We start from the raw sequence: 225,504 nt of genomic DNA, 5'->3' as shown, positions 1-225,504 counted from the left end.
CTTTTCAGGAACCATAACTGTAAAGTGCCACGGAGCCGTGGGAAGGCAGCCCAAGCAGGGTGGGCGGCTCGGCCCCCAGGCGCCGGGCGAGCCGTCTCTCAGCATTTCCCAGACAAAGGCCGGGTGCGCCTAATTATGATTATTAAAACAATTTCCATGACGATGTCTAATATTATGTTAATTTGAAAACAACTGTGTATGAAAACTGTCGCCTATAATACCTAAATTCATTTAATGAAACACATCGTTAAGGCAATTAAACCTCCTGGATGTGATTAAGGAACATAATTACGACACTGTTCTGCGCCATAATTGGGTGTCTTTAATCAAGGGGTAAAGTGATCAGTACCACAGCCATTAGTTTGTATTGTTCTGTCTCTGCTGTCCATCATTCTGATTAGGAATTAACCACAGCCACCCGCCTCACTGTGTGTGTGTGTGTGTTTGCATATTAACAGGGCAAGACGCATTTGCTTCAAGACTTACTGCTTCATATTTCTCATTGCAAAGGCGCCTTCCTTGACCTACTCCCGGCGTATGGCGACTGGCTTTCAAGCTTGCTAGAACTAGCACTGCGGAACACTTTCTGGGATGGCAAAGGAGAGATCCCTGCTGTTTTACTAACTCCGAAATGCCCTGCGGATCTTTGCCAGGGAAAGCTGGGAGGTGGTTTATCAATCAGAGCACTCGGGGTGGGACCAAACTTTTTTCAATCAGTCTGGCTTGTTCCTCTGCTTCCAGCCCCTCCTAGGCTGGGAAACAGCTGAACTCCTCCCTCCCCTCCCCTCCCCCCCTTAAACAGCCTGCGCTGCAGGGATCTTGGCTCCTGTCTTTAACTGAGTCGGAGCTCCAGCTCCGGGACACTTGAGATGATGAAGTGCCTGAGGAGAGCCCAGAGGTTTGCTAGCAAGTAGCGGCTTCCCACCCCCCCTAGAAGGAGGGACTCTTGCCAGGCGCTCACTGAAGTGGTCTGAAATGGGCCGTGCAAGCGCCGGGGCAAAGGCGCTCTAAGCATGCTCGGAGCCTCGCACGCCGCTAGCGCTCCCTAACTGCGCGCAAGTAGGTGCTGTCCACCAACGCTGGGCTTTGCAGCTATTCCCATTGCGGCCCTCCTGCGGAGGCACCGACACGGCGGAGGGGGGGATCGCGTCCCCGGAGCGACTCTGCCCGGGCAGAGCTTTTCTTCCATCCCCACGGCCCGCCCGGCCTTGCCCCAAGCCAGCCCTCGCTTCGGCTGCGCAGACAGGCATCTCCTCCCGGCGCCAGTGACATGGACGGTCCCAGCGCGCTGACTTAGGGTCGAGCTAATCGCGCGCTACATTGAACGCCCGGTGTAAGCGCGCCTGGCCCGCTCGGGGCGCATTCCCGCGGGAGACGCTATGGCAACCAATCACCGCCAGGCAAGGGGCGAACACGCCTTCTGGACTTTGACAAATAAGGAGGAGCGGTGCCGGTGTAGCGAGCAAAACACTAACTTCTCAGAATTTGCTACTTTGGGTGCACTGAGCATGCGCACCCGAACTGAGCAAACTCAGTGTCCCTCGCTGTAGCCGCTGCCCTCTCTCTGCCCTCACTGCCTGCTCAGATTTGCTTCCTCCTCTTCGGAGGTGTTTAAAATGATGAAGGGGGGCAAATTGCAGGGGGGGTAGTGTCTGGTTCTGAGCATGGGGCAGAAATTTACCGGCTGGAGGCATCAATCTTCTTTTTTTAGCTGCAGAAGAGGGGCAAAATTTGAAAAATCGGGGGGGTGGGGGGTGGTAGCCTTGGTTAACCCCGGGCAGGGGGACACTGCCAGACCCTGTGCATGGAGAAAACCCCCGTTTAGGGAGGGGGAGAGGTGGGAACAGTCACCCAGCAGGACAAGCCACCTGATGTCCTTGAAAATATCAGTTTTCCAGGGGCAAAGTCTTTTTTTTTCTTTATTTTCCCTGGACGCTGCCTGTCAGCCCCCGAGCAGGGGGCGGGCTCCTGGGCTTGAGTTCTTAAAGGCACAGGCCTCCCAATTCCTAGACGGTCAATGCTTAGACACCACCGTTCCTCTGTATGTGTACAAGTGTGAAATATTCTACATACAGTTCCTGTCTCAAACTCTGCCTCTCACTTTTTTAGTATTTAATAGTTTTCTCTTTGTTTCTCTATCAGAAGTCACTGCATCTCCTTTCTCTTGTGTACTATGCTGATATGCTAAAGTCCCTCCCATCCACACCCTCACCTGTACTGCAATCCCCTGACCCATGGCAGATCCCACACCTGTCCCCCAAACTCCCCCTAGCAAGCACCCCTCATGCACCCAAACTCCGTCCCAGATCCTCATCACCAAACATGGGCAAGTATCGGAGGGGTAGCTGTGTTAGTCTGAATATGAAGAATCGTTGAGGAGTCCTGTGGCACTATCTTCAGTTCGTCTATAAGGTGCCACAGGACTCCTCACCAACATGGCCAAGTGAAATTTTAGTGATTCCTCCCGTAGTCAATGGGGACATGGGTCAGAGAACTCAGAGCAGGGGGCTCCAACATTTTGAAAGTGCAATCCAATATGTACCTTATATATAAATACCCTTTTCCCGCTTCCTTCTTACCCCTTCTCCAAGTCCCAGATCCTGCACCCTCTATCCTCCCTCTCTTGCCCATCCTCAGTCTCTTTCATCAGCCTGGGACAGACGGTTGGGTGCACATGCTCTGGTCTTTGCTTAAGGGATCTGGAGTGTGAGAAGGGCTCTGATCAGCTCTTGGAGCATGCATTTACTGTGGTGTTCTAGGTGCAGGCTTTGGCAGGGTATTTGGATGCATGGGTGCTCAGAGCAATGATAAGGGCTTGGATACAGGACTGGGTTCATGCCAGGGGTAGGAGTTAGTGATGTATGCTCCATTTTGTCACTGCTGGTGACTCCTAGATGGTGGTGGAGTGTGCCTAAGGCAGGCTCACCCATGCCCTTGCCCTGTAACACTACCTAAAGCAGCAAGAAAACTCCATCCCTGGTCCTGTGTTGAAAGGATACAGAATGGTATATGTTGAACCCTGACATCAGCACCCCTCTTTTTCCTCCCCTGCCGTGCACACAAAGCAGCAGACTCCCAGGCGTGGTATCAGCTGCAAGGCAAAGTGCAGGACATCCACAGCAGTGGGGGGAGGGGCATTTAAGTGCTGGCACTTGATATCCTCTTGCCCACACCAGTCATGATCACCTGACAGAGGATACAAGATCTACCAGTATATCCCTATCTACTGGTTGGTGACCACTGCCTCATAGCGACTGTCTGTCCAGGGTCAATGTGTCATATCATAAGAACATAAGAACGGACGTACTGGGTCAGACCAAAGGTCCATCTAGCCCAGTATCCTGTCTACCGACTGGCCAGCACCAGGTGCCCCAGAGAGGGTGGACCGAAGACAATGATCAAGCGATTTGTCTCCTGCCATCCCTCTCCAGCCTCTGACAAACAGAGGCCAAGGACACCATTTTATCCCCTGGCTAATAGCCTTTTATGGACCTAACCTCCATGAATTTATCCAGCTTCTCTTTAAACTCTATTATAGTCCTAGCCTTCACAGCCTCCTTTGGCAAGGAGTTCCACAGGTTGACAACACGCTGTGTGAAGAAGAACTTCCTTTTATTAGTTTTAAACCTGCTACCCATTAATTTCATTTGGTGTCCTCTAGTTCTTCTATTATGGGAACTAATAAATAACTTTTCTTTATCGGCCCGCTCCACACCACTCATGATTTTATAGACCTCTATCATATCCCCCCTCAGTCTCCTCTTTTTCTAAACTGAAAAGTCCCAGTCTCTTTAGCCTCCCCTCATATGGGACTCGTTCCAAACCCCTAATCATTTTAGTTGCCCTTTTCTGAACCCTTTCCAAGGCCAAACTATCTTTTTTTAGGTGAGGAGACCACATCTGTACACAGTATTCCAGATGTGGGCGTACCATAGTTTTATACAGGGGCAGTAAGATATTCTGGGTCTTATTTTCTATCCCTTTCCTAATAATTCCTAGCATCCTATTTGCCTTTTTGACCGCCGCTGCACACTGTGTGGAAGTTGTCAGAGAACTGTCCACGATAACTCCAAGATCTCTTTCCTGATTTGTCGTAGCCAAATTAGCCCCCGTCATACTGTACGTATAGTTGGGGTTATTTTTCCCGATGTGCATTACTTTACACTTATCCACATTAAATTTCATTTGCCATTTTGTTGCCCAGTCACTCAGTTTGGTGAGATCTTCTTGGAGTCCCTCACAGTCTGCTTCTGACTTGACTATCCTAAACAGTTTGGTATCATCTGCAAACTTTACCACCTCACTGCTTACCCCTTTCTCCAGATCATTTATGAATAAGTTGAAAAGGATTGGTCTGAGGACTCACCCTTGGGGGACACCACTAGTTACCCCTCTCCATTCTGAAAATTTACCATTTATTCCTACCCTTTGTTTCCTGTCTTTTAACCAGTTCTCAATCCAAGAAAGGACCTTCCCTCTTATCCCATGGCCATGTAATTTACCCAAGTATACTATAATCCAAGTATACTATATCTACTGGATCCCCTTGTCCGCATGTTTGTTAACCCCTTCAAAGAACTCTGATAGATTAGTAAGACAGGATTTCCCTTTACAGAAACCATGTTGACTTTTGTCCAACAAATTATGTTCTTCTGCATGCTTCACAGTTTTATTCTTTACTATTGTTTCGACTAGTTTGCCTGGTACTGAAGTTAGACTTACCGGTCTGTAATTGCCAGGATTGCCTCTAGAGCCCTTTTTAAATATTGGTGTCACGTTGGCTACCTTCCAGTCATTAGGTACGGTAGCCGATTTAAAGGATAGGTTACAAACCACAGATCATAGCTCAGCAATTTCCCATTTAAGTTCTTTTAGAACCCTTGGATGAATGCCATCCGGTCCCGGAGATTTGTTAACATTAAGTTTTTCTATTTGTTCCAAAACCTCCTCTAATAACACTTCAATCCGGGACAGTTCCTTAGATTCATCACCCACAAAGGACGGTGCAGATTCAGGAATCTTCCCAATGTCCTCAGCCGTGAAGACTGAAGCAAAGAAATCATTTAGTTTCTCCGCAGTGGCTTTATCATCCTTGATTGCTCCTTTTATAGCTTGATCATCTAGGGGACCCACAGGCTTTTTAGCAGGCTTCCTGCTTCTAATGTACTTAAAAAACATTTTGTTATTTCTTTTTGAGTTTTTGGCTAGCTGTTCCTCAAAATCTTTTTTTGCTTTTCTTATTACATGTTTACACTTGATTTGACAGTGTTTCTGTTCCTTTCTATTTATCTCACTGGGATTGGACTGCCACTTTTTAAAAGATACCTTTTTGTCCCTCACTGCTTCTTTTACATGGTGGTTAAGCCACGGTGACTCTTTTTTAGGTCTCTTACTATGTTTTTTAATTTGGGGTAGACATTTAAGTTGAGCCTCTATTATGGTGTCTTTAAAAAGTTTCCATGCAGCTTTCAGGGATTTGGCTCTAGTCACTGTGCCTTTTAATTTCTGTTTAACTAACCTCCTCATTTTTGCATAATTCCCCTTTTTGAAATTAAATGCCAGGGTGCTGGACTGCTGAGGTGTTCTTCCCACCACAGGAATGTTGAATGTTATTATATTATGGTCACTATTCCCAAGCGGTCCTGTAACGGTTATATCCTGGACCCGATCCTGCACTCCACTCAGGACTAAATCGAGAATTGCCTCTCCCCTTGTGGGTTCCTGCACCAGCTGCTCCAAGAAGCAGTCATTCATGCCATTGAGAAATTTGATCTCCACTTCTCTTCCTGAGGTGACATGTATCCAGTCAATATAGGGGTAATTAGAATCACCCATTATTATAGAGTTCTTTATTTTGGTAGCCTCTCTAATCTCCCTCAGCATTTCTATGTCAGTATCGCTGTCCTGGTCAGGTGGTCGGTAATATACCCCTACTGCTAATTTTTATTATTATATCACCGCAGGTCCAGCCCTGCTCCACCCAGCCTCGTACAAGGGCACTGCTTACAAACTGACATACAGTAGCCCTCCTGGCACTGAGCTGATGCCATCATGCTTCTTCTTATTGTGGGCAGGCCCATGCCACACTGTGCTACCCTGCCTAGCACCCCTCTAACCCCCTAGACCCAATGCCACAGCACCCAGAGACCCCCACAAATTACTATGCCTATTGCCCTCCCACAGATCGCTATGCCCTGTGCCCTCCCATAATCCCCCGCCCATATTCATTAACTGTTCAGTTCCCCCCATATTCCCACCAGCACAACTGCAGTGCTCCTCAGACCCCACACGCTTCACAGTGCACTGACACCCATAGATCTATCTCCCCCACTGCACATCCCCCCTTCACTTCCCACCACCTCACCAGTCCTCTGTCCACAATACCAAGCCTTGATAACAGGCGAGGGTCCAGACCCATCTGTGTTACTGTGCCTGCTGCCACAGTGCCATTGTATTTCCCTTAATAAAACTCCGTTGTGGTGTTTGGCTTGGCTATTTCACAACACCAACAGAAAGTAGAGGGTTGAATCTGAAATCATTGCCTTGATACTGACAGTCCCCTTGAAAAACGGTTAGAGTCCAATCGTCTAGGCTATCCACATTAACAGGGTGGTCAGGCTAATCAGGGAGCAAGGATGCTCTTAGTTTCCTGTGCTCTGTGTGTGCTTAATTACCCTTGTTCAGACACATTTGGCCCCAGCTTAGCATAGAGCTAGTCTTGCCAGATGTTTTCACCAATACTGTGCACACTTCCCATTATGTCACACTGGACATTCCATCGTCCTGATCACATGCTGAAGACAGTGCTATTGAATCAATAATACTTTATAAATTTTTTTCGAAAATAGAAAGTTAAAATAATGGACTGACTGCCTGTGTGTTCAAAACTGTACACCTGGGAACCCTACATAGAGCATTTCTCAGAGCTGAGCTGTGGATCTGAGCAGGGCCAGAGACACAGGTGCCACAAAATCAGCACAGGAAGCATGTCAGTGTTCGTAGCAGAGTCACAGAAGCAGGCCACAGAGCAGACTTGTGCTGTATTCAAAGCTGCAACAACCAGAGCCAGGGTGGCCAGACAATCATCCATGTGAACTAGACGCAGATTAGAATCATTTCTAAGGAACAGTGAAACTGGAGATGAGTCATGGGGTGGAGCTGGAACCATCTGGAGCCAGTTTCATTCAGGGGGACACTGGGCAGTAGTCCTAGTGTATTGAGATTCCCCCAGTCAAGAGTACAGCGGCAACATGAGAGGATTTTTCCAGTGACAGAGCACGTGTCTGAGCCACATCATGTCCGCACTACAGCCAGGTCCTGAGATGGGGCCTGTGACTTGTGATGAACAGAAATAACTTCCCTTGCATTCCTCATACACTGTGATATCCCACCGTGTGCCTTCTAGTGCATTTTTATTTTCCTTTGAGCTTTTCACGGTTCTAATAAAAATATAAAAAAATGTAGCAGTGTCTAGATTGGCAATATTTTGCTCCAAATCATCCCCCCTTTCAGAAAATCTTGCCCCTTTTCTTATCCGGCCTTGAGTATTTGCACAAGAACACTGACCTTCTCTCTGGGAAAATTAAGTGTGAAGAAGGACTTAGAAATAACTTTGTAGTGTAGACGTACCCTAACTAAGAGACGTTAATTCGAATTAACTCAGAGAGGCGCTACACACGCGATCCGCTAGGTCGAACTTAATTAGAACTAGCGGAGCGCTTATTCGAACTAGATAAACCTCATTCTACAAGGACTAACGCCTAGTTCGAATTAATTAGTTCGAATTAATGGCTGTGTAGAATTGATAGAATTGCTAAGCTCACCCCAGTACTATATCTGTAACAGGGACCAATTTTGTGCAGAACCTCACATCCATTACAGTGATATACAATTTTCTCTATAATCTAGTTACAATATATTATTTTTGACAATTAACATTTTTGTTAACTGATTCTTTAAATGCAGTATTGAGTATCAAGTCATAGTCATATGTATGGGTATGACTAGACTACAGGGTTTTGTCAACAGAATTTTTGTCGACAGATACTGTCGACAAAGCTTCTGTCGACAAAGAGCGTCTAGACTACATCCAGTTCTGTCAACAAAGCAAGACGCTTTGTCGACATAACAGTGTGGACGCAAAGGACAGTGTAGATGTAATAATGCCTTCTGTCGACAGAACTCTGTCGATAAAAGACATTATTCCTCATAGAATGGTGTTTACATATGTAGACATAACTCAAAGGCAGTGTGGACGCAGGTATAGTTTTGTTGACAAAAGTCCACTTTTGTCGACAAAACCCTGTAGTCTAGACACACCCCAAGTGTTCTACTTATTTCTTTTAATTCACATCCATAATACTTTTTCTACAGTATCTGTTCCACATATATTTTCAACACGCAAAAACTTTCCTGTACTACACACATCATTATGGAAGGTACGTTTACTTGTCCAATATTCATACAGAACTGTTTTATTGTTCATTCATCTGCTTTATGAACTATGAGTTTTAGGGGTTAGGAGGCAGCATTTTATAGGGTAGCTTCTGGAGCAAATGGGAGGAGACATGGAAAAATAGGGCAGAAAGTTGAAGATTATAATGCATGCATTGATAACAGGGAGCATATTTTATTACTAATGTATTTGCAAATACTGTTCTTATTATTACTCGGAATTTATTAGCTTTAAGTACATTTTTTTCTTGTGGTGGCCAGTCCCTTTTCTGTCTGTCAAGTCATGTTTTCTCTTATTTGTCAAGCAATGACTATAACCAAGGTTCTAGGTAATAGCACTCTCAAAAAACATTAGATCATCATTGATGGGATACATCCTTTTTTGGTCACACATCAATTCTGGAGAATTGTGCATGGTCCTTAACTTAATGTATGTCTGTATTGTCAGTGGCTTGACAATCAGGCCATGTTAATATTGTTTGACCTTGCTTATACGTATGCAATATTCATCTCATATTTTCTAATTGAACTGACTGTTATATGGATTGATTTTCCTATTTTCAAATTCACTAACTATTTCCTGTTTTGAACAATTCTCAGGGAAATGTTTTGAGGCAAATGTTTTGAGGACCAAAAACCCCAGTTCCTCTGAATTTGTGACCCATGGACCAGGAGCAAAAGGCACCCGCCCAAGGCAAAACACCAGCATCCCCTGAGTCCGTTAGCAAGGAGGTAGCAAATTGAGAGATTTTTCTACCAAAAAATACAGTTCCTCTGAATTTGTGACCCCTGAGTCCGTTAGACAGGAGGTAGCAAATTGAGAGATTTTTCTACCAAAAAACACAGTTCCTCTGAATTTGTGACCCCTGAGTCCGTTAGACAGGAGGTAGCAAATTGAGAGATTTTTCTGCCAAAAAACACAGTTCCTCTGAATTTGTGACCCATGGACCAGGAGCAAAAGGCCCCCGCCCAAGGCAAAACACCAGCATCCCCTGAGTCCGTTAGCAAGGAGGTAGCAAATTGAGAGATTTTTCTACCAAAAAACACAGTTCCTCTGAATTTGTGACCCCTGAGTCCGTTAGACAGGAGGTAGCAAATTGTGAGATTTTTCTGCCAAAAAACACAGTTCCTCTGAATTTGTGACCCCTGAGTCCGTTAGACAGGAGGTAGCAAATTGAGAGATTTTTCTACCAAAAAACACAGTCCCTCTGAATTTGTGACCCCTGAGTCCGTTAGACAGGAGGTAGCAAATTGTGAGATTTTTCTACCAAAAAACACAGTTCCTCTGAATTTGTGACCCCTGAGTCCGTTAGACAGGAGGTAGCAAATTGTGAGATTTTTCTGCCAAAAAACACAGTTCCTCTGAATTTGTGACCCCTGAGTCCGTTAGACAGGAGGTAGCAAATTGAGAGATTTTTCTACCAAAAAACACAGTCCCTCTGAATTTGTGACCCCTGAGTCCGTTAGACAGGAGGTAGCAAATTGAGAGATTTTTCTACCAAAAAACACAGTTCCTCTGAATTTGTGACCCCTGAGTCCGTTGGACAGGAGGTAGCAAATTGAGAGATTTTTCTACCAAAAAACACAGTCCCTCTGAATTTGTGACCCCTGAGTCCGTTAGACAGGAGGTAGCAAATTGTGAGATTTTTCTACCAAAAAACACAGTTCCTCTGAATTTGTGACCCCTGAGTCCGTTAGACAGGAGGTAGCAAATTGTGAGATTTTTCTGCCAAAAAACACAGTTCCTCTGAATTTGTGACCCCTGAGTCCGTTAGACAGGAGGTAGCAAATTGAGAGATTTTTCTACCAAAAAACACAGTCCCTCTGAATTTGTGACCCCTGAGTCCGTTAGACAGGAGGTAGCAAATTGAGAGATTTTTCTACCAAAAAACACAGTTCCTCTGAATTTGTGACCCCTGAGTCCGTTGGACAGGAGGTAGCAAATTGTGAGATTTTTCTACCAAAAAACACAGTCCCTCTGAATTTGTGACCCCTGAGTCCGTTAGGAGGTAGCAAATTGAGAGATTTTTCTGCCAAAAAACACAGTTCCTCTGAATTTGTGACCCCTGAGTCCGTTAGACAGGAGGTAGCAAATTGAGAGATTTTTCTACCAAAAAACACAGTCCCTCTGAATTTGTGACCCCTGAGTCCGTTAGACAGGAGGTAGCAAATTGAGAGATTTTTCTGCCAAAAAACACAGTTCCTCTGAATTTGTGACCCCTGAGTCCATTAGACAGGAGGTAGCAAATTGAGAGATTTTTCTGCCAAAAAACACAGTTCCTCTGAATTTGTGACCCATGGACCAGGAGCAAAAGGCCCCCGCCCAAGGCAAAACACCAGCATCCCCTGAGTCCGTTAGCAAGGAGGTAGCAAATTGAGAGATTTTTCTACCAAAAAACACAGTCCCTCTGAATTTGCAACCAGCCAGCAAAGGTAGCAATTCCTGAGCAGTTATACCAAATGTCATGTTTGTTTGACAGAAACTGTGACCGTCACAAAAACGGAGCGGTTTCACTTTTTGCCTATACACCGGCCGGGCTGGAGGGAGGAGGTGGCCCCCTGGAGGGGTGAGCGGGCGGGGGGAGGGATAATGAAGAGCGGGCAAGCGAGTTTCCTTATTAAAGCCTTTTAATGAAAATGTGATTTAAGGACGGGGGGGGCGGCGCTGCTTCTCCACGTAATTAAATCGCGCAATAGACCCGCCAGCCGCATAAATAAGTGCGCGTGTTGATTAAAAAGCAGCCGTCAAGGCGCAGGAGCCACGTGGCGGGAAAGTTTGCCGCGAGGAGCGCGGGGTTTGTTTGGAAAGTGGCATGTCGAGGAACTACAGGGGCCGCTATTGCGCGTCCTGCCGCCTGGCTCCTGGGGCGCTTTCGTGTCGCCCGCTGCCCTCAGGGCCGAGTAACCGCGGGCTTGTCAGCAGAGCGAGTCGCTGCCGGCGGGGTAGTGGCAGGCAGCAAGGCCCGGCCCTGGGGGCGGCTGCATGGAGGGGCCGTCGCTCCCCTTTTCACAGCACGGTCGCCCGCTGCACAGAAACACTCGCTAACTGAGCAGCTGGCCGCGGGGAAGCGAAGCTGCTTCGCTTTTCACGCTGGAGCTTCGCTCCCTTAGCGGCACCGCTCTACAGCCCGCCCCGGCTCGCAGCCCTCTTGCTCGGGTCCTGGGACGGGAGCTCCCGGGCTCATTCTCCTCCTCTCTAGCGGGCCGCTGGAAATGCCCCGCTGGGCCTCCCTCTCCGCCTCTAGCGGTGGAGGGGGGAGGGGGTTTCCAGCTCCTGCCTGCTGGCGTTTGGTTTGCTAGTGCAGACAAGCGGGAAGGTTGTTTCACGGTACTTCCCCCTTCACGCCCAGCCGGGCCGGGCCAGGCAAGACAGAGGCAGAAGCTGGAGGGAGAATATTTACCCCCCCCCCCCCCCGGGTATTTCCTTCCTCTGGATCTTCGCTTGGCCCGATCCTGCCGACCTCCTTCCCACAGACCCCAGGGTGCTCGAGTCTAGCAAAGTTCCTGGGGATTTCTGTACGGGCTCGCCCCTCGTCTAGGAAACACCGCTTCTCGGCCAGTCTGGTGTAGCCAGGGTTAAGCGGCTCAGGTCTCAGGGCTGCGCTTGGGTCGCTCGCTTGGTTTAGTAGCGGAGTCAAAGCTGCTGCGGAAAAAACCCACCGCGATACGTTTGTTAAATGAGCAAAAGCCCGTAGGGCTACTACAGCCCAGCCCCTTGGCTCCACAGAATAATCAGCTCCGTTTCCACGTGCTCATGGAAGTGCTTTCTCCTGGCTTCGCTCTGGTTTGCCCGGGCTGCCCGCACGCAGACTTCTCGAGTTCAACGTTTCCAAAGCCCGGACTCGCCCTTGTCCTTTCAACCTGACTGGGAGGTCATAAGCTGTGAAACAAATTTCTGGTCTGTTTTAAGCATTTTTTATTGCTGGATTTTTAAATTCATATATGCACCCATAAGAACGGCGATCTGTGAAACGTTGAAAGCTATAGCAAGATGATGCATTTTAGATACAATCACCATCTCCTTATGTAATGATCACAGGTTAAAATAGAACAGAAATACATTACAAATAGCGGCAAAACTGAAACATGACACTCAAACTGCTAGACAATCATAAATTAACCTCTTCAGCGCCCTTTAGAACGGTAGCAGTGGTTATCGAAAGCAGCTATTATTTGGTGTAAGAAGTTTCAGAAGAAAGTTCACCGCTATTTTTTAAAACAAATCTTCATATTTTGCAAACGTTTCCTAATCTCCAATTAGCGTGTTTTATGGTTATCTGCTTTTCTTTTATATCAATATACACATTGAGGTCCAGGAATTCAGACACAACGCGCTGGCAGACTGGCTAATTAAGATACCTCATTCATTTTATCCCACTCAGTTACTGAAGAAGGCGGTGTTTTTAGGACTGTCTGGTCTCTCTCTCTCATTCGGAAGTCAGATGACTAAAAAGTCATTGGAGATGTGTAATATTTTAATTCCAGGAAGTAGTAAATCATAACTCACAAACGGAAATAAGTGAGTGCAAATTACTGCTCCTCTTACTGCATTTAAATCTATTCAGATAACAAGTGTAATGCTTAATTTGGGCATTGAAAAATCTTAATTAAAATTAGTGGTGTTCATGGGCATGTAGCCCTGCTCTTAGAGTACAGTTTTAAAGTATGTTGCTGCATTAAAAGTAAAAAAGTGTTCCCTTGCAAAATCGAGACATCGGGAGGCAATCAGTGCTTCTGCCTTTCATAGAATTCCTCTTCCTAGGATAATCTTCTAATCTATTGCTCAATCAATGCTCAACCACTTTTCATGTACAAGTCTTTAATATCTTGACACTTAAATGAGGTACAGTTACACATTTCTCCTTTTGAGGCTCTAGTTACATTGTTGTAAATATTTCATTTTTAGAAAGTCACCAACAAATATTTACATACCGAAAAGTGAATTAGATGGTTTTGAGAAAGTACAAAGCAACAGAATAGAACTGGAAAGACTTTCTTTACAGAATGATATTAACAACTAAACTATTTGAGAAAAGATGCATTAAGTGAGACTAACTGATCAAAAATAAATTATCACTGATTTACACTATATACACTTACTGTGTCTCTTGACTTGTACTTTCTCAACTCTGCTGTACTCTCAATCATTACTGTTTATGTAAGAAAATTACGTGTATTGTGAACAATGTAGGTTAACTAATAAAAATTACAGCAAACCATTATTAAAACTTCTATTAAATTTTCACAGGAATAGTTTATTAATATGGGTGAATCATAAATTTGTTTGAACTTTTTATTTTGTTGTACAGTAATGTTTGGAAGCAAGAGTATTTCTATTACTATAAATAATCATAAAGTCGAGGTTACACTAAAACATGCTGTATAGCAAGAGCAATTTAATACGCAGAACTGTTTTAGGATTAGCTGATAAAGATCACATTGCATTCAACATTTAATTCAGTTCTTGCAAATGAAAAATACATACTTGAGTGGAGAATTCTTCTATAGATGCAATAAAAGTTTCTTGCTACTTGTTAATTGTACTGTATATGTAAATATATATTTTTCTTTAAAGAATCCAACTTTTTTAGAAGTGATACTTTTACTGGTAATTCTACTATTTTCTTAAATTGGCACTAGAGTCCTTATAAACACAAATTGTAGATAAGCAGAATAAAAGTGCTGGCAGAAAAATACTTCAGTTTTACTCATTTTCTTCTTAACCTTAAGCTTCTCTATTGTCGCAGTGAAAAATAACTTTATTCATATGAATTGAGCATATATCGAGTGTAAAACTGGTATGCTGAGTAATTTTAAAATATCATAAATTGAAATAACTTTAAGTATATTGTGTCAAGGCCAATAGTAGATAAAATACAGTACGATCAGCAATTAGTCTTTCCACTCACAGCTGGCTTCTGGAATGGTGAGGATACTTCACTTCACTCAGAAATATTCATTTAGCAAAGTCCCAACCAATATTGCCTTTTTTCTTTACAAAGCTAGGTAAATGTTTTGAAAACATTAGGTTATGCAGACTTACTTGTTAAATACAGCAAAGCTATGGAACTTTGCTTTTCCCTAAATTTCACTTAGAAAAAGAAAGAAAGAAACCTTACTAGCATACCTAACTGATAAAAATATTTATGCATTAAGAATCAAAAGACAATGCCCTAGTCAATGTTTGACTTTCATATAAGAGAGCTATTAGAAGAATTCCAATAACTAAAATGACTCTTTAAAAAGCTAAGATTCCTAGTATGAGGGCATGTGTTGCAAAATGTACATCAACTATCACATTTCATTTTTTAAAGTTTTTATTCATGACCTGTTAAGGTTGGAACATTTTACATTGTTTTCCTTAATTTGTCATGCATCTTGGTCTACTCTGAGGTATATAGAAGTCAAAGACTGGGGACCACATTAGAAATGGCTTTAACAGTGGATTGTACCCTCTTGCACTACCTTGGAAGTTTGCTCTAAGCATTACAGAAATATCTTCTTCCTTTACTGTCATTTCAGGGATGGTTCAAACCTGGCAAGATTAACTGGACTGAGTATTTTAACAAATGCACTGTCATCATAATCTAACATTGACTCACCTTTTTCCCTTTAAAAATCAATATTTTTAAAATGAAAGTAAGAGCTGTGATCTTGCATAAAGAATATTATGTTCAGGTGTGTGTGTGGGGGCGAGGGGATGGACAAGGAAAGTCATTCAATATGCAAACATACTTTCAATTTTATTGCATCTTTAAAATACAAAACTCACATAAAGGTCAGATTAGTAAAGTACATGATGTTTCACTTTTCTTCTCAGAAATTCACAGATGTACTTTATACAATCTAAGTGCCTTAATGATAGACATTAACTATTATAGGAGATCCTAATCTATCTCCAACATGCCCATTTATGGCATTAAAACAATTTACAAACTTTTAAAAATCAACATTTTCAACAATACTAAAATAAAACATAATTTCTGTCCCTACCAATGAAATAAAAAGATCAGTAATTACTAGCAAAAAAGAAATTCTGAGAGTAGTGTAATACAATAGCACATTTCTTATGTTATCATTTTTAGTACATCAGAGCACATTGCTAGCGACATGGCAATGTAGCCAAATCTAATATGCAAATAGTTACACATAATTCATATACTCATACATGGAAGCACTCTAGTCCTTTCAAACAGGACAGTGTATTTGCTTATAAGGTTGCTCAGTACTGAACAAAAAAAAGAACAGACTAACAATACATACAAATAAGGCTCACATGTTAGTGTTTACAGTGATTCTCAAGGAGGTCACTTAACATATAATTTTTTTTTAACTTCTGAAGTCAGACTGAGTCTTCCAGCAGATCCTACAAGTGGCTGTGCTGGAACTCAACTTTCATTTTATCTTTAAAAAGGTCAAGTGCTAGCCCATGGGACAGTCGGTTTTGACAGTTGGCACAACCATGGGCAGGTATTTCCTGCAAGGGGCTGGTACTGATTAGCAGTTTCACTTTTTAAAAGGATCAGGCTCTGCACCTTTCTAACATAAAAGGGAGAAAAACTGAGATTCCAGTGGCTTGAGTGGCACAAGAATAGCTCCCAACCTCCTGCTGGACATATGTAAAGAAGAGGCCAATCCAGTCCTACTAGATCTTTGGGGGACATGTTCATGATATTGCAAGGCCTTTCAGGAAAGTAATAAGTAGGGTGGAAAAGAGAGCAGAAATCATGACTTCTAAAAAGAAGGGTTAATGGTAGTTTCACACTGTACACAATTAAATATCTGGTCATTTATGTACAGCCTATGCATCTATGGTCACAGTCAGTATGAAACCATTCACTGGGGGCTGGACTCCTGAGGTCTATTCCAGCCCTGGGATTCCATAGTTCTATGTCCAGTCAGTCTTCCTAACAAAGCATGATCCGAAGGAACAGCTGAATGAAATGCCCCCTCTCCTCAACTCTCTCAGGGTATGTCTACACTACCCCGCTAGTTCGAACTAGCGGGGTAATGTATGCATACCACACTTGCTAATGAAGCCCGGGATTTGAATTTCCCGGGCTTCATTAGCATAAGCGGGGAGCCGCCATTTTTAAATCCCCGCTGCTTCGAACCCCGTGCAGCGCGGCTACACGGGGCTCGAACTAGGTAGTTCGGAGTAGGTTCCTATTCCGAACTACCGTTACTCCTCCTCGTGAAACGAGGTGTACCGGTAGTTCGGAATAGGCACCCTAGTCCGAACTACCTAGTTTGAGCCCCGTGTAGCCGCGCTGCACGGGGTTCGAAGCAGCGGGGATTTAAAAATGGCGGCTCCCCGCTTATGCTAATGAAGCCTGGGAAATTCAAATCCCGGGCTTCATTAGCAAGTGCGGTATGCATACATTACCCCGCTAGTTCGAACTAGCGGGGTAGTGTAGACATACCCTCACACACTTCTTAGCAGGGCTTAACCCTCTTAACATATGCAAGATGAGGTTTGCTCTTTGCAATGGATTGGAATACGTGAGGCACTCTTATGAGAAGGGCTAACAATACAGGCAGTCCCCGGGTTACGTACAAGATAGGGACTGTAGGTTTGTTCTTAAGTTGAATCTGTATGGAAGTCGGAACTGGCATCCAGATTCAGCCGCTGAATCTGGACACCAGTTCTGACTTACATACAGATTCAACTTAAGAACCCCAGGCGTCCCCAAGTCAGCTGCTGCTGAAACTGATCAGCAGCTGATTCCAGGAAGTGCCCCACCGGCAGTGCCCCACCTGCTCTACCACAGGCCCCGGGCTTTGCTCCACATCTCCCTGGTCTGCTGAGGCGGGCACTAGCTGCGTCCCCCCCAGCAGACCAGAGAGACGCGGAGCAAAGCGGTGGAGGACCCGGGCCGGACCCGCGGCGCTTCCAGATCAGCTGGAAGTGCTGGGTCCGGCCGGGTCCTGCACGGCTTTGCTCAGCGTCTCCCTGGTCTACAGACCAGGGAGACGCTGAGCAAAGCCGTGGAGGACCTGGACCGGACCCACGGCGCTTCCAGATCAGCTGGAAGCGCCGCGGGTCCGGCCCCAGGTCCTGCGCAGCTTTGCTCAGCGTCTCCCTGGTCTGCAGACCAGAGAGACGCTGAGCAAAGCGGCACAGGACCCGGGGCCAGACCCGCGGCGCTTCCAGCTGATCTGGAAGCGGCCGTGGGTCCGGCCCCGGGTCCTGCGCCGCTTTGCTCCCCGTCTCCCTGGTCTGCTGGCTCCCGCAGCAGACCAGGGAGACGGGGAGCAGCTTTTCTCGCCCCGGAGGAGGCGGGCGGCAGGACCAGGCGTCCCTCCGCTCCAGTCCTCCGGGGTGAGAAAATCCCCCTTGGTATCTGCGGATCCGACATAAGTCGGATCCGCGTAACTCGGGGACTGCCTGTACTAGATTGCACCATTGCTAGCCATGGATAGAAAGTCCCACGGTGGGTTCTCATTAGGGGATGCCAGCTCTGGACAATCAGTGTTAGACATCTTGCTTGGGTGCAAACCAAGACATTGTCTAGATTCTTGATACAGCCTGTGCAGACCTGAAATCTATTTGGCTGGGACGTTCTTGACCTGGCTTAAGTTTGGTTATTTAACAAAAGCGATGGCCATTTTTACCTCCAATCAAGTGTTCATTCCTATGAGATGCAGAGCATTCTCTACGCCTATTAAAGTGAGTAACTATGTAGAGGGTGCTCAGCACCTTGGAGAACTGGATCTCAACCTCTTACTTGTGACGTGACATTGGAAAGAACAGTTGGGGGATATAGGTTTTTATTTACCTGTCTGCACATACTCTGCACATACTCTGTTGTTTTATTTCTGAATAGATATTTATACCGACTGATCCGTGATTAATCTGAAAGTAGTAATGTTTTTTATTCACTTTTGGCACTGCCCCAGCACGTTCTATTAAATTATGCTGCAGCATGTTATACTCTAATTCAAAATCCTAAAAGCACAGTATGAGTCAAAGAAGGTCTTATGTTTAAAACAAATACCTACTTTTATTTTCACAGTTGCTTCACATTTGTTTCAAAATGGAATGCCAATGAAAGATTTATCATAACTATGTCATGAGACATTTTACTGCTTACATTTAAGCAATAATATCTATAGTCAACATTGTAATGATGTCAACATTTTCGCGCTCTCAGTAAAACAGGTTTGAACGTCCAAGCTGGATTGCGAGGTATGACTCCATATATAATAGCTGTGGTGTTTGCCCACAGAGTCACTACACTAGTAACTAACCTGAATATGAAAGGCTGTATATAAAAACAAATGTTATTCTATTGAGCTAGGGTATACAAGCAATAAACAGCTTTTGCAGTTGATTAAATACTGAAGTAAAGTTCAGGCATTTAATCAACTGCAAAGCCCATTTAACATAAGTATACTCCAATACCGTAGTTATTATTGATATTACATATGAAGAGAAAATGTTCATCTAATATATCTCACAAAAACAATTTTCTTCTCAGAGGCCTGGGAGCTTAGATGTGTCAATCCAGAAAGTCTTTCTAGTGATATTGATATGGGGTATATATTTTATGTGAATAATTAAATGGCCTCACGCATAGACAACAAATAATAAGACTCTGTAGTATTTACATAACACTTTTCATCCATTTGTCTGCAAGTGTTCTACAAAGAAGGATAAGATTTTCCTGATTTTGAAGATGAGGAAGACTGAGGCACACGGAGATCAAGACTTACTTAAAAAAAAGTTCACTAACTTTGGTGCTCAATTGGGTGCAGACACCTTTGGCCTACTTTTCAGATTTCTCAGAGCAGCTACAAATTCCACTGAGGTCAAGCAGAGTTTGTGGGTGCCAGCACCTATCAACACTAACACTTGGCTGCTGTCAATATAGGGCACTTTAAAAAGGAGGCACTAAAAAGGAATGAAGGCTTGAGTATTTAGTTCTAAATGACTTGCTCAAAAACACTGAGGTAGCTTCCCACAATTTCTTTTGGGTTCATTGACTCCACATGTGTCAATAATTACAACTCAAGAGAGTGCTCACAAATGTTTATGGGACAAATTTTGTCTTGGCTCACACCCATGTAGCTAATGTAGCCTTGAAACAAATTATCTTTGCAACTACAGAGACAAATACAAAGGTTCCCCAAACTAGCATCTAAATGCTGACATGTCTCTCCAAACTCTTTCTAGTCTAACTTGTATAAATGATAACTGTATGCCAGAGCACATCTTCAGGGCAGGCATTGTTCATTTACAGTGTCACATCCTAGCATTTGGGAGACTGGACAACCAGGAAGAGACTCAGCAGGGTATGCTACACGACAGGCTGGGGACCGACTGGCTAAGCAGCAGTTCATCAGAAAAGGACCTGGGATGAGAAGCTGGATATGAGTCAAAAATGTGCTCTTGTAGCCAAGAAGGCTAATGGCATATTAGGGTGAATTAGTAGGAGCACTGTCAGCAGAACCAGGGAAGTGACTATTCCCCTTTATTTGGCACTGGTGAGGCCACATCTAGAGTACTGTGTCCAATTCTGGGCCCCTCATTATAGAAAAGATGTGGATGCACTGGAGAAAGTCCAGCAGAGGGCAACAGAAATGATTAGGGGCATGGGCAGTTGTTGAAGGTAGGGCTGGGGGAGGCAAGACCTCCAGCCATGTCCTTTCTGCTAGGCCCTGCCCCTTCCCCATTCCTGGGAGGCTGAACGACATGCCATGCGCCTGCTCCCCCCTTCCAACCATGGGGAGGGGAGGGAAGGAGAAGGAAGTGGGCGCACACTGGCTGCAGCCTCCCCAACCTTGGTGGAAGGTACACCGTGCAGCACGGCTCAACCAAACCCAGCTCAGCCTCTTGAGCGCTGTGGAACGAAGAGGCAGGGTGTGCTGTGCCGCATGGCCTGGCCCAGGCTCTCTAGCCCCGGACCACAGGGGGAGGGAGGAGGGTGTGCCACGTGGCCAGGCCTGCCCTCCCCTACCTCAGAGCACTGGGAGGGGCGGGTGCTGGGGGTAGCAATACTCCACCCCAGAATTCCTATAGCAGGCGTTATGGGGGTGAAGTGTGGGTGGAGCTATGCCTGGCGGTTTGGGACCCGACACCCATGATTAGGGGGCTGTTGCACATGACCTACAAGAAGAGACTGAGGGATTTGGGCTTATTTAGTCTGCCAAAGAATGATGGAGGATTTGATAGAAGCCTTTAACTACCTAAAGGAGGGTTCCAAAGAGGATGGAGAGAGACTTCTCTCAGTAGTGACAGATGGCAAAACAAGGAGCAATGGTCTCATGTTACAGTGTGGGAGGTCTACATTGGATATTAGAAAAAAACTATTTCACTAGGAGGGTGGTGAAGCACTGCAACAGGTTACCTAGGGAGGTGATAGAATCTCCTTCTCTATAGGTTTTGAAGCCCTGGCTTGACAAAGCCCTGGCTGGGATGATTTAGTTAGGGTTGGTCCTGCTTTGGGCAGGAGTTTGGACTCAATGACCTCCTGAGATCTCTTTCAACCCTATGTAGTCCAGAGACTGCCCTCCCTTGGCTGACAGCTTGAAAAAGAGCTTTTTTGAAGAAGACAGTGCAAGACCTACTGGGCTGAAGATTGTCTCCCTAAAACCATCATCTTGGCAAGCTGGAAATGGATGGGGAAGAGTCCCCATCAATCCCTGAAGTGTCCTCTGTGTCCCTGGCCCTGTCTCCAGCTGATGACAGAGAAAAGGGGAATGAGGAGCTTACTTATGAAGCAGAACCCTTGTGTGTCATGTACAACTAGCTGTCAGCTCTCCCTAAGTGAGTCCACGGCTAATTTATATGTTTGTATAGGGTTACCACATAAAGGCTGAGGGCACAAAGTCGGCTCAGGATTTGACCCCAAAAGAGGAAGTTTGTATGTTAAGGAGGAACGTAGCACCAGTAAGAAACTGCGTGCAACTGATATGGGGACAATTTCCAGAGTCTGTAGGATATGTGTGAAGCTAAAGTTGTTAGCTTCTTGTACAATTATAAATATTCTTTAAGTAGCAGAACATTACTTAGGCCACAGTTTTGTTAGATTTCTAAAATTGTCTTAAGCACACAGTTTTACTCAAATTCTTAGCACTTTAACTGTCTTTTGAAGCACCAGAAATGCGAGTTACAGAGTTATTTTAAACAGAAACCAGAGATGCAGACTATTTCACAATTTGTAGGCATAGTTTTCTAGTTCTCAACACAGATTAAAAGACACCATCAACTTGAAAATTAGTCATCTTTTCAAAAAACAAGTTAAAGCTTAAATGTAGTTTTAGATGCTATTTTTGTCTTTGAATCCACCTATCAATCTTGTGGGTTTACAATAATATTTTTCTAGTTTTTGACAAATTTCTTCTTTTCTGGTTGTAAGAAAAACAACAGGAAGAACTGGCAAACACAAAGTGCTGTCAAATGTACACAGTAAACAAGACAAACTATTCTCTAATTTCTTTCAGTTATAATCATCCAAAATGTTAATGGTTATGCGAGTAGGCAAAACAGAGGTCTCATTTTTTATAGGATGGTGTTCTTTCAGAGTGTCTCACATTAAACATGACATAATGTAGTATTGTGGCTCAGATAAATCAGTAGGAAGTATGGGCCTGATTCAAACCCTATTCAAGTCGTCAAAAGCTTCTTGTTGTCTTTCACAGAGCTTGAATCAGGCCCTGTAACATTAGTAAATTCAGGTTACTGAGTCATGGCACAATGTTAACAAACTGTTGAATTTCAAAATGCACTCTAAAGCCAGTGAAATGCTGCCAAGACAATAAACACAACACTCCTACACATCATATCCCCCTGTGCTAAGCCCCATGTATTAGAAGGTGGATCTCTCAGGGAGGGGGAAGACAGAAGGACCTATTCATTTGTTTTTCCGTTGACAAGAAAATAGCCATAACCAAGACAGGGGCAGCATCATTAAGTGAACAATTTACCAGTAAATGCATTTGATGGAATTGTTTATATTTTTGTTTCTAAAAATAGATAGAATATATTGATAACGTAGAACAGTGTTAAATCTGTGTAATTTGAAATGGCATGGCAGTTACTTAATTTTTTTCTGGTGGAGAGGGAGAGAGGAAAAAGGCCCAAGGAGAAAACCTCCATGGGAATTTAAAAAAATGTTAGCTCTATTTATAGCAATTCATTCTCCTTTCCATTTGGCGGTATAATTTAAGCAGGGACTTCCAGAAGCTCCCAAGATCCTCATCCAGCACTTCATTGGATATGTCTCCTAAACAAAAACACTAGGGCTGTGTCTACACTGGGCCACTTATTCCGGAAAATCAGCCGCTTTTCTGGAATAAGCTGCGAGCTGTCTACACTGGCCCTTGAATTTCCGGAAAAGCAATGGCGCTGTACTGTACAAAATCAGCCGCTATTCCGGAAAAACTATTCTGCTCCCGCTTGGGCATAAGTCCTTATTCCGGAACACTGTTCCGGAAAAGGGCCAGTGTAGACAGCCCAGTAGTCTTTTCCGGAAAAAAGCCCTGATCGCAAAAATGACGACATTGGCCACAGATGCTTTTCCGGAAAAAGGGCTTTTCCGGAAAAGAAGCCTGCCAATGTAGATGCTCCTTTTCCGGAAAAACTTAAAACGGAATAGTATTCCGTTTTAAGCAGTTCCGGAAATTCATGCCAGTGTAGACACAGCCTAGTATTTTTCTCCGAAGCCTTTCTTTAGTGCAAGGATGCCTGAAGGGAAGAGGGGTCAATGGAATACTCATCATCAATTTTGGGGTCATCAAAGATCACCTGGGGCCTTCCTCAAGTAAAACTACCAGAGAAGAAAGGTGATCTCAGGAAACCACCCAGACAGATTTTATGCAGTTTCTAGTGAATGCTGTGCCGAGGGCAGAGAGGCTTGGGGATGGTGGGAATAAAAAATATTGTCTTTCTCTAGTGAGGCTGCCCTTGCACCCTGCTGTGTAGGACTTCTTCATCCTTGGATGTCATGTTTCCTTGAGCAAGTGTAATGGCACCTCCAGATTGGTCAACTGTCTGTGGGATTGAACCTAAGACTTTTCCATCTAAAACTCTGTGCCTCTATGAGTTGTTTTAAAGGAAAAGACATGGTAAGACAAGGGCAGCAGAGGAGACAAAAGTCTCTCTAGACAAAAGTCTCTCTAGAGGGGGACAGAGGCCCACATTGAGTTAATGTGGATTACAAAGTCATGTGGCAACTGGCTATTCCAATTGCAATACTCCGTCCTCAGCAGAGAGGATGTAGTGTGGAAGGTAATTCTTTCTGTTGGCTCAGGATACTGTGCAAGGTGAATGTCTCAGAGCTGCTGCTTTCTTCCATGCCCCCATTTCTTGCCCAATTTTCTGCCATTCCCGCTTTTGTATATGTGAGGGTGATCCTCCAATCCTAAGGCATTAGCATTATTCTTTTTTCACTTAAAACATACACAATAGGAGAGAGATGAAAGCAAAACAGGAAAAGCAAACATCTCTACAAAGAAAACAGCAAAAAAAAAAAAAAAGTGAGATTAGTGGGAAATCTGCATCAGGCAACTTACTCTTCTAGAGACCTTATCTTGTAACGAAAGACAATATCAGAGTCTGGAAAGAGGATACCAAGGCCGAAACGACTGTTGTCGAGTCCTATGGGCTTCTTTTCCACTAGTTCTATGTCAAAGTGAGCCAAGAGTACAATCAGAAACAGCTTTATTTCATTCATTGCAAAGAACCTGCCAGGACACATGCTGATTCCAGAGCCAAAAGGCATCAGAAAGTATTTCAGTTTTCTTCCCCCTTTGTAGAAGGTGTTTTTCTTCTTGCCATTTTCTATAAAACGATCAAACTTATACTCCTGAAAATAGAAGAGAGATGGGGACAATTAACAGAGCACTTACAAGAGTGATTTCATTTGCAAGACAGAGGGTGCTTCTAGACCCTGAAATAAGTTAAGAGCTAAGGCAAATAACTGACAGCTTCCTCTTTTTACTCTGTTCACTTAAAATGAGTTTTATCTACCCTCAAATAACTTCACTGCACATTAAGGCCAAGTCTACACTGGCACTCTGCAGCACTGTAACACCCCTCCCAGCGCAGCAAGTTACAACAAGTTGTCTTACAGTCACACTTCCAGCACAGTAAGGTACTCCCCTTGCAGAGGCAATTTACATAGAGCACTGGGTGATTTCTCTCCCAGTGCTCCTGCTGTGGCCCCACGTTCAGTTTAAAGCACTGCCGCGGCTGCGCTTTAAACTGCTAAAAGGTATTGAAAGCCTAAGTGGCAGGGGCTATTGTCTGGGTTGTTGGAAAAGGTGTGCCGCCTCTTTTAGACAGAGTGCTAGTTGCTATGGCAGTTTCACAGTAGGTCATTATGGGGTCCCATTCCCAACAGATGACCAGAAAGGAGAAAAGACAATGTATGCCCATTCCAGTGCAGGATTTATTTATTTATTTTACTGTATTTGTTCTAATTTTTAGGTAGGGACAACGATCCTCAGAAAGAGGACAATTTCTGTTTGTGAAGCATCCTGCACACCTAGGTGGCTAAATACATTAAGATAATAATAATAATAATAATAATAATAATAGGTAATATTTAGTCCTGCCACGAGAGCAGGGGACTAGACAGATGACCTCTCAAGGTCTTTTCCAATCCTTTGTTTCTGATTCGATGAGTGTATGAAAAGTTAGCAAAATCCCAGTGGTATACTGATTTTGCTCTTTCTGGAAAGGAGAAAATTGATCTACTGGAACCACCACTTACCCTCTCCCAGTGTGGATTGTTCAGGTACTAGCCTGGATAACTTACAATCAGTTTTCCTGTTGGTTGAAGCTAGTTTCTATCTGTCTCACTTGTTCACACCTGACTTTCAATGCTTTGCTATGGAAGATGTGTGCAAAGCAGGCCACATGAGAATACATGACCATAGTAGGAAGTGTTTTTCTAGCGTGAGTACTCTAGAATTTACTAGAGTACTTAGCTATTATCTTAGGTCCCATAATTTTGCACCTTTTCGAAGCTCTTTAATATCAGGGTCATCATTTAGGACTAACTGGGGTTTGTAAATGAAGATATGGCAATCCTAGCTCAGTCCACGGTAAATTAAACCACTTAAAATGGTCATGTATGTTTTGTAAGAAAACAGCAAAGCACTTTCTGCCTACAGTTGCTCATTAACACACATCTAACTTAGCACAGGCTTTTGAAAGTTACACGTGAACAAGCAATTCAGACAGAAACCATCTCATATGACAGTAAAAAAGTCATAGAAAGTTTGCCAGGCTGGTTCTTGGTGGTGCCATACCCCAGAGGAAAAAGTGGACTGATTATCTCTTAGACAGAAATACAAAGACACTGCAATATATTAATTTTAATAAAAGCGTGTAGTCAACCTGTGGAACTCCTTGCCAGAGGAGGCTGTGAAGGCTAGGACTATAATAGATTTTAAAGAGAAGCTAGATAATTTCATGGAGGTTAGGTCCATAAAAGGCTATTAGCCAGGGGATAAAATGGTGTCCTTGGCCTCTGTTTGTCAGAGGCTGGAGAGAGATGGCAGGAGACAAATCGCTTGATCATTGTCTTAGATCCACCCTTTCTGGGGCACCCGGTGCTGGCAACTGTCAGCAGACAGGATACTGGGCTAGATGGACTTTTGGTCTGACCCAGTACGGCCGTTCTTCTGTTCTTATGTTCTTATGTTAAGAGAGACCACTTCAAGTTTCACAGACCTTCAGCTGGAATTTTACCTCGTTTCCGATCTAAAAACCCAGAAGTCGGAAACAAGAGGTAAAATTCCAGCTGAACGTCTGTGAGACTTGATAGCATTAATTTTAATCATGATGGAAACTGAGCAAATTAATATATCTGGGTATGTCTACACTACCCCGCTAGTTCGAACTAGCGGGGTAATGTATGCATACCGCACTTGCTAATGAAGCCCGGGATTTGAATTTCCCGGGCTTCATTAGCATAAGCGGGGAGCCGCCATTTTTAAATCCCCGCTGCTTCGAACCCCGTGTAGCGCGGCTACACGGGGCTCGAACTAGGTAGTTCGGACTAGGGTCCTATTCCGAACTACCGTTACTCCTCGTGAAACGAGGTGTACCGGTAGTTCGGAATAGGCACCCTAGTCCGAACTACCTAGTTCGAGCCCCGTGTAGCCGCGCTACACGGGGTTCGAAGCAGCGGGGATTTAAAAATGGCGGCTCCCCGCTTATGCTAATGAAGCCCGGGAAATTCAAATCCCGGGCTTCATTAGCAAGTGCGGTATGCATACATTGCCCCGCTAGTTCGAACTAGCGGGGTAGTGTAGACATACCCTCTGAATTTAAATCCATCTTTATCACAGAATACATATTGCTCAGTTTGAGAGCTATACAGGACTTCCTATATTGATTTTCTATTGTTCAGGATTTACAGGGTCACCATATCACTCACTGAAGTTTAGGCTAATTTATGTAGACATCAGAGGGTCACTTGACTACATTATGGAAGCCTGATTTAATATTGCTGTTCATTTACTTAGGCTTTGAGGAGTGAGGAAAGAGGTCACTAACAGTTAAAAAAAAGAACTGGTACTTTTCAGCTTATAAAAGAGAAGACTAAGGGGGGATATAATAGAGATCTATAAAATCATGACTGATGTGGAAAAAGTGAATAAAGAAAAGTTATTTACTAGTTCCCATAATATAAGAACTAGGGGTCACCAAAGAAATTAATAGGTAGCAGGTTTAAAACAAACAAAAGGAAGTTTTTCTTCACACAGTGCACAGTCAACCTGTGGAACTCCTTGCCAGAGGATATTGTGAAGACCAGGACTTTAACAGGGTTCAAAAAAGAACTAGATACATTCATGGAGGTTAGGTTAATCAATGGCTATTAGCCAGAATGGGTAGGAATGGTATATCCCTACCCTCCATTTGTCAGAGGCTGGAAATGGATGACAGGAGAGGGATCACATGATGATTACCTGTTCTGTTCACTCCCTACTTGGTCTGACCTAGCATGGCTGTTCTTATGTACTCTTGTGTACTATGATACCTAACAATAAGACATTAATTTAATCTTTGGCCTAAATTTAATATTTAAATTCTGCAGAGGTGAATTGCTGATACTATGCTACCTGTTTCCCCAGCATTTTTTCCTCACCCAATATAATCCCAAAATATTGGATCAAACCAAGATTGCTCTTCCATAAAATTCAGTCTGCATCTCATATTCAATAGATGTGCACACTACAAATTCAAGAACACAACAGAAGTTATTTCCCCCACCTTTGAGAGAGTCTCTGTTTTGAAATCAATGTGCTCTGCAAAATACTGATAACTCATTCACCATCAAAACGATAAAGTATATGAACTAAAGTGATATCTTGAAGGCTGAACAGATCTGATATTGAGAAAATTCACTCCATCTATGGAGACACAACACATTCTGACAATTACTTATTAAGGAAGACTTCAAGAAATGCTCAGCTACTAATTTTATACACAGAATTTTCCTTTTTTGTATATGTACAGACAGATTTTTTTTTAACTAAAAAAATAGATATTGTGTTTATATCTGTAGCAGCACTTCCATTTCTACTTCTGGCTAGCCTCTCAGCATCCTTGCTTATGTTGAGTAGCACTTTACACTTCAAAATTAGTCCCATTGACTTCAATAGGACTACTTGTAGAGCAGAATAATATTTGAACAAGGATGTCAGAATCTGTCCCTTTGGTATATATGGTTGTGACTACTTTCTTCCACTATTTGATCTGAGGAAGTGGGTCTGGCCCACGAAAGCTCTCTAATAAACCATCTTGTTAGTCTTTAAAGTGCTACATTGTCCTGCATTTTGCTTCAACTACCCCAGACTAACACGGCTACATTTCTATCACTATTCTACAGGCAAGAATCTGTCCCTTTTCCTGAAACTTGATGAACACATTATTATTTTTAAATTCTTCTGGAAGCAAAACTTCAGGAAGCAGCACTTCTAAAACTGGTTGCGTTTTATCTAAGCGATGGCATAAAAATGTGTAAACAAATCTAGTTTCCCTCCTGAAGCTGAACTATGACTTGGAATATATCTGCAATTATCTTAAGTGTTTTAAGGATTGATAAACAATCCCTGGCTTAGAAAATGATGGGGCAGGTGAGGAGAAATGATTTATTTTTAAACTGCCATCTCTGTAAGATACAGGTGGCATTGACTGGTCTCACTTTGTAAAATCTTACTTTCTGTACAGCACATCAGACTAGCAACAACAGTAAAATCTATGGATGAGTATGGCTAATTTGCATGCAGGTGATGAACTTCTGAAGTCGTATTAAGACTGAGCCAGGGTGGATTAATTTCCCGTCTTTGATATTCATTAACGCTAGCATCAGAAAAAAATATAAGGAGATGACACAATTACCCTCAGAGCTTCATCACAGAGCAACAGCTTTATAATCTCAAGTTCACAACATCATACTAATTGACCAGAAAGAGGTGAATCCCTATGAAGAGAGGGGAAAAACATACGGCTCAAGTAAGACACTTCTTTGGAGAATCAATGGTGCTTTGGGGGGCACTTAGCTAAATGGCTCACACTATTTGCTATTTAAAGCATCTTCTATTATTCAGCCCTCCTTGGGTATCAAATGATCCACTGCCAAACAAAACCCACATTTGGTCTACAGTTTATGGCAGTTAACGTGCAATTGTCAATTCCTTTGAAAGCAGTAGCAGTCAGTCTCATCACCATATTTCTCTCTTCAGGCCATGAATCCTTTGACCTACCGGGCCCGAGAAAATACATCTGAAAGCAAGAAGATTTGTTCCACAAGAAGGAACAGCAGTAAAAATATATATAACGATCACAAAAAGCACTGCTGCTGCAATGTGCCTAAAGTACAATGAGTAGCACCAGCTGAATGTTTTACCTTAGGATCTTCATAGACCTCAGGGTCCATGTGCAAAATTTGAGGGTAAAGAGCTATCCAGTCTCCTTTCCTCAAACTGACTTCCCGATTTCCTTCAAGCTTGAGAATATAATCCTCCTGGCTGATCCGAATGTTCATAGAAGATGAGCACATGCGTAAACTCTCATTTAAAGCACTCTCTGCATTTAAACAAAGGGGAGGGAGCATTAAAATATGGAAGATGATTGGAAGTTATGCATGGCTACAGCTGCTGGATCTCTACAAGTTCAGTAGGGCAGGCTAAAAAAAGCCCAACAACAACCATACTAGACACTATGAGGAGGTAATAAACTATCCCGGAGGGGCTAGGAAAAAGCTGCTGAATTCTGAACCTTTAGATTAATTCTCACTGATGGTTCTGTGGAATCTTGCAAGCTTTAGGCAATAGAAAATTTTGGATGGAAAGCCATTATTTAGGCATCATGCTGAAAACACCACAATTGAAAGAGATGCATTTACATGTATTTTGGAGCAAATACCAGTCAAAGCACTGAAAGGACTATTAGGCTTGCCTTTCAAAAGCTGTGGGTTGTAACAGAAACACTGCTAGAAAAATCATTTACTTCATTAATCATGCAATCATTTAGGAGTATTTTGAGATTTAAAAAAAATGTGAAACCAGATATGCCGCCAAATTGTAATGTTGGTTATTTGCAGAATAATTATAAATATTTTGCCTAGCAATTTTAAAAGAAAAAAAATACTTTTATTGACTCCTGAGGAAAAACCTTCTTCTCAGTATTATGGCAAACAAGATTTCTAACATCATCCTAGCCTAGAAGGCTCCAGAAGCTGAATGTCCTTGCTTTCCCAGTGGCCTTCACCTTTTGCTCCTAGCACGACAGATTTTATGGCTAATTTCCGGCAATTTATCCTGGCAGTTTGAGGAGGAATTCCTTTGGGAATAATATGCATAATTTGCATAAATCATTCTGATAGCATGCATATCAGCGTGTAGCTCCTGTCTAAGGCTGCATCTCTCACTTTGTAATCAAAACTGACTATTTTTCCACCAGCATGTATGGGTGCTGTAATATGTGACTTGATTTCTTCTAATCATCAGTGTGAAAAATAGCCTAAAATAGAGTTTCAGTTTCACATGATAATACATTTGTGACTGTATTAATGCTTTGTATTATAAAATAACTCCCCACAAAGTGTTCAGCATGGCACCACAATCCCTGCACCCAAAGGTTAGTTTATTACAGGCAGTATCTACACAGCATAGATACATCTGAAAATGATAACAACAAACGTTCTTTCACTAAAAATTAAATCTGGTGTAGCATGCATAGCAAATAAAGCGGCCTTGGATGCTTTCTCGCAGGAGGTTTTTCCTTAAGCGTGCATTTGTCTAAAGAAATGAGGCTGCGGTCAGCTTTGTGTGGCCAGCGCTGTGATTCAATGTGACGCACAGTGAGTCTGTGCATATTCTTTTGGACTGCCTTCGTTACTATAATCAGGCAGAGTCAAATCGGCTTGTTGGTGACGAAGCCAGAAAAGAACTCTGGTTCCAGAATATGGCCTCTACTGCGGATAGCCACAAGGCAGCTGACACGATAGATTTCAACTGGCAGCGCACTGGCAACAAAACTTTACACGGTACAAAGAAAAGGTCCACCCTCCACTCTTCTGCAGTCTCCAGCCTTGGAAAATGAAGCCGATAACACCATTTTAGTCTACAGTTTGAAAATGGTAGCTGACATATGCAGCAACATGGTTCACCCCAGAAATCAAACAAGTAAGAAAAAAAAGAGAAGCAAAATAATTATGGACCTGCTGCTGTGAAATAGCAGGTTTACATTTAACAACATGAGCTACACAGTCACATCCTATTGGCTGACATTCTCCCAGGATGCATGGCAGTCTGTGCCCACTGCGGTATCACAAATGACAATTGGGCAAGCATATCTTATGCAGAAGTTAATCACAATAATGGAGCACAAAGTGTGGCTTAGCGGTCAGATCGTAAATGACAAATCTGTTTTACCTTCCAGTACCAGTTATGTGTGGAAGGCGAGCTTGGCTGCAGCTCTGAGCGATCATGCCGATAATCATTAGATGACAAAAGTAATGAGTCACATTATGATCACCAAAGGAGAATGGAGCTTATATGGGTTTGCAGTCTAACATTAAAAAATAGACACTCAGCCTTCCACAAACCCTGTATGAATGCTGGAGCTATACATTGAGAAGAATGACAACTGCACAATAAAACTGCAGCCTTCACTTGCAGTTGTCATAGTTCAGCAGACACCAGCCAGTGTTGCAGACAGACCAGCTGGGTAGCTTGGGAGACCTTCCATTCTGCACCATGAGGTACAGTAAATTATCCAGCACGGTAGAGCAACATCTGTTTCTGTGCTAGTGCCGAACAAACAAGGCAATTTAAAGCATACCAAGGGATAACCAAGCAGCAAATGAACATGACCCTCATTTTTTTCTCTTCTTACACACACAAGATGCTAAACTTTGTTATACAAGTGCTATCTAAAGAGGAAACCAGGCTGTTAGTTGATAAGGTATTGTCAGAGCAATTTTACATATTTCTTATAAAGAGAGAGATATCTCATAGTATTGTTATTTTTAGAACCCGCCTACTTCTGTCTTCATTTCTCTTATACCAAAGCTAGCACTCAGCTCTCAATTCAGTCTAGATTAAAAAAAAAACCTGTTTCAATATACTTATAAATATTCAGTCTTTAAACCTAATTTGCTATACTTAGTTCACATGCCTTCAAGCATTTGTCTTCCAATTTCCACTGAATAAATGCGTACTAATGAGAAATAGAGCAAGCTGCTGAGGCAAAGCTGGGTGACTTGAGCCTGGCCTGCCACCAGCTTGTGATAGGCAGGCAAATTGAGTTAAAATGAAAAGTCTTGTCAGCTGAAATGCAACATGGTAGCCAAACAGCAAGCTGTCAATCATGCAGCCAAAACAAGGGACTGCAGGTAATAAAAGGTCATTGCGAATCATTAGTACATTTGGCTTTCATATGCAAGTTAATTTTAATTAAACATGATCTCTATCTGTAAATGTTTTATAAAACTTATTGTGCATAATGGATTGTTAATTTTATACCAACATTTAGCAGGTAATAGGGCAATATAATTATTAGAGTGTATTATAGAAAAATAGCTATTGAGTATGCAAATATTTTTGGTGATAATTTACATCATGCACTACAGTGAACTAACATAAATTATAATATCTGAAACAAGTATATCTGAGGCTTACTAAGAACTGAGCTGCACTGACCAACACATGCTAGGGAATATATTTATTTTTTCAAATCCCAGTAACCTTTTTTATGCCTAACACTTGATTTGCAGATATGGCTCCTGTATATGGCTACTTTTAATTTTTCTACCTTTTCATATACATACAATTATTTTTCAAGCAATGCTCCTTTAGAAACAAATATCTGGAATTCAGCAATGTCCTGGGGCAAGAATATTTCACAATATGAATTAATGTAAAATTATAAAATTAAATAAAGAAAACATGCTGGAACAAAATGTGTGTTCAGTGCCATTCGTGTGTATTGTTTACTATATTAGAGCTCCATTGTGAGTCATAATGACTAGTAATGTATTTTACTCTGCATACACAAATAAGCACATTCTGGTTCCTGGAGAAATTAGGAGAAAAAGAGGAAACTGTGCTATTCCAGAAATACCTGGAAAAAATTAGGCCTGTGATTTGGTGACACAAACAGCTAAATGAAGGATTCAGAAGTACCTAAGTCAGTCCATACCGCTCCCTAGACTAGAAAATGTGTCCACAACAAAGACAATGTTTCTTTTGACAAGTCTAGATGACCTTTCTCCATATTCTGAAGAATCAAGCTTGTTCTCAGATGCTATGGTTAGAATTCTTTAAATGTACAGATGGGGCTTGATCCTGCTTTCTTTATGTACTCAAAACTGTTAGCGTAGCAGCTGAGAATTTTGGGTGCGCAAGCAGTGCTGTCTCAGCCCCACATTCTTCCCATATATATGACTAGCCTAGGGACACTTTTCATTCAAGCATTTATTTAATGCACCCAGCTGTATGTGGACGTCACTCTTTTTATTGTTTTGTGGGACAGCGTCTATTTCTTTATGACTGAGGTGCAAGAAGAACTGAAAGCGGTTTCTATTCATACAACATTCAACTTATTCTGATAAAAATTTTTAACAACCTTGTTACAAAAATCTCTGAGGCAAAATCTGGTGCCCTCACTCGCACCCAAATAGAAAAAATTCAGTGGTACTAACATACTGTAAGGTTTCAGGGATCATCAATCTGGATGATATATTTAATGTTTTTTAACTGTTCATTATACATTTTGCCTCAGATGGTTTTAGTCAGGTACTTACATTTATTTGATAACAGCACTGGATACAAATAATGAAATAGTTACTTCAAGAAACCTCAGCCCCAGTGAACACTGTTTAGTTTTTAAAAAGCTAAACAATATACAATACGACATACATTTTAAGTCCAGGAAAAGGCCACCTAGCCCAACATACTTATCCTCTTAATTTTCCTTCATACAATCGGCCTGTTTTTTCACTAGACCATCCAGTCTCATCCTCTAAACACACAATAAGTTGTTTTTTTGACCTAATTTAATTTTTTTCATTCTTTCATTGGGAACTTTTTCCATGCAACTATTAACTTTGGTATGAAGTAGTTGTACTCAAGTTCCCAATCAAGCAGATTAAATGCTTGGAAAGTCATAGACATTCTTACAGAGTAACACTGTCCATCTCCTCTACATAAATAAAGTTCTTTATCAATGTATAAACGTATATCTTCACTAACATAGTTCAGTGACGTTGGAATGAAGCCAACTTTGTAAATTAATATATAGTATGGTCACAGGATCAGTCTGTACCAAAAAGATGGATTAAAAACAAACCAAGTTTTACATTTGTTCTATGATGATCAACTCAGTTTTGAGAAGTTTGTGACACTTGCCAGTTAAGACAGTGCTGGAGAAAAGAGGCTTTTATTATTTGCAAAACAAGTACAGTTTGAGTAAAAAAAAGAAATTTTTTCCCATGCTGCTCTGCTAACATGTCTCAATGTTAATCTGAAGGGATTTTCTCAAGAGGTGGAAAAGCAATTTAGGTGGAAAACCAGATTCTGCCTCAGAGATTTTTGCAACAAGAGGTAGAAAAGCACATGCTCAGCTTCAAATGTAAGTGAGTCTATTATTGTCAATGGAACCTCGGTCTCTATGTTGTTCTTCAGAGGTCGTCCATTCTATAACCAACTAGTGACAAAGGAGCATTATGTCAAAGGAGATGGTGGAAATTTTCAGAGGCCTAAGAGTTACATGCCTGACTGACATTTGTCCTTCTGAATATCAACCTCATTAGCTTTTGTGATCAGATGTTTGTGCATTAGGAAATGAAGTGAGACCATCAACTCATTACAAATGCAATGCAGGCACTGGATGGAAACAACTTTCTAGGTCTACCAACAAGGTTCACTTTTGTATCAGTGACGCAAAAAACTCAGAAATTTCTTATCTATCCGCTAAGATTCTCCATATAATTTCAAAGTGTCATTCATAGTTATTATTAAAAATATTGGTTCACATTTGCACTGATGTTTTCTGTTTGTGTTTGTTTAGGAATCATACACCTGCTTTAAAATAAAACAAACAGAAACCAGTTTTTTTTTTAAAGGACTGAAAGAATAAAACTGTTTTTGGAAATAGTAAATTACATTTTGAGCACAAATTGAGTTTCCTAACTACTATTATTCAGTTCAAGAGAAGGCCCTTCTTGGCAACACACTACAGAGGTATCTGAAATGCATTAGCACTTCGGCAGATGCTCAGAATCAAACAACTTAATAGGCATATAAACTTTTTTTCAAATAATTGCAAAGCTTCGATTTAGCCTTTTGCATACTTTGCATAGTTAATTACCTAGGCTTTAATGTTTACATGCAACGAGAGTATCTACAGCTATAAACTACATAATTTATAATTGATGTAAATGGGTGTTATTATGTCAATTAAGCAGCTGTGTCCTCCACCTTCTCAGTAAACAGAAATGAGTGATAAACGGAGTTTGCAGAAAGATACCCTCTTTTCTTCACAACAGATAAAAATAAATTACCTAGGTAGACCAGGTTGTCCAATTGTTCTCTGGTGAGGTGGATGTTATATCCAGACCCTTTCTTTTGACCTGTTGACTGTAGCAAATGGTCAATTTCGTCACGCACCGCTGCAAGAGCTTCTGGGTGCCGTAGAACATAATATGTGGCCCAGAATGTAGCTGGAATCGTGTTTCCCACAGAGGCCCAAAGGAAGGCAAAATGATGTGCTGGGAGAAAATAAGTGAAAAGGAAGATTAATAGCGTTTATTACACTGATTAGATTTGCAGTGTGCTAATTAAAAGATGTTAGGACACAGACCCAGCCAAGGATCAGTGAATGCTAATGAGGACCAATAGGCTTCTGAAGTCTAATTTTCTGCTTAATGAGAATAGTTTGAAATGTAATGGTGGGGGGGGGAGGGAAGGAAGAAGGGAAGTAAATGCAGCTCAGTTATAATCTCTCTCATTATCACCATTAAGTATCTTGTTTTACCACCTCAGCCAAAAAAAAATCAATTATCATAGATGGTTGTTTCAGAGTAAAACATTTTATCATTAGCCAATTAGAAAGAACATAAAAAATTTCAAGGTCGCCATTTTGCCTTTTTATTTCAAAGGTCTATAGTAAATTATTTTATTTTAGACAAGCAATCATTCATAAGTTTCCTACCTGCTTTGTCAGAATCTTGGAGCAGCTCATATTTCTCTAATATATCTTTTCTGTCTTGTATCACTTCTGACCCTCCCATCCATTTTGCCATGTTCCAAGGTAAAAAATGATGTATAAGCTCCTTCCGAACCTTCTTGGTAGCTCCTAGCAACTGAATTGGTATGTTTGCAACTAAATAGGGAAAGTTGGCATCAAACTTGGTAAATTTGTCTCTGATTTCACTAATAACATTGTAGCCATCTGCAGCAGGATCTCTTCCATATAGTGTTATAAAACTGGCTTCAAACATTAGAAAGCTGCAGAACTTGTACATTTTTTCTGTTTTCCAATCTGTTGCTTGAGAGTATTTCCATTCAAATATATGCTGGAGATTTTTCATCATGTGGTCTGAAATTATGCCTAAAGCTTCGCCTTGCAGGTATTTGTAATTTCGTTGTATTCTTTCCTTAAGGTTTGGGAAATCTAACAAAGAGGGATAGCTAAAACTTTTTGATGCCATTTTATTAGCAAATTCAAAAAAATCCAGTTGCTTGCTATTTCTGATCACATAAACATACTGGAATGGGTCCATGATAAAGGTAATATATCTACCTGAACAGAAGAAAAAGAAGCACAAATACAGATTAGTTCTTTTGTGATACTACCATTAATATGGTAGCATAATAATATTCGCTATCAATTTAAACCATTTCTTCTTCTAGTGTTTCATGTGAGAAGCACATAGAAAGTTTCAAACTTAGTTTTAAAGAGAGAAATTACTATATACATAAGCCAGAAACCTTGTTTTTGTAGTAGACTAAAATGAGAGGTCAAGTGTAGATCAAGTTATTGTTTTGATAACAGTGCTGGGTGACTTATCATGGTACTTTGGAATCATATACTAAACTAGCATAATTCATGAAAAATACAATATAGCTTCATTATGTTTTCCAAAAGCACTGAAAACTAAACATTGTTAGATATCTTTTAATTGCAAAATTAAACAAATTTTTCCAAACAAATCATTCCATATGAAAGGGCAATACATTAGTAGTATGAGAGGGGATGAAGTGGAAAATATGCTAACATATCAGCAAGCAGAAGAGACTAAATTAGTTAGACCAGGTTAGTTGCAACAACCAAGGCTTCAATTATACAATGAGCTCTGCATACTTTATGGGATATACTTGGTCCTGCCTCAACATAATGGGCTGTACTAGATGGACTCTGGACTTGATGATCTACATTTCTATGATCCTACAGAATCCACTGAAATCAATGGGGGCTATCATGAGCCCCGGGGGCCACCTGCATGAAGACCCATTGCAGGATCAGGGCCTGCATTGTTTCCCATAACCCAAAGAAAACATGTCAACCAAAATACTTTCTTCTTCCATATTTTACTGCCTTAAGATTATCAGAATGATGCAGCTTTATTATAGTAGCAATAAATTATAAACTTGTGGTTTATTTAGGAAAATAGTTTGCTGTGCAATATACCATCATTTCAAAACAATGGAAAAGTATTTTGTGGAGTATGCTATTTTATCTTGACTCTAAACTAATCCCCCCCAAAAGAGAACCCCCAAAAAATCACCTCAGAATGCACTAACAACATATCAACCTTTCTTACATATGTAATCAAAAGAGATAGTGCTGAGCTGATAGCAACATTAGAGAGAGAATTGGCATTAATTTCTACTTCTTTTAAAAATGTTCTTTTTATTTGTTTGTGAGATTTTTTAGGGTTTATTTAAAAGTTAATTTTGTAGCTTCTTTCTTCCTGAAGATCAAGTATTAGTAAAGCATATCCTGTAAATCAAACTACTGGTAGTTTGTCAGGGATGAAAAGAAAACACACCTCCCAAAGTAAAATTAAATCTGAAATTAATATAGCTGGGCCCACGTTAAGTTCAAATTCACAGTAAGGATTTGTGAGTCTTGTACATGTTCTGTGAAATATCAACACTATCAAAGAAGAAAAGGAACAAATTTTACAAGGTTGTGAGGCCTAATTTTTGTCTGCTGAATGAGTGAAACTCCTTTTGACTTTAATGGGAGCTGCGCATGTGTAACAGAGGACAGAATGTGACTCTGTTTACATAAATTAGCCATTATTTAAAAAGTCAGCAATTACCCCTCGGTACCATTTAGTGAAATTCCATAGTTGTTTCATGTTCTCACTGCGGATACATATAGTATGGTGTGGTAATTATAAGTACATATCGGACTTTTACATTTCTGTTGAAATCAAGGGGGGTTACACAAAGCACATATCAAGGCAGAATTGAGTCTAAGGTCTTGTCAAAGAAACACTTCCGAGTGTCTTTAAGTTTCTCTTTGTTTTACTATAATGTAATTTACTAATTAAACAATGTGGCATTAGGATCTTAGAGTTACTTTCTGGCTTTTACTAAAAATAACTATGACAGGCTGGTAGCAGAATCAGGAGCAGAACTAAGGCTTCTTGACTTGACTCCAACTAGTAGAAAAAAAGATCTCCTTTACTAGACTGCCAGCCATGAATGCACTTTCATTCTCAAAGTGCTTCTTTTAACCTTTTAACTAGCCCAAGATCTTTGTTGGAGATCTGAGTGTTGTCAACCTTCAAGTACTCTCCCCACTCCAGCTGTTATACCTTTTCTTTCTGAAGGCCCTTACACTGAGGCCACTATCTTTCAGACCAAGGGCTGGAAATAAAAACCTTTGGAATGATTTTTAATAAGTAGACTGGAGCACTATTAACCCTAAATATGTTAGCTAGCTTTCCAACTTTGAGTTTACAGGGTAAACAATTTAAGTTAAGATTTTTAATTAATATTAATTTAAACCATCTGTGCACCATCTGCTTATATCACATGCAAAATACAAGTTTCTTTGTGATCTTTATTCAGACATTTAGCAAAACGCACATCAATTCTGATATTTTTTTTTAAATAAGTAACATGATTTTAAGCAAATGATTCCTCAAACAAACAACATCATTTTAATACATAAACTTAAAACAACATTCACTCAATGTTAGTGTAATTACAAACTTTTGTAAAGAAAAAACTTTACTCAGAATTTTCTATGATTAAGGGTGTTCTACAGATTAACATTTCTATAAGATACATCATTTTCCAGTTGATAAAAAAAAAGCTAAAATAAATTATATTTTTACAAAGTCAAATTCATCCACATCACTGCCAAAAGGTCAACAAATTCTATAAATACATGACTAAAAAACTCTGTTATAATATTTACAAAATTCTAATGAGTGATATTTAACCCATATATAAAAAAGGTAAAATTTGCTTGTTTTCAAAAATTTGTGCAAATTGTTGAGGTATTTCCAGTAGAACCTACACCCAAAATCTAAGATAGTATTTCTTTTTCTAAATAAAGACCAAAACCTACAGATCACCGGTTCTGGCTAAAATACTGTTGAAGTGTGACTAGCAACTGGAACCTTTAATGATTTCAGTCTTACCTGCACACAGAAGTACATGGCTATATCTGTTTAACAGCATGTTCTGCAAACTGTAACATATTTGTATGCAGTGTCAAAGCTTTGTTGGTCCCACACAAAGTAGGTGAAGTAATAACTTAAACTGGATTAACGTCCGTAAAAAGACATAACCTGATCCACCTTTTGTTTGCAACGTATTGTCAATTACCTAGTATAATAATGTACTAACATCCTGTCTGTCTACACACAAGCCCTCAGCAGCATTTGGTGAAACCAATCACCAAAGCTTGCTGATTTCTACTAGTTAATGTAAACAATATTAGAATTGGAAAAAAACCCTTCTGAATGGGGTAGTTAAGTTTTTTTCTCTCTTTTTTACATTTTAAATAATTTAATTTTCCACATTTGGCTCCGTTCTCATTTCTACAGGGCAATGTCTACGTATTAGTAGTAATAGGCACTAAATATAGGCCTTCCTATATAATTATTCAAATAATTATTCAGCACTTTAATAGACATGCCCCCCAAATACCCTTCAACTTCAGTTACCCTCAAGAGCTACCTCTTAGAAGTGAACCGGACAAAGAAACCAAAATGTTTGTGTTCACCACAGCTTCCATCTGAGCTATAGGAGCTACTTCCCAACTTCGCTAAAACGATCACACACTCTTTAAATAGTGGGCTTTAAATATTGGATCAATTTATTCTGAATCTACTGTGACAATTTAAAAGTCCTTGGCAGCTGTTCAATAGTATTTGTGGACTCTAAAAATCCTTTTTCACGACCTTTTGAGAAGACATATCTATACAGTAAAGTAATGCTCAAATTCCTTCTAGCTTAAACTGAGTCAACTCTTCTATTTAACAGCATAAAAACAAGTAAAAATAGCTGAATATTTAACGTGTTCCTGTAAAAGTCCTCAAATTCGTTATCCATCTCTGAACAGGACTTATTTCTCTTTCCAATCCTTCAGCTTTTATTACAGCCACTACAGAGAATGCCTAAGACATCTCTGTTCAGCTTTCACCATCTCCTCAGAACAAAAGACTGATGTAAAAGATATGAAAATTGTCAACTGCTGGTGAATCCTAGAACAGAAATCTGTATTTGTATGATAGCTAAGAAATTATTCTAATAATGCATGCTGGGCCCTTTTAAATGCTAATTATAAATGACAAGCATTCCATATGGTATATAATGGTGCAAGTTATTAAAATAATGTTTGCAATAGTCTTCAGTGCTTAAATAGTTAAGATAAATTACTTTTCATCTATTTTTGGATTGAAAGATTATTAATGGCATTTATGTATATTATTTTTTAAAATGTACTACAAGTACTATTAAAAAGGCTAGACACACTTAGTATAACAAGTATAAGATGTAGATTGTCTTTTTTAAAATTGAGATTGGTTAGTAAAAATATACTCCTACAACATCCAATATGGTTCCTAATCACATATCAGTATAAGTAGACGAAGACGTATCATGAAAAACAATGAAAAGACTTTTCGAGGGACTTAAAGTTCTTACCTAGTTGGCTGTCTTTTTTGTTCTTGAGCCTTATTAAGTAAAAAGGTTGGGTTTCAAAGTACTATCATATAGAAACAACTATTTTTTTTAAAGACTATCACATTTATGTAATCGTCCTCTTATTAGGAAGATTTTGTTGAACTGTTGACAATGATGTACAGTAGTGCTTCGCCAGGATGACGTTTGGGGAAAACGATTCTGCTGCACCACCACACAAAACCAATTAGAGAACTATTTTCTGCGACAGGTCAGGAATTTACATTGTTTCTCATAGAAAGATGTGCTTTTTAATTTCTTTATTAAGATGACATCCATGTCCCTTGCGACTTTTCGGAATGACAATCATTTGCTCATCACATGGGAAAGTACAATCAGTGAAATCGCATTACCGGTACGGGGCAATGCCAGAAACTCCAAGCATCGTACCACATTTTCCAAATGAACTACTTTGAAAACTGATAATTAGAACAATATATATTGATACAATTTTTTGACAAGACCTTTATTCACCCATCAGGGGGGTAAAGTAATGATAGTCCATATACAACAGGGGAAGTTCTGTTTGCACACACAAACATCATCTTTGTCAAATCACTGAGACATCATGAAATCCGGTGTGTCTCAGTATCTAAGATTATGATATGAAGTACTAAGCTTTAAAAAAACAAAGCAAAATGAAACAACCTTCCCATCAATATGAGACTTATCTTTTTAGTGAACTCTCAGCATTCAACATTTCCAATACTGAATTATAGAAAATGAGGTTAAAGTAATATTATGGGTGTGACATAAATTTACAAAACTTGGGATATTCCAAAATAAAGACAAATTTAGTTGCATAACTCACTTCATTGGTCTTACTACTTTAAGCACATAATGCACTGATCAATTAATTCCACTGTACAATATCTAGGGATAAAAAGAAAGATTAAAAGCAGATTTTTTTTCCATCTCACTGATGTATTTGTTAATTTAAGTCTCAGTCACAGATTTACTTTAACAAATCATAAACCTTTTTCTTATATTAAAATATAAAAAAGGGAGAAAGAAATGTCCCATTTACACAAAAGTTCTGAAGTGCATCTGTACCCAATTGTATTGGTATATTCATTAAGGCTGACTTACTTTGAGTTATTATTAATCTGCATTCAGAAGGAGCCATTATTTTATAGACTATGAGCATATATTAACAATAGTACAGTTTGCATTTCACTAAAAGTAATTTTTGTGCATGTGCTGTAGTCACTTTCTAAATTAAAGAATTTATTGTATGTTTCAAAACAACAAAATGAATGAATTATGATAATAAAACTAACTACTAGTAAAGATGCACATCTAAAAATTAATCAATTTTTGGTTACAGGGATAAACATTTTTAAAAATGAGCATCCTGTTTATAATCTGAAAACTTGAAATTGGTTGAAAGTGGTTTGGTTATTTTATTTAAAATTTTAAAATCTATCTATCTATCTATCTATCTATCTATCTATCTATCTATCTATCTATCTATCTATCTATCTATCTATCTATCTATCTATCTATCTATCTATCTAGAGAAACCTTCCCTGCTGCTGGGAGATCATAGAGCAGACTCCATTTAAGTTCACATTTTGGTCTGAAACAATATGAGATTGGTAGATTAACTCCCCCGCCCCCAATTTATTCATTATAGCAATGTTAATTCATTATAAAACTGGTAATTTGAACTAGGATCAAAGAAGTTAGAGAAGAAAAGAAATTATTAAATAATTGAGTCCATCTACCTACATATTTTTAAAGTCACAAAAAAAGCATTAGGGGCCACCCTGATTCCTGTATCCCAAAGTTTCCAAATTAAATCAAGGTGATTTTTGTAAAACAGGGCAGAATTATGCCAAAAATTAAGAAAATATAAAGCATAGAAGTTACTTCATCAGATAATTCTCTTAGAAGCTATTATTATGCCATTGTATCTTAGACAGGAAGTTTCCATGTTCTAATCCTGATTTTATCAATGAGTCAATGTGTCACTCACATCCGAGTGCTCCTGTCAACCCAGATGCAGAACTGTGTAAAAATATATTCTATACAATTTTTATGAGTGTTTTCTAAATTTGATCTAAGGTTTTCCTGTGCAGTGTCAAGATGATAGTAGTTCTCATTTCTATAGAGAACACAATCTACAGTAAATAGCCTATCTACCTATATTGTGTGTGCTGGCATAATGTATGCATATATATAAACACTCACATTGTATATGGATGTGTGTAGAAGTAGATAGATAGACATGAATATGCAAATACACATTATAGTTTTTATTATATATAATATATATTGAAATATTTCATTTCCAAAGACATTTTTGTTGGTCATGTGGCTCTAAAACTTAGAACTACAGTGAGTATAAAGACTTTTAAACAAATAAAATTCTAAATAAAATATAAAAATGTCAATTTAATTGACCAAAAATTCAAGAGAAATAGTAAAATGCTTCTCACCAGCAATGTGTACAGTGAAAACATCTCCAAATTTTCGTTGCTGAGCTATCAAGAAGTTGAAAGCATCTTTCTTAAAAGTCAAGGCCTTCCCAATGAAAGGAATCCAACCATTTATTAATGGGGGTTCCCCAGTCCTCCTGTTAACATTAGAGAAAAGGGGATTAATTTTGCTATGATAGCAACTCATATATACTTGATTACATTTACACTCTCTCTCTTATATTCTTTCAATATAAAATGTACTGTAGAGAAAGTTCTTCATCTATGTTGGCAGGTTAAATCTCATCATACACCTCTGTGCAGAGAAGGCTCACTGTAGCGATTCTGAGAAATAAGACAGAAATTGTGGTGCTTTTACTACCCAGCACAATATCCTCCTATCAACCTCATAATGTTATATATATGTGAACTATGGAAATCTACATTCCATACAAAATCTTTAGATATGTGCAATGAAAGTTTCATGGCAAGAGCTCTCTCACATTGCATGTTCACATTGCATGTGAATATAAACTTTATCAGAAAGCAATTATAAAGGATTTAAGTAATTAGGAGGCCAACAGATCATAGAAAAGGGTAATACAGATACTTTAAACTCTGATCTATACCCCAAAAGGCTAGAATCCAAACTAAGCATTTAAAAAAAAATAAAAAATAAGGACTAAATTATTGATAGTTTAGTATGTGTGTATCTACAGTTCTTCTACCTGTAAATAGACATTCAGGCAAATAACTGCTTTACCATATAATTATGTACAGTAACTTATGAGAAGCACAACTGTGTATCACTTTATATGTCCACAATAGTAAAGTGACATTTTAAGTTATAACTCTTTTCCCTTTTTTAATGCTAACCTACTGTTCTAGTCATAACTGCAAGCTTCCTCTCTTATTACTGATTTTTAGTTTCTTGAATATGATTTGCATATACACAGAAAGACTATTTTAGAAAGGATGAACACAAATATTCACAAACAAGTGATTCTACAATCCATCTGCGAAGGTGACTTATACTACATGCAGAACAACTCATTCAGATTAATCACAAGATATTTACTAGCTTGGATCTAATCAAAGATCAAGGGATCACAAGCTTTACTACTGTCATACATAGCATGGATTTTTGTGTAGCTGGGTTAACCCTATCGTAGTCTCCTATTTTTCCTTAAACTGTTACACAGTTTGGACCTCCCTAGTCTGACACGCTTGGGACCTGACTGGTCTCAAGCCAGGGAATTTGCCAGACTAGGAGAGGTCAAGGCTTCCATCCCAGCCATCAGCCTCAGTCTGAGCACTAGCCCAGGCCAGGGAACTCCACATACATGTCTGGCCAGCCCCTGCTCCCAGCTAGGCTCTCTTGTTCAGCAATATCTGGAGTATTACTGCACCACAGATATTGCCAGACCAGAGAATGCAGGATTTCAGAGGTTCAACCAGTCACAGAAAATCAAAAAGAAAAGGTAAATGTGCCATATTGGTATTCAGCTCTTTTAAAAAAAATAAAACTTCTTGTTTTGATGAATGCACATTAAATAAATAAACCAAATGACTTAATCTCTTCCTACATTTAATATACACTGAACACACTCCAGTTCCTAAAAAATTATTTATACAGTAGCTTCGGATAATATCTTTTTCTTTTATAAGTGCTATCCTACGAACTGGAAAATATTTTTGCAGCCTAAAAATATTCATTGGATACTATGACTGGGGTGGAGGGATAGTTGCAGGGTATTTCTCTTTTATACTTTACTTACCCAAATAAACACATCATGCAAACTCTAGTGGATAATACCAGCATTATTTGTTCAAGTGGCACAAAAATGGTCATGGAGAAAGAGAACTTTTTAATGGTTAATTCTATTTAAAATAAAAACAGGAAGAACTAATCTGAGATTAGACAAAGAGATCACCAAACCTGCAACTATGACATCTTATACCATTCCCTCAATTATCCTCTCAAAGCTTGTAAGGAATCTGGATGGTTTACCAATTTTTTCAGACTATTAAGTTCCAGCAATAGCCTGCTTTCACTTCCTGGGTTGGACCTTACTCCGCATAAGTAACATTGTGACAAATATTTAGATAGGCTTTTTGTCATATTTTAATTTAATGCATCTAATTTCACCCTCCATGCTCTGTCATTCGGTCAAAAGCTGTATTCCTCACAAGGTTTCCGCGGGGTAAAAAGGACGCAGCTCAGAAATCCAGGGGAAAATTAACTTAATGCTCCAAGTCTGTGGGATCACATCAGGGAGACATTTTACTATCACAAAGACGTGAGGGTCATCGTTTGCTTCAGACATGTTTAGCTCAGCAGCAATAAGCTTAACACTGTTAAACACTGTGTCAAGGCTATGCGTATTTCAGAGGAAAATATAACGTTAGTTCAACTTACGACCCATAGTAGACTGATAACTGAAATGAGTCTTCATTTTTACCTTTACTTATCTTAAGAAGATGGAGGTCACTTTAATGACTTATAGATGTCTGCCACCACACAGTAAAGGGAATAGAGAGCACTATATATATTTATTGCTTCCAAAATATAATGCTTCACTGCACAAACTTTAAAGCAGTATAATATACCTGATTTGGGCTTCCTACACCATTCTCATCTGCAATAAAGATTTCAGGTATATATCTGAGAGTGCATATTGACTAGAAATGATAGGCTGGTTTTAAGACTAGTTGGAAGAGCCATAAAACAAGCCTCTAGAAACATTCCTTTCTTCCTTCCTTCTCTTAACTCATACTTCACTTTTTTCAGCCATTATAAAATATTACAAAGGCCAAAGTTAGGTTGATTGAAATGAGCTGTTAATGTACATATATAAGAAATATCAATGGTTTTAAACACTTTCTTCTCGGCATTTAGAGAATAAAAGTACTTTGCTCTGACTTTTTTTTTTTTTAAAAAAACCCAAAACCTTATTTTGAACTGTTTAGATTGCAGTTTATCAGTAAAACCAAGTTGTATTCAAGATTTCAGAGCTACGTACTAGCACTGATGTGATTTCTGCATTATAATGTACATGACAAGTCAGATTTAGCCTAATTGTTATAATAGTTTAATTCTCAGACCTTTACAACATTCCTATTATAGCTTTTTAAGGGATCATCATCTTGTGACCTGTGTTCCTAGGTAACTTTACTTATCTGAGAAGTATCACTGAAATCAACTGGACTAATCAGGCAAGTAAAGTTTATCACATATCAAAGTGAAGTTTTAAAATAAAACATGAGAAACATTTATTGTAATCTATAATTGGACTAGTTATGAGTGGGAGTGAAAACCATGCTATTAATACTATCAACAATTATTTAAAGGAGAGGGAATTTAAAACAGCACTAATACAAAGTTTTTTAGCTATCATATGCTGTTTGTAAACAGTATACAGAGTTTATAAAAATGATTTTTATTTGAAAGTCAATATAGTTCCTCATTACCAGATTACAAAATTGTTATTGTATCTATTCAATGCAAGCAGAAAAGTGTTTGAATTTGTTGACTATCTTTAACAGATTCCTGTCCGCTTTGGTCACCAAAAAAATTCAATAATTGAATGCTCTGTGATTATTAAACTACTAAGGTAACACATTATTTAAAAAAATGTGAAGATCACACTTTTGTTGCAGTCATGATCACCAGCAGAGTCTATAAAACAGAGGCTGATAATGGACTTGAAAAGCAAAAGATGTGCAGTACAGCTAAAATTCAATAAAAATACAAATTAATTAAAAAAATGTAAAGTGCCAAATCTTTAAATTATTATTTTCTTACCATTAATATAATGGAATTATTTGGGAAATCTAATTTGGGACATTGTTCATTATATTCTGTGAAAATGAACAGACTTTTTCACTGAAAAAAAATAGATCCAAAAGTTTGTAGTATTATTATATGTTGCCAGTAGACATCTCCAGTATGAAAAAGTTATTTTTCCTTATAAAATGTATAAGGCTATTCCTTGGCTGTAACTGAGAGAAGAAATTTTGCCATTTCAGGAGTTATTTGTTTTCTAAAAGACAGCAGATGCCTACAATTCATCTCCAATTTATGCAAAAATCCACAGTGTATCTATTGGTATAGCAGATGAACAGGTTAATTTTTCTCTTTGCACATAATAAATCATAAGTGTGGTAACACTCATAGTTGTATTTCATGAACATAAACCTTCTGTTTAATAATATGTGTTTACAACCAGAATCAGACATATAGTAATCTCTTGCCTGGGATAAACATTAATCCAGATCTGTCTAGAAAAATTATACAATTCATTACCATAAGTAATCTCTATTGTGCCCTGTGTTTAACCTTCATCTTTTTTCCTGTCCTATAATCTTGCAAATCTACTGGTTCTGTGTGATTGACATCTGGTGTTAACACAACATCCACTGCACAAACAACAACTGAAAAAAGTTCCACATGAAAGTGTCACTCTGTGGGCTACCAGTGATTTAGCTGAATACTTCTGAACAACTTTCATTGAAGGAAAATAAGTATCTGATAAAGACCTAATAATATTTCTGTCATGGAGAAAGACCTTTTCATTTTGCAAAACATCATTGCCAAAAATGTAAAGTTACTCATTTCAAGTTCAATTTGATTTTTTGGTAGAGATGTCAATTCTCTGTTCTAGTACTTCGATCAAAGTATTAACTGTAACAACAAAGTAAAAGGCAAGCGATGCTGAATTTTTAGAAAAGGCTATGCATCGGTACAGATGTAAAACAAAAGCTATTATGAACATGTCAAAACAGTGTTTGGTTATTCATAGGCTCTATCATAATATTTAAACAACAAGACACGACAGGCAGTGTGTTTCTGGGGGCTTATGAATACTTTGACTGAGACGTGAAAAATGAGGCCACAGGCTTCATTCCCCAGAAAGGTAATTCTCATAAATGTGGTGCCTGTAGTGTCTTATTGCATTAGGAAAAAGAGAACACAGGACATTTAGGACAGTGTGGGGCTAGCACATCTATGTATTTTAACTGACTGCTCTTTTGATTTAGCAGTTACAGAACCCTACCATATTCATATCTGGATTCCATAATGTTAGGTACTCCATAAGTAAATGGATAGAAAAAATATTATTGTCTTGAAATTATTTGTTCATATGTCTCAAAAGTGCCTACATTACCAGCAATTAGTTTTCTGGCTCCCAACGATGGTTTTATTTCACATATTAGCTAGGAAATTACAGAAAAAAGTGTCTTACTGGAACAGATATCTGGTACGTCTATTTTTTTAACATTCTAACTAGGGATGATAGTTGAGTTTTTAGAAATACACAAAAGCACCATCACCACCAGCAATAACCCAGCCCCAAACCTATAAATCATGTATCCAACGGAACTATGACAAACATTTGACTCTCGTAGGCACTCAGGTTACTTGCTACCTGAGATGACTGGTATAAATACAAGATGCATATAGATAAGACTTCGCTCCAATACAAGAGTTTTAATTCTTTTAAAAATGCTGATATAGTATGCAAAATTGCAAATGTTCTTAAGGCTTATACAATTAAGTGTTCTTAAGGCTTCCTTTAAAATAGCCCACTAAATTATTTATCTTGATGATTTCATGTAGCCAGGAATTTCCCATGCTAAACCCATACTGAATTAAAAATTATTAATTGAGAAACTGAATAGATGAGAGCTTTAGTATGGCAATATCACAGTTTCAAGGTAACTGACCCATATTTTCCCCTCTGTGGTTCATGAGGGCACCAACTTAAAGGTTTCTGGCTCCCACCCAACACCTCTCCTGGGAGGAGATCAGCATCTCACTTCTTTCTGACTGTAAAGTTTATGATTTACCCTGTGATATCCCCAGCAAGCCAGTCTGCCTAAAGTGCCAGCGTCTGTGCTTTGCTTTCTGTCAGAGGGCTATGACCAATGTACTGCCAACAATTACAAATTACCACACAGCTCTTTCTAAGCAAGCACCTTTATTTAGAAGGGAAAAGCATTACTGTGAAAGCATATAACACAAGAAAAGAACCTGCTCACATACTTAAACAAAAACAAAAGCCACCACCACTACCAACAAAAAAACAGACTTTATCAGAGGTCAGCCCTAACTCCAGCCAAGGGTTCTGCTAAGTGTCAGTCCTTCAAATCCCTCAGTTGGATATTCCCAGGTGTTACGAGAGTTCACATCTGTCTTTACATCAGGAACCAGTACAAAGGCCTGAGTCAGTTTAAACTCAGGCTATTTATCCAAAAATAATTTCTTTTGTCTTTTGCTCTCTGAAGAGTTCAATTTGAAAAAGAACATGCAATCCTCCTCTAGAGGTGTAATAACATGATGTGCTTTAATTATTCCCTTACCACTTACTGAAGGAGCTGTGGTAATTTTCCTCAGTGAAGCACATAAAATCTCTGGCCCACAATGTTCCATTAACATTTCAGACACTTAATACAATATGGTCTCTGAAGATATTGCAGGAAGTTGTCCTATTGGTCACAGCAAGCTTTTACTTTGAATCACCAGAGCTGCTCAGCCGCCATGGAGAGGAGTCTGGAGATCCCACTCACCACAGCAATGGGGGGACCCCGGAGTCCCAGCAGCAATGGGTGCTGAATCTGCCTCCCTCCCCATTATGTTAGGGATATTTTTAGTGAAAGTCAGGGACAGGCCATGGGCTTCCATGAATTGTTGAGTATTGCCCATAACTTGTCCGTGATTTTTACTAAAAATATCTCTGAAAAATCTTAGCCTTAGGTCTAAAATAAGTACAGTACCCTTTTCTACCCAAGAGTCAATAAGCAGACACATGAATGAGAAGTGAACAGACTCTTCTGGTACTCTAAACGGAGGATGGTTTATGTAAGCTTAAAGAAAAATGTATGACAGTAGATTCCAGAGTGGACAGGAAAAATGTTTCTTTCTTCAGTGGAAAACGTTGACAAAATGAAATTTGTTTAATTAAAATTTGGTTTGGAAAATTTTGGACACTTCCTAAAAACTGTAAATTTTCAGCTGAAGCATATATATTTTTTACACCAAGACAAAATTTTCCAGTGATTCTTTCTGGAAAATGATTTGCCTCAATTTTCTGTTGAGAAACAGTTTTAATGGACATTTCTCTAACAGCCCTACTTCATAATATTTACCTAATAACACTTAGAAATTATAGTCATTGGTACTATGACTGATTCTAATTCACTCATTGCTAGATAAGAAAGATTTTGACAGTGTATGTACAGGGCCAGATCCTCTGAGGGAGTAAATTGGTATTGCTCTGTTGACTGAAACCGAGTTACATAAGTTGAGAATCTTTCCCACAGTGCTCTGCAAGTCATAGCAGTATTAATTGGAGGAGTTCATCATAATAGGTTCCTTACTTCTTTCCTTCGCAGATTTATTTTCTTTCCTAATACATTTCAACTTTAATCTCGTGACCCTGGGAAACAGGATATGCTGGTTTGAAGATTTTGCCAGACAAGGGAAGGTGCTGTGGGATTTGAGTGCGAAGGGGATGGCTTTGCATCCCACACTGCTTCTGGGCTAAGGATGTTAAGAGGTGGGTAATTGACTAATCAATTGTCAATACAATTTCTATCGACTACACGATTAGTTGATAAGGGAAGACGCTCAGTCCTGGCTAGCGCCAGGTCTGGGAGCTACCCCTACTCGGGCCAGCTCTTACTACATTTAAAATATAGAGCCTGCAGCAGGGGTAGCTCCCAGACCTGGCACGAGTTGGGACTGAGCTGGGCTGGCCACGAAAACAGGCTGCTCTAGCAGCAGCCTAAGTCCGCGGAATGCGGATTAGCTCGGTTAACCCCCTTCCCCCATCGCTGCTGCCTCTGATAAGAGGCAACAGTGCAGGGGTGGGGAGGTGGCACCATGGATATGGTGCTGGGGGGAGCTGGCTTAAAAGTCAGCTGCCCCCACCTTCGGCTCCTGTTCCCCCTCTTGCTGCCTCTGTATCGGAGGCAGAAAGGGTGGGTGGGGAAATGCAAATAGTTGGGTAGATAACGCAACTACCCGATAAACCTAGGCTTATCAGGCAGTCTACTATTCGCTTATATCTCTATCCCAGAAACTGCCCCCTGATGCTACAGTGGAAGTGTGCTGCTGCACTGCCATTTCCCAGGCTGGGAGGAGGGGGAATGGCAACATGCAAAGCTAATTCTTCCTCTGAACCATAGCTGTTCACAGTTTAGAGACACCTGGATTATGGAGATTCAAGTGTACCCAAACACATAATTCCAAATTACCAAGGAAACTTCAGGATCTGGCAATCCTTCCATAAGATCCCAAGCACCATCTCTCTCTCTTTTAGGAGCTCCTCAAGTACTATACAACCAGATAGGTAGAGAAAGAGATAATATTAGCCATATAATCCCCCACTTCACCCCTTTCTCTTTCAAAATTTCCATTAGTGAGCAGTGGTAGCTGTCCATGAGTTGACTTTTTCAAATTCTATATTTGATATGTCCAGATGGGACATTATCCACCTGTTGGGTTGGACCTGACCCTCCATGCAAACTGTACCCTGGGAAATCATTTTGGCAGCTTTAAAAAAACACATACTCCACCACAGCACTGCCAAAACCCCCTTGGCCTAGCCTCATTGGCAGCAGAAGATTCCCTTAAGGAATCTGGAGAATTTATAAAAAGTTTCACAACAACTGGTGAGGGTAGATTAGTCTGCAGCAAAATTAAATAACGTGATATTAGGTATGACATAACAATTTACCTTTAGTGCTGCTGATGGGGACAACCCCATAAGATATCACACACCTTCTATGTTCTGGTTACCAGAGAGAAGAAATTACTCACCTTCTGCAAAAACAATAGTTTCTCAAGATGTGTGCCTCTATAGGTGCGCTATTGTAAGCGTGCTTGTGTCCCTATGTTGCTGATTGAAGAACTTTGGAAGCAGTGTTTGCTAGGCCCACACTTGGAATGTCTCTCCTCAGGCCCCACCATGAGGCTAATTAGCAAACACAGGCTTACCCCCCTCAGTTCCTTCCCTACCACAAAGTCATTAACAAGAATTCTGAAGTAGAGGGAAGGAAGGTGGGGTTGTGAAGCACCTGTAGGTGGCCACATCTCGAAGAACCTTCATTACTGCACAAGGTGAAAAATTTCTTTGAGTAGTCCCATAAAAATAGATTTGATGATTGAAAAACGTATTCCTTTAGCTGATCTTTTCCAGATACTTAAGAGTAGGCTCTATTGCAGGGGTCAGCAATCTATTTCCTAATTCAAATTTTCTGACTCTGATCCATTTCTCAAAATGACATTTTGTCAACCTCCCTCAGTTTAAGTGGGCAAAGTAGCCTCTATTTCCTGTCCCTAACATACTGCTTAATGCTGCTGGGCAGTGGACTGGCTAAATACTGACATGTTAATAAAAAAAGTCAACATTTTTCAATCAACTCTTCTGGGCACCTTTAAAGTGGCTTCCATGTTCCATTTAAGTGGCTGAATGCCAGAGGTGGGTGAAGTGATGTTTACACGAAGAATCTGAAATCCACTAAAAAGAGTTAACTTTTCATTATAAATCAAATAGTAAAAAATCATAAAAATGTTACCATCCCTCTTTTTCTACCCAGGTCCCCACAGTCTAAATTCTTGGGACCTTACCATCTACCCCTCCTTCATAGGAGGGCTAATGTAGGCTAAAAGAAAGAGAGGTTGGCTCCCTGCCACACCAATCACAGGAGTCCCCAGGCCCAGCCCCCGCCCCCACTCCCACTCATTTTATTCCTTTAACCAACATGTCCTTTTTAAGTCCTTTACCAAGCTATTTATACAGTCACTGTATCTCTTCTCTATGGAGTACATGCATTGGACATCCACCCCACACTTACATAATGAGTTGCAACATATAGCTTAATTCCCTTCATGCCACGTGTCAAAAAAGCCCTCACCAAACCGGATATGGGGAAGGTGAAAAAAACCCAAATCCACTGAGGCTAATTTGCTGATAAAGGAAAAATTCCTTTCCAGCTCCCTTAAAAAGGTGCAGCTAATGCAATAACTACAGCCGGTCTTGACCAAACCTGGTATTTCACCATCTGATGCAGAGGGAGGGTGGGTGCTGCCACAGCTTACTCCACGTGAAAGGGGGCTTCACCTTTTACCCATCCAGTTCCAAGGGATGAAGCTGTGTCACTCCTTATCCCCTTCTGCAGCAGTTTGACCTCTTTCTCTCCCCTCCCCAGCCAAAAAAGCATGGTTCTTTCATTCAACTATTCAGTCAACTCCCATCCAACGCTCTTAATGGTCATTGCTCTTAATTTACAAAAACATATTTTTATGCACACAAACCTTAATGTTTACACAATTACTGGTATTACATTTGTACAAAGGTGTGGATGCATCTAAATTCTCATCTTGCTGGAACAATCTATATGTTGAGGAGTTTCTTTGAGGGGAAAGGATTAGGGATGTAAGGGTATGTCTACACTACCACCCTAGTTCGAACTAGGGTGGTAATGTAGGCAACCAGAGTTGCAAATGAAGCCCGGGATTTGAATTTCCCAGTCTTCATTTGCACAAAGCTGGGCGCCACCATTTTTAAATGTCCGCTAGTGCGGTCTCCGTGCCCGCGGCTACATGCGGCACGGACTAGGTAGTTCAGATTAGGCTTCCTAGTCCGAACTACTGTTACTCCTCATTTCACTCTGATGACGTGTTAATTAACCTTCCAGTTAATTAAAAATACTTCATATATAAGCTTCTCTTCATGTAAAATGTTGGTGTTCTCCAGTACTAACAACTGTTCTGTTCATATGTTATACTGTGTACCTTTAGTTTTATAATTTTTCAATTAAAAAGTATGTTACAATATGGTAATAAGAATTTAAAGATATTAGTATCTATTCCTAACATTTCCATTGCAAGCATTTGCATAGTACTGATCCAATGTAGCCTTCTGTTAATGATACATCTGTCATTTTATTGACATCTCTATGCAGCTTTATTCTCTTTTCTAATTAAGAGACAAAGCTAGTTAAGTCAATCTATAAACTGACATCCAAGTGCTTTTGTTCTAATGTAAAAGGCAAGAAGCACGACTATTGTTATGCTGAAACAAAAATATGGGAATTTTAACTGAAAAACCTGAGATAAAATATATCATGGATAAATTAAAACAGGTTCAACCTTATTCATAAAAAAGGCACATGTGCATATACAATGAGATAAAGGAAGATATTACATTAAATATTAATTCCTAGCATTGAAAACAAGCAATGCAAGAATCATCTCTACTATATCTAACTGAAATACATGTTTATGATGTGACTCTCCTCAAACTAAAGCAAATAGTTAGCCTCTAGGGATGTTAAATTTTGATTAATCAACTAATTGAGCAGTCGATGGAAATTAGTTGATAAGGGGGCGCTTGCTATTCTACTGTGCCTCTCCCCTGGAAATGTACAAGAGCTGTGGAGGCTCTTGTACATTTCAAAGGGAGAGATGCAGTAATCAGAACCCCAGCGCCTCTCCCTTTGAAATGTACAAGAGTCATGGGCAGGTCTTGTACATTTCAAAGGGAGAGGTGTAGCAGCAAGGATGCCTCTGCCTCCCCTGCCTCCCTGTGGAGACGGTGTTGGGGAGAACCAGTTTTTAAGCAGGATCTCTCTACCACTGGCTCCTGTTCCCACCTTGCTGCCTCTTTCTGATAGAGGCAACAAGGAGGGGGTATTTAAGTGACTAGCTGAGTGACTTCTTGACTATCCAATAAGTTTATGCTTATCGGACTGTTGACTAGTCACTTACATCCCTATAAGTATCCCCTGAATTGTCAGTCCTCAGGGAATGCTTACATATAAGGATATGAGTCCATCACTATGCTCTTTAATCAGATACATGCCGAGTAGACTCTGGTATGCAGATGAAGACAGTCTGAATATGATTTCAGCACTAGCTGAGATATTAAGTATGATTTAATGAACATGTCTCTTCTGTGATCTGAATACCATCTCCTTCTGAGATACGGGTTCCTCAGCTCTCCTGATAATGAGGGCTTGTAATAATGGTTCATCCTAGGAGATTCTTATTTGTGCATATTGATGCTTTAGCCCCTGTTTTAAGTAAAAACATCATGGCGAAGATGGTGGCAATCCACCGTCAACAACATCAGATCTTCAATTTTTAGAACCCAACAGTAAGACTTGAAATTTCACTATCACAAAAATGCCAGTTTCAATGGTTTAAAATGTATTAAAAGCCAATTGACATAGTCTTTGTCTAAACTACTAGATTATTTGATACCACTGATCATGAAGTACCCTGTACTGCAACAGAAGGTCCTACCAATGGTAGCTGGAATTGCTTTCAATTGATTCTGCTCACTTCTTTCAGAAAGAATCTTGAGAGTGGTGTTGCATCATTGCTTTTCATAACCAAGTACTCTTCAAGGCCAGATACTCTGCTAATACAGATCAGCATAGCTCTATTGACTTCAGTTCAGTTGCTGGGTCCAATACTATTCAATCTTTTTATTCCCAGTCTTATAAACTATTACATGAAACAATTAGAAGAGGTTGTAAAACATGAACTACAGTGTCAACAATATGTAGTTTTCCATCACGGGTCTCAGCAAATTCATCTATGCTCCCTGATTACCACATAGAAACAGTGACAAAAGTCAGGCTATTTCTAGACTGATGCTTTTTTTTGGACAAAAGGTACGCAAATTGCACTCCACAATTTGCGTACCTTTTTCCAATAGTGTTGTCAGAAGAGGCTTTTCCGAAATTTGGCCCATCTACACTGGGCCAAATTTTAGAAACACCTCCTCTTTCAGAAGAGCCATTCTTCCTCATGGCATGAGGAAAACAGGGCTTCTGAAACAGCACATCTGCTCTTCTGCAAAAAATGTCAGAAGAGCAGATGCGTTCCCTGGACACAGCAGAGTTTTTCCGGGATACCTCTGGTATCCCGGAAAAACTCTGTAGTCTAGACATAGTCTCAGTTACCTGTTCCTCAACCGGTATTTTTTGAGATGTGTTGCTTATGTTCATTCCACATTAGGAGTGTGTGCTTGTCACTTGCACCAGTGGCAGAAATTTTTCCCTGAGTAGTGTCTAGTACCCTCTGAAGTGGTGTCCACCTAGTTCAGAATAAGGGGTGCTGTCCACTTTCCACATTCTGAGTTCCTTTTTGCTGGAAGTTTTGCTGGGGAAAGAGGGTGGGTCATGGAATGGACATGAATCACACATCTAGAAGAATACAGGTATGGAACAGGTAACTGTTTTTTTCTCGAGTGTTTGCTCATATCCATTCCATATTAGGTGACTCCAAGCAATACTTGTGCAGATGGGTAGAAGTCCATGGTTGTGTAAACTGTAACAGAGCTCTGCCAAACACAGCATTATTTCTAGCCTGCTGAATGACGGCATAGTAAAACATGAGCATGTAGACAGAGGACCATGTCACAGCTCTACTGATGTCCTAGAACCGGCTGTGTGTCAGGAAGGTCTCAAAAATGCTTTCCCTCTAGCCAAATGAGCTCACACAATTGGCAATGTGGGACCTTTGCTAGCTCATAGCAGGGCCTCATGCATAATGTGATCCAATTGGAGGTCTTCTGCAAGGAAACTGGGAGGCCCTTTACCCTATCCACTGTAGCAATGAAGAGCTGGGTCTATCTGTGGAAAGGTTTGGCACACTCCAAGTAAAATGGATGTCCAGGGCATGCAGATGCCTCTCCTTCGCCATGTTGTGTTGTTTGGCACTGAACACAGGAATATATCCTGATTCACATGGAAGGAAGACACCTCTTTTGGCAGGAAGGCTAAATGGGGCTGCAGCTGGACCTTGTTCTTGTAAAAGACCACGTAAGGCAATTCTGAGGTTAAGGTCTTGATCTCAGAGACTTGTCTTGCTGACATTACTGGAAGTAGGAAAGCAACCTTCTTTGTTAAGTTGGATAGGGAGCAGGAACCCAGTGGCTCAAAGAGTAGCCCAGTGAGCCTGCAGTAGATCAGGTTAAAGTCTCACTGTGGAACAGGAAGCTATCCGTGAGGATAAAGTCTCTCGAGGCCCCTCAGGAATCTAACTGTCATGTAATGAGAAAACATTGTCTGATCCTGTATCAGCTGGTGGCACACAGAGATGGCTGGAAGGTGAGCTCTGTTAGAAGAATGCACTAGATTGTAGTTCCTGAGCTGCATTAAGCAGCTTAAGATGGACTGCATCAAAGAATACAATAGAGAGATGCTGTGCTCTGAAACCCAGTGGGAAAACCTCATCCATTTGGCCAGGTTGGCCAGTTTTGTGGATAGCTTCCTGCTTCCCAGAATGGTGTGCTGGACCTCCTCCCAATGGGTACACTCATCGTGAGAGCAGAAATCCCTGTTGAGGTGGTTTGCTGGGGCATTCCTGATGCTAAGGAGGTGACCAGCTTCCAGATGAATGTCCTGGCTGATGCCAAACTCTGAATGATGGTGTGCCTCTTGGCAGAGGGCTGATGAGCATGCTCCTCCTTGCCTGTTGATGTAGAACATTGAAGCCATGTTGACTGTCCAGACTCGCATCACCTTGCCTGACAGGAGTGGCAGGTAGACTCACAGGCCAAGTGAACTGCTCTGAGCTCCTTGACATTTATGTGTAATGTCACATCCTCCAGGGTCCATCCCCTGGGTCTGAAGATGACCAAGGAGCACATTTTAGCTGAGGTCCAAAGCATTCAACTCCAGCTTGAGAAAGGGAGGGGGCTGTCAAATGGGATTCCTTACAGAACCTTCTCTGGATTGGTCCCCCAATGCAACAAGGTGAGTACAGGTAAGTATGGCTGTCCTGTGGCCTGTGAGCAGTGGTGGTGCTCTGTGGGGCCACCTTAAGTCCCTGTGCAGGGCTTGATAAGCAGCTGTGTGGCTGGGCGGCTGCTCAGCATAGAGGGATCTTATAACCATCCCATGATCTCAGGTCCCAAATTACATATTTCAGTCTCCTGACTACAGCAATGAAGAATTTACACCCATCTTTCTCTGGGCCTCCTGTTATTTGTGTCTTGTGTATAGCTCATGTGCTGCCTTCTGCCGCTGCCCATAGATTCCCTCAAACATCAGTATAGAGCAACTGGGGTGATTCAGTCTTATGCATTTCAGTCTTCCATTTCTTGGGAAAATGATGATACGTCACAGAGGCAACTGGAGTTTTCAAACTACAGATTCGGAAAGACAGCACTACAATGGCTCATATTCAAACAGTTATCTCCACACCCATAAGAGTTAGAAACATGTTGTTTTTAAGTGATGGGTTAGATTGATTTATTAGCCTCATTATTCACAGAGAAAGCTTTCTGCTCAACAGGGGAAAACATATATTGGAAGTCATATGCCAAAAGTCTGACTTGTTAGTGTGCAGAGAGCATCAAGTAACAACATGTATTCTTTAACATTCAGGCAGTCATTACATATTATTCTGTTTTCTCTTCCTTTTTTCATTTGACATTTTTCTTTCATTTAATGCTCTTCATTTTATACTCTGCACACTTAACCCGTTTCTCCCTTTTTGCAATGCCATAATCTTTATTACATTTAATTGTTTTTAAAGAAAGAATCCCATTTATTAAATTGTATCCTGTGCTCCTATTGCCACCAGTATTTTACATTCCATTGAAAGCCAGAATTTTAGTTATCATTTCCTCTGACTGCACCTTGATTAGATGGTTTCTTGGCATGACCCTTTCATTTTCCTTTATGAAATTTGTTTTTGCTCTACTTTACAATATGTGTCTCTTTTCAAGTGTATTTTATTTCCATGTTAGTCAGAAGAAAAGTATCTCTGTTTCTCAGCGTGGACAGTGCTCTCCCTCCTAACCCTCTGAGTGACAGCAACAGCTTTGAGGGGTAACTAGTGGATTTGGTAACAAAAAATGTATGTCTATCTTGCTTAGGGATGGAAAAAAGAAATAAAAATGTAATATATAAGCTTTATACTAGGGATCTGAACATGTGCCATTAACACAATTAACTGATAAGCCTAGGCTTCTGTATCAGAGGCAGCAGTAGGAAGGGCAGATGGAAGCCAGTACATGCGGGGAGCTGCCTTAAAAGCCAGCTCCATCCTCTCCCTCCCGCCCCGGACTAGCTTCCAAGGAGCTACCTCCCCCACCCTGGGCAGCTGCCTCCCACAGAGGCAACAATGCAAGAGCAGAGGGGAGCAAGTGGGAGCTGGTGCGCTAGGGGACCTGGCTTTTAAGCTCCCCTGCATGTGCCGGCTCCCGCAGAACTGCCTCTGCTAAAGAGACAGCAGTGCAGGAGGTGGGGGAAGATCAGGCAGGAGCTGGTGCTCATGGGGAGCTGGCTTAAAAGCTGGGTCCCCACAAGCACCAGCTCCCACTTGCTCCCCCATGTATAAATGCTGAATTTTCCAGTGGTTACATGTTTACAAAATTAAATGCATTTTAACATCCCTACTTTATACTGCACCTTTATTCAGCTGTTCCAGCCTGCACCAAAACTGGCTCCTGGTGAGCTAGTGTGTAACCTGCGGTGTGGTGGCCTGGCCAGCCACAGACAAGGCCTGCTCCAGTCAGCTGCCTGAGATGGGCCCTGTCAAGCTGGAGCAGCCCCCTTACCTGGGGTGAGCAGGGAGCTGTTCCAGTCCCTACCAATTAACCAGAGCTAATAAGCCTCGCTCATTAAGGTTAATTTACATCCCTAATTCATATCTCTAATATTGTTTTGTTTTTAAACTGCAAAACCAGAATTCTTGAATCAGGGAGCATTTTGAAAATCAAAGTTACAACAATATACATAACATCACCATGATCCCGCTGCAATACCAATTAGATCGGAAGGAAAAGTGAAGATGGAACTATGATGTCAAATACATTGGCTTGTTCAGTTGATAGACTATAGGTCAAATACCCCAAACCCTTTATATTTGTCTACTTACAAATGACCTATAATTGTGTAAGGCTGTTGGATGATTCAGAAGAACTGTATAGCTTCCATCTCGTAGTTGCCAGCCAGAAGAGCCACAGAATGCTCAACTACAACTTCACACGAGAAATAAATGAGACCCAAAGTCATAATAATTCCTAAATTTAGACTCTAATTCATCAAACATTTTCAGAAATATGGAGTGAAATACCTGGAAGAAAAATGCCTCTTCCTGCTACAATAGAAAGGGGGAAAATTATACAAATATGCACAAACTCCCCTCTCCACTCCTGGTGAAGTCAATGAACTTCAAAGCAGCAAGGATGCTGCACCTCTTTGGATGTGGCCCAGTAACTGCTTGGACAATTAGCTTATATTAGTGAAGTAGTTAATGGACTGCCTATCATAACTGAGTGCATGGCAGTAAGAAATGCAACTGCAGCCTCAGCTAGCTAAATGTGTAATAGCAACAGGCAACTCCATTAACACTACTAAAGTAGTGCTGTTTACCAAGGAAAAGAGAAAAGCAAGGCAGCAAAACTGTCCACAATTATGAAGGAAATCATCTGTGTAACAAGCTAACTAATGCCCAGAAGCTGAATGACTCACAGCATTAAGAACGTCAGAAAGGGCGCTCAGTGGTATTAAATAATGCAGGACACTTACACGATAATTTTGTGGACTTAACATTCTAGTAACAAATATAAATACTGCATAATTTAAGACCCCGACTCCTGGAAATGGTTAACTACATTAACTAATACATCCCAGTAATCATTTGCACGTTCAGGGCCTATATGTAAACAATGAATATTTATATTTCAGGTTTGTGATGTTCATTGACTAGGTTTAGGATGCTCTTGCTGCTCTCTGGCTGCCCAGCTCTTGAAGCAACTGTAACATGGTGCACAACCAGCCCCCCCTTTCCTGGGGCCCACTTGCCCTCCCAAATATGGCTTGGAAAGCTTCATTATAGTGCAACATTCAAGTCCTTTATTACTCCCCAGTGTCCAGCTAGATACAGACTTTACAGGGTTTTTCTCCACTCCCAGGCAGCCAGTTACCAGCCCTCTCCCTGCCTGACTTCTCCCTGCATTCTGGCTTCCTCCCAGCCATTGCAGCCTCTGACTCCTCAGGCCAGCAGGTGTTGCCAATCTTCAGGCATGCATCAGGCTTTTCCACTAGCCCCAATCTATTCTTCTTGACTGGGGGTGGGAGTACACGACTAATTGGGGACTCTTGCACCAGCACCCTGCTACAGCAGTGCAGAAGTAAGGGTGGCAATACTATGACCTCCCTACCAAAGAGTCCTCTAATCTTTTCCATCTATGTGTAGATTTTGGAATCCTATTTGGGTCAGGATCCCTACAGCTAAAACAGCATGACATTTCAGATTTAAATATTTGAAAAATGAAATGTATATTTTACACATACTATGACCATGAAATTGACCAAAATGGACCGTGTATTTGGTAGGGCCCTAGTCACGTGCAAGGAGTGAATCTGGGCCTCTGGACTGAAAAGCATGAGTCTGCTATTGTGTGTGGCTAATGGACTTGAGCCAGATACTGGCTCATGTAAAACTGTAATAGCTTCACTGAAGTCCAACAATGGTGTGTTGAACAGTCAGGATCTAGCTGTAGGTCCAATAGCTCCCAGGCAGTCAGAAATTCAGCCACCTATCTACTGCCATTAAAAAAGAACAAAGAGTTATACTTCATTAGTATAGGTTATATTCACAATCTGGGATGAATGACGGGCGAGATGTCACATAAGTACCTAATTAGAAAAGTAGATGCCTCGAGAGGACAGTATAAATAATGAAAGAAAAAGTGCCATTCTGGACTTTAATTGGGGTTGGTCCTGCTTTGAGCAGAGGGTTGGACTAGAGGACCTCCTGAGGTCTCGGCCAACCTTAATCTTCTATGATTGCAAACCTTTGGCATCTCCATTTTCAATTTGCTCTTTGATAGCTGTTGCTGAGTTGTACCCTCACTAGTGTAGCTATGGATGATATTCTTATTGTTTATGTAAATAGGTAATCCTTTCTTTAAAACATTTCAGTTAAATCCTAATTGGCTTTCATCTCAAATAGTTTCTTCTGCATGACAGATCATCACCTTTCACTCAGTGACTTTTGAGTCCTCTTAACAGCCTTCTGTTAAGGATTATATTAAAGGTTTTTGAAAGTCTAAGTATATTGTATTTACTCATTCTATTTTATCTAGTATTTTGTTGACTTCTACTGTATTGCAAACTACAAGAACCATTAAAATAATTGCTGATGGCACAAATTATTTTGGCAGGAAAAGGGCTACGCCGAGGCCATTGGTAATATATTAGAAGAAACAGCAGAACCCAAAACTTCAAATAGCCAATTGGATTAAAAAAAATCAAAACAAAAACCCAGGAGACAGCCAGATTGTCATTTTCTGTGTTCTGCAGGGTGAAAGTCCAGACATTAGTGCTATACTCTGACAGCTTTCCTCCTCAGTGCCTTAGTATCTTTCACTCCTATAAAAATCCCAAATTAATCATTCCAAGGGATTACATTCAAAGTCTGTTGCCTGCACTTGAAGTCTATTAAGTTGTTGTGAAACAGACTCTACCTTCCTATGATTCTAGTTTATAAGAGAACAGCAGTATTCATTCACCATCTTGTTAATTATTTCACACATTAACCCCAAGCCATTGGTAGATTTGGACGCATTCATCATTTGGAACCCTAAAGACGTCAGTCCTTCAAAAGGAAAATAGCTTTGTGGGGACCCATTGGAAGATATGCAAGAGTTGATACACATGGAAACCTACGGAGGATCAGGGTTTAAGGCCTGGTCTAACCAGTTCTACAGTAGCTACTGCTATAGTGAACTAGCCACACTCAACCGGCCAAATAGACACATGTCTAGTGGCTAGCGTATTGGACACCATGGGTTTAAGGCATCATTCTGAAATGCAATGACACATGATTAAAATGTATAGAGATTATCTGGGTACTCTGCTCAGTTTTAGCATTGCCAGCAGTCTCTAGAAAAATAAATGAGCCTGAAAGAGGCAAGACTCCAGTTTCTCCTCCAAAAGAACTTTAGAAAGCTATTTCTAGCTGCCCAGTATTTATAACTACTACTACAATAAAACTGTAACAATCTACCATCAACATACTTTCCTATCTCACAGAGTTGTTGTGAAAGCAAGTTAATTAATGTAGGCAAGACTCTCCAATAATATAGTGAGGAGCACGACAGAAAATTCTATTAAAATGAAGCTCAAGCTTCAAATGGCACAAAAATGGGAAAGTAGCTGAGGAATAAATCTGCCATTTTTCAATACTGCCTTGTACTTAGCATATTGCTACTACCATAGTACCTCTCACAAACATGGGATACTGCTAAAATGTGAAACCTGTCCTGTTCTCTCTACATTGGCTTCCCACAAAATATCAAGTCATGTTCAAAATCTCAGTCTTTATCTGCAAGATGCTCAATGGCCTGGGCCCGCGATATATAAACGATGACCTAAGGCTCTGAGATGAAGACAAAGGCTGACAATTCCGCTCTTCTGGCTCAGTGGAATTCTATAATAAGGTGAGGCTAACCTGTGTGGGAGAGTGAAGGGGTACCTCCTTGAGACCAGGCATTGTGTAGCAGCTATCTTTCAGCCTGGTGTCCCCTGCTGACAGTAGCTCTGTCACTGTGGTGGTCTCTCTTCCCGTGACTCGGCCCTCTAGCCCGAGCACCATTGGGAAGACTATGGGTTAACAGAACATCCAACAGTCCAATGTTCTCACAACTATCTTTAACCCTAACACCAGGCTCATGCCACTTTGCCAGTAACTGTTACGGGAACCAATGCCCTCTTACTGCAATGGGGCAGCCCAGAGACTCTTAATGCACTACTGGATAGTACTCGGATACTACACTGATGAACAAAAGTTAACCTCATAGGGTATGTCTACATACAGTGTTATTTCAAAATATCTTATTTCAAAATAGTTTTGTCAAAATATCTTATTTCGAAATAACGCGTCTACACACAAAATGTATTTCAAAATAGCATTTTTGTTAAATAAAGAGAGTTTGTGTTCATGAAAATACATGTATTTTATTTGACATCAGGAAGGGGGGTTAGGGAGGGGTAAGTGGAAGGAGGTGAGGGAGGAATGAGGCACAAGCCCCCAGTGGGGCACACCAGAGAGGCTCTTAGTGCTCCTTAGGGTGGAAGCTCTCCCACAGGACCTCCTGGATACTGACAGCCCCTCTATGGACCTCCCAGATGGCAGCCTGCAGAAAGTGCAGGCAGGCTCGCAGCATCGTGTCCAAGAGAAGCACCAGAGTGCCCAGGGGCAGCTCTGGCTCTATATTGCAGAGTGCTGTGGTGTCCCAAGTGAGGGCAACCAGAGCACGCAGAGACAAAAAGCTTTGCTGTCCCTCACTGAGGTAGGTAAGCAAGCAGGGAAACCTGAGAACTGGCTGTCTTGGGGGGTTGGGGAGTGTCCCTTTAAGCACAGAACTCAGATAGCTTCAGGCAGCAGCCCCACACAGTAAGTCCTGACCTGGTGTCCTGCCGGAACTGGTTCCGGCCAGCCTTAAATGCGATTCAGTGTCCACTCAGTGTGGATGCACTATTTTGAAATAGCAAAACGCTATTTCGAAATGCATTTTGTGTGTGGATGCCTTATTTCAAAATAACTTATTTCGAATTAACTATTTTGAAATAAGATATTTCAAAATAACGCTGTAGTGTAGACATACCCATATAGACTAGACTGGTACTTTTCCACATCTGTATTTTAGGCAGAACATTTTCCCCTTTAACTTCTATCACAAATATATTTGAAAGTATCTTCATTTGTACTTGAAATATAGCTTATTTTTCTTTTCTTCTTCTAATTACTTCCATATGCTTCTGATTATTTTATAAGCTTTTCTTTTTGAATGTGCACACTATCACATGAACAACACTAGACAGAGATGCATATACATTTTTACACAGAGACAGAGTTAATTTAGCTCCTGCAATTTTCTCTAAACTCTCTCTCTACATCATGCGAACAATGAACTTCCTCCTTGCAAATTATCACTTTTACATTAAAAATGATGCAATTTTAAATGTTAATTTTCTCTTTGTATTATAAACACAGAGAAGTCTAATTGAATAGAAAATGAGTAATTTAATCCTGAGTTTCTACTGCCATCTGTAATATCAGCAAAATGCCTCAGCTAAATTATAACCATATATTTAATTGGTTAGAATTTACAGTTGTTCCCATGAATATACAGGAATACATCTTAAGGTAATTCAGTGTTCACTTTCTACAGTTACTAGCAACAATATTCCCTATTTATTTGCTTATAAATTTGCATTTTTAGAACATAAGAACATAAGAACGGCCGTACTGGGTTAGACCAAAGGTCCATCTAGCCCAGTATCCTGTCTACCGACAGTGGCCAGCACCAGGTGCCCCAGAGAGGGTGGACTGAAGACAATGATCAAGCGATTTGTCTCCTGCCATCCCTCTCCAGCCTCTGACAAACAGAGGCCAAGGACACCATTTTATCCCCTGGCTAATAGCCTTTTATGGACCTAACCTCCATGAAATTATCTAGCTTCTCTTTAAACTCTATTATAGTCCTAGCCTTCACAGCCTCCTCTGGCAAGGAGTTCTACAGGTTGACTACACGCTGTGTGAAGAAGAACTTTCTTTTATTAGTTTTAAACCTGCTCCCCATTAATTTCATTTGGTATCCTCTAGTTCTTCTATTTAGGGAACTAATAAATAACTTTTCTTTATCGGCCCTCTCCACACCACTCATGATTTTATATACCTCTATCATATCCCCCCTCAGTCTCCTCTTTTCTAAACTGAAAAGTCCCAGTCGCTTTAACCTCTCCTCATATGGGACCCGTTCCAAACCCCTAACCATTTTAGTTGCCCTTTTCTGAACCCTTTCCAAGGCCAAAATATCTTTTTTGAGGTGAGGAAACCACATCTGTACACAGTATTCAAGATGTGGGCGTACCATAGTTTTATACAGGGGCAGTAAGATATTCTGGATCTTATTTTCTATCCCTTTCCTAATAATTCCTAGCATCCTATTTGCCTTTGTTGACTTTTGTCCAACAAATTATGTTCTTCTACATGCTTCACAATTTTATTCTTTACTATTGTTTCGACTAATTTGCCCGGTACTGAAGTTAGACTTACCGGTCTGTAATTGCCAGGATCTCCTCTAGAGCCCTTTTTAAATATTGATGTCACGTTGGCTACCTTCCAGTCATTAGGTATGGAAGCCGATTTAAAGGATAGGTTACAAACCACAGATAATAGCTCAGCAATTTCCCATTTGAGTTCTTTTAGAACCCTTGGATGAATGTCATCCGGTCCCGGAGATTTGTTAACATTAAGTTTTTCTATTTGTTCCAAAACCTCCTCTAATGACACTTCAATCCGGGACAGTTCCTCAGATTCATCACCCACAAAGGACGGTGCAGATTCGGGAATCTCCCCAACGTCCTCAGCCGTGAAGACTGAAGCAAAGAAATCATTTAGTTTCTCCGCAATGGCTTTAATCGTCCTTGATTGCTCCTTTTATAGCTCGATCATTTAGGGGACCCACAGGTTTTTTAGCAGGCTTCCTGCTTCTAATGTACTTAAAAAACATTTTGTTATTTCTTTTTGTGTTTTTGGCTAGCTGTTCCTCAAAATCTTTTTTTGCTTTTCTTATTACATTTTTACACTTGATTTACACTAAGTATTTAGGTTTTATGTTAATTATTCCCTGAGTTTAAATTGTTTTTTGAAATAAGACTAAATTTGAAAAATAATGGTGTCTATTACTAATGAAGACCCTATTAAGTACATTGTTCAGTTTGAAGTTGCACAACAATTGATACTGTACTGAAGATATAGGAGTGAACATGGAAGGCACGAGCAGAGTGTTGTTAATTTCTCATTCCTGTTTGTGTAGGCTTGTTTAAAAACATCTCCAGCAACGACTCACCAACTGGCACATGTACATATTTTAGCTAAAAATTAATGCCATATGAATCTACATAAAGTAAAACTTAAAATGAAAACCTAAAATCTAAAGCTGAAACTTTAAATGCAGTTTAGGAGAACTGTCTTCCATTCATTCCTATGGAAGTGCATTCAAACCTCCAGGACTGCTTTGGAAATCTTTGTAAGCTAAGTCATTTCCTTCATTGTAGTGATGAAGAGAATACTTTTGTTTATTTCAGTCTAATGTGTGGGAAGTAATGTCCCAGGGCATCACCTTTCTGCCAATCAGGTTAGCTGGTTGCAATATTCACACAATTAGTTGAAATGACGCTTTTAGACACAATACAACATTATCCTCTGAACCAAAAGTAAATATTGAAAAACTAAGAAAATTAATGATACAATTAAGAAAGCAAATAGAAAATGGATGTTAATGAGGTAATCACAGCAATTTCAAAAGCCTTGAATGATTTTTAACTACATGTGGCACAAATGGTTGCAGGGTTGGTTTTTAGTGTGAGGAATATGACAGAATACTTTCAGCCTCAATAATCAGAGACATGCCATTTTATACACCATTCAGAGTTCAGTCATTTATTTGTATAAAGTATCCCAACCTGCTTCTGAACAGGCTCTTCATCCTAAGAGATCATCAGTGAGATGTTTCATCATTGAAAAAGAGCAATGCTCATCACCTCTGCCTTACACTCTGTCAAAGATTTGTTGTTAGGGGTTTCTCAATTCAAGAGTCCTAACAATAGCAGCATCTTGTTATAAAGAGCCAGCTGATATGTTCTAGTAGATCAGATATTTTTGCTCTACCTCAAAGACCACAAATGTGAACAGTTAATACCATGAATGTAAAAAACTGCTAGTTTATGATTAGTCCTACACAGGTAAGTCAAGTGGGCCTGAAGAGGATGCAGGCCTCTAATACATCCCTGTTCCCCTTCAGAGAGGCCAGCTTGATATAGTTCATGAGCCTTCATAAAGCAGGCAGCCATAATCCCACCAATTCCTCCACAGTGACTAACAAAACTGAGTTGTGGAGGGTGTTAATCAAGTGTGTACTTCACCAACACCTCAGCAGTAATTCTGGCTGAATCTATTTATAGATCAGATTTTAATTCAACTAGAATTTCTGCAGGAGCTCCCTCTTCAGTAATGCTTGGTCAATCACCATCCAATGTAAGTGAGGAGAGGGAGATAATTCCATATAAAGAAGGGACAGAAGGCATAAACTCAGAATGGGGGGAAAAAAGAAAGAAATGAGGTAAGAGGTTTGTGAAGAACACAGAAAGGAGAAAAAAGTATAGGGAGAAATTACAGAAGAGATTCATGTAAGAGACAAAATTATATAGTCTTGTAGGTGAGAAGACAAGAAGCTTGAATTTTATGCAGAGAGATAGTAAGTGTATGTGTGTTTACACATGCATGTGCTTACCACTCTCTTTCTCTGTGAAGTGGAGGGTAACAAATTTATCAGAGGCTTTTTGGAGAAGAATGGTGGATCTCTGGAGGAGAGCTGACAGGAAACTAGAAAGGGGAAGATTACCATGCTCAAAAGAGATAATCAGGTATGGACAAGAGTTTCAGCACAAGAGACAATGGGGGAAATAGCAGAAGAACTGGTGTCACAGTTAATGACAGATAGGATGATTTCTTGTTTTACATGAAAATGATAAAGCCCAGGTGGAAAAAAAAATATTGAGAATAAAGTGTCTGGGTCTCCTCTCACTTGCACTGACTTTACACCAGCATGAATTTTGGTGAACATAAATAAAATTACTCTTGAACTGTAGTAGAGTAAGTGGGAGATGAACCGAGAACTAGGTTTTTACATAATTTAAAATGTGCAGTTCCCGTATCTGATTCCTATACACGGATTAGGACTTGCACAGTTCTTTCTTTTTCCAGCTCCTTATATTTCATGGTCAATTATGTTATTTTTTTTAAATCTTGAGTGAATTTGCTGTTTGTAAAAGACAGACCAGAAACTCTGGTTAATGCTTTGCCAACTTCCCCTCCCAACATTTCTATCACTGAAACTAAGTTATGATATGGAACTAAGGATGTTAAATAGCGACTAATTTATTAATTGAATAGTCGATGCATTTTGCATCGACTATTCGATTAGTTGATAGGGCGATTCCACCTAGGGCTGTTGCTACACTTTAAAGGTAAAAGCACAGCCTTGAGCCAGGGATCAGCTGGGGACTCCAGCTGATCCTCGGGTCCACGCAGTGCTGTCGCTTTGAAATGCCATGTGCAGCCTTATGCCAGCTTTCCCTCAGCATTTCAAAGTTGACCCTGGGCTCCATGAGGGCTGCTGCTTTGAAACACCACATGAAGCCTAGGGACACCCCAACTGGCCCCGGACTGTGTGTGGCGTTTCAAAGCAGCAGCGCTGCGTGGAGCTCAGGATCTGGTCCCAAGCTTCAAGAGGCACTGCCGCTTTGAAGTACCTCCTCCTCTTTCCCCCCCTTGCTGCCTCTTTCTGATAGAGGCATCAAGGGGAGGGGGAAGCAACTAGTTGACTAGCACGTCGACTAGTTCTTCACAGCCCTACATGCAACATCTATTATTGCAATCCTAGGTGTCTCTAGAACAGAGATCACCATCCATGTTAACTTGTGTGGTAGTTTTACTGATATGCAGATCAAAGTTTATTGTTACTTATGACCAAACACCTGAAAATCAAGCTTATAGCAGTACAGAGTTTTCTGTCTAAAGTCTCCATCTGATGTTTCAATAATAGAAGTGCTACAAAGTCTATTTTCAAAAAATAAGTTTTAAAAAGTAAGTGTCCCAGTGATCTTTAAAATGTCTTGCATCTTGCTGCAGCATTGTCTTTCTGTGTTGCCTGCTCCCTCTACTGGTTCATATGTTGATTCAACCCAATGGCTTTACAACATATTACAACATCTGTATTAACCATGAAAAAATATATGGAATCAAAATGCTTTTGACATGCAAAGTGTACTGCAAGCAGTTCATGAGGAATTAATTGAGCCAAAGCTGACTGATCAATGTTAACTTGTTTGCATTCTGATTCCATGTATAAAGCAACACCTAACACCTCCGGGTATATCAGGAGCTCTACACATCACACTAATTGTTAAAAGATGAATGGATGAAACTGGACAGCTCAGTGGCTGAATATAGTCTTTAATATCTGTTCAGTGGGTCAAATCCAGCTAAGGACAGTATCAAAGGTCAGAAGTGTTTGCCATCAATTGGCTGTTGAATTGCCTGTGAGAAGTGAGTTGTGGAATCAGTCCATCTCCTAGGGTGTGTCTAGACTACATGTCTCCGTCGACGGAGGCATGTAGATTAGCCAGATCGGCAGAGGGAAATGAAGCCGCGATTAAAATAATCGTGGCTTCATTTAAATTTAAATGGCTGCCCCGCTCTGCCGATCAGCTGTTTGTCGGCAGATCGGGGCAGTCTGGACGCGCCGCGTCGACAAAGAAGCCTTTCTTGATCGGCACAGGTATGCCTCGTGAAACCAGGTTTACCTGTGCCGATCAAGAAAGGCTTCTTTGTCGACACGGCGCGTCCAGACTGCCCCGATCTGCCGACAAACAGCTGATCGGCAGAGCGGGGCAGCCATTTAAATTTAAATGAAGCTGCGATTATTTTAATCGCGGCTTCATTTCCCTCTGCCAATCTGGCTAATCTACATGCCTCCGTCGACAGAGGCATGTAGTCTAGACGTACCCCTAGTGGACAAAGGTGTTCATATCCTAAAGCCACCATCAAAGCTGGCCACTTTGTGAACAGCTCCAGAAGAAGGTCCCAAGACTCAAGTCCTTGAAGATGAAGAACCTTGAGTGGCTGAGGCCTGTTTTGGACCGGCACTGTGGATAAATACAAGGACTTCTTCTCCAGAACTGTCAATTCAGCTCCTTTCATAAAGCCTAAACACACATAATAGTTGTGTTATCTGTGATTTTTCACACTGATACTATAACTTGACTAGTTCTAAATCACATTTCTTCAAACAGGTAAAGGTCAGTGGCCCTCACTCAAATCTAAGATTATAGCATGGTGCCTCCAATATCTTCCTCACCACTCCAATTTGGATGAGTGTACAGTCTAGCCCTCAAGAATTTTGAGAAATCTGGTAGTTCCATGTTATACGAGTAAGGAAGGGATGTACAGATCCAGAATTTTGATTCTGCTCTATTCCTGGTAAAAAGAGCCTTAAAACAAGGTGTGATAACATTCCTCATTCATTAGAGGCAGTAGATCTCTTGGGGTATGTCTACACTACCACCCTAGTTCGAACTAGGGTGGTAATGTAGGCAACCAGCGTTGCAAATGAAGCCCGGGATTTGAATTTCCCGGGCTTCATTTTTATAAAGCCGGGTGCCGCCAGTTTTAAATGTCCACTAGTGCGGACTCCGTGCCGCGCGGCTACACGTGGCACCGACTAGGTAGTTCGGACTAGGCTTCCTAGGCCGAACTACCGTTACTCCTTGTTTCACTAGGAAGCCTATTCCGAACTACCTAGTTCGTGCTGCGTGTAGCCGCGCGGCACGGAGTCCGCACTAGCGGACATTTAAAAATGGCGGCGCACGGCTTTATGCAAATGAAGCCCGGGAAATTCAAATCCCAGGCTATATTTGCAACTCTGGTTGCCTACATTACCACCCTAGTTCGAACTAGGTTGGTAGTGTAGACATACCCTCAGTAAGTTTACAGAAGTTACTGAAGGAAATATGTAAACTTTCAGTGGTGCACTTTCCACTTTCACATTATATACATAATAAGGGAAATGGCTAAATATGCCACAGCAGAAACTAACTTTCAGGAAGTGCTAGTGTCTCTTTATGCAGTTATAAGAGGCAGGCGGCGAGAGAGAAGGGGGAAGAGAGAGTGTTAGATAACACGGTACTGAAAATAAACAAAGGCTGAACATGCATGCTGTACTCATTTTCCAATTTTTTTTTAAATGCTGACAAAGCTCAACTGGGCAAGACCTGCTTAGCTTAGTCATTTTCACATCCCCTCTGCACTTATCCACTTTGACAATATATATAATTTTTTTCATCTCACCAGCAGAGAATACCATCTTACTCAGTCAAGAAAAATGTTCAAGTTGGGAAACTAAAAGCACAGATATAACATTCTATGAAATCACACCAGTTTTACAATGGTCTATGTTTCTGATATTTTTATCTTAACACATCAAGGGTGATGGAAACTTCTTTTTGCTGTCAAAGTGATCAAAGGGAGGTCGAGAAAGAATCTATAAACAGATGCTGCCCAGTGACAAACCTTAAAGAACAAGACTGTGGGGCCAGATGTTTGAGTGACCTTCGGACTACAGAACATGTTGGCATGGTGTTGATTTAGATAGTTGTTGGCAGGAGCTTTCGATCCAGCAGCTGAAAAAAAATCTAAATTATGGAAATATTTTTTCTCATCTCTCCCCTAACTACAAAACCTGAAACTACTGGTCAGTGGGGCTGATGGCTGTCAAAGAACTTGAATTCACCACACAACCCTGCCAGTAGGTATCACATCAAAATGGAGTTAGCTGAATGAACAAGAACATCTTCAGGCTGTGCCATTTTGCATCCCCCTCAACTTTCAACAGCTGTTTCTTGAGTGAATACAGATGCAAAATAATTATATGAAATGTTTTACATTTTCAATATACTACACAATGTAAATATAGATTCTAATTGTGTATATATGTGACATAACATAGATTGTCATTAGAAAAGAAATTGATACATGTAGAAGCAAACAGAATGACTAATGGATAGGTATCTACCAGTAATGGAGGTTTCTGTAAAGTAGACTTTTTGCATGATCAATTGGTGACATCAAATATAATTTTAAAAATCAAGGATAATGAATCACATACATATTGCTCAGGTCAAACAAACACCTTTCCTGAGAAACACTAGAAACCACAATTACATGAAAATAGTTGTACTATACATTTCTGGATAATAAATATGTCATCAAGCCTTTTCAGCTTTCACTACAGTAAAATAGTTTTTATTGAGATATCTACAAGGAAAAAGATTTCCAAACAAAATTCTGATGGATATTCAAGTATGAACTACTACATAATGCATAGAACAAACACAGAAAGCAGAAAAAGTCTTGTTTTGTAACATTAAATGTGATTGAAGACTGTACAGTTCTTCTTACGATTTTAGACATTTTGTCACTTTACCTGGAGAAATATACACTGCTTATTCTGAATTGCTGCTGATGTCCAGCACTTGTCAAAACCGCTATCTGTCAAGCACTTCACAAAGTGTTGCAAAATGACAGTTCAGGATGTCTGAATAGATGGAGCCCCAGGAAAAACAGAACAGATAGAAAATTCATGACTCTAAACTACATCAAAGCGACTTCTGTCAACATCATGTCAAAAGAAGGAAAAAAAGAACTGTTCATTTTAGAGGGTTTGGAGTTTTTTATTATTATATAAACACTTTTTTCAAGTATGAGCTAAGTGTAAGGAAAAATTAACTTAGTGTACAGTATGATCTTCCAAATGTGCCAAAAATACACTTGAAATCATCTAGGAATAAGGAAAGTTCTAACAGTAGATACTGTCTGGCAGTTAAAACCAATGACATCCAAAATAAATGTATGAAGTTTCTATCAGCTTAAAATAGGACAAACCATCTGGCTTCAAAAGGAATAAAAGTACTCTTCTCTGTGTGTTACTTGAACTTGCAGAATCCCTACAACTGGATTAATTTTGCATTTCCTCTACAATCAGTTTTGATCCATTTCTGCTTAGTGTGACAGTTGCACTATAATAATTCAATGCTATATTTCTGAACTAGCTTAGTAATATCAGGCATTATTGTAACTGAAAAACAAAATAAAACAAAACAGAACAATAACCCTGGAAATATTCAGTATAGACAATTCTTCTAAACTGTTCTCCCAATAAGACATAAAATAAATGCTTTATGATATATGGCTTTGCATACATGATAAGTATTATTAAATATAAATATAGAAAAATTATGACCTGCATATATCTAGGAATGTCCCTCCCCCCGGCTTTCTATCATGAATGCCTTTCATTATATGTGATTGACAATGATGCTAAACTCTAAGCAAGTTTGTTGAGACCATGCACAGAAATAACGTAAGTGAGGTTATACAATATATGATGTAGCTTATACTGGCCTGGGAAACTGAAAACCAAAAATCTGGGCATGCAAAAGATAATGTTTGACTTGTAACAAAATATGCAATACAAAACTATGGCATTTGTATATTTTATAAATTCTAGTAGCTACAAGTTTTCCCATTTATTTTCCCTGAAGTCATTCTTTTTTTGCCAGTGATTGACTCCTTTGCACTAGTCCACTCTGACACCCACTGCTTAAAAGAGACCATAAAGCTGATGCTGCAGGCTGTAGACCCTGACAATAGTGGCCACTGGTCCAGAAATTAGCACTTGCTCAATGGCGCAAATATGCTCTAATTTTCATCTGAGAAACTGGTCCATTAACCGTTGGCCAGAAAAGTTGTGTTAGCTTCAAAACATTTGCAAGATATAAATGAGCATGAAAAGGACTAAACACCTTCTGGTTCAGAAATTGGAAACATGCTTTCGGATATCCTGTTGAATGTGTAAATATGCATGGGAATTATAATCCATTAATACTGAAGTTTGGTAGAAGAGATCTCTGTTTTTTATTGTAGGCAGAACTCAATATATCTTGCTTCCTACTTACAAAAAGATGTTTATTACCTGTAACTGTACAGAGGTGTGTGCTTCACAGCAGCAGTGATTGGTATATAAGCCTCCTTTTCTCATTTACACTGATAGCAAGCATTAGTGAAGATATATGCATTTCATTTCATGGTTCAGAAAGAACAAAGTATATGTATATGTGATAGCAGTGGGTGGTTAATGAAATGGTCTGACAAACATAAGCTAATACATAATCATACCAGAATGTGGACTGGAACACCTGTTCCTGTTTCACAGACATAATTTTTAAAGAAAAGTTACTATTTGCAAGAATTGAAATCACTACTATTCAGACATCAATATGCTCTAAGGAAATTTTAGTCATTTTTTTGCAAACACTAAAGGGGGGGAATTTAATGATATCAAATCTCTTTTGCTAGGTCCTAGGAGTAATGAAAACTTCACACATGCATGAAGCTCCAGTAATTATTTTAAACTGCCTTCTGTTGTCCCCCTGAGGAACACGGTGGTATTTGTTTGATGCAGTTTAATTAGTGTCAGGGTAATTAATGCTATGCTATCTACATGAGATCAAAACCCTTTCTTTGTAGCACTCTGGTAACTAAGAACTAAGAAAAGGAAGTGGTTTGAAAATGTGGAAGCATAGTAAACTAGATTCAGAAATTAACCGATTTGTTCAAATCTGCATCCATTTATCAGAAATATTAAATCCATCCAGCAAATCAGCACTTTCAAGTTTGAGCTCAGGATCATAATGCATTAAAACTGCACCATAAAATATGAAACCCACTGCTTCCAATGTTAGTGAAATTCTTTTTCTATGGATGTAATCAAATTAACTGAAACATTCATGGACACCATGCACCTTGTCAGTAGTTGAAATCCTTTAATAATGAAATTATATACTTTTGCACAACCAGATCACCATAGTTATTTATAAGCAGCATGCGCTGTTGCCATGTGCTGATATATTTTTCTAAATAAAAGCATCATTTGATTTAATGAATGAATGTGATTCTGCTTTAATGCCTGTATAAAATTTGCATTTAATTGTAGGTGCATGTTCAGTCTCCACTTCAGAATAATGCCCTCTGCTAAAAAGGAATGAAGAGATACCAGAGCCAAGAAGTTAGACAAATATACAAAAATTCCAGACACACATAACATACACTACATAAATCCTTTTTAACTGTTTCTTTGGTAATAAGCAACTGCAGTATAAATCTCACAACACACAAACTCAGGCTGATTACAGGCTTAAGGAAATAGCTACTGTTATCTTGACTGGATAAATTATTACATCCTAGAGGTTATTCTATTTTTTTCTAGTAAAGCTCCAGTGGCGGGGGGGGGGGGGGGGGGGAGCTTGAATATTTTCTTTTCCTTTGTAACTGATGAAATTAGGTTTGTCACAATGGTTTTGACTTCACTTTTATTTTTGAATAATTTTTTTGTTTTGAAAAAGAACCATTGAGGTAGCACAAAAATAATACTCTTTCCCAGAATAATGAGGGTTTTTTGGTGAGAGTTTCTTACAGTTCACAGTTAGAAAGCAAACATTAGAGATCTGAAGTCAAATAAAGTGGGTTTTTTCTATCACAAACATACTAAGGATGAAAACAAAACAAAACAAAAGCTCCATTCAGAAATGGAAAATAATCTGCCTAGAGCACAAATGTTAACCCTATGGCAGTTTGAAAATTGTGTTAGTATTCACCACCATTAAATTAAGATTTATCTTTATAACAAGAAATTTCACTAGCTAATGCTAGCGGCATGTCATAATCTAAAAAGGTCTAAGAAGCTGAATGCTTCTTCTTGAGGTCATTCATTACTGAATACCTGCTGGGATCAGCTGACTAGCAAAATATGCTTTTTCACATCTTCAGTTCTGCTTCCTGCAACATGGTTGTTTATCAATTAAAGTGATAAATACAAGAGACTTTGATAACACAAGCAACACATTATGTAGTAAAATAACCTCCAGAAACCCTGCCATAAGAACTGTAGGCAAAGTTCAACAACTGTGAAAGAACTATTAAAAAGGACACACAAACAAGTGACCTTGACTGACAAGCGCACTTCATTCCAGCAATAAACAGCGGCGGTGCTGATAAGTGTTCATTGGCGCAGAGAGTAATTACCTATCTGTCAGCGTTGCTGGTGTGTGCGAAATAGTATAAATGAAACATACATAATGTACAGCAATAATATCGGGCATGCAGAACCTAATGTATTATCATCATTCTCAGGGCCCAGGTTTATGTGGCTGCCACCACTGAGTAAATGCCTTCTAGCCATGATAATTTCATTCTAATCTCTGTTCCATATTATAATTTTCATAGCTAAAAGATACTGAGGAGCAATACGTTTCAATCAAGGACTAAATAGAACACAACCTGTAAGTGGGTATTTTATACACCTATATATATTTTTTTCTTTCAAAAAAATTTTAGTCAATTTATGAATAGACTGGAATAAGCTGTAAATTTATGGATGACAAACTCTGTCTGTAGCAATGTCACAATGTCTGGAGACAGGGCTTTACATATCTTGTAAAAGCGATGCCAGCTTTGTCTATCATATCTCACAATAGAATTCAGCCCTCTGGAGAAAAAAGATTTCTGTTCCCCTTCCTAATATATTTTCAAACAAGTTAACTTTTACCAAAACAAAAGAAGGTTCCTATTGGGAAAAAATACACATGCAAACTGGGTATGGTCCTATTTTTATTACATAACTTTAACAACTAGACCCCTACTGTTATAAACAACTCTGTCCATTTCTTCACTAATTTATTTTTTTTTGTTTCCTTTTTTAAAACCCAAAGCTTATTCACTATATCTTTACAAGCAATGAGTGTTTAAAAAACATTCTACAGTAAAACATGGAAATAAAGTCATAATGCAGCAATCATTATGCAATCAAAAGATATGCAGTTTATTTATGGTTTGATCCCAGATCTGCACTGTAGCAGCATGGAAAAGTAGAATACTATGTGCACTGGTGGAAATCTCTGTAGCCGACATAATAACTAGTTGCCCTGCTGGCACCCAGATAGCCTACACAAAGTGGGGATAGATATCCATGTGTAACTCACCTATGATAAAGGATCCTCACATGGGGTCAAATTTGAACACAAGTCAGAGGTTCCTATTCACCAGTTACTCATATCCAATAGTCAACTGAAAGGATCAAAAACATGGTATTTGAGTATTCCACTCATAACTCTCCTCAGGATTTGTAGCCAAGAGGCAACTGGTTGAATCTATGAAGTATTACATACCTCTCAACTAACCAGGAGATCTAGAGGCAAAAATCTAGCACTCGGGGATACTACTGATACTCCCTGAGGGAAAGTGGGATGCACAAATCCACTAAATGGTTTATTCACTCTTCTCATACAGACCCACCCTTAGGGATCTGTCCCCACTTCAGAGGGCACTGGATTCGTGAAGACTGAATGTAGATGTTTCACTGGAGGCTCCTCAGAGTAGTCACCTTGGCATTGATTATTCTGTGTGGATGCTACAGTGTGTTCTCTACATGCTCCTGTAAATTGACTCTGATGCACCTTTACACATTGATTTCACCTGCTTACTCTCAGTGTCACTCGTCTGAACTAGCTGTTATGATTCATTATATTGATAACATTCCTCATTTAATAAGTAATCCACATATATTATGTAGGCAGATCTGTGCAACACTCAGTGATTTCCATGCACAGGAGTTGGTGGTAACCTTTGTTCCTTTTTCAGCTAGGGATGTGAAAGTGTAACGGTTTACATGGTTAACCAATGAGTTAACATACATGGTTACACATAGCCCCCCCCTCCCATGTTGTTGCCTCTGTATTAGTGGAGGCGGTGCATGCATGGAGCCAGCTTTTAAACTAGTCCTAATCCATACTGGGTTCTGAGAGCTGCCTGCCCCCATCCTTGCACTGCTGCCTCTGATACAAAATTTCAGGGGCTACACGCGGGAGAGTAGGGGGAGCGAAGGGAGAGCTGGTGCATGCAAGAAGCCAGGAGTCGCCTGCCCCTGCACATGTAACCTCTGAAGTTTTCAGCAGTCACACAATTACATAAACACATTTTAACATCCCTACTTTCAACCTGTATCTATTCATATAATTTGCACTTTGACTTTCAGGTTCAAAGACAGCCACAATTTCAAATCAAAACTCACATGAAACCGCTCAGTTTTGCCTGATTTTGGATAGCATACCTGCAAAATCATAGGAGTTGTGTGTTTCTTTCTACCTGAAGTCATCACCATATTTGTTGGCACTCAGCCCAGTTTTATTGACAAGTTCAGGAACCTATTTGACATATTTGGCAAACCTGGACTAAGAGTGAGATTATATACAAACCTGAAAACAAGCATTTTTATCTGGCTGGGAGTTTCATTATGGAAGTTTCACATAGCTCCAAATATAATTCAACAGTAATATTTATTATATTTAAATGTTTCAGAATATCGCATATGACAGAAGACAACAGCCTGGAAAATTACTTATACAAAATGCAAGAGGAAGTTGCAGTATTTTTTGGCATGTGGCTTTCCTTTTCACTTTACTAACATTTACATGACACCACAGTATAGTCCTCACTGCTTTCTATTTGGAACTCAACTGCTAGATGAGAGAGTCCAGCATTGGAGTTCTATGGTGTTTGGCCTTCTCACAGTATGTGACATTTTGCTACTTGTTTCCTAACATGATCTCTCAGATAACATTATCTCAGATTCTCTGTTGGGACCATGGCAAGCCTTCAGAAACATTAACTGTGTTTCACATAATGTTACACCCAATTGTTCAAATGGATAAAATCGGTGCAAGGCAAAACTCCCACTGAAATTTGTGAGTTTTGCCAGGGTAAAGTCAAAGTAAAAACTGTGTTAAGCAATACATTCAGGAAATAGATCTTTGATTTTCCTTGTTAAATTAAAACTAGGTAGAGTCATAGAAGATTTAAAACATAACATTAATAGCAATACATTTCATAGAGGGTATAAAAATACCATGGACACATGCACACAAGACAGGTTTTCAAACCAGTTTGGCACATAACAGCAGTAATTGCACCAACAAATGTGTCCAGTCCCATATGCAGAACCAGATAGACAAACAGAATTGCAGGGTCTCAAAGCATGGACCAAACGATGGTGTTCAGAGGAGGGATTCAGGTTTATTAGGAATTGGGAAACCTTTAGGGAAAGGAGGAGCCTATACAGGAAGGATGGACTCAACCCAAACCTAAATTTCAGTTTTTAGACTAGGGCTCTGGAAAAGCTGATAGGTGAGGGGGTGCACATGATTCAGATAGAGACATTCTTAAGGAAGGATTTATTTAAAAAGTAGAGGGTAGAAGTCAATAAAGTACAGGTAAGAACTGAGGAGAAACAGTCAAATGAAAAAGATTCAAATTCAATTACATCACATGAAGGCAGACAACTAAATATTAACAAATTTTAAAAGTTCTTATATAAAAATGCTAGAAGTTTAAATATTGAAACAGGTGAACTTAAGTGCCTGGTCTTAAATGAAGATATTGATATAATGGGCATCAGAGCAGCTTGATGATTATAATCAATGGAACATCATAATACCAGAGTGCAAAATAAAAAAAATATGATAGAGTAGGTCTTTCTTGATATGTCAAAGCATAGAGTCAAATATAATAAAAATCTTAAATGAATCAAACAGTACCATCAAATCTTTATGGATAGAAATTCCAGGCTTGAATAATAAGAATATAGCGGTAAAAATATATTATCAACCACCTGAGAAGAATGGTGATGGTGATTGAAATGTTCAGTGAGATGAGAAAGGCTACAAAACCTGAAAACTCAATAATAACAGAGGACTTCAACTATCTCCATATTGTCTGAGTGCATCTGGCATCAGGCTAGGATGCAGAGATAAAATTTACAGACACTGTTAATAAGTGCTTCTTGGAGTAGTTAGTTTTGAAACTCACAAGAGGAGAGGCAATTTTTTATTTAATCCTAAATGGCTCACAGGATTTGATCCAAGAGGTAAATATAACTGAACCATTCACTAATAGCAACCATCATGTAATTAAATATAAAATCCTTGTAGGGGAAATACCACAGAAATGCACCTCAGTAGCATTTAACTTAAAAAAGAAGTGATAAATAAAAAATTAGGAAGCTAATTAAATGGAGATTAAAAGAAACTGTCACAAAAGTAAAATGCCTGGAAGCTGTATGGAAACTTCTTTAAAACACTATAACAGAGACTCAGACTAAATGCATACCCCCAAATTAAAAAACAAAACAAAACAGTAACAGAATTAAAACCATCACTATGGCTAAACAAACAACGATTAGTCCTGTAGCACCTAGAGTACGTCTACACTGCATCCCGAATTCGGACTAGGGATGCAAATGGAGACGACCAAAGTAGTTAATGAAGCGGGGATTTAAATATCCCACGCTTCATTAACATGATCTCACCAGCGCGCTAGTTCGAATCACAGCTGATTCGAACCAGGAAGTGCGCGCCGGGATGCATTAGTTTGGACTAAAGCCCTTAGTCCGAACTAACGTTACTCCTCATTTTTTTAATTAATCCTAATTAATCCTAATTCTTCTCCTAATACAAGAACTAGGGGTCACCAAATGAAATTAATAGGCAGCAGGTTTAAACAAAAAAAGGGAAGCACTTCTTCATACAAGCATTTCTTCACACAATACACCCGTCAATTGGGGAAACTAATTGCCACAAGATGTTGTGAAGACCAAGTCTATAACATGGGTCAAAAAGGAACTAGATAAGTTAATGGAAAATAGGCCCATCAACGGTTAGTGGCCAGGATGCACAAAAGTATGGTGTTCGTAGCCTCTGTTTGTCAAAAGCTGTGAATGGGTGACAGGGGATCGATTGCTTGATTATTACCTGTTCTGTTTAGTCTCTTGGAAGCACCTGGCATTGGCCACTATTGGAAGATGGGATATTGGGCCTTTTTGTCTGACCCAGTATGGACATTCTCATGTTAAAAAGGAAATGCTGCTTAAACACACGAAGAGGCATACTTCTTCAACGAGTGCCTCTGCACAGCCTACTCTTTGTAGCACATGAACTCCAGAATCGTTAAGGAAGTATTGATCAATGGGCCTAACTACATACCTTTCCATAGATCTGATTCTTCAGTCTGAGGTTAAATAAAGTACTGTTCCATCATGTTATGCATACTCCTTCAGTAACTATTGCGTAGAGGACAAAAGCTTCCTTCCACTGCTAACTATGCTGTTAGTCCTCTAACTCAGGAAACAGCTGTCCGTACTGTCATGATGAATGTCCAGAGTTCAAATACTGATGATGATATCTGTGGAGGAGACTGTTGCAATGGTATATAATAGGATTTGAAAACTGGGAAATTAATTAAATAAATGATTTTTTATTTTTAGTAAACTGGAAAATCACTGAAATAAAAATCTAAGTAAAAATAAAGTTATTTATGTCAAAATTGAGATTGTTCATGTAACCTTAATTCAACTTCCTCATGTACTTTTTCTGGTGCAGCCGTTAGTTACATTATTATTTTCCACCCTATTATTTTCCACAGGGTGTCTGCCTTATTCAGTGTTTGGGAATAACAGTCTTCAGGGCATTAATTAAGGCTGCAGAGTGCATGGGCTGTTGTCCGTAAGACTGCAGCCAAAATTGCTTCAGAAGCTGGAAGGTTTGCGAATGAGGGAATGAGCCATGGAACCACAGGAGAAAGGCTGGCTGAGGCAGGTAAATGCCAAACAGAAAAGCTGTTCTATCCCAACCTCTATCACAGATTTCCTGTATGATCCTGGGCAAATCACTTAAATCAAAATATTGACAGGTATGGTAGCCTCTAACTGTGTGCACTTCATCTTCTGGATGTTCAGTTTGAGACACTGAGGGCCCAACTCTTTAGAAAAAAAGTGAGTGCTCCATTGTCACTGAAGCTACACTTGGCTATCTGTCAGTTCTGGTAGTAAAGCAGTGTAGTCTGGAAGAATGAGCACAGGATCGGGAGCCAGGAGGTTCTCTTCTCTAAACTTGGCTCTGCCCCTTCTTTATAGCTTCGAGTGTGTCACTGCCTTTGTCTCAGCTCTCCCACTTTTAAAATGGGGATAATAATGTTTTGCAGGGGAATTCTGAAGATTAATTAATGTTTGTTAGACTCTCAGATGTTATACTGATAATCACCAAAAACAACACCATGAGGAAATGAATAATTCTGTATTCAGTATGGGTTGGAAATGTTGCAGCAAATAAGGCACAGGGCACATACTGAATGATGAAGATATAATGGAATATTGAGCAGCTGCCTCATTCCCTGAGCACTAGCCACCCTGTTCATGAAGGAGAGATTCTGTGCAAAAAACAAAAACGTCATCACCTATTTTAAATTGTGTCATAGTCCATATGCACAAGGGAGCCTTATTAAGGCTGCATAAACAAACCAAATTTGGGCATTTTCTAACTTTCAAGAACTTGACTTTGTAAGCTAAGTTACTTACGCCATATAGTTTTTTGTATGCAATATATATAGAGAGAGACCCCCTTTCTATTTTCAGATTCTGTTCCAATGTAGCAAAGGAAATAACCCAATCTGATTATTTTTGGAACAAAATTGCAAGACAGATATGGCAATTTTTTGCAACATCCTTAAAAGACCAAATTAAATGAATAGTTGTGGGTTGACCTGTATGTAACCTCTCAAGGGGGAGAAGTGGTAGATGTGAGATTTGTCATTAAAAAAAATCTGTATTGAACAATGTGCCCAACAAGACTGGACAATTGGAACAAAAAGTGTTAAGTATTTTTTTTCTGGGCAATATCTAGGGAGAGGTAAATGCAAATTCCCCACTTGCAGTTATGCCAAAAAAACCAAACAAAAAAACCCCCAGCTTTTTGTAGCTACCCTGAGGAGTGAGTCACTGTCTGCTGATCCCCTGTTACATGAGGCCAAGATTAAAGGTCCAAGCCCTATGAAGGAAAGACTGAAGTACTCATGGTAGTTCTGGTTCTGAATCTGAGACAGTTATGAACTTATAACCATAGGGAAAACACAGCTGACACCGATCTGAGGCTGGAGCTGGAGTGACCTTAGGTAAGCTCTTTAACATGTGTGTGTAGGTTATTTTACCATTTTAATGTTTTCACTACAATGCTTTCGCCATAGAATAAATTGCTTGCTTATAAAGAGCTGTGTGGTAACTTGTAACTGCAGGCAATTACACATCTGTGTGTAGTCAGGAAACTATGTCACACGGAAAAATTCCTGCCAGCTAGGGAAGAGATGCAGGTATCTATCCAAGAGAGATAATGACTGAGGATCCAGCAGTGGTCATCTTGGAGGGAACAAAGAGAGAGGGAATAAATGTTCTAAAAAGTCCTCAGACATAGGTGTTTTGGATCTTGGACTTTAAAAAATATGTTCAGGTGGAGCCAATCTATAGATGCTTCCAGTTCTGTTCTTCTTCCATAACACAGAATAGTGACACAGTTCCAGACATTGTCTTCAAGCCCAAAAGACACATATTCTATAAACTTCCTGGGCAAAACGGGACAGGTGTGAGGCTCCTTTTCTAATACAGATGAGACCTCCCTGGTCTGGCATTCAACCACAGAGTATGCCAGACCAGGGGAGGTCAGAGTTTCTCTCCTTGGCTATTGGCCTTGCTCCCCAGTGCCAGCCCCAGCTACTTGGCTCTGCTCCTGGTGGGTGCTATGCTCCCTACCGCCAGCCCTACTGCTTCCAGCCCTGCCAAGACTGTGCTCCCAACCACACTGGCCCTGGCCAGGGCTGTACTACTGGCTGCTGGCCCAGATGGGGATGCACTCTCTATCACCCGGCCACAGCTAGCCCCACTGCCTCCAGCCCAATCAGGGCAGTGCTCTGGATCACAGATGTTGCCAGACCAAAGAGAGTCATGAATTTTAGAGGTTCAACCTGTATTCAGCACAATATCTGTCTCTTGTTCTGAGAAAATATTCTGTTTAAATGGTAAATTAAAGAAGTAGATTCCACAGTCCCTTGTTGCTCCTCTTTATGACCATGTGCTCCCTTGGTATACAGTGTTATCAGAGCCTAAGTGTATTGTAAGAGGCCCTCATTAAAATAATGGCAACACATCACTTAGTCAGATCTAACGATGTTCAAATTAATATTGTTATTCATACTCAATTATTATCAGTAGTTATTTATTATTTGTTACTGCAATAGTACCCAAAAGCCCAATTCAAAATGGGGATCTCATTGGACTGGAGGCCTTATTACTGTCTAATATTTCTTCTATATTGTTTTTCAAGAGCTCCTGTACACAAAGGAATTTCCCATTGTACAAATTTACTAACTGGAAATCACTGGAATCCTCCTTTCTAACAGTCTTGTCTGAGAATAGACTAAGGCAAATTAAACTGAAGCCAAGAACATGCCTGTTCTGGCTATATACTTTTTCAAAGTCAAGGACATTTTAAAGAGAAGCTCTAAGCTAGTGTAAGGATGCCAGGCTATAATATTATGTAAAATATGTATCTGAAGTAAACACAAAAAACATAAACATGCAAATAATCTGAAATCTGAGACAAGCCTTCACACAATAACCCTAAGCAGTGTTACATATCCTGGGTGACTCTTTACCGATTACAATGTTCAAAACGTGCATTAACCGTCCTCACATATCAATCATTTGAGAAATTGCAAATTGGTACCTCCTCACCAACTACTTTCTCCTGAAGCCTTTTACAGCTGAGTATTGTTTACTATTGAAGCAAACAGGACTACTCATATGACTAACTGACTCTATTCACTCATGTAGAAGACATCACCCATGTTCTTTAATTATCAGATGTGATATAGGCTGTTAAGGTCCCATATTCCTTTTTATTTGGTCTCATCAGCACAGTAGAGAATTAGCTTTACAGGTTACAAGCCCATACACAGGAGGGTGCAAAGGTCCTTCATGGTCCACCATGGGCAGATTCTGGCCGATCTAGAGAAGCCAGGGGTGGCACATTGCCCCAGCCTCTCTCCCCCATGCTCTGGCTGACCACAGGAAAGCAGGGAAGCATATTGCCAGCCTCCCTCCCTCATGCTCCAGTCGGTGGGGGAAAGCAGGGAGGCATGCTGCTCCGGCCTCCCTCCCCCGTGCTCTGGCCATCCGGGGAAGGCTGGAGCTGATTCCCCCCTTCCTCACCCAGAGGTGAGGTCAGGGGTGGGGCTGGATTATGGGGGAGCGGCCATCAGCCCCTCCCACAGCTCACCCCCTCCCACAAAAATTCCTGCTTAACAGTCCTGAGTTAATTGTGTTACAGCTTTAAAGACAAAGCAAAAACATGCTTAAAGTTAATCACATGCTTAAGTCTTTGCTGATTTGTGCTTTCTTACCATGATTAATATAAATGTCTGTTTACATTAGTTATTTACATAATAATATTAGTTTTAAATTGGTCTAAAACGTGTACATTCAGCAAGTAGATGGAGTTTCAAAGCTAGATTTGTAAACACAACCATCTTTGCTATTTATGGGAAGTAGCCAGCCACAGGTAACACACTGAAATAAGCTATCCCAAGATACTAGTAGCTTTTATTTATAGCAGAGGTACAACTTCATCCCCACTAGAAATGGCACCAATTTCACCATAACTTACTAAACCAATATATTTAAATTGGTACAAAAATGAATGTAGTAGAAAAAGCCCTAATTAACGGTGACAATTAATTAGTTTCATATCCAATCTCAGCAATATAGCTCACATTCTGAAATTAGATCATTTCCATTTGAAAGATTCGTGTGCAGATTCCTCTCCCTTCCAAAAAACAAACACACAAAATAAAACTAATGAAAACTGTAGTAGTTTCATCTGTGCACAATACTATACCAAGATTATACCACCCACTTTAGGATTATTCAAAGTACAGCACATTTGAAGAACAGGCAGCATACAAAGCATCCTTCCCTGCCCTCCCCTTGGGTTTGCAGCTATTCATAGATGCACATGGCCCCATAGCTGGCTGGCCTGCTGGGCTTCTGGCCAGGAGTCACCCAGGTAAGCATCTCCCGGTGCCAGCCTGCTTCTATCACCCCAACCCCTCCCTTCCCCCCAACCTTCAGTTCCCACCCCATGTAACACAAACCTTCTGCTCCCCCTCCTCCACCCATACCCCTCCCCAAACCCTGTACCCCAATCTCCTGCCCCAGATCACAACCCCCCCTTCACCCAAACTCCCTCCCAAATCCACACCCCCTCCTGTACTCAGGACCGGCCCGAGCCATTCACGTGTCCCGGGCCCTGGGAGCGCTGCGCCGACCCTGGGAGTGCAACGCATGCACGGCCCCGCCCCTCGGCGGGCAGCACCCCCTACCCCCGGCACATGCATGGCCCCGCCCCCGGGCACATGGAGCATGTGCGGTGCCGCCCCCGCCCGGCTCGGCAGCCCCACGCGGCGCCCCCTACAATGGGGCACTCCGGGCGGTAGCCTGGCTGGCCCGTATCTTGGGTCGGCTCTGCCTGTACCCCAATCTCCTTTCTGCATTCAACCTCCATCTCAGATCCTGTACCTCCTCCATTAATATAGACTCATAAACTTTAAGGTCAGAAGGGACCATTATGATAATCTAGTCTGACCCCCTGCACAATCTCACCCACCCACTCTTGAAATAATCCTATATCTCAGATATAGTCCTCAAATGATGGTTTAAAGACCTCAAGATGCAGAGAATCTTCCAGCAAGTGATCCGTGCCCCATGCTACAGAGGAAGGCGAAAAACCTCCAGGGCCTCAGCCAATCTACTCTGGAGGAAAATGCTTTCCTGACCCCAAATATGGCGATCAGCTGAATCCTGAGCATGTGGGCAAGACTCACCAGTCAGACACCCAGAAAGTTCTCTATTGTAACTCCTATCATCCCTCCATTGGCCTATTTACCACCGATAGTGAAAGGTCAATTAGTTGCCAAGATCATGTTATCCCATCAAACCATCCCCTTCATAAGCCCCTCTAGCCTAATCTTAAAGCCAGGTAGGTCTTTTGCCCCCACTACTTCCCCTGGAAGGCTGTTCCAGAACTTCACTCCTCTAATAGTTAGAAACCTTCGTCTAATTTCGAGTCTAAACTAGCCAGTTTATATCCATTTTTTCTTGTGTCCACATTGATATTGAGATTAAATAATTCCTCTCCCTCCCTAATATTTATCCCTCTAATATATTTAAAGAGAGCAATCATGTCTCCCCTCAGCCTTCTTTTGGTTAAGGTAAACAAGCCAAGCTCCTTGAGTCTCCTTTCATAAGACGGGTTTTCCATTCCTCGAATCATCCTAATGGCCCTTCTTTGTACCTGTTCCAGTTGAATTCATCCTTCTTAAACATGGGAGACCAGAACTGCACACAGTATTACAAATGAGGCCTCACCAATGCCTTGTATATCGGCACTAACACCTTCTTATCTCTACTGGAAATACCTCGCCTAACGCATCCCAAGACCGTATTAGCCTTTTTCACGGCCATGTCACATTGGCGGCTCATAGTCATCCTGTGATCAACCAGGACTCCAAGGTCCTTCTCCTCTTCCGTCACTTCCAACTGATGTGCCCCCAGCTTATAACTAAATTTCTTGTTATTAATCCCTAAATGCATAACCTTACATTTCTCACTATTAAATTTCATCCTATTGCTATTACTCCAATTTACAAGATCATCCAGATTTTCCTGCATGATATCCCAATCCTTTACTGAATTGGCAATACCTCCCAACTTTGTGTCATCCACAAACTTTATTAGCACACACCCACTTTTGGTGCCGAGGTCAGTAATAAAAAGATTAAATAAGACTGGTCCCAAAACTGATCCCTCAGGAACTCCACTAGTAACCTCATTCCAACCTGACAGTTCACCTTTCAGTATGACCCGCTGTAGTCTCCCCAGTTGCTTATCCACCTCTCAATTTTTGTATTGATTCCCATCTTTTTCAATTTAACCAATAATTCCCCATGTGGTACTGTATCAAATGCCTTACTAAAATCGAGGTAGATTAGATCCACTGTATTTCCTTTATCTAAAATATCTGTCAGGGTATGTCTACACTAGCCCCCTAGTTCGAACCAGGGAGGCTAATGTAGGCATTTGAAGTTGCAAATGAAGCCCGGGATTTAAATATCCCGGGCTTTATTTGCATCTTCCCATCCTGGCGCCATTTTTAAATCCCCTTAGTCCGAACTAACTGCCCACGGCTACACACGGCAGTCAAATGTTAACTCGAACTAAGTCCTTAGTTCAAGTTAACTGTTACACCTCGTGGAATGTGGAACGAGGTGTAACAGTTAACTCGAACTAAGGACTTAACGTTTGACTGCCGCGTGTAGCTGTGGGCAGCTAGTTCGGACTAAGGGGATTTAAAAATGGCACCCGGACGGGAAGATGCAAATAAAGCCTGGGATATTTAAATCCCGGGCTTCTTTTGCAACTTCGATTGCCTACATTAGCCTCCCTAGTTCGAACTAGGGGGCTAGTGTAGACATACCCTTACTTTCTCAAAGAAGGAGATCTGGTTGGTTTGGCATGATCTACCTTTTGTAAAACCATGTTGTAATTTGTCCCAATTGCCATTAATCTCAATGTCCCTAACTACTTTCTCCTTCAAAATTTTTTCCAAGACCTTGCATACTACAGATGTCAAACTAACCGGCCTGTAGTTACCCGGGTCACTTTTTTTCCCTTTCTTAAAAATAGGAACTATATTAGCAATTCTCCCGTCAAATGGTACAACCCCTGAAAGAGTGCAGCCTTTGACCACTTACTAAATTCTTGGAGTGGTTTCCCATCAAAAATTGTTGCCCACCTCTGACCTAGTTCACATTAACGTGCAATCTGAAGATTAGTTTGACTGAGGCTAGTGGCTAGAAGTGATGCATTTACTCACCAACCCACTTATAAAGCCCCAATCCCCTATTTTACTCCAAATTAGTTTAAATCTGTCTTTGGATAGCTCCTCTCTGGGACTGTGTTTAGCCTGCAGGGTTTTTTTCGAAAAAAAGTAGCTTTTTCTGAAAAACTTCACCTGCATCTAGACTACAGCTGTGTTCTTTCGAAATTAAATCGAAAGAACAAGGCTTTTCTTTCGATGGCGGTACTCCTCATTTCACAAGGAATAACGCCTTTTTTCGAAAGTGTTCTTTTGGAAAAAGGTGCTATGTAATGCAAACTGTGCTTTTTTGAAAGAGAGCATCCAGACTGCCTGGGTGCTCTCTTTCAAAAAAGCAGCTTGCTTTTTCAAAGGTACTGATTGTAGTCTAGATGCTCTTTTTCGAAAGAAGCTTTTTTCAAAAGTATCTTTCGAAAAATCCTCTTTCAAAAGAGGCTTGCCGTCTAGACATAGCCTGGATGTCTGGCATAGCATCCAAGTTAAGACATAGTTAAGACTTCTGTTCCTGGTCCACCTCTCTGAAAACAAAATGTACTTGGTTCCTATGGATATCAGCATTAACACTGTCCCTTTGAGATTAACATGTTTATTTGATTCTCTATATCTGTATCTGATGCAGAAAACAGCAGGTTATACAGAGCACATCATCCCTGAATGCTGCTCACTCTTCTGGCTCCCTATTAAACACACAGCCCAATTCAAGAATTTGGGCTCAGATCCTCAGTTTAGATAGCTAACTCCCCATTACTTCAAATTTAAAAGGATTTGGTGCCCAAATACTTTGGAGGATCTGGGCCTCAGCCTCATTCCTTATTTTCACAATCCTCTGTGAGCTTGCCCAGAATACCTAACAAGCTGTGTTTCTTCCTTTACATGCCGGCTACTCATGACCGCAATGCTCATCTGAAACAATAAATGCCTAAGGATGAGGCTTGTGTGCTCTGACACATGGTTTTCATAATAGCTTGCTTCTTCAGAACAACAACATTTAACTTGTTGGTCTTTACATATGAATAGACAATAAATGGTGTAGCTACTCCTCCAAGGATTGTTACCTTATTGTGGTGGAGGGGCCCGTGTGTTCTGAAAAATTCCATAGCTACAGTGCCTGATGCCTATAGGAACAATTCTGGAGGAGGTTCCACGTTACCTTAAGACCTTCATGAAAGCTCCAAAATGACCAAGCAAATCATGCCCCGTCTAGGGATATCAGGACCTATCCCTGGAGCTAGGCCTGCGAGTGATGTCAGAGGAGTGACAGATAGTCGGGCCACCCATGTAACCCAGCCAGACCCAGACTGAAAAGGTGATGTGGACCCATCCTGTAGGCAGTAGGGGAGATGGACCACAACGGACTGGCTCTCCACAATGGAAACTGGCTTTAGAGAACGCCAATTTGCTGTTAAGGAAGGACCCAGAGTAATGGAAAGGTGGAAAGATACTGACTAGATTTTGTCAGCCTCACCTCTTTTCTATTCAGCAGTGGCCCTGCATGAGAGACCCCAGGCATCTATGGGGAGACAAAGAACACCAACTAGTAGCTGAATCTTGGAGAATGCCATTGCAAAAGGCCTGCTTAAACACAATGCACAGTGGCCTCACATGCTATAAGAAGTGTACCTATAAACTGCATTTGGAAAGGTTGGAGAATAAGTACGTGGAACATCAGAAAAAGGTTCAAGATATCAGGACAAGTGCTATGTGTGGCCTAAACTCAGCTTACACTAGGTCCAATGGCATGAGTTTTGAGAGGAACAATGCTTTATCAGCAGTCAACTGGAAGTTCAAATGTATCCATTAAGTAGTTTCAACATGTAAGACAGGTGAAAAACTGTATGACGTGTCACTCTTATCAAGAACTTTGAAACACCAAGGCTGTGTCCAGACTCCATGCCTCCGTCGACGGAGGCATGTAGATTAGCCAGATCGGAAGAGGGAAATGAAGCCGCGATTAAAATAATCGCGGCTTCATTTAAATTTAAATGGCTGCCCCGATCTGCCGATCAGCTGTTTGTCGGCAGATCGGGGGAGTCTGGACGCGATGCCCCGACAAAGAAGCCTTTCTTCATCGACACAGGTAAGCCTCGTGAAACCAGGTTTACCTGTGTCGATGAAGAAAGGCTTCTTTGTCGGAGCATCGCGTCCAGACTCCCCCGATCTGCCGACAAACAGCTGATCGGCAGATCGGGGCAGCCATTTAAATTTAAATGAAGCCGCGATTATTTTAATCGCGGCTTCATTTCCCTCTTCCGATCTGGCTAATCTACATGCCTCCGTCGAAGGAGGCATGTAGTCTAGACACACCCCAAGGAAAGAGATGAGGTATCTAGTGTAAGGGATAGAGGCCACCTAGTCCTTCTCTCTTTGTTGCTGTGTCATGAGCTGTATCTTTTCAACATACAAATCCTCAGAGGAGCAAGGATTTGAAACTACTGCATAAAGCAGGGGTGGGGGCCACTGACCCACAGAAAAATCAATTGAGGACTACATACAAACACCCCTCACCAACATGAGAAGGAGAGAGACACTCCCTACATTCCTTTTACACACAGAGTCTACGGAGGCCCAGCTTAGAATATTTTGAGTGCTCTAGTACCCTTGGTCTGGCAGCAGGAGGGCTGGAGTGCCAGAACAAGCTCCCCAATGCACATGGGGCCTGAGCCTCAGGGGCTGGATCCAGACAAGCTGGGGGCATAAAGCTTTAAAATGAGATATATGACCCTTTCTGTTCAGCTGCTCTGACATCTTTAGGGCCTTGTGTATCTGACAGATTACAATTTGCCTGTGGCTAGCAGGGTGCCACCTATGTCACCTATTCAATGCAATAACACCAAAAACAGTCAGAACTATATTATGTTTCACACACAGTTATTTGAGGGGGCGGGGAATCTAGCTCAGTGATGTCTATCTTCTCAAATACATTTGGAAGTAGCAAAGCTGGCAACAGGGTTTGTTGCAAGGGAAGGTACCAGGGTTGGTATTAGTGTGGTATGTCCTGTGGTTGTTGGTAAGAATCATCTTGAGGTTAGGTGGTTGTCTATAGGGGTATGTCTACACTACCCCGCTAGTTCAAACTAGCGGGGTAATGTAGGCATACCGCACTTGCAAATGAAGCCCGGGATTTGAATTTCCCGGGCTTCATTTGCATAAGTGGGGAGCCGCCATTTTTAAAACCCCGCTGGTTTGAACCCCGTGCGTGGCTACACGGGGCTCGAACTAGGTAGTTTGGACTAGGCTTCCTATTCCGAACTACCGGTACACCTCATTCCACAGTTTTAAAAATGGCGGCTCCCCGCTTATGCAAATGAAGCCCGGGAAATTCAAATCCCGGGCTTCATTTGCAAGTGCGGTATGCCTACATTACCCCGCTAGTTCGAACTAGCGGGGTAGTGTAGACATACCCTAGGAGACTATGGGTCTGTCTTCCAGAGCCTCTTGGAGTATGGTATCCTGTTCCAGTATAGGCTGTAGTTTATTGATAATGTGTTGGACAGGTTTAAGTTGGGGGCTGTAGGTGATGACAAGTGGTGTTCTATTGTTGGTTTTCTTGGGTCTGTCTTGAAGTAGTTGGTTTCTAGGTATTCGTCTGGCTCTTTCAATTTGCTTTTTTATTTCTCTGGGTGCGTAGTTGAGGTTTATAAATGCTTGGTAGAGCTCCTGAAGTTTCTGGTCTTGTAACAAACCCCGTTGCCAGCTTTGTCCACATATTCACTCTGCTGATACCATTACTGGACCCAACCAAGTGAGTTATAAGATCAAGAACACAAGAACACATATTCCTGCGCATCCAGAAATATCATTTATGCAATCATGTGCCGAAAGTGTCCGTCTGCTACGTACATTGGACAAACGTCTCAGACACTTCGCCAAAGGATCAATGCCCACAAAACAGATATCAGACAGGATCACAAAGAAAAAACAGTTTCTTGCCATTTCAACCAGAAAGGACATTGTCTCAACGACTTGATTACCTGCATCCTGCTTCAAAGACCTTTTAAGACTTCACTTCAAAGAGAATCCTCTGAACTGTCATTCATGCTTAAATTCGACAATTTACACTTAAATTTGAATAAAGACGCTAATTATCTTACCCATTACAATGACAGCTTCCCCAGTTATCACCTCTAATATCATTAGCTCACAGGCATTTACCTCCCCCCCACCTTCCATCCTCCTTCTATTCTGAAATTTGATTTGTCCTTTTCATATGTGTTCCTTTTTTTTTTTTTGTATCCTTTGGTATATATGGTTTTGACAATTTTCTTCCACTATTTGATCTGAGGAAGTGGATCTGGCCCACGAAAGCTCATCACCTATTAAACCATCTTGTTAGTCTTTTAAATGCTACACAGTCCTGTTTTGTTTCAGCTGCACCAGTCTAACACGGCTACATTTCCACCTTTAATCAAATAAGGAAGTGATAATTATGCAGGGGAACTGCACAATGGCCTGTGGCAGTTAGTTTTATAGTTTTAGTTTTCATAAAGGTGCTTCTTAAACTCACTAAGGGTTCATCTAGACTGTTCTTTTTTCAAAAGGAGATATGCAAATTCAGTGCTAATTTGCATATCTTGTTCCGATTACTTTTCGAAAGCATTTTTTTTAAACAAAAGCAGTTTATATAGGGTTTTTTGGGAAGAACCCCCCCTTTTTTGAAAGAACCCTTCTTCCTTAAAAAATTAGGTGTACAGGGTTCTTTTGAAAAAGGGGGGATCTTTCGGGGAAAAAAACCCTCGTCTAAATTGCTTTCACTTTAGAAAAAAAAGCGCTTTAGAAAAAGTGATCGGAAGAAGACAGGCAAATTAGCGCCAAATTTGCATATCTCCTTTTGAAAAAAAGAACGTAGTCTAGCTGTACCCTGATAGACTTGTGTGAAATATTCATCCCGAAAATACCCAGGATTTGATTTTGACTTGCATTCACAAGTGAACAGTGGCTTGCTCAAATTTTGCTAGTAAAACATTTATGAACATAAAATTTCTACCATCCTTCTTTGGATGGGATAAGCCATGACTGAACACATCTGATTCTTCAATTATTTGATCAAGTGTCTCTCAGAGGAGATATCCAATTTGTACGGGAAGTGGAATGGGAAAAGTGTATCTAAGGGGACATCTCTCACAGTGGGCCAAAAATCACTAGATGTACACTGTAGTACATGAATACTACAGTGACTTCAGAGACAGTTGGCTTTATTACATCACATCAACAAGAGGCATGTGTGTATGTCCAAGAATTTAGCCCCTAGACTCCTCCTAAATGAGTTATAGGCCATTATATTGTTGGCTATTCCCTTGGCTACCAATTTAATGAAATAACAAGCAGCATTGGTGTGGAACTCACAAGCTAAAATAGCTGCCTAATATATTCTCTCTCTCTCAGATCCTTGCTTATTGACTTTACACTCTTTTTTAACTCTATTAGTCGAACATTGAGAGGTTTGGAAACATTAAACATAATGACTGCTCTCAAATTTTTGTACCATACATTATATGCTTTACATGAAACGTCATCAATTTTTCTGTCTAAAGCATCAAAGAGATACTTTCCCATCTCAGGCAATAAAAGTTATCTAAACTGGGACTCTCACAGTTTCAGCATCACCCCCCTGACTCCTCTTTCCCTTTGTTGAAAGTAAAACTTAATTTGCAATCTTTAAAGTCAGGCAAGGTATAATCAATCAATTTAAATTAAACTGCATACACAGATAGGATGGTACGGCTATGTTTTGAGTTAGGGTCTGAATAGAATAAACTGGAAAATTATTAGTAATAATCAGGGGTGAAAGGAACTTAAATTTCCTACAGGTACTGTCCTATCGCAACTCAGGTCCCTGCCAGCTCTTTAAAATAGCTCCCTGCTGGCTTTTGCCACAGCTCAGCCAGTTCTTGCCAGAGCTATGCACCAGGGCACAACTGTTTACTTTCACCTCTGGTAATAATTATTTCTTTAGAAGCTTCAGTCTCTATTTTAAGCTGTCATAACTGTTTTTACTTTTACTGATTTCAATTGCTCACAACTTTCACCAGCCTGCTGAAATCTCCCATATGTAGTCTGTTCCTGAATATTAATGTTTTTAAAAGTTAGAAAATCACCATATCAGCTATAATTGAGGAGGAAGAGGAGTGACCTGAAAAAATATCATAATGCAAAAAAATACTCATGCTTGTTTTGGACAGTTCTACAGCAAAAACGGATGAGGTTTTAAAGCTCATATTTGGAAAATGCCTCTTACTGAGAAGAAATACCTTCGCTTGCTCCAGAGAAAACCAGCTTTGATTCAACAGGATGAGCCTTGGGAAATAAATGTACTGAGCATGTACAGTACAATCTTTTCACTGCACTCCTAAAAAGCACAATTCAAAGTCTGCTAGAGTCAAAGGGAGTCTTTCCATTGGCTTCACCAAGCTTTGGATCAGGCTCAAAGTAAGTAGTTAAAGAGCAATTTGCTGCACATGCCTCTGTGGCTAAATCAGCTGTGTACTGATAAACATCATGAAGTTTATTGCTGTGAAATGGCAGGGATACCTAAGCCTGGGGAAAAAGGTCCCCTGGGGATCTTTATAAGAGGTTAAGGGAGAGTTCCTGCCACTTTGTGAGATGCAAAGACTAAACCAACGGCTTTATAAGATCTCAATTTATGCACAGAGCTACATTTTAAGTATTTTTATGTATATTAAAATAGATTTATTTAAAAAAACTCATCAAGCATCTGCCCAGCACAGAATAAATATCTACTAAGATTATTTTATTAAGTTTTTCTTTGCTGCCTTTAAAATGCAAAACACCTTAACTGATTGTAGATGAGGGATATACTACATTTTACTTCAAAGGGGTTTTCATTGCCATAGTTATAATCCCCCTGAATGTAGAGGTTTCAACAGAACTGTTGACAAAACTCAATTGTAGTAACAATACAATATTTTGAACCCTTAGCTTCAACACTGCTTAGAGTAATTGCTGTACCACAGACTTCCAAGCATTTTTGAAATCACGGCATGTGCATCGTATGACCATTGTGCCTCACTTGATCACTCATTAGAAATGGTTTTACTCTACACTCTATAAATCCACTGCCCAGATTCCTGTACACATGCCTACAGTACTCATGTAACAAATCACTGTAGATCAACTGTAAATGCAATGCCCTGTGTGAAGGGATGACTTGTGGAACTAAGAACAATGTCAGGTGCCAAGAAAAAGCTGCCTGCCTGATGCCAATCTCTTTACCTGTCACTCTCTGAAATGAACTACTGCTTAGAGGAAATTAAGGTTTACATGATGTTAATGCTCTTGGCTTGTTTCTGGAAAATAAACAAAGCATAACTCCTTTTGGTGTTACTTTTTCTTTCTTTTTATAACAGGATGAATACGTTTATCATAGGATATAATACTTATGACTCATGATGCCCATGCAAAGGACTAAATCTTACCTCTAAGTAATGTATTACTCCAGAAATAAGAATTCTAGAGAGATTATATAAATTCTGAACTTTCACGAATAACTACATTTTATATCCTTGGGTACTTCTGTCTATCATAATCTCATACCTTTACCTGTCTTGAATCTCCTTATGGCTTATCACAGCATATTTCCTTCTCCCCTAAACCTGTCAGGCCTCTCAAAAATTGTTCTGAGGCAAAAAAGTAATTGGGATATTCTTTCAAGGGAAATATTGCTATATTTTCCCTGGTACACTAATGAAATTGATTCTGTGAATGAGAACATCTTAAAATAACACATTCAAAAATCATAGGTGAACCTACAAATCATTTATTACTATAAAACATTTGGATACAAAAGGGTATAAATCAGCAAGTTTTTGCAATCTGGATCTCAGTATAGAAAACAAGCTGGCAAGCTCAAGAGCAGTTTTCTTACAATTAACTTAATTCTGGAATAGTCTCGCCACACTAAAAACAGTATAATGAATATGCTGTAATGGTTTTATAATGTTACAGTATATTAGTTTTTGTTTCCACAATAGCTTGCAATGCTATCCAGATCCTGATAGAAAACAATTTCTTTTTTTGCACATTACAGTAGTGGGGAAAATGAGCTATTTTATTTTTGCCAATATATTAAGCCTAGTAATATTCAGACACTATAATTAAGATACGCCTTAACAGGCTATCAGTCAAGATAACATCAATAGTCTGAACAGGACAAATACATGTGAAGTTCAGTACGTAACAGTTGGTGTCATAAACAAGGCCTATAAAAATTCTAGCATAATCTGAATTAGTAATTATCACTATAAAATGCAATATATGGTGCATGTTAGATTTCAGTTACATAATACAGGTATATAACATAGGCATGAAGCCAATTAATACGGAATAAAAATAAGACAATCCAAAATACTGGACCAAATTCAGACTGTGGTCATCAGCAGGCAAAACTGAACCTGGGATCTTTGAAGTTTAGTGCCTAAGCCTCTACTGCATGAGCTAAAAAAGTACATGCCACTTAATCAAGGCTGTAGCAGACTCAATCTCTAGGTGGGCTAGGTGCCACTAGAGGGGGACAGAGCACCACACCAAGCAGTTATGGGTTCCGTTGACAAAAAGCACCCCCCCTAAAGATACCCTGCAATGCCCCTAAGTAGTGTCAGATGACCTGTGGGATGCCCATTCAGCGGCTTCTGAGGGAACCTGGAGCAACTCTAATAGCAGTATCCTACGTGGCTCTCCATTTCCCTTTGTACGCAGAAGTGGCCTAAATTTGCCTCATGAATTTTAAGTTGACAGGCAGGAATGATACCTATACAAACAAACAAATAAACAAGACCCATCAAGAGTGTTTATATTACAGGTTAAGACAAAGACTGCAGAAGCATGCTGCCATGGGAAAGACTGCTGTAGGTATTACAACCTGTCATTGTGAATAATTATACAGATGCCTGCTAATGATGATATAACTGAAAGTCTGCCAGAATTTCCATTATGGTGCCTACTTTCAGGGGAATACACCATGGCTGTAAAATATTCCCTGGGAGTATTTATCTAAGGTCTGAGTGAGCTTTAAAGTATTATCACATGGTTTGAGTCCTAAGAAACTGACTCTCTCCTCACGTATTATTGTGACAGCTCAGCTCAGTTGATGCTTTTGTATTAATATCTCCCTAGTTTTTGAGGCTGATAGCAGGCGTTTTCAGTATTTGTGCTGTCTTTCATGATTAGTACATACCCCAGAGATAAAATAAATGTTATATTGAAAAAAACTGGCCTATTTTATGTTGTATAGATTGAAATAACATACAGATGTTTATTGCCACCAGATGATTGCTTTATTCATCCTTCAGTGTTCAACTTCTCATTTAATAAAGTTCACCCTGTTTTTAGGTTACCTGAACCTCCTCAGGAAAAAGCTACACACTTACAGGAATGGGCTTGGAATTATCCCATGTTTTGTCTTAACTCTCCAAAACAATATTTTGATACAACTCGAACCAGAAGCACTAAGAACACAGGTCGACATAATGAGCAGTATAGTTAAGTTGAACAATTGAAAGTCAAATTCTGCCTTCATCTACATATGTGCAACTGCAACTCTCATTGAAATCCATGGTAATACCCAAAGGCAGACTCTGGTCATAAGTTAGTATATTCTCATAGAAGAATTGCTTAAATACAGCCAAAAAACACAATGAGAAATTAAAGTCCATTAAGTCTCTACTAAAAACTTTAAAAGCAAAGATGTATAATGAAGAAATTAAGCTGCAATATCATCTTTAACTCACACTCATTCTAATTGCTCCAGAAATTTCATACGAGTAAGTGATTGTATCTATAATATGTGCTATGATAGAATGAATATGTACAATTCCACAACAAATCAATGGATAGATTGATTTGTACCCCCACCAATATGCATGCAAGTATTCCTTCACTCTGTTATGCCTATTCGCTGTGGTCTTGTCTGTGGGTATCTATATGAAATTCATGAGAGATCTGTTCTGAAATGGAAACCAGATTCTTGCACTTTTCTCTGTAATGCCTGAACATTACAAGAACAAAACAAACAAATACAGCTGGTAAAAGCAAATTGTGCCCAAAGGTACCCAGAACCCAAAACAGCAAATACAAACGTGTATCTGTTTCAAGTCAACAAATGCAAAAGGTGCATCTACAGATTCACTCAGGCTGCCCACATTGCAAATTTGAACTCAGCCAGTTAAACCTTGAAGTGCAAGCAGCAAAAAGCAACATATGTAGGTATATGTATGACTCTCCTAATTATTGCAATTAAAACAGCAACAAAACTATTACATTAACCACCATTATCTGTGCACTTTGGTAGCTCAGATTGTCTGTTAAATAAGATGCCTTTGGTTTCCAAATGCCATCTACATTTCATATTTTCTGTTAAGACAGAGATAATTTCTTTAAACTTTAAACTTATTCTATCTAGTGAAAGCTGGGAAGCTTGTCTCTTTCCACTGTATATGATTTCTTTCCAGGAAGGTTGGTTGCTAATGCTGCATAGACTCATCTTCATCTTATCTGAAGAAGTATGTTTTGCCCACAAAAGCTCAGGACATTATACATATGTTTTCGTTAGTTTCTAAGGGCTAGTCTACAGTAATGGGGAGAGTCAACTTAAGATACACAACTCCAACTATGTTAATTATGTAGCTGAAGTCAAAATATCTTAAATCATGTTTTGGCACCATCCACATAGCAGGAGGTTGACAGAAGCACACTTTTTCTTTGTCTTCCCTTACTCTGCCTGAGCAGGACAAATGGTGCTGAGGGGGGGCACTCTCTCAGTTTGAATTAGTGTGTCTTCATTACAGCCACTAATTTGAACCCCAGAAAATTGACCTCAGAAGCTTCGATCTTCCCTATAGTGTAGACATGGCCTAAGAGAATACCGGACATTTATATTTTCTCATTTATATTTTCTCAATTTGTTTCCCAAACAGAAAGCTCAAATATGGACTGTCTGGTTCAAAACCGGACACCTGGCAACCCTAAACCTATATGTACAAGGCAAATTTGAACAACATAAAGGTTAAACCTCTCTTGTCCGGCACTCTCTGGTCCAGCAACATCTATAGTCTGGCATGATTTTAGTTATCCGCATGTCCACTTATCATGGTGGTGGCCAAGTTTCCCGAGGTCCCATAAAGTTTGTTTGCAACCACCAGCCCTGGCTCTCAGTGTTCTGTGCTGTTATTTAGCTCTAATTTACCCCTAAATGTCTTCTAAGAGCCCAGTAAGCAGTGGAAGTATTGGTAATGCTGCTAGACAATATTGACTTCCCGGGGCTTGGCAAATTCTCTGGTCTGAGGGTGCTGGACTAGAAAGATTCAACCTGTATTATTCTTATCTTGGAGTCTTTTCACTGACTACCAGCTATTCATCACATTGATTTTAAAATTTCCTTCAGGATTTTAAAATCAATCATATGTTTCAATTTCCTTTTTCCTTACACATATGCAAGTGTTACAATTTTTTCATCAGAAGGATGGAAAGTGAAGGAGTGGCATAACTTGTAGCCCTCATCTAACTTGGCCATTTCTACTAACACTCTAACAAAATATCAAACAAAATGAAGAGAAATATCATGTCATGTCATCATAGGGCACATTTTCAAGAGCTCAGTACCCACAGTTGGCTCAGACTTTACAAAGATCTCAGATCCCATTAAGGCAACTACATAAGCCCAGATTTTTCTTAAATACTCAATACCCAGCAGCTCCCACTAAGACAAGGTCAGATTCTTAAAAAAGACCAGTACTCAATGAGAAGACACATTCTGAAAATCTAACTAGGCAGAAGGTACCTAAATGGGAACTATAAAGTCCTTGGGAAATTGGCCCCTATATCTTTGTTTCTGCACACTTGCTACTTACATTTAATTTACTCTCTTAGGGTATGTCTACACTAGCTTGTTAGTTCGAGCTAGGTAAGGTAATTAGGGCAACCAGAGTTGCAAATGAAGCCCGGGATTTAAATATCCCAGGCTTCATTTGCATGTTCCCGAGCGCCGCCATTTTTAAATCCCCCTTAGTCCGAACTCCGTGGAATGAGGAGTAATGGTAGTTTGAAATTAGGATCTCTAAATACGACTACCTACTCCATGCCGCGTGTAGCTGCGGGCACGGAGTTCGGACTAAGGGGGATTTTAAAATGGCGGTGCCCGGGAACATTCAAATGAAGCCCGGGATGTTTAAATCCCAGGCTTCATTTGCCACTCCGGTTGCCCTAATTACCCTACCTAGCTTGAATTAATGAGCTAGTGTAGACATACCCCCGTGTGTATTACACATACCATGTGCTCCATTTACTGTAGATCCTCATATCATAACCAATCATAGTGGAAAGTGAACACAGTGAAAGATATCAAGGATATTAACCAGTTAACTGATAATCCTATTGTTAAGCATGAGGCTTACTAGTTAACCAGTTAACACCAGTCATGGCAAGCCACGCCAGGCCAGAGCAGCCATGGTTGAGGTGAGGCTGGCAGGCTAGGCATTGGGAACCCACAGACAGAGAGGGGTTGGGTGGTGGGCTGGGCAGCCGGCTGGGTGGCAGGATCTAGGTAAAAATGGTTTAACATCCCTGAAAGAAAGAAACAGCAGAATACAAGTTGTTTTAATAAATGCAGACCTACATTTTGACAAAACAAATTTTAACAACAATCTCTTGCATTCTAGCACAGCACTTGGTCTTTTGCTAGCATGTGGCAGGAAAAAATGAAAACAAATAATGCATTTGACCTCACTGACAGGAGCACCTGAGTGAATTCTACATTGTTTCAGGAATTGTAATGCTATTTAAATAATCACAGATGTGAAATTTTTCCTTATTTTACTAACACAAAATAATACTGAAACTCACTTAGGCCTTTGCCGCCAAGAACTGAGATTTAACACTCAGTGTTAATATAATGGTATAGATTGTTTCTGGTGGGAAATCAGGAACTTGCTGATATTTTGAGGATACATGCGGCAGAAGCAAAAGAAACAAACTAATTTCATATTGTAAACACAATATCATAAATGAAATAAGAATTGAATGAATCACTATGAACACATTACTCAATATATCTTTTAAAACTATGGGGCACAATAATTAATATACCAAAAGAATTTGTTCTACAGCACTCAACTTCTCTCCAGATAATAATCAAAGGCCCTACCACAGTAACTATTTAAGATGAAAAGGTGTACCCTTTTGGTAGACATGAGGAGCTAAACAGCAATTGGGGCATATAAAGACAGACTGTCAGTAATTTCACCCCTTCAAGTCAACAAGAGAGTGTTCCAGCTGACATATGCAGCCTCTGCTTGCCCTTTGTCATGTATGTGTTTCACCTCAAAAACTGTCAGTGACTTGTCAGAATCAATCAGCAAATCTAATGCTATTCTGCAATGATGTACAAGTTTGGACAGCATGACATCAAATTTCTGGTACTATGTGTCAAGTACCATATGAAAACAGATGTCCTCATTACTCCACCGCTTGAGTACAAAAGAGTATGTCTTACCTTTCTGACCCATATCTGGCAATAGTGAGTTTTTAATATAGGAAAGTAAACAACATATTTTCAAATCAGTCAGTTTATCATGCAAATAAAATTGGAATGTTACCTTCTAGCAAAAGGGTCAACATAACACCAGATTTCCTTGTCAAATATTGTTTTCCTAGCAGGATGCCTGTATAGTCCAATGAATTAAAATTAGTCATTTAATACTTTAATTTTAAAGTTCAGATCTAGGAATGATGATAAGTGAAATTCACATTGGTAAAGGAGGCCCACCCAAGGCATAGTATAGCAACGTAAGTAAGTGGCCACCATCTATGTTCCTGCATACTGCAGAAGTGTGCCCCACAATAGCACCAAATATGCTAGTGTGGAGGGAGGAGTGAGCTGGAAAAGGGACACATCCCGTGTGAACCATCCCCCACGGCTCCTCCCAAAGAAATGCGAATAGTGGTATTGGAACAATTTTAATACTGGGCATGCTGAGAACCCTTGAACGAAACTGTACGCTCTGTATATAATGGAAACCACTTTAAGTCAGAGGGTGCTCCTACACTCTAGCACTCCAAGTTCATGCAGTCCTGGGTGTGAAAGGTAGAAGTGTCTTTCTGACTGGAAGAGTAGCCATACAGAGCCTGGGGAGGCAGATTTCAGCCTAATACATAAACACATAAAGCTTAATTCCTCAGGCACTGCACAAGGAGGGGTTAATTTCCCCCTACCAGCACGGTGTCTTTTAGATATTTCAACAAGCTTGGGGCCACCTGGAACTTCATAGTTGTCACTATGCTGCACACCACATCAGCATTTCTAGTCAACCATCAAGTAGCAACACAGATCCACCTCATCCAAAATCACAGGGTCCTACCATATGAGCTAACAGCAAGCCTATACTTCATGTTTGCAATACAGTGCATATGACAAACTGAGACTTCTGATACTCTCCAGTAGATGGCAATGGTACATACATACACCAGCCAGCCAGTTCATTACAAAATAAATATTTACACCTTATTAAAACAAGAAATGTGAATAAGTACAGTTTGCAAGCATACAGAGCCCAATCTTGAAGGGAATGAGGTTGTGACTAAATAATGTCTGCAGGATTGAACTCGTAATAATTACACTTCTAAATACAAATGGCATTTTGCAAAGTTGAAAATCTAGAGGAGGTAACTGGATGCTCTCCAAATATCTAATATACATAGAACAGAAGTAGTAATGAAATTTAGATGGCAAAATGTCTAGACAAGAAAAAATGCAAACCTAAGATTTGTGAACTGGCATTGGTTTTGACTGCATAATAGCTCAAATTAAATTACATTTTTAAAAGTTGCAGTGGGTTGAAATCATATTGAGTGCTAAAGGAATGCCTATAGCCACCAAACTTTGCAGTCAGGGATGATGTCTTCTCCAGGGTCCTCATGTGTCTGCTGGAGAGTGATGAACAGGACCTACAGCTACAGACTTGTTTACATGCAGCCAATAAGAGTTTCCCTTCATTTTGCACAGTCCTGGGCAAAATATGGCCAGCAGGCCAGATCCGGCCCACCAAGCCACTGAATCTGGCCCATGGAGGCAGCAGGGAGTCCCAGGCAGGCTTCCCTGCTTGGCCTGCAGTCCCACATGCCATGCAGAAACTACTGGGCTCAGTTTCTGTTTCAAAACTGGAGGGCAGTGGGGAAGCTCCAGGGACCGCCCCACCACCAGCCCAATCCCATTGGCCAATGGGAGCTGCTTGTTTGAATAACAGGCAGCCAAGAAGAACTATGCCCCCTCTCCTCGATTCAGTTATTTACTGACGCACATGACCAGGCAAGCAGGCTGGTTGCTTGGGAAATGTTTTAAGCTCTGCAAGCTTTAGCTCTGCAGGCAGGCAGGCAGGCTGGTTTGTCTGCTGGTTGGTAAGTCTCCTGGACACAGCCTGCCTCTGGCAACCCAGACCCTCCCTGCCCCATCCCTCTACCTGCCCACTCAACATACCCAAACCCTCTGTCCCCATCTTGCACCCATGCCCCCTCCCAGATCTGGCACCCCAATCTCCTGCCCCAGATCATAATCTATTTCTACCCTAGGTCACATTCCAAACCCCTGCACTCCAGCCCCCTGTCCTAGGTCACAACCACCTCCTTCACCCAAACTCCCTCCCAAACTCCAGTCTTCCTCTTGCACCTCAGTCCCTTACCCCAAGCTCCCATCTGCACCCAACCTCCACCCCAGACCCCACACCTCCTCCATTAATATCACGAAGAGTGCAGCCCTCAACCACTTTCCAAAATCTAGGCGTGGCCCTCCCATCAAAAAATTATTGCCCACCCATTACTTAGCAGGTACATTTCTTATTATCTAATTCTATTCTAATAACTTACTTTATTTTATTAAATCAGCTCATTCAAAGGACTGATAGACAACTGCATAACACAGCCTCCTTATTCCATCTCTTAGAGCTGCATCCAAGCTCTATGATTCCTACTCAGTTTAAAGAAAATCACTGAAGAAACAGATTGTAGCAAGTTAGGGTTGTGATTGGTTTTAAGGCCAAAACCAGATTCCATGGCAAAGAACTATGCAGAACTGCCTAAAGGGGCAGAAGGCCCTAGAATGACACCCAGAAACAGAATATGGAACCTCACTTCTCTGGCCACATAGAGAGGCATCTTAATAAGGTGGGCTGGTGTGCTCTGTACTTCATCAAAGGGGAGCTTACAGGGGCTGTGATGCTTCCTTTACCTGCCCCTACAGAATCATGCTTGTCTGTGTCTGTTGCACTCAGCTAATTAAAATCAATCATCTCTGGCTACAAAAGCACTGCCTTCCAGTTATTCATAGACCTCACTCTCTCTGTGCCAGTTAGGGAAAGGCACATGCCACCTCCCGAGTCATCTGAGAGTTCCCAAGCATTGTCCAATCCTGAACCACTGATTACTCAAAGAAATTACCAGATAAGTCATTCTCAAAGAACAGTGTACACACCATCTTGTTTAATTCAACAGAGGATTAGCTACAATATAACATCATAGCACTGAGATATATTTATAGTGAAAACAATCATAAATGTATTACCAAAGATTAAGTTTTAAGACTAGTGAACAAGGATAATGATGAAAATAGAAGTAGCTACAACATATAAAACAAGAAGTATAACATGCTCTAAACTTAATTGTAACAGGTGAGAAGTCTCAGAGGGGTAGCTATGTTAGTCTGTAGCTTTAAAAACAAAGAGTAGTCCTGTGGCACCTTAGAGACTAACAAAGGTATTGGATGATGAGTGGAAATACAAAATACAAGATATATACACCAGCAAAAACAGTTACCTGTCAATTCTAGGACCCTTGTTAACAAAGCTAATTAGGTAGGCCGGATGTGTCCCATTCAGAAATCTTTGTCTAAAACAGCTTATTTCATCTGAAGCAATCTCCTCATATTTACATGCAATATGGCTGGGATTTCCCTTTCCTGAATGTAAAAGCACCTGCCCTTTTGCCTTCTTCTTATACTCCCAAAGTTCACTCTTTTGTCCCTAGCATGAGGATGTCTCCCCAGAGTTTATTCTCTAGTATCTTGTCTCCTGTTGACTTCCCATCACATTGGTCACTTGTCAGTAAATGGTGCTTTCATTGTGTTAGCCAAAAGTGCTTAATCTACAAGAGAGACAGGGTGAATCAATATCCTTTGTCTAACCCAAAACCTGTTTGTCAGCTTTGCCTCCAACACAGATTTTAAAACATGTTTTAGTACATATACACAAGTCCTTAAATATCATCCACATATACATTTTGCAATGATTATGGGAAACAGCGTGAGATCACGTTTTTATTCGATACCCAATTGACCCTCCTTGGACAACAACTATGAAAGCAATGAATTGGGTATAGTGAAACAAAAGACAGGACTATGCAGCACTTTAAAGACTAACAAGATGGTTTATTAGGTGATGAGCTTTTGTGGGCCAGACCCACTTCCTCAGATCATATTGTGGAAGAAAATTGGCACGACCATATATACCAAAGGGATACATATGTGTTCACTTTTTTTTTATTGTATCCCTTTGGTATATATGGTCATGCCAATTTTCTTCCACAACTTGATCTGAGGAAGTGGGACTGGCCCACGAAAGCTCATCACCTAATAAACCATCTTGTTAGTCTTTAAAGTGCTGTATAGTCCTGTCTTTTGTTTCAGCAAGACCAGATTAACACGGCTACATCTCTATTACTATTGGGTATAGTGAGTTTGTTAGGCCTGTCACGATTTCCTGTTACACCAGTGAACCATTATCAGGTGACATTGAGTGATTCTTAAACCCCTGGGGCAATAGATCCTGAATATGAGTATATCTGTTGGGGAACGTTTTAACTTGCCTGGGCACTCATTAATGGATCTTAAAATGACAATATTATAACAAGGCAATTTCAAATACCAGCTGGAGAGAGAAGCTGCAGAACTTGATTTCAGTTACAAGTTTGACACCTGCAATAGAGGTTTAAACAAAGACCTTAACTAGATGGCCAAAATGTCATAAAAAGACAAGCACTGGATACTTAGAGTACTTAGAACCCACTCTATCAGTCTTATTTACAATGGACACTCTAATATAGATATATATTTCCTTCTCCCCCCCCCCACATCCCCTCTCTTTCTCTGCTATTTATTTGTCCCCTGAACCCTTAACTCCATTCATCTGAAGAAGTGGGTTGTGCCCACAAAAGCTCATGATACCATCTACATTTTTGTAAGTCTCTAAGGTGCTGCAAGACTATTTGTTGTTTTTAAATTTTATTCAGCTACAGGAAGCTATCACATAGGACCCTCACACATGGGAGCTGAGAAGAGGAGAGTGAGAAGAGCCTGTTCTCTCAATTTACAAACAGATTTCTCTCCTAGGAAGGTGTAAACTGCACATCCCTGTGCCAGGGAGCCACCATACTCAGGAGTTAATTCATCCCTGGGGGAGGCTAGGCAGTTTCCAGCACTCTACTTTGAAACTTTTACTTGGGGAAGTCTTCTTTAATCATTGTTCTTTGAGATCTCCATTGGTGTCCCACAAGGAGAGAGTGCATGAAGGATGCTCTGAGTCACTGCATTCCCTGGAAGCCCTGGCAACATTCCCTTCATATGTTAGCACCATCCGTTTGGGAGACACACTGGTGTGCTGCAGCTTAGCTGGAGAGCAATGGTTGTAGTTATTTGCACCCCTACAACCTATGGGGGCATTTTTAAATGCTGGTTATTCTATGCTAGGGTCTGTATCCACGGCAGTCAAAGGACCTCAACCAGGAACCATGGCTCCCAGTATTCGTGAATTTCATCATTGGCAATGGATGCAGGAATGCATCCACTGCGAATGGCAAGGATTTCCTGTATTAGTATTCAACAAACAAGGAGTGAAATAATAAACAAATAGATATTTTCCATTCATACTAATGTGTGATTTGTGTGTATAAAAAAAATTCCTCTCCACATGCTTTCTAGGTTTTGTGGCTATATGTACTGTAGGGAGAAGGGAGAGAGATAAGATGAGTCTGTGCTTCTCCATATTAGAGCTACTTCCTGTGAAGGAGCACTTGTTAGGACTGTAGGGGGAGGGAGGTTGGGACAGGCAGAGAAGGTTATTAGGAAAACATACACTGAAAAAATCAATCAGTTGAACCCTAATCCTCATTTTCCTTAAATCATCTGTCCTCACTAGCCCACCTGTACTGAAAGCAGATAGTTTAACTCTGTTAATGGAAAAAAATATTTGTTTCCACCAACATCAGCAAGTAAAGAGGCACTCAGGTTGCCCAGTGCAACACCAGTTAATAACCTAGGCTACGTCTATACTGCACCCTTCTTACGCAAATTAAGCACGGAGTAGAATATTGCTGTGCTTCATTTCCATAATTAATTAGGGGCCGTTTTTGCACAAGAGGCTTTTGCGCAAAAAGGAGCTGTGTAGATGGCTCCTTTTTGCACAAAACCCCCTCTTGCGCAAGAGCTGTTCTTCCTCATTTTTTCAGGTAGCCCTACTGTGCTATTCTGATCTTGGAGTACTTATCTCAAACATTGTCACTACACAATGATTGTACTAGTAAATGTTTCGCCCACCATTACCGAGTTGAGTCTTACTTTACTTACATTTTCAATTTAAGAATAAATCCCATTTATGCAGGGGGCAGCTTTCTCTGGGACTGGTCTGAGACCTTGGAATCAGCTCCCCCAGAATTTATGGACCATCACAAACCTTACCGGCTTTCACGCCAAGTACAAGGCACACTTCTCCAACCTGTTATCTCTAACATAAACACAGAGAAATTTGTGCATTTTACAAAGAAACAAAGAAACAAACAAAAAACAAAGTGCTGAGTCGGCAAACACAGTGGACATTTTTATGCAAATTAGGCATGGGATATTTAAATCCCTGTTTCATTTGCAATGTCAACCTGCCTAATCTGCATCCCTCTGCCAACAGAGGGATGCAGTCTAGACATACCCCAGGAAATAACATAGGGGCCACTCTGTCCATACTAATCACAATTTACGAGATAGCATCCAATCAATGTGGGCACTATCTTTCGAAAAAGCACATCACTTTTTCCTTGCGCTTTTGGTGTGTGGATGCTCTTTTGAAATAAGCTTTTCCGGACTCTCTCTTCTGGAAAAGTTTCTTCCAAAAGAAGCTTGCAGTCTAGACATAGCCACAGACACATTTACATCCCCTGCATTTCACTGAGGAGGCAGAAACAGAAAACATCACATACTGCACCATCCTTAGGGACAGCTCTTGGACTGTTGTACACCCTGTCTCACATGAGCTAGGGAACTCCAGGATGTGTGGTGAATGCTTCCCTTAGGCTGTATGTCTTCCAGCACAGCTGCATGCCACCCCACAGTGCAGGGCAGCAACTAACTGCTGCAATCAAGCTGCAACTATTGTGGCACAAAATAACTGGGAGTAAAGCAGATATTTAAGGACTTGATTTACTACATAATAAAAATCAGTGAGATAACAGTACTTTATTAAACATATAGAATACCTTATCTGCATTTATACTTTCTCGGCTCTTCCTAGTGATCTATTCAATTTAAGTGACAAGTGAGTCAGACTAACTCTAGCGTTGCTGTATCTACTGATTAAACCTCATCTGTCACTGAAAAATTAGGTTAATATTATGATTTCTTGTTATGAGAATGCATCCAGTTTTTAAATGGGTCCTTTGCACTTGTGACTCATATAAGTGCTGTCACTAAAAATATTTTACTAATTTTCTCCAAATACTAACAGGATTACAATTACTAAATTGCTCATTCTAGTAGTTATATCATTAAGACACCATCAAGGATAGTACAATTTAACTTCTTTAAGCACCACATTTTTATGATAAATCAATAGTGCAGCAGATACATGTATTAGGAAGTTAATGGTCTGTCAAGATATTAACAATGCTGACTCCTGAAGTGAAGTCTAGAATTTTAAAGACAAATCTGGGTTTATCAGATAGGACAGATTGCTGCTTGTCTGACTGACTTAGTTTGTGTGACAGAGCTATGAGCTGCCTTTGGGTTCACAAGTCCTTCAAAACCAAAGATTCATGCTAATAGAATGCTTTTCAGCATAAAGCACCCAACACAATCAGAGTTAAAGTTTTATTTATTGGCTTTGACCATCTACTTCTGTTATCAACCATAAGGGCCCATACACTTCATCAACTCCTAACAATAGCCGCAAGCTTGGACAATCTGTCTTGTGTCTTCACTGGGTAAAACTTCAATGGAGCAGCATCGATTAAAGAGCAGCCCACGCATAAAATGGAAACTCATTAAATTAAACTTTTTCAAAGGGGGAAACTTCAGCTCCAATTGAATGTAACTGTTTTTATTTAGGAGATGAAAGGTCCATTACCCAGCTATACATTCATGCGTTCTTGGCTTCAGTGCTTTTTATTTGACTTAAACTTTTGGTTCCTTCCCATGTCTTTTTGTAGGCTTGAGAAACATAATAGGAATTCAGCCCTTATTGTGCCTGATTGAAACACGGTATCTGTGAACCTCATAATGATTCTTCTTAGACCTTTCTGTGTATTATTTTAATGTAATCTCTTTTGTATCTTTATTGTTGTTAATTTTGTTTGTTTCTTAAACTTTTGTGGTCTTTATTGAACAAACAATTGTCCTCTTTTCACATGTATTTACAGAGAAGTTAAATTAATATCCATTAAATAATGAATAGAGATAAAAAATAAAGCAGGTGTAGTCATTTACATTATAGATGAAAGACTGCATAAGCTACTGATGTCAAGATAGCTTTCCTAAAGTGTTTATTATGAAAACTGACTTGCAGCTTACTGCCAGAAAACCTCACCTTGAACTTATTATGAGGGCAATAATAATTTAACAAACACAGTTGGTAACCTGAACTACATAGAAACTTTAGTTTAAACAGAGCATGTCTATCAATGAATAATCTACCATATATTATCAAAGCTAAGTAATAATATTCTAAATGCTTTGATTTTAGATGACTGAACACTAAATGAAATGAACTATATTCTCAGTTAACGTACATATACTGAATGTCAAGATAAATTTGTTTAACACAGTGATTCTATACAGAAATACCCACTGCTTCTGCTGCAGAACACCCTGCCACTGTAAAAACAAACAAAGCAAAATGCTTTATGAAATTTCATTATACCACATGCTTTTGTCTTTACACATCCTTCCATGTTTCACACTGCAGATGAAACAGTGACTGCTTATGTTAGTAAAATCTATTTAAATATTTGCTATTAACGCCTTCTTTCTAAATTATATTGGCACACAAGTAATGCAAATATATTGTTATGTACCTGAGAAAAAATAGATATCATGAACTGAAATTTGTGTAACATTATAAAGAAATGTCCCAATTAATTTTTAGGGCCAAATTCTGTCTTTGGATAAAATCACATTATTGCCATTGACTTCAGTGGGGGACATGGAAGTGTGCATTCATGAACAGACAGGCACAAAAGTTGGACCTGGCCTTTAAAGTTTACATAAAACCACAAAAAAGGATGGTAAAGAAACAGGTCTTCCAGTGCCTAGTGCCCACCACCAAAACCAGCAAGACATGTTGCTTTGTGTGTGTCACACTATTGATAAAATATACACTATGAAATAACATTGCTCTAAATTTTTGGCAAGACAACTCAGTGTTTGGTTGCAATTCCATTTTCTTTAACAAACTTGAATGAGAATGAGCATGTTTTTAACATTAATAGCCATTGTCTAAATAAGACAATAAGATAGCATATGCTCTAAATGAGTAAGTTAAGTGTTCGGCATCTAACACCTCCAAATTCTAATCATGGCTCTGCTATTGACTGACTGTATGGACTTAGGCAAGTGATTTAGGGCTTGATTTTCACACAAATACACACAACTCTAAGTGAAGATAATAAATGCCAGGGAAGCTCACCAGATCTGAAAATCAGCCCCTTAACATCTCTGTCACAGCTTACCCATTTGTAAAATGGATATACTAAAACGTATCTACTTTATAAGGATCTTGTGAGAATTAATGTGTGTACAGTGCTTTAAATGTATGTTTTGTATTCAAAGATCATTATTATTCATTTTACAGCATTTCACATATAGACTTCAATTCTAAAACTTGCTTTCTGCTACAAATATCCATATTAAAAATACCCACTGCTTATTTAGATATTTAAACTCTCAGTTTAAACAGCCACATGAGATGACATTTTACAAACTACTCAGTCCAACAAAATCTATAAATGTAGTGTCATACATTACTTTCCTACCTAAAGTCACCATCCAAGTGCAGGGAAGTTCTGAGTATGCAAGCAATGAAGGCTTAAGGTTGGAAATGGCAAATCATTTTGCTACTTCAGTTCTCGTATCAAATTCTACATTCCGGCTACGTCTAGACTGGCATGATTTTCCACAAATGCTTTTAACGGAAAAGTTTTCAGTTAAAAGCATTTTCGGAAAAGAGCGTCTAGATTGGCACGGACGCTTTTCCGCAAAAGCACTTTTTGCAGAAAAGCTTCCCTGGCCAATCTAGACGCGCTTTTGCGCAAAAAAGCCCCGATCGCCATTTTCGCGATTGGGGCTTTTTTGCGCAAAACAAATCTCAGCTGTCTACACTGGCCCTTTTGCACAAAACTTTTGCGCAAAAGGGACTTTTGCCCGAATGGGAGCAGCATAGTATTTCCGCAAAAAGCACTGATTTTCTTACAGTAGGAAATCAATGCTTTTGCAGAAATTCAAGCGGCCAGTGTAAACAGCTGGCAAGTTTTTCCAGAAAAGCGGATGATTTTCCGGAAAAAGTGGCCAGTCTAGACACAGCCTCCAGGTTTAAAAAGAACAAAGATATTACATGTCAGAATAGCAAATTTTAATAGGCCTTATTGTAAGTTGCTAAATAGAAAGTCAAAACATCATAGAGAATACATCTTTATCAACATTAGGATGCTTTGCAACCTCACAACACTTCTCTATCTACAAGAAGGCTCAAGCCATTTAGATGCTTTATGGCTAAAATAAGCCCACAGTGGGAAGTATGGCCCAGAGTAGTGTTTCTTAGCATTTTTTATAGCAGGAACTGGCTTGCTACCCTCCTAAACTGTGTCAGGGAGACTTCAGGGACCGGTGCCAGTCCATGGACTGGTTGTTGAGAAACACTGGACTAGAGAGTTTAGCAATGCAGCTAAGGGCTTTCTTCAGTTTTATTTGAATTTTAGTCCACTGAGATTAACACTCCGCATTGTACAATCTTAATCCAAACAGAGGCTGTTCTGAATAAGAATTACCAAATACTTGGTTGTATAGTCTTCACAGGCTTCACCGCTACATTACAAAGATGTGTGATTATAATCTTCTCCGTATTAGGCAAAGATAAGTGATCTTTTAGCAAATTTACTTTTCACAAGTTTACACAGATTTTCTATATAACACAAAGTTGGACTCCAGGGTTTAAAATAAACACACACTGCATAAATCACAATGAATACAATTTACTGACCAAATCTCATTCCAAATATTTTCCTACTTTCACAAAAAAAAAACCCCCACTAATCAGCACTTAAAAATAATCAGTTAATTTGGAAAGTTTTCTCATACTATTACTGTAGTTGCTGGCAAGAAGACACATCCCAATTAGACCTTGAAGAAAATTTGTACAGTTCTATTATCCGAATGTGTTTTAAGAAATGGCAATCAAAAGAAAATTTCCAATGCAAACAAGTGTTTCTAAGTGCTAATTATTCACGGTGTCACTTGCTGATTGATGCCTGTAGTCATAAAAAATTTATTTCTAGTCTGTATTTACAGTAAAACCAAACGTGTTAGTGGCAAGTAGCTTAATCAAATTTAAGAAAAACAGACAGATAACTTAGGAGCTGCCTTTTTTCCCCTATAATCCTCTCATTTGGTTTTGAAACATAAGGCCCCGTTCACTTCATTTAAGTCTCACAATGACTGGAAGCCTGATCAATCTGTCTCGTGTCTTCTTAGGGTGAAACTGCAATTGAGTGGAAGCAACAGATGAACAAAGCCCACATTCAAATCTGTAGCTCATTAAAATAACGTTAAAATAGGGTAAAATCTCAATTGTATGTGAATTGTAGTTGGCTTCTTTCAGCTACATACATTTGATTAATAAACCATACATGCATTACCCCTGAACCAGTGGTCTTTAAAGTAAATTTAAATGTCCCAGCTTCTTTAGTTGTGAAACTGTTTTGAAAAACATTTACAAAGCAAAGCTTTAAGAAAAAAGTGGAGGGGGCTCTTTCCTACAGACTATAAAGCTTGTAGGACATAATTCAATATTCTGAAACAGAAACTTAGCAAACTGCATGTTTGTGACAAAGCTATTGAAAAGTTTTTACAGCAAAGTGTATTGTTAATCGCTTTAAAATATTTCCAATCATGCATTAAAGAAATAAATGTATAAATGTCAATCAATTAAGATAAAGTTGACTTGCTATTTTTCAATTGAAAATTGACCCATACTTTCTCTGAGTCCCACTTCCAGATCAGAATGCCCCTTCACTCCTACCATCCTTCAGACTTTTCCTTCTTTATTCCCATCTCCCTTTGAGATGGACTAGATATGACCCCCTTCAGAGACCATCCAAAAACATCAGTCACAGATGTTGCTCCAGAGAGATACACAGTCCCACCTTCCTCAAGGAGCTAATTCTGTTGCCTCAAAAGAAAATCCAAAAACTGCCTGCTGAGGAGCAATGGATCAAGCTTTTGCCCTAAATCAATGGTTCTTAAAGTGTGATCCGCAGACCACTGGTGGTTTGCGAATGTCTTGCAGGTGGGCTGTGACCTCCGGGCTTGTCCGCCACTGCAGTAGGAAGCCTGCACTGGCATGCCAGCTCTACACTCCCCCTGCCCCGACGTTAGAACACCAGTGCCAGTTTCCTGCTACAAGTGAGGGCGAATCTTGCAGGCCAGATCCAGCTTGTGAGGGAAGGAAGTGGCTCTGCCTACTGCTCCTCCCTCTTCCTCCGTCTGGGGGATCAACAGAGCAGGAAACAGCTTGCCTGGAAGCTGATCTCGCTGCTCCCATTGGCTGGAATCACAGCCAATGGGAGCAGCAAGGGATGGTGCCTATGCCTCCTGCTGCTCCCAGAGCCAGGTAAGTGCCCCCATGTCTCTCATGCACCTCCATTGTCTTCACTCACACACACTCTCTCTCCCTTACCCCCCATCTCACTCTTGCACCCAATCTGCCAGCCAGACCTCCACCCTCCAGCCTGATCCTGTACCCAATCTTGCACCCAGGCCCCCACTTCTTCCTCTACACCCTCCTGCATTTTGTCATCATGAATGTTTGGCTGGTGGTTCACAGAAAGGTCTACATTGAGGGGGTAGGCCATGAGCAAAAAAGTTTGAGAACCACTGCCCTAAATGAACAATCCACTGTTTAGTCACACATGAGTTACTATGAATGGCAGCGCATATTTCGACCACTGATGCACATGGAGACTGCTTGACACTGCTCTCGGCTTTTATTATTAGATATTTAAAAAAGCAAGTGAACAGGTTGAAACTGGCCAGTAGTCAAAGGTGGAGGTTTTTGATACCCCCTGGACTCCAAATAAATATTTTCTAGTAATGAGACCAGCATGTAGTCATGGAAAAGACAGGCAGGAAACTAGATTCTATGTCAATAGGCATCACTGAACCTGAATTTGAAATACATTATAAAGAAAGGAACAAAGGGAGCACACAAACGCATTGCTCCTGCTGATGGGGGCCTTAGGGTATGTCTACACTACATTCCTCTTTCGGGAGAGGAATGCAAATGCAGCCAAGCAAAATTGCAAATGAAGCACGGATTTGAATTTCCCGCGCTTCATTTGCATAATCACATCTGGCCGCTATTTTGAAATAAAAAAACACTGTGTAGACATGGTTATTTTGAAAAAAAAAAAAAAAAAACCTTCTTTCGAAATAACCATTAAACCTCATTTTTTTTAGGAGTAAGGGTTATTTCGAAAGAAGGGGTTTCTTTCAAAATAATTGTGTCTACACAGCATTTTTTATTTCAAAATAGGGTATTTCGAAATAGCGGCCAGACATGATTATGCAAATGAAGCACGGGAAATTCAAATCTGTGCTTCATTTGCAATTTCACTCAGCTGCATTTGCATTCCTCTCTCAAAAGAGGAATGCAGTGTAGACATACCCTTACTGAATAGTGTACCAGGATCGTGGCCTTCCTCTTTCCTCTTAGGAGTTAGAGAAAGGAATAAAAAAAGATATAACATTCTTCCAAGTTCCATCGACAAATAATCTCTGACCATGTGACTTACCAAATAAGATGCTATTCACTGTGCTTGTGCAGATATTCAGAACATGACAGCATATTCTGATGACTCAGTTCCCTCCCTGAACTTGGTGTCATCTCGGTAGGACTTCTGTATGCCTATACTGTGACTTTCCCCAGGCTACAATCTGGACTATTGAACAGCTGTGCCCCTTCAGTTCTCCAGTCAGTGGTGCCTCTTACTCTGGTTCGCTATGAGAACAACCATTCCTGGCCTGTTCTTACAGCCTCAAGCATGTTAAGTCACTCCCAGCTATATTGTATGAATGCTATAACCTGTCACTCATTAATTACATAACAAGGAACACTCCCCTCCCTTCCCTTCCCCACTGAAAGATTTTAACGATTGCAAGTAATGAGGCATAAAAATCAGAATTGGTTACAAAAAATAATAAAATGCAAACTAATACCTAACTTCTCAAGCTAAGCAAATTCAAAGTGAAAATCTCTCTCATCACTTGTTCGAGCAGTCTTACTCTTTCAAACAGGATATTTCCTCCATTCCCAAGCTCTTTTCTTTATTCTTCAGGTGATGTGCCTACCGTGAGTAGAAGTTAAGGAAGAGAGGCACTAAGGCCTCTGTTCCCCATTTTTATACTATTCCTCTTGTTTGAGAATCATCTCCAGCTGGGGTTCAGGAAACAAAAAGTCTAGGGAGATATTAAAGAGGCAGCTGGAAATTCAAAAGATCTTTATTCTTGCTCACACCCTTTTTCCTGCAAAAGGATGGTCACTTAACTAGGTGATAGTCCATTTCATTTTGTTGATACCTAGGGGTATGTCTACACTACAACGTTAATTCGAACTAATTTAGTTCGAATTAGTTAATTCGAACTAAGCTAATTCAAACTAACGGATCCAGACTAAAAAACTAGTTCGAATTAGCATTTTGCTAATTCGAACTAGCATGTCCACATTAAGTGGACCCTGAACCGGGCTTAAGGATGGCCGGAAGCAGTGCCGGCAGGGCATCAGAGGAGGACTTAGAGCGTGGAGATGCTGTCTCAGGCTAGCCGAGGGCTGTGCTTAAAGGGTCCCGACCCCCACCCCGGACAGACAGTTCTCAGGGGTGCCCCGCTTGCAAAGCAGTCCTGGCTTGGATTGCCCTGAGTGCCCACACTGGGCACATGACAGCACTCGGCCATCAGACCGGCTGCACTTACCACAGGCTGCCATCTGGGGAGAGGGGGCAATTGGGGGGCTGCAGGAGAGCTTCCACCCCCAGAAGCCCACAGAGCCAGCCCAGTCCTCCCCATCGGGGGCGCGTACCACATTCCTCCCTCACCTCCTTCCACTTACCCTTCCCTAGCCCCTCTTCTTGATGTACAAAATAAAGAAAACGTGTCTTCCAAAATGGAATCTGTCTTTATTGAACAAAACTGGGGGAGACTGGGAAAAGGAGGTGGGAGAGGGGAAGAGAGAGGCTGGGAGAGGGGAGGGCAACTAAAATGATCTGGGGTTGGAAACAGGTCCCATATGAAGAGAGGCTAAAGAGACTGGGACTTTTCAGCTTAGAAAAGAGGAGACGGAGGGGGGACAGGATAGAGGTCTCTAAAAGCATGAGTGGGGTGGAGAGGGTGCATACAGAAAAGTTCTTCATTAGTTCCCATAAAGAAGGACTAGAGGACACCAAAGGAAAGGAATGGGTAGCAGGCTTCAAACTAGTAACAGAAAGTTGTACTTCACAAAGCAAAGAGTCAACCTGTGGAACTCCTTGCTGCAGGAGGCTGTGAAGGCTACAACTAGAACAGAGTTTAAAGGGAAGTGAGATCAATTCATGGAGGCTGGGTCCATGGAGTGGTATTAGCCAGGGGGTAGGAGTGGTGTCCCTGCCCAAGGTTTGTGGAAGGCTGGAGATGGATGGCACAAGACAAATGGCTTGGTCACTGTCTTCGGTCCATCCCCTCTAGGGTCCTTAGGGCTGGCCGCTGTCGGCAGACAGGCTACTGGGCTAGATGGACCTTTGGTCTGACCCAGGACGGCCATTGTAAGCTCAGGGCTCAGGGTCGGGGGTCTCACTGGACCCCCTTGATTCTCTTGCACACCTGCTCCTGGGTGGCCAGGCTGGCAGCTCTCCTGCCCTAGACGGCCACTTTCCTGTGCCTAGTGCGGAGATCGTGGACGAAGTCCACGATATCTGCACTAGCCCAGGCGGGCACCCGCCTCTTGCGGTCCCGGGCAAGCTCCCGGAAGCCACCAGCCTGGTCCCGGGAAGAGGGGGAGGGCTGGGGCACATCGGGTGGGTGGCTCGATCCCTGTCAGGTGCAGGGTCTGCTGGCTGGGTGCTGGCAGGCTTGCACCTGGCACGGGCACCGTAGCCAGCCCGTGCCCCTTTAAGGGATCTGGGGCCGGGAGGGGGGCAGAAGAGTTTCCCTGGTGTTGGCCAGAGTGGCCACCAGGGAAACCTGGGGAGGGCTAGCCTCCCACTAGTTCGAATTAAGGGGCTACACACCCCTTAATTCGAACTAGGAAGTTTGATCTAGGCTTAGTCCTCGTAAAATGAGGTTTTCCTAGTTTGAACTAAGCGCTCCGTTAGTTCGAATTAAATTCGAACTAACGTAGCGCTAGTATAGCGCCTATCAAAGTTAGTTCGAACCAACGTCCATTAGTTCGAACTAACTTTGTAGTGTAGACATACCCTAGCTGAGGTATTAATTTGTCTTCTATCTTCAAGGAACTAGGTCCGCTTTTATAAACTTGGAATATGTCTCAGTACAGTAATATGATATTCTACACTCTTAAAACTTAGCATACATTGTTGCCACATGTTTACCAAGACAATAATTATCAGAACATTATGAATTTTCAAATGATATCTCACAGGGCACAGTTTGTACAGAATCCCTGTAATTTTGTGAAACAGGTGAACATAGGGATACACACAGTCATATGGGCTCCTTGGGCTTGGCTCCTTGGCTGGGGTAGAAATTGTGACTGAATTCACCCAAATGCCATTCAACCATGTATGAGAGTCACCAAAATGCGAGTAACTCATAGTCAACTGTGCAGCTAAGTGATCGTCTCTATTCTTTTTGCATGAGGAAGGAAACAGTTTATGCTGACATTTAAATGATCACCATTGGACATGGGGTTCATAGCACTGTGAGATAAATGGAACTGTTCATACACATCAGAAATGTTGTTCCAGATGAGATGTACACTTATACAGGTATCCCTGCATCAGTTACACTCACTTCAAATTACTGAAGTTTACTTTCTAACTGCAACAGCTAGAAACTTATTTTTTATAAGCTGAGATTCTAAAGAACAAGATGCTAACTCAGAGAGATGCCAGCATGAGGCACGGCTTAACACAAACTCTGGCCAAGCTCTGTCCCACACAGCAATGGAGGGCTTTTTCCTATAGACTTGTGATTTCTCCGGGGTTTTATCTCATCTAGAAGAACATGGATCTATTCTGCTTTGCAATGAATCTGTATAACTGTTAGCTTTGGAATCTTCCCACTAGGACCAACAGTAAGCTTTCAAATAAACCTACTGGATTTAACCCTCATTTAACTTTCTCATATGATTCACAAATAGGTAACTCTATAATCAAGGCTGAACAAAAGCAGGGCTCTAAAAAAAGTAAGATTTCTTTCCAGTTATTCCTTTCAAATGCAGTGTCTTTCCATTATATTTGTATTTTAATAATTAATATGCTAGTTCACCTATCACTGTGTTTTCCCTGTTATCATTCTTGTCTCGGATTGTAAGGTATTGAAAAATTGTTCAGCTAAACTGAATTAGCTATCTCTTTTTAAGAAATTTTCCTTTGAAGTCTAACTAAAGGGGGGGGGGGAAGAACAGGCAGGTGGGAAAAAGAAGGGAGAAGGGAGAATTGTTCAGGTAGAGCCCCAAGGGAAGAAAACCTCTGCAACATTCACTCACTGGGCAATTGTTCATAAAAACCATTCAATTGTGAGAGGGCGGGTGTGGTTACCTCATAAATTTTGAGTACTCCAATATATTAGTAGTATAAACATCTGAATAGATTAGAGACTCTGATAGCAGCTCAGAGCCGTCTGCATGAAGACACTGTACCCAAAAACTGGTCATCTACTGTACTGTCTATGAATCTTAAGGGAAGTTTCCATAATGTGGATAGGTGCCTGCAAAACTCAGTGTACCAGAAGAGGGAAATCTGTGCTGGAAATTGCTTTCTGAACACAGAATCTGGGGGAGAAATTTTGTTCTCCTCCAACCCCACTGAACTTACACTGACTTGTTTTAATTTGGAACACTCCTTTTCCCCACATACCACAGATGCTCATTCAAAAACAAGAAATTACATTAACATTTATGGGAATAAATTATCTGCATTATCTAAATTTAGAAGCAAATTCACCATAATAAAGATTACACAGGGATGATGCTTCTGTTGTTATATATCCCATTTGCTAATCAAAGCAAGACAGTCTAGTGACCTGCAGGACCCACTGAGATGCACTGTGCTACAATAGCTGCTTAAAGCCAATCCAAAAAGGTAAATAAACCAGCCAATGAACACCTTCAAATGAGAAATCTGAGCTACTGAATATACATAGAGGCTATGTCTACACTGCAGAGTTTTTCCGGGATAGCAGACGTATCCTGGAAAAACTGCTGTGTCCAGGGTATGTGTCTGTTCTTCTGAAAAAAAATTTGGAAGAGCAGATGTGCTTTTTTGGCATTCCTGTAAACCCCATTTTACAAGGAAGAAGGGATGTTCTGAAAAAGGGTTTTTTTCCCAATATTTGGCCCAGGGTAGATGGCCAAATGTCAGAAAAGTCTCTTCCAAAAAAATAAGCAGAAAAAGCTATGCAAATTGCGGTTCGCAATTTGTGTAGCTTTTTCCAGAAGAGCAGTGCAGTGTAGACATAGCCAGAGAAAAATCCCTTCTAGTTCATCATTGGAAAGAAATTGGCTTTTAGACAATGGTAATAAGTGTGAGGGGGTGGAAGAAGGAAATCACCCCTCCAAAAGAAGAGGATAACAGATGAGTGTTATTTGACCTACAGCATTTTAAGATTCTGGATACTGATTTGTAATTTATAACATATCATATTTATTCCATGCATAAACTCAGTTAAATTAGCCTTCTTTTACTGCTGTCATTATGCTTTGATTCCCTCATTCATTGCTCGAATGAGGGCATTTACACATGTGAAAACAAATGAGACAATCTTTAGCTTTAAATTGGGGGTACAGTACAAAGTTTCCACTTCATACTGATGGTCACTGAGCATCCACATCAAGAAGAGGGAATACTTCTATGAATGCACATACTGAAGCAGCTAATCATATGTGTTACACTAGCTCTGCTCAGGTAGACAGCATAGCAGACTTCGAGAGAGCCCCTTGAAGACCATAGAATTAGATAAGGTATGAAGGCATCTGAGTCAGGTTTATTGTTAAAGCAGCATGGTTCTAGTTTCTCCAGACCAGCTAACTACAGTTAAGCTCACACACATATGCTCAATACAATGGACCCAGCTCAGTCAATGGGATGTTTCACTGTCCCCTTGGCTGGGCAAAGAATTAAGGCAAGGTATCCCAATATTTATAGACTGAGACAAACAAACTGTGATACACACCTTATGTGTCATGTTATGCGTTTCATGACATGTTTGTCACCGCCCCTTGTACTTTCCTCGTGATATTTTAGACAACGTATTTTTATTCACCACCTGTTATTTTGATTTCACTCCTGATGTTTCAGGCAAAATATAACCATTTATCACTTCTGTTAAACTATTACCATGTGCTAGGTCAGGGTGTCCTTATACATTCCTCGTGGAACATATTAAAATGTACCATGTGTTTGACAGTGCAAGCAGTACTAGTGCAAAGTATGTGTCCCACACACTGACTTGCAGGCAAACACCTGCTTTTGACAGTGCTTCATAATATAACTCTTGCTCACTTTGGTTCAGGGCTCAAGCCTTACTCCAGGCCTATGTTTCAAGCTCTTTCTTTCTCCTAAATGAACTATATCTGAAACCTTAGAGTAGTTTTAACAATGTATAGGCACCAACAAATATGAGAAACACAGAAGTTGTTTCCATCCCTCACACTTATACCACACATAGTTTAGGACAGGAAATGAAAAAACATTACATTAAATTAAATCCACATGGGAGAACTTTAAACAGTGGGGGAAGGATATTTCCTGAAACTAGTGATCTGTGCACATAGGCAGTCAAACTGGCATTCGATGAGTACACTGGGGTGAACAGCCTTTTTTTGCAGAAATCTATGTGGGACCTTTAATGGTCGTAAGCTATTTTAAATCTTCATGAAAAAGCACATGGGACAAATTTAACATTAATATAAAAGAGGCCAATTCCAATGGCTTACACCAGTGGAGAATTTAGCAGCACAATGCTAACTGTGCAAAATGAGCACAATGCAGCTTACTGCCAGGCTTATAAACAGGTTCAGAACTGTCTCAGAAATAAGACTGCTACACGATAAACTACTGCACAAGGCAACTTTCTGTAACATAGCTTCCATTAAGATTTCCTTTTATAACATCCACAAGCATAAGGTCTGACTTGGCTTACCTTCCAGCAATGGAGAAGATCAAAATTCAAGGAGGGATATCTGGACTAAAACAAGCATTGTTTATATTTTTGTTGAAAAAACCATGATTTTTAATCTGACTACTTTTCAATATGTTCAGAAGATATCCCACTACTGCCACCTATTCTGAGTTTTATGGAAATACAATCACTTACCTTCCCGACTTACAAAATCTTAAGTTAAAGCAGTCAGAATATATATTTTAAATAAAATATTAATTGCTGTTATTTCCAAATCTAGATGGCATTTTAGTTGAAGTCCAGACCCAACTGAAAGCTCTGTTTCTTAGATTTAAAATAACACCACCAAATGTAAGATAAACATCAAAATTAACACAAGCAAAATTAAATAGGATGCAAGTAGCATAAAGGCCTTTGTACTAGCCTGATGCAAAGGGGTAAACTCCCTCCAGCTTCAAAATATCACAGTGTTCATGGGAAATGGCAGCCAGAAAATTTACCTTCAAGAAGCAACAGCAAAGAGTTTCAGTGTAATAAGCTAATGAACACTTGCTTCTCCTTGTATCTGACATTAATATAGACAAATGACAAAGAAACAAAAGAAATCTCCACAGAAATTCCATCATACCTGCACAAGACTTGGAGCAAAAATTCCCTGTGTACAGAATTTCTGTTGTCTCTGCTTTAATTCTTCCAACCTCTGCTCCAGTGAACAATACATAAAGGCCATATGTCACACTACTGTAAACACAGGCTTGAATGCTACAATATTCTTTTTATCTCTATCATATTTTTGGCTCTGATCAGCAACTTCACATAGCTATCAACTTAAACTTCAATTAAAAGCCTTATATAGAGAGAACATTTAAAGCAGATATAGTATTAAATTAATATTGTATCTGATCTGAGTTAAACTAAATCCTACTGCTGTCACAAACGCACTTCTATACACTAACTTCTATGATTTATGATTACATTTATTTTTCCAGGAATCCTGAACAAGCGCTTTCTTCCAGCATTTCACTGAGTCATTCATATGATTGTCTTCTTACAAAGATCCACATGCCAACCACTAGAGGGTCAATAAAATACTAGTTGTAGCCTAAACATCATTCCCACAACGAACAGATCTTAAAACACAGTACTAATGACCATTTCTATAGTGAAATATCTACTGCTGGGCTAAATCTAATTATTTATGTTCAGTTATTTAAAATCTCTCCCATTGTGGCCATCCTGAACTCTAAATGCTTTACCAACATTTAAAATGCAGTACTGCCAACATAGTTGTAATTTGACTCTATATTTGGAGGCAGCTCCAGTCAAACCAATGGGGCCACACACACAGTGGGGGCCATATTTTTCACCAGCCCTAGGTTTGCAGATTGGGAGGACAATGTCCCATGCACTCCAAAAATCACCAAGGTTTACCAATCCCACATCTTCAAAAATCATGACTCAGCAATTCCTAGCTCTTCCCCCATCATCATATTGGCTTACAGATCATGAGATATTTTTTAAATTATCAAATTTGAATTAATTTTATTACCTTTTGGTTTCTCAGTCTTTTTTGGGGGAGGGATTGTCACTCATTTTCTTCATATATGCGACAAAATCATTTTAGGGTACTTTTAAATTAACAGTGATATTCCTATGCAACCCCCTAACTTTAGAATTTAGGGTGCATCTACACTTTATTGTTATTTCAAGATAACTAGTGTTATTTTGAAATAACAATGTGAACGTCTACACAGCTATTCTATTATTTTGAAATAAATTTGAAATAATGGACAGCTTATTCTGAAATCTGTAAACCTCATTCTACGAGGAATAATGCCTCTTCTGAAATAGCTATTTCGAAATAGTCCCTCACCGGGACCATTCTAAGTTATTCCTCCCCTGTGCCTCGTAGGGCTCTAAACTGATATAGCATGTCAACATTAGGGAAGCATGCCTCGGACTAATTTTGAGGCTTCCTTGCAGTGTAAACATACTATTTTGAAATAAGCTATTTCGGAATAACTATTCCAGAATAACTTATTTCGAAATAGCTGCACAGTGCAGATGTACTCTTAGGGCTTTTGCAAACAACCAATAGCATGATATTCATGATACTACAATGAGAATTGCCAACAATGAAAATACAAATATATGGAATCAGCTGTTAAAATAATTGCTCTACCAAAGTAGATTGTTAAGCCTAATTTTTCAAAATTTTTGTGCCTAGAAGTTAGGTGACCATATAAATTTTAAAACTAAGGACTGGTCTATACAAACACTTGCTCCATGCTGGGATAGAAATCTATCCTGCCACTCACTGAAGGTCTTTGTGGACCCTGCTGCCACTCACTAAAAGTTGCTGGTGTGCTTTAACCTCTTCCTATCCCCTGAAATGGATACATCTGATGCATCTCAATGTTATCAATTAATCTAATCCTGTTTCAAAAACCGAGGTAGAAAAAAGCACACTATGGAACTCTGTGTGGCAACAGGATTCACAGACTCTTAGTGCACTGCAGGCTATATGTATATCTCAGCTTACAGCAAACAATGCGTTCTTATAGACAAGACAAGGTTGGAATCAGCAATAAAAAATGACGGACTGCCAGGGTCAGTCCTTGGCGGGCTGCTTCCACTCTATTTACCTGCACCTTCAGTATAAGGCGATCACAACTCTCATTGACTTTGTATCACTGTTTGCAGCCAAATGGAGTCGGAAACAGCTCACCACTTCCTGCAGCTCCCAATGGCTGCAAACATCAATGTGCAGCCAATGAGAGCTATAATCACCCAATACCTGTAGAGGCACAAGAAAATATCGAGGCTGGGGTGCGCCAGGGACTAACTTTGCAATTTGCCCACCCCTGCCTTAGGTACTAATTTGAAGTAATAATAGGCTTCATAGATAGCTGTTACTCTCAATGAAGACCGTGGGATCTGTGAACTCATGAACTCTGAAATCCAGGCAAACAGAAAAAAAATGGAGGGGGAGGAGAGGGGTTACCTGCAGATTTAAATACCTATCTTTAGATGCCTAAAATTTGACAATTTTGTACTTGGTCCTGTTTGGCTTAAATTTTCTATAATATGCCTAGCTTATTGTCTGCTCTGTTAAATTCGGTCCCATTTTTCAAAATTTTACTTTGCTTTTTTGTGGGGGAGCATGTGAGGGGGTGGGAGATCAAAAACCAACTAAAATGGCTAATGGCTCAAACCCTTTAAAGGGCTTGTGTTCATTATGAGGGGGAAATGAGTTTTTTCTTTTATGTATTTGTTTTTTCCAGTAAGATATCTAATTTGAGATAGGTATCTTGTTGCAAAAGCCTAGTGGAGATAAGGCATGGGGAGATTTTATCTCAGTATAGTTGTCCAAGGTAAACACAAGCTATATTGAAGTATAATTATCCTGGTCTTTTGTCTCCACTAGGATTTTAGAATGAGATAGCTAACTCAAGATACCTTGGGAGGATAAATGGTCTATGGTAAAGGAACTGGCCTATGATTTTAAATATCTGTGCTTAATACTCTTTTCTGCCATAGATTTACTGTGTATACGCCAATTTGCTTCTCTGTGCCTTGGCTCCGCCTCTGTAAAATGGAAATGATAATATCTCACAGATGTGCCATGAGGATAAGACAATGACAGACAGTGAATATTCTGATACCTACTGATGAAGTGCTATATGTTTTATTACTATTGTTTACTAGTGAAGACACAGACAACCAAGCATACAAATACACTATTAAAGTTCTTCCTATATTCTGGCTGGCAGCTGCCTTTGATACAGCCACCTGCATAAATTATAAACTGGATGCTGGATTTGGAGACACCCAGTTACCAGCTCAAATAGAGAAGTATAGAGATGAACTGCAGCACACTGCAGAGCTGGGTTATTAGGGATCCACAACACTTAGCTAGCTCTGAACCCACATACCGATGTTCCTCTGTATGCTACTATAGTAAAAAGCTGACAATAAAGTTGTAGGGGACAGAGATGTTAATTGAGTTCAATTCAACTTTCATCTAAGAAGCAAGACTTGTCTGATAAGAAGCATTCTACATTGTTACAATAACCTAAATTTCAGGGAATCCTTTAAAGAAAGGTGATCATATAAGAAAAGAGAGAAACTAATGAGTGAATGAAGTATTTAGTCACTGTGGCATCAAAATGCCTTTATATGATTGCTGCTTAAGTAATTTAAATTAAAAAGGCCTATAGGGATAAGTGAATCCATGAACTGCTTCAGATAAACCTGGTGTTAGCTTAGCCTTTAGTATATTCTTGAAGAAAAACCCTCTTGCGCAATGCCGTTAATCCTGAAAATAATCAGCGTAACGGCATTGCGCAAGAGGGTTTTCTTGCGTAAGAAGGGGCAGTGTAGACAGCTCCTTCTTGCGCCAGAGCCTCTTCCACAAAATGGCGGCTCATTATGTATGCAAATGAGGCTCCGCGATATTCCACACTTAGCCTCATTTGCATAGCTCTGGCGCAAGATCACGCCAGTGTAGACAAAGCCCATGTGTGTATAGCTCACAACACAGTGGGAACCTGATCCTGATCAATATCTGCAGACACTAGTAAGGCAAGTGCTAGACAGAGGCTGGTACAAATGAAGGAGCCCTAAGCAGGATTCAGGGACAGCAAGCTGGTAGAATCCCAGTATCCTCCCTCTTCCCATCTGCTGATATTGGCAGGAGTTGTGACTTCTCATCATCCCTGGACCTTGCTGGTGGGAGCCTCTGCCATTGACTTGTGTATCTACCTCTTGCTAATAGGCTTAACCCTCCAGCTAGCAGGTGACTGATAAATCTTTCAAGCCTTCATCCTAGCTGTCAAACTCATAAACAGTTTTAAGATTAAAAAGACTGTACTATAAAACAGTCAACAAATAGACTTTTTTAAAATATGTTTTTGACGAATAAAAAAAGAGTCAAATATTATGTGCTATTATCTTCCTTAATGTTGCTGATTGTGAGCACAAAGAAGGCTAAGTTCTACTGGCCAGACTTCTCTATTTAGGTTTTATGCTACCTCATCACTACAGTATCCAAACACCTTTTAAGAGTGCAGTAATGATGCAGCATCACCTTTTAAGAGTGATGTAACTAACGTTTGTCATCTGTGGTTCCTTCTCTCTCTCATCCTCTCCCCAGGAAGAGAACTGTGTGTGTAGAATAATGTTCTGTTTTGGGATGACTTTGTTTTTCCTTTTTTCTCTTTTTATTTCTCTGCAGCCTTTATATTCTTTACTTTCTTTTCTATAGGACTCTTCTCTATAGGTGTGTACTTATCAGCTTATAAAAAAGTTTCTAAAGAATCATATCCTTTAATACTTAATAAAGGGAAAATATCTGACAGTATCCAAGAGGCTTGATGTTTTTCAAATAATTGAACCATCTCAAAAGTATTAAAATGAATCCATGAGATAGTTATCATCCAACTAGCTAGCATCTACACCCCTGATGAAATGGTCTGATGTAGACTGAACCATGTGAGATGAGAGTGAAGGAAAACAAAAAAGCATTCATATCTGCTGTGAATAGAACAGTATTGATCATCTTAATTCCTCCAAAACTGGGAGCATGCTAGTCAGTAATGGGGCAGACTTTGATTGCAACAGAAGCTACTATTTTTTTACATCAAAACTTTCCACTTATGCTGAAGGACAGAAATAAAAGCAAGCACAAATTGATAGAAAATGGTTTAAGCTGATGTGTAAGAAAAGGAAGAGTAATGCAAAACAGAGCTACAAAGAATGATTATTTTCCTACAGGAAAAGAAAACATTTGAAAATGTATTTTCATGCTGTATTGTGAAACCTAATAATCTCTGTCTGTGAATTTTATGGAGATACAGAAAAAAGTCTGTCACAGGGAATTATAACTGTATTTCCTCAGGACCCATACAATAATTGTGAAAGACAATAAGCCTGTAAACATAAATCCACTAATCAGAGGAAATTCACTAAAAGTGAAGCTGCAATAACACTTAAGTTTATATTTTATACTATTAAAATAAATAAAAGATGTAGATATGTGCAGTAATTGGCTGATCATACAAACATTTATTAAATATAAACACATATGCTTTTGTAGATTTGTTAGAAAGATTCGTTAATTGCCTAATGAAAGATGTCTTTCAGATACTAATTCCTTCATTTAGTTCAACAGATTAAATTTTATACAAGGAGATATTAGCATGCATGCAATGAAGTGACAAGGACAACTAAAAAGCTTAAAATGTTAATGGATGAAGTGTAGTTTTCTCAGTTACTCCAAACTAAAAGCAATAATCTTCATTACATGCACTAAAGATTATCCTTTTCTCTACGTTCTGCATAGATAATGCAGTTATTTTTAACACAGAAATGAACACAACAGTATGTTTTGATTCAGTTGCTATATTTGCATCATAAATTATGAAAATTTTAAATTTATGCATGAATTATTCTTAATAAACCAAATAAATCAGACTGGTTAACTTTTGTAGAACAATTGACATTTGAAGTCTATGCAATGTGTTTTAACTGCTGTAGTTTTAGTATTGATTTTGCTTATGAACTCTGTTAGGTTATAGTTTTCATATAGCAAAACCAGTCAGTTGTAACTGATTAATAACTTTGCCACCATCATGTTAATGTCAACAATTTTTGTAAAAGCAGCTTACTAGCAATATCAACAGACCCGTGTCTTCACTTTTGCTCTAAAGTTCAATCTGGCATAGTCTCTTCTTTTTCCCCTAATAGGGTGCAGAGAGCCCTCTAGCTTCCAAGTGTGTTTCCTACTGTGGTACATATTGGCCAGCATACAGCTGCTCTAAATAACTATTTGCATCTACAATGGGGTCATCCCACCACCTTCTTTTCAGATCAATATGATTGGTACAAACAATAGTTTGATTTTGATTGCTCTATAGTACGCTTGGGTAGAGCCTCTGAATGCAAGTGAATTGCTTAGAAACAATGGGCTGGTTCATCATCCAAAGCGTCCCTTTTCAAACAGCTGCCTCTGCCACACTCACCCTGACAAACGTCCAGAAAAACAGATGGTTTCAGCATTCATGGGTAGTTTAGTGAAAGCCCCAGAGTCAACGATTCAGGACATGTTATCATCTATTTGATAATGGAGCATTCTGTGATGATAAAAATTAAAAATACACTTAAAAATCCTATTAATTCAAATATCCTCACACACTAAATTTCATACTTTTCATAACAGCAGGGATCTGATTTAAACAAACTACAGACTGGAAATTCAGAGGGAAGGATGAAACTTCTTTAATGCACTCTAGTCTATACCATGGATATTCCACTATGGGAAATGCCAAGCAGTGGGTGTTCTCACATAGCATATGTAATGGAATACCTAGACACAAAAGAGGAAAGTTAATAACTGAAAACTAGCCTCAACCTTGAACTTTCCAGTTTCTGCTGTGGATTAAACCTGTTCCTAACCTACTATTATTGCATGTGAATTTGTATTTGATGTTTTTATTTTGTTTTTTTAATGCTACAGATAAAATGTTTTCATAAAACCACATTAGAAAAGGCATGAAAAGTCCTGGTCATACTGAATTTGTGAATGCCTATTTTCAATCAATCAAATCCTTCTCCTTCCTACACCCAAAGTGCATAAGGGCCTAAAAGCGTAAGACTATTGAGGTTCTGCTGTGCAATGGAGACAGGTGAACATGTGGAGAGCCCACAAATAGGGATTCTGTGCTATGTATTGCACTAAGCATTGCTTTGCGATGGCTAAGGGCTAGTTTACACAAGAAGCATTACAAGAAAGCAGCCTCACTGATACAGCTGCACCACTGTAGCGAATCTGATGAAGATGGGGGAGAGCTTTCCTTTTAGCATAATAAAACCACTTCTCCAAGAAGATGTAGCTATGTCAGCAAGAGAAGTTCTCCTGCCAACACAGCATTGTGCACACCAGCACTTAGATCATTGTAACTTATATCACTTGGGGGAGGGAAGTGGCTTATTCACATTCCAAGCGACCTAAATTATATTGACATAACGTAGTGTAGACAAAACCTTAGTCTCTATCACCACGAAAGAGTGTGACTATGCTATGCATATCCTCTAGCCACAAACCTCAATGTGGAAATAAGGAGCTTGAGGCAGAGCATGTGCAATTTAATCAGCTGACTATATTTGTAATTGCATAATTGCTGAGCATGTGCCCAGAAAAAAGAAAGAGGGAGAGGTATCCTGGAAAAACTCAGCTGCATCCAGGGAATGCGTTTGCTCTTCCGCCTTTTTTTTTTTTTTTTTTTTTTTGCAGAAGTGCAATCACACTCTTTCAGAAGCCCTGTCTTCCTCATTCCATAAGGAAGAAGGGATCTTCCGAAAGAGGGGGATTTTCTGAAATTTGGCCCAGTGTAGATTGGCCAAATTTTGGCCAAATTTTGGAAAAGCCTCTTCTGAAAAAAAAATTGGAAAAAGCTGTAGTGTAGACCTAGCCTAAGTCATCCTGTCTCTTTCTTCAAATCCCTCATTAATGCCTGTTTCTCCTGTGATACCTACAAGAAGTCAGCCAATTAATCACGGCTTAGTTAAGGGAAGGCATGGATACTGATTTAATATATTTCTTTATGTTAAATACAAAAACAATCAAAAGTACTCCCAAAATCCTTCAAATGATTGTGGAACTACCAAAACTATGCATCTACATAATTTATGTAACTGTGTGATTTTATTAGTGTGGTGCATCTTCCTTCCTTCCACTAATTTGTTGCATATATTTGTGCAATTCCATAAATTAGTCAGCTCTTTCAAGGTCTGAACCAAAGTTCTCTGAAGTTAGTAAAAGCTTTTTCATTAACTTCATTCAACACACTTTGAATCAGACCCTGAAACAGGAACTGTATCTGTTATTTATATAGATGCTACTCCTCAGAACCCTGATCCTAACTCAGGTTTGGAGTGCTAGTGTAAACCAAATTAATAGGAGTTGCCTGCCCCCCAACCCTGCATTGCTGCCTCTTTCAAAGGCAGCAGCATAGGAGGGGGGAGGCAGGGGCCGCTGCCACAAAGCAGCCTCTGTCTGCGGCAGGCCTGAAGCTGGAGCAACCTATGTTCATAGGGAGCTTGGGTCCCCACAGACAGGAGTTGCTGCCATCTAACGCTGCTGCCTCTGTATCAGAGGCAGCAGCACAGGGTGGCAGACGAAGCCAGTCTGCATGGGGAGTGGGGTTTTCAATGGACTCCCCTCACGGATGGCTCCCGCTTGCCACCCTGATAGAGAGGCAGCAGTATGCAGTGGCAGGGGGCTCCTCAAGAATGCCAGCCCTGCCCCCAAAGACTATTAAATAGTTGTGTAACTGCTAACATTTGATAACATCCCTAATCTGAATGGTAAATTTTTGGGGATGGAACTGTCTTTAACATGTGTTTGTAATATGCATGTATCACCATGAGGCCCTGGTCTACGTGAGACTTTTAGGCACTACCATAATGCTAATAAATAAATTTAAATTACCAATAAGAGTTAAAATTACTATGTTTGTAAACAGATTAGAAAAGTATAAATGTTTCTCTTGCTTTTCATTTTGTTTACTGTGTGCATTTGGCAGCACTAACAGGAACTCAGTTTCAGTGTTCTCCCTGGTAAGCAGATTTCTCCCCTGTTGTTTGTGGGGCTCTTACAACACAAGAGGGATGAGAAAAGCACTTAAAGGAGGAAAATAAAACTGTAAAATTACAAAAATTTGCAAGGATGACACAGAGGCAGGGATAATTCCTAAAATCACTTCAAATTTATTTTTTAAATTTACTAGATTTCAAGCTGATGATGGCATACAGTTACCCTAAATTTACACTGCACAAACTATACCTACAATAAGTCAGTGGCATATATTTGGGATCAAAAAGTTCATTTCTGGAATGTTTCACATAAATACTTGTGAATTATTTGCTGGCCAGATGAAAAGCGTCACATTATTTACAAAAACATTTACTTTTTTTGAGAACCACTATGGTTACAAATGTTTTCTATAGTGCCAAAAATTTTTAGTAAAACAAGAGAATAATATATTGTACAGTTTTAGGTTTTACTCATCTCCAGTGAAATGCTATGAAATCCAACAGACCCAAAGCATCAAAATTCATCAGTGAATTATGTTGTGCAAAATCAACATAATAGGAAGTTTAGAACTCAGCTACTCAGAGGTTAAGTGTAGGATTTAGACTGAAGTATATCCTATGGATAGCTGTTCCACCTGGCTATGATAACTAGCATAAAGATATAAGCTGATAATATTACAACTAATTTAGTACCATAAACACACATGATACCAATAACATCAAGGTCAGGTTTGATTAAAAATATTTATAATTATTATCATTTGCGTCTCTTCACTGAACTTCTTACAAAACTTCATATACATACATAAACAAATAAAATATGGACCTCTCTCCATGTGATTCTATGCGATTTCTATAATGAATTACTACAATGTAACATGCAACAACATTTGACAAGAACTAAGACAATACAGGTGATGCATAATTCGGCTTCTGGTAAACTAACCATATCACTGACAGGAAACATAATATTGAACATCTCAGGGAACAGTTATGATCACCAAATTCATTTCCAAATGCTATTTAAGGAGTTTATTTCAAACTATAAAGATCTATATAGCTTAGTCATAGCTATTTGAGCCATGATCTATATCCAAGGTGCATCTACACTGCACCCATAGGTCGAAATAAGATACGCAATTTGAGCTACACAAATTGCATTATCTTATTTTTGATCTAATTTTAAAATAGTTTGTTTCAAAACTGGTATTCTGAAACATCCCTTAATCCTCAGAATAGTGAGTTATTTCAAAATCTATTTCAAAATAACAGGCTGGTTCAAAAGATGCAGAATAGCTATTTCGGGATACCTCCGATACCCCAAGAGAGCACCGCAGTCTAGAGTACCCCAAAAGAGCCATTATTGCAGCTGAGGACAGCTGGAGCATTTTAACTAAGAATCCCTACGTCTAAAAATCTGGAGCTGGTGGTCAGGTATTCTCAAAGTCCACATTTCAAAAATCTGCTTCCTCTAATGACCCAACCCAGCTAGAGTCTGTTGAATTTTACAGTATAGGACAACACTTATCTCTTTTCTCAACAGCTTGCTTCAAAAGGTAGGATGGGATGGGATGGGATGGGATGGGATGTAGAAACTATAGATTTTGAAGTCCTTTGGCTTCTTCTAAAGATGTAAAATACTGGAGGATTTTAAATTAAATTGTGGACATGAACCTTGAGATGTGGAGGTAAACCAAATAAAGTAAGGAAAATATGACACATAAACCTATCAAGCAGCGCACTACAAGGATTATATTATGTTTCTCCTACCCCTGGCAGTGAGCAGTTACTCAGACGAGTAGTTCCACTGAAGTCAAACTCATGATGGCTACTCACGTAAGGACTTACCGACATGAGTAACAGTTACATAAATGAGAATTCCATTTCTACTGTTAATATTCTTCAAGTAGCAAAAAAGAACAAATCTCACTTCAAGTCCCTTACAAAATCATTTACTTTAGCCCAAGAACTTCTGGTAATATGTTTACATGAAATGAGTGGAGTTTCCTGGAGGGGTTATGTCAGCATTTTGTTTCAATGCTAAAATATAGTTGGGGGAGAGAGGAAATGAGGAAGTTCAGAATAATGCTCCCTTAAATCCACTTTAGTTTCTCCTACTGAGTTAATCAGACATGACATTGATTTTATTCTGTATTCAGAACCTGTTAGGTATTGTGTCCAACTAACTTACAAACACTGTTTCAGTTACTGAGACAAGCAGGTAAAGATTAAAAGAAGCATTGCTGAATCTCCTTTACATTTTATCGCACTTTTTAATAATTACTATATATATTGACTGGAGATCCAAATCTTCAAAAACAATCATGACTTTTAAGAATGTAATTTTACCCATTAGTAGCACAGGAGTTCACATCAGGAAGAACTATTGCACCTCACAGAATTCAGCAGAGAGATGATTCTTCTCTAGCACTCAGTAGCAGCAGTATTTCAGGGTTTTTATGCTGCATTTTTACAGTCTAAACAGAAATTAAATACCTGCAGTCATAACTCATCCTCCAATTGCTTTAAAATAGACATTTAGCTCCTCAAAGGGGTTGACAATGTCTTTTTAAATTATAACTACTGATCTATATCACTGTAATATGACAAAATAGACTTTTCAAAGTTTTCAAATCTGGAGCTAGAACAAGTCTTCCTAGCACACAGAAATAGCAGGCAGAAATAAAATAGGTCTTCTCTCTGCTGACCAGGTAAAAAAATATCTTCACAATATTTATTTTGTACTATTTTTTAAAGAGTGTCTCAGATTGGAAAATATGTAATATTTGACATTTGTATTGTCACACGATTAATCTTCAAATGAGATTTCTAGTAACTTACTTGTTGGATCCCCAAAACATTTCACAGGCCCTTGTACTTGTATGTTTCCAAATCATTCCTTGCTATGCTGGTCCATTGGGAAAAAGACTGGTGTGTTCCAGAGTTCAAAAATCTGATTGCCTGCCCAGGACTGTTAATGTGAAAGTTTCTTTTGTTTATAGTGGCTGTTACAAATCAAAAGGCAATATATTTCAGAGTGTCACACAGAAATATTTTCATCTAAACAAGAGTTTACAAAAACAGAAGTGTGTTGTTCCAAAATATACTGGAAACGAAGATTCCAAGGATATTTTTTCATCCAATTCAAAACATGCATGTGATGTTAGCATGATTAGTGCTGAGAAAAAACACAAAGAAATGAAGTTCCCGTGCTTATGAGGACATTGTGTTCATCTTAAGCATATCCAAGTAGTTTTGTGAGAAAGGCACAGGCAGCCTTTCTCCCACCCCACCACACACAAAGGATATGTACAAAAGGGAGGGAGGATATGAGGACTATGCCTTACTAGCAACCAGGGCTGCCCCGTAGGGGTTGAGAGGGGCTGAGGCAACCTCCCAATGTCCCAGAACAATGCCACAGGCCCCACCCCACCTCTGTTCCACCTCTTTGCCCAAAGCCCCCTCCCCCAAGCAACATGAATCAGGGAATTACTGGGGAACCTGATGCAGAGTGACAGCAAGGATCAGTCCTTCCTCTCACACTTACCACAGCGGAGGGAGCCAGAGCAACCTGCTCTGCACCAACCCCACCCCCTACTGCCCTCTCCCTGCCCTCTCCCTGCCCACTATGCTCTGCTTCACCATGTTGGTAACGAGCAGAACAGTATGGGGCTGGAGTGCTCTGCTTCTTGCTGTGGAGGAGAAGCAGAGTGCCGTGGGCTGGAAGAGATGCTAGGGTAAGGTGGGGGTGGAGAGGAGCAGTCTGCCAGGTCTCTTCTCCTCCCACCACTGTGGTGTGTGTGCAGGGATGACTCCTGCTACTGCCCCATGCCAGGTCTCAAGTTAATCTCCAAGGTTGTCCTGGGCCCTGCCATAGAATGGTTGAGGCAGCCACATGAGGCTCCTCCAAAGTCTGGAGCCCAGAGCAGCCTCCCCAAGCCATCCTATGAATGGGATGGCTCTGCTAGCAACTCCAGAGACCCAAAATTCCCCAAACACAAGGAGGAGTCATGGCCCTACTAACCACTTACCAGCCTGCAGAGTGGACCAGGCGCACACACTACAGTGAGTTGGCCAGAACACCCAAAGGGATAGTAAAATGTTCACTAAGGGGTGAAATTCCAGCTCTATTAAAGCCAAGAGAAGTGTTATCATTGACTTCAATGGAGCCATAATTTCACTGTACAAATTTAGGGGAGAATGGGCTTTCCAAGTTACAATTCTTTCCATTGTTTCTTCTGTGCCAGAAGAAACCCTGCATAGCCTCCATGCCTAAAAGTGCAAGGGCCTAAAAGTGGGATTTTGAAAAGCGTTTAATGTGGCTCTGTTCCATTAAAGCTCTTTCTACAACTGACTTTAACAGAAGTCAATTAGATCGACTGAATGCTTTTGAAAACCCACTGTAAATGGAATCTTCGTTTCCAGTATACTGATACTGTCATCAAACAGTGCAGATCCTCAGTCAAATTAAGTCCTGAATGGAGCATCATAGTATGGGCTCCTTTTTTAACTTGTTTTGAGATGCCTCTCAGTTTCATCAGGATTTGACACTGAAGCATAGACAAAGATTAGTGCCTTCAAAAACTCTGGAGTGAATTTAAATACAGGATACTAAAAGAAAAAAAAATTATCACTATTATGACTGATTTAGTTCTGAAAGGAAAATGAATATAAATTCTGAAAATGAAATTGACTTGAACCTCTTTAATCTGGCAACCTTTGGAAATAGGCTGTGTTGGATTATGAAATTCTCCAGACCACGAATAATTTTTTTAAGGTGAAAATATAAACATTTTGAAAAGTACATGGCTCTGCACTTCCCATCGCCCCCAGGTACTGCTCCTCATTGCTACTGATGTGGTGGGAAAAAAGCCTCCAGAGAAGTGCTTCACTGAACTGTTGTTCCCTCCAAATTGTGGAGAGAGGAGCAACAGGGCACACAGCTGCTTCCTCCTCCCCATACCAGGAATTGAACCATGGCTGTTCCTGCAGTAGGGACTCCCAGATTACTGAGGTTTAAGTGTAGTTTATTTTGCTAACTTCTTAGAGTACAGTTTGTCTGAATTTTTGATAAATCCTGTCACGCTATAGTTCTGTAAATAATCTGGAAGAAAAGCAACAAAGTAGATAATGACAAATATTTTAATAAGCCATGTGGGATAGGTTGCCCTTTCCTTCCTGCTGGGATATAGATATTTGTTCTCATGATAATTTTAAATAGCAACAATTATGGAGGCATGTAATGCTGATGCTAGATGACTGCCTAATGCCTGTACTGTAATGAGACCCAATGATGGCTACAAAATTAAAGCATCTTATTACAGCTTACTAAAAGGGGGGGAGGGGAGACAGCAAACCTTTCCTAGCTAATGTCAGGAACCGAGTATCCTCAAAACAAAATCACATACTTCGGAGTACATTTGGAAGACTACATAGAAAAAATAGACATCTGTCAGGGATGGTGTAGACGGAGCTTGGTCCTGCCTTGAGGGCGGGGGGCTGGACTCGATGACCTCTCGAGGTCCCTTCCAGTCCTATTATTCTATGATTCTATGATTCTACATCATTTTTAATTAACTCTCTCCCAGCTAATCCATGGATTTTAAACACATACATCACTGAAGCATCTGGGATCCCTTACCTGGAAAATACCACTAATGGGTGACTGACATACAAGTACAGCACTCCAAGATGCAGGAGTTTCAGACTATCTAGATTATTCAGGTCTGCAGCAATCAAACCTCAGAGACATGGAAAAAAATAAAACAACTAAGGTGACAGAACATACTGGGTGCTATAAGGTCTATTTAAGTATGAAAATTGTATTAGTGGTTGGGTCTAGAACATGTATCTGACTAACATGAAAATGTCTTTAGACTGACCTTTTCTACTGTGTATTCGAGAGAGTTTATCTGTCTGTTTATTTAATAACTCTTCCTAAATGGTAAGAGTTAGGGCCACTAAATTCTGGATACTGCTTCCTGTTATCATAACTTATCTATCATGATGACTTTATTTTAATATTATACATTATATTTTCATGTTAAAATTTCTCATTTTTTTATTTTGCTTCTTTGCTTCGGTATTCTGAAACGATTTGCATTCTGTTAAGACTAACTTGTTTTGTTAGTCTATAAAGTGCTACCAAACCATTTGTTATTTTTCTTAAAATCTTGTAAGGAAGACCTTCATATACTGACATTATGAGATTCATTTTCTTAAGAGAGGTAGACATCTGTGTATGCTTATGTATGCTCAGCTGCAATGATATCTTCAGGCAGGTTTACAGTAACTGTGCACACAACCAGGATAACAACTCTTCAGAATGGATAATTAGATGCTTAACTACTCATCTGTTTGCACAATTACCCAAACTGCACTAACACTTGTGATAAATGTACTAACTCTCTGTGCTGACAAGTCTCTCTACCTTCTGAAAATGTGGTTTCTCATGCTTGATGCATATGCTGAGGGTTATAGAACACATTCTCTTAAACTTTTTCCTAGTTCTATGCCTTGTCTTATCTAGTTATCATTCCTCAGTTAAAATGAAAACAAAGAATTCCTATGAAAATATTTCTAGTGGGGTAAAAAGACTAACAGAAGTATTTAAACAATAACAATCTAACAAACTACACTTTTTGTTTCTTGCTTTGTGTTCTTATTTCTCATGCTTTACAACAAAAATAGGCTGCTACATATTTGTGCAAATGGGTCAAAATCCTTCAATTATTTGATCTGTTATATATTTGAGAGAGTTTGTGTCTGTCTGTCTGTCCATCTGTTGGTGTGTCCCTCTGTTCAAGAACTACTCCTAAGTGCAAGGGTGGATATAGGGCAGGGCGAGCGGGGCGGCCGCCCCGGGCCCCGCGCTTCAAGAAGCTCTATGCATGCGCCGTGGCGCCACTGTACATGCGCCGTAGCAAAGGCGGGCCCCGTGAAATTGTGCTGCCCTGGGCCCCGCAAAATGATCATCTGCCCCTGCCTAAATGGTAAGAACTAGGACCACCAACATTTTGAATGAAACTTCCTCTTACCGTAAGTTAAACCAAGATAAGGTTTGGTTATGACAGGACAATGGGATGTGCCTGGAATATGATTGTTTCTCATAAAATGGAAAGGGAGGGATCTTCTAGTAGAGACAGTTATAATGACCACGGGGGGCAGCAAGTGGCCATAGATGGGGACCTGGACAGCTATAACCCCACTGGGGTAGCAAGAGGCAGCAGTGGAGAAACAGAGTATATATCTACTATATATTTGAGAGAGTTTGTCTCTATTTGTATATCTGTTTGTCCCCTAAATGGTGGACATGCACCCCTTCTCCAGCTGTGCCCGCTGCAACAGACATAAACAGTCACTTTTCATCTGGCTCCAAGCTGCTGCAGTGAGAGAGGGCTGGGGTTGTCCTCTCTCCCTGGGACAGCCTGCGTTCTGAACCTCTCATCTGCAGCCGTACCCCAGAACAATGATTTAAATTAAGAAAAACAAGAATTATTTCATGCAAGGACCTGAGAAACACCACATAAAATCTCTAGTATTTTATAAAATGTAAAGAGTTTCTACTTTTATAGTTTTTGTTTGGTTACAGATGGATATCGCCAATGTAATTAAGTCAGCAATTAATCTACTTTCATCCTGTCTTATTAGTATACATTTATAGAATTGTCTTGTTGTTAAAACACAAGACTCAGTCAGAAGGCATGGATTTTGAATTCCTGACTCTGCCATAGCCTTCACTCTAACTTTGGCCAAGAAACAAATTCCTATCTACACAATCAATACAAATGTCAGGGAACTTGGTTAAAATATGACTCTCCCTTTACTTGGCTCCATTAAGAAATATTAAAAATATATGTATATATCTGTGCTTTAATTTCCTTCTCTGAGAGATAGAAACAATAATACTCACTGATCCCAAATTAATATTTGAAAACAGTGATACAACCATCAGATATAAGGAGCTAGATAAATGTAAGGTATTATAAAGCATTGGTATTACAACCTACATATCTACATTCTTCCCTTGTTTGCATATGAAGTTTTAACTTTAAATGCTACAGTGACCCCCACAGTGCATAGCCATTTGTTTCCTTCACTTGCTTATATTACCCTGGCCATGATTCAATTCTAAAGTTAACATTCTGTAAGACTAGTAGGACTCACCACTCCTTTAAGTAAATTACCAGCCACTACAAAAAAAAAAAAAAAAAAAAAAGCTTAAATATGGTATTGCTGATGCACATGAGAGTGGATTAAAGCCCTAATGCATCCAAGTACTTGAACACATGCCTAACTTTAAAGCACATAGAGTCGAGTTATAGTAAAGACTTCAGTGGAACTATTCACAAGTTTAAAAGGAGGGATGAATTGCATCCTGTGGCAGGATTCATGATCTTGGGCCCTGAGTCAGAAGGAGGCCCATGAACACTCAAAGTTTGAATCTTAGAATCAAGGAAACGAGGAAGCAATATTGGCAGAGCATAGAGTCAGGTGCCTCATGTACTCTAACAAGGAGAAGAAGTAAATTCTGATGTATTAGGGATCTAGTAAAGTTGGATCTGTACTCAATTTAGTCTTAATCCATCACTGGACATTGCCAACTGAATCCAAAATACAGATGGACAACAAGAAAACAGAGATTATGTTCCCTACTGATAGTCCATACGTTAGTGATGATTCATATTATGATTTTTAATTTATGGGACAGGTGGACAGAGTGCTGGATGGATGTCTGACTTTGCATTTGAAAAATCTGCATACATTACATATCCCTTCCATATTATCAACTCTTGAAATGTAAAAACTGTGTTATGCTTTGGAAAAGAAGAAGTGATCTGAGGATCATCTTCTAATTTTTATGACAGCAGTGATGGCTGAGGACTTGAAATATCCCTTTGCACTCAACTACAAACAGATAAAAGCCATGGTAAATATCACTAGCCAAAAATATTTCATTCATACATCTATTCACAAAGGACGAAGAAGTTCGCTGAAAACTACTTAGTCCAATGAGGTCTTTGTCTTAACTCTTCTGTTCTACATTAAACCCATAAGAACAAATAAATAATAATTAGTTCTTAAAACATTGGTCAACCCTCAAGCAGCTAAAGAATTTAACCACAAGGCAAAGCAGCCTCCTTCATATGAAGAGTTCACTATAGAAGAGGTAAATTATATATGTAGTTAGGATTCAAAAAGACAAATCAGAAGAGGAGGAGGAGGAGGAATAATAAATCTGTCCTCTGATGAGGATATTCTATTAGAAAATCATTTGTAAGAATATTAACCTGTAAAAACAAATTGCTGATCGGTTCATGGGTTGAATGAGACTCTTATGAAGGGTCATTAAATGCAAAAGAGAATAGCAATAGCCAGTTATGGACTGAAAGCATAAACTAGATCTTTTTCATTATAGTTGCACCATTCACACTGCTACATAGATGTTAAGTTATGAGAGCATTTTCATCATGTTCATGGTTTTATAAAGGTTTATCACCCACAGCCACTCTTTTCTTCCCTTTATGTTGTAGACAAAGGGGGAAAAAAGTTTGTTTCTTTTGACGGGTGTGTTTAATTCACACCCACCAATTTTTAAATTAAAAATTAATGTCCTATCCACCCTAGATCTCTACAGATAAGTAGCTAACAGAGAGGTGGGAATCATTAAGAAAAGGATAAATAACAAGACAGAAAATATAATATTGCTACTATATAAATTCATGGTATACCCACACCTTCATTCCTGCATGTTGATCTGGTCACCCCAGATGTCCCCGTATTTAACCCTTTGTCTCATAACCCAACTGATGTACTATCAGGATACCATTTGTCCCAATATTCATGGCAAGTGGCTAGTCAGCCGGTGGGGTGGAGAGTTTGAGGCAAGCAGTAAGCCAGTAGCGGGGGGTGGGTCTTCTTGTGGGGTACAGAAAGGTGTCTGGCAAGGGAGTGAGGAAGTGGGCAGCGAGGGGTGAGAAGAGGTTAGTGGCAGGAGGGAAAAGGAGGAGGGATACAGCAAGCCAGCAGCAGTCAGAGAGTGAGAAGGAATGGGGGGCAAAGCGGGGACAGAGTATGAGCAGGGCTGATGGCGCCCAGTGTATCCTGATATTTTACTGTTATGATCTTATCACCTTACTCCATGTCAAAAATATATAGTGGAATGTAAAAGGTACAGAAAAGGGCAACAAAAATTATTAGGGGTATGGAACAGCTTTCACATGAAGAGAGATTTTTTCGCCTTCCTCTGTAGCATGGGGCACAGATCACAGCTGGAGGATTCTCTGCATCTTGGGGTCTTTAAACTATTTGAAGACTTCAATATCTGAGATAAAGGTGAGAAGATTATTCCAGGAGTGGGTGGGTGAGATTCTGCAGCCTGCACTGTGCAGGGGGTCAGACTAGATGATCATAATGGTCCCTTCTGATCTTAAAGTCTATGAGTCTATGAGATTAAGAGGACTGAGATTGTTAATCTTAGAAAAGAGATGATAAGAAGGGGGATTGATAAAGGTCAATAAAAATCATGACTGGTGTGGATAAATAAGGAAGTATTATTTACCCATATAACAGAAGCACAGGGCCCTCACATGTGGGGAAAGGGTATCATATGTTATTTTCCCCTTTCCTAATGATTACTGTACTGGGGCCCAGAGGCTCTTAGGGCCTAGCCCAGGCTGCAAATTGTGGTATGTATGTGGGAGAGGGTCCTTGTTACAAGTTTGTACCAGACCCAAAAAAATTACACTTGGGCCTTGCACAAGAACTAGGCGTTACCGAATGAAATTAATAGGCAGCAATTTAAAACAAACAAAAGGAGGTACTTCTTCACTCAATCACAATGAACCTGTGGAACTCCTTTCCAGAGGATGCTGAAGGCCAAAACTGTAACATAGTTCAAGAAAGAACTAGATACATTCATGGAGGATAGGTCTATCAACGGCTATTAGCCAGGATTTACAGGGATGCAGAAACATGCTCTGAAGTGGCCTGCTTCCCCGAAGCTGAGAATGAGAAACAGGGATGGATTATTGGATATGTATCTGTTCTGTTCATTCCCCTTGGGGCACCTGGCATTGACCATTGTCAGGAGACAGGATACTGGGCTAGATGGACTATTGGTCTAACCCAGTATGATCATTCTAATGTTTTTGTGGGAGAAACAGCAGGATTATGGATGAACGGAGTACTAGTGAGGTTATAGTTCCACGAGACTCAGAAATATGAACAGTTAAGGGAGGGCAAGGTTCTTCTAAATTTTGTTTTTTGTTCATTTTTGTTAACACACATGTAACTCATTAACTCTGTTAATTCAAACAATAAGCTTCAGTGCAGAGACTGTCTCTTACTGTGACTTTATACTACACACTCCGTTACTGCTCCTCCGCCTCCCTCCCAGAGCTTGACCAGTTGATTTGCAGCATTCTTGCCCTAAGAGGGAGGAAGGGAAGAAGTGGGAAAGTGGGGACAGAGCGTGGAAAGTGCTGGGAGGGAGGCGAAGGAGTCGGAAATGTGGCACTCCAATGCTCCAGGATGCAAGACACGTATAGGAGAGGGAGGCAGACAGAGGGTCTAGGAGCCACAGACTGCCCACTGCTGCTTAAAGTGATCCTATTCCAAAGCTGTGTAGATGACTATTCATAGTGGGCCAAAGCATGTCCTGATCAGACAGACCTCTCCAGTGCAGAAGAGATGCATGGAAGAATATCACATTGATGGCTCAGCCCCTACTTCAAAAACTCTAACTAGTTATATATCTCAGAGAGGGAAATTGATCATTTTTGCTATGAAAAGAATTGCTCATTTATAATGAATTCCTTTAACATATTTCAAATTTTTACATTTTTGAAAAACAAATGCTCAAAATAAATATTTTAGAAATAGTATCAGACAAGAGACCTCTTGGACATATTTCATCATTTCAAAATATACACTTTACACATGTGAAAATGTATCAAAGCAACAAATGCTTTGGTCAAGAAGCTTCACCCTTCTTGAATTGACTGATGATATCATATGTTCTAGAAATACTTTTATCATCTGGCATGCTGCTCAGCACCATATGGCACAACACACTGACAAGTGAAAGAGGACTAGTTTTAAATACATATGTATATTTAAAAATGTTATACTTCTATATAAGAATGAAGGCATAGGCACACATTCTGTAACTATTATAGTAGAAGGAGACAATTGGAAAAGGTAAGTATGTTGAGCCCATTTGAAATAAAACATTACAAAAACAAGAGATAATATCTTGGGAGGAATTAGAATTGAATATAACACTTTCTTTCTCACTCACTATTTAGCACTCCTTTCACTAAGCCCTGCAATAGTGCATATTAAACTGTCCCTGGACAAAGGAAGAATAATTGGGTTTTGTGCAGGAAACTCCATAGGAAACCAGTGGAGCTCACAGCTTCCGCGGGCCTCTGGGCAAGGGGAAATAGGCCCATCTTCACACTCACAGAAGGGGCAGGGCCTCTGGTAAAAGGAAAGGGTTCAGCGGTAGGCAGCTTTCAGCGATGCCCAGAGCATGGTGCTGGGCCTGTCCCAGCCCTCAGAGCTGTATGGAGCAAGAGGTGTCATGCAGCCATGACGATTTAAAGGACATGGGGTTCCAGGCACTGCCTTAGGAGCAGTGGTGGTGGCCAGTAGCCCCAGGCACATTTGAATCGCTGGCCCCCAGGGTAACTGCCCTATTTGTCTGTCCCTGTTGGCAGGCCTGTAGAGAACTGACAATGATGAAATCTACCACCAATCTGGGGACAGTGCCTTTGAATTTACTATTCCTGCTTTTGGGTTGGAACAGTAATCACAGACACCACCCCTTTGGGAAATTTCAGTGAACATAAGAACAGCCATACTAGGTCAGACCAATAGTCTATCTAGCCCAGTATCCTGTCTTCTGACACTGGTCAAAGACAGGTGCCCCAGAGGGAATGAACAGAACAGATAATCAACAAGGGTGTGTCTACACTGCACCCTTATCTTGACATAAGCTACACAATTTGAGTTACGCACACTGCGTAGCTTATTTCAAGTCAATTTTGAAATAGCTTATTTCATAATCTGGCACTGTTTATACAGAGCCAAATTTAGAAATAAACCGCTATTCCGAAATGTCCCTTAAATCCTTGTGGAATGAGGTTTATAGGGACATCAGAATAGCGAGCCCATTATATTTTGAAATAAGAGGCTTGCTTAAAAGATGCAGAATAGCTGTTTCAAGATACCTGAAGTGTCCCAAAATAGCAGGGCTGTCTAGACATATCCCATGTGATCCATACCCCTCGCCCATTCTCATTACAATCACATAAGCACAAGTCAAGCATCCCCTTCTTCAAAAGTTCCAGATCAAGATATATGCATTACAGGCTTGAGTGCAGGGCTCTGGCTTCTGGAGTCCAGTGATGATATAAGAATCTCACCTTTAAATTTTTAAAAAACTAGTGCTCCAGGTTGTGAAATGTTTGAAAACATGACCCTTCTGTAACTGGCACTGGAGTGTCTGCAGAAAGCCCAAAATAACATCTGAGAGGTGAAGAACCATTCACATTAACTCTGACCCAAACTACTAACACCATCACAGTAGAGAACTGTTCATGCATGTGCAACCCTGGCTGCCACTATAGCACTGAGGATAGGTGAGAGCTGAGTCTACTCTTCTGGGATAAACCGCAGCTCACTAAATATCAGAAAGCCATGACTGGGGGAGCCAGGAAGCTCTAGCATGCCCAAAATGGAGTAATGGCGGGCCCCCGTCAAGTGGCTTCTTCCCCTGCCATTATCACTTCAGGCTATAATGGGGCTATAGCATGGGAACAGGCATGGTGGTGTAATGCAAGTGTAACCCACACACCTAGGCTACGTCTACACTGGCCGCCTATTACGAAATAGGGATGCAAATGTAGAACTTTGGAAAAGGCAAATGCGCGGGGGATTTAAATATCCCCCGCGGCATTTGCATTTTCATGGCCGCCGCTTTTTTCCAGCTTGTAGATAAGCCGGAGAAAAGCGTCCAGACTGGCGCGATCCTCCAGAATAAAGCCCTATTCCGGAGGATCTCTTATTCCTACTTGAAAGTAGGAATAAGAGATCCTCCGGAAAAGAGCTTATTTTCCGGAGGATTGCGTCCAGACTGGCGCTTTTCTCCGGCTTATCTACAAGCTGTGTAGTCGATATGATAGCAGCTGGAAAGACTGGGCCCATGGAACAGCTGCCCAGTCAGTGTTCTGGTAGCTGTCCAGCTGCTCCAGGGGTATTGGGGCAGTGCAGCTGCACGGCAAGGAAGGAGGCACCAGCCTTGGGCAGCGGCAGAGCCCATAACAGGAGAAGCTGGGATCTGTTGGGCTCAGAAGGAGCAGGGTCCTGGGAGGAATGGGCAGGGCTGAGGCTTGCCTCCCCAAGACTGCCCTAGGAACAGAGTAAGGGGCCTTTAGAGAGGTGAACTACAGTGCCTGGATTGCATGAATTGGGCCCTATTTCTCCATGGCAATCTAAACAGAACTGGGCAGAGGCGGCCCATCCATATTCTGATCTAGGCGGTCCCCTAGGGTGCCAAGTTAAATGGGGGTGCCAAATGGTGGCACAATATCATTGAGGGGTTTGGAGGTGGAGGCACTGATTGCCTGGCTTGCCTAGGGCACCAGTTGCTGGCAGCTAGTAGTCTAGGGGCCGCAGTTGCTGGCAGCTAGTAGTCTAGGGGCCACCCCTGGAACTGACACAAAGTTTCTCTGTTGTCTTCCCCATAGCACAGTGATACAAAGTTCCCTTATGCAACAATTTTGCCTGTGCCATCATGTGGATAAGTATCTCACAGAACTCAAGTGGCAGAGGCCCCTGTTTTGGCCTGCAGGACTGGGTGAATCTCATGCTTTAGAGTGGGTAGTTAAAATGGCAGATGTATCAAACTGTCTGGAATTAATTCAGATAGTCACGGTGATGGGTTGGATCACAGAGTTCCCCCTTGAGACTGCTTATGCCACTGAGTCCACCTACCTGCCCTCTCGCCCCTCTCCCCCCCAACCTGTGCTGCTTGGCCAGAAGATCTGGTCTCCCTCAGCCTAGGCAGAGTTGGGATAACAGCTCTCAAGCAGAGCTCAACTCAGCTCTGGAAGGGCTCAGCTACAAGGCTTTGAAATTACCCAAGAAGTCAACCCAAAAGGGGATCAAAATCCCAAATAAATCTGTCTTACTCTGTATAAAAAGTTTTAAACATAGAAAACTCCTAATATTTGCTCGCTGTCCATGAAAGGGAGATGTGCCCCCCATGTAACAATTAATTACACTGGGTTTGATAATAAATAAGTGTTTTTATTAAGTATAAAAAGTAGAATTTAAGTGGTTGCAAGAGAAAACAAACAGATCAAAGTAAGTTACTAAGCAAAAATAAAAAAACACACCAATTAAGCCTAACACACTAAGAAACACAGTAAGAGAAACTGTTTCAAAGTATCAGAGGGGTAGCCATTGTAGAAACTATTTCATATTTAGCTAGAAGCCATTCTGTATAACAAAAGCCATTTCAGTTTCTTGTGTCTTCACATATACTAGAGGGAGTGAACTGGCCTTCACCGAGGTGGGGAGAGGCCAGAAGGATGTGCTAATGAACTATTTTGAGCTGAAGCTCAAACTCCCTCTAAACCTGTTTCTTTCTCTGCTGATAGAAATTCCTCTTTGAAGTTCGCTTTGATTTCTTGCCCTGACGTCAGACTTGTTTGGTTAAGGGTATAAAATACTAGAATTGATTGTTTTAGCCAGACTTACTGGGCCCGGCTTTGCTAGGACCACGTTTGGCTCACTTTGCTTTTATTGGCCAATAAAACTGTCTGTTTAGCCACGTAAACTGAGTGAGGCTTTTGCTTCAACAATTTGGAGGTTCCACCGAGATTCCTAATGCGCCACTTGCCCATATGGACGGACCGGCACTTCACTTCCAAACCCCTCATGAGCGCTCAATAGAAGGTAAGGGGATACCTGTTATGAAATCTCCTGGCAAGGGCTTGGGATTTGGAGTGACAGCCGGCCATTAGGGTAAGGGAAGCTACGGAATTCAATTTTGTGGAGCGGCTAACATTTTTGTCTGTCTGTGTCTGTCTTTGTCTACTAGGCCTGTCTTATGTGTCACAGTTCCAAAAGGGCACACTGGTGTCTCTAGTGAGGCAGCCGTGCGCTGGACCCTCTGTGTTCGGACGCTAAAAGCTGGTGTGGTGCCATCATTCTCTCTCGGCACACGGAACTGTGGGAAAGCTTTGTTGTCTCTCTCTCTTATTTGCAGACGTAGTACTGACCTCTGAGGCTAACCCCAGGCCATAGTATTTCCCCATTCTGCCAGGCTGTCTCCAGGCGCCAGAACGTAGTGTTCTGCTGGGCTGGGGCAGGTGCCGGAAACCCCTGCAAGCCAGGTGGGCTTTGAGTCCAGTGCCTCGCAACCAAAAAGGGGGGGGGATCAGTGCGAGCAGGTGAATTCTTAATTCGGTGACTCGCAGAAGAAAATAGTGTAAGCAGGTAGACTTTTGGTTCAGTGCCTTACAGAATCTGTTTAAGCGCGCGCAGAAAATGGGGGTAGGTCAGTCTACAGGAATTCCAGTGCCTTTATGATAAGTGCCTTCTGGTATAGGATCCTAATGAAGTCTGATATTAAGTGCTGGGTGTCTTAGGGCAGTGCCACTTAATAGAAACCCATGGGAATTAGACAATAAAGAAAGATGCATTTAAATGTGGAAACTGTAGGAAAAATATGAAAAAGGAGAAAAAAATGTTGTGTGTGTGGAAAATGAGCATGAATGTAATGAGTGAAGAATGAATGCCGCTGCATAACTCTGAGACTTGAGCTGATCACAGCTGCACCAGGGCTCTCCCACGAGGAAGCTCTGAATGCAAAGGGGGGAGGGGGGTGTCAGCTGAACCTCGAGACTCAACGAATATGTGAGGGAGTGACGACTCCCCTTATTTCATGAGCTGCTAAGGTCTGACACTCTAGACCCGGCAGACTCTTTCTTTGGAGTGTGTAAAGTTAGCTTAGGTGGGGGTTAGTCTAAACACCCCCCCACTCTGCCGAAAGGCACCCCTGTGTACTACATGTATGTGCATAATGGTCCAAGGACCTGTAAGCATTTAACAAATTGGAAAAGAGGAAAAAATTAAAGCCCTGAGGGATAAAAGTAAAGCTCAGAAAAGCAAAAATCCTCCCTGCAGTAAGATATGTAACTTAAAAGTTGCTGCAGCGCCTCTGTGCCAAAATAATGCACAAGAAGTGGAAGGAAAAAAAAAGAGATTTCTCAGTTGGCACACCCGTATCAACCAAGATTGGGGGGGAAATTTGGCACATCTCCACCCCTCTACCCCTCTTTATAACGCATACACAGATAAAGAGGAAACATGAAAAATAACTGAAAAGAATTAGCTCTTCCCTTTGAAAAACACGGACTCCTGTAACAAACCTGCCCAATTCAAAGCAAAACACCAAGTTTAAAATAAGTTTAACAGTTTAAGGGAAGTGTTCCTCCAAATCCTAAGGGAGAAAAAAAATTAAGCAATATAGTAACGTGTAAGGAAAAAAAACTGCTTTAAGAAATGACTCCTTGTTTCTTGTCTCTTTTGGTCATCTCAGCAAAGAAACAGTCAAGTTAAACATTTGGCTACAGACACTTTGTTAAATCTATTAAAGGAAAAATAAGGAAGTCTACTGAAACTTAATTGGTTAACCGCATAAACGAATAGAATCTATACATTGTAAATTTGTAAAACCTGCACCCTAAGGGTTAAATGTGTCTTCCAAGGAAGCTAATTATTGTTTAAAAAAATCCAAGCCCAGAAACTTCACCGTGTTTCTGTTCAAGGCTGAGTTGATAGCACTTTTGGCTTGCTTTCAGATCCAAGGTTGTGTGTGTCTGCAAACTGCCTATCTGTTCTGGAAGGGGGGGGGGGGGGGACACTGTCCCCCATAAGTAAGTCTGTAACATTGCATGTGATTCTTTTCAGGAAAAGAAAACCTTTTTGCTTACTAAAATAGTAACTAGCAAGCACCGTGTCCTAAGAAAAAGTTTCTATGGCAGTAAATCATTTGAAGCTTCACATTAATAAAAAAAAGCCTCGTCTGCAGTACAAGAGGGAAACTGAGGCATGCCACTGTTGGAGAGGGCTAGCATCTCTGAGGTAATTCGAGGGAGTAGAAGGTCATGAGTACCGATGAAGCGCCCTTGTTCTCAGAAAGTTGCAACTCACTCGCCCATAGAAGTGGTAAAGCACTAGCTGTAACCGGTTCCCCTAACAGATCTTAGGCAGTATTTTAAGTTATAATAGACCACCCCAATGAGAGTACAAGTGTTTTCTTTGTCTTTCAGATCATCAAAAAGCGCTAATATCAGCTGAAAATTAACTGAAGAAAAAAACATGGTTCTGTGTCATGACATAAGTTTGTGTTCTGTGTTCTGTCCAGATTTGTCTTGTGGGTCTTGATTTTGATATATGTATTTCAAACATTGTTGTGTGTACAATATTGTTTTAATGAAAGAATAATTTAAGTCCCTTGAATAATCTTAACTTTGTGCTTTACACAAATGGTTCTTGCTTTTATAATTCTAGTGGAGTTTTAGTAGCAGGCTATGCAGGTTGTACTGTCTGGGATGTAGTAGAATCTCCCCCTTTATCTGCTGTTTCTTCCGCACAGGTAGCGGAATTAATGGCTCTCACAAGGGCTTGTCATATTGCTGCAGGAGCATCTGCTACTATCTACACTGACTCCTGGTATGCCTTTGGCGTAGTTCATGATTTTGGTATGCTTTGGAAGCAATGAGGTTTCCTTACTTCCCCTAGCCACTGTAGAAAGAATGGACCTTATGTAGCTGCTTTACTTGATGCAGTTTTTTACCTTCGACTCTTGCTATTGTTAAGTGTGAAGCTCATTCCTCTTCCTCTAATGAAGTTGCATTAGGAAATGACATGGCTGATCGGGCTGCTAAGGCAGCCGCCCTATGTCCTCCTCGGGCTGAAGCATTGTACCCTTCTCTCCCACCACCGCCAGTTCCTTTGACATCTCTGTCAGAACTGGCCCTCCTGCGAGACCAAGCCCCAGAATCGGGAAAGCAGGAGTGGAAACTGGCAGGGTACACCTTGCACCCAGACCACTTGTGGTGCAGTTCTGACAGCCGCATTGTTGCCCCAGTGGTTTTGCTACCTCACCTTGCCTCCGTGCTCCATGGATTGTCGCACGTTGGCAAAGGGGGGATGGTAGCAACCCTAAAACAAAATTGGTTTGCTCCCAAATTCTCCCAAGCAGCCAAAGATTACTGTTTAGCTTGCCCTGTCTGCCAAGCCCACAACGTGGGTAAACCATCATGGGGAATACACCTTGTGATCTCCAGTGATAGAGGTACCCACTTTACTGGACAAATTGTTCAAAAACTGGCAAAGTACTACTCTTTCAGACAAGCACTGAAAGACTAACACTGTGTTAGTCTGAATCTGCAAAAGTGGCGAGGAGTCCTATGGCACCTTATAGACTTACTTCAGTTAGTCTATAAGGTACCACAGGGCTCCTCACCGCTGTTTCAAAGTATATTATTCATCTTGTCCTTGTTTCAGGTAAAATGCTTCAAGACAGAGTTAATTTTTTTCTCTCTCGCCTCGGTTTACAGCTCCTTGTGTTTTTAGAGTTTTTTGTTTTCAGGTTTCTTCACGTTTATCCTCTTAGGGTGGGCAGGCCATTTTAAAGGCCAGCCGAAGACAAAAGACTGATTGCTTTCCATTCCTTAAATAGATTTTCCCTATGGCAGGAATCCTTTATCACCCAGTCCCCATGGAAAAATACCAGATTCCGGATGGACTCCAGGGCTAGGTGGCATTGTCACATGTCTTTCTAGGGCAAACTAGGCTACATCTACACTATGGAGATGTATTCTGGATCTATTCTATATCATAAGAGCAAGTCCGTTATATCGAAATATAACAGACGCGCTATTCCAACATCTCTGTAAACCACATTGCATGAGGGATAAGGGATGTTTTGGAATAGTGCCTTATTTTGAGGTGAGGGTGCTGTGCACTCCCCGCCCCCCCTGCGGTTTAGGCATACAGGAACAACACACCCATTTATGTAAGGGGACTGTTAGCCCCTTATTAAAACTCAGTGGGAGTTTTTGGTTGGTCAGCTCCCCATACCAAAAGGGGAAGGGTCCATGAGAAATCAGGGCCTTGAGACTGATAGACCCCAGGGTGATTGACAGGTTGGACAGGCCAATGGGGGAATTAGGAGGCCAGGTCCCATCTTCCGTGTGTGCTGGGATTTTCTAGGTATGAGTCAAAGACGAAGAGAGCTAAGAAGAGTAGCAAGGGGTCCAGGCTGTACTGAGGAACAGACCTGCAGTGACAAGAGCCAGAGACCCATACAGCCCACAGAGTGCAGACCCTGTGCTAAGAAGCAGACCTGCAGTGACAGAGCCAGACACATACAGCCCAAGGAATGCAAACTGCCCCGAGAGACAGACCTATAGTGACCAGAGCCAAAGGGGTCAGAGGAGCAATACAAGGAGCTGGAAGCTGGCAAAGCAACATAGTCTGCAGCTGGGTGTGGTGAGCAGCTGGGACCAGCAAAGGCAGGAAAGAACCTCTGGGCAGGGAGAAGCCACCAGCCAAGAGGCCTTGCAGGTCAGACTTGGAGAGGGATTGTAACTCCAACTGGGAGAGGGATCCTGCCACTTAGAGCCTGAAGTCATGTGGTCACTGCCAGAGCAAGCTTGTCCAACCTACAGTGCCCCCCTGCAGCACAGCTAGAGCCTGAGAGAGCACCTCGGGACCTATAAGGAACAGACTGTGAACTGTCCTTACACTCTGCAAACTGCTGTTTGTGATGTCCCCGTGCTACAGAGCAGGGCTGTGTGTTCTCATTTAACCTCTCTCACTTTTCCTTATTCTTTTTTTTAATCAGTTGCTGTTTAATACATTGTATTTGCTTTGAACCGTATGTAATGATACTGGGTCAAGAAAACATCCAGTGTGAAGAGAGCACCCCGGAGTGGGGACACCCTAGCTCCTGCCCCAAGTGACTACAAGGTCGGAGATTAAGCCCTAGAAAACCTGGGCCCAGCCTTGTTGGGATTTTGAGGACTCGGCTACTCAGGAGAGTGGAAGGGGAGCCCTCAGAATCAGGGAGGCCTTTGGGTAAAAGAAGTGGGAGCAGGGTCTCAGATCCTTTCACTGGTCCATTTCACCAGAGTAGTATAGAAGCCAGGAAAGTTCCTCACAATAGCTGAACCATTCCCCTGCTCACATTTACAAATCACTGTCTTGAGCACCGGGCCAATAAGCTTCCTTAAGATTCACTAATGGCTTTATTAATAAAACAGGTTTACACTTCATATTTCTAATTTCACATACAAGAATAATAATTTCACAGAAATAGAATATACATATTCAGCAGATTGTAACTTTAAAAATGATGTGTCACATGATGCATTTTGCCTACAGCATCTTCTAGCTATGCATATTCATATGTTAATTTGTATAAAGCATGGGGGCCATGACAGTCACATTTAATGGTTCTTTGTTGGGCAGGTAGATCAATATCTCTATTATTTTTAGCCTTATGAAGGTCACAGCCCATTGCTTTCTTTAAGAAAAGAAGTATGTAGTCATTTTGCACATGAATAATTTTTCGTTTATTTTTCATTATTTCGGGTTACATGACTTTAACAGAATGAAGCAGTGTGTTGGATATTTACTTAAAGGGCTATGACACATTCACTCTCAAGATAGAGAGGAGTGTTGTTCTCTTTTAACATGGGAAAAGTGAACATTTTAAAGGTGAACTGTCAAGTGAAACTGAAAACCGAGTTAGACACAGATTTTTTGTGCAGAATTCCCCAACCAACCAGGCTACAGGGGACATTTAGCACAGGAAACTGATTTAATTAATATTTTCAAAATTCTCTTTTCTTTCTGGGAAATCTTCTTGCTACTTCCTGGTTCAATATATCTTAGAATGTGACATCATAAATACTAGCTAGCCTCAATGCAACCCAAGCACTTTGTGTACAGTATTTGTGATGTACAAAAGTGAGGTATTCCAAAATACATTTAGTGAGCCAGCAAGTATAACATATAATTAAATGAATAATTATATCACCACCACCACCATTAGATATTACTCTTCCTTGGTCATCTGTCACATCTGGAAAAGCATTTAGCATACTAAGATGGAAAGCATAAGTCTATGCTTCTAAATTCTGTATTATGCTACCAGGACTGGAATAACACTTGTTTCACACATTGGATGGTATGATATCTACTACTGCAATTGCTCGATTTACCCTTAATAACTACCTATTTTAGGCATTTTATGTTGTATATATTTTTTAAACCTTATGATTCTTTCCTATCCATCTCCTCCACCTTAATCAAGTAGACACAAAGTTGTATAAAAATACCCTATTGAAAGAACTGTGTTTATCTCCTCTCTCTAGACTCAGACCTCCTATTTTCCCTCGGAGTTTCTAATATTTGTATCCTTGTCAGCTTTGAACTTTTTTCTTCCACATGTTCCTTGTCTGAAAATGTACCACTATCTCTTGTACAATTGTGCATGTGTGCCAATGTTTCAACTTCTCCGCTACTTAAATCCTCATTTAGATGTTCATCTCTTCTTGCCTTGATTTCGCAACTGTTGAAACTTCCACTGATTTCATTCAGTATTGTGGGGTTCTAGCCATGCATAAGAGTCAATGAGGAATACGATGCAATGTTTTGAAATTTAGGGTTATATTAGTTCCACCAAAAAAATTCCCTCTAATTTCTAACAAAGTCAAAAACATAGCAATAAAGAATGCTAGCTAAATAAACACACAGTAGTTTATTTGAATGGTAATTAAATTTTATAGTTGCACTTTCTTGTTTTCCCTTCCATAAAGTCAGATACATCACAGATGATGTATACGATACAGATTAATACTTACACAACAATTATGACATTTTAGCAATGAATGTAGAGAGAAAAATGTTCCTATACCAGAGGAAAAAAAAAAAGTCCAGCCACCCCATCAAGCAATGCTACTCCTTAAAGGGAGCTGGGAGAGGAAGAAATAATGGTTTATAACTTATGGCGTTTCATAAAAGCTTGAGGTCAAGGACACGTTTTGCACCATATTGTTCCCAACATCATGTGTTGTGCATGGTAGAACACAGAAAGAGAACCATGAAGTGGCATGTCCATAGAGAAAATAGTAAGCTAAAGAAGTAGCAAGCTGGAATAAGGAGTAATACACTAATCTAATTTATTTAGATGTTATGGGGCTCACACACTAGATTTATTTATATCTTACAGTAATATATGTCCAGCAAAAAGAATTATGAGAAAAAGAAGGTATGACAATCTAAGCTCTACTAAACTTTTGTTCCAAATTTGTACTCATTTTGAATAAGTTTGGCAGCAATTATAGCAAACCATTTTAAATACCTTTGAAAAGAAATTACTTTAATATTTGTGCACTGAAACCTTTTATTTTGATGCACCATTTTCTCTCTGAGGCTATCTAACATGCTATAAAAACACTACAGTCCAACTATGCCACATCAACTGGTTTTCTACATATAAAGGCCAGGACTGGGGCAAGAGCACTGGGGCAAGAGCAAAGCTACGTTGCTCAGGATTTGGCTTCAGCTCTGGGTGGCAAGGCTCAGGGCCACAGGCTTCAGCCCCATGCATTGGGGCTTTAGATTTCTGTCCTGAGCCCCAGCAAATCTAATGCAGGCCATGTTTGGAGGAGCAGCCTAACAAGGGGCCCCTGATCCCTGACTGAGAAACACTGCACAAGAAGACTAACCATGTCAACAACCCTCTATTTTCCCTGCTCCTTAGAAGTCCTTTATTTTCACTCCTGACAAAGTCCTAAAGATTCCATCACACTTCCTACACCAACACTCTGCTCAGCTTTGAGGTAAGTATCACTCCTCCTCACTAAGGAAAAGTTTCCTTAACCAGCCAGAGAGGAAATCATGCTTAAGCAAAGTAAGATGTTCCCTATACTATATAACAAAGAGGGGCAAACTATAGCCCATAGGCCACATTTGGCTCACCAGCCATTTTAATCTGGCCCACAAGGTCCCACTGTGGAATGGCGTCACAGCCTTACCATGCTCTGTGTGGTTTCCAGAAGCACATCCCCCAGGCTCCTACAGGTAGGGGCAGCCAGTGAGCTCTACACATTAACCTCACCTCAAGTGTCATCACTCAGTTCCCACTGGCAGCTGCAGGGTTGGTGCCTGTGTAACCCACACACCTAGTGTGGTTCACTGTCCCATGCAGTGGCACCTAGACCACAGCAACAGATTAGAACAAGAGACCTCTACAGCATGGGCTGAGAACCAGCTGGCTTTTAGCTCAACGGGTAGAGTCTCCTATACTAAGTTTCCCAGGTTCAAATCCACCTGGTGGTGGTTACGCTTGCAGACAGGGTAGCTTGCAGAGCTGCCTGTCAGAGACTCTGCATAGGGGCTGGTGTTTGCATGCCATTGCTTGTGGTAAGCCCCACCTGGAGCCTGCACCCGAGCCCCCCAATTCACTGTCTCAGCCCTGATCCCCTTTGCACCCTCCAAAAGGAGACTCCTCATGCATCCCAAGCCTCTTATCCCCAGCCTCACCCCAGAGCCCACACCCCCAGCTGGAAGTTCCCCCTCCTGCACTTCACCTCTTTGCCCCAGCCTGGAATCCCCTGCTTCCCTCCAAACCCCTCAGTCCCAAGCTCACTGCAGAGCCTTTCACCCCCTCATGGGGCCCTCACCCCTTTTTCAACCCCAAACCCAATTTTGTGAGCATGCATGGCTCTTCCATACAATTTCCACACCCTGGTGTGGCCCTCAAGCCAAAAAAGTTTGCTTACTCCTGGCATAGGATATTTACATGCTGGGCCTGATGCTAGTTACTTTGCTAAGTCAATGGAGGTGCTGAAGTTGATGGAGGTACAAGCAAGGTTATAACTTTTGTAAGTGAAATCAGAACCAGGCTTTTTGTCTCCACAGCACTCCTCACAGTGGCTCCTTTTTCCTGCATGCTCCTGACCCAGGAACTCCAAGCCTCAACTTGTCCATCTCCCTTAATTGGGATTTCTCAATAGGTTCTGCTGCCTTTTTGCCCACAGGGGTTGGGGTTGGGCTTAACTTGTTCTCCTGGCTGCTGGGTGGACAGGCTGTGGTTCAGGCCTGCAGACCACCAAACCAAGCTCCTGCCTCCTCACTAGTCAGCCCGAAACTAAGGCTCCTTCCTTTTCTCCCTTTTATGAGTTGGGTCCTACAAAGTCACATTCCATTTTGATCAATTTCATGGCCAGAGGGTTTTTAATTGGTCAATTTCACCTTTCAGATGTTTACATATGCAATTTCACAGGGGGCCCCAGAGGTAAATCTGACCTCCCTCCATCCCATCAGCCCTGCAGAGGAATCATAGAATCACAGAATACTAGGACTGGAAGGGACCTCGAGAGGTCATAGAGTCCAGTCCCCTGCCCTCATGGCAGGACCAAATACTGTCTAGACCATCCCTGATAGACATTTATCTAACCTACTCTTAGATAAGAAGGACAAGTCCTGTTTCTCCCGAGCTCAGTGGGCACTCACATCTGGGAATCCCGTTGCTGAGGGCCCTTCCAGCAGCAGGGAGAGATCAGACTCTCCTCCCTAAACCGTCTTCAGCTGCAGGAACCTCAAGTGTTGTACTGGAGCTTCCTACAGCAGGGGGAGGCACTCAGAAATGAATCTGATCTCCTCTTGAGAGCTGTCATGCAAGAGAAGGGCAAGTCCTGTCCCTTTCCAGCCCAGCAAGACTTGCAACTAGGAGCCCGCTGGCTGAAATGCTCCCAGCAGCAAGCGGGAGCATAGATTTCACAGCAAAAGGCTTATATCATTGTTTGTGACACTTTTTCACAGATATATTTCTAGGGCCTTGTTTATGAACTTCCCTGATGGAGCCTTTATAGTTCAATATGTTCCCATCACATATAAAACACAGGTCTGGGAGTAACCCAAGTCATTTTATTTCATCTTGTCTCCTCAGCTAGTCTCCCTTTGGTCTCCAGATCTTCAAATTTTAAAGTATAAGAAACTAAATTTCAGTCCTTAAATTAGATCCTAGTTCAACTTTCCAGCCTGAATTTCAGCTGCTAGAACTGTGCAGCCACCTTTCAATTTGGCAGCACCTCTCATTTTTTAGCTGGGCAGTTTTTCTGAAGTTTAGATTAGAAAGTAAAACTACAAACTGATTTAAGGAGTACATTTCAGATTCTTATATTACAAAATGAGGACCGGTTAAAGAGCAAAGTATAGAGAAAAAGTGAAAGATGAGGATTTCTCCATCACTCTGGCTGCCTATCAGTAATAGTTGGTAGCCTTTTCTGTTGAGAAGAAAAAAAAATCTGTTTCTCATAGTAGTAAAAAAGAAAGAGGAGCTTTTCAAAAAATGTCTACATGATTTTTTTAACAATATATATATTCCAAGTAATGGTTCAGCCAGTTTCTTTACTACAATTTTATCTTATCCTTCTTTTGGGAACTACATTTTCATAATGTTTTACATACAGCACTCCTTTAGCCCTTTTGCAATTATATCACATAGTTGACACATTTTTATTTGTGATCCACTGTCAAGCCCATATTCTTTCTGCAATTCTAGTGCCTAGCCAGTTATTCTCAATTTTGTATTTATGCTTTTTGATTTTTCCTTCCTAAACTAAGCACTTTGCGCTTGTCTTTATTGGATTTCACCTTGTTGTATTCAGACTAATTCTCCCATTTTTCAAGGTCTTTTTGAATTCTAACACTGTCCTTCAAAGTGCTTGCAACCCTTCCCAGCTTTGTGTCATCTACAAATTTTATAAGCGTATTTTCTACTCCACTATCATAATCATTATTGAAAAAATTAAAAAGCATTGAGCCCAGTGGGACCCCACTAGATACATACTACCACCTTGAGAGTGAATCATTGATAACTACTCTTTTGAGTACAGTCATTCACCACTTATGCACCACCCTTACAGCAATTTCATCTAGACTGCATTTCCCTAGTTTGCTTAGGAGACTGTCACATGGGGCTGTGCTCAAAGCCTTATTAAAATCAAGAAAGACCATGTCTCCTGCTTCTCTCTTGTTCGTTAAGACAGTCACCTTGTCAAAGGAGGAAATTAGGTTAGCTTGGAGTGATTTGTTCTTGACAAATCCATGATGACTATTACTTATCATCCAATTATCCTCTAGGTCAGGGGTTTTCAAACTTTGAGTTGTGGCTTATGAGGGCAAGCCACTAGCTAGCTGCGAGACACTTTGTTTGTCTGTGCTTCCACAGTTCCTGTTGCCTGTGGATCGCCATTTTCAGTCAATAGGAGCTGTGGGAAGAGGTGTAAACCGGGACACCGGTTCCCGCAGCTCCCATTGGCAGGAACGGCAATCTGGGGCCAATGGGAGCTGCAATTGCCCATACCTGTGGGGGCACAGGTAAACACAGCGTGTCACAGCCAGCTAGCAGCTTGCCCTTACAAGATGCGACCCACAGCTTGAAAACCCCTGTTGTAGATGCTTACAAGTTATTTAATAATTTGTTCCAATAATTTAGGTTGACTGGGTTCCTCAGGTCCTCTTTGTACCCATTTTTAAAGATAGGTACTATTTTTCCCTTTTTCAGCCCTTAGGGGACCTTACACATCCTCCATGAGTTCCTAAAGATAAAACAAAAAAAGCAGTTATGTAGCACTTTAAAGACTAACAAGATGATTTATTAGGTGATGGGCTTTCGTGGGGCAGACCCACTTCTTCAGATCATATTCTGAAAGTGAATTGGCACGACCATTATCATGCCAATTCATTTTCAGAATATGATCTGAAGAAATGGGTCTGCCCCACGAAAGCCCATCACCTAATAAACCATCTTGTTAGTCTTTAAAGTGCTACATGACTGCTTTTTTTGTTTTACCATGATCAGACTAACACGGTTACCTCTCTGTTACTTTCCTGAAGATAATCACTAATGCTTCCAAGATTGCTTCAGCTACTTTTCAGTATTGTAGGCTGAATTTCATCAGGCCCTGCCAACTTGAATATATCTAACTTATCTAAATATTCTTTAACCTATTTTTTCCCTAATGAGGCTTTGTTCTTCCCCCCTCCCTCCCACCCGCTATTAATATTATGTTAAGGATCTGGTCACAATTAGCCTTCATAGTGAAGACCAAAGCAAATTAAGCATTAAACACTTCTGCCATCTTGATGTCATCCATTATTAGCTCTTCTTCTGTCCTAACAAGCGGGCCTACGCTTTCCTTCATATTTCTCTAGCTCCTATGTATTCATGGAGCTGCCTCTTATTGCCTTTTATACCCATTAAATAAACAATTTAACAATAACATGTATGAGTTGTGTCTATGAGAAGTCTTCTGGAGAACTTCTCGGGTGATGCCTATGTAAGAAAATGTGGATCAGGGGAAACAGGATGAACTAAAATGACAAAGCTAACACATCAGTCCTCTTGCAGAACAGTTATCTGGGAAGATGGAGCATGTCATTACAATGTCACATGAACTTTTCCTCAAGCATCATGGAGTTTATTATTAGGTCATTGGTTTTGTCACCATGACTTCACAGAAAAAAAATCACATGCTTTATGAATCACAACCAATTTGTCAAAAGTTATGAAAGCTTGACCTTGTTCTGGTTTGTAACCTGTACTAGCCTAGCCAGTCTAAGAAGCCAGCTGGTGGTGTCGTCTTGTTTGAGAGCAGGCTAGAAAGTAAAAGAAAAAAATTAACTCTTACTATATCACAGAAGCCATAGCTATAGATAAAAAGGTTCTAACCATTGTAATGTAATGGTACGTATTTACTGTCCCAGTAGAGCAGATATTCAGGAATACTCCAGAAAGCCCATTGCTTCAACTGGACAAAAGAAGAAATAGGAATACATGCATTCCTATATATGTTTACCAAGACATTTTGTGAAACTCTACCAGTGCAGAATGAGGGAATAGTACAAATATTCCTTTTAATGTTCAATTAAAAAAATATCTAAAAATTAGGTGTAAAACATACCTTGAGCATTATTCTAGTCTCCCTCGCATCAGTACAAATCAGAACTATCTCCATTCAAGTTAATGGAGTTACATCAGTGAAAAAACTATTTACATTAGATAAGAGTCAAATAGTGAGCTATTTGTAAACAGACATCAGTTTTTCATCTCCTCCATCAGATGGAGTACACAGTACACCTCAGGGGAGATACACATACACCACTAGTTCAGTATGGATTCTTCAGAGACCAACAAACAAAGAAAAGCCTTTTGGATACAAGTCTGGGTTTTAAGCCATTTCTGAGCAGCCTTCCTGATCCAGCAAATGGACTGGTCACCTGGTTCATAGAGGGTCCCAGTCCTTAGAGAGGTTTGGAAGTATTTAGTCTACTGAGGCCTTGAAAGACTGTTGTTTGTTCTGACCTGAAGCTCTGATGAATCTGTAATCACAAAGAAACCCATCGGGTGGTGTGGTACCTTATGAGCTTATCAGCATGTGCTTTTATTGTTTTAAATGTTTTGTCTATAATGCTTTTTATCTTAAGAATAAAATAAACTTGCTTATAACGAGATGTATGGTAGGGTAACTTACCACCGTTGATAATCAATCATTCTATAATCAGTCTCTGAAGAGAAATCAAGCTGGTTAGTTTACACAGTCTCTCTCTGCTGGTAAATACACAGTACTCATATAGAACTTTAAGCTCTAATTACTGGAAACTTTTCAACTACACACTAAAAAGAGGTGAAATCAACACACTAAAACTGATGTAACTGGAAGTGTATTACAAAGTATAAAATCCAAGCACTTCAGAAACTTGATGAAGAACTTTACTATAACCAAAATGAGGAGGTTCTGGAAATCATATATACCATAAGATTAGTACAGGCAGTCCCCGACTTAAGTGGATCCGACTTATGTCGGATCCCTAGATACGAACGGGGTGAGGCAACTCCCGCACATGCGCAGCAGCATTCCCGGGGCTCGCTCACCTGGGTCCTAGGATCCTCCTCCTCCTCGGGCCGGCTCCGACTGGGGTCCCGCAGAGCTGCCGGGCAGAGGAAAAGTGCCTCCCCACGCCCGCTGCCCCCCCCACCCCCCGCCAGCAACAGGCTGCCCCCTCCCCTGAGCAACAGGCTGCCGAACAGACAAAAGCAGCCTCTCTGCCCCTCCTCCCCTCTATACATGCCGGGCTCCCGGAGCGCAGCAGCGTCCCCGGGGCTCGCTCACCTGGGTCCTAGAATCCACCTCCTCCTCCTCTTCGGCCGGCTCCAACTGGCCTCTGCCTGCAGCAGCTGGCCACAGGGACAGGGATCCCGCAGAGCTGCCGGGCAGAGGAAAAGTGCCCCCCCCCCCCCCGCGGCCTCGCATCCTGCACGCCTCCCCCCTCCCCCTCTGCCAGCAACAGGCTGCCCCCTCCCCTGAGCAACAGGCTGCCGAACAGCAGACAAAAGCAGCCTCTCCGCCCCTCCTCCCCCTATACATGCTGGGCTGCCTGGGCAAACAAAGACTCCACCAAAACAAACAAAGTGCTGGCCTCATTGTGTTAGCAAAAAAAGGACCCTCCTCCTAGAACCCTAGGTGGTGTGTGGAAATAAAGCTATTAGCTCAAAGCATGGTGCAGAGCTGTTTGGTATTTGATGAGTTACTCCTTTAGTCCTGAGTTTGTCACAGGGACAGAAATAGATGTGAAATCTTCTGAACAGGGGAACAGACAGCAAAACAAACATTAGAGGGGAGTTAACCTTTCCCTATGCTATCCAAAACTAAAAAAAATGTTTGGCTAGAGTTTCCCCTACAATATGTACCAGTTCCGACTTACATACAAATTCAACTTAAGAACAAACCTACAGTCCCTATCTTGTACGTAACCCGGGGACTGCCTGTACTGGACTTTTTTTTAAGAACTAGTAACTGCTAAAGAATATCAGATAACACTTTGCTATTTTCTTGTATTGGATAATTAAATTAGACGTTCCCATTAGCTTTGACAAAAATGACACGATCCGGCAAATCTCTTAAGCATCTGCTTAACTTTAAATGGCTGAGTAGCCTGGCTGAACTCAGTCTATTCTAGAGCTTAAAATTAAGCAGTTGCTTAAGATGGATCAAGGTCTTACAAAGCATTGTAAAAACATATTCAGGTAGGGTTAATAGTTTCTCTATCAAGCAGGAAAATAAACTCACATTTTACAGATGATGAAAATGAGATTCAGACAGTGGAAGTAGTTTTCTCATGGTGACATTGAGAGGGTTGCCAGATGGTTTAGCAAAAAATACCGACACACTCCCCTCCAAAATAAAACACCTGAAAAAAATTATGTTAAGGAGAATTTTAAAAAGATTCTGTTGAGGGGGAGACCAAAGTTGTCAAACAAACAAACAAACAAACAAACAAACAAACAAACAAACAAACAAACAAAGCCCCCCAGGGCAGAATTGTGGAACAAATACAAAAAAATAAAAAATATTTTTTTTAAAAAAAGGAGGCTTCCCCTTTAAGATGGCCACCATCTTGGGTACCATTTTTAAAACCCCGCAGCTCCAATACAGTAAGCACAGGGAAACCCAGGGTTGCCAGGTGTCCGGTACTGACCTGGACAATCCAGTATTTTCGTCTCCTGTCTGGTAAAAAAATTCAGAAAATACCAGACATCTAAAATGTCAGGTATTTTCTGTTTTTTTCCTGTGCCAGGAGGCAAAAATACCGGACACCTGGCAACCCTACGACACACTCAGCAACTGGGTCCAGCCTCCTCCCACTGCCCCCAGATTCCCTGCTTACCTGGTTCTGCAGGGAAGCTGCGTTCTGGCTTGATCAAGAAAACAAAATAGCCTCCAGCAAAAAGCCTAAAGATCAAGGGGAAGCAATGCCTTCCCTGGGTCTTAGTGCTCAACCTCTCCCCTGTTTCTATCCCTACTCTGACTGAAAGGGGCCATGCTGTTTTAATGCTGGGGTTGTTTTGGTTTTTTTGCTTAACTCTTGGAGTCCTTTTTTTTTTCCTCTCTCTCTCTCTCAACAACTTTGGTCTCTCCCCCTTTTTTCCCCTCCCTCAACAGAATTTTTTCCCTGGTGTTTTTTTTTTTTGGGGGGGGGGGGTGAGGGATTCATCTGGCAACCCTAGGGAAGCCGGGGGTCAGGAAGAAGCCGGCGGGGAGCGGGGGCCATTGGGGGGGGGATCGCAGGAGCGGTTTCGAGAACTGCGGGTAGGCCACGGCTGGTGTTGAGGGAGGCATCACGTGGCCAACTCCCAGGTCTCTGCTGGTCACATGGACCAGAGCAGCACGCACTCTGCTCCCACCCCAGCCTGGCACCCCTCTAGCGTGGTGCCCGGCAAGTGCCCCCTTCTGCCTCCCTTCACTATGACTCTGCCACACTCCTTACTCCCCTGCCAGACACGGCAGGGGAAAATTGTCCCCGTCGGGCTTCCATCCGATGAAAACAGGAAATACTGGACATTTCGCATGTCCGGTATTTCCTGTGTTTTTTTTTTAAACCGGATGGAGCCCGCAAATACCGGACTGTCTGGGTCAATACACCTGGCAACCCTAGACATTGAGTCAGTGTCAGATGCAAGATTTTTCTTTCTGTTCACACCTAAACCCACAAGACAATGACTTGCAAGCAAGTTTTTTAACTTCTCAATATATGTGGTGGTAGAATTTTTAAATCCTGTATACTTTTTTTTCCCATGAATATGAAATATCTTTCTATTACAAAAGTATTATTAAAGCTGAGGAATAGTAGAACTCTGAAGTTCTGGGCAGCCAGAGATGTTGTTATTCTTTCAAGGCATGTGACCTCTAGAGAGACTCATGCTCTCTGGAGTTCCCCATGTCTCTTTTGAAAAACCAAAAAACTTTATTCAAAACAAAAAAATATGTTATTTGTCAAAGTTTTATAAAACTGACAGGTTTAGTAAAATAAAAATGTGATCTAATAAAAGATCTCTAGTTCACCTTCTTTTTCTATATCTAGTAAAACAATATTCAGAAGTAAGTATTGCACTGTATTATTTTTCCAAGTTCTCTGTATAAAACCTAGAACATGGATCTTGGGGAAAGTTTTGGCCCCACAGAAGTATATGGCCAAACTCCCACAGATTTCAAATGGACCATGATTTTACCTGTATACTGTGTCTGTGATACTGCAGTGACTGATGAGGCATTCTTAGCAATGAACACATTTTAAAATGTAAATGAAGAAAGCAAGAGGCCTAAATATTAGGAAATGTCATTTCTACCAGAACCACATAAGTTTGTAGCAATCAGGAGAAGTATGCTCCCCACATAAACTGGTGATAAACAAAGAAATCGTAAGAGTGAATGACAAGGAAGCTCACCAAAAGATCCAGGAAATCTTAAACAGAGAAAAAAAATCAGTGTCTAAAACTGTTAAAAATTTCTCTGATCAGCTATTCAATAAGATTTAACTGATGTCAAGAATTGTGGGTCACGATTGGAGAAATCAATGGTGCAAAGGATGGAAGAGTGGAAGCCATACAATAGTTAGGTCTTCTAGAAAAGGTGGGGGATTTTGAAGCTAATCTTAATGAACTCAGAATGATTAAAAAGTGATCATGGGGAACCTGGAAGCACTAATTCTTGCCCCCCACACAAAAATAAACAAACCTCACAAAACAAAAATCGTTATTTTTTAGTACCAGCATAAAGCAATTCATAAATATTTGCAGATATGAAAAAAATTGTTGAAAGAAGATCCATTATGATATGGTCCAAAAGAGTATGGACAACTAGATGCACCGCTCTTGAACAAACTGAGCTATGATGGAAGCACACTCCCAAACATATACTGCTAGATACACTAAACCAGAGGTTCCCAACATCCCTCTTTTGTGGTCCAATATTCACTTGTGGTTTCTTGTTAGTACTACTCAAACCCCATAATCCCTTGTATCTGATAAAGTCTGTGAGGTAAGGATCAAATAAAAACCTCTGGGTGGATAACTGAGGTGTTAAGTGAGCAGGTTAATTGGGGGAGATGGTACAGATTGGGAGTTGTACAGCTGGGTGCTGCTCAGCAGTGGAAGGTTTCACAAGAGTTGTGGTGTTGAAGGTTTCTCCTCACGCCTTTCCTTCCCCTAATCCTGCACAGAGCTGTTTTAAGAAAAAAAAATGTAGCTCCACATCACAGCTTCTTGGAGCATCACTTCCCCTCCTGTGAGCCCAACTGCTGTTAAGGCACAGAGGGAATAACAAAAGTGAAGATATGAGAATATGGAAAAGAAAGGAGAATAGGCAGAAAAGAGGTTGCAGCAGGAAAGAGGAGAAAGTTGCAAAATGAACCCATCCACTCATTCTTCTGCACTGGCTCTTCCTTTGCCTAAACATCTGCTAATTTCGTTTTGTTTTCTCATTTGATGGGACAGCTGAGACATCCGGTATTAGAAGACCAAATGGGAACAGAGGGATATTACAAATGATGACCATTAATGAGTCACTCATACCTTTTGATAGATATGTTAAGATCCAGGTGGAATTGCCAGGTGGGTCAGCAACAAAGGAACTTAATTTTTATTGTCATTGTGTCTTTAGAAAGTCCCCTTACAGGTTTCAGTGATAGAAGCGGTTATCAAGAAAGCACTGAAATGAAGCACAGGCTAGACTGATGAGACCCGCCTATCTGCCGAGCAGAAATATGGGAATGATAAGGACAGTTCTCATATATTGCAGTGAATTTGATGAACAGTAAAGATCTCAAAAAGGAGAGTCACTTACTCATAGAACAGAAAGAAAGCACTTCTGAACAGCTAATAGAAAAAAAGATGATGTAAAATATGGAACTTGCTGAAAAATCAATCATTGATAAATAACTTTTTTCAGTAAAAATTTAAAAAATTAACAGCATATGAACTCTATAGTACAATATCATTATCATTTGACTTACAGTAGCATCCAAAGGCCTAAGTAAGGATAGGAAGTCATGCGAGGCACTGTACAAACACAGACTCAGATTATATTAGAGAAATTCAGAATGCAAAGAAATTTTTACTTGGGGGGTGAGAAGTAGAAGTAGCTAGGCAGCAAGTTCTATTATTAGGCCTAGAAGGGGAAATTCCAACTACCATACTTCCCCTGTGTAGGACACACTGGTCTCCAAAAGAATGGGGAAGGCATTCCAATACCTTGTTGCTCTCTTAGCATTAATTTGGTATTTGTCACAAGTTTATGGAAAAAGAAGCCCTGTTGTATTAGTGCTTATTGAGGCTATAACTCATCCTCTACCTGAATACAAGGCTGAAGTAAGACAGACACAGGTCAATGGGACGGATTCTGCTATCAAACACTCATTAAAGACCTTTTGTCCCTGGCCTGCCTTTCTCATGAGGAAAGGGCTGGTTGAGATATTTCAGCTGAGAGTTAAGGGCACTATTCTGGTTTGGGAACTGCTACAGCTATTGTTTGAGGAGGTACCCATTCCAAAGTAATGTTATTACCAATTAACAAGTATTAGGATTTCCAGTTACCCACAATATACAATGTTGCAGCTATTCATTTAAATCACTGGTTTTCAAACTAGGGGTCGCAACCCAGTACTGGGCCGTGGAATGTTAGGCACTGGGTCTTGTTGCTGCAGGGTGATGAGGTCTAAGGCAGACTACCTGCCTGTCCTGACACTGCAGACTACACTGTGCCCCAGAAGGAGCCAGCAGCGCCCAAACTCCTAAGTGTGGGGGGAGGGGAGTGAGCACACAGGGCTTCATGCACTGTCCCTGCCCTGAGCACTAGCTCCACACTCCCATTGGCGGGAACCTGCTGCTGGCTGCTACTGGGGGCAGCATGGTCTGTGATGCTAGAAGAGGCAGGAAACCTGCCTTGGCACCCCCACAGCTCTGCTGACCATAAGCCCCTTCTGCCACAGCCCTGATCCTTCCCCCAATGCCAGAGCCCCCCTCATACATCGAGAAGCTGTTGTCCTCAGCCCCACTCCAGAGCCCACACTAGTCAAATTATGTTGGGTTGCTGACGTCAACAATTTTCTTCAACCGGGCGCAGAGAAAAAAAGCTTGAAAACCACTGATTTGAACCACAGCCATGCACAGTCTTTATTCACCAACCTTAGTGCCAATGACTAAAATCTTATTCCTGAAGAGCACTACTTTCACCAATAATCTAGCACTAAGAAGTGCATTAGATTCCTTTTACATGGAATGGTAATAGAAACAAACTGACACGTCAAATCAGTTCATTGTCTTTTTTTTTTGTTTACATTTCCAATTGCAAAAAATCTTCCTGCAGTTTTCATTTTGATTAAAATCATCTAACATTCATGTTCCTACTGTAAATTGTACATTTGAGTTACTGTAAGTGTTAAGCACTACTCAAAGGCAAGAAAGCACAACTGTTCCTGGCTCCTGAACAGGAGTCTCAGAGCTATTTACAATAACCCATGCATTCTCTAAAAACTGTATGAAATAAACTAAGCAGTATTTCTAAATGTCTTCACTAAATGAAAATGAGGTAGTGGTTCATCCTCACACAACCTTAAGTATCTCTCTCTGCATGGCCTCAGTTAAAAAACTGGCAAATCCCCAAAAAACAAACAGAGAAGAGCTCTGCCTTACACAAAGAATGAGAGAATAAAAAAACCCATATCGATCCAAGCTTATGTACTTGATGAGGGAAAGCGAACATGGAATATGGCCGTTAGCATATAGTAGAATCCAAAAGTATCTTTTTTTTTTAATTTAGTCCCTTTAGCAAAGATGTACCCATTTACACCTAAAGGTTGACTTTACCTCCTGTTTCTTTAAACTGTACCAAGAAATCGGACAGCAGTGGCCATCAGGGGAAGGTTCAGCAGATTCTCAGCACTCTTTTTTGGGTTGTTATCCCCTCAGCCCAAACAGGAGAGATGCACTTCTTTTGCTTAGGATTTTGATAGTACCAAAGTCGGTGTTAAAGCCTAAAATACATTGTACAGAATAACATCAGAGGCAAAGGCAGTTCAAAAGAATCATGCTTTTTCCATATTGTATTATATATAGCGTACAGTCTTGGCCTAATTTCAGAGTATTTGCCTCATGTAAGTACAGTTCCCACTACCCAGAGTAGGACAAACTATATCTTTACTGAGTGTAGAAATAAAAAATGCTGACTAATCTACTCATTATCTTCCTTGAAAGTGAATCTTAGTTTTGATGATGAAGTGGTAATAACAAAAGTACAGTTTTCTATTAACCACAAGCCAGTTACTGAGGATGCAGCTGTTGATGTGAAATTATCCAACTCTACTGTTAACAATTCTGACACTCCTGAGCATTGACAGTTACCTTAACCCAGCCCTCCAGAATATTATATGTCACAAACTATGACATTATCTCAATTATCTTCATTTGAACCTTCAAATGAGTTCTAATTCTGAACCCAGTTTGCTGCACTTGAGTGCCCAGAAATTCTTGTGTGTAAGTCATACATACTCTGAAGACATTAGCTGTTCAAAAGAACATACATCATTTTCGTACAGTCATGTACTGTAAAATAAGCTCCTCTCTATAATATGGACATTTACATCCTAGTTCAATCAGATTAGCAAAACATGTTACAAACTGTTGTGGAAACTAATATTGACCCCAAATATAAGTGTCTCAGCCCAGCAATTTCATTCCTATGTCCCATTTTACTATGTTGCAGATCCATTTGTTCATGATAATTAAGATATTTTAGGTCACCAAAACCCCACTTGTGACTCATCTATGATGCCTGAATTAGAAATGTTGGCAATACACTTCAATTTCTCCATATTTTTATATCCACTTTTCTAAAAGAAGGTTCGTAGAAGAAGAGGCATGCAGTATGTGGTAATAGGCCATTACACTCAGTCATCAAAAGCTATTAAACTTGCTTCCTGGAAAAGCAGCCTTCACATATCATCACTACTAAAAACTAACCCTGAAACTGAATTTTTTTTAAAAGGAAAAACAATCCAATCAAATGGAACAACAAAAAAACTCCCATCATACGGAATACAAACACAACTATTTGAAGGAGTACAGAAACAATACAAGGCCCACTGGAAATTCAACATAGATATTCCCAGCTCACAGAAACCAAATCAAGCCTTCTCATGGATGCTATTCTATATCTGTCTTACAAGTTGAACCAGTACATGTCTATTTTAGGGGCCTATTGAATTCATGGATTCCATTTTATTAGTGAAACTGCATTCACAAATTACTAAGCCCTTTCTTTGCATACAGAATGAATTAGTGCAGTTATTATTAGTTAGGCATCTATCAAAATACTAATACAATCATTTGTGGGTGCAAAACTGTGTCCCCCGCTTGGAACTAGCTGAAAAATCAGGAGTGAAATACTGAACCACTAAGTTAATGTGATTTTTGTCATTGACGTCAGTGTAGTCAGGAGGATTGACCCCCAGGACTTCAAAATACATGTAAGACTTGCAATTTTGCATTCAAACTGCAAAATTACTTGGCGAAGTTAGCTTCAATCTAACATGCAGTGGAAAAGTTTCAGAGGGATAGCCATGTTAATCTGGAATTGAAAAAAAACAACAACAAATAGTCCTGCAGCACCTCAGAGACTAACAAAAAATGTAAATGATATCATGAGCTTTCGTGGGCGCAACCGACTTCTTCAGATGAATGGAGTAAAGGGGTCCAGGCTGCAAATAGAGAAAGTGAGGGAATGGGGAAGGAGAAAGGAAAAAATGGAGAAAAAAAATGTTGCTAAGTAGTGTGTCCATGCTAAATAAGGCTAATAGAGTGGGCTATACGTATTCTAAGTACCCGGTGCTTAGGATTTTATGTAATTAGGATGCGGAAAGTAGCAGCCTATCCAAGACAGGTCTTTATTTAAACCTTTATTCAAGGTGTCAAACTTGTAAATGAAACCTAGTTCTGTAGTTTCTCTCTCCAAGGGACTTTTGAAATAATACAGACACTTTTAAACCCATTAGTGAGTGCCCAGGCAAACGGAAATGTTTCCCAACAGGTTTCTGAGAGTTACCTTTTTGAATATCTGATTTGTGTCCATTAATCCTTTGTCATAGAGACTGTCCAGTTTGGCTAATATACATGGCAGTGGGGCATTGCTGGCACTTGATGGCATAAATCACATTGGTGGATGTGCAGTTATATGAGCCTCTGATGTTGTGGCTTAAGTGGTTAGGTCCTGTGATGATGTCATTTGTATAGATGTGTGGACTGAGCTGGCACCAGAGATGATTGCAGGGGTGGGCTCCTAGATAAGTATGATGGAGGTGTGTTGCGTGGTTGCTGGAAAGAATTTGTTTATGGTTAGGAGGTAGTCTGTAGGTGAGGACTGGCCTGTCCCCCAAGGCCTGTGAGAGTGAGGAGTCATTTTCCAGGATAGGTTTAAGATTGTTAATAATGCACTAGAAGGGTTTAAGTTGGGGGCTACAGGTGGTGTCCTGTTGGTTTTTCTGTTGGGCCTAATTTGAAGAATCTGATGCCTGGGTACTCATCTGGCTCTCTCAATCTGTTTTTTTTTTTTCCATTTCTCTGGGCGGATAAATTTTAAGAATGCCTGATAGAGATTTTGTAGGTGTTTGTCTCTGTCTGTGGGACTGAAGCAAATCCAGTTGTATCTTAGGGCCTGGATGTAAACAACTGACTGTGAAATATGTCTTGGATAGAAGCTAGAGGCATGTAGGTAAGCGTCACAGTTGGTAAGTTTCTAATATAAGGGGGTGGAAATGTGACCGTCATGTAATATATTGTGGTGTCAAGAAAGTGGATCTCTTATCTAGGCTGAGGTTGATGGTGAGGTGAAAGTTGTTCAATCCCTGTGGAATTTTTCAAGGGTCTCCTTCCTATGGGTCCATATGATGAAAATGTCATCAATGTAGCATAATTAGAGTAAAGGTGTGACAGGGCGAGAGCTGAGGAAACGTTGTTCGAGGTCAGCCATAAAGATGTTAGCATATTGTAATGGCTGTGCCGCTGACTTGAAGATATAAATTGTCCCCAAACTGGAAATAGTTGTGGGTTAGGACAAAGTCACAGAGCTCTGTAACCAGGTGTGCAGTGGCACCATCAGGGATAGAGCTCCTGACAAACAGTAGTCCATCTTCATGTGGAATGTTGGTGTAAAGAACTTCTACATCCATAGTGACCAGGATGGTGTTTTCAGGAAGATTACTGATGTTCTGTACTTTGTAGTGGAGACATTGTTGCAGAGAAGGAACAGCAATTCATTATGCTTACAATCTACACCCCCACCAGACAGGGCCTTCAGGGAGCTAATGAAATTCAGAAATAGGCAGCACTAACCAGGAAGAGCACAGTGAAGACAGCAGGGGAGATACTAATTCAGTGCATTTCTACTTCGGCATCTACTGGTAGGATCCCTAGCAAAAAATACAGCTCCAGACACATTAAATGAGGGCAGATGGTAGAATCACCACTTGTCCTCCATTATTCTATGGGTGAGGACAGATAGATAAGGCTGCCTCAGAGATCGTGGTTTTCCTCAGAGCATTGCTAGATAGGCAGAAGTTGAGGTATTTGACTGTTGCAATTAAGAGTTATCCATACTATTTATGTTTTGGTTTAATTGTATTTCAGGAGTTTCTAATTATAATATTTTTTTACTAACTACAAGTAGAGCTGGTAAATATATAATAAAATAGTATTATTACTTATTATTAGTGATAATTATTATTATTTAATATTACAAAAGCATATAACAAAAAATAAAAATTGTGAACATAATCTCATTCAAGGTGTTGAAAAGTAGTCATTTATCGTATTTTGTAAATTTTTCCACTATTTAAGATCAATTATAAAAAGCACTGACAATATTAATTTACTAAAACCTGGAGTTTCTGGTAAATGAAAAATTGTTGATAACCATTTTTGATATTTTTAAATGAAGATTTAGAAAAGTAAAGTTTGTTAAAAATTTTTATTTGCCAAATGTGAACCAATTATGGTCAAAATTTTGTTTTCAATAAAAAACAATTAGTTCCCAAAATTTCAGTAAGCTTTAACAATAAAGCTGTTGTAAGCTTTTGACCCATAAACTAATGCACTATCAACCTTAACTCCAGCTTCCCAATTTTTTGCATATGATATTTTAAAGATCTCCATTCCCTATTTTGTGTATTTTTAGTACCAATTAAAATGATAAAGCTTTACCCAATGTTTATTTAATAAGACTTTTTTTGCATTGCACTCTCCTTTACTAAACCTTGAAGGTGGAGAGAGGAGACCCAAGAAAATTCTGCAACAGTCACTTAGCAAAGGTTTGATGACGGCTCATGTAAAAGAGGCCGGATTTAGTGAGCTACCGCAAAGGCAGGAGATGCAGACTTGAAACTCCATAAGGAACATGATTTCTACCTGCACAAAGCAGGGTTGACCCTCTGTGGTGCTGCCTGGCCCATTCTCAGAAGCCATCATGCCACTGATTATCTATGACTATGTCTACATTACAACTGAGAGCTCAATTCAAGTTAGTACACTAAAAATAGCAGTGTAGCAGAGCAGCAGCTTGGACCAATCACCCAAGTACTACATTCAGAGGGCAGGGGGGAGTCCAAGCAAGCTTGTATTCAAAAAGCTAGTCTAAGTTGCTCCCATACTATCCCCAGCTAAATTAATATTTTTAGTGGGCCAGCTTGAGCAGACCTAGCATCTTTGTCTATCTGTAAAGGGAAGTGCACTCTCAGCTATAATGTAGACATGTCTTTGAGAGGGACTATAGACATGGAGTACACGGTAGTACCTCAAGGAATACCCTCATCTTCTGACAAATATTCACTTGAATCTCTGACAGATCCCCAGGACAGCACATGTAGACAGCATATCTGCTCACGGATCCAGCTTCTCCCAAGAAACCTGATCCTGCAAAGTTGCATTTTGTTACCAACAATGAAGGAGCATATAACAAAGGGGGGGAGGAGGTGTCAATCTTTATGTTCCCTTTTTAGCCCCACTTTAGTCTTCTTTGTTCAAAGCAGAGGAGTGGAACTGACCATTTGATCATGGCCTGATCTACTGTTCACTGAAGCCAGTGGAGATATTCCCATTAAATTCAGTGGGCAATAATCAGGCCCACAAAGAGTGACAATTTTTCAGAATATCAGAATATGGCTCAGAAAACTGCACCAAAATTGAAATATTAGAAGCACAGCCACAGTATTTTTTTCTGATTTGAATTACAAAAAGAGAGAAAGTACAAGCAGTTAAGAAGAAACAAGATATGTTCTAAAAGGGAGCCAAGATTTTATTTTTTCCAGACATATGCCAAACAAAACAGAAGAACTTGGCAACATTCAAAAAGCCAGTTTGTGGAGAAAGGAACTGAATATATAAAGCCAAGCTCCATGTGGTTTAGAAAACAGAGATGTTTGTAATGCAGGACTTGTGGTCAGCCAAAAATTTCCCAGAAGTGCAAAAGGGTATTTATTAGTCAAAAAAAGTATATTTATCAAGAAACAGTGCGCACACATGGGGGGAAAAGAAGTTAAACTATATCACAAGGTAAAGTACTTAACATCATGTAACCTGATTCAGTTTTACTATAAACAATCATTTATTTCTGGGGGGGAACCTCATATCATACCAACTCTATAATGGGTTTTCCCCAGAAATAAATGATTATGAATTAACTGTAATATAATGCAGAGTCAGGCATCTGCCATTATGCACATCATCTTGTCCTCCCATTCCCATGAGAGGTGGGACATATGGGCTGTGTCTACATTGGCATCCCTTTCCGGAAAAGGGATACTAATGAGACACTTCGGAATTGCAAATCCGCGGGGGATTTAAATATCCCCCGCGGCATTTGCATTTACATGGCTGCCGCTTTTTTCCAGCTCAGGGTTTTTGCTGGAGAAAAGCGCCAGTGTAGATGCGATTTCAAGTGTGTGCTTTCAAGTAGGAATAAGGGATCTTCCGGAAAAGGGCTTATTTTCTGGAAAAATCGCATCTACACTGGCGCTTTTCTCCAGCAAAAACCCCGAGCCGGAAAAAAGCGGCAGCCATGTAAATGCAAATGCCGCGAGGGATATTTAAATCCCCCGCGGATTTGCAATTCTGAAGTGTCTCATTAGCATCCCTTTTCCGGAAAGGGATGCCAATGTAGACACAGCCATGGGGCTATTCCTGCAATTGTGAGTATTCAGAACATGAATCATCATGTAGGAAAGAAGTATTATCCTCGTGTTACAGATGGGGATCTGAGGCACAGAGAGACTAAATGACTTTCCTAAGATGATACAGAATATATATGATAGAACCAGCAGCAAATCTAGATCTTCCAATGCCTTGACCAACTGCAAGACAATTCTTTGTAGACCATACCAAGAAGGAGTACAACAGGAGATGTCACTTCCTGGTGCCTCAGACAATGAACAACCAAGTCATGACACCAGTGCTGAAGAAGCTGAAATGACCATTTCCACCATTATGCCTTCAGAAGGGGTGGTTAATTTGTCTCACTGTATCTGCCCAGGACCTCCAGGATTAAGATTTTCTCCTCTGTGTCTTCTTCCATACCATCCCTTACACTTCAACCAGTCACCCAATTACAGTTTGTCAAATACTCTCCATCTCTTCCTTCAAAAAATTAATGAAGACCAATCTATTCTATGAGGCATTCTATCCTTTACCATATGTTTATCCTAGTTCATGCTTTAGGAATGCCAATATGTTGGAGTAGGGACATTTATTTGCTCCACAAATTCTACAAGCTGTATAATATGGTGTGCTATACATAGGATTGAGACACCAATCACAGCTGCATAGTTAAGGCTGAATTGATTTTGTACAGAACTAATAAATTACAACAACAGTTATCCTTTTCTTTTGTTCATTTTCTCTTATAAGTGATAAAAGATTAAAGCAACACAAAGTTCCATTAGCACTTCCTAAAGAAGAAAGATGGCCAGAGTTTCTTATAAAATTTTTGGAAAGACAAAATCAGAATATTGATTTGTAAGCGAAAAAAATGTTTAACGGTGAGAAGCTAATAATTCTTTGTAATTTTATTTGCCCTAAAATTGCTACAATAGATTTTGTTTCCTTGACAATTCCTGTGCAAAAGTTGGTAAAACATATGTGGATGACTTCCTGAGGTTAATAATGACAAGACTAAGTAGAAATTAAGCAGAAAATAGGTCAAATTAAGTTGGAGGGGAAAAATAACTGTTGCTAGGTGGCAGTGTACCTTAAGCAAAGAATATTGCAAATCATAGATTCTTGTGAAGTATGTTACTTACTAAGATGTATTTTACTTTTGCCCAAAATCCATCCTCCACACCTGGATGAAAAACATAAACTTACATATACATTAGGCACAGATCTTTTTTTGAGCAGACTGAGAATCAGCCCTGAATAACTGTTTGAGACAGACCATTATGCAATATCCTCAAGATAACAGCTCCACAGTCCTTTTCTAGTTGCTTGAGAACGGAAAACCTAGTGAACTGTGATTCTACAGCTTGAAAATATCAGGTATTTGCTTATTTCCCTTCATCCAACCCTTGCTGAGCTCTAACAGAAGAAAAATGCAGATAAATAAATTTTAACCACTACTTACCATTTTTCAGCATAATAATGAATCTAGGTTGTTGAAAAACATAATACAAGCACTAAAACAACAAATTATTTTGTAGTTATTTTAATAATTAAAATGTTTCTCTTCCCTGCTTAAAACAGAGTTAATTAGTCATTAGCCTATTAATTTTAGGGTGAAGATGGCTAAGACAATAAAAAGTGCAGAGGACAAAACTAATACGCAGGTCATGAAAATATCTATGTATTCAATAGCTTCAGAGGGGTAGCCAAGTTAGTCTGGAACAGGAAAAACTTTAAAAAACAACAAATAGTCTAGTAGCACCTTAGAGACTAAACAGTTACAAGAGTCTGATAAGAACCATTAGCACTTTCATTGTTTGGCTGCTTAAGTCATTAAGATGTGGAGGTAATGCCTGAGCCATATCTTGATTCATACTATTTGCATAAGAATTAAACTTGTGAATGGAGTTAAGTTCCAACCCTTCTCTGTGTATTAGGCTTGTGGAATTGGTCTGAAACAAAATGGCGACTTGGCATTAATGAGTGACCAGGAAGATAAAGTGTTAAAGATTAAAGATTTAATCTTCCTGGACACTCATTAATGGATCTCCAAATCGCAATCTTGTTTCAGGTCTTTGGTTTTTTTCTTACCTCCCTTCCTTTTTTCCCCCCCTTTTTTTCCCCTCTGCTCCCTCCCCCCCTCCTCCCTTCTTCCCTTATTTATTCTTGGATTTGGACTTCTAACACTCCTATAATCTGAAGAAGGGGGTTGTGCCCATGAAAGCTCATGATACCATCTACATCAGTGGTCTCCAACCTTTTTACACCCAAGATCACTTTTTAAATATCAGAACAGGCAAAGATCTACTGCCCCGCTCCTTCCTCGAAGCCCCACCCTCTCTATTCTCCTCCTGTCCATCACTTGCTATCCCCAGCCCTTACTTACACACTCTGATAAAGTTTATTTTTAAATTATGCGATATATAAAATTAAAATCACATGTTAATAGTTATGAAATAAATGGTCTGTTTTTTATTCATGCTATTTAAATCTAAAATGAAGCATTTATAATTATACATTTTGTGGGGACAGTTCTGCGGCTGGGGGCAGGGGAGAGGGAACAGGCTGCTGGGAGGGCAGAGGACAGGGTTCTGCAGCAGGGGACAGAATGCCAGTGGGGACAGAGTTCAGGGAGTGGGGATGGGCATGGGGACAGAGCTCTGTAGCTGGGGACAGGGGAGTGGGGACGGGAATGGGGACAGAGTTCTGTAGCTGGGGATGGGGGAGTGGGGTTTGGGGAGTGGGGAGAGCGGACAGGGGGCGGGGTGCCAGTGGCAGCAGAGAGTTCCCTGCATCTGCCTCCTCCCAGGATTCTCCCCCCCCCTTCCCCAGAGGGAAGCCAGCACCTGCCTCCTCCAGGCCCAACTCCCTCCCCCCCCCACAGCGCAGGGAAACCCCGCACATGCCTGCCCCAGGGCCAACCCCTCCCTCCCGCGGTGGGGGCAAACCCCCGCTAGAGCCTGCACCGGGGCAAATCCCACCCTCCCGCAGCAGGGCCAAACTCCTGCGGGAGCCTGCCCCAGGGCCAAACCCCCCCCTCCCGCAGCGCAGCCAACCCCCTCTCGCAGCACGACCAACCCTCACAGGCGCCTGCTCCGGAGCCAAACCCCCCTCTCACGGCGCGGCCCGGCCTTGCCAAGCCAGGCCAACTCCCCCCTCCCCTCCCCTCCCCTTGTCTCCCCTGCCCTCCCACAGCGCGGCCAACCCCTGCGGGCTCCTGCCTTGGGGCCAAATCCCCCTCCCGCGGCACAGCCCAGCCAACCCCCTCCTCTCCCGCAGCGTGGCCAAACCCCGGGGCCGACCCCCGCTCCCGCGGCGCAGGGAAACCCCTGCGTTCGACTCATCCCTCCAGCACCGGCGGCGCAGGGAAGCCACCGCACTCCTCCCCCAGGGCCAATACTCCCTCCCCCAGCACACAACAGAGCTGTGGGAGGGGAGCAGCCCGCGCACTTCTGGAACCCCCGGATGTGACACGGGCTTCAGACAGGACTTCCGTCCACCCCGCGGGAAGCCGGCACTAAAACAGAGTTAGGTAGTGGGGCTTCTTGGGGGTGAAGGAAAAATGGGGGGTGAGGGTGCCCGAACGCCTCGCGATCGACTGGTCGAGGCCTCGCGATCGACGGGTTGGTGACCACAGATCTACATGTTTTGTTAGTCTTTAAGGTGCTACTGGACTATTTGTTGTTTTTTATGCATTCAATGCCCTTGCAACACATAGCACACTAAAACAAGTTCTTAGGTGAAAGAGATAACAGCATAGGTTAGATTTTCTGGTATCCTCTTTGTCCTTCCTAATGTTTCCTCAAACAGAAAACTACCTTAACATATTGCCTAAATTAGCAGAGTGGTGAAAAAGACAAGCTGATGACATCTCGTGAACTACAATTCACTTGGTAAGAAAGCTGTTAACAGGCTCACAACTTGTCACAAAGAAGGACAAGATGTTCTGGAGACCAAGATGAAATCTATCTTCCTTTCAGAAGTATCTGTCTGGGCTCAGAAGGATTTTAGTCTTTTTTTTGTGTGTGTGTGAGGGAGTCTGAACTAATGAGGAGAAAGAAGTTTGAACACAAGCATGATTCAGGGCACAATCAAGCTGTAACTGAGGGGGGTAGTAAGAAATGTCCCTTAGGGAAGGGGTGGGGAACTTTTGGGTAGAGGCCGCTGACCCACAGAAAAATCAGTTGTGGGCCAGGGGCCAAAGGGAGGAGGCAGAGGGGCTAGCATGCCAGCGCAGGCTCCCAACTGCTGGAGTAGGCCCTAAGCCTCAGGGCCCAGATCCAGGCAACCCAGGGACTGTATCCAAGGGAGCCATTTCAGGAGGGTGTGGGGGAGGGGCAACAGCTGTGCCCTCTGGGACACAACTTCCTTTTCATCCCGTTCCCCGGACGCTAAGGGAGTGAGGGGAAAATGCTTGCAGTCCATGCATGCCTCTCACACCTGGGTGGTAAAGAGAGCTCTTTCCCCTCACTCCCAGAATGCACGGCTGCTGCCCCTATTAACCTCCCGAAATGGCACCCTTGGCTGCATCTGACCCCCATGCCTTAGGTTCCCCACCCTGCCTTAAGGTATATATATTCCATAATTCCCCACTTCAGGGTTCTTTGAAGCATTGGTTCTGACCATCATTAGAGACTGGATGTTGAACTGGAAGGACCATTGGTCTACTCCCTTATGGCAATACTTGCATTGCTATATGGTAAAGTTCACATAAGTTACATGGGATATACTTTTTTTTATTCATCTCAGAGTATTAACTCTAAAGCCTAGTTTTGGCTACCAGTCCCTCCAGAGCAGCCTTTATTCTTCATGCAATAACAGATACTGAAGTTTAACCCAAAATAATATTTGCAGTAATCGAGAAAACTTTTGTTCTTAATTATGTTTCTTCACTATCCTTGATGTTAAACTTTGGTAAAGATTGTTAGAAATTAGCCTTTCCTTTGTATTCTTTATTCTTTATTATTATTATTATTACTACCACAATTCAACAAATAAATGTTTATAAAAAGGGAAACTCCTTCCTTTGCAATCCTTTGCAATAATGTATTTAAGTAATTTAGCAAAGAGGCTGCCTTTACCTCATCCTGAAACCTGATTATGATTAATGCACACTTATATTACTATGCAAGAAACAGCAAAAATATTAAATTCAGTAATACTTAAGAACAAAATCTTACACACTGCAGCTGTTTTAAATAAGCCACTCCAAATAAAGGACCCCAATTCTGCAAGCCATACCTAACCAGCAAACCAAAGCACTTAGCATGTGCTGAAGCCAAACTAGAGCTAGTGCTTCCCTCACCTTTGAACAGCTTCTAAAGAAAGTCATCCTCGCAACGCCTCATGAAACTTATAAGGTACACCTACAGAGCAGCGTTATTTTGGAATAACTGACATATTCCAAAATAACATAGTGCACATCTACATTACAAACCTTTATTTCAAAATAATGTAAAGTTGGAGGACTTCTTTCTCCGACTCCTGAAACCCTCATTTCATGAAAAATAAGGGAAGTCGAAGGAAAAAGGCTTTTCCTTCAACTTCCTGCTGCATAGATAGCACCAAAAGCCGACTTAAGGTATTTCGACTTCAGCTACGCAATTGACGTGGCAGAACTTGCGTAGCTTAATTCAACATTAGCCCTGCTGTGTAGACGTATCCATAGGAATTAAAGAAAATTCTCTAAATCATTAGGACATTTAAACTCCTTTTATGTGGTCTGAAATGCAATAAAAATAAAAATGGTAAATTAAAAGAGTTCACAAAATATGAATAATTGTTCAATAATTTAATTCAACAAGGCTTCACAGCCATGACAAGCTATACAGGTGTTACCAAGGGCTGGAGCTACATACTGGGTTTGATCCTGTGTCTATTTGTCAGCCGCTATATAGTCTGATGCCATTTTCGCCATGTTTCTCTTTCCTCTCAGTATGGATTGGTTTCTCCTCATCATTTTTTTTATAAAAAAAAATCTGTGCATTTGCCTTAGTTTTGCACATTTTATTGTAGACAGGTAGTGTGCTAGTATGAAAGCTCTATGTAGAAATCTGTAGTATTCTAGCTGGATGATGTTTTATTTGTTCTTTTCAATGTCAAGAATATTGGTTTCAGTTCATAGAATTTTAGTTGAGTAAACAGTCATTTGATTTGCTGGACATGATAGTGAATTTGCCAGGTCTCATTTATAATGTAACTCTGTTTTAGCACAACAGTCATACACTTCTGTTCCAGAAACCAAGCTTTCACCTGGGGGTTGGGGCAGCAAGCTTTCCCTACTCCTGGAGCTGAGAGTCACATGGGGAGAGCAGCCTGTATTTTCAAGCAGTCTGGAGCTGCAGCAGACAGGGAGCCCAACCTGCCTTGGGAGTGCTGCAGGGCTGCTGGTCAGGAGATGCTTAGGGTAAGCACCTCCCAGCTAAAGCCTTCCTCTGGCACCCCGGCCCCTCCCACAGCCCAAATCTCTCCCCCAGATCACCATTCAAACCCTCTGCATCCCCCTAGCCCAGGTCACAACTCCTTCCCAGACTCTGTATCCCTACCTACACCTCTCCCCAGGCCAGAATCTTCTCCTACACCTATACTCCCTCCCTGACTCCACTCCCCAAACCTCTCCTTTACCCACATTTCCTCTTAGACCTTACACAGTCTCCTGTACCCAGTCCCTTACCCCGTATGCCCTTCTGCACTCAATCTCCATTCTAGACCCCACATCTCCTCCACAGAAAAGTGCACTCCTGACCACTTTTCAAAAACTTGGAGTGCCCCCCATCAAAAAATGACATACAACTTCACCTTAAGCTGACAGTGACAGGGCAGGAAAAGTGTAAGTTGTTTATTTGATACTATGTGTGGTATTCAACACTCAGTTTTTCTTACCCAGGGAATGATGAAATGTTCCTCCCATACCTAGTAATTGAACTTTACATGCAAACATGCCACAGGCCTGACCCTGCACACCTATTACATCTTAAATCCTCACTGGTTTTGATTTGAGAGCACAAGAAATCATCCCTCTTGAGTTAATCATCAGCCCACCACATTCTTGTACACGATGCATGTGTCTGCATGTTGCACAAACACTTCACTTGGAAATCACAGGCTTCCAACTTCTCCCAGCCCTGCAGAGATCACGGGGTATATGCAAATCTCAAAAACGGGCCAAGTTTCAAACTTGTATTTGGATGCTGCCTCGCCTCAGGACATGGGATCTTCAGACAACATCCTCGGCTAAGAAAACAGTCGCTGCTGTTATCCCTGCGAGTGGACGAGGGGAATGGAGGTTCATGTCACTCTGGGAGTGTGAGAGGCGCCCCTAGTCTTTGTTACTTACCTTGTGCATTTCACAGGAGCCTTTGAAGACGCCCCGAAAGCCCCTGGCTCTATGCGGAGTACGTGACAGGCTCAGGGCAGTCCCAAAGCAGCAACTCAGCATCTTGCAGCTCCGCTTGCAGGGCGCGCGGAGAACGGCTCGTGACCTGGGCTGGGGAGCCGAGCCGCCGCCTTTCTACTCACCGTCCCGCTGCCCCAGCGCCCGGCGGGGAATGGGGGTACTTACCCCTCGCCCCCCCCCCCCTCCTGCCCCCATTCGCACAAAGCCTCCGCCAAGCCGGCCAGGGAAAAGCAGCCCTCCGGGCTCGTCCAAACACTGCACAGCCATTGCCTCCCCGCCCCCTTACCTCCTCCTCCTCCAGCCGCAGGCGCACGCCGCCCAGAGGAGCAGCGCTGTGGCGAGGGCTAGGCCGTAGGTGCAGAGCTGCAGCTCCCAGGGGCCCATGCTAAGGAAGAGCGAGCGCGTCTCCTGCTCCCGCCGCTGCTGCAAAAGCTGCTTCGCCCTCTGAGGGGAAAGTTTGTGTCTGTTGCAGATCCCTGCCTGCAGCTCCCCTCCCGATCCTCCCCCGGCCAGGGGCTGGGTTTGGCATGGGACTTCGGCTACCCGCTGGGCAAACCGCCCGCTCCCCTCCCCTCCCCCAGCCGGGATTGTCCCGCCTGCTGCCCACGGGAGAGGCAGACAGACCTGGAGGGGGCAGGCGCTGCACTCCGCCCCCGGGAGCAGTTATTTGTTCTCCGGAGGCCCGGGCAGGAGGTGGAGTGGGAAGTGGCCCCGCACAGACGTGTCGAGGAAGGGGAAATGGGTGAACTATGCGTTGCTGCCCTAAAAAGTTCCCTGCGCTGAGTCAGCGAGCTGGGGAATGTACCTTGTAGAAATCACCCGCCCACCCAAGAATGACCCACAATTAAAAGGAACGTCCCTGCTCAGCTGATGAAGCGGGGGTTTCCCCACGAAAGCTCCTGAGTCCATATATTTGGATTAGTCTCTGAGGCTATGTCTAGACTGCAAGCCTCTTTCGAAAGAGAGCGTCTAGACTGCACGCGGAACTTTCGAAAAAGCAAGCCGCTTTTTCGAAAGAAAGCAGCGAGTGAGTCTGGGTGCTCTCTTTCTGAAAAGCCCTGTTTGCTTTCAAGAACGCCTTCTTTCGAAAGAGCACTTTTGAAAAAAGGTGTTCTTCCTCGTGGAATTAGGTTTACCGCCGTCGAAAGAAAAGCCGCATTCTTTCGATTTAATTTCGAAAGAACGTGGCTGCAGTCTAGACGCAGGTGAAGTTTTTTCGGAAAAAGGCTACTTTTTTCGAAAAAACCCCTGAGTCTGGACACAGCCTAAGGTGCCACAGAACCACTGCTTTTTTTTAAAGGTGCAGACTAACACTGCCACCCCTCTGGGATTTGTCCCCTCCATGGTGACCGTAGTGTACCCCTGCCCCAATTACAGGCTAGATGGAGTTTAAATTGGTATCTTTCAGTCCCATAAAATAGGCTAAACCAGCTGGATTTGGAGCAATTTGTATCCTGTGTGGGGGTGTTGAGAGCCATTGAACCAAACAAAGTGGCTGCGTCTAGACTGGCATGATTTTGCGGAAATACTTTTAATGGAAAAGTTTTTCCATTAAAAGTATTTCCGCAAAAGAGCATCTAGATTGGCACGGATGCTTTTGTGCAAAAAGTGCTTGTGCACAAAAGCATCCATGGCCAGTCTAGACACAATTTTGTGCAAGAAAGCCCCGATCACCATTTTAGCTATCAGGGCTTTTTTGCGCAAAACAGTTCTTCCCTGTCTACACTGGCCCTCTTCCCTGTCTACACTGCGCAAGAGGGCTTTTTCCCGAGCGGGCACGGGAAAGTATTTGCGCAAGAAGCACTGATTTTGTACATTACAAAGTCAGTGCTCTTGCGCAAAGTCAAGCGGCCAGTGTAGACAGCTAATCTTGACAATCTAGACGCACCCAGTCTGTATATTATGGAAAACACTTCAATCCAAGGGGATGTCCATAATTGGTTGTAATCCCACCAAAGTCAAGGGACAGAAAGCAATACTATGATGTGCAAGGATCAGGCCAACCTTCTTACTGAAAGAAAAACTGATGTTTTCCTGTCATCCTGAGAATCAGAGTTTAAACTTTCTTCCTCTTCTGCTTTTTTCTACCGGAGTCTGGACTTTAAATTATTCTTTTGGAAATCTTAGATTTACAAGAATCATTAGCTCATTGTGGCGTTGAGCTAATCCACGGTGAATGCAGCAAATCAGCACTGAAAAGCACTGTATTGAAAGACATTACAGACTATTACATGCCCTTCATTGCACAAATGATCTCTGTTGTAAAACTCCAGTATTGTGCAACAACCTTACTGGGAGAATTCATAATCTACATACAATTTTTAATCTATTATGTTTCTAAAAGTGCCCTATGTGCCTGTCTGTCTATGAGTCTGTTTGCTCAGAAGTCCTTCTAAAAGGCAAGAGCTAGGAGCACCAAATTTGGTATGAGCTTTCTCTTATCCTAATTTAAAGCAAGGTCAGGATTTGGTTGTGCCAGGACAATGGGATGTGCCTGGAATGTGATTGTTTCTCAAAAAACACAGAGGGAGGGGTCTGTTAGCAGCACAGTTATGCTGCAGAATGACCACAGGGGGGGTGGATGCACCAGTAAAAGAGTGGCAAGGTGGGGGTGAGGCTATGGATGTTGCTGGCCACCATACACGGATAAAGTTCCTGTGCTGGTGAGCCGCAAGCCGGGCAACATGGCCCCACTTGCCCTGGCCAGCCCTGAAGATCTATTGTCAAGGCACCATGCTCCCATCATCCTGGCCAGCCCCAGGATGTCACTAACCTCCCCCTAAGTGATTGGCCAACCTCCTGCACCTCCCACCCTCTTTCCTGAGTCCCCACACACTTCCCACCCCCCTGCCCTGACTCCTGCACCTCCACCCCCGTACCCTGAGCCCTTCCTCATCCCTCAAGCCTGAGTCCAGCACCCCCACACACACCTCCAGCCCCCTGCCCTGAGCCCCTCCTTAATGACCCAGGCAGCGCTGGGTAACTGTGCACATAGCCTATAAAAGCTAAAGTAAGACGTGATTTGAAATACCAAACATGGGACAGATTACTGGACATGGGTTAGGCAATAAAGAGGGTTACAACAGTGTTTTGTAATTATTAACTTTGTTCTTATTTACTAGCCAGAATAAAACACAAATCAGGTCTTATTTTTGCAGTACCAAGGGTTTGATACTACTAGATGCCAAGTGCCATCAAATTTCATTGGACAACAGTGCCCAGAACTTTACACAATCAAACCTTACAAAATGCCTAATAGCACAGATTCTTTTAACTCTAAGGCACTGGTTATATTGTTACTATCAGAGGGTATGTCTACACTACCCCGCTAGTTCGAACTAGCGGGGTAATGTATGCATACCGAACGTGCTAATGAAGCCCGGGATTTGAATTTCCCGGGCTTCATTAGCATAAAGCCGGCTCCGCCATTTTTAAAAGCCGGCTTGTTCGAACCCCGTGCCGCGCGGCTACACGCGGCACAGGCTAGATAGTTCGAACTACGTAGTTGTTCCGTGAGGCGTACAGATAGTTCGGAACAACTACGTAGTTCGAACTATCTAGCCCGTGCCGCGTGTAGCCGCGCGGCACGGGGTTCGAACAAGCCGGCTTTTAAAAATGGCGGAGCCGGCTTTATGCTAATGAAGCCCGGGAAATTCAAATCCCGGGCTTCATTAGCACGTTCGGTATGCATACATTACCCCGCTAGTTCGAACTAGCGGGGTAGTGTAGACATACCCTAATTGCTGTTTGGTGGCTATACACAAAATGAGCCATCTCAATTCCTACTGGATGGAAGTTTCACATAAAAAGCACTGTTACAATTATTCATGTAGCACCAGAGATGTACATATTGGCTGTGTCTAGACTGGCAAGTTTTTCCGGAAAATCATCTGCTTTTGCGGAAAAACTTGCCAGCTGTCTACACTGGCCGCTTGAATTTCCGCAAAAGCTCTGATGATCTCATGTAAGATTGTCAGTGCTTTTGCGGAAATACTATGCTGCTCCAGTTCGGGCAAAAGTCTTTTTCCGAAAAACTTTTGCGCAAAAGGGCCAGTGTAGACAGCAGAGAGTTGTTTTCCGCAAAAAAGCCCCGATCGCGAAAATGGCGATCGGGGCTTTTTTGCGGAAAAGCTCGTCTAGATTGGCCATGGACGCTTTTCCGCAAAAAGTGCTTTTGCGGAAAAGCGTCCTGCCAATCTAGACGCACTTTTCTGAAAATGCTTTTAACGGAAAACTTTTCCGTTAAAAGCATGTCCAGAAAATCATGCCAGTGTTGATGTAGCCATTGACACACTACTTGGATAGGTGAATTCGCAAGAAACTTAACCCCCCTGACCTCGAAAGTGCGTCAGAGTTGCCCAATAAAACTGAAGCAGCTATACTGGGGAGGCCGAAATGAAACCCTGAACTCTGATCCTCTGAACTCCTCCCCAGCTTTCCTCTTCTTTTTCTTTGTGAAGTCTGATTATTTGATGCTTTTGCAGAATAAATGCATTTTCCCATCATATAATTTTAGATAATCATGTTTCTTTCAGTGTAAGACTCAGCAGTATTTGAACTTACTCTAAAAACATTCTTTCAAGACCTGCAAACTCTTCTGTTTTAGGTACAGGATGTCATGAGACTATTATAGAGCTCCTAATTCATCATAATCATGAAATGTAGACAACTGGGAATACTCACAGATGACTCGTAGTAGCACTCGTGAGGTTCACCACCCCCACTATGTCCCTGATGACCCACCCTGTCCCTCTGGATGGACCTCCTTGTATCCCCTCCTCCCTCAAGCACCAGCCACTCCTGTCCTCACGATAGTAAAAGATTATTAAAGATTACTAATACAATTCCACTTTCATATAGTAGTGTTGACATCACCTAAATTGTTGGTAGTGCTAACGTATGCTAGGAAAGTGCAGTAGGATTGGGTCTTAAATAAATACTAAAACTCCACTGAATACAGAACAGATCCCTAGAAAACAATACAATGAAGAGATTTGTCCATATATATACTTTATAAAATATTTTTAAATCCTTCAGGTTGAAAGTCACTTATATAAATGTAATATTATATGTAAGTGTTCTTATATCATGTCAGGGAGCAGCATAAGATAAATAAATAGATGTTCAGTTAAATTTCTCCTGTTTAAACTGTGACTCTTTTGTACATATGCTTCCATTCACAATGCATACGGTGTGTATATTTCCTATTGCCAATGTTGTAAAATGATATTGATCATATTTTTTGTCTTATGAGACTGTAGAATATTTAAAATCAACTTAGTACATAATGTACCATAATCTCTATAGTATGTAACTTTTCACAGGGTGATTAATCTGTGGAATATTTTAATTAAATATAGTAATCAATGTCACTGCAGATAGCATGGGTGACATATGTTATATGCTATGGGTGGCATATAACTCTTCAGTTTGGGTGCACCCAGACCATGGCCTCACCCTAAGGCCTCCCCCTGCTCATCCCCTTCTCCAAAGCCCCCCTACCCACCTGTTGCCTCTCTTCCTCTGAGACCTCCCCACACTCTGCTCATATCTCTTTCCCCTCTCCCCGTAGGATCTCTCCCGCCCACTCACCAGCCAGTCGTCTATCTGCTTACCATTCACATTTGCCTTTTTGTCCCCTCCCTCAAATATCCATTGCCCATACTCAGTGTAGTACATGGAGTAGCCACTACTCCACCGGCTGGTCTCCTTGTGCACTGGAATTAAAGTGTAAGGACCCTTGTTATGTGGTATACAGACAATCAGGTCCATATCAATAATATATCAGTGAGATAGCATTGCCTATAGTTAAAGTTGCCTGAACATTTCCCATAATAAGACTGTTTTCATTTATCTATAGCTTTGTCAAATGTCGACTGTTTGGCCAGACATTCTTTATCTCAGTTGTTTGTCTCAAGCTGAATTTACTTAGAAATTTCAGCCAAAACAGTCCAGCTGTTTTTGAGAATGAAGCTGGGGAAAAATACATTGTTTTGCCCATGTTAAATAATTCTGGTGACATTTTCTAGAGAATCTCTAGCATCTCAGCAGGGACTTGAAATTTGACAGGGAATGGGCTTTATGCCAGGAATGTGCCTTGTGCCCAAATCTGGCAATTTTCCACACTTAAAAATTTCAGTTTACACATGCTTAGTACAGACTTGCTAGAGCTTTGAAACTAAATCCCCCAGTACATTTGCACTGGGCATGGTCCAGACCAGGGCAGATCAGGACTTACCCTACAGTTGCAATTCTGGAATACTGCAAGCCATGTCTGGTCTGGGAATACAAAACAGTGAGGCTATGTCTACACTGGCGTGATTTTCCGAAAATGCTTTTAACGGAAAAGTTTTCCGTTAAAAGCATTTTCAGAAAAGCACGTCTAGATTGGCAGGATGCTTTTCCACAAAAGCACTTTTTGCAGAAAAGCGTCCGTGGCCAATGTAGACGCGGTTTTCCGCAAAAAAGCCCTGATTGCCATTTTCGTGATCGGGGCTTTTTTGCGGAAAACAACTCTCTGCTGTCTACACTGTCCCTTTTGCGCAAAAGTTTTTCGGAAAAAGACTTTTGCCGGAATGGGAGCAGCGTAGTATTTCCGGAAAAGCACTGACGATCTTACATGAGATCATCAGTGCTTTTGCGGAAATTCAAGCGGCCAGTGTAGACAGCTGGCAAGTTTTTCCACAAAAGCAGATGATTTTCCGGAAAAACTTGCCAGTCTAGAGACAGCCCTCAATCCTACCTCCACTGGGCCTGGAAAAGAAGAAACTATCTGATTAAAAGCAGAAGGACAAGAGCCTAATCAGTTGTTCTCACCTCACTGGATATTGTAGTCCTTAATATACAGGTTTTTCCCTTAAACATATGCCAGACTCCTCTGTTAGAGTCTTCAGTCTTCTGAGTGTCATTGTTGCTTCCAGAATAGGTTGGGGGCAGGACAAAGGCCAATCAAGGGGCTCCTGGGGTCTCTTACACCTTCAGTGCCATGTGCCTGGAGAATACAAGTCCAGGAATGTTTGATGGGCATTGCTGAGTCCCCATACAAAGTTGAGCAATTCCCCTAGTGTGGTCTCATGCAGGTGAGTCATTGAGTTGTAGCTTCTTTGCTGGACAATAGCTGTTGGTATCCTGTCTGGGCATGGATTACGCTCTTTGCTATTGACTATGGGAAGGTAACATTTGGCTGATTTCCTGACTTATAGTATGTTTTAGTGACAACCATATAAAACATTCACATAACTTCATATGCTTTGATGATATACATATACAGTTAGGCTACATCTTCACTGCAGCTTTTTTGGCAGAAAATATGCTAACGGGAAAAAAAACCCATCCACATTGCTTCTTTTTTGCGGAAAAACCCCTTGCACAAAAAGAAATGGCAGAAAATATGCTAATGAGGTCACAACTCATGCTAATGAGTCCCTTAACATGTTTTTTGCAAAAAAAAACTTGCAGTGAAGATGAAGCCTTAGAGAAATTACTTTTGCAGATCATAGCTTTTCCTGATACCTTACAAGGTTTGCTTTATAGGTATGTATATAAGTCTGCAATTATATAAAAAATTAGGCATATGGGCTTTACAGGACACACCTTTAAGGTATAGAATGTCACAGGATATAGTGAATGAGGCAGGGGCTTGCAAGAAGAGAAAGAAGGCTCTCCTAGTTAAGTCAGTTAAATACTGCTATGGAGAAATAGATCATAGACATTGGAAATTAAGTAGGAGGCACAAAGTGCCATTAAGTAGGAGGTTCAAAGCCCCACTCGCCCACCCACATACATACATTGTTTAAAACCTGAAAACTTCTGAAGTTCACTCTGAACACAGCAGAGAAAGAGAGCACATTGGTGGCCTGGCCACCACTTAAGCCCATCATCATAGCCACATTCCAACCAGATCCCACTTCATGGGTCCAGTTCTGGCAGTTGGGCCCTCATCTGCCACCAACTGCTGAAACCACAGTAGCAACTCTTCTTGGCAACAGGGATAAACTGGGTCTGGGAAACAGGATGATCTGGATTCATAAACTGAGGGTTTCAGGCTTGCCAGCAGGGAAGGTAAGATAAGGGCAGGGGAAGCAGGGGCTCCAGGGAAGTTGCTCTCATGGCATGGGCGGAGGAGGGTGGTAGCTTAGGGGCTGCAAGTTGCCAGGCTGGATGTGGGAGAAGAGGCTCAGGGAAATTCTACTGGCCGCACTTTGGCAAAATGAAATTTTGAGACAATGAGGCAGCAGTGTATCTCCCACTATATGGAATAAGTGAAATGAGTAACTGACATATCTTCTTATCAAGGAACATTGCATACATCTATGATCAGTTTAGATGGATTTACACAGCACTAATTATGTTTTTTGCATTGGTATCATAGAACGTTTTGTGTCATTTTAATATTATTTTATATCAGTTCAGTTAAATCAGGGAAACTTATAATCACTGATTTACAAATGATAAATATCTTCTCTGTGAGGGTTACAAAATCATATTACTGTTCATCTGCTGTTTAAAGTAGTTTGATTTTTTGCTACTTCAAATATTGCTCATTTAATACCTTTTTTAAAATGAAACAATAAATGAAACAATTTCAACCATTTTACACTTATTTTTATTACATGTGATGTTCTTTTTTCAACCAAGCACTTGACTGTGCAATAAAATCATGAAACTTTTATGAGCAGTATCTATCAGATTTTAATCTTCTGTGTTGCTTTTATGATAAAATTGTGACTATGATAGGTTTCCAAGAAGCACTGTAACAATTTCCAGTGTTCACAGGAGTGTGTGTGTGCACACACACGAGTGTGTGTGAGAGAGAGAAAGACAGATATATGAATAAATAAATATATGAAAGAGGAGAAAAAGGGAGTACAGAAGAACACCCTATATTGGATCTGAGCAATGGTCCACCTACTCCTGTCTCCTGATAGTTGCCAGTGCCAGATGCTTCAGAGGAAATGAACAGAACAGAGCAATTTGTGAATGATCCATCCTCCTGTCATCCTATCCCAGCTTCTCGCATTCCCAGATTTAGAAATACCTGGAGTATGGGGTACTGTCCCTGACCATCTTGGATAATAGCCACTGTTGGCACTTACCTAATTCTCTTTTGAACCCAGGTATAGTGGGAAGAAATTAGGGAAATTTATGGCAATGAGCTTCAAATGGCACTCACAATCTCCTGCAAGTATAAGAATCCAGATAGATAATAAAAGATAAAAATAAATAGGCAAAGCTACAAATATCCCAAATGCTTAGCTAGATTGTAATAATACAGTCTGTCCTTTGCTGTTCTAGGGGTAGACCAGAGAATTAATTGTGACTCCAGAAGTCATAATTCAGTCCCTGCTTCTCCCCTTGAACTATAAGGGAAGTAATCTGTGCCAACATTTAACTAGGTGCAGATTACTTCTCCATGTCACATTGGCTATGCAGATGACACACTGGTGGATAAAGTCAAGGGTTATACTCATCCTCTACTTCTGCCTTCCTGCATTGAAAGAGAATAGGAGTACTAGGACAGCTGCTTTCCTTGCTTATGCTATCACTTGCATTGTGGGTAGCTATAAGAGGATATTAAAGGGCAGTCTTTAATTTTCACCTTTGCTAGCAGGTTGGGCAAGTGCCAAACTTGCTCATCATTTAAATGGCGAGTGGGGTGGGGGAACTGTCTCTATTGCCACATCACTTTGGTGCCATAGGACACAATAAGAATGTAGCATCTTCCAGCTGGGTTTGTTATAGGGAGTACTGAACTGATCTAGGAAAAGTCCAGGATCTCCATATGAGTCTCCTTTATAGTTAGTGTTATAAGCGATCCAAATTTTGATGATGTGTATATGATAGTACTGTCCTGCATCCTGAAGGTCTGTAGGATTTTAAACATTCCCTTAAATATCTTTGGGGTTACATCCTCATACTAGGTTGATACATCATGCCATTTCCACCTGTGACAAAATGTCAAGCATTAGGATAAAATGGATTAGTGGAGGACAAAGTTTAATAGGTGGGGACCTTATATATATGGTATATCTTACATTTTAGGCAGATTCAGTTAAGAAACCAAATATTCGTTGGACTCTAGAAGATTTACCCAGCATAACTCAGGTCCTTAACTCATATAAGTTTTTTTTCCATTGAAATAATTGCTCTGGAATGGGGATGGAGTGAGTGGTTTAGATGCAGGCTGCCCCAGGAAGATAGGACAACTCCAGTCCTCTCTCACCACAGCAGCTTGGGGCCAGGTGAGAAGCACCTCTCCATGGCTACACATCCCATTGCCTTGGTGCAACCAAATTCTTTACCTAGCTTTAAGTTACGATAATAGATAGCTGAATACCAAATGCGGTGGCCCTAGCTCTTACCGTTTAGAAGGAGTTCTTGAACAAATGGACTCCTAGATGGACAAACAGACGGACGCACATTTCTAAAACATATAGTAAGATTCCCTCCTCTATTTTTCCTTGTTTTGTGGACTAGACTTTTAGATCAATCCTTCTTATTCCCTAGATTCTCCCTTGGCCTTTACTTCTGAAGGAACACATGCTATTCCACTTTACCACTATCCTTCCTATCAAACCATGTGTTAAGATCTAGGAGTCAAATCTCAATATTTTTAGGTTTTTAAAAACTAATTCCTCACTCAAGCAAAACACCCATTCACTTCAAGTGCTTGTTTTACTAAAAACTGCATGATCTAGTTCGCGACCAAAGTATAAGCCTCTGTATTGTGTTCAAAATGTAATGTTCTCAAGTAATTTCCTCTTTATCTAAATCAGAGTTCAAAATACCTTCTCTAAAGCTACAGCTGGCTGCCATCATGATGTTTCATGTATTTATGGCTACCCTTCTGATCTCTGAAATATAAATCTAGTGCTGAGAAAACTAGTTAAGCGCCTCGAGTCTGAGCGTAGTTCCTCAATTTACTTTTTTCCATGAAATCTTTTTACCAGCTATCACCATCTACATGATGGGTGAGTAAGCACATATCCTTTACAGTCAATCCACAAGATTCTAGTCTCTGAAGATAAAATTTTATCCACTCTCACTGGAGTTTTGTTTCTGAAGTTTGTTGATGTCGCTGAAAGTATTCAGGTATATCGGTATTTCTCTTTAAGTGTTAAGCTATGTAGACTTCTTAGTGTATGCATTATGTGCCTCAAGTGGCACGTGACCAGGATTCATCACCGAATTTGATCTACGGGTTGGATCAATAGGTTCCCCTGCTTGGACCAGATACTTATTGGAAATGTGATGTGAATGCTCACCCATGTAGTAATAATTATAAAATAAACAGGCCCAGTACAGCCATTTAAATTGTTTCCATTGAGACTTCCTGTCTGCCCTCTACTTTCTTTTTTCATCACTGTTCAGGCTTACAGTCATATGTGGTTTTACTACTGTATAGTAAAACAAACCAACAAATTTGCACATGTCAATAGATTTTCTAGATGTTTAGTTGCTTGGCCTTGCTGTGCTTCTGGTACCTATGAAAAGGATTCTGTCCTTGCTTTTGTAATAACATTCCTGGGTGTGCTGGGCAACAAGAGACAAATCAAACTTTTAATAGGTTGTCAACAGGGCCGCCCACAACATTTTGGCACCTGAGACCGGGAGTTCAAATGATGCCTCCATGCCCCCTTGCTTGGGCCAAAACATTGAAAGGTTTCAATTCTGCCTTCTTCCTGTTCTACTCCTCTCATGGCACTCCACCATCTCTGTGAATCTAGAGCAGAGAATACATATGCACAAGCAGCAGACACAATTTTCCACACTCTGTCCCAGTGGTGCTCCCCCACAGTCTGGCACCTGAGGTAGCCACCTCAGTTTGCCTCATGGTAAGGTCAGCGTTGGTTGTCAATAAATGTGTCTTCCTCATTTCATGGGTGCCTAACCTGAATTCTGTGGGTCTGATTTTCAGCAGTAACCAGCACTCCTTGCTGGAACTGAAGTCAACGTGTGCTGTGCTTGGAATGTATAAAGTGCTATGTAAAGCTAAGTGCTATGAAAAATCAGGTCTGAGGCTCCCAGATACTTAAGTGATGAGCATGATATAAATGCTCAGGAAAAATTAATAATTCTGTATGCAGAACAGGGTTTTAATAGTTTGCATTAAATAGGCCACACATTGAACAATAATGAAAAAATGAAAATTGCATAGTTGCTTATAATGTGAGTACTGTCCTTCCTGAGCATTGAATGAGGTAAGTAGGAGTCCGGGGGGCGGGGGGGGGAGGGGGGGAGCATATGATGATGTAATGTAGCTATATCATAAAGCATATATACAAGGGGACTTCATTTACAACCTTAATTCTGGCTTTTCCAGCTTTTTCATGCTTGAATTTTTTAGCTTTAACATGTTCTTTTATCTGTGTGTGTGTGATGTGATGTGGTGTTTTTTGTTTTTTGTTGGTGGGTTGTTTGCTTTGTTTCTTGGATGTGCCTTGGGAATAATAGTTATTTCATTCTTTGTTAACAACAGTAGCAACAAATATTTTGAATAACTAAAGAATCTGTTTCTACTACTGTACAACAAATGGCATGTATTAACTCATTAAGTGTCAGATGTACACATAAACAACATCTGGACAGTTTCTTTTCTCCCAAGTACTGAACACAGCTATAATAAGTGTTAGAGGAAAGGTGACTGAAGGAAACAAAAAACAAAACAAAAAAGCACAAAAGAGACAGTAAGTAGATATCCTAACATCTAAGAGTTGATACTGTAAACATAATTAAGAGGGAAACTCCAGATCCTGGGGATCTTGTTCCATATAAAATAACTCAGATGAGTAATTGAGTAAGGAGTGTGGCAGCCTGATTTATAACTAGAAAATCCACAAGAAAGTCCCTACACTGAACAGTTATCTGAGTGAAATAAGTCATTGTTGCAGAATTAAAACAAAAAACAAGCAAAACAAATTATAGATAAGCCTGGGACCAAAGCTACTTTGTGGGAGAAATTCTTAGAAAGTAGAAGCTAAAGCATGAAAATCCATCTTTGTGTATATAATGAAGGTAAAATTCTGGCCTATTGTAGTCACAGGCAAAATTAATATTAACTTTGATGAGGATAGGATTTCACACACAATTTTTTGGCCACGTGTAAATACAATCATTATTAGACTTTTTAAAAGAAAATAAGTACTAAACTCCAGAAAAAGCTAGATAAATCATGTCTGGAATATTAGCAATTACAGGACAAGTGGACAGTAGAAAGAGAGAAAAATGAGAGTGTAACAAACAAAAAAGAGCTCTGAGGGTACGTGTACACTAGCTCGTTAGTTCGAACTACCATTGCTCCTCATTCCATGAGGAGTAACGGTAGTTCGAATTAGGATCTTTATTTCAAACTACCTACTCCATGTCGCGTGCAGCCACAGGCACGGAGTTCGGACTAAGGGGGATTTAAAAATGGCAGCGCCCGGGAACACGCAAATGAAGCCCGGGATATTTAAATCCCGGGCTTCATTTGCAACTCCGCTTGCCCTAATTACCCTACCTAGCTCGAACTAATGAGCTAGTGTAGATGTACCCTTATAGAAAAAGATCAGTAGTATACTGAGTATTGGGAAATATCTTGGAAACAGGAAGCTAGGAGAAATGGGTGAAGAAAATTTCAAACAAGATTGATCAGAGTGCAAAGGAAATGTTAAAAATAGTGGCACTCTGTGTTTTTGCATTAGTGGAAAATAATTAGAAACAAAACTACTGGTGACCCTGCCAACAATTCAAGATCATAAACCATGAGGATCATTACAGAAAACTCAGCTGAATGCATCTGAAGGTTTGGGTGTATTTCTTCATACATTCAGAAAACATAAAATAACACTCTGAGGATGCTGTCAGCTCTGTTTTCTGTAACGATCCTCATGGTTTATGATCTTGAATTGTTGGCAGGGTCACCAGCAGTTGTATTTCTATGCCAGTTCATTTCTTCCATAAAATGAATCATATGTTGTTAATTTGCTCATAATCTAGCAATATTTTGTTAGGGTACATCTACACAGCATGGCTAACATCAAATTAAGCTACACAACTTCAGCTATGTCAATTGGGTAGCTTAAGTTGAAATAGCTTAATTTGGCTTTTAGCGCTGTCAACTCAGCAGGAAGTCGAAGGAAGAACACTCTTCCTTCAACTTCCCTTACTCCTCATAAAATGAGGGTTACAAGAGTGAGAGTAAGAAGTCCTCCATCTCAACATTATTTCAAAATAAAGGCTTGTAGTGTAGACTTTCAGAATGTCAATTATTCTGAAATAACACTGCTGTGTAGATATACCCTCAGGCTACATCTAGATACTTTAGAAAAGCCTCTTTCAAAAAAGAGCATCTAGTCTACAATCAGTACTTTTGAAAAAGCAAGCTGCTTTTTCGAAAGAGAGCACCCAGGCAGTCTGGATGCTCTCTTTCGAAAAAGCACAGTTTGCATTACATAGCGCCTTTTTCCAAAAGAGCACTTTGAAAAAAGGCATTATTCCTCGTAAAACGAGGTTTTCTGTGGTCGAAAAAATTGCTACATTCTTTCGATTTAATTTAGAAAGAACGTGGCAGTAGTATAGATGCAGGTAAAGATTTTTTAACAAAAAGGCCTTTTTTTTTTTTTCAAAAAATCCCTGTAGTCTAGAGACATCCTCAGTGAATAACTATTTAAAACACTTCTGTAAAGAGTTAATGTGGAGGAGAGAAATTCTATTTAATGTGGCTTTATGAACCTTGTTTATTGATCTGATAATTATTCTGATAGCAATAGTTTGGATCTCCCTTGTCACATAGTTTTTATTGGACACTTTAAAATTTCATATGATTTAAAATGTTCATTTGCAGGGTTTTCAAAATTTTAAATTATATATACACCTGTGAAATACAGAAGTGGAGCATCATAACTTTGCAAATTCTGAAATTTTAATGTACAGTTCAGAAAGTGGCTTAGGGGTGGAGTTACTATGTAATAAATGAAGTCAATGGTATTTGAGGTTTCTCAGCATCTTACAGGATTTGTTCATAAAGGTACAGAACTAATAAACTGTGGGTATTTTTCTGCTTCTTTCTTACTCAGATGACCATGTCACAATTTGGGTTGAGAAGTTGTGCCACTGCACATCTTGTCATTCTAGGTGCATTAATGCTCTGCTACTCTGGCTCACAGCATAGACACCAACAGCCAGCAGACAAGCACTAAGATCCCTAAATGAGACTTAACCCTAACCTAGTTCAGTACTTTGACCTCAGCCACCTATGTGCATACAACACAACAGACCCATCCTGATCTCCATCAGTTCTAGTTACTACTTCCTGGTGACCCTAACACACCCCAAATCCCAAATTTCCCCCAAATCATCTGCCTCTGAAATGTCTAGCCATCTCCTGGAACATCCAGAGGTGTAATAAGTCCACAACTCCTGTAAAGAGACAAAAGCACAGCAGCTTGTTGTGTTAACTAGAGATAACAATCACTTCAACACCACACTGGGTTGATTTAGATCCATAGTCACCCACCATTGATCACAATTGACTGGTCAGTCTTGGCACCTCAGCCAGTTGATCATGATCTCCAGGCCTCTAAATGTCCAGCAATGCTTCATGGCTCAGACAGGCTGCCTGCCATAGTTCCATTCCACTCCTAGAAGCAGGTAGGTGCAGGCTCATCTCTGTGGTCCCCTTGGGCCGGGGAGGAGGTGAGGACCACTTGTCTCTGTAAGCTTCCCATGCCCGCAGTTCACATTGGCTGGTTCCTGGTCAATGGGAGCTGTGAGGACAGTGCTGGGGGTAGAGGCAATGCATGGCGACATGCTGTTTCCCCCACTCCACAAAGGGAGCAGAGACAAGCCTGCAGTTAGCTGCTTCGGGGATTGGCATGAGGACATGACAGGCAGATAGCCTGTCTGAGCCCTGCTGCACTGCTGGCCAAGAATCACCAGTGCTAAGTGCCTCCCATCCGGAGTCTGCACTTCACACTCTCTTCTGGCCTGTCCCAGCCTTGATTCCCCTTCCAGAGCCAGCACCCCCATGCATCTCAACATCGCAGACCCCCTCCTCTACACAAACCCCTAAGCCCTGGCCCAGACCTTGCATCCCCTGGCCCAGCCCAGTGAAAGTGAGAGGGGAGGGGAGCATCAGTGATGGAGAGAGGAAGAAAGGGACAGGGTAGATCCTGAGTTGACCTAAAATTTAAAAAGTGATCTTGGTCATAAAAGGGTTGAAGACCATTGATTTAGATTAAAAGTAAAACAAGTTCATTAACAAAGAAAGACAGGCTTTAAGTGACTTCAAGCACAAGGAATAAAGATAAAACTGTTGTAAGCAAATAAAAGTAAAATTTGCCTTCTAGCATCCAAGAATTCAGCTATAGTAGCCTTGGTTCAAGATAGATGTCTTATAAAACTTTTTCTTGTTCCAGCCACTGCTGACTTTCAGTCCGGACTTCCACAGAAGTATAAAATTCTGGTTTCCCTTGTCTTTCTAAGGCTATGTCTAGACTGCAGGCTTCTTTCGAAAGAGGCTCTTTCGAAAGATACTTTCGAAAGAGCCTTTTTCGAAAGAGAGCGTCTAGACTGCATGTTGAACTTTCGAAAAAGCGGCTTGCTTTTTCGAAAGAAAGCATCCAGTGAGTCTGGATGCTCTCTTTCGAAGAAGCCCTATTTACATTGAAGAACGCCTTCTTTCGAAAGAGGAACTTTCGAAAGAAGGCGTTCTTCCTCGTGAAATGAGGTTTACCGACATCGAAAGAAAAGCCGCGTTCTTTCGATTTAATTTCGAAAGAACGCGGCTGCAGTCTAGACGCAGGTGAGGTTTTTTCGAAAAAAGGCTACTTTTTTCGAAAAAACCCCTGAGTCTGGACACAGCCTAAGTGAAAAATCTTTGCCTAAACATTTATCTCATCTATATTCCAGTCCTGAAATTTCAACCCCCTTGGTTGCTCACAACACCATCCTTCCCAGCTTGCAAGTGCTCAAGCCCTTATGTCTGTCCACTGATGGATGCTAAGATGGCCTTTTCTCTCAGCTTACATCTTCCCAAAGTCACTGGTTTGTTCCCAGTGTCAGAATGACCTCATGCTGTTCTTCCTTTCCTGTTGACTTGCCACCCCAAGCCGATTTGTATATAAAAGGGGCTTCTACTGTTTTGATTTCACCATGCTTAATTTACATAGGAAAAGAGACAGTAGTTGCTTTCCCTTTTGCCTGGGAGGAAAACCTGATTTTCTCTTTTTGTTGGGTTATAGATTTAAAGTATCACATTAGCGATTATCCACAATTTCTCATATCATGTTAATTAATACATTTCACAAGTATATTAATTGCCAGTTCATATATAGTACCTTACATGATCCAGTTTAGATATAGATTATGTCAACAGTGAGTTAGGGCACACAGAGCTGGTCAGGCCAGTGTCAATTCACTGCTGCCCACAGGGGATTCCCTTGCCTTTGTTGTCAGATTGCTCTTTGGATCACAAACTTAAGTTTCTTTTTTACTTCCTTTCTTTTCTGGGAATTTCTCTCTCTTTTTTTTAATGTCAACTAGGATTCTCAAATAGGAAATAAAAAGTATAGTCAATCTGAAAAAAAACCCCCAGTTGTGGTTTGCTAATGTTTGCCTTGCTCTGACCTATAGATAATTCTATGAGTGGAATTTGTGTGAAACCACCTCAGAATAATTTTAGAGTCTGTGTTGCTGAAGAATACATTGTAATTCTCTCCTCTTTTCTGAGGGTAGAGTGAGGAGGACACAAGGAGCTTCTTTTCCGCAGGGCAGAAACCCATGTACAGGAGAAGTGCAAAATACAGACCTAGAGCTAATTTTCACATTGACTTTTACTTTGTCTATGTGTTTGTAAAGTGGAGGTTACAAGACTACCAAAAATGTGAATAGTAAATGCATTGAAGAATGTATTTTACAGGTCATCAAAACTATTTGCAAATGCAGGTCAAATTTGGCAAATAGGTTAGCCAAGATTGTTGAACTGTTTCTTCTGAAATTTTTATAAATCACTTTGACATTTATTCCAAAGCAACATTTTAAATTGAACTATTAATTCAAATCAGTGCTTGAAAATATTCCATTTGACCAAAATGAAATTTTGCTCAGTTTTTCATTTCAGGGAGAGAAACCCTCTCAAAAATGAATTTGGTTTGAAATGAAATGATGAAAGAGACTGAACCAAGATGAGCCAGAAAAATGGGATGAACCTTACAGAAAAGAGATAATATAGGGAAATTTGGAGTAGTGCTGTTTTAGCACAGCTAAATCAATGGTTAAGGGTTGATTAAGGATACTTTAAAAAATTAAATGGACACATTTTAACAATCCCTTTATTTAAGAAATCCAAAATAAAAATTAACTTCATAAAATAACACTGTTCTTAAAAATACAGTAATTTCAATTAAGCATGTATATTTCCCTTTTATTTAAAACATTGAGTTAAGTACCCAAGCATTGCCAGGTACATCTGCTAGTTTTTAAAAAACGATGCTGATTCAAAAGATATTCTTTATACAAATAACAGGAATAAATTCAAAGTCTGGTGACAATTTTCCAGGTGGTAAAGTGTGCCCACAATAAAGGTATATTTAGACTAGGGAATGTGCTTCTTTTTCAGCTCAAATTAACTGATTGTCAGATAACTCAAAGCCAGTTCATTTGTAATGATAGTTTAGATATTCCAAAAACATTTATTCCAGGACACAAACATTTGAACTGTTAAAATAAAAATGAAGTTTCTAGTCTAGATCTACTGTAAAAACAAATATGGTGACATTTTTTAGACAAACATAACATGCCTTATATACCCACAAATGTGAGCCACTGAAGGATGTAAATAAAGCCTGACAGTCAAAAAAACAAACAAACAAACAAACAAACAAACAAAAAACCCTTCCCAAACAATAAATACATAAACTGTTGAATGAAAAAGAGAAATTATTCAAGATCAAGGTCTAAATGTATTCAAAGCCCTTTTGAGCGAATAGATTAAACAATATTCAGGATCTTGAGATTTGTTTCCATTAGAAGAAATTGATGAGGTATTTCTTTGCATACATTCTTAATAAATAACAGGTTTGCATTAAAGTCCCATAGGTGCTGATTCTATATAGAAAAAGATTAGAGGGTGCTTAGCACCCACTGGCAGCCAACTCTCCTCTTCTCCTCCAGTGCCTTCTGTCCACCGGCAGCCTCACGGATCAACTCCTTCCCTACCCTTCCAGCGCTGTTTGGAGTTTTTACATGTTTGTATCTCCTGTGAGGTATCTTGTGATTTTAATGTATTTAATAAGGTCTTTATAATGCAATTCACATATGGAGTCGTTTATTTAAAATGGCATCTCTTTGCCACATATATTAGGACCACATTTTGTTCTTTCTATGAGATGGGGAATGAATGGGCACAAAATGAGTGGAACACAAAGACTGGCTTGCACTGACTCTATAACAGACCATACCTCAGGTTTTCCTGCCAAAGAACCTTTAAAAGGAACTGTGTGACATCAGAGCATAGCTAATCATGAGTCAATGGGTCCTGAGTAAACTTCCTGTTATTGTCCATATCACTGACTTACCTTCTGTATTTAAGGCTATGTCTACACTACAGAGTTTTTTCAGAAAAACAACTGTTTTTCTGAAAAAAACTTCACTTACATTCACACTGCTATTGCATTCTTTCTGGAAAAAAAATCGAAAGAATGGAAGGTTTTTTCCAACATTGGTAATCCTCATTCTACGAGGAAGAAGCCTTTTTCCTAAAGAGCTCTTTCAAAAAAAGGCATGTGTGGACAGGGAAGAGGGAGTTCTTTCAAAAGAAGAGGAAAGAGGAAAAAGCACAGGTGCCCTGGTGGCCATTCCACCCATAGTAACTGTAGCTGAAATCATAGCCAAAATCATAGTTATTCAGTGCGGACGCTATCTGTTGAAAAAGCAGATAGCTTTTCTGATGCGCTTTCACAGTGTGGATGCTTTTGGAAGAAGTTTTTTTAGAAGATCTCTTCTGGAAAATCTTCTTTCAAAAGAAGCCTGAAGTCTAGACATAGCCCCAGAGTTCCTGGCTGTTCACCTGCCTTTGGTTCTAAGACAAGCAGCAGCAAGATCCAGTGCCTGGCCTAGAGGGTTGTAGGTCCTGGGTCTGACACACTCCAACACTCGGCCTGTCCAGAAGGAAGCATGTGACAGAAGTAGGAAATCTGGGGGGTTTATTATTTTGATAATTGTTGCCAGAGAAGGATCATTAGGGCCTGAGCTTTAAGCTCATTGTTTAAGCTGAGATCATAGTTTGCTTGGGTTTTATGATCAGTTATGGTTTCTCCCTGCTTTTATCCCATTTACTGTAAACAATCCTTAATACACTTACTTGTACTTTTGGAACATAGCTTGTCTCTGTCTTCTTTCCCTTGAACCACATCGTAAGGGAAAGATGGGAGTGATATCATTAGCTGCTCTTGCAGGTGATTAGACCGTGATCCAGGCAAAAGCTCCTACAACCTGTCAAGGGGAACATATAGAGGTTTATTATGGTTTTAATTTTCCTTGTTACAGGTTCTCCATCCTGCCATGAACATCTCATACTACAGGAGACAGTGCCTTTGCTCACAGTTCCAACAATTTTTCTAATAAGCTCTCTTTCTTCATATTCTCTCGGGACCATGTTTTTCAGGACTTCTTTTGTTGTCTGCTGCACTTTTTTTGGCTGCTTTTATCTCCTTATTCTCTGGTTGCTTCAGCTCAAAGGCACACACATCTCCATCAAATAACACCCAGAAAAATCCCTCTACCCATATAGCTTAGTTTTTCACTGACCTTACATGTGACCTGTTTTGGGTGGTGGCTACTATTATTTCAGTTATTTCAAAAATGAATCTAATTGCTTCTTTTCATTTATCTGACTGAAAGGAGGATAGTTCTATAGAATATATGTAAAAAAGACCTTTCAACAGCTTTCTCTGTGCCTATCCTATAGGATTCTATTACTCATGTATAATTCAACTGACCTCCAAAGGATAGTTTAATTAAAAACATAAAAATGTATCTTTATTTTCTATTAAATGCTGTAGCTTTTTAACTAATTTCCGGGCATTACATTTCTGTAGTATTTTCTTGGTGTCATCTCTGTAAAATTCTGTAAAATGTTTCTAGCTAAATTAACAAGTAACACTTTTTTTTTTCTTAAAGTGGAAGAATTTTTTAAAGAATAGTTTGTTTCAGAAGTTATGTTTATTGTTTGCTCTCTGAATTTCTCTTAGCCTGGCCAATAAAAATAAAAAAGTTCACTTTTATTTATACTTTTATTTATACTGGTTGGACTTCCCCGGTCCAGCATCCTAGGGATCTGACTGGTCATGGATGAGGGATTTTGCCAGACCAGGGGAAGTCTTTCTGTCCCCCACTGCCAATGGCCCCTGCCAGTCCTGGCTTTGCTACCAGTCAAAGGCCCTCCATCCTGCTGCTGGACCTGCTGGAAAATGCTGAGCTTTCTGGTCCACAGGACTCCTGGCCACCATCCCTCTCTGGTCCTGGAATATCCGTGCCAGATCACAGATATTGCCAGACCAGAGAAACTGGGTTAATAGAGTTTCAACCAGTAATTAGTTTCCCTTTTAGGTACTTAATGCTACAATGCTTATGTTTTAAACAGAGAAAGAAAATGTTAATTGTTTAAGGACAACTATTTTATTTCATATTTTTAAAATATGGGGGAAAAGCTTGTTTTTTTTTTTTCAAAATATAAGCTTTGGAACTAATTTAGGTATGGATCCAATAAAGCACTTAAACACATGCTTAGCTTTAAACACCGTGGCTATGTCTACACTGGTGGCTTCTTGCGCAAGAACATCTTGCGCAAGGATTCTTGTGCAAGAACTCTTGCGCAAGGAAATGTCCACACTGCCATATGCAAGCTGTGCTTTTGCGCAAGGGTGCCCATGGCAGTGTGGACGCTCTCTTGCACAAGAAAGCTCTGATGTCCATTTTAGCCATAGGGCTTTCTTGCGCAAGAAATCCCTGCCGAGCATTCACACTGCCCTCTTGAGCAAGAGCTCCTGCACAAGAGGGCTTACACCTGTTAAAAAAGAGTGTAGCTTTTGTGCAAGAAGCCTTCTCTTACCACACCATACTGTAAATTTCCTTGCACAAGAGCGGGCGAGCAGTGTGGATACTCTGTGGATTCTTGTGCAAGAACGGCCATACTTGCGCAAGAAGCCGCAAGTGTAGACATAGCCCAGTAGTCTTATTGAAGACAAAGTGACAGTGCCCATTTTAGCAAGGTTCAGTGAAGGTGTGAGTAACAGCTGCTGGGAATTTTGGGGTTTTAATATCTCAGGGTACGTCTACACTACAGCGCTAGTTCGAACTAACTTAGTTCGAATTAGTTAATTCGAACTAAGCTAGTTCGAACTAACGCATCTAGAACTAAAAACTAGTTCGAACTAGCGTTTTGCTAGTTCGAACTAGTAAGTCCACATTGAGTGGACTCTGAACAGGGCTTAAGGATGGCCGGAAGCAGTGCCGGCAGGGCATAAAAGGAGGACTTAGAGCATGGAGATGCTGTCTCAGGCTAGCCGAGGGCTGCGCTTAAAGGGTCCCGACCCCCACCCCGGACACACAGTTCTAAGGGGTGCCCCGCTTGCAAAGAAGTTCTGGCTTGGAGTGCCCTGAGTGCCCACACTGGGCACATCACACCACTCGGCCATCAGCCCGGCTGCACTTGCCGCAGGCTGCCATCTAGGGAGAGGGAGTAATTGGGGGGCTGCAGGAGAGCTTCCACCCCCAGAAGCCCGCAGAGCCAGCCCAGTCCTCCCCATCGGGGGCTCGTACCCCATTCCTCCCTCACCTCCTTCCACTTACCCTTCCCTAGCCCCCCTTCTTATTGATGTACAAAATAAAGATAACGTTTCTTCCAACATTGACTCTGTCTTTATTGAAAAAAACTGGGGGAGACTGGGAAAAGGAGGTGGGAGAGGGGAAGAGAGAGGCTGGGAGAGGGGAGGGCAACTAACATGATCAGGGGTTGGGAACAGGTCCCAGATGAAGAGAGGCTAAAGAGACTGGGACTTTTCAGTTTAGAAAAGAGGAGACAGAGGGGGGACAGGATAGAGGTCTCTAAAAGCAGGAGTTGGGTGGAGAGGGTACATACAGAAAAGTTCTTCATTAGTTCCAATAAAGAAGGACTAGAGGACACCAAAGGAAAGGAATGGGTAGGAGGCTTCAAACTAGTAACAGAAAGTTGTTCTTCTTGACAAAGCAAATAGTTAACCTGTGGAACTCCTTGCTGCAGGAGGCTGTGAAGGCTACAACTAGAACAGAGTTTAAAGGGAAGTGAGATCAAGTCATGGAGGTTGGGTCCATGGAGTGGTATTAGCCAGGGGGTAGGAGTGGTGTCCCTGCCCAAAGTTTGTGGAAGGCTGGAGAGGGATGGCACGAGACAAATGGCTTGGTCACTGTCTTCGGTCCATCCCCTCCAGGGTCCCTAGGGTTGGCCGCTGTTGGCAGACAGGCTACTGGGCTAGATGGACCTTTGGTCTGACCCAGTACGGCCATTGTAAGCTCAGGGCTCAGTGTCGGGGGTCTCAGTGGACCCCCTTGATTTTCATGCACACCTGGTCCTGGGTGGCCAGGCTGGCAGCTCTCCTGCCCTAGACGGCCACTTTCCTGTGCCTAGTGCGGAGATCGTGGATGAGGTCCACGATGTCCGCACTAGCCCAGGAAGGTGCCCGCCTCTTGCGGTCCAGGGCAAGCTCCCGGGAGCCGCCAGCCTGGTCCCGGGAAGAGGGGGTGGGCTGGGGGGCATCGGGTGGGTGGCTCTGTGCCGTGCCAGGTGCAGGGTCTGCTAGCTGGGTGCTGGCAGGCTTGCACCTGGCACGGGCACCGTAGCCAGCCCGTGCCCCTTTAAGGGGTCCGGGGCCGGGAGGGGGGCATAGAGTTTCCCTGGTGTTGGCCAGAGTGGCCACCAGGGAAACCTGGGGAGGGCTAGCCTCCCACTAGTTCGAACTAAAGGGCTACACAGCCCTTAGTTCGAACTAGCTAGTTCGAACTAGGCGTTAGTCCTCGTAAAATGAGGTTTACCTAGTTCGAACTAAGCGCTCCGCTAGTTCGATTCAAATTCGAACTAGCGGAGCGCTAGTGTAGCACCTATTAAAGTTAGTTCGAACTAACGTCCGTTAGTTCGAACTAACTTTGTAGTGTAGACATACCCTCAGTGCAAAATGTAGGATTTGATTCTCAAAGGGTATGTCTACACTACCCTGCTAGTTCGAACTAGCGGGGGTAATGTAGTCATCCGCAGTTGCAAATGAAGCCCGGGATTTGAATTTCCCAGCTTCATTTGCATGAAGCTGGCCGGCGCCATTTTTAAATGCTGGCTAGTTCGAACCCTGTGCCGCGCGGCTACACGCGGCACGGAGTAGCTAGTTCGGATTAGGCTTCTAATCCGAACTAGCTGTACTCCTTGTGGAACGAGGAACGAGGAGTACAGCTAGTTCGGATTAGGAAGCCTAATCTGAACTAGCTACTTCGTGCCGCGTGTAGCCGCACGGCACAGGGTTCGAACTAGCCGGCATTTAAAAATGGCACCGGCCGGCTTCATGCAAATGAAGCCCAGGAAATTCAAATCCCGGGCTTCATTTGCAACTGCGGATGACTACATTACCCCCGCTAGTTCGAACCAGCGGGGTAGTGTAGACATACCCAAAGTCCTCCATGTTTAGAACACCTTTGAAAGTTAGGAGTAGTCTTCATAACACAGAAATTTGTAATTTCACTCATAGTGTAGTTATCCAGATGCTGGGAAGATGGCATAGTATTCCATTCCCTATTAAAATAAAATTGATACCTTCACTAGTTTTTATTTCAACAATTTTGAAAGCACTGCAGTAAAGTATGAGCTAGAATTGTGAAGCTTTCTTTCTGAACCTTAAAACTTTATACTTATACTATATTGATATTCTACCTCCCACAGAATGTTTTGTTATTAAAATTCAGACAGAGACACTAGTGATAAAATAGTAAATAAAATTCAAGTGATTCATTTCACCTTTTATTTCAAAAACCATTTGAAATGGCAGTAAAATGAAGTGTGTTTTACATTGTGCTGTATCTGTAATGACAATTTAGTGAGTTCTGACTATATCTGTCTTTTGGAGCAAAGAGGAAAGAGAATTTGCATGTGTGTCCACAATTTTGAATATTTCCCATAGACTTCATAACAACTACAATATAAATCTTAATTATCATAATTGTGGAGTGAAAATAAAAGAACATATTTAAAATGTTAAATAAAGTGATTCCCTTTTGACCGGGTTGAAGTCCTAATTCAAAATCAAGATAAAAAGAATATCATTCAACACAGAGGGTTAACTCAGGCTATGTCTAGACTGCAGGCTTCTTTCGGAAAAACTTCTTCCGAAAGAGAGCGTCCACGCTGCCAAAGCGCATTGAAAAAGTGATCTGCTTTTTTGAAAGATAGTGTTCACACTGAATGGACGCTATCTCGCTTTTCAGCTGTGATTACTGTGGCTGGAGTGGCCACCAGGGCACCTGTGCTTTTTCCTCTTTTTTCAAAAAAACTCCCTCTTCCCCATGCACACACACCTTTTTCTGAAAGAGCTCTTTCGGAAAAAGGCTTCTTCTTTGTAGAATGAGGATTACCAATGTCAGAAAAAACCCTTTGTTCTTTCGATTTTCTTTGGGAAGGACATGATTACAGTGTGGACGTAATTGATGTTTTTCCAAAAAACCTCTGTAGTGTAGACATACTCTCAGCTAATGTTTTAGGCCTTTTATCCTACAAAGTTAGAGTGAAATAAACTGCCTTGTGTTGACCTAGTTAAGCATCTGTCTTCACTTAAATTTATCTCCCTCCAATGACGCCAATTCTCCTTTTCACTGGCATAATAACACCACCTTCCCAATGGTGTGGAGCCACAATCAATGTTTTGAGGTCAACACAAAATGAATATATATACAGCATAAACTATGTCAACCCTAAGGGTATGTCTAGACTACATGGCTCCATCGACGGAGCCATGTAAACTGTTTACCCGGAATAAGCAAAGAAGCAGGGATTTAAATATTCCCCTCTTCATTAAAATAAACATGGCTGCCGCGCTGTGCCAACGATCTGCTGATCGTTTCACAAGGCATAAGGGATCGGTCGGCAAAGGCTTCCCCAGCCAACTGATCCACGTCTAGACTACTGCGCTGTGCCAGATCAGGTGATCATCAGCACAGCATGGAGGCAATGTTTATTTTAATGAAGCAGGAATTATTTAAATCCCCGCTTCTTTGCCTATGCCAGGTAAATTAGTTTACATGGCTCCGTCGACGGAGCCATGTAGTCTAGACACACCCTAACAGTCCTCCAGCAGCTGTCCCACAATGCCTGACACTAACCACTTTGGCCATATTCATGAATTTCACTGTACAGTGGTTATGGAGATCAGAAAGTGTCTCTTCCTCCTCCATTTAGAGCCCCACAAACTTTTGAAATGCCTTTTCCTTGTGGAAGAAAACATTGTCCTCACTCTGAGTTTGTAAGCAACAAGTAGCCAGAGGCAGTTTTATTATGAGCTGCAGCAAGGGAAAAACTGGTTTGGACAGGGGGAGAAGCCCCCCCGAGGCAGATCTTCGAATACAAGCAATTATGAAGCAGTTTATATACTGTCTATTAGATATAATAACAATAACAATTAGTCTCCTTCCCATTACAAACACCAATGGCTAACAGTTATTTAGTTCCACCCAGATGCTCCTTATCTCAAGGTCCCTGCCAGAGTCAGCATTCTATCCTTATCTCCGTATGGAGGCGAGAGGCAAAGGCAGCGTCTAATTACAGATCTCGCGTTGTCAGGCCACAGACTTAGCCTGACTTGCTCTCTTGTTAACAAGACCAAGATGGCTGCACACAAATTCCCTTATTCCCTTTTCCTGCCCCAACAATCCCCCCTTTTGTGCTTACAGCACAACTACCTTTCTAAATCTTTATTTTCATTAAACATTACCTAATTAGTGCAAACATAAAAGCTATTTCTATTACTACATCTTTTACAACAACAATCAAATATGAAATCTTTAATAAGCAAAAGCAATATAATCATTACTATCCCCAATATAATTCTATAACACAACATATCATAATTAGTAACCAAATTAGGGAGGGCAGGTACATGCTAATGGTACCTGTCCATAAGCACAGAGTCTAGATCAGAGGGAGAAACCCAAACCACTCCCACAAGTTTCTCCTTGGCAATATACAATACTTCACTTCTTTCACCAAGGTCAGTTCTTAATGTCCTTTTGTAGTCAGAAATCTTTGGGCTTTGACGGTGTCAGAAGAGCGGACTTTTCCTCTTTTTTTTCTTGAAACAGTCGTGGTTCAGCATGATGCAGGGGAGAGGTTACCAGCACATCACCCTGTAATATTTTGGTTCTTCTGGTGTCCAGCAGGTAGGAAAGCAGGACCAGAAGAGAGAGGCTTATCAGCAATCGGGGTAGGATCATTTCGAGATGGAGGGATCTTTCTGCAGTGAGAAGCATTGGCCAACAATCAGTTCTTGGCACATCACAGCGGTGTTGGTGGTTAGCAAAACTTGGTAAAGGTCTTTCTAGAGCAGTCTTTCGCTGATGGACATAAGAGTCTCTGTCCTCTGAGTTAAAAGCCAGCTAGCTTCTTTGGAACCAAGGTTATTTCCTAGGAATAAAGCAAACCGTAAAAACAATCCCGTGCGGTTGTTTGGTACCAGCCTTATCAAAGTGAGGCCCTTTGGAATATGGTTGCCAGGGGGAACCAGGGTCACAGCAACTGCTGTAGTGCATGCTTCTCAGGCTGACCTAATGATTTGAGTTTGTCAGTTCTCAGCAAGATACCATGGACTGCCTCAGTTTACTCCTATAGTTCCTTTCTCTTGACTTTGGGGTTCTCTTTAACCTACCAAGTTAAATACAACAATTTAAGGGGATTTAATTTACTCTGGAAGCGCCGGTACAGCATTATTATAAATGTTATAATCGAAACTTCCCACACATAATTTGGCAAACACTATTCAAATCCATCCCCAAGATATTTCATCGCCTTACTGGCGCTGCCCATGATAATAGACTTGACCTCTACTGCCTGGTCGAGTGCTGCAGAGGTAGGTGTTTGGCATGGTCCACGGTGTTTCCCTATCTGTGTGTACCTCAGACGGCCAGCCCTGATATATCTTTGGGCATTGGCCACCAACTCCTCGATCTTTGCCTGCAGGGCCAGTAAACCCTCCTCTATTTACTTACTTCCGTCGTGCCACTCAGGATCTCATGTTAGGTTACTTATCACTGCCGAAGTGCAATAGAGCCGCATTCCATTAACGGTCAGGATCAACCGGTGAGGGGCTGTGTGACGTAGTGGGGGTACCTGGCTGGTTTCTATGCTGCTGGCTCTGGGGGAACCCCCACTGGCTGCTGTGGGTACCACGACCCAGCAAAACAGGATGAGTCACTATGCAAACCAGTGGCCAGACACCCCCCATGGAGAGGAACAAAGGAAGGTGGATGCTGCCTTGGCTGGGGGGCAGGGCTGGAAGTTAGGGAGTTGGTGGCTGGCTGTCGGAGGGCATGGATGAGACAGCCTAGGGAGAGGAGCTGGAGTTTAGGGGCCCAGTCTCCCCCATCTCAAGGGGGCCTGAGGCATCCTAGCCCAGTTCCTGTGACCAGATTACATCTGTGCTGCGCTGTGCTGGAGGAGCAATAAACCACCCTCAATTCCACTGGCTGGTGCAGTCTGTTTGTGCCATTTCGGGGTGCAGGAGACGGGGAACCCCCAACGTGCCGTCACACTGGTGTCAGAAGTGGGATGCACTGCACCCCGTGGATGAAGCTCCCAGCGGCAAGCGACAAGGCGCAGTAGAAGCAAGAGCCCTGGAGCCAGGCGTGCTGGAGACAGAGCGAAGCGGTTCCTGGGAATCGTGGGGCGCTGCAGCACTAGACTGGTGAGTCTGCACCGAGGGGCCCAGCGGGCAGATGGCCTACGCCCGACTCTTGAAGGCAGAGCTGGTGGGGCTGTGCAGAGAGAGGGGCTTGCCTGTGCGGAAAGCAACCAAGGCCCAGCTGATTACCCAGCTGGAAGAGAATGACCAGCCACAGGGCCAGGATCTTGTCCCCAGGGGAAGCAGCCAGACCCCCCCTGAGAGTGTGTCAGGCTCAGAGAGGGGGAGGAGCGCTGGACCCCACCGGAGAGATGAGACAGCGTCTCCCGGGAGGCCTGCAAGCCGTAGCCCATCTAGGGCAGGGGCCAGCCCAGCGGAGCTGCGGCGGCTGGAGATCCAGCTGCGGATCAGGGAATTGGAAGTAGAGGACCGAGAGAAGGAGCGCCAAGATCGAGAGAGGCAGCGACAGCATGAGCTGGCCATGGCAGAGCGGAGAACCGGCGGGGCACCGGCTGCGCCAAGTGCGGACGGGCCCCAAGGTCCCAGGGCTGCCAGCCACTTGGAGGGGCTCGTGGTGGCCCAATTGAAGGACATGGGTGACATAGACGGGTTCCTCAGCTCCTTTGAGAGGGCCTGTGGACTGCAACGGGTTCCCCCAGCTGACTGGCTGCAGGAGCTCATCCCCGCACTGAGCCAGGAGGCGGCCGGAGTGCTCAGTCAGCTGGAGGACCTACAGCCAGGGGATTACAACCGAGTCAAGGAGGCCCTGCTGCACAAGTTCGGGCTGACCCCCGAGATATACAGGAAGAAGTTCCGGGGGGTACAGAAAGGGCCACGGGAGACCTATGTGGACCTGGCCTCCCGCCTGGCGCAATACTGCCGCAAGTGGGTGTCTGGAGTCGGAGCCCAGACCGCAGAGGAGCTGCTCAAGCTGGTCATGATGGAGCAGTTCTATGAAGCGTGCCCACCCAAACTGAGGCTGTGGCTCAAGGACCGGAGACCAGAGAACCCCCAGGAGGCCGGGAGACTGGCGGATGAGTTCACGGAGAGCCGGTCCGGGTGTGAACGGGAGTCCCGGAGAGAAAGGGAACCGCGCAGAGACCGGATCTCGGCTGAGCGACGGAGGGAGTCAACTACGGGGCGAGACCAAGGAACAGGTCGTCTGCGCCCCAGAGAACCAGCCAGGGCCTGGACAGAGACAGCCCAAAGCCTAACTTGCCATCGCTGTGGGCAAAAAGGCCACAAGAGGGCTCAGTGCACCAGGTCCCAGGACCGGGGACTGTCCAGGGTTAACTGGCTGGGGTGGGAGGAAGGGCAGGCTGCCCCAGAGGCAGGGGCTGGCAGGCAAACCTCAGCTCAGAGAGAGGGGAAGGATGCTCAGTGCACCTCCCCTGGGAGGTCTGATTCTCAGGAGGCGGATTCCTCCGTGTACCGGGTGGGGGCAGGACGGCCCCTGCGGAGCGAGTGCCTCATACCCCTGGAGGTGGATGGTAGGAAGGTGACGGGCTTCTGGGACACGGGGGCGGAGGTGACTCTGGCCCGATCCGACATAGTGGCCCCGGAGCGGATACTACCCCACGCGCAGCTGACCCTGAAGGGCATAGACGGGTCCCCGTTTAAGGTGCCTGTAGCCCGGGTGCATCTGAAATGGGGGGCCAAGGAGGGCCTCAAGGAAGTGGGGGTGCACCCGCACTTGCCCACCGAGGTGCTGATGGGGAACGACCTAGAGGAGTGGCCCCATGAATCCCAGCGGGCTCTAGTCACTACCCGGAGCCAGAGCCAGCGGGGGGCTGACAACGTGGGTCCAGGGAAGGACTCCTGGCAGCGTCCTCAGGGTCCCATCCCAGTGGACACGGGGTCCAGCCAGGCTGGGACTCCGGACCTAGGCAGAGGTGGGGGACAGGTCCCGATCCCTGCCTCAGCAGCTGAATTCCAGGCTGAGGTGCAGGCAGACCCCTCCTTGCAGAGGCTGAGGGACCAGGCTGGCCTCCGTGCAGCTCAGCCCCGGGGGAGAGGTGGCCAGGAGAGATTCCTGCGGGAGCGTGGGCTCCTGTTCCGTGAGTGGCTCCCCCCCAGGAAGGCGAGGGCATGGGGGGTCCAGCGGCAGCTGGTCGTCCCCCGAAAGTATCGCCTCAAGCTGCTGTATTTGGCCCACGATGTCCCCGTTGGGGGCCACCGGGGGATCCGGAGCACCCGGCTGAAGCTGCTCCAGCACTTCTATTGGCCGGGAATCTTTACAGCCGTGCAGCGGTACTGCCGGTCCTGTGACTCCTGCCAGAGGGGCGGGAAGGCCCAAGACAGGAGGAACGCGGCTTGGGGGTCTCTACCCCAGATAGAGGACCCTCTGGGCTTGCTGAGAGAGTTATGGGAGGGGAAGTCCTCCCTGGATGGAGCATCGGGGGTGGAAGCCGCCCTGGCTGTCCAGAGAAGGCTGACTGGGCTCATGGCCCCGGCCCGAGAGACCCTGGCGAGAGATCAAGGCCAGCGGAAGGGTGGGTGTGACCCCCGAGGACAGGCCTGGGCCAGTCACCCTGGAGCGGGTCGGCGAGTGGACAGAGGGAAGCCAATTCATGTGGGGCCTCGCCACGGCCGGCCCGAGTCAAGGGGAGCACCCATGTCCCCAGGGCGGGTTCCCACGCAGAGGACCCGAACTTCCCTAGGTCACGAGCGGAGTGACCCTGCTCAGTTCGCTCTCGGAGGGGGGAGAACTGTGACGTAGTGGGGGTACCTGGCTGGTTTCTATGCTGCTGGCTCTGGGGGAACCCCCACTGGCTGCTGTGGGTACCACGACCCAGCAAAACAGGATGAGTCACTATGCAAACCAGTGGCCAGACACCCCCCATGGAGAGGAACAAAGGAAGGTGGATGCTGCCTTGGCTGGGGGGCAGGGCTGGAAGTTAGGGAGTTGGTGGCTGGCTGTCGGAGGGCATGGATGAGACAGCCTAGGGAGAGGAGCTGGAGTTTAGGGGCCCAGTCTCCCCCATCTCAAGGGGGCCTGAGGCATCCTAGCCCAGTTCCTGTGACCAGATTACATCTGTGCTGCGCTGTGCTGGAGGAGCAATAAACCACCCTCAATTCCACTGGCTGGTGCAGTCTGTTTGTGCCATTTCGGGGTGCAGGAGACGGGGAACCCCCAACGTGCCGTCACAGGCTGTTATGCACACAAACAGATATGTAGAGGGGCAGGATGGAGTGATCTGTCTGGGTAGTCAAACACCAGTAGGTACCGTTCATTTGGACCAGCTCGATGTTTTTGTTTCTCTGAGACAACCACATCAAACCTAGGCAGATTCGTCATGATGTTAAGTGGGCAGGTACATAAAATTTCCTTATCAAAGTATGTGCAACAATCCCTGGGAACAGGGAGGCTCCCACACCTTCAGAATAAGCAATGCTCTCGACTCTATCTATATGCTCCTGCTTTGGTACAGGCAGGGAGGTTACCATTCTGATCTGATCTGAGTGAGGAATCCCCAGAGGGGCCAAAAACAAAAGGTTATACTGTGCCCTGTCCAGGTGGGCCTTTGGGTCCTTGTGGATTCTCTACTTCCCCACTCCCATGGATAGGCATGGGGGAGATGGGGACTCACCACCATAAGGGCTGGGTGGTCAAAGCTATCATATTCTTCAATACTGGCCTTCTAATTCCTTTAATTTAGTTCCATTAATTAACAATCCAATTAGTCTCTGGTCCAAATATCTGGTTAGGTCTAGTGAAGTGGACACAGAGCTGGATAGATCCTTCAAACTATTTAGGATCAATTGATTAGCTTGGCTGGTGTCTAGGTCTTTATGAGCACTGGATATTACTGCATCTACCAGCCTGGATTCTCATACAATTTCTGGGCTATGACATAAGTGTTGCTGACAGAGTTTCCAGGCCCAAACCAATCTGTGATGGTATCTGCTAAGCCCCCTCGTTGCCTAATCAGGCACTTGCCAATTTGATTAGCCAGTCTAGCACACAGCTGGTCTATACCAGTGTGGAACATCACCAAGGTAAGGACCAGTGACAGTTGTCCTGGTTCTGGGACAGGGGTCTGTTCAAGGCATGATGCACAATTGGGAGGCTCTATTTTGTCTTCAAGGACCTGGTTAATAATATCCAAATGATGGCAAGTTAGCAATGGCCATTGTTTAACAAATGACAGCCATGCCTCAGGGGTTACCTTTGTCTGGGCTTTAAGTGGTAAGCCCCAGTGGGAGTCAGTAGGTCCAACTTCAGTGGCCTGATGTTAGTGTTTAGCTTCTTTCCCACAATATTCCATACAAACTTTAACTCAGAGGACTGTGTATTCTTTGTCCTCGTAGTGTTCATGTTGTTACAATAAACAAAATGATTATGTGTGAATGAGGGGCGGCCCAAGGCTGTGTATTCCCCATTGCTATTAGCGTGTATTTGTTCTATGTATGTGACTTGAAGGAGGTTATGTTGACTAGAGTCACTGTTTCTCTTATAGGACCAAGCATGGTTCACAGATGTTTAATTGATAACCCATGCAATTCCATAATTCTTGAGGCCTTTTAAGGCATCAGGCACCAATGAGTAGCAGGGCTTATTGCAATGGTGAGGTTACTAGTTTCCTCATTGTTGTGGGCATCTTTACTTAAATATGCTGATCTCTCACTTGCCCGTGTTGTTTCTTATAGATTTCTTATTCTCTCTGGCCAAACCACTTTTATGGTTGGTGTGCAAATTTACAGAGCTAAATATTTCATTTGTGTAGCCATGAAAGCAAAACCAATCCGGTGGGGGAGAGGACTGGTACCCCACTTCCAGTCCTTCTGTTCACGTGATGCACTCCTTGCTTCTTTCCAGTTCCCTTTTTTGTTCACCTGTGGAGACGTTGTTAACATTCTCCTAACCTAAACAACTACTACACTATTATCCTTTCACTAAATTTTAAAGTTTCCAATTGACTAAGTTTAGAGTTGCCAATTGATTGGGCCCAATTATTAATTTTGTTGGTTTAAATTAATGCTTCTGCTTTACTCAGATTATCTTTTCATTAAAACTATATCCTACACACAACAATATTTGCAATACGTATTACAATTAAGACACACAAGACAAACTTGGACAGAACACAAACTTATTATGTCATGACACAGAACCATGTTTTGTTGTTGTTGTTATTGTTTGTTGTTTTTCTTCAGCTGCACCAGCGCTTTCTGATGATCTGAAAGACAAGAAAAAATTTCTACCCCCGTCGGGGTGGTCCATTATAACTTAAAATACTGCCTAAGTTCTGTTAGGGGAACCTGTTACAGCTAGTTCCTTACCATTTCCATGGGCGAGTGAGCTACAACTTTATGAGAACAAGGGCGCTTCATCGGTACTCGTGACCTTCCACTCCCTCAAATTACCTCAGAGTTGCTAGCCCTCCCCAACAGTGGCATGCCTCAGTTTCCCTCTTGTACCACAGATCAGGCTTAATGTGTGAAGCTATAATGCTTTTCCTTAGAACAAGGTGTTGACCAGTTACTGTTCCAGCAAGCAAAAAGCTTTTCTTTTTCTTAAAAGAATCATACACAGTGTTACTTATTAAGACTATAGTAATAATAATATTGACATTAAATTTTGTTAAATGGGCGCTTATAAATATTTTGTTTGTATTTGGACAATTTACTTGATGGGACAGGTGTTTTATATTCCTTTGAAATAGCCAGGCTGCCTGTATTCACATATAATGTTGGATTTGAAAGCAAGCCAAAAGTGTTATCAACTCAGCCTTGAACAAAGACAAAGTGAAGTTTCAGGGCTTGGATTCTTAAAACAATGATTTGTTTTCTTAAAGAGTAAATTTAACTTTAAGGATTGAATGTATAGATTTCATTCTTTTATACAGTTAACCAGTTAAGTGTCAATAGAATTCCTTATTTTCCTTTTGCAGATTTAACAAAAGTGTCTATAGCCAAATAGTTAAATTTGATTGTTTCTTTGCATGGATTATTGAAAGAGGCTGCAAGAAACAAGGAGTCACTTTTTAAAGCAGGTTTCCCTTCATATATTACAACAATCGCTTATTTCCTTCTACACTCCCACAGAGTCCATTTTTCACCTTCACATAACCTCAAATCACTTGCTTCGTCCTTCCAAAGAAAACGTTTCTCATTCCTATTAATTTAACTTTCCAATGACTGTATTCCTACTTTCCTTAATCCTTCCACTATGCCCATAGGGCTCCAAACCTTTTGCCTTCCCCTTTCACATGCTTTTTCCTTCTTATGATCTGTCCTGATTCCTGCTAAATGACCTTTTTTTCAATGACACAGGTTTGTCCAGTATTAATTTGGTAAGGAGGGTGGGCTTTCCCATTAGCCTCCCATTAGGCTTCCTAGTCCGAACTACCGTTACTCCTCATTTCACAAGGAGTAATGGTAGTTTGGACTAGGAACCCTAGTCCAAACTACCTAGTCCATGCCGCGTGTAGCCGTGCGGCACGGAGTCCGCACTAGCGGACATTTAAAAATGGGGGCACCCGGCTTTATGCAAATGAAGCCCGGGAAATTCAAATCCCGGGCTTCATTTGCAACTCCGGTTGCCTACATTACCACCCTAGTTCGAACTAGGGTGGTAGTATAGACATACCCTTATTCTAGAAAGATTTATGCATGTGCTGAACTCTGAGCATATGACTAGTCTCATGCTTTTAATAGAACTCATATGTCTACAGCTAAGCATGCACATAAATACTTGCAGGGTCAGGGCTTTTGTCTAATTTTCCTATACAAAATTCAGAGTTTAAGGAAAGTTAAATAATAGAACAAAAATAGATCTTTTTGTTATATTCTCCACAATAAAATTAGAAACTTCATTTCTAAAACTCTCACTAGTAATAATACTTAAAACTTAGTTAGAATTAACATCAAAATTTAAAATGATCAGATGCTTTAAAATGGAAAAGAAACTAAAGAATATATCCTTTTACTTTTATAGAATAAAATTAAGCGCTCAGTCTTTTCATCACATATGTAATAAAAGGTTCATATTTTATCTAGGAACCAGTGGTACAGTAGGTGTATTTTTAATACATATTTGTATCCATTTTTATCTATCTAGCTTTATTAGTGTTTCTGATCTTAAATTCCATAATAATAGCTAATGGTTTTGAGCAGCAGTGACTGCAGAATTCCATGTCACCTACGGTATATGATGAAGTGACCAGCATGTCATTAAAGAGGCAGGAAATCATCTGAAAACTCTCCTGGAGACTTTTCAGTCCCCCTCAGCCAACAACTGTTCTAATGTTTGCTCTTCATCAAGATCAACAACTTTGCTAATGACTTAAGGTATGTCTACACTACAGCGCTATTTCGAATAACTTAATTCGAAATAGTTAATTCGAATTAAGCTAATTATAAATAATGCATCTATACACAAAAACTATTTCAAAATAGCATTTTGCTATTTCGAAATAGCGCGTCCACACTGAGTGGACTCTGAACCTAAGTTAAGGCTGGCCGGAACCAGTGCTGGCAGGGCATTAGGTAAGGACTTAGTGTGTGGGGCTGCTGCCATGCTTAAAGGGATCCTACGCCGACCCCGGACAGATAGTTCTCAGGGTTCCCCACTTGCTTGTCTATCTCGATGAGGGACAGCAAAGCAGTCTTGTCTTGGAGTGCCCTGAGTGCCCACATTCGGGACACCACAGCACTCGGCCACATGGAGCCAGAGCTGCCTCTGGGCATGCCGGTACATCTCGTGGGGTCATTGCCATCAGCCAGGTTGCACTTGCTGGAGGCTGCCATCCGGGGGGTTCATCAGGGGGCTGTCAGGATCCAGGAGGCCCTGCGGGAGAGCATCCACCTAGAGGAGCCCTCAGAGCCACCCCAGTCCTCCTCACCAGGGGGCTCGTGCTCCATTCCTTCATCATGTCTTTCCACTTACCCCTCCCTAGCCCCCTTTCCTGATGTCAAACAAAAGACATGTATGTTCAAAAATAGAAACTGGGTTTATTGAACAAAACTGGGGGGGGGGGGGATGAACCTCTGGGGAAACTTGGAAAAGGAGGTGGGAGAGGGGAAGAGAGAAGTTGGGAGAGGGGAGGGGGAAACCTGGGAGGAGGGAGCTGGAAGCGGGAAGCAAGGGGAAGAAAGGGGAGGGGAAGCTCAGGGCCCAGGGTTGGGGATCTCACCAGACCAACTTGATTTTCATGCAAACCTATTCCTGGGTTCGCATGTGGCCTTTGGTGGCCAGGCTGGCAGCTATCGCTATGTCGATTTAATTTCAAAGTAGTGGTTAGCATGTATAGACGCTATTAACAGCTGTTATTTCAAATTAACTTTGCAGTGTAGACATACCCTTATTGACTGCATATATAAGCTGAATATGAGTCAGTAGTGTGATGTTGTTGCAAAAAAAGCAAACATGATTCTGGGATGCATTAACAGGTGTGTTGTGAGCAAGACATGAGAAGTCATTTTTCCGCTCTACTCTGCACTGGTTAGGCCTCAGTTGGAGTATTGTGTCCAGTTCTGGGCACCACATTTCAAGAAAGATGTGGAGAAATTGGAGAGGGTCCAGAGAAGAGCAACAAGAATGATTAAAGGCCTAGAGAACATGATCTATGAAGGAAGGCTGAAAGAATTGGGTTTGTTTAGTTTAGAAAAGAGAATATTGAGGGGGGACATAACAGCAGTTTTCAGGTATCTAAAAGGGTGTCATAAGGAGGAGGGAGAAAACTTGTTCATCTTGGCCTCTGAGGATAGAACAAGAAGCAATGGGCTTAAACTGCAGCAAGGGAGGTTTAGGTTGGATATTAGGAAAAAGTTCCTAACTGTCAGGGTAGTCAAACACTGGAATAAATTGCCCAGGGAGGTTGTAGAATCTCCATCTCTGGAGATATTTAAGAGTAGGTTAGATAAATGTCTATCAGGGATGGTCTAGACGGTATTTGGTCCTGCCATGAGGGCAGGGGACTGGACTCGATGACCTCTCGAGGTCCCTTCCAGTCCTAGTATTCTATGATTGCCATTCACCCAGTTGACAAGTTTACTGACCCCACAGCTGGGATAGAGATTTTATTGAAAGCCCTATAAATATGTTTATAAATTTGTCATGTGAATTTAGTGCTTGTGAAAGGGATCAGATTGATATCCTTGGAGACTGAAGTCCCATGTTTATTCATAGAACTGTTATAACACTGCAAGATTTCTCATGCTGCCTAGCAAATGTACCTCAGACTTGAGCTGGAGAAAACGTAGTTAGCAAAGAGAAGCTAGTTTAGTATTCATTCCTATGCAGCCTTTGACTCTTCCACAGAGACTGATAGTAAAGATGCCAGCCTAGTTGCTGACTTTGTGGGGAGCACCCAAGCTAAAACATAGTGGGTGCTAAACAGCCCCTGGGATCAGCGCTTGCCCCTGCCACGCACCACCTTCCATCCACCAGCAGCCCTGCCATTCAGTGCCTCTTGGCCACTATAATCAGGTGTTCATCAGCCTGTTGAAAGTATTGGGGGGAGCAGGAGGTGTGAGGGCAGGAGGAGGTGCAGCTTTCTGGTCAAAACCTTCAATATAAGCTTGATCAAACTGGAAGTTTAGACAAAGAATAATAACTGGTCTAATCATTAATGAGAAACAATGGCTTGGACAGAAACTGAACTATTGTAGGACTTTTTTAAAGTATGCTGGCCATCTTCCTTGCTTAAGGGAGCTAATGATAAAACCCATCAGTAATGGACTCTGTTCTTCTCTGCTGGCCTTCATTTGTTCACTTGTTCAGGAGTAATAAAGGCAGAGAACTGAATTGCTCCTGATGATCATCTCCCAGACTGTTCTCAATGCAGTAACACATCTAGGTGCACAAGATCATTAACAGTAGTCGAGACATGAACATTTCCATTGGCTGCTAATCAGCATTACTCTCTACAATGGCAGAATGGCTTCTGTTAAACATTGTCTCCTATTTCCTGCTCTGAAACAGTCTCACTACAGTCCTTCCCCCTAGCTCTGCCTCACTGATGCGGAGATAAGGTCTATGCACCATTTAAGTTGTACCCATTTCCTCAAAATAGGGCTAAAGTGGTGCACAGGCCTCGGGCTTTCCCTCAACATCACACAATTTTACCTTCAATACTTGGCTTCATCCCCTTTTTTCACCAGAACTAAAGCTCTATGGGAATTTAACCAAAAAACCCAACTAAACAAAGAAAAACACAGTGTTATAATTGTGCATTAAGCATGAGAAATTCCTTAGAAATCTTCACAATTGATTAGAGTTGAAATATTAAACTGAGCATGCACATCGCAGTATTCAATAAGTTACAAAGGGAAAGCCCTCAACTGCCCACCCATGAGGTTATACAATAGCTCCCTACTTAGCACTTTTGAAGCTTTATACCACCATTTGCAAAATGCCATTTATGTTTTGGGATATTAATTCATTTTTATAAACTTTTTTTGTATAGATTGCTAGAGATGAGCTGTAGCCACTTGTGCGTGAAATGGAATCAAAAGCCTCCAGAGTAGATGTGTGTTCAGCAAAAGTGATATCTGGAAATGTGATGAAGAACCTCAAGGACTATCCTGATAGCTTATCATCACCCTTTAAATGTGTATCATTTCCTTATTCTAACAGGCACTGCAGCAAATGAGAAAGACCAAGCAGGAATAGTACAGGTTGAACCTCCCTTGTCTGGCATCCTTGGGACCTGACCCATCCTGAATAAGGGAATTTGCCAGATCAGGGGAGGTTCCTGCCACCGACCTCTAGTATGCTCCCCCTAACTGCAGCTGGCTTTGTTCCAGCCCCACTGCTACTGGGCTCCAGCCTGCAGGGCTTGGACTTGGGCTCTGGCCCACTGGGGCTTCCTGGGGACAGAGCTCTCAAGCTACTGTGTGGCCCTGCTTCTTCCTCGCCGGACCAGGAATCCCCAGGGATGGGGATTATGGGATAGGGATTACCAGCTGCCTCATAGCTGCTGCACTCTGCCAGGCCCACTGTTGACCCGCCCAGCCGGAGCTCCCTGGAATCGGGGTTCACACTCCCGGGTGCTGGGGCTCTCTGATCCAGCAACATCCGTGGTCCTACCGGACCACAAATGTTGCCAGACCAGAGAGTCCCGGATTTCAGAGGTTCAGCCTATACTTGGATTTGAAACTAATACCATATTTACATTGTTGTTCTAGGTTAGTTATGTTAGATTTAGGTTTTGCTAATATACTGCAATACAAGTACAAGTTGAACCTCTCTAATCCAGCAATCTGTGGTCCGGCAACATCTGTGGTCCGGCATTTGAGTTAGCTGGATGTCCACTTATCATAGGTATGGCCAAATTCCCCATGGTTACATAAAGTTTGTTTACAGCCCCCAGTCCTGGCTCTCAGTGTTCTTTGCTGATACTTAGCTCTATTTAGCCACACACAGCTGAGTCGTGGCATTTCAGCTCTGGGAGAGGGAAGAGAGGAGTGGCGATGAAGCACCAATCAGGCACTTTCTGGTGCTCCAAAAGTGCAGGGAGGGAGGGGGCGGAGTAGGAAAAGTGGGGCTCAAGTGCCCCCGTGTGCAAGAGACATGTGGGGGAGGGTGACAGATAGAGAGTCCATGGGCTGCAGGTAGAGCCCCAGTGGGCTACATGCAGCCTGTGAGCTGCAGGTTGTCCACCAGTGGTCTACATTGCAATGCAACAGCCTCACAGCCTGAACTCTGTGAGCCCAAGTCAGCTGGCATAGGCCAGCCATGTGTTTTTAATTGCAGTATTGACATGCCTTTTAACTCTGCTTTCTGCCCGCTTATCTAGACTGATACAGATTCTGTTGTTTTCTCCTCAACATATTCAAAATGACCCCTCCTCTCTGTCCCTCCAGCTGAAGCGTTTGTTCATGCCTGAACTACTGCTGCTTCCTCTCCTCCACAATAAGTTTGTGCCTTTTCCTGTACTACCAACAAACTGCCCTTTTAACTCATTTTCATATTTAATGTATTAACCCACTTTCCATTTCTTTTGCTAGACTCAGTTTCTGCATCATATCTATTAAATACTTTAAGTACTTATGAAATACACACGTAAAAATAGGGAGTTATTTGATATTGGTTGGAATTGAACTATCTATTTCCCATAGACCCCTCTTACCATATGATTTCTACTCTTTGTGTTACGTTTAAATCTGAGCCTGAGACATGCTAAGTACTTCTAGTGGAGTACTACATTAACATCAGTGAGAGTTGTGTGGGTGCTCATTCTTTCTCAGAATAAGAAGTTTCATGAAAGATTTTCTCCAGACTAGTTTATGGTAGTTTCCAGGAAGTTAACACAATGGGTCTGTCTAAACTACAGGATTTTAAAAAAAAAGTGGCCTTTTTTCGAAAAATCTTTACTTGCGTCTAGACTGCCGCCACATTCTGTAGACAGTAAATCGAAAGAACGCAGCAGTTTTTTCTACCACGGAAAACTTCGTTTTACGAGGAATAATGCCTTTTTTCAAAAGTACTCTTTCGAGAAAAGATGCTATGTAATGCAAACTGTGCTTTTTCGAAAGAGAGCATCCAGACTGCCTGGGTGCTCTCTTTTGAAAAAACAGCTTGCTTTTTTGAAAGTACTGATTGTAGTCTAGACACTTTT

General features: G+C 41.4%; 1 protein-coding gene across 6 annotated transcripts; it reads right to left on the bottom strand.

Annotated features, from left to right (window-relative positions):
* Nucleotides 1-15,171: 15,171 nt before the first annotated feature.
* Nucleotides 15,172-184,752, bottom strand: CYP7B1 (cytochrome P450 family 7 subfamily B member 1). Of its 6 annotated transcripts, none has more exons than XM_025180016.2 (8): nt 184,342-184,751; nt 130,953-131,063; nt 43,569-43,705; nt 36,131-36,721; nt 35,481-35,687; nt 29,322-29,500; nt 16,874-24,263; nt 15,172-16,435 (listed from the first exon to the last, which is right to left on the bottom strand). In XM_025180016.2, exons 2-7 carry the CDS (start codon nt 130,991-130,993, stop codon nt 23,967-23,969), a joined length of 1,452 nt encoding a protein of 483 aa, XP_025035801.1. In that variant the 5' UTR covers nt 130,994-131,063; nt 184,342-184,751; the 3' UTR covers nt 15,172-16,435; nt 16,874-23,966. The 6 variants fall into 6 exon arrangements, with proteins under 6 accessions (XP_025035801.1, XP_075776731.1, XP_075776732.1 ...); XM_075920616.1 differs by lacking the exons at nt 130,953-131,063; nt 184,342-184,751 and adding exons at nt 163,797-163,897; nt 166,088-170,302; XM_075920617.1 differs by lacking the exons at nt 130,953-131,063; nt 184,342-184,751 and adding exons at nt 163,797-163,897; nt 166,088-170,302 and having other exon boundaries at nt 16,884-24,263.
* Nucleotides 184,753-225,504: the final 40,752 nt, after the last annotated feature.

Source organism: Pelodiscus sinensis, chromosome 2 (assembly GCF_049634645.1).
Source record: "Pelodiscus sinensis isolate JC-2024 chromosome 2, ASM4963464v1, whole genome shotgun sequence".
Classification (NCBI taxonomy): Eukaryota; Metazoa; Chordata; order Testudines; family Trionychidae; genus Pelodiscus; species Pelodiscus sinensis.
Note: the sequence above shows the minus strand (reverse complement) of the source record. Positions and strands in the feature narration are given on the sequence as shown.

Bases quoted from the DNA above. Each gene is read 5' to 3' on its own strand.
- CYP7B1 (XM_075920616.1), bottom strand. From the start codon at position 166,123: ATGTCTAGGGTTGCCAGGTGTATTGACCCAGACAGT. The intron at 43,706-163,796 runs GTGAGCGAGCCC...TAATGTTAACAG, and splicing joins AGGTGGATTCTAGGACCCAG to GAGGACTGGGGAACCCCCAT. The intron at 35,688-36,130 runs GTAGGAAACTTA...ATTTTCTCCCAG, and splicing joins CCAAGATTCTGACAAAGCAG to CACATCATTTTGCCTTCCTT.